General features: G+C 37.6%; 2 protein-coding genes and 2 long non-coding RNA genes across 13 annotated transcripts; 1 reads left to right on the forward strand and 3 right to left on the reverse strand.

The window, feature by feature from the left end:
- Nucleotides 1–33,256: 33,256 nt before the first annotated feature.
- Nucleotides 33,257–33,716, reverse strand: LOC110678998. Its single transcript, XR_002502121.1, has 2 exons — nt 33,525–33,716; nt 33,257–33,462 (listed from the first exon to the last, which is right to left on the reverse strand). It is a non-coding gene; the product is annotated as an uncharacterized LOC110678998 (long non-coding RNA).
- Nucleotides 33,717–43,022: 9,306 nt separating this feature from the next.
- LOC5576330 (mucin-5AC) lies at nt 43,023–176,902 on the reverse strand. 7 transcript variants are annotated; one of them, XM_021855331.1, is made up of 8 exons: nt 176,808–176,902; nt 175,843–176,156; nt 113,183–114,583; nt 60,049–60,644; nt 57,978–58,330; nt 56,695–57,028; nt 56,403–56,629; nt 43,023–44,858 (listed from the first exon to the last, which is right to left on the reverse strand). In XM_021855331.1, the coding sequence occupies exons 3-8, from the start codon at nt 114,282–114,284 to the stop codon at nt 44,558–44,560; spliced, it is 2,913 nt and encodes a 970-aa protein (XP_021711023.1). In that variant the 5' UTR covers nt 114,285–114,583; nt 175,843–176,156; nt 176,808–176,902; the 3' UTR covers nt 43,023–44,557. The 7 variants fall into 7 exon arrangements, with proteins under 7 accessions (XP_021711023.1, XP_021711022.1, XP_021711021.1 ...); XM_021855330.1 differs by having other exon boundaries at nt 175,843–176,161; XM_021855329.1 differs by having other exon boundaries at nt 176,741–176,900.
- Nucleotides 176,903–190,365: 13,463 nt separating this feature from the next.
- LOC5564121 (protein SERAC1) lies at nt 190,366–200,975 on the forward strand. Of its 3 annotated transcripts, none has more exons than XM_021855336.1 (6): nt 190,366–190,861; nt 195,081–195,403; nt 195,835–195,849; nt 195,924–196,610; nt 196,679–196,954; nt 199,704–200,975. In XM_021855336.1, exons 1-6 carry the CDS (start codon nt 190,803–190,805, stop codon nt 200,813–200,815), a joined length of 2,472 nt encoding a protein of 823 aa, XP_021711028.1. In that variant the 5' UTR covers nt 190,366–190,802; the 3' UTR covers nt 200,816–200,975. The 3 variants fall into 3 exon arrangements, with proteins under 3 accessions (XP_021711028.1, XP_021711030.1, XP_021711029.1); XM_021855338.1 differs by having other exon boundaries at nt 190,371–190,861; nt 196,679–196,738; XM_021855337.1 differs by lacking the exon at nt 195,835–195,849 and having other exon boundaries at nt 190,371–190,861.
- A 5,909-nt stretch (nt 200,976–206,884) lies between these two features.
- On the reverse strand, nt 206,885–220,229 carry LOC110679709. 2 transcript variants are annotated; one of them, XR_002502721.1, is made up of 4 exons: nt 220,156–220,229; nt 219,912–220,094; nt 219,536–219,821; nt 206,885–207,080 (listed from the first exon to the last, which is right to left on the reverse strand). It is a non-coding gene; the product is annotated as an uncharacterized LOC110679709 (long non-coding RNA). The 2 variants fall into 2 exon arrangements; XR_002502722.1 differs by having other exon boundaries at nt 219,536–219,838.
- Between the last annotated feature and the right edge of the window lie 6,974 nt (nt 220,230–227,203).

Consider the following 227,203-nt stretch of genomic DNA (forward strand, 5'->3'; position numbering starts at 1 on the left):
CGGTGAGATTTCGTAGCTCTTTCGAACACTTTTTTTCTGCAAACGGCCTGCAACAGTTGAGAAAGCGACTACTCATGTTGCTCGTTAGATTTTAATAAACAAAATCACTTTTAAGTTTTTACTGACTAGTTTGGTGTCGTTTGGTTGACTGAAGAAAATTTTTACAATTAAATCTTTTATAACCATAGTGGTAGTATATTTTTAGCTTTTTCGTGAGTATGTTCATGGTATGTACCTATCATGTTTTTGATGTTGTTGAAGTTACTCGCTTTCTCCCAAATATGATTAACAAAGTCTATTCTCTACCAAGGCGGGTCTATACCCAGGTGTAATCAGATTTTAACTTTATGGAGAAAACCAGCGCCGAGAAAACCGACCTGCTTTACGTATACTAGATCACCTGGGTATAGACCCGCCTTGTTCTCTACGAGGTAAACTTTTTGCAGGTAAACTAGTCGTATACCTGTATAGAAAACTTTTTTTGTAGCTTTTGTCTTCAATATTAGATTTCTTATAGGTTTCTTTTATCAAAAGGTTTCAACTATTGAGAGAATTTTTCTTCAGTTACGTACAATAAAAAATATGACACTATCAAGATTTTAGATCACAACACTGGATCGCGTCTAACTTTCTAATAGATGCTTTAATAGTTATGAATAATTAAATAAAATATCATGAAAACAACTTGTTAAGCTCATGTGGTACCCTTAACAAAAAATTCAGCAACAAACTGCGGTCCTAAAAAAAATTAACAATGAAAAAAAAAATTTTTTTTTTCACTAAGTGTCAAATTTGTGGAATATTTGAAATGTCATAACTTTATTGACTTACCATCACCAAATTTTTATGGTAGATAGCTAATATAATGGACCGTTTTCCCTCAAAAAATTACGTTGGTATTCCGATATGGTTTTGAGATATTTGAGTTTTTGTGACAAAAATGATGTTTTTTAATGCAAAAAAAATATTTATTTACTGTGTGTATTTTTTTTGAATCTTTATTTAGTTGTCTAACTTTGTTTGTTTAGTTGTCTAACAATCGAACGAACCGTTTTTGCTGTGCAGCTTTTTGAATATTTTTGAACCATTTTCACATACACCCTTTTGAAAAGTTAGTCGTGACTCAACTTGAAGATTTGATATCGGAAAATGACGATTTAGATGGAACTGGAAAACTGTGCAAAGTTTCAGATATTTTTGAAATGGTCGATCAGAATCGACTTGCATGCCTCCGTGGAATCCCTCTGTTTAGACAGACTGGACCAAGTATTTCTAATTGATTTCTGGAAAACGTACTTTAAGCATATGGAATAACTAAATATTTGCCTTGTTTGCTGTAATGTTGGTGCTTATCAATTTTATAACACATCTGTATAAAAATCGTACCGACCTTATCCTTGACACATCTTTAAAAGGCTGAAATATCGTCTAATCTGGTCTGTTTGAACACCGATCAATTGGTGAAATTATTTCTAGAGAAGTGTTTTAAGGCAGATTAATAATTTCGTTATGAATCTCTAAATAAATCCTTTCTCTCTTCTCAGTTATTTTGCAAAATTTGCTTCAAATCTGTAGGAAATTAATCAATAAATTTATTCATGCAAAAATATTTAAAAAATTGAATCAAAACCAAAGCAAGATTTTTTTATGGATTTGTTTTACATATTTTCACATCAGGTTAAATTTCTGCCATTCATCTGAAGAAAAGTTGGCCATGCCGAAACTCCTTGAAACCTTATTTTTTGACAAAAATTCCCGCTATGTATAGGTTTGATAAATTTCTATAGTGATTTTGTCTATTTATCCATTTTTTCGGACGTTATAAGAGATTCTTTAGTGAATTCTCATTAGGGAAATCATCATTATCGGACACCTCGACCAGGGTATCCTAAATAACATGAAAAATTAGAATGCAGTGAACATGCTGCTTTATGCTATAACAGCATTTGGATTATTCAGAAAAAAAACTAATTTTATGGAATTAAATTACCAGGTTATTGACGCTTTTTTGTACCTCGGTATTTTTTTGCAACGGAGATGTCGAAAAATTGCGCTTATCGCATACAACAACAAGCTAGTTATAGCAGTAGCCAACCAATCGACAGCCGAACGGTTAAGCTTTCGGTTGTCGAGCTATTCACCGAAGTCAGAACCGTCACGCTGATGCTGTGTAAGACTAGCGATGTGTTCTCTAAAATAACGTTACTACTGGTATTTTTTTGTCGATAACAAGAGTCATGTACATTGAGAAGATTTTGCTTCGTGTTATTTTTTTTTACTATCATCAAAAATTCTGGGGGGGAGCCTTGATGATTCTGGAGGGGGCCAGGCCCCTCTGGCCCCCCCTGTTCCTACGCCAATGCCGACAAGGCACCTGCACTCATACTTCGAGAGAACGTTTCCTCAAAATAAGGTAATTCGTAACTTTTGCAATTTAAATCATAATCTCATAACCTCAACATTCAACTACCTTCCATCCAATCCTAAATCACTGAAACAGTAAAAATCAAAACAGCTCATAAATGTGCCATACAAAATTGGGACGATGTTCTTCATTTGTACGTAAAGTAAACTATTTATTAATTTTTCCAATCACTGACTGAAAGCCGAGAATTCTAATTAAAAAATACTAACATTCAGTTGATTCGGATTGAAAGACATTAAAGGTTCAAATATCAAAATTTAAACAAAATCTAGGAAAAAATCTAGAATTTTCGTTATTCCGTTAAAAAAGAACTGAAATGCTAAAAGAAATCAGAATTCACACTCGAACAAAAACAAAACAAAATCTGTTAAAAACATCAAAGTTATATATTTGCTTTGTAACATTTGCTATTAAGGCTCATGAATCCATTCAATCATCAGTAAGCATCATTATCATTATTATAAACCAGTTTTTTAATTCAAATTTGAAGAAATCCGCTAGAAAAACTATCTCGAATGAGAGTCATGCATAAATTATTTCACGCTCCAAGGGGAAGGGGAAGGTAGTCAAGCCAAGCACAACAAGCCTTACAAAATTTTCGGAGTATTCATACAAAAAGCGTGTCAAAAAGGGGGAAGGGGTTGACAAAATTAAAATTTAGCGTGACAAAATTTGTATACTATCCCTTACAGATACCAAGTGGAAATGGATAGATTTTCATAAAAATTGCTTCAATTTTGAGCAAAAATAATTTGTTGTGAATATTTGTAAAACCCCGATCGTTATATTCCTCTCAGTAAAAAGTTTGACATGTTGGTTCCTTAATAAAAAGGACATTCGGAATCGAATGGCTTCTTAACGTCTAGTCAAATGAAATTTGGTCGACCATACATTTGGTGAAAAACGATTTTTTGTAATGGTTCATTGGAAAATCGTTTTGCCCAACAGATACAGAACTTAATAGAATTGTTTTATAAAGATGGAAATTGGATCTTAAGAAGTCAATAATGAATCTATTTATATAATATAAACCTACGCATTACAACGTGGTTAGAATATATGCATTGACGTTATTTCGGGGAGGCTAGGGGTGTCTTAGTTCTTATAGCAGCTCCATACATGCACTCCCCGTTTTCAATCACTGTGTAGTAACGACAAAATGTAAATCTCTACAATAATCTGAAAAATCCATATTCGACTAAATTCTCTCATAAATGTCCTTTGAACCAAATTTCGAAAACTTTTAAATCAAATCAATTCTTTTCGACCTAAAGTCCATTCGATGAAATGTCCATTCAACGAAATGTCTATTCAATCAAATGTATTTTCGACAAAACGTGATTCGACCAAATGTCATAGATTCTTGTACTACAGTAAACTCTTCATTACTCGATATTCTGTGTCTAGTGAGAGAATCATACAGGCAGCGAACTGGACTATCGATATCCATACATTTGCATTATGAAAGGTGGAACGATTATTGCAATACAAACGCTCTATCTATCATTTTGGCATCACTTCACTTCAAGGCGTCGATAGGCGCGTGGTTCACGCACGGGCCTATTGATCGCAAGGTTCTTGGTTCGGTTCCAGGTTGCCGCGAGAACATTTTTTGTTTTCAAATTCACATTTGGCTTACGAATTTCAACCCGATTTCCTGTGGCAAATTTTCATAAGGGGTTTGTATGTATTTCGATAATTCTTCTGCCTCAGTGCAGTAAAAGTTGGTTTTCATGGCTTACTCGATGGTTCCTTAGATCGCCAAAAGTCAAAAAAATTAAGTTTGCAAATTCCTTCACGAATTTTTTTTCTTGATTTCTTCAGTATTGAATAACAGTTCCCCAAAATTTCAGACCAATCGGTGTATATTTCGATTTTTTATAGCATGTGACCTGGAGAGATGTCAACTAAAATTAACCCTTTGAATTTTTAAAATTTCGTGAAGGTTGTTCTATAGAAATTACAGTTTCTGTACTAAATCATGACCAAATCTTTCTCAATCGGCCTCATTCAAAAGAATATACCTTAGCCTTTGTTTTAAAAAAAATTCGAACCATATTTGACATGTTTACCATTTGAGAATGTCAAGAAGTGTATAACATAGAGCTCCTTAAAAAATAACGCATTTTTTCAAAGGTAGTGCAAGATATCTAGGAACGCTCTAAAATGATCATGTGCCCATTAATGTGTGGCAAATATTCCATAGTATTCGAGGTGGAGCCATAGTCACTTGCGCTTTTTTGCGCCAAGATAAGAAAAATATGTTTTATACGAAGTAACTACGCTAACGCTAACGCAAGATAAGAAAAATATGTTTTAGTTACGCTGCGAATCAGACTATTAGACCATCAGACTTGTTATAAATGACTGGACAATGCGTACCATTGGTACTTCGCGTACCTGCAGGTATAAAATAGACCCCATTCGTGGTCCCTAGCCTCTTGTCCAGTAACTCCTATCCCTACCTCCCCGTGGTGCCGCCTGGGGTACGAGTAACCGTAGGGAAGATCGGGTAACCAACCCTGGTGGGACCTTGGTCGCATGCTGACAGGGAAGGGGGGCTCCTCTCTTCTGAGGGTGTAGCTTATCAGAGCGTCTGTTCTCCATGTTAGGAGCGGCTCAAAACAGCGTCTGTTCTCCATGTTAGACGCGGCTGATCATTGTACTAGTGCCAGCGTGGGACTCTAAACAGTGCTGTGCACGATGATCCTCCGGCACCAACCCCTTCGAGACAGGGGGTTGGTGCAGGCCCTACAAGCCAGACAAAATGAAATTGTATATTATATCAAAAAATGACAGATGTATTATTTTTGTAACTCTAATAAAACGTCTTGAAAGTCAAATATTTTTTATCACAAAAACTTTAATTACTTTTGAACTAAAATAGATATCAACAATCTTTTTGCATGAAAATTTGCGTTTTGTTAAGTTCTGAAAGTCGTTCATATACGACTTTGACGAGAAAATAAAATTAAAAAAACTAGAGTTGAAAAACTGATTTTGGTTGGACCACCCTGCGATGATTAGGAAAAAATGCTCTAGATTGGTCAAATTTTGAGCTACAGAAAAACTTTTTTTGGCAAAGTTGATCTAAATTTCAAGTTCTACCGCTTTGCCTGAGAGCATATACCAGTATTTTTGCAAATAAAAAAGTTGATTATATGATATGTGTGATATTGTGGACCACCCTAGTTTCAAATGACACAATATGAAAGCTTATATTTTTAGAAACAATTTTGTAGAAGATCATTTTTGTCTAAAATTTCATTTTCATGCTCAAAATGCAAAATAATAAAGAAATACATACCATGAAAATCTTCAAAATAGTTTTAGAGCCCTATCTTTCTTATTTCAGATTTCTCGTCAAAACAGTCTATGAACGACTTTAGGAACTTAACAAAACGCAAATTTTCATGCAAAAAGATTGTTGATATCTATTTTAGTTCAAAAGTTATTAAAGTTTTTCTGCTTAAAATCCTTTGTTTTTCAAGGCTAATATTCAGAAATATTCACAATCAAAGTAGCAGTGTTGATAGACTCACACTCAAAATCTCAATCAATACGCTCTCCCGTGAGAGCACACTCATTAGAGATCTGCTTCGCAAATCTCACGCTCGAGATTTTGATGCAAAATCAACTCAATCAACTCAAACCGTAAATAATGATTCAGTCACAAAACCCAGCAAAAACTCGTGAAACCCGAATGTTGTTGTTTACGTTAGAAAGGATTAACATAATTTTATCAGATTAACAAAAATTGACTGCCGTGGGTGAGTAAACTGTGGAAATACGAGACAATGAGTTGAGCCAACTCATCCATGATTTATTGACTGCTGAGTTGCGTGATTGACAACTCACGCATGAAAAATCTCAAGCGTGAGTTGTGAGAAATTGAGTTTTTCACAACACTGCAAAGTAGGCATGTTTTTGAGAGAAAACCAACAATAACTCCTAAATGGAAGGAGATAGCGAGTTTCTTCACTCACCAAATTACGCATTTTTTAAAGCTCTAAAAGTGTCTCATAGACTACTTTGATGAGAAATTTGAATTGAAAACTCTACACTGAAAACATTCTACAAGCTGGATCAATGTGTTTCACACGTGAATTTTCACTAATTGTAAAACACATCGATCGATGGTGTAAAACCAGTCGCTATCGGCAATCGAAATTAAAATGTAAAACACGTTAATTTACAAATTATCGAAAACTTTGCAGTAGGATTTATTAGCGATTGCTTGATTTTCTGATTCCAGGCACCCATTACGGGCACCCATTTTCTCCAAAAATAACATGTCATTTAACATGTTACGCGTAGACGGCAAATATGAGTCCTTGTCATGATAGGCAAACTAGTTCTACTAGTGATGGATATCGCCATTGTAAAACACGTTCAAATCATGTGTAAAAGACTTTGCTATCGAACCAAAGTCAATCCTTCACAGAATCACAAGTTTTATACGTCATTTCACCTTGCAATTCGACACGACAGTTCCACGTTGAAAAGAATTAGAATCGAACGTGTAGATTATTTTCAGTGTAGAGCCAGAAAACCAGTTTTGTTCGGACCACCCTATGTCACTGCTGGAAAAAAGCTCTTAATCGGTCAATTTAAGAGATACAAAAAAACTTTTTTTGGCAAAGTTGCTTGAAATTGAATGGTCTATAACTTTGCTGAAACATGTATAATATAATTTCTACAAATAAGAAAGTTAGTTACACAATTTCTATGAAAATGTGGTCCACCCTAATTTTCAATAACACCAAACAAAGGGCTTAACTTATACAAACAACTTTGTAGAAGACCGTTTTTGTCTAATGTTTCATTCTAAAGCTCAAAATGCATCTTTCCGCGTAAAACTGATTCCTGGACCACTGTGAGCCGTAAAAATCATCAGTACAGGAAGCATACAATGTAAATTCGCACCGGAACAATCGGCATAGACCCAGGCATCGAAAACGGACTAACGATTGGAAACTCGGATCATGGAACTGTAAGTCTCTCAATTTCTTGGGAAGTACCCGCATTCTTTCCGAATTATTGAGGGTCCGCAAGTTTGACATCGTAGCGCTGCAGGAGGTTTGCTGGAAAGGGTCAACGGTACATACGTATAGGGATGGTTATACCATCTACCCAACCTGCGGCAACAGACATGAGCTGGGCACAGCTTTTATCGTAATGGGCGAAATGCAGAGGCGCGTGATTGGGTGGTGGCCAATTGACAACAGAATGTGCAAGTTGAGGATTAAAGGCCGTTTCTTCAATATCAGCATAATCAACGTGCATAGCCCTCACCTAGCAAGTGACGATAACGATAAAGACGCTTTCTACGCGCAGCTCGAACGTGAATACGACGGCTGCCCAAGCCATGATGTCAAAATCGTTATCGGAGATCTCAACGGTCAGGTTGGCCAGAAGGAGGAATTTAGACCGATTATAGGGAAGTTCAGCGCTCACCAGCTTACGAACGAAAACGGCCTTAGACTGATTGATTTCACCGCATCCAAAAACATGGCCATACGTAGTACCTACTTCCAGCACAGCCTCCCGTATCGGTACACCTGGAGATCACCCCAACAGACTGAATCGCAAATCGACCACGTTTTGATTGATGGAAGGCACTTCTCTGACATAATCGACGTCAGAACCTATCGCGATGCATACATCGATTCGGACCACTACCTTGTGACGGTTAAAGTGCGCCAACGACTCTCCGTTGTGAACAACATTCGGTACCGACGCCCGCCCCGGTACAATCTGGAGCGACTCAAGCAACCCGAAGTCACAACTGAATAGGTGCAAAGCCTTGAGGCAGCGTTGCCGGAAGAGGGAGAGCTCACCGAAGCCCCGTCTTGAGGACTGCTGGAGTAGTTTCAAAGCAGCCATTAACAACGCAGCGGAAGGTGCCATTGGGTTCGTGGAAGGAAATCGACGGAACGGTTGGTTCGACGAGGAGTGTCAGACGGTTTTGGACGAGAAGAATGCAGCGCGGGCGATGATGCTGCAGCAAGGCACCCGTCAAAACGTGGAAAGATATAAACAGAAGCGAAGACAGCAAACTCATCTATTCCGGGATAAAAAGCGCCGCCTGGAGTTGGAGTGCGAAGAGATGGAGCAGCTGTATCGTTCTCAAGAAACACGTAAGTTCTACAAGAAACTCAATGCATCCCGCAAAGGCTTTGTGCCGTGATAAGGATGAACGTATCATGACGGACGAACGTGAGGTGATCGAAAGGTGGAAACAGCACTACGATGAACACCTAAACGGCGCAAAGGAGGAAGATCAGGACAGCAGACTTCATCAGTACGGCGGGTGAGGGAGACGTGCCAACTCCCACAATAGGCGAAGTTTAGGATGCTACCACTTGTCTGTACCGATTGATATCCAGGATCTGGGATACGGAACTCGGGCTCCCGAATCTGAACTAGATACTTTTTTTTGTCCAAAACATGCTTAAATCTAGCATCCTTCCGGGGTTGACTCCAGAAGTTCCCCCAATAATTTCTCCATGAGTCGTCTTGAAATACCTACATAAATTTTTACATAAACATCTCCAGGATTCCCTACGGGAATTCCTCCATGAGAACTTCTCCATGGGTTGTACTGGAGCTTATTCATGGAATGTCTTCAAGTATTCAGCCAGTATTGACTTTGCGAATTACCTTGAGGATTCATCGAGCAATTTTATCAGAAGTTTTTCCAGGAATCTCACCACACTGAAAACATGTTTCATTTAATGTAATGAAAACGTTCGTTTTAAATACAAAAGATACGGTTAGGATAAAATACAACATTTTCTATGAAATGAGCCCTCGAAACCGTTTCATTGCAAAAAAGAACTACGATTTCGTTAAGCAAACGATCAGTAACGTAATACTAAAATTCCGATTCGAAATTTCTTCCAGTGTGGGTAACGTTAGTCATGGACACTCGCAAAAATGCTCTTCTACGAATTGTTAAGTGTGTATTTTACGAATATTTCATGGAATTTCTGGATCGCGAGATTGTGTCAATTGTTGATTGTTGCATAGATTATGTCTAGGAATTGTTTCCAATGATTTTTTTCTAGTAGCTTCTTGACAGATATAGCAAAGAATTCTACTGAGTATTTAATCGTGAATTTCATCAAATATTTTCTCCAGGACTTCAAATGAATTCTACTTTCAACTCTTCAAGGAATTCTGCCTACGATACCTTCTTTGGGGCCTGCCTTAGTCGAGTGGTTAGAGTCCGCAGCTACAAAGCAAAGCCATTCTGAAGGAGTCTGGGTTCGATTCCCGGTCGGTCCAGGATCTTTTCGTAATAGAAATTTCTTTGACTTCCCTGGGCATACAGTATAGTCATACCTGCCACACGATATACGAATGCGAAAATGTGAACATTGACAAAGTGCTCATCGAAGATTAAACTGAGAAGCAAGAGCCTGCCTAGTGATCACGTAAAGCCAAGAAGAAGAAGAAGATATTATACAAAACTGAGAAATAGGCAATAGCAACGTAATGCAAAAAAAGAGAAAAAGGGTCGAAACACAAGAAAAAACATAGAAAAACAGCCTTTATCCTGCTAGATAATTAGCGTAACTTTTATTTTTGTCCTCTCATCTAAGAAGACATCTTGAACAAAATTCAAGTAACGTTATATCGAGGTATTACTGTAATTATAAGAATCGTAAAAGAAAACGCGATGAAAAGAGTTTTTTGCGATTTTCTCAAAAATCCTCTACCAACTGGTCAAACATATGATTTGTATCTTGCACCGTAGATCATATGAATTGAACATGCCACAAATCTGGAAGACATGGCACCGTTCCAGCTAATCCATTACTCATCTTCATCGTACCATGCGCGGTCCAAACGCTTCATTACGCACATGCTCAAAAGCGCAACTATTTAAATTGGCAATTTACATTTCTGATCTCTCTACTATTGCTGTAGATGACGATCATCAGTAATTTAATCAACACTTGTGCTACCTGTCACGGTGAAGAAGTTCACGAATAATGTCTGAGGCTCCCAATCGAAGCAAAAGGTTAAGGCTCAAAACGGGGAAGACAGTGTGTCAAATGAAGCCATCTGTGACAATTATAAACATTTCCACTAGATCCAGTTCTTCGACTCTCGACTAACTCGTAGTATAAACAATTGTAAAACATGTCTCATCACTATGTCAAACACAGTCTGCGCTACGATCGCACGATCATCCCAGGACAGTCTATTTATTGCACCAATATAAAAGTGAAAATTATCCATCTATAATTAAAACCTGTTCCATAGTAAAAGCAGTTATTAGCTAAAAAATAATATTGCTCCATAAATAACTTCATCCTTGAACAAAGATTTTTGGCATCTCTGAGGTAGGTAACTCAGGTAAGTCAGATGTAAAATATTTTGTATAATATTGGACCCAGAATGCTGCCTTGAGGAACATCAGCTCTTACAGGAAGTCTTTCGAACCTGAAGTGAACGATTTGATAGATAACTTTGAATTATTCTAACAATGTATATTGGAAAATTAAAGTTTTTAAATTTTACAATCAAACCTTGATGACAAACACTGTCGAATGCCAGCATAATAGTTTTCAGGTTTGTTGGGAAGAATCTTTTTTTTACACGTAAAAGTTGATAAGTGATCGAAAGTCCATTTTATTTTCTTATAGCCTTAGGAACCTTTTACCCCATCCCAGTTGGCTGCGATGCGAATACCTTCAGTCAAACGACGAAAATGTTGGCACGCGCTATCCCAACGCCTACTACGTTCATTCTTCGAATACAACGTACAGAAGAAAAAAAAAACAGGAAAATCTGCCACCACCTGCTCCGGAATAAATTCCTCAATGAGAAATATGAATACACCGTGTGCGCCGAACAGTAGATCACCGGTGATCATCCCATAAGTCAGACGATGAAGTGGGGGTGGATGCGGAAGAGCATGGCGCAAATTAACCAACTGGTGGCAGTAAATAAACAATTTTCCCCGACTCTCACCGGCGCGGCGGTGGTGACGAAGTATGTAACAAACAGAACGTACGACCACAGCTCATCAAGCGGCGAAATCGACCAATTAATCAAACGCAACGCCAACCGCACGACGCGACGCATTATGACCGCTGTCAAAAGTTGGCGCTGCAAAATTAGGAAATCATTAAAGTGTGATCCAAAGTGACACTCGAGTTGAGAGTGGCCGGTCAGTTCGGAGTCGATTGAGTGGCAAATATCAATGTCTACCGAGATGATTGGTTTGGATTCCTTGTCGTTAATGACAGGTAATATTAGATTATAACGTATTCGCAACGTACAGTGTGGGTTACAAAATATACAGCAGTGCTGTTGATTTAATTATCTATATTCAACAGTTAATATAAAAAGGAAAGAACCTTATGATAGACTGATTCTATTTTTTAAATCCTTTGTGAATGATACTAAAACATTACATTCATTTCTTTATTCTATGTATTCTGTGTTAGACAACACTATTATCATAATTTAGTAAAACTAAATTAAGATTTTATTAACATTTTGTTAACATATTACATTTCATTTGCCGTAGTAGTTCAGATTTTCTTTTACAGGGGTGTTGATTTTACCTGCTTATACGATTAAAAAAGCTTTCAATTAATTTAACCCAGAATCTAAATATACAACACATTAATCGTGGCAATATAAAATTGCGACGATTTTAGTCTAAAATTATTGATAATTTTATACGAAATTTGTTCCAATCTTTCAACATTGGATATTCTAAGTAACTTCTTATAACTATACTATGGAGGGAGCTTCAGAATCATTATTTTAAATCATCTGCAAATAAGCTGAATTTTGATAAAATAAATGCACTGAGTCAAAAATTGATATTTCAGAAATTCAACGCGTCAAATCTTCTCGGATAGGACCACTTTAGGTGATGTGCAGGAAAGCAAAAAGAGGAGGCGAAAGATAAAGCACAACCTCACCAACTCTACGGCTAATCCAAAATGTTCAAAAAGGAACAAAAGTTCAATTGCACTTGTTAGTGCTCAGGGCATATAGTTTGAAGGCTGGACAGCAAACCTGCAATGAAGGCAATTTGGATACAGCTTATGCGAGAAGGCGTGAATTGCAGCAAGAAAGGTAGCAAGAACAAGAAACACAACGATTTGGCAAGCGTGTACCTATACCTATACTACTAGTCCTACCTCTATATCTACCTGCAACCGTGTACTTCGTCCTCGCTGTCTCCCTCTTCAGAGGCACGAAGTCCTCCTCCACTGACCTGCGGTAGATTCCAATAAGATCGATGTCGTCCGCATATGCGTCCGTATGATGATAGAGTCGTTTATCTACACGCCTGTTCTCCTAATAGCACCCTCGAGCGCAACGTTGAATGGTAAGTTACCTGCTTCAATCCGTCACAAACGAGGTCAACTCCCCATCTTCAATCCGAACACTTGGTTTCGAAGAACCCAGTGTGGCACGTATCAGCCTAATTAGTTTCACTGGAAGGCCTTGTTCAGACATTATCTGCTCAACCCATTTATCTTCACTGAATCGTACGCTGCCTTGAAATCAATAAACAGATGATGAAACTGCAAGTTACAGTCCTAGGTAAACATCTAATCCGTTGTCTAACGGTTCTTACGAAAACCAGTATGAGATTCGCCAACGAAGGACTCCTGCAGCGGTCAAAGGATGCTCAACAGCAAAGTGCTTAAAAGCTAATATCAATTATATTTTATAAAAATAAAAAATATCATTGTACAGATGATTCAAGAATTCTTGTACGTGGATAGACGCAATGGATGGTGATCACGACACGACTGCGTTCAATTGCAAAACCTGCAACCTACCGGAGTCGGCTGATGCGCAGATGGTTGCCTGTGACAAGTGCCACTTGTGGGAACACTTCACGTATGCGGAACAGCAAATGATTCACAGAGAATTGATGGAGAATAAGAACGAGCTGATCAAATTGATGTCGGAATGTGGAAATGTTAGCAGTACAAGCTCGATGCCAGATTTGCGGGACAAGGTAAAGAGTTGGCTGGGCGAATCAAAAGTCCAAAGGTAGTTCGATGGGAAAGATGATGAAGGAGCAAGAAAGCAATAATAGCCACGACCCGTTACCATACCAGCAATAGGTTTCCACGACCCGTTACCATACCAGCAGCTCCGCTACATAGGTCTGCTCAACTCACCACGCAACCAGTCCTGGAAAAGCAGAGAGGACCAGTCAAACTTCAACAAGCTCGTTCTGAAATTGTTGAGCAGCCATTCCACCAGTATGTTGCTAGTTCTCATTCCCGTCCCCAGCAGAATAAGCAGGAGAACCTCACCATGCCCGCCCAGCATCTGTATTAATCCCAATCGGAGGATACTATGGTGGACGGACAATCCAGAGTTTCCTGATAGTTATCCAATGGCTGCTAGACGACTCGTATATTTGGAGAAGATATTTGGCTCGGAGATCAAGTGCGACAGCAAAATCACGACAATGAGAAAAAAGGCTACGCACACAAAGCAACTCAAGCAGAACTGGACTCCGTTAACCGGTTTTTCCCGAGATGAGATCCATTTCGAAGAGCTGTCCATTTAAACCCCACGAGCTGTAATTGCGACAACAAGGCATCACTATGTGGACGATTACTTGGACAGCTTCAAGACAGTCCAGGAAGCTGTAGAGGTCATGAAAGAGGTGAAACTGGTCCACTTTAGAGGCGGATTTGAACTTAGGAACTTCCTCTCTAATTCCGGAGAAGTACTGCAAGGTAGAAGGTATCGGATGATATGACGAAGGATCTGGCGTTGCAGAGAAGTGAAAACATGGAATGAGTATTAGGGATGAAGTGAATACCCAGCCCAGATAGCCGTAGCGGTAAACGCGCAGCTATTCAGCATGACCATGCTGAGGGTCGTGGGTTCGAATCCCACTGGTCAAGGATCTTCTCGTAAAGGAAAGGAGATTGGGCAAATCTGGGCCCAGAATGTACACAGATGACTCATATGTCATTTGAAAGATCTGAATGAGACAAGAAAAAGTTGGTATGGGGTCAAAAATATCCGTCGTGGGAGAAAAAAGTTATTCCGCATGGTTTGAGATGGATTTTCTATGTATTTTATTATATTTTTGCTATATATTTTTTCGATTAAAAATTAAAACATATATTTTTCTGCACCTATATGATGATTAGATGTTCTATGTTTTAAAGAAGTGAATTAGGACTTTGATTCAAAGATGAAAACATTACATGTTAGACCGTAATAACATTGAAAATCATTTTGAAATACATATGTTTATTCAGTTTTCTGCCAGACCCTGCTATCCACATTATACTAATCACAATTCCTAACGGTGCTTTAACCGACCTATACGATATTTTTTGTTCGTAATATTACGACTTGTATTCTTAAAAAAGTCAGCCTCATACGATTAAAAGTAATTGGGAAACAGTGGTGAAAGAAAAGTGTGTGGTGTCTTATAAAAGAACTGACTGTTTTGTTTTTGCTGAAGTAAATATTTCTCCAGGACGAATTTTACGAAGAGATCAATAAAACCATCAGCTCAACCCACTCAACCTCAATGAACAACATCATCAGCATCAAAAAACGTTAAATGTGAGTTGACATGCTTATTGCTAAATGCTACGCAGTAACATATGCGTAGTTTTAGGATTTCATATGTTTAAATCAATGGCAATCTAGCTCACTAGTATAAACCATCTCACGCTGTATACCGCATACGTGGATGTTTAGTATCACCTGAGCTCCTACATTATTCAACCAGTCTTAAGTTAAAATGTCAATCATTATCGTTTTACGAATTGGTATACGAATGCCGTGGAGTCCAATGAACTTATTTTTTTTCTAATGAGTGCATATCTTATATTATCTCCTATCTCTCTTCGTCTGTTACCCTCCAGTGACTTGTGTACAAGCCCTTGACAATTTTTATGCAAGTTTTACAGATAGAAGAAAAGACAGATAGATAAGCACTGACGTTTTCTGAAGGCAGAGTATTTAACCCCTTGGCTCTACTCTTCTTGCAGATGTTATAACTGCCAGGTTCTTAAGAATAGTAATTACTATCAGCCGATGCAGACAAGCACAAGCTTCACGTTTTTTTCCTCTAGAATAATTCTAAACTCTTCAGCAAACCAATCGTACCATAGACTACGTTCAACGCACAATGACTCCACCTGTGAGTTGATGGCTATTTTTACTGTAGTACAGTAGCCAAGAAGGGTTTCAGCAAGCATTATTCCGGTTACGCTTGCTAGAGATGCTGTGGCGACATCCGTGTAATTCAGACGCTGAAGGTCATGCTGAGGCAGGCGTCGGTACCGTTCATTGTTAACGACAGGTAGTTTGAAGCGCATTTTTATAATAGACCATTTCCGTGAAAAAATATTATTGGCTCATAAGCTTTCTATTAATTTACTGGACAAACTTTCCCAAGGAACCCATATGTTTTGAAGCCTCTAACTATTGGAAAACAATGAAAAACTGGCGGCACAGTAGTTCACCCCACGGTCCCCTACAATTTATATCTCTACGAAGTTTTTGGGAACCCCTATTTTCCTTATGAATTTATCTCCACGTGGTGGTGAATTTCGATCAGCTGTTCCTCCGCGGTCTCCACTTTGTTGCTCTTTGGATTCGGATGTCTTTGTTGTGTTTTGGCATGGTGCATGATGACAAAACATTGGTTATCTCTGTTGTTCTCTCATCATGGCCAATTGACTGTCCTGCTCTTTGACATTTCCTGCAAGAATTGTTTCCATTTTTATATGGAGTTGACATTCACTGCAGGAATCGTTGACTTTGTTTTTATTCGAAATTCCGAGGTTATGTCAAGCGTGAAACGATCTATCTCCTCCTTTGATGCCACTTCTAAACGGTGGCAGGAATTCCCACATCCATCCCAGGAAACCACCTTGGTACTGGTCAAAAGGGGCCATGCACAAATTACGTCACGCTCAGAGGGGGGGAGGGGTCGAGCCAAGTGTGACAAGCCTTACAAAAATTTTGAAGGACTCATACAAAAAACGTGACATAGGGGGGGGGGGGAGGAGGTCAAAAAAGATTAAATTTAGCGTGACATAATTTGTGTACCATCCCAAATATCTATATTTACCGGCGAATACATATTTCCCCCCAACTAATTTGAAGGGGGAAGAGAACCATCCCCAACCACCATAAAAATCCTTCATATCCTTCGCATGAAGCTATGGTTGAATAGTTTTTAAAAAGGGTCCTGCTCTCTCCTGGTTTTGTAATCAGAGGAAAACTGACGACAAAAATTCTACTGCTTGGGGGCAAATCGTTTGCTGTTCTCTACTGGAAAACCGGAAGAGTTCCTGTGCCAAGGTTGCAGGAGCTCCTCGATTGCCATATCATTGGATCCGAATTAGGTCCAGCTTCCATGGGTACCGATTACCGAGGATTACCTACAATATGCTGCAGCGCAGTAAAATTTTCGTGGCTAGTTTCCGCCGGTCGCAAAAGCAAAGGAAAACAGGACCCTTGTCGAGGATTTTCGCGGAGCACGGATGTTCTGATTCCGTCTGGCCCGTATTCCGTTTTGGGATGTTCTCATGATTCCGGTAACGGTTTGAGGTTATAAAACGAAAATTGCTGCTCATAATTTTTTTAGATGTTGAGCGACACTTTTGTTGTGTGCTGGAATTTGACATTTCAGTATGTCTACAAACATTTTATGCAGGGGTGTCATAGAACATTGTTGAAAAATCTACACTCAGTATGTCCATAGGGTTGAACAAACTGTGCCGCACGACGATTTTATGCTCAAAATGTGGTGAATTTTTAAGTTTTTAAAAAATTGTAAGAAAATCAGGACTGCATATAAATAAAATCTAAAAGCGTCAATAATCATTAAAAACAATCGTCTTTGGAAGAAAAATATAAAAACTGGGGGTAAGGTTTGACGGAAATGGTCTATTATCAGGTAGTGGGTAGAGTGAATGTTAGCACCACGATAGATTTTGACGTTGATTATGTCAGAGATGTGCAATCTATCAAGCAATACCTGACCGATTCGAGATTTCATTTGCTGTGGATAACTAGCGATCACCATTGGTACGGAAGGTTATCTTGGAAGTAGGTGCTACACCATAATGACCATATTCTCAGAGGCGGCAAAACAGTCAACCATTGGACATTCATGTTTGCCAGTCCGACAGCACTGATCTTCCCAATCGTCCATCTCAATTCTTTATCTTGTCGTTCTTATCTCCTAAAATGATCTTAACGTGGAAACATGGGTGGCGGTCCTACTTGCGTTCCAGCTGCGTCTTTGTCATCCGTTGATCGACCGTTGATCCTCAACATGCACACTCTTTTGTAGATTGACCACCATCCGATCTGATGTTTTGGCATGTCGTTCATCACGATGAAAGCTGTTCCCAGCTCAAGTGTGTCGCGCAGCTCTGGAAGATGGTATGATTACTTCTAACATTCACATTATTGACATCCTCATGAGTATTTAGCGTTCTTAGCGAAGCATTTGTGGAGCCACATGTGCTCAGGCGTCGCCAATGGAGCTGACATTGATAGCAAACCGAAATGGTTCTGCTCGAATTATTGGCAGTTTGTTCACAGCAAACAGTCAAACACTACAGTTACTACTAGTTCAAATGATCTCCTTCTCTGAGAAACAATAGCATGCTAGTATAATGTTATTGATATCAAAGATATTAATTAGGTAACTGACGCACGGATTTCCAGCACGCTGAAGCTGTGTACGACAAGCGAGGTATTTCTTCCAGTGTAGTACAGAATACAACAACACAACCACTGTAATGATAAAACGGATGTAGTCTGGAAAATCCTTCCTGAGTAAACCGCCGTGTTATACAAACATATTGCTAGAACACTGAAATAGGATAATACGATTTGATATTTGTGTCCAACTGTTACCTAAAGTGACGTGTTTGTGAAACGCTCATACCTATATCTTCATATTTTTTTATCACTGTATGCTTTAAGTATTCACATTTCAGCAACTCAAAATGTTCTGAAATCTGTGTCAAATCACAAAATTTTTAAAATATTTACAATTAAAATAAAAACATACCTAAGCACATACATAGGCACGAATTTAAAACATTTGCGCAAGTAAATATTATTCAATAGGAACTGTCCAAAACATACCTCTTCTTACACCATTCCAGCACACATAACTTTTTTCTCCCACGACGAATATTTTTGGCCCCATATCAACTTGTTTTTGTCTCATTTAGATCTTTCAAATGATATATAAGTCATCCGTGTACATTCCGGGACCAAACTCCATACATTTTTGCCCAATCTCCTTTGCTCGATTCCCAGGGCATAAGAGTATCTTCGTACCTGCCACACGATATACACATGCAAAAATGGTCAATCGGCAAAGAAAGCTCTCAGTTAATAACTGTGGAAGTGCTCATAAGAACACTAATCTGAGAAGCAGGCTTTGTCCGACTTGGGACGTAACGCCAGAAAGAAGAAGAAGAAGAAGAAGAAGAAGGATACCCAGCGTGGATTGTTTCACGTACACGGTGAACATAAATGCAGGTCTGCAACTTTTCCTCGAAAAAAGCCATGTTCCTACGAAGCGGCAGATACTTAAGGTGGTTATGAGCCTCTTTGATCAGCAAGGCCTTATTTCAGTCTCCCTCATACAAGGAAAGGTTCTCATCCAAGGAGTTTGGGCTTCCGGTACAGGTTGGAACGACCGGATCAATGGGAATCTCTTTCAACAATGGCAACTATGGGTAAATTGTTTTGATCAGCTGGACAAACTAAGCATACCTCGATATTACTTCTTTACACAAGCCCAGGTCTTCGTTGATGGCAGCGGAACGGCGAACTGCTGCGTTGTACACTTACGTCTGGTAAAGGCAGATTGTGTTGAGGTAGCCCTAATCGGCTCTAAAATCAAAGTAGCTCCTCTGAAAAATCTTGCGATTCCACGGTTGGAACTGAAGGCTGCAGTTCTAGGTGCTCTATATCTGCAATTCGTTCTGAACAATCATGCATTTTCAGTGCATCGGAGATATTTGTGGACCGATTCAACTACAGTGCTAGCGTGAATCTTGTCAGACCATCTACGATTCCAGAAGTTTGTTGCTGTACGAGTGGGGGAAATTTTTGACCTTGAGCGACCCTCAAGAATGGAGATGGGTCCCAACAAAAATCAATGTTGCAGACAAAGCAAAATGGGGCAAAGTGGGGCGAATTACAAGCCGAATCGTCATGGCTCTGTGGCCCAGCGTTCCTACATCAAGGTGAAGAGCAGTCAGCAGTCCCATTGATCGATGTGACAAGATTCAGTAGATACGAGAAGATCCTACGAACAACGCCTTACGTCCTACGTTTCATTGACAAACTACTTCGCAAGCGTACTGATGAAAGTCTGCCGTTAGGTTTAGGTTAAAAACAACTTAAAGTGGGCTGAAGAAACCTTGTGGCAATTTTCCCAGTTAGAAAGCTTTCCTGAGGAGTACACGATTCTCTCTTCTACTGAAGGATCACCGGAATCGCAACATACTTGCGTAGGTCCAGTCAAGTCCAGTCCTTCGGATGCGTAGCCGAATTAGCGCTGAAATATTCAAGCCAAATATCCCGCTGAATTACCCCGCCAACATCCAATTACCAAGCTGATCGTCGATTGGTATCATCGTCGTTTTCGGCATGCCAACAGGAAAACCGTTGTCTTACTTCGTACACAAAGGTTTGAAATTGCAAAGCTCCGAAGTCTCGTTGAGGAAGTGTCCAGAGAGTATGCCTTGTGTTGTGTGAAGAAAGCGTATCCAAAGCCACCGCGATGGCTCCACTCCCACCGGCTTGTCTTCAAGCGTTTGTTCGACCTATTAAGGCAAAAAGGTGTAATACGCCCCCCTCAAGGAAAAACTACTCTATCGCAGTAGCAAATGCATCACTTCTAAAGTTTTCTATGTCAATGTGTTGCTTAGTTGGCCATGCTCTGCACGCAACTTTCTCTTTCCAGATTGCTTAAAATAGTGCAAGGTAGGTGTACCAGTTATGGACATAGTGGTTCCCTATTTAGCCATACGTCATAATTTGATTGTCTTCAAATTTTTGATCATTCTGTGCACACTTAAAATAAATCGCAGTATCCTTTGAAATAAATCACCGAAATTGAACTGTAAACAACAAAATTACAGATTTTCCTGTAAAATCTACTATTTTACCGACAAAATCCGTGAAATTGACTATTTTACCAGAGAAAATCCGTGAAATCTATTATTTTACCGGAAAAAATTCGTGAAACAAACCATTTTACTGTAACCCTGTGAAATACTAACGAACAGTTCGGTAACAGCATTATTTTCACCGAACTTCTGTGAAATCGTGTGACAGTCGCTCTGACAGGCATGAGCTTCCTTTTGTTGCAGTTTTTGCACATCACTAACAAGAAGTGTAAGCTGGCTTAGTGGTAGCAAGCCCACTTGCTGATCGGTAGGTCGGGAGTTCGATTCCTGGTCTGAACCATTTTCTTATTTTTCTTTATGATCTCGTTCAAAGATTTTACAGATTGTTCGGTGATTTTTCACCGAAGCTTCAGCTGTTGAGATTACGGTGAAATTTCACCGTAATCCGTAATTTTTTTTAAGTGTGTGTGTTTGGTTGTAGGACATTTCCCAGAAAGCCAAACCCCAGAACGACATTCCCCAGAATGACGTTCCCCAGAATCCCATTCCCCAGAATGGGACATTCCCCAGAAATCCATTCCCCAGAATGGGACATTCCCCAGAATAGGACATTCCCCAGAATCGTTTTTATACGTTATAGAAGAGTGGAAAAAATAAATTTGGTTATTTAGTTTTATTGTCGTTGAAAAATGTACCTGCTGAATTGATTCGAATTGCCAGAAACTTCGAATTCCGGACACAGCCGTCAATTCACCCAAAATATTATTTGGTCAAAATTATTATTATAGATCTCAAGCAAATTAAATCGGGATGGAGTCAAAAAATATTTTTTTTTAAAGGCGAGTGTTTGCTCCCCTTTTCTCAGGCAAACCATCTGGGGCCGTCCATAAACCACTTGGGCATCTATGGGGGGTCCATGGTTTGGCCAAAGACCACGGCCGATACAAATTTCAAAACGTTTGTACGGGCAAAATACGAAAGATGGGGGTTTGAAATTTCAAAATAATTGTGTACGTGGTTCACCAACCAAAATCTTAAGGGGAAAATATTGTTTAACAATTTTACATACATCTGCTTAACATGATTTTGATACTGTTATTTCCCTGAATATTATTTCCCCAAATGCAGCTTACCGAATGACCCATTTCCCCACAAGACATTTCCCCGAATGACTCGTTTCCCTGAAAAGTGATGCAGTTCAAACTGGTGCACGAATCGTCTTTGGGACTATGTGTCGAATTAGAAAGAATGATAAGTAATTAAAAGAAGTAGATAATGTAGATTATAAGGTTATCCTCGACTTAATATGTAATTACATTTTGCCACCAATGCCGATGATGGTGAAACTCGAAAGAACCGCAAATCAAGTAAAGAATAGTCATGAAGTTATGACAATTATAAGAGCTTTTCAGGGAAATAGGGTATACGGGGCACTGGCGTTCGTGGAAATGAAATTCGGGGAACCGTCATTCGGAGAAAAGTAGCACAATCGTTCAAAATAAGCTGCTCTTACATATGTCATACTATGTTTTATGATCAAACTTGACCCAAGCAATTGTTTTTTTTTTTGTTTTCATAGTTATTCTTCCTTCTTTTAAAATTGGCTGTTCTTTCTAATTGTATTTCCAAAGAGTGATTTATATTAGTGTAATATTCTTCATTTGTACAAAATAAATTAATGGAATGTTTTTTTTTTGTTTTTCTTTCATAGCATCCATACCATCCCTTCTTTTGAACACATGCTGTTCTTCATAGATTTATATTCTTCGTAATTTCTAATCAATAATTGAAAGACTGCAACAAATCGAAAGTGCTGTCGTTAAAAAAAAACTAAAATGTTTTACCTATGAAAACTATAATATTGGTCGAATTTATCAGTTAAATGTGTTTACTATTTACCATTTACCTGGATTTTAACAGCCCAAACATCTCTTGTAATTTTTTTTCTGGGGAATGTCCCATTCTGGGGTTGGTTTTTCTGGGATATGCCCTATTCTGGGGAATGGATTTCTGGGGAATGTCTCATTCTGGGGAATGGCGTTCTGGGGAATGTCATTCTGGGGAACGTCATTCTGGGAAATGTCGTACAATCGTGTGTTTAAGTAGTTGAACATAAAATATATCTTAATGTTCAAACATTTAAAAATATTCAGGATGTGAAAGTTTTCGAGAAAACACATATGGCCAAATAGGGAACCACTATAGCCATAACTGGTACACTTTCCCTACCAGATGTTTTTTTTTGTAAACGGACCCAAAGTTTACGTTTCAAAGCAAACCGGGCAATATGCCCCTCTCATATAAAAAAGGTCCACAGCGTTGTAGAAATATTTCCAAGGAGAATTCCACCACCTGCTTATCTTAAAAGGGTCCATTAGCAGTCGTAGTCCGGTAAAAGCTTTTGTGTTAAGTACGGTCCATTGTGGCAATGCACGGATTCACTATTTGACGTTTGAGCGGTGCCGTGTTATTTATGTGGCAATGGTTACGAATTAATTTAGCACCGCTCAAACGTCAAATTGGTGAACACGTGCATCGGTCCATAGTAAAGAATGGGCTTCATTCATCCCGAGGCTTGCTTATCAAAAGCAAAATTTCAAACCAAAAACCTGATTTTCGATATTTTTAAAATTTCTATTGATTGATTACCTATACTTTTCAAAAAACATATATGCGGAACATCACTTTATTTTCGCGAATATTTAAGATATGTAATCATATTTACGGCGTATTACACCGAGTTACCCTACATATGTTGGAGTCGATTACTTTGGACCAGTTTTTGTCAGGATTGGAAGGAGGCAAGTGAAATGCTGGTTTGCAGTATTCAATTGTCTAACAATACGTGCGGTGCATATCGAGTTGATGTATAGTCTATCCACCGAATCGTGCATTATTGAGGTTCGCAGATTTGTTGCTCAGCGTGGTGCTCCTGCTGAAATCTACAGTGACAAGTAGAGGGACAGCGCAAAATGAACGAAGCCTTAGCTACGACCTTTACGAGTACCCAGACAAAGTGGCTGTTCAATTTCCCCAACCGCGCCCCACATGGGAACGACTTGTACGATCGGTAAAGGACGCCAGTTCACCATAAACTCAAGACCTCTCACCTATATTCCTCTTAAGTCGGCCGATCAAGAATCACTCACACCCAACCACTTTTTGTTGGGTAATTCGAGCGGTTAAAAGATCCTGCCATCCAAGCAAATACCACAGCGAAGGGCCCTACGAAGTAGTTGGAAGCTGGCGCAATCGATTTGCAACGACTTTTGGCGCAAATGGGTGAAGGAGTATGTCCCAGTTATCACTCGTCGCCAAATGGTTTGCGGAAACACGAGACCTGAAAGTTGGGGATCTGATATTGATGGTAGTGGGTCCGTGGACGCATAGTAAAGGCTATTTCCTGAAAAAAATGGACAAGTTCGTCTTCAGGAGACCTACGGTTAAGTTAGCGGTTCTGGACAACGTGGGCAGTGAACCTGAACGTGTTCAAGGAGCCCTAGGACATCATGCAGGTTCACGGGGTGGGGTATGTCACGATGAGACCCCCTGTGCTACAGTCGATGTAGAAAACGGTCATCGCGAAGACCGCACAACGACACTGCAAACGATCACAACGAATTCAAAAAATCAGGTTTAAACAAAAATGATAAGGATTGAATTGCTCTCGCATGTAGAAAGTACAATTGAAATCGTGGCATACAATTAGTTATTAAATATTCTAAAAATTAAGTGAATTTACAATAAAACTAAAAAGTTGAATTTCTCTCTGGGCGCAGAAGCTGTTGTCTATAGAAAAATTAGTTGATTGCCTTATAAATCATAATTGATACGTGCACAGGAAACATAAGATGCGGTGGTAAATGAATACGTTTAATTAATTGAATCTTAAACTAGGTGTACGTGTAGTTAAACCTCAAGCCTCCTATTTGTCACCTAATCTCTTCGAAGACGAATAAGTATAGTTGAAACTAATCGTGAGTACGATCGTTCAGCAATTAAAACCATATTCTAACCTTAAACCTACTCTAAACACGTTCTTTGAAGTGACGGTAAAACAAGATCGGAAACAGTGATTCGAAATTACAAAGGTTCACCAACAATTTTAAGACCAGGACATATATAGAGAACACGATCATAATACTAAATACATCTCATTTCACCTTAAAGCTTACCGAACAACAATAAACCCTGATTTACTTCTGCGACTTTGGAGAAATCAGTAAAAATTCACCAAATTCAGACGGGGTTGGTGGTCTAATGGCTACCGCTTCTGCTTCATATGCAGAAGGTCATGGGTTCAATCCCAGGCCCGTCCCTTTCCTCGTACTTTGTACTTGTGTCTTACACTTGCTTCTATCTTCCACTCTCAATCTATCACACTCACACGCTACTCGTTCATAGCAAAAACGCTAGAACCAGAGACGGACAAGAAACCGTTTCCCTACGCTTCACTCTATTTCATCATTATAGCATGCCTTTCCTTTCGCCTGATACTTGGGCAGTCTGCTAACCAAAGAGCAAACCTCTCTGCCATGCCTTTCCCCCAATCCATACACTCCCGCATGAACTGGCGTAGATGCAGTGGTATATACGGTCTACGTGGGAGCCAGTTCAATGCATCATCAATTCCTCCCCCTTTCCCTTCATTGGTCTGCATTCTGACGTGGCAGGTGCCATTGTTGCCTAAAAATAGAAGATCACCAGCACTTATACACTGAGGGTGTCTGTTAGTCCCAAACAGTCATTCGGTTGGTTCCTTGTGTAAGTGCAGCTGATCTGGCAATACTGGAGTAGCAACCACGGGCGGCCAATCAAGCTCAAGCTCAAGCTCAAGCTCATCAGTAAAAATTCACCAAATTCAAACATCATCTTAAAATGTATTTAATTCAATTTAATAAAATCTCCGTTTGAGTCCGAAAAAAGATTTCAGTGTATCCCACTTGCTTCCATTTATCACAAGCTCCTACTGCTAGTGGAAAACGCCTTCTTGTATACTATGATACTCTTGGTTCTATGTTAATATTGAGCTTTATGTTTGTACTAAAGTATCTTGAGCTGTTCCCATTTCAAGTTTATTTTTGTTATGTACTATATGCGATTTATCTTAACTGCTCTCACTATCAAGTACAAGGGCCAAAAGCCGAGAAGAATAAAATTTCAAAATTTATGTTTAAGACAATGTTCTTGAAAATTTCCCTCTATGAAATGCACATTATCAAGATCTTCCATTTGCATCTCAAGGAATAAAAGTAAGATAAAAACATCGTCTTTAAATCAATAGCAGTCACGCCCTTAGTCACCATCAGCACAACCACGCCTGTGCTATGTGTCTTTCCAATTAACCGTGTACTCAGGTAAGTTGGGAAAAGAGCATGGCTTGCTATGTTTACCGTTGCAACCAGCTGGAAAGAAGGTGCGAAGCAAACGCGAAAGACGATGTGTCGTTGCCTAGAATGGCAATTGAACCGCATTAAATTGCGCGACGAATCAGCTAGTTGGGTGAATTTATTCGCACTTGATCTTTGCTTCGTTCGTTCCCAAGGTGTTTTTATTTGCCATTCCAGGAGAACGGGTTGCAGTCATCACTACACGATCATGTTTCATTCCGGGGTTATCTAGTGTGTATAGAGAAGTAGATAATTCTTGAAACTTTTTTTCATTAATATAATGAACTATTTTTGTGACATTCTTTACAGCAGAGAATTCAATTTCCTGGAAAGGATGTAACAGTTATCGGTAACAAAATACATATATAAATTCCTAATTTGAACGAATTATTACAGTTAATCGAATTTATTAGCAACTACTTTCCAAAGAGATGCTGACACTGAATTCATTATTATTATTATTGTTTATTAACATAAAAATTTTGGAAGAGGGAAAAACCCCTTAGAGTGATTTTTATTTGAAATCTTTCTCAAAAAGGCACAAAACCTCTTCATCTTTTCAAAAATACGTTACAAAATCAAAAATACATAATTAAAGGCTCTTCCAGATTAGATTCATAACGGAGCCAATATCTTTCAGGTGAGGTCATCATAATTAAGGATCATCCAAACGTTTCACAGAGCCAATCAACGACACGAAAAAGTTAGCTGAAAAGAAAAAGAAAAAAAAAGAAAACAAAACAGCAAGTATTGAACATGATAGGAAATTTCATATAAATATTAGATATAGATATAGATATATAAATATAAATATTAGATATAGATATAGATATATATATATAGATATTTATTTCCCAAAATATCACGAACAAACACAGGAACATCAAAACCTAATCTGATTATGTTGTCAAAGAATTGTTCTCGTGGTCCTTCAAATCAAGAACATTTAAAAACAATATGATCAATGTCTTCATAAGATTCATTGCATTCACAAATATTTGAATCTATAATGTTCATGCGGTATAAATAACTATTAGAAATATAATGGTTGGACATCAATCTAGAGAAGGAACAAATAAAATTACGCCCAACATACAAGTTTTTAAACCAAGGAACTCGCTTTACCTTCGGGTAAATAGAATAACAATAACGCCCTTGGATGCTCGTGTTCCATGAAAGTTGCCAATTATTCAAAGAATACTTTTTCAATTTTGTAAAATATCCAATTTATAAAAGTGAGCTAAATTGATGTTGAAAACTCCAAATCCTGCCATATTACCCACCAAAGATCCATCTGTAAAAAATATTTGATTTTGTTCCACTCCAATAAGTTTTCGATCAAATAAAAATTTAGCCATACGAAAATGAGCATGACAAGGAATTTGTTTTAATTCTTCAAGAAAAGATAAATCAATACATGGGCGGAAGGCATGGACATCCATGCTATTTCATAAATACCAGGCGTTGAAATTGGGATAATGGTTTCTCCAGAACAATATATGAATGATTGTAAAATTTTGTTAGTTGGATTAATTTCGAAAAAGGATTTTAACAGATCAATTATAGGATGATAATTTGAAAAACAATTTATTAAAAACTTACAATTTAGTTCGTGTAAACGACTTCTTAGAGGAATAATGCCAGCAAGAACCTCAACAGATTTTGTATGGGTAGAATTCATTTGTTTTAAACAAATTCGCAAACAACGAAACTGAATTTTTTCAAGCTTCGAAAAATGTGTCTGAACAGCACTTCCAAAAGTAAAACAACCGTATTCCATAACTGAACGAATAGTTGTTTCATGAAGTGTAATCAAATCAGAGGGATGAGCACCCCACCATGTTCCAGTAATCGTACGAAGAAAATTGATTCTCTTTGAACAAATTGTTTGGGTATATTGAATATGATTGTTCCATTTCAATTTATAATCAAACCATATACCAAGATATTTATAATCGAAAACTTGATCAATACAAGGATTATTGAGAAATAATTCAATACTAACTGGAGAATGTTTTCGAGAAAATAAAATAAATTTTGTTTCTTGAGCTGAAAAGGTAAAACCATTATTATGTGCCCATGTATCAATATTATCCAAAGCAAGTTGCATAAAGTGACGAATAACTTCTCTATTCTTGTCAGTTATAGAAATGTTTTTATCATCAGCAAATTGATTGAAATAGCATCCATTTGGAATAATGGAAATTATGTCTCTGGTGAATAAATTGTATAGAAATGGGCTTAAACAAGAACCCTGTGGCATTCCAAAATAACTATGACGAATCATTCTAGAAAATCCGTTATGGTAAAAATGCATTATTTTGAAAGAAAACAAATTGCACAAGAAATTAGAAAGGATTATTGGAATTTTACAATCAATCATTTTATTAAAAAGCAAATCTATTAAAACAGAATCATATGCACCAGAAATATCAAGAAAGGTAGTAACTACATCTTGTTTTTTATTGAACGATAATTCAATATACGAAGCTAACAGACCAAGAATCATTCTTTCCATTAGCTTACGAAGACACGATAATAAGCTAATAGGTCTTCTACTATCTATTAAAGAAGGATTTTTATCAGGTTTTAGAATACTAACTACTTTAATAGAACGCCATTGTAATGGAAATATATTCTGAAAGAGGAATAAATTATATAAGGAAAGTAAATGTAATTTATCATCAACGAGTAAATTTTTCAACACAATAAATTTTATATTATCAATACCTGGAGCAGTGTTATTGGTAATAGATAGTGCCAAATCCATTTCCTCTATAGAAAATTCTTTACAAATTTCAGGAAAATAATTATAACATTGTTGTTTTTTAAATGTGAGGGATGTAGGAACAATTATTATTATTATTATTATCTTTATTAAGCTTAGCTTAGCTTAGACTGACTACACATATCAATGGTTGCTATTCCGTGATTGACCGAAGTCAGTGAAAATGCACAAAGAATCAACTAGAAGTTCGGCTGGGATTGGCCATAATCTTCTTCAGTGTGCATAATTCAGTGCCTCTATTTATACATGGTCAATAACGGCGCCGGCCACGTCCTTGCAGTCAGGTGGGATTGGGGGAAGGAATGTTAGTGTGTAACCTTTGCTATTTGGAGACCGTGTTTGCCTCTGCATCTCCACAAAGGTTACTGGGAAGGATGTTTGTTAATGGGGTGGATCGTTGGGTCAAAGGATTCACTTTAATAAGTGATTAGACCATCATAAATAGTTTTTTGTCAAATATAAATATGCTTTTATGAAAATATAATATTTTCATTTGATATGAACAATTTCTATGTTAAGGAAAATTATGCCGACACTTGAGGTGACGAACCATTCAAAGTTTGTTGAACAAATATCTAAATGTAACATTCCTACAGCTGTCAGGACGAAAGCATGTGTTATTATATTTTACTTATTTGAAAAGAAACAAAAACTCGTTTGGCTGGAACATCATTGGAACACTCTTATTCTTATGCCGACACTTACAGTGGCAAACCATCCAAAGTTTGTTGAATAAAGTGAACCTTTCGCAAGTCTACACTTGTAGTGTCGAACCTTTCAAAGTTTTTTTTTATAATTACAAAAATAAAGATAAAAAGAAAGGGGTGTTTTGAAAACAAAAAAATGTTAAACATAAATAATTCATGAATTAGAGTTTATGTCGACACTCACAGTGACGAACCATTCATAGTTTGTTGAAAAATCATATTTACGTCCTACCGTTGTATCGATTAAATGTGCAGTCATACATATTTTACAGATTAGAAATAGTAGCATGGAACGAGCTCACCAATTGATCCGTCATCCTTGACTGAGCAGCAACAATCCACATTCAGCTTAACTCGTTTGCTCGGCTATATAAAAGCACTCAGAGAAAATAGGCGCACGACCCGAGAGGGAGAACAACTGACGACTGCTCGGGCTTTCCTGACGCACTGCCAAGGAGCAATCGTCAAGGTCGAAGATCCAACAGAACTAACCGATCGCGGCACTTTTTCACTTTACTCGACTGACGCGCGACATGTTTGATCCTGCCCTCGTCACCCGCTCCCGCAGAAGCAAGCGTCAAGGTCGGAAGATCAAACAGAACTCTATTATTATTATTATCTTTATTAAGGAGATTTTCAGCCCTATGGCTGGTTCATCTCCGATGTAGGAACAAAATCAGGACAAATTTTAGAAGCGAATTGATCAATCCAATCTTCAGAATATTCCAGAACAGATGTAGAAGGTATATTGTAATTTCTTAAATTTCAAGCAACAGACCATAATTTAGATAAGGAAGTTTCAGGATCGAGATTTTCAATAAAATTTCTCCAATAATTTCGTTTTTTAAATTTAGTTACTCGAGTAAACTGAGCTTCAGTTTGTCAATAAAAAAATATAATGCTTCCTTGATCCTGAACGCCTAAATTGTTTAAAAGCATTTGATTTATTTTTCAATACAATCGTACAATCGTTATCCCATCAAAACGAAACATGTTTACTTTTCGCTGGTTCCAATTTTATTTGCTTACATTGTGATTTATATAAACATTCAATTAAAATTTGTGAAAAACTATCATAATTTTGAAGAGGTGAAAGCGAATAATCAAATTTATTCAAAGCAGAAGAAACCAAGTCTGAAAATTTATTCCAATTTACGTTTTTCGTTAAATCATGAACATAAGGTTCTGGACTCAATTGCCCACGGAGAGGGTTGTGAATGGAAATTTGAATGGGTAAATGATCACTACCATTAGGATCATCAATTATTTTCCAAGACGACTTCAAGTATAAACTATTTGAACAAAGCGATAAATCGATACAGGAATGATGAGCAGGAGGCACAGCAATCCTAGTAAATGATCCATCGTTCAAAATATTTAAATTTAATTCGTCGATTAGGTCCATAATTAATGATCCTCTACCATCGGTCATATCACTGCCCCAAGCAAAATGATGAGCATTCAAGTCACCAAGAATGTAAAATGGAGAAGGAACAGAGTTTAAGATAGTTTTAACCTTCCAGTCGTCGCGCGGTTCGTCACCGTCAGAACCACCACACTGCTGTTGTGAGCGGAAAGCGAGCTTTTTTCACCAGTGTTGTACAAAATACAACAGCGCGACGACTGAAGTGTTAAGTTCTTGTAGAGAAAATCTTGCTTGTGGAGGAATATATAAACAAATAATCGAAAATTCAATGTCATTATGTTTGACAGAAATAGAAACATTTTCAATTTGAGAATCCAATGAAAATTCTAAAAATTCGAATTGAATATTTTCACGAATTCCAATTATGACCCCACCATGTGAAATATTACGATCTTTGCGGATTATATTGAATGAAGGAATACTAAAATATTTAGTATCTGCTAACCACGTTTCATTTAAACAGAATATATCAACATCACTGTTTGAAACTAAAGCTTCGAGTCGGTCAATTTTTGGAATAATAGTTCGACAATTCTATTGCAAAATATTCAAATGTTGGTTATTTCTTTGAGCCATTAGAGACAAAACAAAGAACTAATGAGTGATCCAAATGAATTTCAAGAAAAGTGGCTAAAAATGTAAAAAAATTTTAATCAGGTTTTTCCAAAAATCATTCAATTCCAAAAAATCGATAATATCTTCCAAAATGTTCAAAATGTTAGGTTCATTATTTTGATTCCTATTATTCTGAGAATTATTTTTAATTTTATTACTATCATTAAATTTGTCAGAAGAAAATACGGAAGTGCTTTTTTGGAAACCAGGAATGCTCTGATTTTTATTTGAAGAATTCATGGGAGGAAAATTTTTATCATAAGATGTTGAAGGTTGAGGTTCAAAAATGTGATTGTGATTGTTAGATTTATTGTTTCTTTTTCTTTTTATAGGAGGCTTTTATAAACAAAATTATTTGTTTCCTCTTTTGAATTCTCATTGCAACTATTTTCAGATAAAGGTTCGAAAATATCATGAGAGGCAATACCATCGGAAGTTTTAATAATATCGGAATAAGATAATTTATTTTTATTTTTTATTTTCATATTGATTTGTTGTTGATGTCCACTATATACTGACGAGTTATGTTTATTTCCACAATAAATACAACCATCAGAATTTTTTGTACATTCGGATGGAGTATGAATTCCACCACATTTGGAACATTTTGGTTTATTTGAACAAAATTGCGATGTGTGTCCAAAAAGAAGACAACGATCGCAATGCATAATTTTGGGAAAAAAATAGTCTAACATGAAATTTTACATTATCAATAACAACATAATCTGGAAGAACAGATCCTGAAAATGTTATTTTGATACAATTAGAATGTGTATAAAATGATCCTTTATCTGAAAAAGTTAATTTAGATAAATGAACACATTCTAATATGTTTACTGGATATAATGCCTGATTTTTGAAAACTCCAGAACCGTGATTTACAATATCATCACATTCTAGAGCCTCGTCGTAAATAATACCATTAATTTCACATGAGTCACTTGGAGCGTAGATTCGGACTCTAATGACGCATTAGCATCTTCTCGAGATCCAAAAACTACCCGCAATTTATCAAGGGAAATTTTTTTGAATTCTTTAACAGATTTATACAATTTATAAATCTCTGAAGAAATCAAAAGGACATTGATTGACTTTTCTTTTTTTTCGAAAAAAAATACTACGAAGGTGCCCAGAAAGGTAGTGGGATAAGTTTTAACACGAATGTGTTTGACAATAGAAGCTTCTTTAGAAATACTATCTTCAAAAGAAACTACCTCCCCGTCAGTCTCCATAATGGAAAAATGACGGGGATAATAAAAAATCGATTACACCAGTATAATAAAAATTGAAACAAATAAAATAATACTTAACGAGCACAAAAAACTTCGGAAGCACCAACAACAGCAATCGAAACACGTCAACGACTGGAATCACCAACAGCTACAAGGAGTCTTGCAATTTGAAGCTTCTCAACGTGTGCTGTATCACCAAACACACCTTCTCTTCCAATGAAGTACACACAAAATCCAAACGCCTTGAATTGCAAAACTTCGGGGTAGAAATTTACCTGAAAGTAAAGAAAAATGACAAGCGCAGAAAAAAAAGACCTGTAACCCGGTCAAGGCCTAGTTACCGAAAATGACACTGAATTCATTGTAAAGTCAATTTTTGTAATGATTCTGATTCAACGAGGAAAAATGTATGATTCTTACAGTATAAACCAAAATTTCGAAATTTGTTGCATAAATAACATAGAATCAAAGAGTCAGATGTTTCAAAACGTTTCAGAAAAAGAATAGATACATTAAAAATGATGAGATGAGGTTAAGATTTCCAACACCTTTTTATTCTTTTTCAATTATACAATCCTTTGCATGAATTAACTAGGTCAGGTGTTTCATCTTTTTTTTTTCTAAGCAGAACTTCGTTTTATTGTTGCACTTTGTCGGACTTCTACTTTCCGGTCTGGTAAGCGGTCTTCTTGATGAATGGCGGTTCAACTACCTGTCTCTTCTGGCGGAAATCCTGTGATCGAAAGAAGAATTCAGGTCTGAAAAATGTATAACTTAAAACGCCTTGATACTTACAGCATTTCCGGATACGAGCGCAGCCATCATCATGGCAAACAGTACGAAGATTGCAGTTTTCATGGTGTAGTATTGCTGAAGATCCAAAGACTTGGTTGACTTTGAATCGGAAAGGCGCCTTATTTATAGTACAAGAGCATGCTTTTAGATGCGAGTAGTCAACTGTGGAAATTGGGTGTTAGTCTCGCTTTAATTTGTTCAAACGTCGGCACTGATTGTCACATTAGCTGCTAAATACTTGTGGTGCTGATAAGGTCGAGAGGCATTTTAGGATAATCCACCATTGAGAAACATTATTTGGTTTGTTATGTCGATGGCTTGGTATGTTGCAATCCAATCAGGGCTCTTATATGAAGATCAATTTGAAATTTCCAAAATTCCAAAATAATTTTAAATTATAATAAAAAATTGGGATTCTGAAAGGAAGGATTACTCTCTCAAGCTATTCAGCTTTCTTCCAAAAGATGTAGTTCGCGTCAACTACTATCTGACATGTCATTCGATTCCGGTAAAATCTAATTTAATAAGTTGCTTAATCCGTGATAACACTGATCAGTTTTTGAAATATTCCTTAAAAATTTGATTTGAAAATGCATATGATGCAAATTGAATATTTCTAAAACAAGTACTGGTACCCATTGCTCATGACTATATGCTGTACTTTGGTTTCTGAATGTGTTAAGCATGTTTAGAAAAACTTTTTATTTCATTTTTTGGTTCAACTAGCAAGGGTCTGGGCTAAAGACTGCTTCGTATTCGGAAAACTTGTCTAAACATCGAACTGATTGCTCATTTCGATGCAATTATTAACATTATCCATTTCACCTTTGGAAGAAAGCGCGCATTCCGAAGAAACGTCCTTTCTTCCATTCTTGCCACGTTTAGTGACATTTTAAACCCCACTTTTTTGGAAGGAAGTTGTGAATTCAGAGATTCACCCTTACTTTTGTTTGTAGTTGCAACCATTCAATCATTTATTTAGTTAACATCTAAACAGATAACACTGAATCAACAATTTCACGCCACAATACTCGGTTCGTGGCCGCATCTCTCCATCCTCGGTTGTGTCCCACGCTCGCCAAATCGATACGCACCTGATCCGCCCACCTAGCTCGCTGCGCTCTACGCCTTCTTGTATCAACCGGATCCGACGCGAACACCATCTTTGCAGGGTTTCTGTTCGGCATTCTTGCAACATGCCCTGCCCATCGTATCCTTCCAGTTTTGACCACCTTCTGGATACTGGGTTCGCCATAAAGATCGTGGTTCATCCTTCGCCACCGTTTTCCTGCACACCGCCAAAGATCGTCCTAAGCACCCGACTTCCGAAGACTCCAAGTGCTTGCAAGTCCTCCTCGAGCATCGTCCACGTTTCATGCCCGTAGAGGACTACCGGCCTTATGAGCGTTTTTTACATGATACATTTGGTGCGGGTGTGAATCTTTTTTGACCGCAGCTTCTTGTAGAGGCCATAGTAGGCCCGACTTCCACTGATGACGCGCCTCCGTATTTCACGGCTAACGTTATTGTCAGCCGTCAGCAAGGATCCAAGGTAGACGAACTTGTCGACCACCTCGAATGTATCCCCGTCACCAGCTGACATGTTCTTTGTCTTGGCCGCATTCACCACTAGTCCAACCTTTGCTGCCTCGCGTTTCAGGCGGGTTTACAGGTCTGCCACCTTTTTAAATGTTCGGCCGACAATGTCCATATCATCCGCGAAGCAAACAAATTGAGTGGATCTCGTTAAAATCGTACCCCGGCTGTTGAGCCTGGCTCTCCGCATAACACCTTCTAGCGCAATATTGAACAACAGGCACGAAACTCCATCACCTTGTCGAAGTCCCTGGCGGGATCCAAAAGAACTGGAATGTTCGCACGAAACCTTCACACAATTTTGCACACCTTCCATCGTCGCTCTTATCAGTCTCGTGAGTTTCCCAGGGAAGCTGTTCTCGTCCATGATTTTCCATAGCTCTACGCGGTCGCAGGGTGTCTACTGGTATCCAGAAATGAAATTCCTCGATATTTCCAGGTTTTTTCTTTCAGGTTTTACAGAACAATTCCAGGTTCAAGAAATATTCTAAAATACATGAATAGTTAACGAATACTTTATTTAAAATGGCTAAAAAATCATCGAAATGGCCCTCAAAACACATGTACAAAACCACTTATGTTGAATCTCAAAGCGTTTTCATTTATTTTTCATGAACATTGTTTATTGCATAAATTTTATAAAATACGAATCTAAGAAAACAAAAACACACAAAATATGAATTTTTCAATAGACAGAAAATGTTTCTTTATCTTTTCAATGCAGACCTGTTTGTTCAAAATGTATGAACGACATAAAAAAATGAGAAAAAAAACAAGAGCGCTGTTTATTCAATTTATTCAAATAATAGGGAAACTTGTCAAATGATCTTAAAAGCACCAACAATCAGTAAAGTCTGATCTGAAGAAGATGACCTATTCAGGAATCCTTGAAATTTTTCGAAGTGACGAACTTAGTTCATGATTATGAATAGCAATTTATCCTGATGTCCAATCGAAATGTGGCTGTTTGGGCACGTCAGGAGTTAATCATCAATGTTAACTTCCTTTTCCCGATCAGCGTAGATAGCCCTGTAGTGTCGGTAGCGGTTGTATCAATTGGCTAAGAATTAACATTACGGACTGCCTGTTCCGGTGGTAAAAGTCCACCTAACAGGTGACCCCTAATTCATGAAGCTTTAAGCTTACCGTGCCTAAGAATGAATGGTTAGGGGGGTCTAAATAAAACCTAACCGCAAACGGAGCCTGTGGAGTACCTGGGCGCCCTCTACAGTATTATGCCCTTCCTGTGCTACCCGGAGCCAAGGTGCAGGTGACCTTGTGTTTCTCCGAGATAATCGGCTGCCCTTCTTCAGTCTCAAGCCTGTGGCTAAATAAGGGTGGGATTATTAATACGTTGTAATTTAGTTTCAATTTTCACCTCTATGGTTTCGCATTATGCGTATTACACAGTGTATTCTGTGCTTTTCGCCTTTGGCGACTTTTAAGAGACACCGATCTGTTGTTTTCGCTGCTGGTCTTTTTCGTTCTGAGATTGCGAAAAGCTTAATCCTGCCTAGTTTGGGTAGTGGCTACGGTTAGGATAGCTTAGTTAGACCAATCTTCAGCATAAAATGTCAGCAACGATCAATCTTTGTAGACTCATGCAAATGGTACAGCTCAAGTGGCGCTAGTTCAAAAATCTTACTTTTGTGAACTTTTATCTAGGTAACCTTGTGGAGCCAGTTTTTGTTACTTTCAGAAACATGAAATGGCAAACTCGCGTGCCATACTTCGTGCATGCGTGCTCGTAAATAGCGCTGACGTTGCTACACTCATTTCTGAGTTAACAACCAGAGATGTATGTGCTGTCACAATTGATATTTCTGTTGGTGACCTCAATAAGAAATACGTTTTTCGTTTTGTGGTGTATTTACCACATGATGAACCATCCCCAATGGATGATTTCAAACGAGTTGTCGATCACTGCCTTTGAAAAGGCCTTCTGCTGATTGTTGGCAGTGATGCTGTAACATAGTCTGTCCGGAGACTAAGTTCTTTGACGATAGTTCTTGACTTCTTATTACTACCCTTGGGAGTAGCAGTACCCGGAGACCAGGGTGCTAAAGGATGTTTCGGTATGTACCGAGTACATTGAAACGCATAGACTAGTACACGACACTGAAGACGGCCTTACAGTTGAGGTCGAAATACGCGTATATGTCAAAGGATACAAACTCTAGTGGAATTAAATGGTATAGTACTAAATTCGGTTTTTTCATCTACTCATAGGTATTCTATTAAACAGCTCGAAGATTTATTATCGTTCTGTATGTTTTTGTTGCTAGTGCTGATAGACAAGGGAAAGATGTTTTAGGGTAAATGCGTGTATAGTACACCTCCCTCCTTTTGGGAAAATTATGTAATGGAATAATTTGTTTGGTTGCCGGCTCCAGATGCCTTTACAGTGTATGGAGTTTACATGTTTTGTTTTTTTTTTTTATTGCTTTTTTCTATTTTTTCTAATATGGTTTTCAGAAACCGATACAATTTTTAATTTTTATGCAATCCTATGTAAATATTACACTCAAAACAGTTTACCAACCGAAGTTCCAATTTGAAACGATTCAATTCGAAATTTGAAACGATTCAATTACAATTTTACGTTTGCCATGTCGTTTTATTGAAATTTATAGGTTGAGCTCTACACTATTTGATCCACAACTGTGGGGTCATGGTAGCCCGTCATTCGTTTCAGCAGCAATGATGACTTTGCTGCTTGCAATTTTAAAGTGATGAAACTCAGTCTTGCTAGTTTATATTGGCTTGAAAAAGTATCACTGTTCGCGCTAACATGCATAAAGTATAAAGTACTCTTCTCCTCGTGTTTTTTTTTTTAGTGAATTCTCCATAGATTTCTTCTGGAATCCTTTCAGGAGCTCATCAAACCATCCTTCCAGAAATTTATCTACAGACTTCTGTCAAACTCTTCTAGGAATTCGGCCAGGAATTTATTCTGAATATTTTTCAGGAAGTTAAACGAAATACCAGTAATTTCCACAGGAGTTACTCTGTTTTTTTTTCCCAGCAGCTGTTCCAAAATTTCCTTCCACTAAATCTTCCACGGATATCTCCAGTAGTTATCCTAGCAGATCTTCAGAAGTTTTTACAATACTTACATGAAAATACTCAATGCACATTGGTCCCTAAGCCATATCTAGGAAGACGAAAATAATTGCGCCTAAACCGTCAATTTTAGATGTATGGTGTCTTCGGCAAAGTTTCTCCATATTTTTCAGACATTTTTTTCAGAGATGTGAAATTAGGGTGGCCCACATGGTTTACGAGATCAGCACATAAACTTTTTTGCTGACGCATTTAGGACTACACAATGTTCTACAATGTTTTAGAACAACCGATTTGGAGCAACTTTGCCCAAGAACCCAAATTTCTATCTTTTATGGTTCGCGAGTTATGATTTTTTTTAACAAAAAAGTTAGAGTGGTACTGAAAAATCAGTTTTTTCTTGATAACTTTTTATACCATCATTTCTCGCAAAAACTTTGTTCCGAGCACTTTTAGAACCTTTGATTGCGCAACTTTTTGCCAAAGAAACTACTGTTCTATCTCTTATGGTTACAGAGTTACCAGAAATTTTCTTCGAAAAAATGGTTGTTTTCAAATGCCGATATCTCCGAAAGGCGCAAACGGATTTTCAATCTTTTGTCGGCATTAGAAAGATTATTTCTTTCTCTGTTTATGGTGAAAAAAACTGTGAGGACGTTTTTTGTTTGAAAAGATTGACAAGATTTTGAAAATAATATGTTTTTAACCGAATATTGTCTATAACTTGAAAAATATTCGAGATAGCTCTTTGGTGCCTTCAGCAAAAATGTGCAAAATTGAATGTTCTGATAGTTCTTCATACAAGGTATTCATAAAAAAATCAACGCTTACACATATATTCACCATAAACCGAATTTTATATGGTAAAGAAAGCGAAAAAAAGAGATATTTGCTAGAACAATCGAAATAACATGTATTGATATCGATCATAGTAAGCGGAATCTAAGGAGTTGAAAAAAGGAAAATTATTTGCTGAAGCAGTTCTCAAGTGATCAAGGCTCACCTTCTGGTTCGTTACCTTAGACAGATATTTGGGATTTATATCTGGCTCTTGTTCAAGATTCATGCATTCTTCAACATGCGAATGCTGCCCTGACTAATTCGTTGTAGCAGATTTATTGGATGTGATTGAATTGAATGGGATAAGTTGGATGCCCAGATAGAATAATTGCAGATACTTCTATATTTCTATGGGAGGATATCACGGGAAGTATGGTTTTGGTAATTTGAAGGAATTCTTAAAAGCTTACTTTTTGCTATTGTTTGAGGTTGATAATATAATAAACGGAACCGGCATTGAACGCATGACCTTCTGCTTAGTAAGCCGATGCGGTCGCAATTTATAATAAACCACGGCATAGGTTAGCTGGACTAACATTATGTCACGTGAAATAACAAGACATCGTTTATGGATTAATGTTCCATGGATCACTGTTAAAACTGCTTCAGCAACTAACTTTCCCTAACTCTAAACATTTCGCTTACTGCGATCGATCTGATTTCATTACATATATTTTCAATTTTAAATGACTTTAGATACAGTTATTCCGGTTGTTCCAGCAAATATCTCTTTTTTTTTCTTTACCATACAAAATTCGGTTTATGGTGAATATATCTTAAAGCAATGATTTTTTATGAATACTTTGTATGAAGCACTTTCAGAACTTTCAATTTTGCACATTTTTGCTGAAGGCACCAAAGAGCTATTTCGAATATTTTTCAAGTTATGGACAATTTTCGGTTAAAAAACATATTATTTTCAAAATTTTGTCAATTTTTTCAAACAAAAAACGTCTTCACATTTTTTTTTTCACCATAAACAGAGAAAGAAATAATCTTTCTAATGCCGACAAAAGATTGAAAATCTTTTTGCGCCTTTCGGAGATATCGGCATTTGAAAACAACCATTTTTTTTCGAAGAAAATTTCTGATAACTCTGTAACCATAAGAGATAGAACAGTAGTTTCTTTGGCAAAAAGTTGCGCAATCAAAAGTTCTAAAAGTGCTCGGAACAAAGTTTTTGCGAGAAATTACCGTATAAAAAGTTATCAAGAAAAAACTGATTTTTCAGTACCACCCTAACTTTTTTGTTAAAAAAAATCATAACTCGCGAACCATAAAAGATAGAAATTTGGGTTCTTCGGCAATGTTGCTCCAAATCGGTTGTTCTAGAACATTGTAGAACATTGTGTAGTCCTAAATGCGTCAGCAAAAAAGTTTATGTGCTGTGGGCCACCCTAATTTCACATCTCTGAAAAAAATGTCTGAAAAATATGGAGAAACTTTGCCGAAGACACCATATATCATATCATTCTACAGTTTTTCAAGAAATTCGCTTAGGGATTTTCCCAGAAACCCTACTTCTCTAGAAGTTCCTACGTTGATTTTTCCAGTTTTTCTTCCAATCATTTTCGTATGGATTACTTCACATATTCATCAACAGTTTACCTCAACAATTGCTAAAAAATCCTAGGATTATCCCAGGAAATTTATCTAGACTTCTTCCAGGAATTTATTGCGAGTTTTATAAATAAAATTTCGTCTACGAATAACTTTTGCAGTTTTTTTCAAAAATTTCATGAAATCTTTAAGAATTCATCCAATTTTTTTTAGGTTTCAGATCGACAACTCCTACATATATATACATATATTCCGTTCATTCATACTCAAAATTATGGCAGGATTTCAGTCAATATATTTCTAGAATGTTGTTACAGAAAATTCTAGAAGACATTATCGACGGATTCGATTGACAATTATTTCAATCATTATATTAGCAAACTATTTGAAAAAAAAAAAATAAAACCATCGTGCCTTCTCAGAAAAGATCCCTCTTTCATAGATTATTTCAAAAATAATCAGGAATTTTACAGAAATTTCTTAAGAGATTACTACAGGATTTGTTTAAGGAATATGTCTCGAATTTTGAAAGGAATTTCTCAAAAATTCCTAAAATAATCCTTCACAATTCCATGGTGAACCCTTAAAACATTCCTGAATATATAATTTAGAACTTCTATGAATAATTTCTCAAAGATTTTGCGGAAGACCTAATAAAAAAAAACTCTAGTCAAACAAATCGACAATCCAGGAAGACTTAGAGCATTCATTAGAATCTTGTGAGAGAAACTTCGGGGGAATATCTGAAAAGGTTAATGTTGGATTCTATGCAGTAATCTAATTTGTACAAAACTCCACGTTGAATTTTTAAAGATATTTTTAGCGAAATGCGTCGATCGGCCGTCAACGAAGCCGGCTTGATAACTTCCCACGAACTCGTTTGCTATAGGTGATAGACGACGGTAGAGAATCTGGGATAGCACTTTGTAGGCGGCGTTTAGCATGGTGATTGCACGATAATTCTCACACTCCAGTTTGTCGCCCTTTTTGTAGATAGGGCATATAACGCCTTGCTTCCACTCCTCCGTTAGCTGTTCCGTTTCCCAGATTCTGATTATCAGCCGATGCAGACAAGCGACCAACTTGTCCGGGCCCATCTTGGTGAGTTCAGATCCGATACCATCCTTGCCAGCGGCCTTGTTGTTCTTAAGCTGTTGAATGGCATCCTTAACTTCCCCCATCGTGGGAGCTGGTTGGTTTCCACTGCCCGCTGTGCTGACGTTGCCATCGCCTTCGCTGTCCTGACCTTCTGTGCCTGTGTTCTCTGCGCCATTCAGGTGTTCATCGTAGTGCTGCTTTCACCTTTCGATCACCTCGTGTCCCTTCGTCAAGATGCTCCCATCCTTATCCCGTCACATTTCAGGTCGCGGTACGAAGCCTTTGCGGGATGTGATGAGCTTTTGATAGAACTTCCGCGTTTCTTGAGAGCGGTACAGCAACTCCATCTCTTGGCATTCCACCGGGTAGGCGGGTTTGCTGTTTCCGCTTCAGTCTATATCGTTCCACGTTTTGTCGCGTACCATGCTGCAGCATTGCAGCCCGCGCTGCATTCTTCTCCTCTAAAACCTCCTGACACTCTTCGTCGAACCAATCGTTTCTTGCGCTCCGTTCCACAAACGTTATGAAACAGCCTACTTTCCTGCAATGTCGTAATGATCATTACGCAACTAAAATGAGTTGCGTAATGGCTATTACCAATTATTTTTTGTCATTACACATCAATTTTTAGAAATTGTTTGATAATGATGAATGCATCCTGATATGATTTCTGAAACCCTCAAGTGATCTTCTACGAAATTGCAAAAAAATTGGGGTAATTCTACGAGTGCCATGAGGTGACAATTGTCGGTGTCGTACACTCAGGCAAATTAACTATCGATAAACATAGGAACTCCTTATGAAAATTCGCCACAAGAAATCGGATTGAAATTCATAAATTTGCCTTACGAAACCAGAATTTGAAAATAAAATACAATTCTGCGGCAACCTGGAATCGAACCAAGAACCTTGCGATCGATAGGCCAAGCGTACACTACGCGCCTATCGACGCCTTGATGTGGAGTGATGCTAAAACGATACATATAGCGTTCGTATTGCAATAATCGTTCCACCTTTCATAAGGCAAAATGTATGAAATTCGATAGTCCAGTTCGCTGCGTGTATAGCGTGGTGACAATTCTCGACTCGAGTGAAGTGACTCGCCGTGCAAATCAAATGGAAAGTCACTTCACTCGAGTCGAGAATTGTCACCTCGCTATACGAGACCGACAATTGTCACCTCACGGCACTCGTAGAATAAACTCAATTGTCTCCTACTCGGGAATATTTCTGAAGGTACACAGGTGCTTTTTTTACTTTCAGAAATTTCAAGCAGACCTAGAGGAATTCTTCGACAACCTGCTCATTCTTGCATGCTGGAAATTGGAATAAAAATCGTTGTTACTATTGTATTACTCATTTTATTTTTACGAATTTTGTTTATACACTTGCACTGACCGTTCTCTAAACGATCCTACCACTGTTCTAAGAGTTGGTTTAATTTATGTATATTACTTGATCTACTACTGTTGTATATAGATTTAGTTAATTAAAGCTACCAGAACATATTTATTTTACTGCGTGTTTTAGCATGCTATAGTATTTGATTACCGTTTACATTGTTTAATGATGCTTTTTCCTTTCCTATTGTAGGCAGACCCAACCATTTTTTTTTTTTTCATTCAGTCACTCATCCTTTTCCAACACTGCTCGGCACCAGATCTCGGGTAGTTTCACATTTTGATTCTGTTTCTTCGGTTATCAAATTGTTGAAAAATGCAATTGATTCTAACGGTATCCGCACAACACACTCATGCTGGTTGACAAACACTGCTACTGACTGACTACGTCTGTTGTATTACTAGTTGAACGGCATTCCTCTAAACTATTTAGTGAGTGAGTTTCTTTGATTTCAGTTTAGCCTTTTTTCAGACAAGAGACCATCGCACTGGGAACGTTTCTACTATATGTATATTGTGTATTTTCGATATCAGCACTATTGTAATTCTAACAGTTGTACGTTGGTTCTAAATTGTTTGTTCTGTTATATTTAGCGAAGAAAGCTTCGAATACTGGGATTGTTATTTTGTTGAACTTCCGGACAGTTTTATTAAGTAGTGGCAACTGGAGAAATAGAGAGTGTGTTTTGTGTGAAATCGAATGGATCCAACAGGGTTCTTTCGGTATACATTGGGTACAATTTGTTCACAGCGGGAATAATTTCTAACTAATATGCAAACTAAAAGTAATCAACAGAAACAACGTAAGGTGATTCTACATTTTGCTTACAATTTGCCTAGTCTTTGCTCTATCCGTGCCTTCTCTTTTGCTAACTTCTTCCCTTAATTGGCTAAAACATCTCGAGTCGTTCTATGTTTGATCTCTTCCAAATTAAATTTTCTTAAATTTTCAGTCGCTAAATTATAGAAAGGAAACTATTTTCTTTGTCTTATGCGCTAGTTGTGTGCTCTCTGATCTTTTATTTAACGGAAGTAAATTGTGATAACTTTGTACAGCGGGGAAAACGATCTACGGATGCGGGAGAAATAACTTAAACAACAACGATTGATATAAATAATTGGACACTTGCGTAACCATATGAACAATGCTATTTACACAGTAACTTTTATACAGAACAGGTTTTCCGCTCAAGGAGATCCAGTAAAACAGCAGAAGAAACGTTTTCTAGGTCTCGACCGACGCAAAGTGCGACGTCTTACTGTTGGTGGTAGCTCGTGTACTCGCGGTTGGATCGATATATCCGGTTGATCATTCTCTTCCGGAACTCTTTCTTCAGCACGACGTCTACCGAAGAACAGAGGATCGGGCCACCTGTAGTCCACTTCGTCACCACCCACTGTGAAGAACATATGTCTGTGACGACGAAGCCGACGTGGCGGTATTCCAGCCCTCATGGCTTCGTCCTCCTCCGAAAACTATAGATTCTGGTAGATCGGACCATCGTCCAGTGGCCTGTATCGAACCCGCTGCCGATAGTGGTACTCTTTCAGGTAGGATTTGAGTGATTTCGGTAGGGACAGATCGTTGATACCGTCGTAGGTGGTGTTGCTAACGATGGTCGCGCGGCAAAGTTGTTGCAGGGAGAATACGAACTTCCTGTTCAGCGGGTAGGTCAGCATCGGTTCGAAGAACATCACGCAGGATGGATCTTTGTAGTGCTCGAGCAAACCGGTCACCGTCGAAGCCGTGTACACTCCGGGATCTCGTGAGTCGAAACTGAAAGTAAAGAAATGCACAATGGTTAGATGTCTGGAAACATTCGTATCTATCTTAAGCATTAAGTTACTCCCTACTTATTAGTGTATTCTGACCCCCAGAAGCTACAGTACAAATTTGAACAGAATTCATCAATCAATAACTGTGGAAGTGCGCATTGAATACTAAGCTAAGAAGCAGGCTCTGTCCCAGTGAGGACGTAATGCCAAGAAGAAGAGGAAGAAGACCAGGTCCAACGCATCATATTTTCATCGATTTCAAGGCGGCGAACGATAGTATAGCCCGCGTAGACATTTAACAGCACTGGACGGGGCACGATTTTGAACATATCCAGTTGATTTGTTTGCTTCGCAAAACATAACGTCATTGTCGGTTGCACTTTTGAAAAGATCCGACAGTTTTTCGTCTTCGCTAAGGGGAAGAGTCTGTATCTTGTGGACCATGTGGTGAAATGCAGCCATCTTATGCTGTAACGAATGATTCGATGTGTATGGGATGACACGCTGGGTGTTTGTAGGCTTCCTATAGATTTCGAAGTTGAACGATGAACTTTCTTCCTTGATGACAAGTAGATCTATGATGACGCGTGTAGAGTACCATCAGGCGACCCCCCGTCGTTCTTGCGCTTGGCGCGAGCATCGTGTGGAGAGAAAAAGAAAAAGTACAGTCAACATCAGTTTGAATAAAAACGTAAAACGGATCGCACGCGTTTCATTCGATTCATTTGCAAATTGTCTGAAAAATCCAATTCCTAAACATTTCGGTTAAACATTTTGGTCCATTCGAGCCAGATGAACATTCTGTGATGGGTTTTTCGTTAATTTGTGGTGAAATTCCGGTCGAATTCGCGAGAGTTCATTGATTTCCACCGTGTGGAAAATCCGATCGGCAACGACGCCGAACGACGCAACGAACAGTGTGTTTGTGCGTGCACAGAACGTGTTCAAACGTGTTGAACGCAGAGTGAAAAACAAGTGAAAGACTTCGAACAAACTTTAACCGTTTGTATTCAGTGAAGTGTTGGTCTAATGACTGAAGAAACTCCTCATCCGAAACGGAGTAAAACCCCGAGGAAAATCCTGGATGTTTTAAGCGGCACACCGTCATCAATTTACGTGTCGGTGCAGCAGCAAAAACAAGAGCAAGCTAAAAAGGAAATGGCGAAACAACTGGAACGAATCTTGGATCGCCGCGAATTTGCGAAGGAAAGGATGTTCCGGATCCGCGAGGGATTGGAGAAGAACGTCGTCAATATTCATTGGTTCAAGCTACAACTCGAGACGCTTCGTCAGTGCAACGAAGAACTGCAGCGAACGTTCATCGAAATATGCGACCTGGTACCACGAAATCAGCGAGATGAACACAGGGAAAACCATTTCCGGTCTGAGGAGCTGCACAATGAGCTCTTTGTGTACATCCAAACAGAAATCGCGAAGTTGAATGCGGCGGAAGAGGAAAAACAACGCAGCACGATGAATGTATTAGCCCCTGCTTTCGTGCCGCAGCAGCCTGTGGTAATGAACAACTCGATGCCTCACTTGCCAGTACCATTGCCGACATTCGACGGCAGCCTCGAGAATTGGTATTCATTCAAGTGTATGTTCAAAACCATAATGAACAGGTATCCACATGAATCCCCAGCAATAAAACTGTACCACTTGAAGAACTCGCTTACTGGAAGTGCTGCTGGTAAAATCGACCAAGACGTAATCAACAACAACGACTACGATTCAGCGTGGAGAATGCTTGAGGAAACCTACGAGGACGAGCGACTAATTATCGATACACACATAGACGCTCTACTCACGTTACCCAAGATGACGAGTGAGAACGGCACTGAGTTGCGGAACTTGCTTGATAATTGTTTGAAACATGTCGACGCTTTGAAGAACCGATCGTTACCAGTTGAAGGACTCTCCGAGATGATCCTAATCAATGTAGTGGCGAAACGCTTGGATAAGGAAACCAGGAAATTGTGGGAATCACAAATACCATCGGATGACCTACCAACGTACCCGGATATGGTTGACTTCCTTCGAGAGCGAAGTCGCATCCTACAGAAGATGAGAAGTTACACCGAAGCAGCGTCATCAATTCCATCGAAACAGAGAGGCAAACAATCCGACCTGAAACTTACTCCAGGCAGAAACTTTGCGCAAACTTCCCAATCCAACGAATGGTGTGCATGTTGCAACGGTGAGCATGTAATCTACAAGTGCGACGTATTTGAAAGCCTTACAGTGAACGACCGCTACGCTAAAGTAAAGCAAGCCGGCCTCTGCTTTAATTGCCTGCGACGTGGTCACCGTACCGGTGATTGCAATTCGGAGAGGACCTGCAAAACATGCAAGCGTAAACATCACAGTCTCCTACATGAAGGCAAATCGACAGTCAATCAACTTCAAGTAAACCAAGCTGACGCAGAAGCACCAGCAGTTGCAGAAGAACATCGTGAGGATGCTGAAGAAATACCAGGATCAGTTAACTGTGCCAAGACGACCATGCCGAAACAAGTTCTCCTTTCGACAGCAGAAGTGCTTGTTCTGGATTCCAACAACAGAAGTGTACTATGCCGAGCTTTGTTGGATTCTGGTTCGGACTCAAATCTCATCAGCAAGGCGTTGGCAACGAAGCTGAACATCCCCATGGAGAGCGTGAACATTCCGATAACCGGAGTTAACAACGCTGAGACTCGAATCAAGCATAAGCTCCGTACCAAGATCCTGTCACGTGTCAGTTCATTTGATGCGGTTCTGGACTTCTTGGTCGTACCGACAGTTACTGCTAATTTGCCGACAATGAAGGTGGATATCCATTCCTGGTCAATACCCACTAACATAGCCTTGGCAGATCCATTGTTCCATATTCCTGATGAAATTCAAATGATCATCGGCGCTGAACTGTTTTTCGAGCTTCTCAAAAACGGACGGATGAATCTAGCTGAAGGGTCGCCTATGTTGATCGAGACCGACTTAGGATGGGTTGTCAGCGGGCCAGTCAAGGTAAACCAAAACGGTCCCTCTCGTAGCGTCTGCCAGTTGAATATTACGGATGAGCAATTGAATCGCACTCTTGTCAAATTTTGGGAAATTGAGAGTTGCAACGAAGCATCACCATTAACGCCAGCGGAACAAGCCATCGAAAAGCACTATGAGGAAACATTTTCCCGAGATGAAACAGGTCGGTACATCGTCAAACTTCCTTTCAATGAAAACAAGAGTCAACTTGGCGACTCCTTGGAAATGGCTAGGACACGATTCAAACGGCTACTACGATCGTTTGCCAACAACGAGAAGAAAAGGCGCTACACTGAGTTCATGACCGAATACCAGACACTGGGGCATATGATTCAAGTTCAGCACAATCCCGAGGATTGCTACTTTCTTCCGCACCACGCAGTTTACAAGGAATCGAGTTCTACTACAAAAATCCGTGTAGTATTCGACGCATCGGCGAAAACAACGTCTGGCATTTCATTGAACGACGCCCTAGCTGTGGGCCCAACAGTTCAAAACGATCTCGTCACAATACTGCTGCGGTTCTGTTCCTATCCTGTAGTCCTGACAGCAGACATCCCGAAGATGTACCGTCAGGTACGTATTCATGAAAACGATCGAAAATATCAGCGTATCCTGTGGCTTGACACCAATAATGAAATAGCCACGTTTGAATTAACAACGGTTACGTACGGTTGCGCCAGTGCACCCTATCTGGCAACGCGCACGTTGATACAATTGGCGAAAGATGAAGCAAGCGAATTACCACTTGGATCCAAAGTCATTGAAGAAAATAGCTACATCGATGACTTCCTCACCGGAGGTAACAGTGAGCAAGAGGTGATTGCAATCTACCAGCAACTCACTGAGCTACTGCGACGAGGAGGCTTTGGAATCCATAAATTTTGCACCAACAGCGAGGTGGTCCGTAAAATCATTCCGCCTGAACTCCAAGAAACACTTTTCGACTTCGAGGACGCCGACATCAACAGCGTTATCAAAACTCTTGGCGTCATTTGGAATCCGAACGACGACTATTTCACCTTTAATGTGAGTCCTCTTCACGGCAAGGTAACGAATGCAATACCAACCAAACGCAGCGTGCTTTCTGCTATCGGACAGCTTTTCGATCCATGTGGCTATCTTGGTCCTGTGACAACGACGGCAAAATTGCTGATGCAAGATTTGTGGAGATTGAAGTTGAGCTGGGACGATGAACTACCGGAGGAGCAATACGACCTGTGGACTACATTCCAGGAGCAGCTGCCGTTGATGAACGAGCTGCGGAAGAAGCGATGTGTTATTACACGCGGAGCGGCGGCAGTAGAGCTCCACGGATTTTCGGACGCTTCCAAGCGTGCGTATGGAGCAGTTTTGTACACTAAGTGTATTTCTCCAGATGGATCAGTGGACGTCGAACTCGTGTGCAGCAAATCAAGAGTGGCTCCCTTGAAGCCAATGACCATTCCTCGGCTGGAATTGTGCGGAACACTTCTTCTGGCACGTCTGGTTGAAAAAACAGCTGCTGCAATGAAAATTCCCTTTTCCAATGTGACACTTTACACAGACTCACAAGTATGTTTGAGCTGGTTTGCAAAATCACCGCTTGCTTTGAACCAGTTTGTTGCAAATCGTGTCGCCACTGTGCACGAATTGACGCAGGACTACAAGTGGTGCTATGTGCGATCTCAGGAAAACCCAGCAGATATTATTTCACGTGGTATGCTACCAGCGGAACTGCTAACAGAAGAAAAGTGGTTCAAAGGTGCATCGGCTTTGTGGCAGCCAAATTGTTCAGCTAATGAGGACACCATTTGTTTGGATGACGACGAATTGCCGGAATTGAAACCAACAGTAGTCGCCACCTCCGTGCGACAAAAACCTCAAATCGATTTGACACGTATGAGCAGCTTTCGACGACTACAACGAGCTTGGGCTTATGTGTTGCGGTTCATAAAAAATGTATGTCAGAAGAAACGTGACACTTCCGAGCTTCAAACGCAAGAAATCACCAAGGCAACCCAAATTATCATGATGCTTGTGCAGAGGGAAACGTTTTACGACCTGCTCCACGCCCTGAAAGAAGGTAAGAAGACTTTGAAGCAATATCGTGGTTTGGCTCCATTCATCGACAAGGATGGATTAATTAGGGTTGGCGGACGTCTTAAATACTCTTCGATCCCCTACGACGGCAAACACCAAATCATGTTACCTGAAAAGCATCACGTGACCCAAATACTTGTGCGCCAACTCCATACCGATCATTTCCATGTCGGGCAGCGTGGTTTGCTGTCTATCGTACGGGAACGGTATTGGCCGATAAAAGTGAAGACGCTTATTAAACAGCTTGTCTCCAAATGCTACGTTTGCTTTCGGCAAAATCCAACGCAGGTTGACCAATTCATGGGCGACTTACCAGACTATCGGATTACACCATCACCTGTATTTTCGAACACCGGGGTTGATTACGCTGGACCGGTATATCTCAAAGAAACTGGTAGAAAGAAAACAACGTACAAGGCATACATCGCAGTGTTTATTTGCTTGGCCACGAAGGCCATCCATATTGAATTGGTTTCCAATTTGACCACAGAAAATTTTATCGCTGCCCTGCAACGGTTTATCAGCAGACGTGGTATGGTCACCAATATGTATTCCGATAATGGGACGACGTTTGTGGGAGCGAATCATGAGTTGGCCGAGCTACGCAAGTTGTTCGAGGACCAGACACATCAACGGCAACTGAACGATTTCTGCATTTCGAAAGGAATCGAATGGCATTTTATCCCGCCACGTAGTCCCCACTTCGGCGGTATATGGGAGGCTGGAGTAAAATCAATTAAGCACCATTTGAAGCGTGTCGTCGGTGAAACGAAGTTGACCTTTGAAGAAATGACTACTTTTTTGGCGCAGTGTGAAGCAATCCTGAACAGTCGACCGTTAATTCCTGTTTCGGACGATCCGAATGACATCGAAGTTTTGACTCCATCGCACTTCCTCATCGGGAGATCTGCTGTGAGCATTCCGGAACCGTCATATGCAGAAGAGAAGATAGGCCGATTGAACCGTTGGCAACACGTACAATTGATGAAGGAACATTTTTGGAAGCGCTGGTCGAGTGAGTATTTGCATTATTTACAGTCCAGACCAAAGTGGCACAGCGAAACTGCAAAGATCGATATTGGCGATGTCGTCGTTTTGAAGGATGAAAACGCACCCCCACATCAATGGCGAATGGGACGCATCGTGGCAACGCACCCCGGACATGATGGCATTGTGCGAGTCGTCACAGTACGTGCAGATACCAAGGAGTTCCGTAGAGCTGTATCCAAGGTTTGCTTCCTTCCAAAGGTTGATCCGTTGGACTCAACGGGGGGAGTATGATGACGCGTGTAGAGTACCATCAGGCGACCCCCCGTCGTTCTTGCGCTTGGCGCGAGCATCGTGTGGAGAGAAAAAGAAAAAGTACAGTCAACATCAGTTTGAATAAAAACGTAAAACGGATCGCACGCGTTTCATTCGATTCATTTGCAAATTGTCTGAAAAATCCAATTCCTAAACATTTCGGTTAAACAATCTAAAAACAGTAGTTTTTCTTCCTTCTCCTCCTCGTGGATGAATTTGATATCCTTTTGTACGTTTTTGATTGTATCAAAAATCTTAGGTAGAACTTTTCGCTTGATAACGTAGGAAATGTCGTCGACGTATCTTCACCATTTATTCGGTAATAGGGGAGCCGGATCATATTCTTGTCACTTTTGATTCACTTCAGCAGTGTTTTTTTTGTTTGTTTTTAAGCTACTGAGTTTATATTTGGCCACAATGTGCGTCGTATTGCAAAAATTCAGACAATTCGGCCGAGAAAAACCTCCAATGCCATAGTGAATCATGGAAGTACCCAAGTAGCTCTGCATCCTACTCCTTATTTCTTTGAAATTTTCGCAAGATTCACCTTGTATAGCTCGCACAAAAACGGGGAGATAGGATTTCGTCTGCTTATCTATTTTTCTAATAGTTTCTGGGAGAACGCCTGGTTTATTTTCAACCATGCATACGGCATACTCGTGAATTCCTTGACACTTTATGGATGAGGGATCCGTCTGCCGAAATGATTTCTCGTATCTCTTTTCCTGGTTCGTACATTTTTGGAAGCCCTTTGATTCGTGGAAGAATAGAGTTTGCCTCTTTCAAACGAGCCACACCAATAATCATTTCGCAGTTCTTCAGGGTTTTGTTCGTAAACTTGATGAGTCTGGATCCACTATCAAATGTCGTTAGGGGCCTTCGTTTATCTTTTTCTCCATTTGTTCGTCGTAATCCGTCTTGTCCCTTAAGACGACCTCATTGTCTTTAAAATTCCTTTGGAAATTGCATACATTTAGGCGTACTCCGCGGTTCGAGGTGATTTTTATTTTGAAATAATTCAAGAAGTAAATACAAGGTGTTCATTCTAAATCGGTTTTTATTCCCGGGTTTTTTTCCCGGATAACTAAAATATTGAAAACAGATGACAAAATGATCCTGTAGCTTGATATTTTCGTTTTTTTTTTTCGCTCAAAGAAGTTAAATTCGGAGGACTGAATCCAACTTATTTATGAATTATTTATAAAATACTGTGAGCTCAAAACGGTTTGAAAGTATTGGAAAAAAAGATATTAAGGATTTGTTTGCATATCTAAAAAACGTCCATCGCCTAGAACTCAAAGAAAGTTTTGGGAGATTTTGGAATTATATGAACATCTGTTCTGTGTATCTAAATTTAGACTATATTTTCATAATTGGACAAAGTTCAATAAAGAACCCTTTCACTTTTAAGAATGGTTTCGGACTTATGCGATAGACATGACCTATGGTAGGTTTCTGGGGAAATTCTTGATTTGGCGAAATTCTTGTGGGATTGAAGAAGATCTGCCCAAATTTCTTGACATAAATTCGAGAATCTTCCAAGCAATCCAATAAAGATCTGGTCAAGAATACTAACCTTTAAAGTACTTGGTGTCAACACCAAATTTTCAAAATTCTGTAACTTCGCAATCGTCGGATCGATTTTGAAAACTTTTCAGGAAAAATCGGATTCGATGATGGCTTTAGACTCCAAATTTGCTGGGATACCTAGGATACTCATAATGAAATGGGGCAAATGCAAGAAACCTTATATGAAACTTTAAAAAATCAATGGAATATTGGTTTACTCGACATAATGTATCGCCTGTTTCTCTTTGGGAATTATTGTGGTCGTTCTGGGAACATGGTTACCGAATATCGGTTTCGATAGGAACCCTACTCAAGTACTGCAATGGCTAGAAGAACCTTGCAAATTATTTATTCAACAAAGATCTTGTCATGAATTCAATCTTGCTTGTTGCGAATGTTTGGAAAGAATTTGCTGTAAATCTGGAGAGATCCACACACAATCTCTCCAGAGGTCTCATACGGATTTTATCATAGATCAAGGACTAGTCAAACTAGCTGAATTAATAGGCTTCCTCAAGAATCAATATAGCCAGTTAATCCAGAGATGTATGAAACAGAATTCTTAATAAATCTGTCAAGGATTTCAATAGATCTCCAGAAAGTTGGACTCCTTTTTTTTGGGTCGGCTTTTTGCCAACCCCTACAAATTCACATAAATAATCCAATAATATTTTCTAGGATCCACTTAAACTCTTCCTTGCAATCTACTAATTACCCTTTCAGCGATTTTTCAAAGAACTTTCAAGAAGCTAGCCAATTATCGCCTCGATTCTCATTAGGAAGCTCTAAAGATCTAAACCTAAACTATAAGGGGTCAGAATCCGTCACCAATTTGAGAATTTTCGAAAGCAGTTTTTTCGTTCAAAATCATGAAAATTTGTTCACTATATTCTTTTCTTCAACCAAAACACGGTGAACACGGTTTCGTCGAATAAATTTCAGTTTGAACAGAAAACCTGCTATTGAAGTTTCGATGATGACGATGATTACGATGATGGAGCCTTAAACGTTAAAATCTACCAAGCATCTCAGCACGAACCTTGCCAGAAATCCACAAGTACCCTACTAGAAATGTTTCAAGGATCTTGATGATGTTCTATAAGATCTCCTTTGAATCTGTTCAATATCTTGCCGCCAGAAATCGGAAAAAAATGTTACAAAAATCTAATAACTTCCCCGGAAGCAAACGTTTTTTTTTACAGAATTTTGCTAAAAAATGTTAGAACCGTTACTATTTCTCAACCGACTCACCAAAAATAAGTTACCAAAGTTAAGTAACAAAATTCGTAATATTCAAAATCGCCAAAAACATTTTTTTAAACATGCTTAAATTTTTCAAAAAACAAAATACAGTATATTTTCACGAGCTATGGTTGGCAGTACATGTTTTAAGAATACAAAACTTGCAACATTTGCATTTTCAAATGCAATAATTAGAATATTAAAAAAAAAACTGATAAATGTTACCCCGGATGATTACGGAATTTGTAATAGAAAAAGTCAATCAACATCGTGGGTTAAGAGGGATTTGGCTTAATCCGTGAACCTGACACATTTGCTAAAATTTCTAGTGAAATTCTTGAATCCATTTCTTAATAGATTTCTGAACTAATATGGGCCTATATCCTGAACAAGCTTTTGACAAATTCAATAAATATTTTTTTGGTTGAAATTCTTGAGAATTATCAGTTTTTTTTCTTTGATCTATCTTTTGAAGAAAGCTTAACTTCAAAAGGTAAATCAAGGATCCCTTCAGTTTATTCTCCGGTGAAATATCCAGGAATTCATTCTGAATAAACTCCGCAGATCTGTCAGGAACAGGGATTGAATCCTGAGAAAATTGAGATAATGTCTCACGTATCGCTCTCTGTAACTATCATAATAGGCACCACATTATGAGAGACTGTTTGTCGTATACTTCTACAACTTTGATCAGATCGGGGGGATAGCAGTGCATGCAGTGGGGACACTATTGCTATCGGATCGGAAGTTCGGGGATTTCGGTAAACAAGCGAGAATAATGGATTTTATCGATCGCTTTCTCTTTGGGGCTCTCGCTCGCTGCTCCTATTTATCAGACTTGTTACAATTAGCGATACATTGCCGATCATAGACCGCAACAGATGATATGTTTTTCTTCGCTTGCTTTGATCGTGCTTCAAAATCAAATGAGAGCTAATACTACAATGCCTGGCCAGGAATAATTATGTTAACCCTCTAATACCCAAATTTTTATTTTCGATCTAAATATCATTTTCAGTTATCTAAATTCGTTCCAAACACGTTTTGGGCAAATTATTTATTTTTATTCGCAAATTTATAAATTTTAGTTTTTGATTTTTATAATTTATATTTTTGAACATCCCTATCCTTTTTTCTTGAAGCCTCTTCCAGGCAATACCAAAAATTCAAATTTTTACAGTACTTTTAAAAGTATTAAATTTTCTTTTTTTTTTCTGGGATTTTTTTTATTTTCCGTGTGATTAACGGAAAAACAGATTTGTAATTATTTTAACACTACCAATCTCTTCTTCTGTGATAGGTTGATCGTAAAAAAATATAAAAGGTACAATTTTTTATATTACACGTTAAACGAACCCCGGGCATTTGTAGGTTATATAAGAATACAATTTTTCAAACAATTTTCAAAAATATAAAATAGTTTCAAAAGTCATAAAAAAAACTTTTCTTATATGCGTGTTACGAGTCAAGGCTTAAGCCAAAATTAAAATCATTTGGATTTCCAAGCTACGAAAAAATACACAAAATTCCAAAGTGTACCCCGTCTAAAGGCGGGGTTGGGTATTGAGGGTTAACATTTAGATTTTAAAATTATACCAAAACTTTTATCACAAAATCCAACACAAAAATTTAAATTATTCTTTCAGAAATGTCGGCGCAATATTCTCCTGAATTCCTTCAGAAAGTTAGCACAGAATTCCTTGCTTTCTAGACACTTTGATATGCTGATCGAAAGAAATATGTTTTCACTTTCACTTTCTTTTTTGAAAGTATGTATTAGCAGAATATTTTCTTATTTCTAGCATTCTGCTACCTTTTGTTTATAGCATTCTGCTACCACACAAAACGAATATAAAAAAAAACTTATTGTTCGATGTTTTGTCCGTGATAAACTTTGAAGTTTTTTAGAAAATATAATTTCGACTCCAAGTTTTAACGAACTTCTACTGTACTGTAAAACACAATTTAACGCTCATATGTGTTGGAATCCTGGCTCCTGAACTGCACTGAATCCAACCCAAATGAATAGATTGAATCCAAATAAATGAGACATTCAAATGAAACTATCACCATTGGGAGATAGAGGAGAATCTTCTATTCATCGTAGCATTGTTAAATAACTTCAAAATTAATTCGTCTGTTCATTAACAACAAGCTACACACTTGGTAACCAGAGTGAGATTATAAGTTCTGAAGTTCTGCGAGATATCTTCCTATGTTTTTTTTTTGCTGAATTACAAAACTTCTGTCAGTCTATTCAAAATATTGAATGACTCTAAATACTGAACCGCAGAATTGATATTTTCTACAAACACCTTGTTTCTGAGCTTACCTGAACTTATGGTTGAACTGCTCGATGCGAGCGTGCAGCGACCGGTTGTACTTTCGGAACGAAACGGAAAACAGAAACTCTTCCTGTGCCGAATCGCGCAGTAGGAACGTGCCCTCCGGTTTGCCCTCGAGCAGCTTCTCCGCCTCGTACCGGTCCATTTTGCCCCAGTAGAAACAGCAGCTGGTAATCTTCTGCAAATCCGGCACCAAACAGTGGATGAAGTCGACCTGAAACGCGAGTGAGTTTTTTGTTGAATGGCTTATTCTTCCTACGTTGTCGTAGGACATCTTACCTGTGAGTGAACCCGTGGCATATCTTCGGCATGAATGACAGTATTCGGCAGCAGCAGTCCTCGCTGGAGCAAACTGAACGCCGACGACGTGTCCGCTGCAGCACACAGGAAAGCAATCTGATGGTTGGCCGCTGCAGCTGCCGCAGCATTGGCACCCCCTGGGGCACCTCCGACCGCACCCAACGCCGATCCACCGGTCAACGTTCCACCGGACATCAATCCCCGTGGGGTGAAGTTGGGTGGTGCATCGACGCCCTCGCGGATTTCCATCTCGCGCTGTAGCCGGGCTCGTTCGTCGCAGTCTTCCAGAGAAAACTCATCGCTGTTGGTGAACCTGCAATTTGAAACAGCCAGTATAGCGTTAACAAGGTGACTTTGAGAGTTTCACGTGAAATGTATGAGGCTGATGTCCATCATACTGGCTGTGAGAATTAATTTGTTCTACCGGGAAAAGTAGGTAAATACCATTCGAGGTAGAGATTTTTTTTTTTGCTAATTAGTTCTTGAGAAAAAAAAACTTTTCGTGTTATATGTTACTATTACTTCAAAATTTCCAATTGAAAATCAAGTTACTCAGGACTTCGAAAACATTCTCAATTAAGAGAACGTTTAAGAAAATTCCTGGGAGACTGATTTGGAATAAATGAGAACTATTATTAAAAAAAAAATCAAAAATAGGAAAGCCCCTGGCGATGATCGAATTTTCTACATCCTCATCAAGAAACTTTCAGAAAGTAGCGTATTATACTTAGTTGATATATTTAACAAATGTTTTCAGTTGGCATATTTTTCTCACAATGTAAAAATGCTAAGGTTGTACCAATTTCAAAACCAGACAAAAATCATTCAGAAGCTTCTAGCTATCGTTCAATCAGTTTGTTTTCCTCTATCAGTAAACTTTTTGAAAAGATCGTTTTGAACAAAATGATGGTCCACACCAATGAAAATTCAATTTTTGCCAATGAACAGTTCGGTTTCCACCATCGACATTCGACCACTCATCAACTTTTACGTGTAACAAATTTGATTCGTTCCAACAAATCTGAAGGCTTCTACTGGTCTTTCTCTTCTAGACATAGAAAAAGCGTGCAGACTAAATTCCACACTTTTGTGCAAAATTCGAGTGTTGAAACGAATACTGATACGATATTCAATACGGTGGCTATTTGATGCATCCTCTAGAAGCCCATATCACGGGAGATCAAAACACTATTTTAAGGTCATATCAGGGGTGTTCATATTGCTCTCATTGCCCTTACTTGATTTCGGGAGCTAAAACCTACCTGGAAATATCAAACACGCCGGGCGTTGAGACCACAATGAGGGAGTTGGGAGTCGGATTGCTGCCCCACAGAGCCGATCCCTCTATCCGGTGGAAAATGGCCGTAGCAGCTCCGGCGTTCTGAGGAAACAGCAAGGTATGGTTCTGTTGATTAGCATTTTGGGAGATTCCAACTTGGCCCATGGTCCCCCCGGGACCATTTGAGGTTGATCCATCGAGATGGTGATGCTGATAGTGTGAATGCTGTGGGTTCACCAACGGGTTGTTGGACGACGATGGATAACCATTGTTCGACGAAACGGTCGACGGACGGTCCTCCACTTTGCGATAATATGTGCAAATGCATTTATTCGTCTGAAAAAAAGAGAATAGAAATGGAACAAAATCAATAATCATTACTAACTCAAAAAAAAACTTCCAAACCTCTGGGAAACTCTCCATCTGCCACTAAGCAAAGCTCTATCCTTCCCTGAAGTAGAATCAAATTTTCGCTTGAACTTTCTACAAACAACGGCCGCCGCCCTCAATTCTCGGTACGACATCAACGACGTAAAAGTTTGTTTGGAGTGTGCATACCCTTTTTTTTAAAAAAAGCACTACAAAGGATTGAAAGGTGCAGTCATCCACCATGGGTATCCAATTAGCGTTGGCTGAGAATAATCTTCGTCACTCCCGGGGGAGGACGAACAACACACCTCCGCCAGCAGTTTTCTACGAATGATGGAGCAATGTTTTCATTTTCGAAGGAAAGTAATTTCGACAGACTGTTGCTCCGCAACAATTAATCAAGTTCCCGGAAAATTGACTTAATCATGGCGAGTTTCTTGTTCTGTGCTTTTGCACGGCTTTTTTTTTTTTTTTTGGGGCAGGACGGTGAACATTTATATAAATGAAGCATTTCTATGAAGCACTGGAGAGTCATCAGGGCCAAAAATATACATAACTTGTGTAACTAAATTAATATTGCAAAGTGGCTGGGTATTCATTGCAGGGCTGGTAGCGGCTAAACGTTTGGAAAATAAGATCATCACTTAAATAGAGACAAAGAGACCGGACAGGAACTCATAAGAGATAAAACAAGAACCAGAAAAAAAACAGCAAGAGTCCAATCAAGAATTAGGAGATAAGAGTAGTAATAAGGACTTTTCGGAAAGTCCGGCCAGACATTTCTTTAAGGATTTTTCCAAGTTTTTTAATCACAAAATATATTACTCGTAAAATTACGACAAATGCTACTGCTCCTGTTCTATTGTATTTATCCAAGAAATTGATTAGAAACTAATTCAAGTATTTGTCCACAATTTTCTTCAGGTATTATTTAGCAGATTTCTTCATCAGTTCCTCTGGTGTATTTTTAACGAACTTCCTAACAATATTCTCGAAGGATTTAGTTTAAGATGCCTTCGAGAATTCCACTAAGAATTTTACTGAGGATAAACCAAGAAATTACTTCAGATATTCGATCAGGAACATTTTTAAGAAATCCTACAAAAAGATAACTTCGTGAACATTCCAGGAATGTATTGAAATATATAATCGGTAATCCAATCCATTCCGCATGCTTCTTAAATAAATTAACTCATTACGCGTGGTAAAAATAGCTAAATTATGGGTGAAATTATGAAAAAAATCCTCACAAGTTTCGAACTCAAATCCCAACAGATCACGAAATAAAATCTTTTCGAAGTAAAACAAATTCTGGGATAAATGGTGGGGATGTTCTAGGGGAATTTTTAAAGGGATGCCCAGAGGAGTCCTTACAGAAGAATTCTCTGAACAAGTCACTAGAAAAATTTCGGAAGTTTTTCCTCGAGGAAGGAGAATGAATTCCTGAAGAACCTGAGGAAGAGTCACGTTTTAGTCTCTGAATAAATAGACTTTGAAATCCTATTAAAAGCAGAAACTTGCATTAAAACAGCAATCAAGTCTCTAAAAAGGCACCTGCTTCCAGCCTTGTGACAATTAAACAATATTAGCCCAATTGTAGTCACGCAAATGCACACCATACTCTCAAGCGTGCACGTACTCAGTAAACGATGCATGGGTTTCACACTTCTACCACAGGTACTAACCTTTTCCGATTCACTTTTGAGAAGTCTGCTGGAGGTACCGATAATCGACGACGTGCTAGCGGCCGCAGCTTCTGCCGAACTCGATGGGCTTGGCGCTGGTGAACCAGCTGTTGTAGCTGGACATGCTGTCGACGACGTTGCCGAAGCGGCCGCCGCCTGACTCGATTTGGAACCGCGCAGTTTGGCACAGTTGAACTTGAGACCCCAGTTGCCCTTTTTCGACTTGGCTCCGGTGGGTGTGGAGGAAGGGTTTGTGCTGCTGCTACTACTACTACTAGTACCGGAACACGCTTTGCCACTGTTGTTTTTATTGTTGGCCTGGTTGGCACAGTTCGGACTACGACAGCACTTGCAGACGCGTGACTTCTTGCCGGATGGTGTGAGAGCACTGAACAGCGTCGAAGTCGGACTCGGTAGTGGAGCTAGCGTTTTCGTCGTCGTCGTTGTCGTCGTTAAGATCGGCTGTCGACAGCAGGACGAAGAGGACACCGATGTCGTTTCCGTCACCGTGGCCGCCGATTCCGCCTCCACTGTATTGGCATTTGATGTTGCTGCCGACGCCGCCGGGGATGCTGATGTTACCGTTTTCGTGGATTCTGCGAAACAGAGACGAGAAAAGGAAAAATCTTATTATGCTGTAAGTACTTCCGGGAACAGAAAGGCGGCGGACGGCTCCCTCCCGATGATTCGCCGAAGGAAGGAAATCAGCCAGGGATCAACCCCCTCCTCGCGTTTTTCCTCCGACACAAAACAGTCACCGCTACACGTGACTGGCCTGGTCCACCTAGCAGTGACATTTTAAAAATAATAACATCCCAAAATTGAGGGCAGAGCATCCCCCAACATTGAAGCATTTTGTACAGTTTTGTCATATCGAAACGGCATCAGTTGACGATTTTCACGTTCCGAGAAAATAACCTTTCGTATTAGGCCGAGTCCAATTTGAATGAAACTCGCCAACCCGTTTGTGTTCGTGGGAGGGTCTAAGTCCCAAAAGATGAAAACATGTCACTCTTTTTTAATGAATTACTGGGAAAGCCTAATACTTCAACAAACTGATCGAGAATGTTTAATATTTTTGAAGCATAGGAATTATAATGCAAATTTTTTGTGCTAGAATGGTGAGCTCGTTTTATACTGCTTATGCCGTTTTTTTTTTCTTTTCATCCCTGGAAGATGGTGTTCATCTTCTTATTTGTACTCTGTACAAATTGCGTCCATTTGGATAGACTACAATGTGATTAAGTAGAGGATCGAAGCTGGTTATAGACCCTTAAAACATCCCTACTACTAGAAATATCCACCGGGGGAATTTCATTTGCTTTCCTAGACAGCAGTTGCAGTTCAATTGGAAGGCCCATTACAGTAAACGACAAATTTGTAAACATTCTTATTATGGAACCAGGCGGGGTCTATGATATGATTAGGGACTACAGTTTTTCAAATGCCTGTTTTACTGGAAAAGTCGTTTGATTTTGTGTGTTTTAGATGCGTAGTATCAAGTAAAGACGTGAAACTTGCTGCGTAAAACGAATATCCGTCAAAGATACCATCGCAAAAAAAAGACGTCGAGAATTAATCTGAGTTACTGAGGGGTCCATTACTAGAAATGAAACCCTACTATGTAAATTGAGTTTGGAGTCCAATCGCATTTTGTTTTAATGAGTGCCTTGTCGATATTGTCAGGAAGTGCAGATCATTTTGCATACATAGAAATTTGAAAGAAGTTGTGTTACGATGGTCGTAAAATGTGGATTGGTGAGCTCGTTTCATACTATTAAAATAATAATACAGTAATTTCTCGAATATATCACGGATCCAAAATTTTTTGGGGTGATGTACCGAAGCGGAAAAAAACGAAGAAAAATATATTTTTGTGCCATATAATTTTCATCAAAATTTGAGATTTATGTTGCAAAAATAGATCGAATGAAATGAAATCACATCGGAGTTGGGTCAAGTCGATTAGATGATCATTTTTTCAATGTAAAATGAATGAACTCCACACACTTATTGTGGCGTGATAAAATTGAACAGAAAACCGTGCTTAAATCGAGAGTGATGTAATGGAGCGATATAAAGCGAGAAACTACCGTACAAATGAATGAGGGTACCTTTTCCTCATTTTTGAATACACCGAATTCCATGGAGGAATAGAAAATGCGGAATCATTGATATATGAAGTAGAAAGTAACTTTCTCACAAAGCGTTGCCTAGATGATAACATCGCTGCATCGATGATGAACATTTAGCGATATTTGCGTAGGATTTCTTACGAAATATCTAGTTCGATATTTTCGGCGGCTTTGTTCTCCTCGTTAGGAGGGGTTCTCTAAAAGCTAAAGGCTCAAAATTTGCATCAACACCTTTAGCACACCTTTCTCACTGCCGAGAATCAGACAATTTGGCTGGCAAAACCCCCCATATGACGAAGAGAACAAAACGGCCGAAAATACGTAAGTTCGCCGAAAATCGTAGAACAGCTAGATCTGAGGTAAAGGGAATCGCCACTGCAGCTGACAACACCAATTGACATATTTGTTAAAGATAGTCGTGCCTATTCTGCGCGGCGTGTGAGGTGACACGAGTCGAATGAGGTGACAATTGTCGACTCGCACCCATTTGATTAACATTACTCGTCTCACGTCACTCGCGGTGAGAGCGACTCGTCTCGACTCACACACCGCGCAGAATAAGCACGAGTGCCAGATAGGTCTGGTCAAAAATTATCTGGGTTATACACCTAGAGTCTGCTAAAATGATACTAGGAATCCGCTGACGATCTCTGAAGAAATCTCATACTAGCACATCCACTAAGACTTCCGTTTAGAACTTCTTCAAAAATTCAACCAAAAGTTCCTCCAAAGATGCCTCTAGGGATTTTCTAAACATTGCCTTTCATAATTTCTTTGATATTTTAACTAGGAATTTTTCTAGGGACATCTCCAGAAATTACTCAGAAATTTATTTAAGAATTCCTACAGTAATTCTTTAAGATTTCTCAAGGAAGTCTTCAAAGATTTGTCCAAGAATTCTTCTAGGATTTTTTTCCAGGCATTTCTTCATGGAAATATGAATGAAATTTTTCAGAAATAAAAAAAAATGTTCAACAAAAATCGTGAGGTATTGATGAAACTTGTGTAAGTTTTTAAGTCACCCTTGATGAATAACGAATACTAGAAGAACTCATAGACCCTTGGGGAATTTTTAGAAGAGTTTCTAGTTGAATTGCTGGGATGATTGAAAAAAAAGCAAAGAAAAAGTTTAGGGTTTTCTGGCAAAATGCTTCAGTGTTAATGAGTATGGAATCTTAAATAAACTTTTGTAAGTTCCATAGTTCCATGGGATTTTTTTTAATATTTGGAAGAACGGCAGTTGTAATTTTTCGATGAAATTCTGGAGAAATATTTAGAAAAAAAAATAAGAAGAACTCCATGATGCAACACAGGCTTCTTGAAAAGTTCTTGATAGATTTTCTCGAATAACCTCTGCAGGATTTTTTAGAGAAATTTTTTGGAATTACCATGGTTGAAATGATGTAGACATTCTTGTCGGGTTTCTTGAAACTGTAAACAATTAACCATTGCGGTTTTTCTAGGTAAAAATATGCAAAAATATTCAGAAGATCTACTGGACCAACAACTGCAAACTTCGGTTGAGGGATTAATAGAAAACATATATAGATGAAGTTCTGAGATACACAATATGCTCATTTTACCGGAAATCGGTGAATTTCACAGTAATCTCAACAGCTGAACAGTTCGGTGAAATATAACACCGTAATTTCGTCGGAATTTTACAGATTCCGGTGAATTTTTACCGAATACTGTAAAAATTTACCGTGCTCCGTTAATTTATTTCACCGAACTGTTCAGCTGTTGAGATTTCACAGGTATCCGTAAAATAATTTAAGTGTGTAGAGTTTGTAAAATTTTAAAAAGTTATTCCTGAGCAAATTTGTGGAGATAGTAACGTTGAAGTGCTCAACAATTTTCTGGAGAGCAAATTCTGCATAAATTACTCAAGATTTTCTTTGAAAAATCTCTGGTAGAATATCTAAGAGGAATCTCTAGAAGAATTTCTGGAGAGAAACCCTGTAGGAATCCCTGGAAGTATTCCAGATGAAATCTTTGGAGAAACCACTTTTCCTTTTCTCGAGAAATCTGAGATGAAATTTTCAAAGAATTAGTTGAAAAGTCTTGTAACAGTATCTGGAGGATTGTCTGGAGCCTTCATAATTTTGCATCAGAATGCACTGCAAGCAAGATATAAAAAAATACTTTAGAGACCATTTTGGTTACAAAATAAAGGCTTCAGAGACCTCACCAAAAATAGAGACTTGCATTAAAATAGAGACTAAGTCTCTAAAAAGAGACCTGCTACCAGCCTTAAAATTGACAAAAAAGATTGTTTCGACGTTTTAAATAGAAAGTTGATTATATTCTAGATTGCTTCCCCAAAACCAGTTTTCCAGTTCTTCAAATTCTGAATAATTTTCAAATTCGTGCATGAAGGTATGCGAATCCATTACTGATCAAACATTGAGTATTCCTAATATTATATCATGTCTTGGGAAGTCGATGAAATTTCATACCCGAAAAGATTGTTGAGTGAGGCAGTTCAAGGATTTAGTAGAAAAAAAAAAACAACAGAAAATTTCAACAGGAATTCATCTCAGAATAATTTCACCATGGATTTAACTACTATTCTATGAAAACCTCGGAAGGATGAATTGAGTGTGAGTTTTAAGATGAACCCACTAAGAAGCTTTTTGTCTTCGCGCCGACGACATGCTTTTTCGATTTTCTCAAAATTTGCGTGTTAGTGGTTCGAAAAGAGAAAAGTGAAGAGACGAGTGCTCATGTTTAAGACACTAATGTCAGTGTCAATTCGCTAATGATACATTGACGCTAACGGTGAAATAATTCGACGACTTCGTTTTTACTATCAACTTTGAAATACTACACAAGGAAAAAAAGCGATGAGATCTTTTCATGGTAATTTGTATTATTTGAGTATATTTCTGATATTGTATGCATTTTAGGCTAGGTGGGACCTGATTAAATCGAGATGGATAGGAAGAGTGAAACTGTCAACTAACTATCATTAACATTTCGTTGAAAATGGGCAGGGTCTTCTTTCCATCTATTGCATAGGTTCCCAAACTTTTCGAGTGCGCGACCCACCTAGCTGTCTGGCATATTCTTCGCGACCCACCAGGTGAAAAAAGTTGATAAATTAATTTTTCCACTAAAATTTTTGAAGTCTATCGTTACTTTTTTGAAAATGGCATGCACCGCGAACGTTTAAATTACAAAGTCTACGATGTTGCTTACATTTCAATGTGACTAATTCTCGTTCAATTGACAACAACTACAACAATCACATCGAAATATTATATTCCACCATAATACATATTTGATGGGAATATAAACTTTTCATAAAATTTTACGAACCAAGGAAAACAGTTTTTCTCAGCTAAAAAGTTATTTATTTTTTGATATTTAAGATAATTATTTTTTTCTGAGCTGGAAATTTCAACAGTAAGAGTACTGTTTATCAATTAAACTCACTGAACTCCCAATATTTGTGATAGAATTATTTGAACAAAGATTTCAAATTTCATTTTTGCTAAATTTATTGTACACAGCAAAAAGTTGTGACTTTTAAGTAGCACGCAATTTGGAAATCAACGGAAAATTGTGGCAGGCATTTGAAAATTACAAGCGTTAGCCAACAGCTGAAGCAAATCAGACCATCTGTCAACCAATCATGACCCTTGCAATAAAAAATTCAGTTCAGTGCGCTAGAAATTTATTGTTGACTGCTCTTTCAAATTCACGATGAAACCGCCAACCATCGAGCGATTCTGTGACACATTCATTTAAGGAAGAAGCTGTTCCACTTTCATTTTTCATTTACTGAGATGCTGAAACAGCCGAGAGAGCTGGAGCGTGTAGCTATCACTAAAGGGTCGCGAGTTCGATTCATGGATACATTTTTGTATTTTCTCTTTTAATTTTGAAGCTATCATCAACTTATTTTCAAACCAGCAGCAATGTAGTTTTAAGATCGCACATAATGATGAATATATTTTGATACATTCAATCCGTCATAGTTTTAGACGTTTCGTTCGCACTATGTTTGTTTCCGAAATTTGCCACAAAAATGTAATATGTAAATGCCATATCAAGTGTTTTGATCATCAGTACTTATGACTGTTAGGCTCTAGAAGAAATGCTGAAATTAATAAATGGGAACAATTTCAAACCATTTGCTTCGAATCGAGGAGACATATGAAAATGTAGGGAAAAATCTAAGTTGATCAACACATAATGAGATATTTTTTCGCGACCCACCAGAGAGCAGCTCACGACCCCCCTGGGGGTCGCGACCCACAGTTTGGGAAACTATGATCTATTGAGTCTCTCTGACAAGCAAGAGTATGATTGTACGACTGTTTGTGTAAATTTGATTTTGGAAGGAGAAGGATTCCTTTCACCATGCGGCTTTCGTGTAAGTATCTCTGCTTATAAGACCGCGCCGTTCGTTTTTGGTCCTTCAAACAGGAGTATGACTAAATACAAATAGTCATACAGTCTTGAACAAATGGTTTTGCTAGAACAGACCGGTGGATTTTTTTTTATTGAAAAACATGACAGCTCATATCAATTCCGCTAAGAAACTGGAGCATTTTACTGGAATAGTAGAACCAGGAATGACCAAGAACTGTTCCTTAAAATAAATGAAATTTCTCCAAATCATCCGTCTAACATGTGATCTGTGTGTATCTGGACAGCTCAGATTTTAATTAATTTTCCTTTTAGTAGTAACTGCTCGAGTCGCTATAACGATTTTTTCTATAATCTACCAGAATTCCTAATCAATTATTGGGTTACAGAATCGTATACACGAGTTACAAACTAGTTATAATCCGTTGATGCCCTTCAACGTATGGTATACTGGGAAAAGGATGACTTTTGTTCGATTGTTTCACCCTTCCATGCAACGAGTTCCGCTGAAGCGCCTGTGGCCCGGCAATGGAAAAATAAAAATTCGCAGTCGATTGAAAGCGGAGTTACACGCGGGGCCTGGAGATATTTTTTATCAATCGCACTCCAAACCGGGAACACAGATGACTACCCACAGCCATGATGGTGATGGAAACGATTCTAAGGATTCCGGCATTGATCCTTTTCCGAGAGGAGGTAAAACTCCTCCAACATGGACCAAATGGATTTTCCACGGAAGGGAAATATGTTCAGTTCATCCTAGGAAGTTTTCCTTCCGGGTAAACCAGGGTTATGGCGAATTAAGGTATCACGTTTCGATGAATGCAATGAAACCAGGAAATCCGAATGAATATCGAATCATTCTTCCTGTTGCAAATATTGACATTCAACGGTCCATCCTTTGACCTTTCCAAAAATAGGTTTCTTAGCTAAAAATACTTTAAGTCTTCCCCTTTTCTAAATCAAAATCAGAAGTGAAGAAATGAGTCATAAAAGACAATTCGACATCCAAATACTTCAACTACTGCCCACGATGTCTTTACAGATGGCAAAACCAACGGTTCTAAATGTCTACATATAGACCGAAGATGCATATATGTAGCAAAAATGCGACGCCTGATGATGCTGATGAGCAAATGCATGGCATCCGATGACAAACGTTCATGTAGTCACCATCGATCGCAGAGCAAATAAAAGCCGGAGCATTCTCAGACTTGTCGGAACAAGTTGAGGCACGTCTTGATACAGCAAATTCCATCCGAATGCGCGCTCACACGCTCCTCTATAGGGCTTAATCAATGAATGTGAGTGTTTTGCCGCTGATAGTGATGAATGAGGAATAGAATGGAATCGTTCTTTGAAAATATGCATGTTTTTGCAGGATGCCAACCAACCCTAGCTGTAAACCGAAACAGTGAGATAGTGAGCAGCATTGTAGGTGATGGTGGTGTTAATTGCACCCGTGGGCACGATAGTCTTACTCTAATCTTACAGATCATTTGAAAAATTAAAGGTTATTGAAAGCATCCAGTTGGAATTCTCTCCAAACAGTGCATTTTGTATCACCTTCCCCTAACGCATACGTGCAAGTAAAGCATCAGCAGCTGACATAGCGAGGCTATACAGCAAACTGGGTGAGCACGAAACTTGAAGCACCCGCCGCCGCAGTAGCCTCGCAGATGAGGGTAGGAGGGCAATAGCAGCTGCAACTGGGGCGTAAAAGTATAAACAAACCGTTCTGCCACTGCCTTCAATTCAAGGTGCTGCATCATCACCGCGCAGCGGATTCTCCCTCCCTAGGAAGGACCGATAACAATGAACTTCTTTTACACACACACGCACGCACCAGTCTTCGTCGGTTGGCCGTGGGTGGGAATGTGAGTCACACGTTACACTAACCAGCTGTTTGCCTACCGGGTCCGTAATACCGTGCGTAGGAAAGCCCAAGTCGTATTTGCACACGTGCTTACAGAGACCCCGGGAAATTATTGCAAAGAAAACTTCCAACACCGGAACTGCTGACGCTTCGCTTACACAATCCACCGGAACTGATAACGCGAATCGGGCACATGATTCATTGGTACGAGGGCGGCCGTACAACTAAACACACGCGCAGACCGGGGGCGAAGTAATCTTGGGAATCCACGGAAGACGATAGTTGTGCGATAACGAATTGCGACGTACAGTCAGTGACAAAAGTTAGTAACCAAATGCTGTTTTTGCATTTGGTTACTAACTTTCGTCACTGACTGTAGGTACGTATCGAGAGTGCCTACGATAAGCAAAGGTGACGCCTACGCAGCACTGGAGCAAACCGACTCACCGGTAAGAAAAAGTCAGTTGATATTGATGGATTTTATTACTTAAGCAAAGGTGATTTCACCACATCTAGTCTAGACATTCATGAATTTCACCGACAAATTTCCAGTCAACTAATGAAAATTGTTAGCAATGATGGTATCAATAATATCAAGACAGCTATTTACGCAAGTAGTTTATATAAGGTATTAAGTGGTATTACAAAGCAAGAAGTCCTAATTTTTGAGACTTGCATACAATGTTCAATAAACTGAAGAAATTATTATATTTAGCAACTACCGAAAAGCTAAACATTACATATAATTTGCAATTGGATTAGATGGACAAATTGATGTGAAGATTTGCGAAAAAGTTACACGTCTTCTCAGTGAGAATCGAACTCACGACTCCCCGATCTCTAGTTGGGGCGCGTTAACCACTACGCCATGAGAGGACTCATGAACGCAGAAGTTAACCTGAATTCGATTTCAGCTCAATAATCACGTGGTCCTCTTTCGCAAAGTGCACCTCTTTCGGAAGAATTAGATGCCCATCCAAACACAACGCTTTCTATATATATCCAATGCCTAGCCCGAGAGCGCATTGTTTTTTTAGATATAGGAATAGCACACTACACTAGCCAGCAACTGCGCTGGCTGAGGTTTCTATTGTGTGGGCTTCCAATGGGTCGCGACGTTCTCAAACGACCGGTTACGGAACATGAGTCCGTTGCTCGATAAATACTTGTTTTAATTATGAATCGTGGTTTACGGCCAACCAGCCGAGTGGAAGTTTAACAACTACCGAAAAGCTAAACATTACATATAATTTGCAATTGGATTAGATGGACAAATTGATGTGAAGATTTGCGAAAAAGTTACACGTCTTCTCAGTGAGAATCGAACTCACGACTCCCCGATCTCTAGTTGGGGCGCGTTAACCACTACGCCATGAGAGGACTCATGAACGCAGAAGTTAACCTGAATTCGATTTCAGCTCAATAATCACGTGGTCCTCTTTCGCAAAGTGCACCTCTTTCGGAAGAATTAGATGCCCATCCAAACACAACGCTTTCTATATATATCCAATGCCTAGCCCGAGAGCGCATTGTTTTTTTAGATATAGGAATAGCACACTACACTAGCCAGCAACTGCGCTGGCTGAGGTTTCTATTGTGTGGGCTTCCAATGGGTCGCGACGTTCTCAAACGACCGGTTACGGAACATGAGTCCGTTGCTCGATAAATACTTGTTTTAATTATGAATCGTGGTTTACGGCCAACCAGCCGAGTGGAAGTTTAACAACTACCGAAAAGCTAAACATTACATATAATTTGCAATTGCTTTTCGGTAGTTGTTAAACTTCCACTCGGCTGGTTGGCCGTAAACCACGATTCATAATTAAAACAAGTATTTATCGAGCAACGGACTCATGTTCCGTAACCGGTCGTTTGAGAACGTCGCGACCCATTGGAAGCCCACACAATAGAAACCTCAGCCAGCGCAGTTGCTGGCTAGTGTAGTGTGCTATTCCTATATCTAAAAAAACAATGCGCTCTCGGGCTAGGCATTGGATATATATAGAAAGCGTTGTGTTTGGATGGGCATCTAATTCTTCCGAAAGAGGTGCACTTTGCGAAAGAGGACCACGTGATTATTGAGCTGAAATCGAATTCAGGTTAACTTCTGCGTTCATGAGTCCTCTCATGGCGTAGTGGTTAACGCGCCCCAACTAGAGATCGGGGAGTCGTGAGTTCGATTCTCACTGAGAAGACGTGTAACTTTTTCGCAAATCTTCACATCAATTTGTCCATCTAATCCAATTGCAAATTATATGTAATGTTTAGCTTTTCGGTAGTTGTTAAACTTCCACTCGGCTGGTTGGCCGTAAACCACGATTCATAATTAAAACAAGTATTTATCGAGCAACGGACTCATGTTCCGTAACCGGTCGTTTGAGAACGTCGCGACCCATTGGAAGCCCACACAATAGAAACCTCAGCCAGCGCAGTTGCTGGCTAGTGTAGTGTGCTATTCCTATATCTAAAAAAACAATGCGCTCTCGGGCTAGGCATTGGATATATATAGAAAGCGTTGTGTTTGGATGGGCATCTAATTCTTCCGAAAGAGGTGCACTTTGCGAAAGAGGACCACGTGATTATTGAGCTGAAATCGAATTCAGGTTAACTTCTGCGTTCATGAGTCCTCTCATGGCGTAGTGGTTAACGCGCCCCAACTAGAGATCGGGGAGTCGTGAGTTCGATTCTCACTGAGAAGACGTGTAACTTTTTCGCAAATCTTCACATCAATTTGTCCATCTAATCCAATTGCAAATTATATGTAATGTTTAGCTTTTCGGTAGTTGTTAAACTTCCACTCGGCTGGTTGGCCGTAAACCACGATTCATAATTAAAACAAGTATTTATCGAGCAACGGACTCATGTTCCGTAACCGGTCGTTTGAGAACGTCGCGACCCATTGGAAGCCCACACAATAGAAACCTCAGCCAGCGCAGTTGCTGGCTAGTGTAGTGTGCTATTCCTATATCTAAAAAAACAATGCGCTCTCGGGCTAGGCATTGGATATATATAGAAAGCGTTGTGTTTGGATGGGCATCTAATTCTTCCGAAAGAGGTGCACTTTGCGAAAGAGGACCACGTGATTATTGAGCTGAAATCGAATTCAGGTTAACTTCTGCGTTCATGAGTCCTCTCATGGCGTAGTGGTTAACGCGCCCCAACTAGAGATCGGGGAGTCGTGAGTTCGATTCTCACTGAGAAGACGTGTAACTTTTTCGCAAATCTTCACATCAATTTGTCCATCTAATCCAATTGCAAATTATATGTAATGTTTAGCTTTTCGGTAGTTGTTAAACTTCCACTCGGCTGGTTGGCCGTAAACCACGATTCATAATTAAAACAAGTATTTATCGAGCAACGGACTCATGTTCCGTAACCGGTCGTTTGAGAACGTCGCGACCCATTGGAAGCCCACACAATAGAAACCTCAGCCAGCGCAGTTGCTGGCTAGTGTAGTGTGCTATTCCTATATCTAAAAAAACAATGCGCTCTCGGGCTAGGCATTGGATATATATAGAAAGCGTTGTGTTTGGATGGGCATCTAATTCTTCCGAAAGAGGTGCACTTTGCGAAAGAGGACCACGTGATTATTGAGCTGAAATCGAATTCAGGTTAACTTCTGCGTTCATGAGTCCTCTCATGGCGTAGTGGTTAACGCGCCCCAACTAGAGATCGGGGAGTCGTGAGTTCGATTCTCACTGAGAAGACGTGTAACTTTTTCGCAAATCTTCACATCAATTTGTCCATCTAATCCAATTGCAAATTATATGTAATGTTTAGCTTTTCGGTAGTTGTTAAACTTCCACTCGGCTGGTTGGCCGTAAACCACGATTCATAATTAAAACAAGTATTTATCGAGCAACGGACTCATGTTCCGTAACCGGTCGTTTGAGAACGTCGCGACCCATTGGAAGCCCACACAATAGAAACCTCAGCCAGCGCAGTTGCTGGCTAGTGTAGTGTGCTATTCCTATATCTAAAAAAACAATGCGCTCTCGGGCTAGGCATTGGATATATATAGAAAGCGTTGTGTTTGGATGGGCATCTAATTCTTCCGAAAGAGGTGCACTTTGCGAAAGAGGACCACGTGATTATTGAGCTGAAATCGAATTCAGGTTAACTTCTGCGTTCATGAGTCCTCTCATGGCGTAGTGGTTAACGCGCCCCAACTAGAGATCGGGGAGTCGTGAGTTCGATTCTCACTGAGAAGACGTGTAACTTTTTCGCAAATCTTCACATCAATTTGTCCATCTAATCCAATTGCAAATTATATGTAATGTTTAGCTTTTCGGTAGTTGTTAAACTTCCACTCGGCTGGTTGGCCGTAAACCACGATTCATAATTAAAACAAGTATTTATCGAGCAACGGACTCATGTTCCGTAACCGGTCGTTTGAGAACGTCGCGACCCATTGGAAGCCCACACAATAGAAACCTCAGCCAGCGCAGTTGCTGGCTAGTGTAGTGTGCTATTCCTATATCTAAAAAAACAATGCGCTCTCGGGCTAGGCATTGGATATATATAGAAAGCGTTGTGTTTGGATGGGCATCTAATTCTTCCGAAAGAGGTGCACTTTGCGAAAGAGGACCACGTGATTATTGAGCTGAAATCGAATTCAGGTTAACTTCTGCGTTCATGAGTCCTCTCATGGCGTAGTGGTTAACGCGCCCCAACTAGAGATCGGGGAGTCGTGAGTTCGATTCTCACTGAGAAGACGTGTAACTTTTTCGCAAATCTTCACATCAATTTGTCCATCTAATCCAATTGCAAATTATATGTAATGTTTAGCTTTTCGGTAGTTGTTAAACTTCCACTCGGCTGGTTGGCCGTAAACCACGATTCATAATTAAAACAAGTATTTATCGAGCAACGGACTCATGTTCCGTAACCGGTCGTTTGAGAACGTCGCGACCCATTGGAAGCCCACACAATAGAAACCTCAGCCAGCGCAGTTGCTGGCTAGTGTAGTGTGCTATTCCTATATCTAAAAAAACAATGCGCTCTCGGGCTAGGCATTGGATATATATAGAAAGCGTTGTGTTTGGATGGGCATCTAATTCTTCCGAAAGAGGTGCACTTTGCGAAAGAGGACCACGTGATTATTGAGCTGAAATCGAATTCAGGTTAACTTCTGCGTTCATGAGTCCTCTCATGGCGTAGTGGTTAACGCGCCCCAACTAGAGATCGGGGAGTCGTGAGTTCGATTCTCACTGAGAAGACGTGTAACTTTTTCGCAAATCTTCACATCAATTTGTCCATCTAATCCAATTGCAAATTATATGTAATGTTTAGCTTTTCGGTAGTTGTTAAACTTCCACTCGGCTGGTTGGCCGTAAACCACGATTCATAATTAAAACAAGTATTATATTTAGGTTCAGTCTGAAGTCGTGTAGAACATAGTTTCCCAAACTGTGGGTCGCGACCCCCAGGGGGGTCGTGAGCTGCTCTCTGGTGGGTCGCGAAAAAATATCTCATTATGTGTTGATCAACTTAGATTTTTCCCTACATTTTCATATGTCTCCTCGATTCGAAGCAAATGGTTTGAAATTGTTCCCATTTATTAATTTCAGCATTTCTTCTAGAGCCTAACAGTCATAAGTACTGATGATCAAAACACTTGATATGGCATTTACATATTACATTTTTGTGGCAAATTTCGGAAACAAACATAGTGCGAACGAAACGTCTAAAACTATGACGGATTGAATGTATCAAAATATATTCATCATTATGTGCGATCTTAAAACTACATTGCTGCTGGTTTGAAAATAAGTTGATGATAGCTTCAAAATTAAAAGAGAAAATACAAAAATGTATCCATGAATCGAACTCGCGACCCTTTAGTGATAGCTACACGCTCCAGCTCTCTCGGCTGTTTCAGCATCTCAGTAAATGAAAAATGAAAGTGGAACAGCTTCTTCCTTAAATGAATGTGTCACAGAATCGCTCGATGGTTGGCGGTTTCATCGTGAATTTGAAAGAGCAGTCAACAATAAATTTCTAGCGCACTGAACTGAATTTTTTATTGCAAGGGTCATGATTGGTTGACAGATGGTCTGATTTGCTTCAGCTGTTGGCTAACGCTTGTAATTTTCAAATGCCTGCCACAATTTTCCGTTGATTTCCAAATTGCGTGCTACTTAAAAGTCACAACTTTTTGCTGTGTACAATAAATTTAGCAAAAATGAAATTTGAAATCTTTGTTCAAATAATTCTATCACAAATATTGGGAGTTCAGTGAGTTTAATTGATAAACAGTACTCTTACTGTTGAAATTTCCAGCTCAGAAAAAAATAATTATCTTAAATATCAAAAAATAAATAACTTTTTAGCTGAGAAAAACTGTTTTCCTTGGTTCGTAAAATTTTATGAAAAGTTTATATTCCCATCAAATATGTATTATGGTGGAATATAATATTTCGATGTGATTGTTGTAGTTGTTGTCAATTGAACGAGAATTAGTCACATTGAAATGTAAGCAACATCGTAGACTTTGTAATTTAAACGTTCGCGGTGCATGCCATTTTCAAAAAAGTAACGATAGACTTCAAAAATTTTAGTGGAAAAATTAATTTATCAACTTTTTTCACCTGGTGGGTCGCGAAGAATATGCCAGACAGCTAGGTGGGTCGCGCACTCGAAAAGTTTGGGAACCTATGGTGTAGAAGTTTCAAATGAATAAGGAATGGTGTTTTGCGCTTACTCTCAAAGGCCAAATTTCAGCAGCTCTCATATAAATGAACGGCATATAAAATAACGGCAGTCAGTTGAGATGGGGAAGAAATGTTTGTGTGTAGTGATTATTGCTTCTAAAGACCGAGAATACCTCTGCATCTCCACAATCACCACGGGAAGGGTGTTGATTAGTGAGGGTGGATAAAGATCTGGGAATCAAGTTTGGTCGGTGATGCGATTCATGGATAAGAATGAAAAATACGACTTGCAAGAAAAATATAATGGTAGATATTGGTAGAAGATTAAGAAAGTACGTCGAGAAACGTAATGTCGAACTATTCAAACATCACACTTCTTCTTCTTCTTGGCATTAACGTCCCCACAGGGACAGAGCCTGCGTCTCAGGTTAGTGTTCTTATGAGCACTTCCACAGTTATTAACTGAGAGCTTTCTATGCCAAAGTTGCCATTTTCGCATTCGTACATCGTGTGGCAGGTACGATGATACTCTATGCCCAGGGAAGTCAAGGAAATTTCCATTACGAAAAGATCCTGGACCGACCGGGAATTGAACCCAGACACCTTCAGCATGGCTTTGCTTTGTAGCCGCGGACTCTAACCACTCGGCTAAGGAAGGCCCCATCACACAGTTTGTTTGAAAATTGCATAAAAGTAACGTTGCTAATATAAAGAAGTGTTATTATAAACATGAAACGAGCTCGCCAGTTGGCAATCCATCCTCGACCGAACACGAATATCTTTTCGCATTCGCACAATGCGAACCTAACACAATTGGTCTCGATTCCGTCACTCACCCCACAAGAGCATGCAACGGAATCGAAAGACCACACACTAATTCTCGAAACGTTAATAAATTTAGTACCGAAAAATCAGGATCTTCAGTAGTAAAGGACCAATACGAAAAACAAAGAAACCGAGTACAAGGTGTAAGGTACTGAACTCCAAAAACAAAGACTAGATATGAAAAAAATACATAAGGAACAAAATATTCCGTCTGCAGGAATTGATCACACAGAACTAGAGCAACGATAACGACCTCAGAAATATGGATTCAGTGCTTTTGGATACGAAAAGTGCTTTTAACTCCTCAATGTTTTGCTCATAATCGCATATCAGTTCTATAATTGCTGTATTTCCTATTCGTATGGAACAATTGTGCGCTTATAGGCAGTATTGATCAATGGAAACTTCAAACCGCTACACGAATATAACCCTCAAACTCATTTTATGAATGTGTACTTTAGTCTATTGAAGGTATGTCCATCATTGTCCATCTTCAGTTGACACAAATCGTGATAACTTCCCAGGCTTCGACTATTTCTTTGAAGCTTTTGATCTGTCCATAAAGCAAGATATACTTGGCATACCCAGCTAACATTTAGTGCAAATGTAAACATTCTCTAGGCCCTCTCTATACGGCTTTATGCTGAGTAAATGCGCTGTACATACAAACGAAAGCTTCTATGCGATCCTTTTACCAACAAATCTGGCGAATCTACTCAGCTACTTTTAAGCTGTGTTGGCAGCTCTTATTCATACCGATCATTGCTCTATCTCTACAGTTATACGACAAGTAGCTGTGTTACATCTTCGAAAGGCGCTTTCTCAACCATTTCGCAACTGTTGAATAATTATTATACAGCTTCGCTGTATTATCGATTAAATATTATTTTCAAGCTGTTTCACAGCTTCCGGAATTCATATCATAAGTAACTGAATTTAATGTTCCCAACGTTACCTGCCACCGCTTGGAATCGAACTCACGATCTCTGCATCCACAAGTCTCGACGCTGCCCTTGTTGCCACCACAGTCTATATCGAAAGGCAAAGAAACACACTACATCGAAAACAGTTCACACAATATTTTATAATCATCGTAAAAGATGCCATAGCCACTTCATCAGGCTGTAAAAGGGTGCGAAACGTCAAACGCAATGTTTACATCCAACAAGCTGAGTAGATGCGCCAAAAGTTGTTGTTTTACAGCATACTGCTGAATGCTCGCTGTTCAACTAACGACAAAGCGCTTCTTAAATATATATTGAGCAGCATAACAAATCATATTGTATAGAAGCAGCCGGATTGATGATGGCGAGTTTTATTCCACATCATTAGGTTGCTATCTTTTACGGTGTTGAGTTACAGCTTAGTGAAAGCAGCAAAAGCGATAACTGACGAAATTTATTCAGCTAAGATTTGTAGCTGCAAAACGTTTGCGATACAGCTGTATTAACGCTAATCGTTCTATTTTTGACAGCTTTCATTTTTTGCTGCGTTCGCTGCTTCAATTCAACTGTTATACAACACAAAGCAAATAACCTTGGCTTATAGCGCTAAAATTGTTAGTTGGGTATTGCTGCGAACTTCCTGAATAGTTTCTCAAATCTCCAAATCATTATCATCCTGGCTTGGGCCTCTTCTCATTGCTCCATTCTGGGTTGTGAGATAGCGGACGCTCTGGCTAAGGTAGACGCTAAAGAAGGCTATACATGATTAAGAACATCAAATCGCATTCGATGACTTTTTACATGGGCCAGTTTGGGATATTTTGTTGCGAATAGTGGAGCAATTTGAGAAGAAATTTTGTAGAAAAAAGGTTTGGAAAATTTAAGAAAATCCAGAGCTGCTGAATGATTGAAAAGAAAATGCATACATGTAGCATCAAAAATCCTGAATAAACCTTTCCTGAAAGAATTTCCACAGGATTCAATGGAAATTCTCCTGAATATCTCAGGATAAAACACTGTAAGAATTCCTAAAGTTCTATCTCGAGGAGTCTGTGAAGAAATTACTCAAGTTTCAACACTTTTCCACATGTGCCTCAAAGATTACTTTACTGTAAATATCGCTGGAGGACTCAAGCCACGATAACCATCATGTTGCACGAAATTCTGGCCTGCAGAAGGGAATAGTGTGAAACGTCAAACATGAAGAAAATCGATGCGCACGCCTAAAGTGGCCAGGCTCATAACATAGCCAATTTGAATTGAGCGTTAAATGAGTGGTCGAAGGGAAATTTCTTCAGTATTATGTCTGCTTATTTGTGTCATGAATGTTGATTCGAAAGTCCATATGGGACAGTTATGCTTTTAAAGGTAGTATAGGCAGTATTGATAAATGAAAACTTAGAAATGCTGCATGAACATAACCCTCAAAAACATTTTATGACTGACTTCTATTATGTACTAAAGGTGAGCCCGAGAAATTTCTCAAAAAACTCATACAGTGTTTATTCTAGATATCCTATTCTAGATCTATCAAAAATTAAGAAAGGTATTTTCAATGGTATTGGTAGATTTTGTTTAGAAATTTGTATTTAATAATTACAGTAAGATCCCCAGCACTTCAAATTGTTATTTGCTGACACCAGAAATTAAACCTTAGATTTCTTCTGAAATTCATCCCCCAACAAATTCTTAGACGAAGCGTTGTATTTTCTGGGTATAATATAAACATATACTACCTCTAAAATGTTGCCTGAAATTTTTCTGAAAACTTTTGTTAAGGAGTTATTTTAGGAGTATTTTGAGGAAATTTCAGTAGAAATTTCTACAGGATTTCCTGGATGTATCTTATTAGCAGAATTTTAAGGAACGTTGGTAAAATGGTGAAATGGTAGAATGTCATGGAATAATTTTTAAAAATATCTCAATGGGACCGATAGCTCGCCCCGTTATTCAGCCGAACAATTGAACCTTTTGGGATTGAATCTTATCTTTGTACAAGAAAAGGGGAAAATAGCCTTTCTAGTTCTATCAAAACTAAGAAAGGGACTTCAGGGATAACTTTACTTTAAAAAGAGGCTTCAATAGACGACTTTCTATCAAAAAAGAGAGTTGCATTGAAACATAGAAGAATTCTCTAAAAGTAAAGCTATCATCCTTGATGTTTGTGAAGTTTTTGCTTAATTCTCATATACCGTTTTGACTCATATTCTGAACACTTAAGGCCTACAGTGACTTCAAATGCATCTGATAGGCATAAATATATATACTATACACACTTAAATTATTTCACCGACCTCAGTAAAATTTTTCGCCGAGAACCCAACAGCTGAGAGTTCGGTAATTTTCAATGACGAATCTCGGTACTTATCTTACCGAGATTTCGGCAATCCAATTTTTTTGCCGAGATTTCGGCGAACGTTACCGAGATTCGGTAAACGTTTACCGAGATCTCGGTAAGTTTTACCGAGAATCGTCAAATTATTACCGAGATATCAGCTGTTGGGTTCTCGGCGAATCCGTTTAAGTGTGTATATATGATGAAATACATGTGAAAATTTTAATTTCATCTCAAAGTTTAACTCTTAGCTGTTGTATGTGCAAAAACAATATTTTGTAAACTGTACATTCTGTCGCAATTTCCAAATACCTTGATTGAAATTCCGAACAGCATGAATAGATCGTATTCAAATGAATAATTTCGCAAATAAATTCATCTGAGCTAGTTTAACTGGTCTCGAGCTAAAGAATCATCATTATTCCTGAGGTATAAAATAGATTTGAAGACGTTAAAATTGAATTGCAATTGACTGCAATTTCCTTGTAATTTGATGACAAACATTCCAACCAAATCGCCTTACAAGTATTAGCCTTATCAGGCATTGCAGAATTCGCTCTCATTTGAGTATGAAGCACGATCAAAGCAAGCAAAGAAAAACAACCCATCTGTTGCGGTCCACGATCGTCATTGTATCGCAAGGTGTAACAAGTCTGATAAATGAAAGCAGCGAGCGAGAGCCCCAAAGCGAGAGCGATGATAAAATCCATTTTTCTCGCTTGTTTACCGTTGGGGATAGGGTTTCAATGCTAGTAATGGACCCCTTAGTAGCTGAAATTCATTCTAGACGCTTTTCCGCAATAATATCTCAGACGCATATACATTTTGTGGAGTGTAACAACAAATTCAATGTCTTTACTTCATAGTACGTCTATGAAACATACAAAATCATTCGATTTTTCCAGCGAAATATGCATTTGAAAAACTGTTGTCCGAATGCCTATTATGGACCCTCCCGGGGTCCATAATAGGATTGTTTACAAATTTGACGTTGCGTATTATGGACCCTCCATTTGATTCCCATGTAATCCGGCTCGCTGCCGACGAGCCTATTATGGACCCACCTGGAAATGCGTATTATGGACCCTCTTGTGTGGTTTCATTTACAAAACTGTTTAAATATCTGTATTTATGCGTCTCAAACCAAATATTTTGAATGAAACTGCTGACTAACAATGTAATGGAAGTTCCGCCGGTGTATTTTAATAGGAATAAAGTTGCTTTGAGTGTTAATTTTATGTTTTTCTGTAGGGGGGCAAAGGGTCCATAACCGGCATCGACTCCCTAGGTGTTTTTCTTTACAGGCACGATAAACAATCCACGAACTTCCAATAGCAATAGTGTCCCCCAGGTTTGGAGCATGTTTAGAGAGGTTTTATCATGCACTACTATCCCCCCAATCTGATCAAAGTTGTAGCAGTATACGATAAACAGTCTCTCATAATGTGCAGCATGTTATGATAGTTACAGAGAGCGATACGTGAGAGATTCTCTCAATTTTCTCAGGATTCAATCCCTGAGCCTTATCAAGTATTTTTCAAGTTTCCTACTAAGAATTCAAATAACACCGAAAAACGAGCACAGCATGAACGTCATATTTCAGTGTTAAGATAAGCCTCCAACACAAGTCGTGCAAAGTATGACACACATTTCAAACGATATCTTCAACAGTTCAATAATATCGAGAAGGAACACATAAGAATTGATTATTGCGTCATACTATACTACAACCGGAGCCATGACTCACTAAATGGATGGACTACGTATTTTTTACCGTTCTTATCAGTGCCAATACTCTTCAAATTGGTGATCCACCGATAAGCTTGAAAATTGAATAATCACTTCTTGTGAACTTTCTGCCTTCTTAGCATATCTTAAGATAACAATGGATTGTCCGACATTTCCCCGAAAACCATTTCCCCGAATGAATTTTTCCCGAAGGATTTTCTCCCGAAAACCATTTCCCCGAATGAACTATTTTCCCGAATGTACTGTTTCCCCGAAAGATTTTTCTAAAGACATTTTTCATTCATTTATTTAATTATCGGTGTAATAGAATATTCAGCAAGTTTGATAATTGTTTCAATCGAATTTGAAACGATAAAATGTGATACAGTCATCTCTCCCTTACTCGATATTCTGTATCTCGATATTTCCCCTAAATCGATGGAATGCGCGGTCCCTTCAATCTAGCATGCTTTGATACCTCTGTAAGTCGATACCTCTCTAACTCGATGTTCCCTAACTCGATGCTACCTGTTTCAGTTTTCCAAGTAAGTTTACCTCTCTAACTCGATATTTTCATGAAAAGTTCCAAATGTCCTCCAAACGTTAATAAATTTCATGAATTTGAATATTATGATTATATTGATAGTAAAATTAAGGTTTATTGCCAATTTCTGGGAGCTTAAATTTTCAATTTTTGCTGATCGGTAAAAAAAATCACATAGGTAAATGTGGTAAAATTGTTATGTTTTTCACGTTAAAATAACTATTCTGAATGTGTTTTGTCAAAATAATAAAAAGTTTGAAATTTGGAAAATATGTGTTCTGTATCTCGATACCTCCCTAACTCGATGGTCCCTTCAATATCGAGTAAGGGAAAGTTAACTGTATATAGATTAGAAATCAATTACAGTTTTTACTGGCACGTCTTCTTTAAAAAATATGTTTAAAAATGAAGTCATTTTATTATGCTAAGAATCGTAATAAAAATGCATCAAATGTAGAGGGTAGAGCTTGAATGAATATTCAATAGATGAACAAATCTGATGGTTAATGTCGTTTGTCCGAACATAATTCATCTGAATGACATCTGGCTGAACTGGCAACGGTAGAATTATAAAATAAAGTTTAACTGGTTGAAAACAGTTCGCAAGATTCAAAGACGTGGCACAAATGGGATGCAGTGAAGACTGCATGGAAACTTAGAAATAATAAATGACTCACTAAGTTGATTTTGGGACACATCTGACAGTTCAGCACACTGGGTTCAGGCTATTATTCGATCATTGCTACCGCGTTAGTAGTTTCTGTTTTTTTAACATAAACAGATGATTAATTTATTTGTTTTTTTTTTAACTAAAGTTTATAACATGAAACAGGCTTGTTTAATTTTAATTTTATAAATATCCCTTCTTAAGAACATAGGTTGTTCTTCCTTGTATTACTGGTCTGATAATCGTTGGCATCAAAATAGTTGATAATTTAAAGCTAGTCTCGCCTTCTTATCATCGTAGGCAGTTCTTTGAAGCTTTGCTATATTAAAATTGTACTGCTTGCAGCTGCTACTGATTACATAATAAATTTGCCCTTCTTTTATTAGAATGCTGTTCTTTATAGATGAATATATTAATAAAAAATAACTGAACTACTGAAACTTTAATCAGATTTTTTTCTGGTAGTTATATGTCAAACTACAGAGTTTAATATTTTGATCTAAAATGTTCAGTGCTTTCGATCTACTCATAATTGATATATTTTTCAAATGTACATTTTTTTCTATTTAATTATTGATTATTAGCATTTTTAGTTTTCATTACTAACATGCTCTCTGTATTTGATTAGATGACCTGTTTAGGAACGTTTCGGAATCAATACGTTCGGTTTCTATTCAAGACAAAAAAAGATTTAAATAATATTTAAATAATATCTGGAAAACTAATATTAATTGTAACTCAATAGAGAAGCATGTTGTCTTTTAAAAATATCTAGAAGAAAGACTCGAGGTTTAATTACGCAATACAAGATATAATAGATTCTAAGGATAAATAGTCTCACTGTAGCTACTGTCACTAAGTATAATGAAATTACGATTAGAGTAGTAAACATATGGTATGAGGGCGTTTGGCCAAATAAAAAACAGACTTTTATTAAAAGAAGATAAAATTCAAAATGAAATATTATCAGCTAAGTGCCACTACATATTGGGACGGTATAAATATAAAGAACAGCCGATTATTCTAAGAAGGCAAAACTAAGCCGAATGTTCATTCGACCAAATGTCCATAAACCAAATAACTATACTCCAAAGATACCGCTTCCAATGAAACTGCTTATCATGAGATCGCTTTTTCATCAGGCTATCACAAAAAAAAATTATGTTATGTATAGTCAATTGTACGTGGCATATTCGTGCTTATTCTGCGCGGCGTGTGAGTAGAGACGAGTCGCTCTCACCGCGAGTGACGTGAGACGACTAATGTTAATCAAATGGGAGCGAGTCGACAATTGTCACCTCATTCGACTCGTGTCACCTCACACGCCGCGCAGAATAGGCACGATTATTTTTAACATCTCTTGCTTTAAACACATGAATCAATTTAAACAAAATAATCAATTTTCATCTACCTTACATCAGCATACTTTTTGGCAGCAGGATCATGAATAGCTTTCAGTATGTCAATTACATTACGATTTTTTCGGGGAAATGGTGCATTCGGGAAAATAATTTTCGGGGAAATAGTTCATTCGGGAAAACGTCATTCGAGAAAATTGCATTCGGGGAAATGGTTTTCGGGGAAATGTCGGACAATCATAACAATGCATAGCCGTTTCACTAGCATATTAGCATTTAATGCTTGACTGAAATGATGTTTCGATAACGAATAGCAAATGCACTATGTTCTTGATGGCATCTCCAATCAATCTAATGTAAACAATTATTTAGATAATCAGCAATTAATTGTAGATAAACAAAATTAGACAACATAATAGAGTAAGTTACAAGTATTCAGGATTTTGTTATTAATCGTCAACATCATGTAAGGATCAAGTTAAGTATTGGTAGTGAAATATACTTAATTTAAAGATGGTAAACTTACAAGTTACAGAAATCATCAAGATGAATAAAGTCGTTGATCGCAATGGTTGGTGCCTATTCATCTACAAGGGTTTTACTATAAAAGTTGTCCTTATCGTCAAGTATTGCAAATAATATCCAACATTTTCTAGAAAACATTTCAAGAAACACACCGTTTCGCAAAGCTGTTCGAAAAGTTTCAACCCACTAATGGTTCTGACATGTTTCAAAGGTATCCTATCAAATGGAGTTTTCAGAACATTCGCTTCTGCACAAAACCACTACAAGACACATTGTTTCAAATTCTCCGAACATCCCTCGTCCATCTGGCTAGCATTATCACCACCGTTCCAAAACAGCACCCACCGCACTTTGGTGCGCAGATGACCAGCAGCACAACATGACATCTTGATGGGGTCCCAGTGTGTACAATGCTCAAGAGCACAGAGAAATTCTATTCAATTAATTTCATATTATCCAACATACCTTTCCTGGACTCGGAGAAAGTCAGTCCACTTAACCACTTAATTCGCATTATGAAGCTTCTTCGACCCGCTACAGTATTCGTAGATATGCTACGCTGTTGAGCAGCTCTCTGGATTGTTATTTAACGGCTGGTGCCCACAGTATTTATTCACAGCCACACATCACCCACAAAATGGGTTTCTTTGATATCGTTACTTTGTTTCTTATGGAATAGTAATCACTGCGGTTAACGATTGATAATGTTGTAACCAAGCACCAACCCGAACATCCGTTTTCTTATCACAGTCTACGCTCACTAACTTAAACTGAACCTACGACTAGAATAAGGAGGAGAACTATTGCACTAGTGCACTTTACTTGACATCAAACGCTTATTAATGAGAACAGGAACTCTTGAAACGAACTAGATTTAAATAAAGTAATTGCTTCTTTGGTACAAGTACGTAGTCGGAGAACCAAGCAAGAACGGCTTTCCCTGTGGCAGATGTGCTCGTCGAAAAACCGTGTCGCCTTTGCTCTAGAACCGAATGCCAACTGCCGACCGGAGCTGAACTGAGTAATAAAATAACACACGCGCCTTCCTTCACCACACGGGCAGAAGCGGCTTCTCTGTCGTCTATATCATCAGCAGTCAGCTGGTGGCCTGGCCCACGGTCTATACATTGCAAAGTGAGCAGGAATTCGCTCAAAGCTGCTCTCCCACGTCTCACGCTAGGAATCGTTCGCACAAAGGGGCGGTCGACTCGAAATCAACTATACTCTTCATACTTCTCTCAAAGAGATACTGCATATATTAAAATTCCGACTTGAAACTTTGCCCCTAAACTACATTTCGATGCATTATTGCGCATCAAAAAAGACCCAAAAAAATTCTGTCTTTAAACAATTTACACAATAATTTATTTAAAAAAAAATGATTTATTGCCCATTTGGATTAATTTTGGACTTTTTTATTGCTTATTTCTTGTTTTCTTTTAGTTTCAACCACTTCAAACTCCTCTATCACGATATTTTTTGTCTCTTGATTTTTTATCACCATTTTTTTTAAAATTCTAAAAAAACTCTACTACTTCAAGAAGCCATTTGGCCCCGTAGATATTCTGATTTTTTTTTTTGCAGAGCTGGTAGCGACTGAGTTTCTTAGAATTCGGAGATTCAGTGATCTCATGCCTAACAAATAGGCAAAAAATTGATCAATAAACAGGGATAAAAAAATGGATACTAAAAAGATAAACTTATCCGAACCAGAAGATAAGAGCTTTCATAAGATTTTTTCAGAAAATCCAGCCAGTTTTTTTTTCTAAGGACATTTTAAGAGTTTTTTTTTTGTTTTTTACTCTTAAAATTACGATAAGTATCACTTTTCATTTTACTGTATGTATTTTTCCCGAAATTTCAGCAGAAACTGATTCAGAAATTGGCCTAGTTTCCTTCAGATGTTACCTCGATGATTTCTTCCGGAGTTCATTTAACGATATATGAGTTTCCCCAACAATTTCGTTTAATATTTTTTAAGAATTCAACCTGAAATGTTGCTAAGGATAACATCTCAGAAATTAATCCAAATTTGCAACCACTAACGCAATGTCTTCATTGATTTTTTCAGATATTCTATCAGGAAAGTCCATAGCTTTCCAGCTACATCTCCAATTATTCTTCTATTGATTTCGCTAGGACTTTGTCCAAGATTTCAGATTAGCATATCTTAAAAAAATTGAGCATCAATGTCTCAAGAGATGCCTCCTCTAATGTCTTTGGGAGTTCTTCGAAACAGTCATAAAGCAATTTCTCTAATGATACCTTTAGGAAATACTCTGAAGTTTTTTCAGGAAGTCTTCCAGAAATTCTTTAAAAAAAGGTTCAAAGGGAATTATCCAGAAATGTCTCTTTGACGCTTCTCAACGATAATTTAAAGTAATTATTGAAAGAACTCCTTGAAAAAAATACAGAATGTATTTCTAAAAGTAATTCTTTACTAAAATTTGATAGACACCCTCTATTCAAAATCAGTTTTCCAATTCCTGGATTTTTTTTTTCCATGGTCCTTCGACATGAAATTTTCCAAAGTTTGGATTTTGGAGCATTTTTTCATGATTAAAAATCTTCATCTTGTTTGATAACATGATAGATTATTAAATATCGGAAATTGTTAGCAAAATCGTTGCAGTGGCATAAAGATTGGATCAGCCTTCTAATATCCAACCATGTAAAGACGGGATACTTTTTGGAATTTTGTGTATTTTTTCGTAGCTAAAAATCGGAATAATTATATTTTTAACTTAAACCTTGAACTATGATACACATACCAGGAAAGTTTTTTGTGACATTGGATACAGTTTTGTATTTTACAAAAAAGTTTGAAGCATTGTTTTTCATTACCTTCAAATTTCATTTAATGTCTAATCTAAGAATACGTAAATTTTATATTTTTCCACAATAAACCGATCACGAAAGTAGAGCATGATGGTGTTAAATTTATTCTAAAACAGTTTTGCCGTTAGCTACACGGAAAATAAAACATTTTTCAGAAACGATTCAAAAAATCATATTTTAAAAAGAACTGTAGAACCTCAATGAAACCTGAATAGTCTTCAAGAAAAAAAAGGTTGTTCATAAATTAAAATAAGAGGAATAAAAACCAAACTTTACAAATTTGGGAATAAAAATAAATCATTGCTCAAAAACCAGTTCAGATCGATTTGAGGTAACAAAAAATGATGTTTAGATCAAAAATAATAATTTGAGTATCAGAGGGTTAATTAGAGTAGATAATTCAACAGGTGTTTCAATCCAACCACTTAAAGGTTTTGTAAATTCTGCAGCCGCTTAGTGCGTTCTGTTTTTTGTTATTGAAAAGTACGGAAAACATTTACAACTTTATTATTGTTCCACATAACGTGTTCAAATTCTGAGAACTTGATCTATGTTATGCATGAATTTATTTAGATGAATATTTTGAAATATTGTTGGCTCAAAATGTTAACAGTTTAAAATTCAAAAACAGTGTTGGGAAAACAAAAGATTTATTGTTAATTCACTAAAAAACTCTTGAGCGTTTTTTTATAAATTATCAAATCTAAAAGTTTGCTTTTGTTACCTTCATAAAAGGTTTTTTTTCAATTATCAAACCAAATTATTGTCGAAAAAACACTTTTAACTTTCAGATCCGTTGAAGAAAATATTTGGCAGCTGTTCTATAAATGCATCAAAAACACTGCGTTCAATATATCCCATTGCTAGTATCTAAAACAAATTTTGATCTGGTGAAACTTTCCTTGAATTCAGATCCAAAGAGAGATCTTTTGGACAGAAACGACATATCACCAAAAACTATTTAATTGTTTTCCTATGAAACCTGCTAAAGAAATGGCATACATCCGATTCTGTTTTTGCACGGGGGATGCGTACCGTACAAAAAAAGTTTTCAGTTCAAAATTTCAAAAACCGTGCAAAAAATAGTGTTTATGCAAAAATAAGATTTTGACCGAAAAAAATGCATGGAAACTTTTTTTTGCACGGCCGTGTAAAAAAAAAAATCCGTGCAAAAACAGAATCGGGTGTATATCCAAAATAGCATCTTCCCAGGAACCCAAAAACAAATTTGCAAAAACCTTATCAAGGATTAAACAACAATCTGCCCAAGAATACCTAAGTGATCTCGCCATGGCTGCGTTAACAATCTCAAAACAAATTCACTGAAAATGGCCGGACGAATTCGCTGTAAATGTGCAGAAATCTATACAAAATTTCTTCAGGGACCTGATAAGAACCATGTCATAGAACAAGAGGACTATTCGAAGCTAGTATTCCTAACAAAGCTTCACCAACTATCACAAGGAATCCGCCACTTGACTTGATGATTCTGCCTAGGATTTCACCTGGATCCACCAAGAGAATAGCGAAACCAAACCACCAACCGCTAGGAATCTGCTTAGAATGTCAAGAAAAATCGGCCAAGGATTTTTTATACAACAGCTCAAATTGTTATTAGCAACACTCTAATTATTGCTTTTTTAGTGATTTTCTAAAGAATTTTCAAGTAACTCGTCAATTATCACCTAGATTCCCGTAGGGATTTATGCAAATCTACAGGGGAATCCCTAAGTACTCTTTCAGAAATTGTTCAAGAATGTCAACAGAGTTTCATAAGATCCTATTTGTATTTGATTAATATATTTCCATAAATATGCAAAGCAGCTCATAAAAAATACAATCAAACCTCTATGAGTCGATATTGAAGGGACCATCGACTCATGGAAATATCAAGTCATGGAACAGGAATACTTTGGAAAGCTGTTTCGAGGGACCATCATAGTAACCATGGAATTTAGTTTTTGGTATGGTTCCATGAGTCGATATCGAGTCATAGAACATCGACTCATGGAGGTTTAACTGTATGTATAAATAGTAAAAAAAATATACTTAAGATCTTTCCAGATAACCAATTATTTAAAAGGATTCTAATAGAAAAAAAAACTAGGCACCGCTACCTATCCCTCTAACATTTCACCAACAGTTAGTCAGAATTGAAAGTTCGTGTTATCAGGCAAGCGTCTACACAAACTTCGTCCATAGTACCGTAATCCGGGGTAACATTGATCAGTTTTTAAGATATTTCTTGAATTTTTCATTTGAAAATCCAAATGTCGCAAGTTTTGTATTTTTAAAACAAGTACTGGTACCCATCGCTCGTGTCTGTACACTGTATTTTTGTTTTCAGAAGATTTAAGTATGTTTAAATAAATGTTTAAAGTGATTTTTTGATTTAGCTGATATGGGGTAACATTGATCACCCATGTAAACAACGTTCGGTTATATTGAAAATGTCGTTACTCACTTAAATCATGGCCCCTGAAACCGAATATGAAAACCAAACTTTTACAAGTCATTTAATTTTTGAGTTATTTCAATAATAAAAACACCTCGAACCACGGAATACGCCTAAAGGTAGGCAATTTTCTGAGGAAATTCTACATTCTTAACAGTAATTCGTTAATGTTGCCTATTTGAACATTCTTATGAATGTTTTGACAACGGAATCGTTTTTGGCGATGCAATTTTTAGTAAGAATCACATTTTCCTTGCTCCTATCGCTTGCACAACTTATGTGAGACATGAATCTTTGGTAGTGTCATCCTTAACCATTGAAATCGTTGTTTCAAAAAGTTGTTAAATTTACGCATGAATTAGATGCAATTTTCGAAAAGATCTCAATTTTCATTAGCTCATGAATATAAGAAAGAGAAGCGCAATTCATGCTTTGGAAATATTTCATCATTCAATGATGATACGAATTTTTTTCGAGATGGGTCATTCCGATCAATGTTACCCCGCTGATCAATGATACCCCGGATCACGGTAATTAAAATTGAAACTAGACTATTTTCCGGTGTGTTCTACAATTTCACGGGTATTTCCCATATTTTTCCCTGTCATTTGGAATTCCCGTTTTCTCGGATTTCCCGGATGGATGGACATCCTGGTCTGATAAACTTCTATGGAAAATCTTGATGAACCTCTGCAAGGATCATTGCAACAACTCCTGGTCTCCTAATGAAGTTTTGATGTTTTTTTTTTCTAGATACATTGAAGAGAAACTGATTGAAAAGATAATCGAATTTCTGGATATCATCCATCCGGATTTCCATTGAAAATCGTCGGACGGCATTTCTGAAAAAAATTGTTTAGGAATCATCAGAGGGTCTAGTGAAATAATTATTAATTTTTGATTATCCATGGTATTTTAATTGACAGGTTATAATAGACATGTTTGGAACTAGGAGTAATCCTCGGATGAAATTCTGGACAAATATCTGAAGCAACTCAATGAGAAATCCCTGAATGAATTTATTTAGGAATTCCTGAAAGAGTTCTCAATAGAATTTCTAGAGGATATCGTGTATCAATTCCAGGGCCATTAACTGCTAAAATCGTTGTAGGAGAAATTCTTATATTTTCGAACACTGTGCATTAAACTTTTGAGGATATTATTGGAAAAACTGCTATAGAAATATTTACAGAAATAGAGGAATCGGTTTAAAAATAAGTGGAAAAAATGTGAAGAAAATTCGGGGATCTTTGGTATAATTTTCAGTGTAATCCCAGTGGAAACAATTGAAATAGTTGCGTTTGATTTCCTGAAGCAAGGCTGAATTCCTGGGAAAATTGGTGAGGAATCTGTAGATTTTTGGAATAATGATCACAAGAATAATTCCTCTACTTTTTGGTCGAGAAATATGAGGGAAAAAATCCTGAAGAACTTGTGGAATAATTGCGTAAGAGTGTATGAAGTGATGAAGCTTCTATAAGTTTGCACTAGGATTTACTGAAAGAAGAATTAGAAAAAAGTGACTTTAGAGACCATTTTGTTTAAAAAAAGATTTTAGAGAGCTTCCATTATAATAGAGACTTTATATAAAAAAGAGCATTAAAAAAGCGACCAAGTCTCGAACAAGAAACCAGCTACCACCCTTACATTGCGGATCGAAGCGTAGCCGAACTCACGAAAACATCTCATGCTACAACAAATTTCCCATGTCGTTACTTGTTTTTCAAAACAATGCTTCGATGAGAGTCTGTTGTGAAAATATGAAGCAATTTTCTCTCCTCTCTCGCTTTCTTTCGATTATAGCAGTGCAACACTAAAGCTTTTGGGAAGTTTTCACTATAGATCGAATGACAATGTCCTTGCCTAGCGTTTCATAAAAAACGCAACAGAACAGGTTAATGTGGCTCAGTAATTGATTAAAGAGGAAATAAACACAAAGAGCGTCTCAATGTTAGAAAGGTTCTTTTAAAAGTTACGAGAGATTTAAGTTTCTGGCCAAAGTCATGTAAATATCTTGAAAATTTATTTTGTAATTTTCAGCTTTCTTGGGAACATCAACTGATTTTCATGGTTATTTCAAAAGGAGCTCCGTAATTTAGGTACAATGCCCTAAATCATGGATCTCCTTTTTTATAAATTGAGTACAAACAAAATGACGTATTTTTTATGGGAAGTGTACCCCAAAAAACATTGGAATATCTTTAAAAACTGGTGACTAATGAACAAAATGTATGCAAATCGATGCAGCTTCTAAAAATAAAAGATTTTTCTAATGATTTGTTTGGAACATGATTTAAAAGATTAAAAAAAAAATTGCAACTCGTCAAATTTAAACAAATTATTTTGTTATAATCATAATATAGTTTTTTCATTCGAATTTTCTAGTTTGGTTTCCATTCAAGTTTTCAAAATAAAACCCAATTTTGAAATTGGAGAATTCTTGTATAAAAATGTATCATTCCAACAGTGAACGCTTTCTAGCGTGTAAGTTCAAGTCTCCGTCCGACCCGATTACGGAGAGCGCGAGCACGACGACCGTAGTTTGCGGGAGCGAGTACCGGAGTAAAGACCCACCAACCTTTAAGCCAAAAACTGTTTGGACTTGTGTGTGAATATGTATATTTACCGAATGCCAATCCATCGACGTCGTTGTCGGTACCTCGCAACCTTCCCCACCTTGCCCATCAGAAGGAACGCTCAGCTTGGACACTACTGCCTCGACCGACACGTCAAAATGTGTTAACGAGGGTGCGCGAGTGTGTCAGAGAAGGGAACCACGCCATCCGTATATTTACCGAAATACCGGGAATTGCGGCTCGATTGCCAAGCGCAATAGGGTGGGATGAGCGAATCGGTTTTGGGAAATCGCTAAGTACGTTATCTACGTAATAAGGTGTTTCGTCTGCAGTCAGGCGGGTAGATTGTTAAAATAAAAAAAAGTTTACGTTTCTTGAAAATTGCTTGATTACTTATTTTTGGAATTTGATGCATTCGTTGTATAATAAAAAAAAAAACAGTTAGAGGGAGATTCCCTAGTACTGGACACTTAAGCCACTAAATTTATAAATAAAAACATATTGGTTCTATGTGATTTTTTCCATCCTTTTAGAATAAATATTATCGTTTTTGTAGCGTACAAAAATCAATTTGAAATATAAATATGTTTTATGACATTACATTTTGATGATGTATTATAGTACCAATTTGGGCAATCATAAAAGGTGGCTTAGCACATTTCTGTGGTTACTGTAGTCAGATTCCGAGAAATTCTGGTAGATTAATTTTTGCTTTAAACTTTCTGGGTAAATCTCTAGTGAATACCTAGCGATATCTCTGGTTATAAATCTCATCATCTTCAGATAATCTCGCACAGAATGTCGAATTTAATTGTAGTATTAAGACTACTTACATTATAAAGTTGTTTGTCATAGGCGATAAATTAGAATAGCAAGAAATAAATGACCAACATTCGGAGAAATATCAGAACAGATAAGAAATTTTATAGAAATTGATCCAAATCCAAAATTAACTAAAACTGGTTATCCAAGTTGTGAGTTTTACTCAGGTTATGTCAAATCGAATTCTGAGTACGTTATCGGCTAAGTCATACAAATCACACCAACTGCCACCATAAATCATTTCCATGGAAATAAGGTAATTCCATTCGACCCAACCCTATTCTTCGCACGCCATCACCCGGCGGCTTCCCAAACACGAACTGCTCGCGTCATCTTCAGACGAAAAATGACCTATGACTTTACTTCTCGCTAATGACAGTTCCCCGCTACATTAATGCCGCATTGGAACGGAAGACCACCTCCATTGCCGCTCGGTACACATACACTCAAAGGCACGGTCGGTCATACCATCCTGCGACGCGAAGCATGGTGTCGGGCAGGGTTGCACTAATTTGCCACTCTGAATTATTATCATCAGGAAATTCGTCTCACCCTTGCGCAGAACGCGTACTCACCCCGGACCGCTTCCAAGAACTTCGGAAACAACAAACAATGGGTACAACTTCATACAAAGTATATCAAATCAAGCTTACATTTTCAAAACGGTGTATGCGAGAATTGAGAGGAAACGAGTATTATAATTCCTATTCAAAATGTTTTGCATTTTTTTAATTTCTTTTAAAAAAATGAAATTTTTGTATAGCTGTGTCGAGAATGTATAAAAAAAAACACTGTTTCTAACCACTGTGAAGCACTGCTGATCTAGTTCAGACTGATAAAAAATAATGAATTTTATTGATACACCTTTGTGGTTTGTGCTTCCAACATAAACCAGGAAGATTCGTCGACATGATACTTTGAATGTTACCTACACCTTGCTTGATACGTCGGTTTGACAATTTGTTTTGCACTTACAACACAGACATATTTTGAGCAATTAAAAAACAGTTCTAGGAATACTGTTGTAGATTCAAAAGATAGATTGTGTGGTTGTCGAGAACAAGCAAAGCAAATATCGATTTGTTTATTTTTGCGACATACGTCGTCGGTTTGAAAATATCTCGATGAACTTTACTAAAGGATCTATGTTACAATTGGAGACTATTTCCTCTCTCGCTCTCTTTCGATGATAACAGCGCAATACTAAAGCTTTTGGGAAGTTTTCACTATGGATCGAAAGACAATCTTTCTTTCACACAAAAACACAACAGAAGAGGGTAATGTGGCTCGGTTTTAAAAGAGAAAGTCGACAAAGACAGCACCTCAATGTTAGAAAGGTCCTTTTGAAAAAATACGCCAGATATATCTTTGAAATATTCATCAGCATAGGCGCTTACCCATTCGCTTTTATCAGCGGAGAGGAGGAATGAAGCAATTATCGCAGAGACATACAGACATTTATCAGCGTTGCCTTCGATTCCGACTAATTGATTCCAATGACGATCATGAACCCGCGACGACCTACGCTCATAATGTGGGGCTCATTGGACTCAACTTAAAAGAAACCTCAATTAATCTATTGATGAAGCCACACAATTACCCGAAGTGAACTCGATGCTGACCGACGACCATAGCGGTAATTGCCTTATTTAGAGCTCATAAATCAATCGACACATCTCGAACTTATCCGCACTGCGCTCAGTTCACTGTAATGGATCAAATGGAGAGCTCATGGGGGTGTGTCCACGAATCTACTGTGGAGATAAAACTGTTAGCTCAATACGCTATGAGTCACTGTATGTCGCTGCAATCGATGATGGTGCCAGAATGATGAGGGTCGCACGTTACGCAGAATGAGCAACGAGTTTAGTGTGTAGGGTCTCTCCGGATTGCGGCCGGAATGATGAATCATTTTGGGCTCGAAAGTGAAACCGGTCTTTATTGGTCAAACAACGTGCGGCTGCATGCTGACTTGCGAGTTTCTTAGCTAATTAGTCAACGCAAATTCTCCGGAGACAAACAAACGCCAAACTCCCGAGAAATATGGGGGAGTCGGCATGAGTCACGCAGCAATGTGAATCAAAATTTCTGGAAACGAATGACATAAGCAATATTCATGGTCTTGAAATGCGACTTCTTGTGGGAACTTTCACTGCTTAGGAAGAAAATGAATGACTCTTCAAGTTTAATGTAGGGATTCCTCTCAAAATTTCCGTAGAATTTCCTCTAGGATTTTGTAGGCATTCCTCTAGGAACCTCCGTAGTAAAATTTCTAGAAATCTCTGTAGTAATTCGTCTAGGAATCTTCGTAGAAATTCCTCTAGGAATCTCCATAGCAACTCCTTTAGGAATCTCCGTAGAAATTCCTTTACGAATCTCCGAAGGAAATCCTCTAGGAATCTCAGTGAGAATTGCTCTGAGAATCTCCGTAGAAATTCCTCTAGGAATCGCTGTAGGAATTCCTCTAGAAATCTCCATCGGTATTCCTCTAGGAATTTCCGTAGGCACTCCTTTGGGAATTTCCGTAGGAATTCCTCTCGAAACCTCCGTAGGAATTTCTGTAGGAAACTCCGGAAGAATTTCTCTAGGAATTTCCGTAGAAGTTCCTCTAGGAATCTCCGTTGGAGTTCCTCTAGGAATCTCCTTAGGAATGCCTCTACGAATCTCCGTAGAAGTTCCTCTAGGAATCTCTTGGCATTAACGTCCCCACTGGAACAGAGCCGGCTACTCAGCGTAGTGTTTTAAGAGCACTTCCACAGTTATTAACTGATAGCTTTCTTTGCCGAAGTTGCCATTTTCGCATTCGTATATCGTGTGGCAAGTACGATCATACTCTATACACAGGGAAGTCAAGGAAATTTCCATTACGAAAAGCTCCTGGTCCGACCGGGAATCGAACCCAGACACCTTCAGCATGGCTTTGCTTTGTAGCCGGAGACACTAACCACTCAGCTAATAGAGGTCCCCTCCATAGGAGTTCCTTTAGGAATCTCCGTAGGAATTCCTCTAGGAATCCCCATAGGAGTTCCTCTAGGAATCTCCGTAGGAGTTCCTCTAGGAATCTCCGTAGGAGTCCCTCTAGGAATCTCCGTAGGAGTTCCTCTAGGAATCTCCGTAGGAGTTCCTCTAGGAATCTCCGTAGGAGTTCCTCTAGGAATCTCCGTAGGAGTTCCTCTAGGAATCTCCGTAGGAGTTCCTCTAGGAATCTCCGTAGGAGATCCTCTAGGAATCTCCAAAGAAGTTCCTCTAGGAATCTCCGTAGGAGTTCCTCTAGGAATCTCCGTAGAAGTTCCTCTAGGAATCTCCGTAGGAGTTCCTCTAGGAATCTCCGTAGGAGTTCCTCTAGGAATCTCCGTAGGAGTTCCTCTAGGAATCTCCGTAGGAGTTCCTCTAGGAATCTCCGTAGGAGTTCCTCTAGGAATCTCCGTAGGAGTTCCTCTAGGAATCTCCGTAGGAGTTCCTCTAGGAATCTCCGTAGGAGTTCCTCTAGGAATCTCCGTAGGAGTTCCTCTAGGAATCTCCGTAGGAGTTCCTCTAGGAATCTCCGTAGGAGTTCCTCTAGGAATTTCCATAGGAGTTCCTCTAGGAATCTCCGTAGGAGTTCCTCTAGGAATCTCCGTAGGAGTTCCTCTAGGAATCTCCGTAGGAGTTCCTCTAGGAATCTCCGTAGGAGTTCCTCTAGGAATCTCCGTAGGAGTTCCTCTAGGAATCTCCGTAGGAGTTCCTCTAAGAATCTCTGTAGGAGTTTCTCTAAGAATCTCTGTAGGAGTCCCTCTAGGAATCTCCGTAGGACTACTTCCAGGAATCTCCGTAGGAGTTCCTCTAAGAATCTCCGTAGGAGTTTTTCTAAGAATCCCAGTTGAAATCCCTCTAGGAATCGCTTTAGAAATCCCTATAGGAATCCCCTTAAAAATCCCTCTAAGAATCTCCGTAGGAATTGTTCTAGATCCGTGAGTATCTCCGTAGGAGTTCCTCTAGGAATCTCCGTGGGAATCTCTGTAGAAATTCCTCTAAGTATCTCCATACGAATCTCTGTAGGAATTCCTCTGTGAATCTCCGTAGAAATTCCTCTTATAATATCCGCAGAAATTCTTCTGGAAATGTCCGTTGGAAATCCTTTAGGAATCTCCGTAGGAATCCCTTTAGGAATCTCCGTAGAAATTTGTGTTAAAATCTCCGTGGGAATTCCTCTAGGAATCTCCATAGGAGTTCCTCAAGGAATCTTCGTAGGAATTCCTCTAGGAATCTCCTTATGAATTCTTCTAGGAATCTTCGTAGGCATTTCGCTAGGAATCTCCGTAGGAATTCCTCTAGAAATGTCGGTAGGAATTCCTCTAGGAATCTCCGTAGAAATTTCTCTTAAAATCTCCGTGGAAGTTTCTCTAGGAATCGCCGTAGGAATTCCTCTAGGTTTCTTCCTCCAATAAGAAATCAGGAGATAAGAGTTCTCATGAAAATTCGTCAGAAAATCCTAACACGAAACCTAGGAATGTGTCCAATAGTTATTTTTTGAAAATTCTCACTGGGACAGAGCCGGATGCTCAGCTTAGTGTTCTTATGAGCACAGTTATTAACTGAGAGCTTACTTTGCCAATGACCATTTTTGCATGTGTATATCGTGTGGCAGGTACGAAGATACTCTATGCCCTGGGAAGTCGAGAAAATTTGCAACCCGAAAAGATCCTCGACCGGTGGGATTCGAACACACGACCCTCAGCTTGGTCTTGCTGAATAGCTGCGCGTTTACCGCTACGGCTATCTGGGCCGTTAAGTATTACTGTATGTATTTTTCCAGGAATTTGACAGAGTTTAACTCAGTTATTAGTCCAATGATACTTTCAGGAATTACTTCGAAAATTTCATAAGGAGTTCATTCAGTTCAGAAAATATGACGAAATATAGAAGCTTAACAATATTACTATAAACACGGTTAATTCCTTTGTTAATAATTGTTCAAGGGTTGGCCCCTAATATTCAATGATAAGGGCCTTAATGAAAATAGCATAAAACCCCATAGAAGAGAGTTTTGTTTTACTCATACAGGCTTTCCGTCATTGAAAAAAGAAGTATTTTTCTAAGATTTTTGTTCAATATACCTTCATGAATTCAACCTGGAAATTTACTAAGAATAATACGATAACAAACATCAGAAATTGCAACAACTACCGAAAAACTAAACATTACATATACTTTGCAATTGGATCAAATGAACAAATTGAAGTGTCCTCTCGTGGTGTGGAGGTGACGCGCCCTAACTAATGAACAGAGAGTCGTCAGTTCGATTCTCACCGAGAAGACGTGTAACTTTTTCGCAAATTTCATATCATTTGCAATTTGATCCAATTGCAAAGTAAATATAATGTTTAGGTTTTCGGTAGTTGTTGAAACTTCCACTCGGCCGTCAACCACGAATCGTAATTCAAAAGTATCAGAAATTACATTAGGAATTTCTTCAGGAAGTTCTTGGAAGGTGTTTTGAAAAATTACAGAAGGAATTTTGAAGACCAGGAATTAATTCGTCCCCTCTTCAAGCTTTTCTTTTGGAATACCTTTCTTCTAAAAATCAACTAATAGTTTTTTTTTCACGGAATGTACACAAGAAATGATTTCAAAGTAGACTTACAATTTACTCCAAAATTGTTGTTCAGCTTTTCATCAAAATTTGAAGCAGGAATCTCTAAAAATACCTACCTTCTACAAATATTGAAGGTATTTTTGGAGATATGAAGGGAAATTTCGAAAAAAAAATGCGTGGAAGTTCCTGATGAACTACTGCAAATATTTACAGAAAAAAAGGAATTCCTTCAAAAAACGGAATCTTGGAGAAAGTTGTGTAGGAGTGATCGGAGGATTTCTTGGAATAGTAGATGTGTTTTTCGCTGGTGTGAAACCTTCAAAATAGACACCAACACGTTAATGCTTTCAGTGGACCATATTGTCCTTTGAAGGAAACACCACACTAGACAACGGACTAGCATGCAGCATGATAATAAATTTGCTAGCCCTTTAACATATACCATTTGGTTCCACTAGAGTTCGTTGTTCGTATTCTTTGACAGATACGCATTTTTAAGCAACAGTCCCGGCGAGAAACGAACCCACACTATTTGGCACGAAGCGGCTTAATGTCTGACGACACTAACTGCACGGCCAAGAAGTCCACAAATAAACATTTAGAAAATTAATGAATTCTTTAGAAAATAAATAATTCGAGAAATGTTTTTAAGAACTGCATGTGTAATTTCTTTATTAAATGCTGGAGAAATATCTAGAGAAAAGGCTGGAGGAACTTCATGAACATTTCGCATCCAGTTTACTGAAAAATTTCTGTAACAACCCTTCATAGATTAATCTGAAATAATCCATGGATGATTGGATGGATGGATGATCCTGAGAGAAACTGTGGATGAATCTTGAAGCAATCAGTAAGAAAATTGGTGGGAGAATAACGGAAAAAAATCGACGTGCGAACTCTTGGCGAAATTTTATTGGGTTTCTTGGAAAAAATACCTCAGAAATCTATTGGAAATCTCTAGATGAATATCTGAAACAAGTTTAAGACTAATTCTGAAATAAATCATCACAAGCTTCCTGAAATAATCCATGAACGTTTATTGAAACAATTCCTGGAAGAAACTGTGGATGAATTCATCAAGGAATCACTGAGAAAATGACTGAAAGAATAACTGAAAGGATCGGTGTGGGAAGTCCTGATTGGAATATTTATTACGTAAGACAATTTCCAAAATTGTTTGAACCTCTGAAATCTATGTTTTTAAATTTCAGCAGCCAATAATTTTGTTCCTAAAATTGTTCCACAAATTGGTCATTTGAGATATATCTGCCAATACGAAAAAGACCAAACAAGTTCAGGAGCAGCGGTTTAAAATTGTCTGCATAATTTGGGCATGTCCAAGAATTATTAAGTGGACCATGATAAGTATATGTAGGTATATCCATGCATGAATGAGATTATCTTTATGTGTTTATGAAATTCAGAACAAACATCCCGCTTCTAATCAAGCTTTTAAATCAATATAACTTTCCGGAACGAGGAACTGGAATGACACCCAATCAAAAGCATATGCTTCAATCTGTTCGTTCATATCAAATTAAACTTCATACTCCGCTTGGATACAGCTGCGAAACAAGCGCGATACAGAAATCACTTAATCAAATAACTAAATTATTGGTCATTGTGTCCACAGTGACTAATCAACAATCGCCCGTTCTTGGCTGCATTTGCGATCCATGCACTGATATACTTCTCGAGGAAACGCAAACATCTTCTCCAGCACCGGAGAGACCGACGACGACAACGGCGGGAACAAGTTATGCCACTCGGCGATGATGGCAGTTTCTCAAGATTTCGTTCGCCGCTGGCTGGAAGAACTTCGCAGCATGAGGCAACACCGCGCTTCCGCCTCCTGCCGGGCTTTGAGACGTGTTCATCAACGGTTGCACAATACAATGCGCAGTAGCTATAGTGGTGGTTCCTCCCAATGTCCATCGGAGCAGTTCAGTTGTGACAAAAGAAACTAAATCTGCCACGGCTATTATTTTAATTCGAGCGTTGATTGAATTATTGCTAGCTCTCGGGAACGGCTTCTTCGAATTAATATGGGCTTGTCAAACGATTTGAGAAAACAAGCAACAATAACAAGCTGAGTGACAGGGACTTGCCCAACTCAAACATGGGCCCCATTTGTCACGGTCGGCCGTCATCGGTTCGGTTCGATAGATAAATGTGTGGAATGTTTTATGAATGAATAGCCGTAACCACACTAGAGTAGTGCCATCATAATTTTTCGTCTTCTTGCTTCACAATCAGTTTCGATTAAGGCCAATGCTATTGACACAAAACTTACACGTCCCAGTGTGTTTTATCAAGAGAGACTGATTCGATTCGCCACGGTATCAGGTTTTTTTGCTTTCACAATCTAGGCGTGGAGTATCCGGGCATTTTAGCTTAAAATTTTGATGGAAACTTGTTCGATAACGATATTCATTTCCGCTCGGAGGTGGGCTGTGTACATAGTGTCTTTTGCAATCACACCCAAGTTAAAATCAATTTCAACGGAAGCAAATTGCCCCATAAATGTTTCATATTTTTATTGAATTCATAACACACTCGAACATAGATTATGCAACAACTGTACGCTTCATCAGGAGAATGGCTCTTTCCCGGAATGCACTTATCACCCCCATTGTTGCAAGCATTCTACAGCGCTCCTTCCACTACATTTATGTCGATATCAAATGAATGGTTACTAAAGTGCTTCTGGGAATGCATATATTGCAATTTGTGTGAAGTACATTGCATCCTTTCCCATTTGAAACAATACCCGGCTAGGGTTCCTAGAAATGGACATGTCCATGTGCCCACCAGCTTTTTCGATCGATCAATGTTCAACAAAGTTGAACCGGCTCCGTAGATTATTTTAACATCAATTATATAAATTGAAAGTTATCGGCAGTAATCTTTTGTTATAAGTGGAATAAATATGGTCATGCATAATGAATTTCTACAAAAAGAAAGCAGAAAAATTATCTAGTGATATGCTTTATAATTACACAGTGCAACACAGAATGTAACTGATTGCAGCTCTTGAAAGTACATACCCATACTAGCAAAACCCTATATGGCTTTTGGGGATATATTTTGAGCATCCTCACAAACTTTCAGGGTGCTATCATGTTCAAATCCTTGTCTAGAACTAGAAGATTATGGATGATTTTGAAAGCTACACCGTACACGATTCTGAATTTACGGTATCTGCTAATCTGCTCATGTTTGAAAAGCATATCATCAAAAAAAATCGATTCCATGTCTTCAGCAAAGTGTTTGTTTTGGAAATCAACCAAATCTTTGGTCAATGTTAGAAACGCTTTCAATATTTGTATCCTAGCCTATATAATCTGCCTTTGAGCGTTTTAACTCGCACTTGCTGAGCAAGATGTCAAGCTCACCCAAAACACTGCCCCATTCCGTGCTTCCATTTCCAGAATATCCGAACAACGAATTGCGACGACGACGACGACGACAGCTTCCAGGAAGGATGCTCACAGCGGATCAAATCAAGCCAGCTTCTCGCTTGTGTTTGATGGCATATCCAATCGTGTGCGCTCGTTTTGACCTTGATATTCCCAGAAGTGCTAATGATGATAGCAACCGCCAATACACCGCACCAAAGCTTTTTCCGTTCTTCGAATTCCATTGGATTACCGGCAACGAGCGAAATATGTAATCATGGAGCGCGATCCAGCGATAACAGGAGGATTTCCAGTGTGACGATAAAATATCATTTTAATCCAAGCTGATGGTCGGTGTTATATTCCTATCAACGTTTGATGTTCGCCCGGATAAACAAATGATTCCCGGAAGTGGTTAAACTTTTGCCGCACATCATATCCACACTGATTGACACCCACGTGTGGAAGTTGATCCAAAGTGTGTCAGTGGCAACGAAGCTCAAAGGAGGTTAACAATGTTCCACAGCACCGTACCGAAGCTAGGACACAGAAACGTACAATGTAGGAGGATATCGATTTTCCTTCATCAAGCACCACCCACGCAGCCAGGAAAAGCGCTCATTGCAGAAGTAAAACCGAGATCGAGTTTGATTCTATGTCAGGCCAGCTTTTCATAGAATTAGCATTGCTGAAGGTTGGTTTCCGGCGGAAACTCCTAACAATCCATCCTTCTGAATCTGCGGTATTCTCCATAGATGCGTAGCTTTTTTCGATTAAAAACTTGTCTTTGCGTCCTTACCCTTCCCAGAAAAAAACCAGTTTTTACTGGATGAGAGATATAATGTATTGCCCATGTGAATCATTCATCTAGCTCGAACGAGTTGCCCGGCTTAAGTTGAGCAGATAAGATTCCCTGAATGGGGAATATTCCGGCTCACAAATAACAAATCTTCCAGGAAACGAAACACAAGCGACGAAAATAGCCGCGCTGGGATGAAAAACCCGTTGCCCATTCCACTCGAGACAATTCTGAGAAAGGGGTAATTAGTTCGAAACTGCTGCTATCGGTATTAATTGAAGCTTCTTCGTGTTCACATTGCGATACACTTGTTATCGCATTCGTAAATGAACACTTTTTTAGTGGAATTTTGCACCGATGACGCGCTCATTTTACATTCTCGTGTTATGCTGAGCCAAGTAGCTAACCGCGAGTAAGTGACGACACAGTCGAATTGGAAAGTAATTACTGGGAAACGACAAACGGTTCCATTCGTGCATCGAATTACCTTACAGCTACACCGATCGTCACCACTTCGGGGAAGGCAGAGGTCTAACGGTTTGTCCGAAACCGAACCCATCGACAGCAATCGAACTTTGCTTACGCGCTTCATTCCTCACTTGGCATTGCGACATCTTTCACTTGTACCGTTTTCTTACACGATTGTTGTTGTCAGGCCACGGTGAAGACGATGATGGACGCTTTCGCTTGCTAGGGCGTGGTGGAGGTTCCTTTTTGTCCATTGTCCAATTTTGCCAACATTGGCCGATTTCGTCTCGAATGTCACATACCGCTAGCTGCCGCGACACGTGGAGCTTGTAATGGAACACGAAATCGAGAACTTGAAACTCGATAATTGAATTGGCAGCGTCAGATATGAGTGGCAGTCTAAATTATTGATAATATTGAGGTGTTCTGATGACGCATACATTTATGGGGCAATTTTCAAAAAAATACGGAAGATTTATCAATTGCGTCAAATCAAAAATGTGTCTAATTTTTTTGTGACTCGCAACTTTGAAAATTCATAGGAGCTTTTTATATAATTTATTTTTTTATTTGATTCAACCTTAATTTTTACGAAAGAATATCATAAATGGCACTTTTGCGCCTTTTACTCCAGAATGTCGCTGTGTACTACATTCGTCTGCGCGGTACAATACGGTTTGCATCGGTGTAAAGAGAAAAGGTTATTTGCGGCACAGGTTTGCTTTTGTTAGTGGTTCATTTGGAAAATACACACAGTTCCTAACCGGACCCCCAAAAATTAATGTTCTCAAAATGAAAATATCTCTTAATGAATGAACAGATAACTTTGTCAGATACTCGACAGTCGAAAGTCAAATCTGTGATCCTCTGGAGTCCACTAAGTCCTCTAAGAATCTTGTCAGAAGGCTTTGAAACAACTTTGCTAAAGTTTGATGGGAAACTTCTAGTAATTATCCACTCCCTCCAGAAATTTGTCAAAGATATTCCCAAAAGTATTTTTTTAAGAACCGCCTTACATATTTTTACAAGATTTGAGACAAACAAATTTTCCAAACATAAGTAAGGTGCTCACCCTTGGCTCCTCAATTATGGAAGACACATATTCGACTATTTGCATGAATCAAAGTTATAGACCGTATGAATAAACTGAGCAGAACTCTTACTTTACTGAAGATATATTACAAGCTTTCTTGAGCGTTTAGAAATTTGTTTTGAAATTCTTAAACATATTTTCCTAGATTTTCCTTCAATGCTTAGTATGACTTCTCAAGATTTTGATCAGAACACGCGAAATTAGGAAATGCATTGATCTACAGCACTACAGAACTAAATATATTGAAAGCAATCTACGCCAACGTCGAAAAAGTTATTCGGAGAGCACAGTTAATGTTTTTTGTTTCACAAAAAATAAATTCTAAGGCAAATTATAAGTAAATTAGAGTTTACTCTATTATGGAAAAAATCGTTTTCTCAATGATAAGCAGATATTTTCAACTATTGGATAACCGTAAAATGGGGTGTTAAGGACACGTAGGGTTTTAAGGGATTGAACTTCTCAACCAAGTTCGACAAATCACAGAAACGTTGAAAGTCGATATATCTGAAATGCTCGATTTGTTCGCAGGATTGTGGGCTGCATTATGTAATTTGAACTGTCTATTAATATGAAGTATTGTGGCTTCTAGATATTGAAAACGTTTCAAAACATTTTTTTTCGAATTTTATGGGCTAAATACATTCATCTACAAAACCATGAAATATATTTAAGAAATAATCGCGAGTAATGTAAAATATAAGTAAATTTAATTGAGATCATAGATGAAACAATAACTTTTCAAAATTATATCTGGGTTTCGATTATTATGAACTTTTATGAAAAAAGTCTAGTTTTGAAAACAAGTGGGGTGTTAAGGGATTATCTATTCCAACATTTCTAAGTTACCGTAATCCGGGGTAACATTGATCAGTTTTTAGGATATTTCTTAAATATTTATTTCAAAAATGCAAATGTTCTGAGTTTTATATTTTTAAAACAAGTACTGCCACCCATAGCTCGTGACTATATACTGTATTTTGTTTCTTGAAAGATTTAAACATGTTTACAAAAATGTTTTATGTGATTTTTTCATTTAGGTGATATGGGGTAACATTGATCATCCATGTAAACAACGTTCGGAAATATTGAAAATGTCGTTACTTACTTAAATCATGGCCCCTAAAACCGAATATGATGTCCAAACGCTTACATCTCATTTACTTTTTGAGTTATTTTAACATTAAAAACACCTCGAACAGCGGAATACGCCTAAAGGTAGGCAATTTCCTAAGGGAATTCTACATTCTTAACAGAAATTCGTTAATGTTGCCTAATTGAACATATTTATAAAAGTTTTGACAGCGGAATCGTTTTTGGCGATGCCATTTTCAGTGAGAACCGCATTTTCCTTGCTCATATCGCTTGCAGAACTTATGTGAGACATGAATCTTCGGTAGTGTCATCCTTTACCATTTAAATCATTGTTTCGCAAACTTGACAAATTTACGCATAAAGTTAACGCAATTTTTTCAAAAATCCTATTTTTTAATAGCATATCAATATAAGAAAGAGACGTAACATTAATGCTTTGGAAATGTTTCATCAATAAATGATGATACCAACTTATTACGAGGTGAGTTATTCCGATCAATGTTACCCCGCTGATCAATGATACCCCAGATTACGGTACTAAACTTATTCGATTTATGTCGTAATACATTTCAATATAGTTTTAAGATGTTCCTTGAAGATAACCTGCAATGTAAAGTTAAGGGATCTATTTCTATCTATTGATTGAATCAATCAATGATTCGATGATTCGAATTGAGGGCTACAATCTAATTCGTAACGATCGAAACCGCCATGGTGGTGGACTATGCGTCTACTTTAGGTAAAATCTAAGCTTGAAGCTCCTAAAAAAGTCTACTTTTAGTCCATATGAACCTAGTCATATTACCGAATATTTGCTATTTGAAGTTGCTACAAGCAATCGCAAGTTTTTTCTTGGTGTATACTACAACCCGCCGAATAACGATTGCAGTAATTTGATTTTTGAACATCTCGAGGAGTTCAAAATGAAATACGATTTGACGTTCATAACGGGGGATTTTAACACAGACTTAAAAAAGTTACACCTAGGACCAACAGATTTACAGATTATCTAACCTGTCTTATGTTTGCTTAAATCAAGAATCAACTTATTTCCATACAACCGGCTGCTCTTTACTTGACCTTTTCATTATTGATTCTCCGGAGATTGTCTTCAGAATTAACCAGGTATCTATGCCTGGTATATCCAGACATGATATGATTCTTGCAGTTCTAAATATTTTCTCAGATTCATCCGAACAAGGTTTCTTCCATCGTGATTACAAAAACTTTGACAGTCAAGGATTATTAACTGCTTTTAATAACATAGATTGGAATTATTTCCATAGTATAAGTGATTCTGATATGTGGATTCACATTCTGAATGAACACTTTCAATATTTACATGAAGAATTTTTCCCTCTTAAGTTCAGTAAATACAGAAAAAATCCTTGGTATAATGAAGACATTGAAAAGGCTATAATTGATAGGGATTTAGCTTACAGAAACTGGAAGGCCAGTCGCTTAAAGCCTGTCCACGATAAATTTCGGACACGGATGGCGGGTGTACCACAGAAAGTTCGAGAATTTTACAGAAAGAAGGATTAACATCCTTGTCAACTGTTTATTTTGTAGATATAACTCTTTTATTCTGAAATAAACAATTGTTTTTGTTGAATTATGAGTAACTTTTTTTTGCTGCCATTATTTGGGTGTCCGAAATTTAACGTGGACAGGCTTTACAATCTCATAATCTTCTTTTCAAAACACTGAGAAACAGGGTAACTACAATTATCAGGAATGCAAAGAGAAGTTATTACAATCAGCTGATCAATACAAATGTTCCCAGTAAGCAACTCTGGAGAAACATCAAAAGTTTAGGAATAGCCAACAAAAAACAATCTTCTGTGAATTGTGATACAACAGCAGATGAAATCAATGCTTTCTTTTCAGAAAATTACTCTTCTGATGAAAATCCTCGTTTAAACTTAAACTACGGTGCCTTTGGTTTTAGATGTGTAGGAGAATTTGAAATAGTTAATGCACTGTTTTCAATTAAGTCTAATGCCAGTAGTCTAGACAATCTTCCAATAGAATTTTTCAAAATTATGCTTCCACTAGCCCTTCCACTTTACACTCATTTGTTCAATACAATCATTACAACTTCCAAATTTCCGCAAGCTTGGAAATACGTAAAAGTGATTCTAATAAAAAAGAAGCCTCGTTCAACTAGCATTTCAAACCTCAGACCCATTAGCATATTAAATGCACTTTCCAAAGCCTTTGAAAAAATAGTTTCTGCTCAAATCTCAGTCCCTTTCAATCAGGTTTTCGCCGAAACCACAGTACTGAAACAGCTTTGATGAAGGTGCATGATGATATTGCTTCGTCAATTGATAAAAAAGGGATAGCAGTTCTCTTGTTGATAGATTTTGCGAAAGCGTTTGATCGTGTTTCACATAGAAAACTGTTGAATAAACTTGGTGCTCTTTTTGGGTTCTCCCGTCCTGCTGTCAAATTAATAGAAACTTATCTTACAAATAGATACCAATCCGTTTTTTTTTCAATAGTCAATTCTCTTCTATACGTCCAATTGATTCAGGGGTACCACAAGGATCTATTTTAGGACCCCTTTTTTCCCTTTTCATAAATGACCTTCCATCCGCATTAAAATTCTGCTCAGTACACATGTTCGCCGACGACGTACAAATTTATTTCTGTGCTGATTCTAGAACAAGTACCATGGAAATGTATAGGTTAATCAACTACGATCTGCAACAGGTGTTTCAGTGGTCTCAAGAGAATCTACTGCCTATTAACACAACTAAAACTAAAGCAGTATTTATTAATCGGCATCGACGATCCCACTTTTCTATGCCTGAACTTATCATGAATAATGAGCAAATTCAATTCGCAGACCAAGTAAACAATTTAGGAGTCATTTTTAATTCTAAATTAGATTGGGAACCTCAAATAAATTCACAAGTTGGTAAAATATACGGTATTCTAAAACAGCTCTCACTTACTACTAATCATCTCAGCTATCAAATGAAAATCAAATTGTTCAAATCCCTTATTTATCCACATTTTATCTATAATGACTTCATTTATTTGAATGCTACCGCAAACAGCTTAAATAAGCTTCGTGTTGCACTCAATTCCTGCATTCGATTTGTTTTTAACATACCAAAATTTGGTAGTGTCACCCATCTTCAAACATCTTTAATTGGCTGTCCTTTTGATCAGTTTCTCAAATATAGATCGTGCTGTCATATTTACAAAATACTCACATCTGATAATCCTGGTTATTTATCATCAAAGTTAAATCCATGTAGAAACACCAGAACAAGATGTCTTCTTGTTCCTTTACATCATACCAGTTATTATAGTCACTCGCTGTTTGTAAGAGGTATAATTAATTGGAATTACCTATCATTGAATCTAAAATTATCCGTTAATTTTTCGAGCTTTAAACGGGACCTACTCTTGGAGTTGAATTGAGCGCACTAAACGAGCACGAACTATTACATGAATAAGAAATAGCACATCCTACTCAATATCTACAAATTGTAACATTTAAAAAGATTGTAAATCTTGCGTTCCATGAATGAAGTATAAATAAATAAAAATAAAAAAAATAAATAAGTCACTGAATATCACCAAAAATGATATCTCAAAATTTGGTGAAATTTGTAGGAAAATGTAGATAAAAACTGATTCATGTGTTTTCACAATAATATTTTCAAAAGTTGTTCCATAAAATTGGTGGAAGGTTTGGAAATAGGAATGATTATCTTATTTGAGATGGCTTAGGAGCTGTTGATTCTTTTAAGCACTACCTAGGGCCTCGATGAACAATAATAATATAAGGATATTTCCGAGCTCATTTTGGACAACTTTTTAGGCTTCATGGGCATGTGTTAAGAGGCGGTTATTTACGTACGGGATTATGAGGTGAGGAGGGGGTATCGCGAATTCTTACACGTCATACAAAATATTTTTAGTTTTCATACAAAACAAGTCTTACCATGGGGGGAGGAGGAGTCGAAAAACCGCCATGTAGTCAATGGACGGCCCCTAAGTAGTGTCGAGCATTGAGCATATTGTGATATAGTATGTGCGATTTCCGCTCTATTTTGGAAACTTTTCGTTAGGATTTTTCCGATCATGTCACTGACTGTTACATGCAAATCCGTTATTTGGTGTATTGTTTTATTTAAAAGGCAAATTGGACACTTGCCCTGTTCAAACTTAAAACTTGTTGGAATTATCCTTCTTCTGACAAGTCATGACAAGATTGTTCTGAATTGTTGTAGGATACGAATAATGTATATAAGTATTAAAAATCTTTTCAAGACAATTGTGTGATGTACTGATAGCTAGCGTGAAAATATAAGCAATATGTATTTTTCAGTTAAAATAAAACGGTTAACGTGTTAAGAAAATCCAACTTGAATTATATTGAAGTAATATTATCTTTAGATTGAACAAGACCTTTAGAGTTGAAGGGACACATCAACGATATTTGGCAAAATAATATTTCATTTTATTGTTTTGCTGTTGGCAAAATATAGTTTTATTTACAAAGCTTAAATTCCTTAACATCCCATTTTGCATTTTCGTCAAAAATCACACATTTTAATGAATATCTCAGAAATCTGCCATAGGATCGTCTTCATTGTAGTTGGGTTTTGATATACACGTCGGGAGAATGGTAGGACTGTTTTTTGTTCAGTTATTGACATACTAGACATACTAGTTGCTCGAAATTTAGGTAGATTTTTTTTCATCCCTTAACACCCCATTTTACGGTACTCATTCCGTGCAGAAACATCGTGATTATTATATGGCTGAGTTGGTCTAATCGATAACATTGCAGACAATCAACTCTTTTTATGTTGTAGTATATTATTGATATTTTTTCCCTGACCTCTAGTGAAATTCCCTGACTTTCCAGTTTATTCAGGTAGACGACACCTCTGCCACCTACTGTGAAAATAATAATAATCTTGCTGAGAGCCACTAACAAAGAATTATAAGCAAAAATCCCCTGGAACTCTTCATGAACATTTTCAGGTGTCCTTCAAGAATCTTCGAAGAATTACTACAACAGTTGGTCGCCGTTCAGACAGACTGGACTCGATTTTATTTCAACCTTGTAAAAATAATCCAACATTTTTTTCGATGCTATTTCCGTACAATTCGTCATATAGATAAGTTCCAATAAAACGAGAAATAATAAGTGCATTATTGGTAGGGCAACGTTTTTCTGAAGTCATTTAAAAGCACTTCACATTTGAAAAGGTTCTTTCGATAGTTTAAGAACAAAAAAACGAATTTCGTCAATTCAAATAATACATTTTGGCGATCTTGCCTGGAAGCTATCAAAGTATTTAAAATATTAACATAATGTTGGTTTACAATTCAAGCTCACACTGGGGAAAACAATCATTTATGAAATATTTGAAAAACCAAAAATTTAATCTCCGCTCATAAAGAGAAATTCATTGAATGCGATGAATTTCTCTTTAAGTGACCTTCTTTGATTAAAATGGCATTGTGGACCCGCTAAGAAGCCGTCACGCCCCCTAGGGGTCCGCGGACCGCCGCATACTAGTTCAGAACCAAAAAAACGTCCTTTTTTTAGTTTTAGATGTCTAAACATTATTTTAGAAGGGTAGTGTCTTCTGAAGAGTAGCCGGGTATCTCTTAAGCTTCATTTTGATATAGAAATATTTGTGATCTATCTACCTAGCAGTACCCTGTGAAAAAAAACTATATTTGCTCAAATCGAATAGCTGTCTTCAGCAAAGTTGTAGATAATGATAATTACATTCTCGGTAGTAAACGCTACATGTGGAACACGAGTGGAACATGTTTGTGTCATTTTCCTTTCTACAACTTCGAACGCGTTGTTATAAATAAAGGTAGCATTTACTACAAAGCTAATGGTAGTTAGCTTCAGAGGTTGCTACACATGCTTTGAGATTGCGGTATTGAAAAAAATGCAAAACCCCAAAAAACGGAAAAATTGTGTCACCACTGTGCTCGAGTTATTTCGCATTCGGGTTTGAAAAAACGTTGGGAAAAAAAAGGTTACAGTTTTGAAGAGCCGTGACATTTTTTTTTGCTTTGAACGGTCATGGTTTGCTTTGAGTTTTGATGATCGTGTGGAAACATGTAAATGTAGAAGTGGTAAATGTTTGCTACAGTACTTTTCCCATCCCTGGCATAGACATTATGGCGATCAAAGTGGAGATGCCTCTGCTTACTTTCCGGAACACGTGCCCTTAATGGTGTTTTTTTTATTTAGATTTGAATCAAGCGTCAATTAAGGTCAAGAAATTGATGAAGGGACGGGGTTGTTCGTCCAATGTCTACCGCTTCTGCTTTATAAGCAGAAGGTCATGGGTGCAATCCCAGGCCTGTCCCTTTCCTCGTACTTTGTAGTTGTATACTTCACTTGCTTCTGTCTTCAACTCTTAATATACCACAGTTGATCTACACAGTTCATACCATTTGCTAGAACCCGAGACGGACAAAAAAAAACCGTTTCCCTACGCCTTCATTCTTCCATCATTATAGCACGCAATTCCTTACGCCTGATACATAGGCAGTCTGCTCACCAAACAGCAAGCCTCTCTGTCATAAAAATTATACCAGCCCATACACCTTCCCGCATGAATTGGCGAAAACGCAGTGGTATATACGGTCTACTGTGGGAGTCAGTTTAATGCATCATCAATTCCTCCCCCTTCCCCTCATATGTCAGCATGCTGACGTAGCAGGCGCCATTATCGCCTAAAAATAGAATATCACTAACACTTATACACTGAGGGTGTTCACTCGGAAATATAAAGGTTCCACCACCGGAAATTTTCAGATTCTGCCTGCAGCTAAACTTCAGAATCCCATTAAGATTCCTCCTGCTTGAAACCCACAGGATTTTGCTAGGAAACCCCAGATCCAGAAAACAACCCCAGGATTCCGTTGAAGCTACTCAGCAGTTCGTTAGGGTTTCCCAGGACCAATTGAGGACACTCCTGGACACCTGGAAATACGCAGGATTTTGCAGAGAATTCTCTAGATCTTGCTGAATATCTTCGGGAACCTGCTAAAAATTGTCATCTACGGTTGATATTCTACTCAAAAATCCTCAAGATTTCGAAGGAAATTATCTGCATCCTGCTACAGAAATATAAAAAGAATCCCCAGTTTCCTCTGGATCCAGATAATAATCTTTAAGATTCCACTGGGAATTCTCAGGATTTTGCAAAGTATCGTAACAGTCCACTAGAATATAGCTGGAATCTGTCCGGGAACTGAGTAGAAGTTGTTCTTGTTTTTTGAGAGGGACTTTAACCCGAAGGTCATTCGTCCCTTACTGAGTAGAAGTCCTCAGGATCCTATTAAACATCTACAGAACATCACTGGAAGTTCTCGTGATCCCGCTAGAAATGCACAGGATTCTGTTAGAAAATCCCCATGTTTCATAAAATAACGATAGACTTAGCCTTCGAAATTTTATCGAACTTTACTGCAATTTAAAGCACAATTAAAAAAATACTATATAAGGTACACCGGGGCAAGTTGAAACGGGTGGGGCAAGATGAAATACGATGGTTTAAACATGATGTCAATAAATTTTAGCATCTTTTTCTTCCATAAAAGTTTGCTTCAACTGTTAACTTGATGGTACTGTAGTTAAAATTCTAATCATTATAAAATTACACTGTGATACCTTACCATTTCATCTTACCCCAGCCGTTTCAACTTGCCCCGGTGTACCTTACTGTAAATATTTTTAAGTTTGAGTTACAGTACTTTGTAACCTTCAAATATGTTGAAGAAAATTAAAAATTCCACATTCTAATGATACATATTGATTTTCATACTAATGATATGAACATGCCTTATACCCAGATGTTGATCCAAATGTTGTTCTGAGAGATATTCAATCATCTGATTCCTACCACACAAACCGCAACCTCAATACGATAAAGTAGATTTGGTTACAATCCATATTCCCAAAGTGCTTCCTGGACAGAGCTTCCCATGCAAACCCTCTCAGGTATAGTTTGATAACTCCTAATAACCAGCATCCAACTCACCTTTCGCACCGGTGTCTTGCACGGCGGTGTTCAATATTTTTTCCTCGCCGTCCTCAGCAGGACCCTGCCGTGCCGCTGCCATCGCACACCGAGGACACTCGCCAACACTGAACGGATGTTCTTCGCTACTGTGAGCATTGTCACCACTTTGGTTCAACTTCAAATCATTCAACTTATCGCTCATTTCACACACTGCACTGGGAGCCGTGCCCATCATACTGCTGCTGGTGCTGGAGCTGGGGGATGCTGCGGTCACATTGGTTGCAGATAACAACTGTTGTTGCTGTCGCAGCTGCTGCTGGTGCTGCTGCATAGTACGATTCAGGACACTGGCATTGTTGCTCATGCTGACATTGTTGGAAGTGCTATCACAGATCACATTTGCGGAATAGGAAGTCGTGGGAACGGAGGAGGAAGTGGTGGCCACTGCCAGGAAGGAAGACGTCGGACACGTCCACGGTCCAATGTGATGATGGTGATGGTGGTGGTGATGATGGTGGTGCAACAAATGATGATGGTTGCTCAAAATGTCACTGATTAAAGATGAAGCTTCGTTATTGTTTGCACAATCATTAGCACTGGTCTGCATGGGAGGGTTTCCGTTAAAGATTTCCAAACTGTTGATGCCATCGGGTTTACTACAATTACAGCCACATTTGGGGGCTGTTTGCTGGGTTGAATTGTTATTGTTAATGGCACCAATGTTACCGTACACTGGAGAAGCAGACGCTGAGGAGCTACTGGTAGATGCTAAACTAACCGGACCGTTATTGTTCTCGTAACAACCACACTTGGGATGCATCGTCGCACTTGGTTGTTCCGCACTACTGCTGATTTCTTCTTGGTTAGACGATGGTAATTCACTTACTTCACCCCCACTTGCCGTTTCTTCACTTGGTTCCATCTTCAACATACAAATCGTTATTACCAAACTACTATTCGCGGTACCCTGTTCGTCTTCCGTGGGATCTACATTGGCTTCCACACGCTCACTGCCCCTGCCAGTAGCAACGACTAATGATGGATGTTGCGCTTGGCTCTGCTCTGTCTGCTCTTCTTGCGCTGTTTGACTTTTTTGCCGGCGACTATGCCTAGCCCCCATGAGAGAGCTCGTTTTGTTTCCTCCTTGCTCGGAGATTTTGTTTTTTCACGTCCGAAAAATATACCGCTGCGCAATGCCCTAACCTTCCTATCCCCCACAAATAACACTAAGACGGATCGAACGACGTCAGATAATGTTGAGACATCTGCCTTTTTCTCGTCGCTAAGTTGAGTTCAGTTGAGGGGCGCGTGCGATGAACGACGTTGTCCTTCGAATCCTCGCCTTAGCCTTAGCCGCACTCACACACCCGCCGAGCGCTTCTTTCGATCACTGCATGCAGCAAGACAGCGAAAAAGTTCCTAGAAAGAGATTAAAATTTATTACTTTTCTGATGAACTCCATTCATGCTGTGTACGTTTTTGGTTGAATGATGAGAAGAGCGCAAATTTTCAGAAAGCGAGAAGATAACTTTGGCGGAGGGCACATGGAAAGAAAGGCATTCGTTGGAAATTAAACTAAGGATGGGAAGCAGGGAGGGAGACAGGGACAACAGTATCAAAGTAGTTTGTTTGGAGGCTGGCATCTTGTAAATTAACTGCTTCTGCTGATTCGGTTTGATTTGCTGATATCTATATGTGTTTTTTTCGGAATAGGTTTCTGCGAATATCTGTATTAATTTTCGTGCAATTTGTTTGTATCATAAAGTGAAGTCAAATTATACAGCCATAAAGTGAAATTGAAGCTCGAAGAAGTTGTTCAATATTTCGTATATGCTTCAAATAATTAAGAACGTCGAAATCATTAGACTTGACTGACAATTAGATGTTATAATCAATAGCTATAACAAATAATTAAGGGCAAACTACAGACTTAAAACATAGCAAAAATTTCATTCTAAATCATCGTCGCTAGATGACGATTGAAAAAAATCATTTTCTTCTTTCTGACGTTACGTCCCTACTGGGACAGAGCCTGCTTCGCAGCTTTCTTGAACACTTGCACAGTTATTAATTGAGATTATTCTTTGCGGTTTGACCATTTTTGCATTTGTATATCGTTTGGCAGGTACGAAGTTACGTTATGCCCTGGGAAGTCGAGAGAACCTCCTACTAGTTCCATAACAAATTAAATCTAAAATTACTAAAGAAAAACTTTTCATGCTTTTCTAAGAATTTCTAAATATTCTCCAATTGTGATACATTATTTTTTCTAGAAATTGATATTTCGCATTGGCATTGCGTGGCTCTCTTTTTGTAGTAGATTAGAGAATTAATTCAAAGGGAATTCCATATAATGAAGAATTTACTTTAAATATTTTGTCACTAATTTACAATCCAAACGATTTGCCTTAGCGAAAAACTTTCACTACCAACTCAATGTTTCTGTACGTGGTTGGCGCCGTTTTCGCGTTTTAATTCAACGAAAGCACTTGAAAGGCAAACCAAACTACTTAACGTGTTTCCAGTAGCCGTCGAACCACAATTGATCATAAACCTACCGCTTTCCGCAAACTTCCAGCGAAAGTCATTGATTTCCCAGGGTCCGTCTCCCGATGCCACATTAATGAACCATAAAAATCACCTTCCTCCTTTCGCTCTGTGGTGTTGAGTTCGACCGCCCTCGTCAAAGCAACAACAAAATTTTTAATCACTCAATTTCACCATTTCTCCGAATTTAGGCACAAATGGACGCAAGACCTGCCTGCCTCCTCGCATAAAGTCGTATACTTTGCCAATCTGCGCGCGGTGAGTCGTTAATGCAAATATTTATGAAGGTTGGCGGTAGGAAGGCATTCGAAACTCAACCGAACGACGACAATAGCAGTGGACGGATCAAGAATTTATAAATACTGGTTCTGAGAAATTCAATTCGAGTGCACTCTATAGCTTCGATTTGTTCGAGCCAGAGAATTGCTAGCTATCGACACTGTTTCGAATATTGTGAACACACTTTGTGTTGAGTATTAGGTCTTTGAACTAAAAAATATTCCAAAAAAAGGTTGATAAGTTTGTAATTGGATTTACATAGATTAGAGTAAGGTGGGGCAAAAGTTCGACCTTAGTGGTATAATCAAAGTTTCCAGAAAAACAATAGCAGTTGAAACAAAATAAATACCATACAGTGAACCTTCAACATATTGGCTATAATTTTGCAGAACATACTTGTGTCCAAATATTTACCCATTTTTAGTTATAACAGTTTCAAAATTGATTGTCTTAAACGAACCGGTGGGGCAAGAGTTCGAATCTTGTGTGGGGCAAAAGTTTGCTGGCTAAAACACTAAATGTTGATACTTTTATGACAGGCATACCTTATACCAGCCGTAAACTTATGTTTGCCAGAAAATACAAACTAAATTTTCATGAAAAAAATTGCCCAAAACAGGGTTAATTTTGATGTACATAAAAATAGCAGTTTTTTTTGCAAAATTAAGTGAAAATGTAAAATTATGGTAACATTTTTCGCACAATCAGGCAAATTTTGCTAAATTTGAAGATAGATCTTCCTAATGTACTATCGTGCAACTGGTAATGGTGTATCGTGCAACTGTTCAAATGTCAGGGTGGCCACCAAATTTCTATTTTTCAATTCCCGCTTTTTTCCCGGTACAGTTTCCAGAATTTTCCCGGTTTTTAATTTTGCTAATTGAAGGTATTTCAACTCAACTTTTGATATTTCGATTTTTTTTTCTTCATGAAAATTCTGTAGAGCAAATAATTTTAAGGTGAAAATTAAACAAAGCCACGCATGTATGTTAGTGGATTTGTTAAAAAATGACCTATTCGGGATTGTTTACAAGAATAAATATCAGGATTCATTGCAGTATACATGTTCAGTAACTGAAGTCAATGTACAATACAATATGTTTTAGGGCCAGAATCTTCTAAAAGAATTCTTTAAATTTTGATTCTAAACTTCGAGTAAATCAGTTAGATAATAGTTCAAAAAATGTTACCCCTGACAGTAGTGAATAGACTAATAGTTATTTCTGCAACAAGTTGCAAATTGAAAGTTTTTTCAGCATGATTTGTACATTTATCCAACGAGGCTCTCCGATTTGGATAAATGCAGGGCTGTTACAAAAATCTTAAAATCGTATCCGCGAAAATCACGACTTCAGAAATTCGATCCGCGCCTACAAACTCCAATCCGCGCCCAAAAAATGTGTTTCATTGACATACTTACTACTTATTCTAATATTGCTTGATCAAAAACTAGTTTTTAATGGTACTTGTACTTATTTTCGTCTTATCTTAAAGTATCTACAATTGAACCAGAAAGATAAGTGGGTATACGGATTTCTGTCAACACTAAGAGTGTTGCGCCAGTTGCCAGTGGCGCCACTAGGCAGGAAAAAAAGTAAAAAGCAAAACAATCCAATAATTCGAGTTTTTCATGGAGAGAACCGTATTCAACAATATCACTCGAAATTTATTTGTCATCAACATTTCAATATATTGTTTACAGAAAATCGTGCAATTTAAAAAATGGTAGAGTCACTACAAGCAGAAAGGAGGCCTAGTTTGCCACTATACTTAACACAATTCAATATGATCTTTGCATACAATGACAGATGCAAAATGTAGTTATTAATGATAACTTAAAAAGAAAAACACACACAGTAATTTTACATTGTCAATTAGAAGCATACAAAACCGTAAATTGCTATTTAAATTTCGATTCATCCTCTCATCTAGAGCGAAAAGATTGCCATTAATAAGATACTACTTCTTGGCATTTACGTCCTCACTGGGACAGAGCCTGCTTCTCAGCTTAGTGTTCTTATGAGCACTTCCACAGTTATTAACTGAGAGCTTTCTTTGCCAAAGTTGCCATTTTCGCATTCGTATATCGTGTGGCAGGTACGATGATACTCTATGCCCAGGGAAGTCAAGGAAATTTCCTTTACGAAAAGATCCTGGACCGACCGGGATTCGAACCCAGACACCTTCAGCATGGCTTTGCTTTGTAGCCGCGGACTCTAACCACTCGGCTAAGGAAGGCCTCCGCATTAATAAGATAAGATTGCCAATACTATATTTTTCATTTTTCATGAAATACATGGATAGACAGACACCATCATAATATTTTAAAAAATAATGTTGCAACAAATATTGTTTTTTTTTATGAGATGACGACAGTTAAACAATAAGTTTGAAATGCATGCCATCCATTGTATGACAACTGTTTTTATTTTTATAAAACTTCAAGTCCTAATACTCAATCAATTTTAGGTAAAAATACAAGATTATTGTGATAATTTATTATTTTTAACAAATTTCTGTTTTATGAAATTATTATTAGTCATTGGCAGTACGTTGGACTATACATTTAAAAGTCTCTCGACGTTTGACACAAAATGTCCAACTTTACAGGGCAGATCTGAACCACCTATAAATCAATTTTGATGAAACTTGAACAAGACCTTATTTATACAGGGTGTCGACTCAATTTTGAAAATAAAATTCCCTGACTTTCCCTGACCTTCCAGTCATTTTCCAGAATAGTTCCAGACCACTGAGTTGGTTAATTTGAACCGAATAAGTAAGATTTATACAAAAAGATACATATTCGTTATGTTATAGGTCGTATGAATAAACTGATCAAAGGCTTTTGCTTTATTGAGATATATGTACTTGCCAGATGACATTCTAGAACGTTTATTCAAGTTGATATGATAAAACTGAACAATTGAGAATCTATTTACATTTCAAACTTGAAGATCCGTATGAACAAAGATGTTCTCGGCTAGTGAACTACCTCAGACCTAATTTAAAATTTTAGGCATGAACGAAAATTTTGGTCCTCCTTCCTTTTTTATACAAGAGTCAACACTATTACGATCATCCACCATACTTTTTTTAGTGCAAGAAAGCTATCCAAAAATTTGGCTTCTTCCAGGCAAAATTCTAGCCATTGCCATAAAACTTTCTTGGAGAATTGCTTCAAGGAATTACACATAGATTGCTCAGAAATTCTTCTTGAAATTCTTAAGATTTTTTCCAGATATTCCTTCAATACTTCTCAATGAACTCTTGAAAGATTTCCTCCAGAAGCTCTTCATCTCCAAGATTCTCTAAAAATTGTTAGAGAATGTCTTCCAGTCTTAAATATTTTTAAAAATATTTTGATTTCCTAAAACTATTCCAGGAATGCTTATAAAAATATTTTTCAGGATAACATATTTTTTTCCAAATTGTTTTTATTTATTTTTTCCTTAGAATATCTTTGATAATTCTCCACGACGATTAGTTACAGTTAATATTTTAGGATTTCGATATGAATTACCCCTAGCTTTTCTCCACGAAAAAAAATATCTAAATATTCTTAACGGAATGCATTCAGGGCTTGAACAATGCGCTGATTAGAAGGTTTCTAATGTTTCTCTTGTACTTGTCGTACCTTCAGCAATGCTCCGAGGAACTCTTCTAAGAACTCATCTACGAGTATCTCAAAGTAATATCACAAATTGTCAATAGCAGGGCTGGGAAAAATTCTGAAATTCACTCTACAGTAGCCAAACAAAGCCAATCACAGTCAGCGAAGCCAGTGAAACCCACGTCCATCGCTGCTCTAGGCAAAAAGCCTTGAAAATTGCAAAACACCCATTGCTAAGGGCAACCTAAAATTACTGTAGAAAAATGTTCTATTTTCCGCTGCATTTCCCGCATTTAGAGCCTTCAATGATACTAACGTTTTAGAAAATTCATGCACCCAACATAGGCTACTTGAAAAGATTCACGTTTTTGAACTACTGTACTGGGAAAAGCCTTGTGATTTTCGTGAAATTCAAGCCTACTACTATTACCATTCCCAGCACTGGTCAATAGATTATCAAGATTATTTCTAATGATATTCCTGAAATTTCTGCTTTTCAATGATTTTCTGGATTACTAAAAATAATCGAGGAACTTTGAGAATCATCCTCAGAATTTCTGGAGAATTTTCTGGGTCCTGGTTCCTTAGTCGAGTGGCTGCAAATCAAAGCCATGCTGAAGGTGTATTGATTTAGCATAATCAATTACTTTGCAGACAATAAACTCGTTTGATGTTGTAGTATTGATATTTTTTCCCTGACCTCAAGTGAAATTCCCTGATTTTCCCTGACTTTCCAGGTCAAAAATAAATTCCCTGACTATCCCTGACTTTCCAGGTTTTTCCAGGTAGTCGACACCCTGTTATATATTAAAACAAATGTAATTTAAAATTTTAACAAAACAAAATATATTTTTTTAAATTGGTTTGTAAATTACTCAGTTTAATTATGCGGAGCTTACTATTTTACACAAAAGTGTTGAAAATGTAATGTGCATACAGCTGTGTTCATAATAATAGTAGTGAAAGCCGATTTTTGTACAAAATTCTCAACTTTCTCATTCTGTAACTTTGTTTTCCTATTAGCAAAAAGCATGAAATTTTGACAAAGACCTCTAAATATCTCTTCAATTTCATTATAACAAAATTCATCATAGTATTGCACACTCAGACATCATAGTATTGCACACGTGACGCAAATTTGAAGGCATTAAAACTTAAAAATACGTCCAATGTGACTGAAATTTGTGATTCGAATAATATTCAGTCCATTGTAAAGGACAATTACGTAATTTATGATCTAGATTCACGTCATTTTACTTCGGAAACACATGACGTAAATTTCAAAGATTTTTTCTAAGTGTTTGGTTGAAAAGTTAAACACCAGGTGAAATCGCTCAAAATAATAGTAGTTTTGATATCAGCTGCATTTTTTTTTTTTTTCAATTTTTATTCACTCATTGACGCTGAACAGTTTTCTCCATAGCTACAAATTTATAAATGATCAATTTTTTTATTACAAAATTGCTGCTGAACAAAAATTTACCAAGCAAAACTACTATTATTTTGAGCGATTTCACCAGGTGATAATTTTTAACCGGAGTGTATTGATGGTGATTCAATCGTTGCACTGGTTTTCAAAGCAGATCGTAAAACGGTTTTATGGTTATCAGCTTAAACTGCAAGAGGTTTTATTTAGATATATTTACATCAAATATTGCATTAATTATATATACAATTTTTAGTGCTGCTTTCCAGTAACTTCAAGTAATTTGTATCTTCTAGATTTACAATACTTATTCTTCACTGGCAAAACTCCTTATTTGACTGCGGAGCTATCTATTGTTTTAAACTTTTCTATCGATCCTAAGATTTCATAGGGTAACCAACTATGACTGCAGCGCCAACACTCAGTCAGAGTGTCCGTACATTATTAAGCTGAACAAATTTAGCATTCCTACACGGTTTAATATTTTGACATATTATATTCATGATCAGTAAATTTGACACATTTCTGATTTCAAATATTTTAAAGCCAAGCCAAATGTGCTGAGTGGTCTTAATGAGCGCCATTTTCTAAGATTGTTAACGGAAGAGAGATGTCCTTCAAACTCACAGGATTTGAACGGTATAATTTTTCTTAAAGTCAAGAACCGATCTATAGAATATAATTTTAGATAAGTGTCATTAAGAATTTAGGGAGGAACTATCTCTTGATTGACCAGCGACCCTCGAGATAATGACTCCAAATAAAATGAAAATTATTTACAAATAAAATGTTACTGCTTTTTACATTTTCCCTAAACAGTATTTTTGATATCAGTGACTATACTAACTGAACTTTACTGCTCTCAAGGAGACTTGGATTTTCTGTTTTAAATAGATATTTCCTAATTATGAAATCACGACTGCATATAACTACAACTTTTGCCGCATGATTTGGGAAATCCGCGATTTTCGCGACAGAATTTTATCCACCCGCGATATTCGCGCTTGGCTGGCCAAATCCGCGAAATCCGCGAGAATCGCGAAATTCGCGCCTGTTGTAACAGCCCTGTAAATGCAAAGGATGCTGAAAAAACGAGTTGTGCAATGAGTTAAATACAACAATTTTGCAATAACTAAAAAATCCGTTTCAGCTGGATTATTTCTAAAAGTATTTCTTAAAGCATGAGCTAACATTTCAAAAACCCGATCCGGATCGCAAAAGTGACACTTTTCAGCATTTTTTTTGTAGGAAAAGCAGGCCATTATGTTGTTCATAATCTCGATGAAAAGTTGATTAATTTGCTACGGTTGTGAAAAATGAAACATTACAGGATTATAATGTAATGAAATAAAAACTCAATCATTGAAATTTTTAATCATTCCTATGAAAGTAACTTGTTCAAATGCTGAATTACAATATAATCAAACATAACAAATTTTTACAACCTATGGTCTGTAGATGTAGAGCTCGAAAATATTCGTTCCAAACTATTTTTCCGGTGACCATCTCAAATTCCCGTCTTTTTCCCGTTTTTCCCGGTTCGGTGGCCACCCTGAAATGTGTAAGTTGTTGTGGCATTTGAACGAAATCGGTACTAAGTTTTACAAATGAAATTTTGTTTGGTCAACCGCGCAACGAACGGAAGGTTAACAAAAAAAAAATGATCAGTATGTGATAAACCTTGATATAAAGCAGTCCCTTTAAACGATAAATTTAAAAATATAGTATAAATTGCCACTAAGCAGAGTCTTATGGTATGTAATATGAAAAGAACATGAACAAATTTACATTTCACGAAAATCTTTGCCTCATCTGGGTAGTACACCTGCCCCAAATTGCGTCATTTTGGATGACATTCAAGAAGCTCCAAAACTAATTATTTTCATTTCAAATAACACAGTGCCATTACCAGATGTGAAACAGCAGATTTATCCATCTTGGACAAAGTTATTGAACAAATTGTTCAAGATGGAACACTTGCCCCAAATTCCGCTATAGTACTGTTAGTCGGAAACTAACTTTATTAGCACCCACAACGCCCTCCCCACCCAGCAGGCCATACACCACAATTTACCAAAACGCACAAATCAAACAAACCGTCATCGACAATGACGATGGTGCATCGTGGCCGATGGATGGCTTCATCCTCGATTGAAACGTGGCGTGAAGTACGACGTGGCCATATCATAAATTTTGCACGAACCGAAGGTAATTAATTTTTCAGTTCTTCAGTTATTCATACCGGGATACACCTCGGTATCGTTTATGGTAAACGCTGACCGCACAAAACCATTTCTAGCGAAGTAATTCTACTTGATTAGGTAAGGTGGCACTGACGTCGGTTTGTTTTCCGGTGAATCGAGTCAATTTAATATCACTGGAAATTATGTCCGTATATGCGTCGCACTTGTTTTCAGGAGAATTTGAATTACGAACTTACAGGGAAATTCGTAACGATCCAGTTCGATCCCTCGTGCCGCTTCTATTTCGGCCAGCTGTCGCAGGTCAAAACCGTTGAAAATTGAACAATCAGTCTGGGTCGGGAGTCAACCGGGAAGGCAGTTGCGATAATAACAAGGCAGCACCCGTTTCTTCCGAATTCTTGCACAGTTGTTGTTGTCCCTCCAATTGAGCACCTTCCAAGGAACTCGTGTGCGGACTTCTGCGGAAAAAAGTTAGGTTGTCCTTCTTCCGTGCAACGTTCCTTTCATTTGTCCTTCACCGTTTCCCACCTTTACCATGCTACTGCTCTCGTTATTCTCGTTACTTCACATGTGTCCTCTTCGGAAGAAGGTAACATTCAAGAGAGCACAAGGAACGACAAAACGAAAGAAGGAATCAATTTGTGTGCTTTTGTTCTCGGACATTTCGGAGCGAAGGAGACCCGATGAGCAAGGCACGATTCAGTAGAAATCCATTAAATTTCCATTGTTAACGAGGTTTTGCAGAACCCGAGTGTGGACGACTGCGGTGTAATAGTGGTAATTGAAAGGTGTGCGCGGCGCATCCACAAAGTACGTTAACTGTGTAGGTACTCAGTGTATCCGCTTACGGTTCGAAATATTGCAACGTTTGATTAGTATCTCTAGATGTGTGCGAATGCGATAATTCTGGGAAATAGAACATGTCAATTAAGTTTGTCAAAATTGAAGATTAACTGTACATGCAGTTGAAAGATACTGTTCGCGAAAATTCGCTCCCAGCAGAATTATCGCGATTCCAGAACATTCCACGTTTACAACATTCTAGAACAGTTATTCCATGTGTTGCACAACGTGATCGAATATTCCAGAATACCTAGAACATTCTGTTTTATTTGTAGTATCGTTTCTGGAATATTCTGGAATTGCATACTTTTAGGCGTATTCGCCATATAAATACAGGCGTGCCTGCGTGCCGCCAGTAAGTTTTATTCCAACTATCCGCGAGATAATATCGAATGTGAAAGTGATAAAAGTGAAATAAATACCAAGCAGCAGCAACAATCAAGTGAAGTGTAAATAGTTAGTGCAGAGGGAAATAAAGTAGTGTGTTTAACCCCTCTACCGGCAGCTTCATTTTTTACCGCAATAACAGAATTCAAATCACTATAACTTTTTTGTTTCTTGGTATTTATACACAAGTTTTTCACAAGTTCTCAAAAAACTCTTCTAGTTTTAGAATCTGTGTCAACATTGATCATTGGTAGTCTGAATCCAGAGATATTCCGAAATTACTTGGGGGACCGACGCGTAACCATATCCCATGTATATATCTCAGGCTACACAATTTTTATCGTATTCGATATTCACTCTTCGGAACAATACATTAATTCGAGTATCTTGTGAAAAAATGAAGCAATTTGGTGCAGCCGTCTTTTAGTAATGAGCATTTATGTTACAGGTACCATTCTGGCCAAACAAAGATCTTGAAAACTTCAAAAAACCTCATATAGTAATTTTCAGATTTCTCCAAGAATACTGAACCAATTTGTATGATTTTTTAAGAGTAGCTCCTTATTACCAGGCAATGTATAGCCCACATTTTATTTTTTTGATAAATTGACCAAAAACAAAATGGCCGCCAAATAAATTTTGTATGGAGAATGTCGGTCCCCCAAGGAACATTGGAATGTTTTCAAAACCAGATCACCAATAACTAATATCGACATGGATTCTTAAACTAGAAGAGTTTTTTGAGATCTTGGGAAAAAATGGTGCAAAAATACCAAGAAACAAAAAAGTTATGGCGATTTGAATATTTTTTACGGTGAAAAATGAAGCTGCCGGTAGAGGGGTTAAGTAACCCAGTGTTGTGATTTGTTGAAATCCGTTCCCTGGTGTATTCCCGTTATTTTCTGCCGCTCCGCAACCCAGTCCATTGCTTCGCCTGTAAATTCTTATGTTCATTCCCGAACAGATACAGTACTGGACAGAATAAAGTACGCATTTTCTGTTTCGCCATAAAAAATGGTCAAGTTTGGAAGCTTCGATCTCGGCTTATGCTCCGAATGACATGGAAACATTTATTAAAAAAAAGTGCTTTAAATGTTTCACTCAGATTTGCTCGCTGTCACTATCAACGCTTAAAATTTGCTGATTTGTACAGGCCGACTGCGATACAAATCGGATCAATTTACATTATATCAATATCATGCTGTCTACTCCATCACAAGTGCATTGATGGCGATAGACTATGGATATCACTGATGGGTTAAGTTTAGCCTTGAATTAATCAGTTAAAATGGCAATTTATCAGTACGATATTTTTGACAGTGTTGCAGATAGGTTGAAACTATTTGTTGGTCACTGAAAAACAGTAATAGCATGGATAATTACCACGTGATCACTTATTCCGCAGTGATTATGATCTAGAGTGCGATGTCGCATCACTGCTGTTGGTTGTCAAATCAAAGTGATATTGATAGCTCACAAGTGATAGCGATAGTTTTAGACCATCAGCCATCAGCTAATATGATTGATATTAAGCAACTCTGGTTTCACTTAAACAATAAAAATACGATAAATTTTCAAGATTTTTTTTTTAAGCTAAGTATGGTGCAGAACCACTTTGGCACTTCCATAATACACTTTGGCATGGGCGGTTTTTCTCGGCTAAATTTTCTAAAACTTTTTAATAAGAAGCGCTTCAGTACGACGCATATTGTTGCCAAATATGGGCTCTGTGGCTTTCAAAAACCCCACTGCCGAAGTGAATCAAAAGTGCCAAGAATAGGATCCGGCTCCGTGTGCTGCTTCGCTCAAGAAAAGTAAAGAAAATTCTTGTACACATGAATTACACCAAAGATCTTTTCAGGAGTTTGTTTAGTGATTTTTCATGAACTTTATAAGTTTTTTTTCTATCTTTATTAACGAGATTTTTAGCTCGGGGCTAGTTCATCTCGGGACCAACGGCTTTACTTCCCTTCCGAAGGAAGTCGTCACTACTGAAATTTTTAGTGACTATCTCGGGGATGGGATTCGATCCCAGGTCCTCGGCGTGAGAGCAACTTTATAAGAAATTCTTCCAAGAGTTTAGTTGTGGATGCCTTCAAGAATTCAATCTTTTTCTGAGGATAACCATAGAAACTACTTCGAAGATTCCATCAGGAATCCCTCCAAAGACCGTTGGAGACATTTACAAAGGAAGTCTCAAGTTCTTGAGAAATATCACTTCATTGATTTTTCCATTGATTTTCCTATGACTTTTTGCAACATTCTCGTTTAAAGCATCTTCAAAATTAAAAACTCATTCAGAAATTCCTGTTATTAAAAAAAAATTGGGAATTTTGAGAAAAATCCGCGTGAAATTTCTAAAGAAATTTTTTGTTTGAGTTCTAGGTATGCCTTGATGAATTCAGTGCAAAACATCTGGAGGAAATCCTAGGATAATCGCTGTCATTTTTCTGAGTAATCTATGTGAAAATTACTGGAGGTAATAATGTTACATTGCTCTACGGTTTTGTTGACAAAATTTGTGAAGGAATTCGTTAAAGCATCCCTTGAAAAATTGCTGGTAGCATCCCTGGAGAAGTTCATAGAGGTATTCCGGAAAGAATCACTAGAAAACCTGAAGCATTCCTTGAAATTTCCTCCAGAACTTCTGGAATAGTCGGAAAACATTTTTGTAAACAAATTTGGAATGTTTTCAATCAAGCTTCACTCAACTTTAAATGGGAACTGTACTTGCCTTTACCAACTTTTCAATCTTATGTTAAGGCTGCAATTATGTAAACATGTTTTGTGTTGGATAAATAAAAATTGTAATAAAAAAATAAGGACTGAACATCTCTAGTAGTGTCTTGATAGCGGAGCAGTCGAAATTATTTATGATTGAAAAGATTTTCTGTCAAAAAAAAACATATTCTTCCTTGTATTACAAGGCTTCTAGTCCTAAGGTGAACTTGGTGCACTACACAGTCGAATATTTCAAACTTATAAAACAAAAATTCCCAATACTTGCAAAATTTATTGTAATATGCAGTTGCTTGAAAATATTCTTTGCCTAACTGGTGCATCGCCCTCTGTGAACAAACCCAGTCTCCACCACTTGATTTTCCCTCCCATGGGCTCGCTCAACCATCAAGCAAAAACAGCAAAGCAAACAAGACAAACAGCCATGCGTCTCTCCATCATATTGCAGAGTATTCAGTGCAGCCGTATACTCTCTCTTGTGCACTAGAATAGCGTGTACAGGGATTGAATCCTGAGAAAACTGAGAGAATCTCTCGTGTATCGCTCTCTGTAACTATGATAACATGCTGCACATTATGAGAAACTGTTTATCGTATACTGCTACAAGTTTGATCAGATTGGGGGGATACTAGTGCATGATAAAACCCCTCTAAACATGCTCCAAGCCTGGGGGACACTGTTGATATTGGAAGTTCGTGGATTGTTTATCGTGCCAGTAAAGAAAAACACCTATCCCCAACGGTAAACAAGCGAGAAAAATGGATTTTATCATCGCTCTCTCGTTGGGGCTCTCGCTCGCTGCTTCCATTTATCAGACTTGTTACACCTTGCGATACAATGACGATCGTGGACCGCAACAGATGGGATGTTTTTCTTTGCTTGCTTTGATCGTGCTTCATTCTCAAATGAGAGCGAGTTCTGCAACGCCTGAGCGTGTATGAACACAGCAGGAATGTGCATTTGTATTGGCATTTCTAGACCAACAGTGTCGTTGTATAGGTAAAATCTGGTGCACTCCTGGTCCTCCTCTTCTCTCTTTGAGAGAAATTGCACATGGCGCGGTTTGCGAGAATCGAGAAAGCGCTCGCAACTGGCATCACGACGTCTGCTGTTGGAAGAGAAAGCGACAATGCCACACATGCGTATCAATATGTTGCATGGACCTTTCAGGTGTCGCGCGATACATGCTAGACGTGATATTGATTGGAACAAAGTCTAGATGTAATTAACATATCAAGCGAGGGCTAGAATAAGGGCGTAAGTCGCATTCTCTTCATGGATCCTCTCTTCTGTGAATAAAGGCGACAAGATGCGGGTTTGTGAGCATTTTTTTACTTCAGGACGCTAGGCAGCGATGCAATCTTGCGTTATTTACAGAAGAGAGGATCGATGAAGAGAAATCGATCTTGCGACTTGCGTCTTTATTCAAGCACACGCTTGATATTAGCAAAATTTATTATTTTTTGTCTCTTTATATAAACCAAATTGATATGGTTATGTTATGATTTACAAAATACGTGTGAAAATAGCTTTTCTTCTTCGTAAATAACAAGAATTATCAATAAGAACAACAACGTTAGAGATAATGGAAATTTGCATTTTCGCGGAAGCTTCAAAATCCACGAAATTTGGCCTTCATTGCAAAACGAGCCGAAGTTTAAAAACAAAAAAAAAAATTCTAATCGTTTAATTTCAATTTGGACGACTTCTGGCTTGCAACGTATCAACCAAAATGCTTGAATCACTCGAGACACTTGAAGACTGCGTCCAGTATTGGATATTATATTTTAATGTAGATCATTTTTTAACTGAAATACATTTTAAAATTCAATTGCAACAATCGTATTCATAGTTAAACTTTACGGTTTGTGCAAATCAGTGCACAGGAAATCAAATTCCTTACGGGACACCTCTGCACTGATTCAAAACAATTTCCCTGATTATGGCCGGAATTCCCTGAGTATTCCAGGTTTTTTCCAGGTTGAATAAAACTCCGTGATTATTCCAGATTTTTCCAGGTAGTAGACACCCTGTATTAGCTGTCTGAGTGCTTATAGCATTTGAGAACACCCTGTCTCAGTTGGCCCGTAATCCCTGACAAATAGAAGACAAAGAGTTCTATAACCCTTCTGCAACGAAAGTCCCATCCGCGTAGCATCGAGGAAACCGTAAAACTGACATCAAGCTGAAGAACATCCCGCCCGAGAAGCGCAGGACGACTCAACTCAGAGTTGAAACATTACAGTTGCGATGAATTTTTAATGACACATTCGTACTGCCAGACTGCTGCTCTCCCTGCCCTACACCGTCTTTGGTAGGTCGTCTGCCTGCTAGTGGCGCTCGCTGATGCACTGCACCAATGGGGGCAGTCTCGGTGAAAGATGATCACATTTATCAGTGCGCATCGTACCTTCGTGCTGTGCGTACACGAATTCTCTCTGCTCTTGGAAGTTTTCTTAAAAACTACCTAAAGCAATAAAACAGTACTTTTCAGTGCTACACAAACAGTACTTTTCAGTGCTAAAATTAAAAACGGTACTTTTCAGTGCTACTTAAACAGTACTTTTCAGTACTATTTTTTCTACTATTGATCCCTTTACGATCCTTGTTTGGACCCGTGCCTTCGATTTTTCGTTGGACCCGTTGGCGAAAGCTAGCGGTGGTAATCCTTCTTGGACACCGTCTAGGGAAAAAACCTCTCGAAGGTCACGTCTTTCTCGTTTATTAACTAAACATGGTATCAACAACTAACAAAAGGAAGGGTGAATCTCTGAATTCACTACTTCCTTCCAAAAAAGTGGGTTTTAAAACTGTCACTACACGTGGCAAGAAAGGAAGAAAGGACGCTTCCCCGGAATGCGAAGTTTCTTCCAAGGGTGAAATGAATAATTGTATTGAAATGAGCAATCAGTTCGATGCTCTAGACAAATTTTCCGAACACCAAATCGAAGCAGCCTCTAGCCCAGGCTCTTTGATTCAAGTGAGGAAGCAAAGAGTGCCGCCTATCGTGGTCAGTTGTTCCGAATTTGGGGGATTTAGGCAGGAGATCTTGAACTCCATTAGGGGAATCAAGGTTTCCTTCCAAATCGCAAAGAAAGGAGACTGTCGCGTTTTGCCGGAAACTCTTAAAGATCGCGAACTTCTTCTCAGATATCTTGAAGAGAAGAAGCACAAATTTTTTACTTATGACGACAAAACTGAACGTTTGTTCAAAGTCGTCTTGAAAGGTCTCTCAAGTGACTATAAGTCACCTGAAGAGATCAAAAATGGAATAAATGATTTACTTGGATTTTCCCCAGTCCAAGTAATCATTATGAAAAAGAGAACCCAATCTGGCATTGTTCGGAAAGGGCTTTCTCAAGAATATTATTTAGTTCACTTTAACAAAAAAGAACTAAATAATATTAAAGCTTTAGAAAAAGCAAAACTTATGTTCGATGTCCGTGTGACGTGGGAACATTTCCAGAAACCTGGAGGAAATTACCAGAACCCCACTCAGTGCCGTCGGTGCCAAAAGTGGGGTCATGGTACAAAAAATTGTCGCATGGATGCTAAATGCATGATTTGCGGAGGTTCTTCTCACGCTAAGGACGACTGTCCTGTGAAAGAAGATACCAGAAAATTTCAATGCGCCAATTGCAAGGGCCCTCACAAAGCTAACTTTTGGGAATGCATTTCACGCAAAAGAGTCGTTGAGGCTCGTGCCAAGCAGATGAAGGATAATATCCGTTACGATAACGGTCGTTTCCGGAATTTGCCTGGTAGAGTATCGAACAATGCTCATTTTTCAGTTAACGATCGCTTGATCATGAATCATACCCATCAGGAAGATCATAATCATGCTCATTCACAAACTAATTTTAATCCGTCGGGTAGCCGTTCGAATCTTTCAATTTCGAATATATCTACCCACGGTAAATCCTTTGCCGATATCGTAGCAGGTAATTTGAACTCTTCCCCTGTTCGTTCCATGAGTACCCATTCTACTTGTTTCAAATCAAATGGAAAAAACCCTACCGCCACAGGTAACTCCTACCCCGCTTCTTCGTCTACCGAAAATTCCAATGGGAAATCATCAGATGATATGTCTGCCTCTGATTTTAATTTTCTAACTGAACAATTGAATCTAATGATTGATGCAATGTTCAAAGCCACCACTATGACTGAAGCAGTCCAAGTAGGTGTAAAATTTACAAATAAAATTGTTATTGGATTACGTTTTTCTAATGGATCCAAATAATAATTTAAATATTTTAAATTGGAATGCTCGTTCTCTGAATGGTAAAGAGGACGAGCTGTTTAATTTTCTTACAGCTAATAACGTGCATATAGCAGTTATTACCGAAACTTATTTAAAACCTGGATCCAAATTTAAAAAAGATCCTAACTTTTTTGTTTATCGTAATGATCGACTTGATGGGGCATGTGGGGGAGTTGCAATCATCATTCATAGGCGTATAAAACATCAACTGTTTTCGTCATTTGAAACTAAAGTTTTTGAAACTTTAGGTGTTTCTGTTGAAACACAGTTTGGTAAATATACTTTCATAGCTGCCTATTTGCCTTTTCAATGCTCTGGACAGCAAGTTAATTTGCTCCAAACTGACTTGCGTAAATTGACTCGCAATAAGTCAAAATGTTTTGTCATTGGTGACTTTAATGCCAAACATCGGTCATGGAATAATTCTCAAAGTAATTCCAACGGCAGAATTTTATTTGATGAGTGCTCTTCAGGATATTTCTCAATTCAATACCCTGATAGCCCTACATGTTTTTCCTCTTCTAGAAATCCATCTACGATTGACTTGGTCTTAACCGACTCTAGTCATCTTTGTAGCCAATTAGTTACTCATGCTGATTTTGATTCTGATCATGTCCCTGTTACATTTCAAATATCGCATGAAGCGATTCTCAATCCTATCAGCTCCACTTTCAATTATTTACGAGCCGACTGGAATATATATAAAACGTATGTTGACTCTAATCTTGATGTTAACATTTCTTTAGAAACTAAAATTGATATTGACAATGCTCTTGAAACTTTAACAAATTCCATTGTTGAAGCCAGAAACATTGCAATTCCAAAATGTGAAGTAAAATTTGAATCCGTGATTATAGACGATGATCTTAAACTCTTGATCCGTCTTAAAAACGTGAGGAGAAGGCAATTTCAACGCACTCGTGATCCTGCTATGAAAATTATATGGCAGGATTTGCAGAAAGAAATCAAGAAACGTTTTGCAGATTTAAGAAACAAAAATTTTGAAAATAAAATTTCTCAATTGGACCCCGGCTCTAAGCCCTTTTGGAAATTATCTAAAATCTTGAAAAAACCTCAGAAGCCTATACCGGCATTGAAAGAGGAAAACAAATTATTACTAACTAATTGCGAAAAAGCTCAAAAACTTGCTATGCAGTTTGAAAGTGCGCACAATTTTAATTTAGGACTTACTAGTCCAATTGAAAATGAAGTTACTCAGGAGTTCGAAAATATTCTCAATCAAGAGAACGTTTTCGAAAATGCCTGGGAGACTGATTTGGAAGAAGTGAGAACTATTATTAAAAAATTCAAAAATATGAAAGCTCCTGGCGATGATGGAATTTTCTACATCCTCATCAAGAAACTTCCAGAAAGTAGCTTATCATTTTTAGTTGATATATTTAACAAATGTTTTCAATTAGCATATTTTCCTGACAAATGGAAAAATGCTAAGGTTGTTCCAATTTTAAAACCAGACAAAAATCCTGCAGAAGCTTCTAGCTATCGTCCAATCAGTTTGCTTTCCTCCATCAGTAAACTTTTTGAAAAGGTTATTTTGAACAGAATGATGGCCCACATCAACGAGAATTCAATTTTTGCCAATGAACAGTTCGGATTCCGCCATGGACATTCGACCACTCATCAACTTTTACGTGTAACAAATTTGATCCGTTCCAACAAATCTGAAGGCTACTCTACTGGTCTTGCTCTTCTAGACATAGAAAAAGCATTCGACAGTGTTTGGCATGAAGGTTTGATTGTAAAATTGAAAATTTTTAATTTTCCAACATACATTGTTAGAATAATTCAAAGTTATCTGTCAAATCGTACACTTCAGGTTAATTATCAGAACTCCAGATCTGAAAGACTTCCTGTAAGAGCTGGTGTTCCCCAAGGCAGCATTTTGGGACCAATATTATACAATATTTTCACATCTGACTTACCTGAGTTACCTCAGGGATGTCAAAAATCTTTGTTTGCGGATGACACAGGCCTCTCCGCCAAAGGACGAAGCCTGCGTGTCATCTGTAGTCGATTGCAAAAAAGTTTGGATATTTTTTCTTCATACTTGCAAAAATGGAAGATTTCTCCTAATGCTTCCAAAACTCAACTAATAATATTCCCACATAAACCAAAAGCTCTTTATTTGAAACCTTCAAGTAGACATGTTGTCACGATGAGAGGGGTTCCAATAAATTGGTCAGATGAAGTTAAGTATCTAGGACTCATGCTAGATAAGAATTTAACTTTCAAAAATCACATTGAGGGCATTCAAGCCAAATGTAACAAATATGTAAAATGTCTCTATCCCCATATTAATAGAAAATCAAAACTTTGTCTTAAGAACAAGCTTTTGATATTCAAACAAATTTTCAGGCCAGCCATGCTGTACCAATATGGACTAGCTGTTGTAATACCAGGAAGAAAGCTCTGCAGAGAATTCAAAATAAAATTTTGAAAATGATTCTGAGGCTTCCTCCCTGGTATAGTACCAATGAGTTACATAGGATATCCAATGTTGAAACATTGGAACAAATGTCAAATAAAATAATCAATAATTTCAGGCAAAAATCGTTACAATCTTCTATTGCCACGATTAATGCGTTATATGTTTAGGTTAAGTTAGGTTAAGTATATTAAAAACTTTTTTTTTCTCTTATAAGCAGGTGAAATCAACTCACCTGTAAAAAATCTGAACTGCTACGGCAAATGAAATGTAATATGTTGTTAACAAAATGTTAATAAAATCTTAGATTTGTTTTACCAAATTAGGATGATAGTGTTGTCTAATAACACAGAACACCTAGATATAAGAAATAATGAATGTAATGTTTGGAATGATACTAATAAAGAAATAAAAAAAAAAAAAAAAAAAAAAAAAAAAAAAAAAAAAAAAAAAAAAAAAAAAAAAAAAAAAAAAAAAAAAAAATGATCACATTTATAACTCAATGTCCAATAGAGTAAAATGGGGCAAAAGTTAAAGCGAGACAGATTTTTTTTTTTCAAGAATTGTAGCTCAATTCAAAACAAATGTTTTAAATGTTATGGTGGTACGAGTGCTATTCAAGTAATACTCCAAATATGATAGAAATCGAATGAGATTTGGAAAAGTGATAGCAATTTGTTGCTTCCAGACGTGAAAATGGGGCCTTCCTTAGTCGAGTGGTTAGAGTCCGCGGCTACAAAGCAAAGCCATGCTGAAGGTGTCTGGGTTCGATTCCCGGTCGGTCCAGGATCTTTTCGTAATAGAAATTACCAATATTTACCGATATCGATCGATCGATATCGAATTAAAAAACCATAGTAAAATTTGGTTTTCATGGCTACCTCGATGGTCCCTTAGATTTCATTTGCCCTTCAATATCGAGTTATGTAGAGATGACTTAACTAAAAATGTGTATATATTTTTACATAAGTTTGTTAACAAAATGGTAGCCAATATGCCCTGTTTTGGTATTTATTTCTATTAAACTGTTATAGTTTTTTTGGAAATACTCATTATACCACCAAGGTCGAACTTTTGCCCCACCTTACTCTAAGAGTGGGATGGGAAAAAGGTGCATCTGCTACCAGCAGCCACCGTTGCCCGGTGCTGTGGTTGTTGGTGATTCTCAAAATTCACTGTTCGAGGGGGGGCCAATTCGAAGAAACGGTAGTGTGTGGTGTTGCTGCTGCTGTTAGTTTCATCTTCCCTCGGAGTAAATCAATCATATACCCATCGAACCCACACACACTCATCCTGCATAAATTCAGCGGTGGAGGTCTTTTTTGATGGATTGAAGCGGATGGGGTCCGAACCAGTTCCATCCAGCAAACCGTGTTTTTGTGTGTTGGTGAGCTTCTGCAGTTGATCGATTCTCGGCGTCTGCAGCATAGGCTTGCCTCCTTCGTTTCGAGAATGGAATGGGGTTTAACAAGCAGGCTGATGACTTCGAGGCGCACAGCACAATCAACGCCTGGTCAACATCCGACTTGATCTTATACGCAGGGCTGGTAGCGACTGAGTGTCTTGAAAATAGGAACTTTGGAGACTTCTTTAATTTTAGTATTCCAGAGATTCCTCCTAAATATCTGAAGGAAATCTTGAGATAATATCTGAGAAATTAGTAGGAGCGTAGGAGTGTACAAGAAATTCCTGCAGCAAATTCAGAAAAATAAAAATCTTAGCATCCCTTGAAAAACCGCTGAAGAATTTATGAAAGAATCGATGGAGGCATCAATTTAGAATCTTTTGAAGAAATCTCCAAAGGAGTCCCTGGATGTATGCTTACGATATAGATAGATATGTTTAAGGAAACCACTAGCATTTTTTTTAAGTTTTTCCTGGTGAAACTGAGAAGATATTTACGAAAAACCTGTAAAATTGTCGCGTCTCTAGGTTTCGTTGAAGCCTTCGGAATAATGTAAAAAATAATTTTAGAGACCAGTTTGGTTGAAATATATAGTTTTAGAAGCAGACTTGCATTAAAAAAGTGATCAAGTCTCGAAAAGAGAGAACACCTGCCCTGTAACACCGTGGTGAGCGCGGTTCGGAGAGCGGGGTATTTATAAATACACGGCTGCCAGAAGAGTGCTATGAACTGTCAAACCCATCAGTGCGGGGTTAACGTGTGAAGATCTTTTTTTTTTTTGTTTTCTGTGGGTTCATATTTTTGGAAACCATGAACGATATGCGCGATGCTGCTTTTGGACGAAGCGGTACATTGCCCTCGTTTGAGTGCGAATGATGTACGGGATGGGATGGATGGATAGTGTCTCTGTATGGGGGCGCTTACCGCTTGCTTGTGCTTGTGGGTGAGAAGGAAGTCAGGTGAAGACCTTCGCGTTGCTGGCTGCGATGATTGAGCCGGACGTGGCTTGTTTCTGAAACGCACAGGTATTTTAGAGTGGATGGGTTTGAATTGCTTTGCTTTGCCCCTAATCCCATAAATCATCGGTTCGATTTCGGTGAAGACGCGGGGAAAGGTTTATGAGATTTTGGAGATTGTTGGCATTTCGAGCTTTTGTTTCTGCGGTCAAAGTGTTAATTGATGGCAGGAGAAAATCTACAGGTGAAGAAACGCATTTAATCTGTCATTTCATATCCAAAATCCAAAAAACACCATGAGTTAACCCTGACCGAATTTAAAACACAATCTCGTGAAACTCTGAAAGATTTTGTGGAATAATTACTAAAAAAATAAGCTGAGTTCCAGGAATGTATTCTCGAGTTACCACTTGAATGAATTTCTGGAGAATTTGGAAGAATTTTAAAAAGATCCCTGAAGGAAAAAGCAACATAAAAAAATATAAGACATCTGGAAATCCTGGAGGAACTCTCGTGGGATTTGTGTAGGATTCCTGTTGGAATCAAATGGAGAATAATCGATGGGAGAATCACTATTAGAATCACCAGTAGAAATCCAGGGTGAATTTCTGAAGTAATTTTCCCAACAATCCATGTAAAAATTACTAGAGGACGTTTGACAATCCGCTGGAGAGATTTCTGTGCCAATCTCTGGAAGACTTGCTGAAGAAATTTCTAGACTATCCAACTATATTGTTTTAAAGAACATCAAGCCTATTTTGAGGCTCCTACAGACATTACTTCATAAAACCGTGAGCTTAGAGTCTGATTGAAAATTTCTGCTTCCAGTGTCATTATATCGCGAAAGGAATTGCAATTTTACGTCAGACTCTCCGCCTAACAATCCAATAGTCCCCTTTGGTTTTAAGGCAATACCCCTAGAGCCACATACAACAAACCAACCGACAACAGCTGCTCCACCTGTGTGTATGGCCAGAGCTGCGGGGTGTCGTTGGAATGCACATTTGAAAAATGTGAACATGAGTGCTGGTGTGCGCCCGCGCGAAAAATAAAGAGTTATCTCGACTGGTTTTAACCCATACCAAAGAGGGTCTGAGACCACTTGGTGTGCCGTTTTTTTTTTTATTTTTTGCATCTTTCTTGAGGCATGAATGATCCCACGCACGTACGAAGTCTGGAATGTTGTAGCCGTTTTCAATTTTCATTATCGCGAAATTATTTCTTCGGTTTGATTAGAAGACGATGGGGAGCGATGATAAGCATTCGTGTATGCATGCTTGAGTTGAATAAATGTGCATTGCATTCCTTGCTTACATTGTATGCCGTATCCATCGCCAGACGTGGATTTATCTCAGGCATCAATCAAGCAGTTATTAGTTTATTAATTTGAACAGTAGATATCGTAAAGAAAATTCGATAATTATATTACGTGCTTATCTCAAATTGCTTTTCCGTTGAATTATGCGATAGGGAGAAGCAATAATTTCTTCGGAAACAGATCCATAAGCTTTCATGTATCTTATTGACTCAATTATTACAAGAAAGCAGGGAGCTTTCAAAATTTCTTGATGATAAAATAGCTTAATTTTGTCAAAAACTTGAAAATAATTCAATCTTATTTATCTTCTCCCATGGACCACTGCCAAAATGACGCGCGTGTGCAATAGCTCAATCACCAGTTTAATTGCCTCAATACACCATTTGCGTCAAACCGCACCATTGCCATTGCTCTTATAGTCGTCGTATGGCCGAGTTACTCAGACGACATCTCTAACCGTCTGATGGCCGCAACCTCCGCATGACTGCGTCAGTCATTCATTCACATCAATAGCCGCTTGTCACCTCTCTGCTGCCGCAAAATATCATTCATTATACGGCGCTTGGGACGACGACGGGTTGAATGGAGTGCGAAAACAGGTGCGAATGTTTGTCTCATTCTGTACGAGCAACGACTCCAAATTGGGTGGGAGTCTCTACGTATCCCTGACCACGAGCTAATTTGTTCAATTCAAAATAAGCCACCAGAATAAACATGACGATTTGGTACGCGATTACTCTAAAAAGTCAGAATCGTGACCCAGGTTTCATTCTAGACTGAAATTAAACCTGAGCAAAATGCTGACTGAAATTTTTTAAGAGTTTTGATGAAATCCTGTACAGGATTCTTTCTTATTTTTGGAAACGATCTGAACAAATCTGTCGAAGATTTCTGATTGAATCCTGAGCATGGTTTTAATCAAATCCTAAAAGAAATTTCAAACAAGATTCTAACTAACCCACAAAAACATTCTTATCCAATCTAGAACAGATTCTACACAAATCTTAGATAGAGTGATAATCTAATCTCGGACATGATTTTGACCAAATATTGAACACATAAACACCTAATGCGGAACAGGATTCAGACAAATATTAGAACATGATTTATGAATATAATTTTGGCCAAACCAAGTTCAGTATCATTCAATTCCATTCCAATACTAGATTCTGACCGGAACTTAGAAACGATCTCATTGAATCTTTTAAACAGGATTCTGATCAAATCCTCATTGTGGTTCCTTTCAAACCTTGGTCAGAATTTTGATTATTTTGCAACAGTATTCTGGCCTTAACCTGTGACGAAACTCCCGTAATGTTCTGATCGAATCCTGGAAAGAATTCTGGACATGCCTTGGACAAGATAAAGTTTAAGCCAGAATTGATTGGCACTAGTCAACGACGAAGGCGAAACGACTGGTTCGATAAAGAGTGCCAGAGAGTGACAGACGGGAAGAATATCGTCAGAAGTCGACAGAACAGAGAGCGGTACAGGACAGCGACGGTTCATTTTTCATGTCTCGTGCTAAATAGGGCTAATGTAGACCTAAAATGGATAATTGACTACAGTGGCCATTTTTGGGACCACCGGAATTTCCCGGAGGAACCTGTCATTGGGGGCATTTCTGTTCTTACACCAAAACATATCATGCGACGGCTCTTTCTTCATGCCTTGTCGTAAATAAAGTAACTGTAGACTCAAAATGGGAATTTATTTGAATTGGCCACTTTTGGGACCACCGGGTGTCTCCTAGGGAACCTATGATCGGGGACAATTGGAATTGAGCTCCAATACTCATCGTGCAACGGCTCATTCTTCATGTCTAGTCATGAATAGATCAACTTTAGACCGAAAATGGATATTTAACTAGAATGGCCACTTTGGGGACCTCCTATAGTTCCTAAGGACATATCATTGGGGACATTTCGATTTTTACACCAAAACATATCATGCGACAGTTCGTTCTTCATGTCTTGTCGTAAATAGGGCAACTGTAGGCTCAATGTGTATATTTAAATATTGTGGCCACTTTTGAGACCACCGGATGTTCCAGAGGGAACCTGTAATTAGGGAAAATTGAAATTGAACTCCAATACATATCGTGCGACGGTTCATTTTTTATGTCTCGTGCTAAATAGGGCTATTGTAGACCTTAAGTGGATATTTGACTAGAGTGGCCACTTTTAAGACCAGCTGAATTTCCCGGAGGAATCTGTCATTGGGGACATCACAGCCTCTCTCAGGGATATCCGGTGGTCACAAAAGTGGCTACTGTAGTCAAATATTCACTTAAGGTCTACATTAGCCCTATTTAGCACAACACATGAAAAATGAACCATCGCACGATATGTATTGGAGTTCAATTTCAATTTTCCCTAATTACAGGTTCCCTCTGGAACATCCGGTGGTCCCGGAAGTAGTCACTGTAGTCAACTATCCGTTTTGAGTCTACAGTTGCCCTATTTACGACAAGACATGAAGAATGAGCCGTCGCATAATATGGTGTCAAAATCGAAATGTCCCCTATGCAAGGTTCCCTCGGGGTACTTGGTGGCGCCATGAGTGGCCAAATCTGTACAAGACTCTTTTTTAATTTATAATAGAATATTTTATAATAAGCTAGGGAGAAAACAATATTGCGCGACATATTTTGAGTGAATAAATTGTTTGATCCCAATTCGGATCCACTACCGGCACCGATTCCGGGGAAATGACCATATCTTGGTTGTTTCTGGATCGATCTTAATACTTGGCGCACCAATCGCTTCAGAATTTGATCTTCTATCTCCATGTGTAGTAAAATTTTGAATTTTTAGCCGAGACCTTTACTAAAAACATGTCATAATTTTACTGCATAAGACATGCTTCCGGAAATCCGGATTATCACCGGTATCCGGTGGTCATAGTTCATCTCCGTGGATTCACCTCAAAACTAGATTAGTTGACCCGTCCATTACTTCTTAAAGAATTGAAATCGGTCAATTTTTGTCAAAGTTACAGCATTCCAAAGTTGGCCCAATTTTTGCCTGTCCCAGTTATTTTGACAACCCCCTGTATATCAAATATTCCATCATTTGCGATACTTTAAAAATGGGGAGGGTGCAAAAAAAGGGGGAGGGCTTCCTGCAAATCTTATTACAACTCTTCATATTGGACTTAACGTTTTAAACATTATATGGCACATGAATTCCGCTGTCCTGAATATAAAACACTGTGTCGGTTTATTGATTAGATTAGATTTTTAAATAAAAAATGCAAAAAGTTCAAGTATATTTTAAAAATGACCTGGGGCAGACACGAACATTCTGAAAACGCCATTATTTTTGTTTATTTTTATACTTTCAAGCCCGGGTTGTCCGGTCTCTGTGCATTCAGATCGACTTTTTTTGTCGAACAGTGTTAGGCTGATATGAGCAGCGCTGGATGGTTCGAAATGAAGTGTTCGGCTTGCAGATGAGGTGTCAACCTTGCTTGTGATAACATAAGGCAGGCCTCAGTAGGCTTGTCACTGTGAATTTTGGAAGAAAGATTTTGGAAATATTCAGCAGGGAATCAGATAGAGGTCGTGGACTTCGTGAAACACCACGTTCGTGTACGCAGTTTACTTGGCCATCCTGAACGTTCGGGGCAACTGTAGAAGTATCGCTCAAAACCGATGAAAGTGGAGCTCTAAAATAAGCCCGGCAATGGCGTGACGCTACGATGTTGTTATCGAAGTACAAAGAAGGTACAATTAAAGAATCGGTTACACTTTCTCAGATATTTCGGTCAGGATCATGATTCAAGATTTTATCGAAAGTTTGTTTAAGGTTCTAATAGAATCATATTCAGGTAGGACCTCAGATTCGGCCAGAAGCATTAGCATTCGTAATATTCTTGTCCTGGATTTAATCAGATTCAATATTGCCCAAAATGCTTTCAATGATCGATCAGATTCCTAACCAATATTTGGTAGAAATCATGCCCAACATTTGGTCAGAATCCGTTTCCTATGTCAGTCAGAATTCTGTCTTGGATTCGATCAAAATCTTGTTCAAGAAACGCTCTGTCCAACACTTGATTAAAGCGCACAATCTTATTGCGATATCTTGATCAGAACCCGAGTATGCGAAAAAGCTTAGTAATAGCAGATTTATCATATGTATATCTAAAAGTGATATTAACTTGATAGATATAAAAGATCTGAAATATATATATCTAAAATTTAATCCTGAAATACCATTCGCATATCACATTTAGCTATTGTAATATCTAACCAATAACAGCGAGCTATTCTTCATATCTGCATACATCAAATTATGCTATGGCTCAGAAGTTCCAGGAATAAAATTTTGATATTATCTTTAGATATGTTATCTCTCAAGTCAATATAACGTTTTGATGGTCAGTACTTCGCTTCAGCTCGGAATCTAGTTAAACCATATCCATGATATACATAACTTGTCGGATTTTCTGGCTGTTTTGAATTCTTCCAATGTAAGAATCTGAACGATGATTTGCCTACAACCTTGTTCTAGTTTTGGTCAAAATTCTATTCTAACGTCGTACAGAACCGTGTCTCGATTTCAATAAGAATCATGTCCAAGATATGAAAAAATATCCGGGGTTTGGTCACAGTATTTTAAGGATTCGGTCAGAATACATTCAAAGATTCTGATTAAATTTTTGACCCAAATTTTATAAGTACATTGCCTAGGAATCAGATGGAATTTTCGATATTTGTTAAAATCTTTACCAACTTTTAGTCAGAATTCTGCTCTCGGCTCTATAGATACCTGGTTCAGGATTCTGTCTGAATGGTGTTAAGTATCCAGTATGAAACTTGTCAAAAATTCGATCAGAACTTTGACTGGGATTCAACAAGTTCCGGACCAATTTGTGTTTTGATTGAGTCCTGGACAGATTTTTAATAATTTATTTAAAAAAAATCAATTCAATCGAGTACAAAATTCTGACGAAATCAACAACAGGCTTCAGACCAAATGTTGATCAGGATTAATACCGATTGTTGATCAGATTTCTGATTGATATTTAGCTAAATGTTGAGCAATCTTACCCAGGATTCTGAACGAATATTTTGTTAATCACTTAAAAAAGCTGAACTAATGGGAAATTGTATGCCCTACAACATGTCAAACGAAACTCTTGATAGAAACAGATCAACTCAGGTAAACTATCGCTTTTTTATAATTTTCTTTATTCGTATCATTCCAAACATTACATTCATTTCTTATATCTAGGTGTTCTGTGTTATTAGACAACACTATCATCCTAATTTGGTAGAACAAATTTAAGATTTTATTAACATTTTGTTAACAACATATTACATTTCATTTGCCGTAGCAGTTCAGATTTTTTACAGGTGAGTTGATTTCACCTGCTTATAAGAGAAAAAAAACGTTTTGAATATACTTAACATAACTTAACCTAAACATACAACGCATTAATCGTGGCAATAGAAGATTGTAACCATTTTTGCCTGAAATTATTAATTATTTTATTTGATATTTGTTTCAATGTTTCAACATTGGATATTCTATGTAATTCACTGGTACTATACCAGGGAAGAAGCTTCAGAATCATTTTCAAAATTTTATTTTGAATTCTCTGCATAGCTTTCTTCCTGGTATTACAACAGCTAATCCATATTGGTACAGCATACAGCATGGCTGGCCTGAAAATTTGTTTGAATATCAAAAGCTTGTTCTTAAGGTGATTATAAAACGAAGCCAAACTTTGAATTTTCAAGTGCACAAGACGAGAGTATCTGACAACATTTCGCGTTGAAAACCAATCAACTTGCTTGGTTGCTGGTGGTGACCAATGGGATAGATTTTCAACGCGAAGCGCTGTTTGGTTCTCAAGTCTTGTGCTCTTGAAAATTTGAGGTGTGGCTTCTTTCTATAATCACCTTAAGACAAAGTTTTGATTTTCTATCAATAAGGGGATAGAAACATTTTACAAATTTATTACATTTGGCTTGAATGCCCTCAATGTGATTTTTGAAAGTTAAATTCTTATCTAGCATGAGCCTAGATACTTAACTTCATCTGACCAATTTAGGCTGAAGAAAATTTGTTCTTAGCTTAATTTGGGGGATGATCTTTTAATTATCCGAAATCCGGACGGTACAAATATGCGGATACTATGGTAATATTTATCAATTAAAGGTAATATTGAATGTTAAAACGTTGATTTTAGATTGAACCTTCGAGTATTAACATAACTTATCATTCACTTGTAACCTCAATGGGGGATCAAACACCCTTCTACGGCGAAGTGAAACTGGACTGGTGTTAAAACAAAGCCGATCGAAGAAAAGTGTACTCCATATGCGTCCACTCAAAATATTGCAGAAAAATACAATGTCTGCGATCTGATGTCTGTTGCTTATGCTGTCGATATCTACAAGGCGGCAAAGTTCATCGTAACCAGGCATTTGCTCTCTAGTCCATCCTAGGTTTCTCAGCGCAAATTTCACAAACTTTCTCTGGATTGCCTCAAGTCTCTGCACATGTATATCATATTGGGGACGCCACACAACGCTCGCAAAATCAAGCTTAGTTCTAACTAGGTTGGTGTAGATTGTTAAAATAGCATGAGGATCATCGAAATCTCGGCCAAAACGTCGGGTCAGCGCGAATAGTTGAAGTGATTCCTTAACAACTGTGTTGATGTGGTCGTTAAACGTTAAGCACTGATCCATCGTCACACCTAGATCTCGAACAGTTTCTACGCGCCGCAAGATCGTGTGTCCCAAGCTGTAGTCAAATATAATTGGTTGAACTCTTCTTGCGTATGTTATTACAGAACAATTGCTTGGATTAATGCTCAACATATTCACGTCGACGAATCTTTCAAAGTTGCGTAGGTCATGTTGAAGCAGAAGACAATCATCGATGATCTTCACTGGCAGGAATATTTTTACATCGTCAGCATAGATTAGCACAATTGCCTTTGTCATGAACGAGGGTAGATCATTCATAACCATAACGAAAAGCAGTGGACCAAGATGGCTACCTTGTGGAACTCCCGAATGCACACTAAACGATTCAGACGTATTATTGAGCACTCTAACGTACTGTATTCTGCCTTGTAAGTATGTCCTTATCCATTCGAACAGCATGCCGCTGATCCCGAAGTTGGTCACAGCCCGCATAATACTGTCTATTCCCACGACGCCAAAAGCCTTGCTCATATCTGTATATACACAGTCAACTTGGTATCCCTTGGAGACAAAGTCGGTGACCATGGAACTGAACTCACACAGGTTCGTCACAACTGACTTACCTTTGAGAAAGCCATGCTGTGCAGCAGAAACACGTTCACTGACACGTACGTAGAGATGGCAATACACTAATCGTTCGAACAATTTTGGTGTCGCGGACTGAATAGCTATTCCCCGGTAGTTCTCAGTGTCTGAACGCGAGCCCTTTTTATGAACCGGAGTTATATGAGAGATTTTCCAGAGATGTGGAAAATAAGGAGTGTATCGTAAAGTAGTCGCAAACATTCAAAACAGTCTCTAAAATATTGGGTTGCACCTAGAAACAATTTTTTGATCAGAAATGCTTTACAATGTATTTAAAAATTATAATGCGGTAATAATGTTTCAATAAAGTGGCATTTTGTATGATAATTTTGCAAATTACTAACAGATGTCGATGAAAATCTTGCACACCTCTGAAAAAATTGATATGTTAATAAATGTGTTAAATTTTAAGAAAAAATGATTTTTGTTTATGCCAATATATTCTGTGCCACAACTCTTATGACATAGTTCAAAAAATATTTTGAAAAATACATTAACAAACATTTGAGAGCAAATACAAAAATCAAAAAAAGTCGATTTTGAAGGACCTCGTTTTTTGATTTTTCCTTTCTACACGTTAATGGTAGTATCGGACGATTGTAATGAATAAAAATATATTTTTTGATTGGAAAAGTTTCTTTACATATTTACGAAGTAACGTAAGCAACAAATGGTACTGTATATTATTACCACTGTATATGACATAGCTTCAAAAGTTGATTATACAAAAGTGACTTTCTAAAACCGCCCTTATTCCAATATTTGAGCTTTCTTAGAGCAATAATTTATTTTTTTGAAATCCGTTTTACGTGTTGTGTGAAGTAAACATATTTTCCGATAGAATAAGCTTCTCATCCAATTTTGTTTGATAGAAATTTTGTTCAATACAAATCATCGAATCTTCAGAAGACACTTCAAAAATTGCAATTTTGTGCAAGATTTTATTTTCCATGCTTTGTAAACCTTGTTGTATTTATATTAAGACTGCATATTATTCGATATTTTTTTAGTTGCTTCAATATTTGATGACATGATGGAGATTTGTGTGAAAAAAGCTTTTAAAAAGATGAACTATGCTCTGAGATATACCGTTTTGAATGTTTGCGACTACTTTTCGATATACTCCTTAGCCGGATGAGAGCGATGAGTTAAACAGAATGGATAGTGGTTCACAAAGTTCGTCCTTGAATTCTTTGAGAATCTTTGCTGGCAATTTGTCCGGACCTGCTGTTTTGCTTGAATCTAGATCTGCCAAACCTTGATTCACTTCATCTTGAGATAATTCCATTACATCACCATGCGCGTTGATTGGAGGATTATAGTCGTTTGGAATATCGTCGCGATAAACACTCTTGAAATATTCGGCGAAAAGTTGAGCTGTGTCTTGTCCATTTGAGGACGATCTGTTACCATACTTCATGACCTGCGGAACTCCTGCGTTCTTACGCCTACCATTTACGAATTTACAGAATGATTTAGGATTAGCTTTTATCCCATTTTGAATCTTAGAGATGTAAATTTGATACGCTTCTCTGTGCAGCACCTTGAATGTTACCAGAAGTTCTTTATACGAGGCAATGTTCTCCGGGGATGGATTACGACGCTTTTTCTTAAGTGCCTTCTGCTTATCTTTAAGGACTTGAATGAGGATCGGAGAGAACCATTCAGGATATCGGCTTTCCCGAATCGATCGACTCCTGGAGAATGGAGCAAACCGTGAAAAGATGCTGAACAACACGAAATAAAACGACAAAACGTTGAAGTCTATTATGTTGCTAACTATTGCGGAAAATTCAAGTTCGCAATTCAAAACGTCGAGTGAATTAAGGAATTCGAGCATCGACGCGGCTTGCTGATCATGCGTGTGTGAATTTCGTTCATACTCTGATTGAGAAATGAAAACATTGCTCCATGAAACACCTCTTATCGCTTCTTTAACAGACGCGACATTCATCAACTCTAAATTCAAATGAGTTTATGCTTACTGGCTTCCAAACTATGGCAGGGAGGAAGCCTCAGAATCATTTTCAAAATTTTATTTTGAATTCTCTGCAGAGCTTTCTTCCTGGTAGTCCATATTGGTACAGCATACATCTAAACTATCGCTTATGTTTGGTACGCAGAGGGCTTTATTTCTAATCACTTTCTTCCAGCGTTTATTTATATTTTTCCATCTGCACTTTCCTTTCAAAATGTACATAGCTTTATAGTTCTTATTGGTCACTAAAAACTGGAACGAACGAGATATAATTTTCATAGCATTCAACCTATCATCTAATAACGTAAGCATTTTCTATCTTCTTTAGTCTTAAGTTTGTCTATTGCAATTGTTTAAATATATGAACATTCTGGACATAGTATTTAATGTCAATGTTTTTTGATGATTATCGAATCGGAATGCTCCAAAAAGGTTCGTTGCAAGTGCAAAGTCAACTATGTTTCTGTTTGCCTTGTAGGCGAAAAAAATACTTTTCATTTATAATTCAGATTAGCTTCATAATGCGGATGCCACAGTAAAATGGTTTATTTATTAAAATTATTATTAATCAATCTATCAATTCATGTTGCCAACATTCAGAAAACAACAAGTGATTGCATTTATTCCGTTTGCCATTCTTTCATTGTTTCCTAATCCAATTTGCAAAATTCATCTGGCTTTCACCGCGACACCCACGACTAAGTTTCGGCGGCAATCAGCAACAGCTCTCGACCGAGAGGCGTCAATGTTTGGGCTAAATTGAATTCCCTGGAAGCGCAAATCTCTAACTCGCAAATTAAATTCATCGGAAAGCGCATGCAGCACAGTGGGTTTAATTAATTCCAAATTTAATTCTGGTGAAATCGGTCACCATTATTGAAACGGCTGCCGCCTCTCATCTGCCGCAGCTCTGATCGTCACGCAGGGCAAACAAAACAACAATCTGCTTCCCGATAATTGGTGCGAGGTTGTGCGAAAAACGATGTTCCAATTGTGTTTGTGTAGTCAACAGCTTTTCCTGCGAAGTCGATTGCGACTGATGTTGTCGTACCCTAGATCTCTTTCCCCAAGCGCGTGTGTCATCGAGCCGTGAAGTCGAAGCGAGGTTTAACATGGAAATTGATGTAAGCTGTTGCTACAAATAGGAAGCAATCACGCGATCCTCAGTTGTTCCATCTGTCATCTTTTTGGAACGTGTGTTGAGTTTCAACAACTTGCATGCATGAACTTACAGAATGACTTCGATGATCTTGAAACAGAGCTTTAAATAGGATGAAAGGAAAAATTTCTGAGTTTATATGATCTCTAGTCCATAAAGAAAGGCTCAACGCCTTTCATTAGTATTACAATTCCATGAAAATCTCCTCACTAATCGTCATCTAACAGTTTTTGTTTGTATAGCAAGCTACTATTTGTAACCCAGTCATTCAACAGACTAAACTTCTACGAAACGTTACTTGCCTTCGCAGTTTGTTTGCATGCAGCTGTTCAACTTTGTTCAAAGCGTCATTCATACTCCTTAGAAAGGCATTAGCGAACGTAAAAGCAGGTAACAAATGCAAAACTGCATCACTTGTAACAAAACTCACTAGAGCTTTATCATAATCTCAATGAGTCGGTTCTAATGGCGCAATATATTGTTATCAGAATATCTGTGGCATGACGACTACAGGGTCAGGGTTGCTTCGCGGTTTTGACGAGTTCCACGAACGAAATGTGTAAACGAATTGCGTGTTTGCACTCTCCCAACCATAGGTATACTGTAAATCATGTTTCCAGGAACGGAACGAATTCTGAATAGCCGTTCGCCGCAGAACTTCCAACAAGCACGCCCCCATTCAGAGCTCGTCAGGCAACGTGAAGCTGTTCGTCGAACACCTTGAAAAATAAGTATCTGTGTTCATGAACAGTATTCAATAGGCAATGTTTCAGAACATTGCTCTCTTTTGCCCGAGTTCTACATCATTATATGGCACGATATTAGGTCAACTATCTTATCATACATCAGACTTACATGAAAACCGACGAACAATACAAACAACGGTGCAACGCTGTAAATCTTAACTGCTCATTCGGAGAACGTGATATCGTAAAATTCTTATGAACTATTTGCGTTAATTGGAGTTTGTGATCTATTTTAATGATTGAAATGTTATATGTTTCGCAGAATAAACCTTCGATCCTTTGATCATGTAAAAATGTATCTTTTTTTAGTTAAATACCTTATCTGTTGTCGCAAGTTCCACAAGGATCGTTTGCATCTTCTATGATCGTATTTCATTATGATTCATAGCAGATGGCAATCGACTCTGTCAAGTATGGAAGATTTCCAGACAGCCATTCGTGTAAGTACGCAATGTCAATTATATCACTCGACCTCTACTTCAATTATCTACAACTTGGAACAGATGAGCTGTGGCTTCGCCCTATAGGCAGCTGCGTAGCAATTTATGAGATTCCAAATCGCATCAAAACCATCAAAACCATGTTGGGTACTCGATATTCAAAAATAATGGGTTTTAACTCAAATTTACCGTGCGATTTAATCAGAATTTAAAATTACATTATAATATATTTCATTGACATGGCTGGTAGCGGTCAGACAGTAAAAAAACGACTTTAATAATCAAAATGTGAAAAATAGTGATGACCGTATAGTGATCTAAAAGTGATTTCAAAATACTTTTTTTTCAAAAAAATATGCCTAGAATCGTAATTTATATTGATTATTAACATAGATAAAACCAATCTACATGCCTTGTGAAATTTTAAATACTGTAAAATGCAGTATTTTGAAATATTACAAAATGATAAAACTTGAATGTTTTGAATATTTATCTCTTTCTTAGAAATCAGGTCACCGAACCACTATGAACCACATGAAGCATCATTAGGCCTTTCTTAGCCGAGTGGTTAAAGTACGCGCCTTCAAAGCCAAGCCATGCTGAAGGTGTCTGGGTTCGATTCCCAGTCGGTACAAGATCTTTTCGTAATGGAAATTTCCTTGAATTCCCTGGGCATAGAGTTTCATCGAACCTGCGAAAATAGCAACTTTAACAAAGAAAGCTCTCAGTTAACAACTGTGGATGTAACACTAAGCTGAGAAGCAGGCTCTGTTCCAGTAAGGATGTAATGTCAAGAAGAAGAAGAATCATGACGGGAAAAAGTATGACCAAAGATATTGCATTGGATATTTCCTTCCCAATATGATGTAAAATATGACCAATTTTTGAGACAAGACTAAATAGATCTCGTGCGGTAAGAAACTTTTGGAAACACCAAATTCATCAATCTCGAAAAAAAGCTTTTCTGATAATAGTTTTTGAAATGTTTTTAACGAACTTTCTTGCTAGAACTAATTGAAGATCTCTTAGGTGAGCGAAAAATATTTTTGGGGAAAATATTTTTGACGCATCTAGACATATACCTGGGACTTAATGAATTTTAGAAATTCCAGCGGAATCTGTCAGAAGCCATAATTGAAAAACTAAACAAGGGATCCTACGAGTTGTTCCTGGTTAAGTTCCTGTCTGGTACATTTCTGAATTTCTGAAGTAATTTCTAATGAAATTACTAAACAAATGTCACTAAGCTTCGAGACAAAGCTTTTGGAGCATTTTCAAATTTGTCTAATTTCTTTGGTTGGAATTGGAAAAAGCTTCACATTTATCTTATGAAAGAGTTTTGTCAAAATTTCTCAACATGATTCGGAGATTCCTTCTGACTTTCTGCCGAAGATTGCTGTGGAACTTCTGTTCAATGTTAAACTAGCGTCAGTTGAAAACACTTAAATAGAGACCAAAAAAAGAAGATTGCTCAAGATAATCTGCTAGCCTTTCGCTCAGCAAATCTCTCAAAAATACATCTCCAAACTTAGTTCAAATATCTCGGCAAAAAATACAGCCCTAAAATGTTTTTTTTTAGGAATTCTGCCATAAATTTCGACATATTCATTCATTTTTCCAAATTATCCAGACAGTTCCAGTTGAGATCAGAAAAATGAATTCTGATATGAATAATTAAATTGTATTAAACACTAGTGGTCCCGGCAAACATCGTCTTGCAATCAAGTAGGCTGTTGAAAAACTCTATTGATCATCCACACAAAATGACAGATTCGTTCACGCTCGTTTTTCCGACGTTCGCGGTGAATATCCCAGGATTTTTATACACACAAACACATCGGAACCCTTGATAAACAAAACGGAGAAATAATCATTAAGATCCGCTGACCCGTTTGTAAGTCATTTCGTGACATACAAACACCATTCCATTTTTATGTATACTGATTATACTGGTCATATTATGACATTATAACATCTGATAACTTTACTATAGCTCAAAGATTTTGTTTCAATCTACCAAAAGTTCAAAAGACAAAGAAGGATAGTTTTGTGATGATCTAAGTTTCAAATAATAATAGATTTAACATTCAAATTATGCTCAATTTAGAATATGGGATACACAGTTATATCAAAAGCCATTTTTTCTACATAGAATAACGTTACATGGTTTTTGAATCTGCTTTGACTAATGAGCGAGAATTCGGGGCTCCTACAGTACAGTATGGTCCATAAAAAAATGTGAAAATTGTTCGAACGTGAATATAACATCCACAAGCGTTATTTTCATTGTTTTTGTGAGTAAATGTAATTTCTGTTTACTGTAGTATATTCTGACATAACTTCGCTATCTAGGACATTTTTTTTCATATTTTTCTTACCGTCCTACATAATGTTATAAAGCGAAGAAGTTTAAAGGTTTTGTCCGCTTAAGGTGAAGATAAATCGAAGCCAAACTTCAAATTTTTAGCAGCACAAATCTGGAGAACCGAACATCCAATTGAGCTGAAAACTTAATCGATTGGTCACCATCAGCTAGTGACCAATCGATTAAGTTTTCGGCTTAAACGGATGTTTGGTTCTGCAGATTTGTGCTCTTGAAAATTTGAGGTTTGGCTTCGATTTATCTTCACCTTAAAGTTAGAAACAGTGTCTGATTGTCGTATACTCTGGTGATAAACTTTCCACCTTCGATAATCACACTTTATTGTTGAAAATTTTTGTTTGTTTGGTATTGGATGATGGGTGAGTTCTTAGAGAACGTGTTTTTCATAGTCACAATAAAATATTTTGCCAGGGTCATAGTTTTGGAGGCATTAGCTTCTTATAGGTTTGAAATGGCTTTATTTTTTGTTAAAGTTTAATAAAAAATAAATATGGAGGCCTATAACAGTTTTTTGAGGACGAATTTTGTCCTTTTGGTTAGACACAACTCATATCAATATTAGCTCTTAGTTTTTGAGCAAAACAGAGCCACTTATCACACTTATATATATGTTCAACAACGGCTCTCCAAAATGGACCGTTTTTTCGAAAACATATTTAAGTTTCCAATGATCCAGATATGAACCAATTCTCTCTTTTGATAGGGGCGAATGCTGGAGACAAGGCCTGTGAAGCATTTCACGCCATCGTTGATGTGTAAGATACTTTCATCACAAAGACATTGAACTCGACGACCGCATCATTAAATTTGGGGGTGCTTCCAATTCCTCTCTAGTAAGGTGAAAATAACAGATAAAAATCATGTCCAAAGCGAAAAACTGAGTCTAAATAGATCAAACAATACAAATAACATTTATGTTTCGTTCACATTTTATTTATAAAAACTACTATAAAACATGATATTACGATTTTCGCATTTTTTATGGGCCATACTGTATGACCCATAAAAAATGCTAAAATTTTTAGCAACTTAGCAAAAATTTATCAATTGATACTTAGCAAAAATTTATCAATTGATATTTTGCTAGATGATAATTTCGTTACAAGCTATCACTGAGAGATAATTGAAAAGAGATAAGTTTAATTTGATTACGAAAATTATCGAATTGTATTCAACAGTAGTACATATTGTGGGTTGCTATGATGAACGAGCTCCCACCTGTGCAGTGCACATGTTGCACATGTGGACGCGACGCTTCTGCGTTTGGTTATGTACTTGATACTTGAAAGGCGTCAATTCTTGCGTAACTTTTCAAAAGGACCTATCTAACATTTAGGGGCTCTATTTGTTTATTTTTCTTCATTCAATAACTGAGGCACAGTTGCGATTTTGTATGCTTTCGATCCATAGTGCAAAACTTCCCAAAAAATTGAATATTACACTGCTATAATCGAAAAAGAGCGAGAGAGGACAGAATCTCTCATTGTTACATAGGGCCTTTAGTAAAGTTCACCGATAATTCCTTAATGTTGTCTTGAATCTACATCGAATAGAAAAAAAAACTTCTAAATTGGATCTTGTCTTATCCCAATTGTTTCCTGTCGCCTTCAAAGTAAAGCGACCTTAAAAAATTGACTTCTAAACGCCACCTGATTCAGTCACAGAAGTGACAGAATCTAAATGTTTTGGATTCTCAGCTCAATAGAAATGTTGCTTGGCTTTTATTTTACGCCCTATTAGCTCGTAAATAACATCATTATCGCAAATCACTATAGCACTAAATTTGTATGATGCATAAGATAAATATCTTAAATCGCATATCGAAATATTACCAAAACAAAGCACTGCACGTTAAGATAAACATGAACAAATAACTTGTATGACCAACTCTAAAACTGATTGTCAATAACAACATACCTTCGTAGCTAGTCAACTAGCGGCCCTAGAAGCTGCAATGTTGTTCAATTTCCCCCAACCGCAATGAAAACCAGCTAATCAATTGTGGCAAAAAGCCAATCAACCCCCGCCAAACAACAAAACAGCTCGTTGCAAAAACAAACAAGGATGTATCGTCCTCCTAAAAAACGTTCTCCAACAGTTTGACGTAATCTCCCAAATGGTATTACTTCATTCGCAATCATAAAGAATAGTCTCCATGTTGTGTCATTTAAGTGTCATGTCAAGGTGTAAAAAATTATAATTCCAGGAACCCTATCGAACGAAAAGGATCGCGCTGGCATTGAGGCTACAAAAATCGGAACGATACCCCTAACAGTAATTTTATTTTCGCTGTACTTCGGTTAGTAGCGCACATGAAATGCTGTAATAATTTTCGATTCAAAGCACATTCACAGCATAGCCCGTACAGCTCAACCCAATATAAAAATATATTTTTTTGCAATGAGAATAACACTACCAAAACGCGAGAAAAGTAAAACCATCAATCTCTGTTTATTACCAGTGCTAAGCCTTGCGTGAGCACACAATCGACACTTATCAGAGTGTTCCCGCAGTTCGTGGAATTGCATTTATTTTTACTAGCAACACAATCCGCACACTGATAGAGCGAGCTTCCAAGAAAATTCCAACCGATTGTTTTCGATTGGTCTTTCTATGTACCTACCATAAAAAAAAATGCAACAAGATAAAATTTACCACTCCCACTCTTACGTTTATGCAGGTCCGGTAGTGTCCAGATAGCAACATTATAATGACTTAGAAACTAAATAGATAAAAAAATGACTACAAAACTAGAAGTATGAGTCGAAAAATGATTAGAAACAAAAATACGATTCTTAATAATCATGGATATGAACTAAAAACTACTCTATGCATATTGGAAAAAATAATAATTTCATCGTTTCAATAATCGAATTACTGAAAACAATATCACTATGGATTAATAATTAACATTATGCAATATTCAGATCTGATAGCGATTCGTTTTCTATTACAGGGTGTACGGAAACAAATTGCGACACACACAAATATTTGGCAAAATTCGCACGTTCAACCAATCAACTTCAAACTTTCAGGGAGTAAATAAAACAAGTTATGAATGTTTTCCCATGTTTGTTATATTCAATTTGAATATCCATATCCATATCCAAATGCACGATTTTCTCTCTTCATACTACTCATAAGGTCCTGTAAAACACTTGGACCAACTTTTTTTGCGTGGCAGTCCATTTTCCCTTCATATCTTCCTCCGAATTCACTTTCTTAGGATGCTTCCGAAGTGCCTGCTTCATGATGGCCCAGTACTTTTCAATTGGCCACAGTTTCGGTGTGTTCGAGGTGTTGAGATGCTTCGGGACGAAATTGAACTCCTTAGCCTTGTACAACTCCAAAACCTCTTTCGAGTAATGGCACGAGGCCAAAACTGGCCAGAAAATAATAGGAACAATATGTGACATCAGAAGAGGAACTATACGCTTCTGGAGGCATTCCTTTAGGTACATCTGTCCATCGACCGTTCCAGTTGTCACGAATGGGGAGCTGTGCTTTCCACACGAGCAAATTGCTTGCCAAATCATATAATTTTTTGTCTTAAGTGATCCTCCAGATTATCAAACGAAGCTCTGGATAATATTCTGCAGAATTAGCTGAAGCAACCCCCAAAAAATCTTAGACGAAATACTTAGAAAAAAAAATATGTAGAAAAAATCCGAGGATTTACAGGAAACTGTAAACTAACGAATCGAATCGAATGAAAAATCCATGTGTAAAAACTGCTACAGTATTTTCTGGATGAATTGCTGAAGAAATCCTTTGAAGAAGTTTCTAGAATAATTCTCAAATGAATTTATTCAACCCTAGAACAAACATTTTTGCATTTCAGGATAGGAATCTTGTAGGATTATTTGTAAGATATCCGTAGAGTAGGTGCTAGTGGTTCTAGAGACCATTTTGTTTAGAAAAGAGAGACCTTTAATTAAACATGAATACGTTTTAGAGACTTGCACAAATAAAGTGACTAGGTCTCTCAAAAGAATTCTGTTACCAGATTACCAGCAGAATTTCGAAAATCCCAAAGAGCAACTCCAGCCAAAGAGGTCAATCGGTCATTTCGACACTGAAGCGCTTTCGAGCAACTTCGAGCGTTGTCATCATTCAGCGGAAGACGGAAAAAATAAGTGTTCGCGAAGTGCGTAACAATGTTGTTTACCACACTGATTCAATTTTCATTTCACCAACGTTGTTTTCATCGTCGTCGTCGTCGTTGACGCCCGGATTGCAATCGCCGTCATGGCAGGTATATGGGTAGCTAGGTTGATTCCTACACGATGGTAGGTAGGTACCCAAGTCAAGTTTTGCGCGCAGTTCGAATTCGCAAACAGACGACAGTGACTGCAAGTGAGTACGAGAGAGAGCGGAAATTTGCGCGACATGACTAACGATTTCAAGTTGTGTTTTTCTTGTAGACGAGTGCATTGCCGGGGCCTTCATTAGCCTAGTTGTAAAGTACACAGCTATAAAGCAGAGCCATGCTGAAGGTGTCTGGGTTCGATTCCCGATCGGTCCAGGATCTGCTCGTAATGGAAATTTTCTTGGGCATTCCTTGTACATCGTACCTGTCACACAATTTACGAATGCAAAAATGAGAACATTGATAAAGAATCTCTCAGATAAAAATTTTGAATGTGTTCACTGAACACTCATTGAAAGTAGAGGAGCAGGCTCTGTACCCCCAGTGGGGACGTAATGCTAAGAAGAAGACGAACACGAGTGCATTGCCGTCGTTCGGTTGAAAGTGACAAAGTGGATGGACCTTGTTTGTTGTTGATGGTTTCTCTGGCTGGCTAAAATGCGCATAACTATGGTGGTTATTTAATTTGACATCGACTTCGGTATGTGTATGTAGCAGGCACGTAACGCGGCGAAAAGTGATTGCCTTCATTTGATTTTCCCTGACCGTCCTTCGATACGGATCTAGGGTGTTACATTATTGGCAGTAGCACAAGGTAAGAGAAAGGAGCTCATCGGTTGCCAAATGCGATCAAAATATAGTTCAATCACAAAAAAAAGGGTGACTAGAATCAGTTCTTCAAAACTGTTTACACTAAATAACCAAATAATGCTTTCTTAATGAAAGTTATGGTATCTCACCTAGATATTTGACCCTTACCGAAACGATGTGAATTATCGCTGATCACACTGAAACCAACAATCCATCAACGGAAGAGAAAAAATATGTAGAAACAAAAATCCAATGATTCTCTTCGACTAGTTCCCATCAATCCGCTAGACCACCGAAAATCATCACTCAAACATGAAGCGACCGAAATGAGGTCACAGCCAACCAACCACTCGACTGCGGAGTAAATGGTGTGGATCGTGTTTCCCAAACAGCAATCATGTTTCCATCCATCTCCGCGCACTAATCTCCATCTTCGTGAGCGATGGCTGCTTCTTTGGATGCAAGCAAGCTACCGTCGACTATAGAGCTACAGAGCTGCAGCACGGCATCCATCCGCCCAGCAAAAATGAGCACACCAACAGCTTACGTCACCTTAAGGCGGCTGCAGTGCAGCAGTCTACCACACTAGTGGAAAACGCTCACAAAAATGCTCTGATGTCGCTGTACGCGATGTTAGAGTATGATACCAGAGTTCAACGTTAGTGCAATTCTTACCGAATTGTAGAGCTGAAAAATTAACAGGGCATTCATGAATATAAAAAGTCATTCATGCATCATCTTAAGCATTTTTAAAGATAACATCTTTTTATCTTCCTAATTTTGTAGACAGTCATTATTAGGACTGATTATGTAGATCAGTGCTTCCCAAACTTTTTCAACTTTCGCCCCCTTAACCCTCTAATACCCAACCCCGCCTTTAGACGGGGTACACTTTGGAATTTTGTGCATTTTTTCGTAGCTCGGAAATCAAAATGATTTTATTTTTGACTTATACCTTGACTCATAACACGCATATAAGAAAAGTTTTTTATGACTTTTGAAACTTTTTTGTATTTTTAGAAATTGTTTGAAAAATTGCATTCTTATATAACCTACAAATGCCTGGGCTTCATTTAACGTGTAATATAAAAAATCGTACCTTTTATATTTTTCTACGATTAATCTATCACAAACGAAGAGCCTGGTGGTATTAAAATCATGTCAAACCTGTTTTTCCGTTAGTTACACGGAAAATAAAATACGCTCAGAAAAAAAATTAAAAATTTAATATTTTTCAAAATACCGTAACAATTGAAATTTTTATTATTGCCAAAAATCAACAACTAGAAAAGGCTTCAAGAAAAAATGAAAAAAGCTAGGGATGTTCAAAAATAAAAATTATAAAAATCAAAAACCAAAATTTGAAAATTTGCGAATAAAAATAAATAAATGCCCAAAACGTGTTTAGAACGATTTTAGATAACGAAAAATAATACTTAAATCGAAAATAAAAATTTGGGTATTAGAGGGTTAAGACCAACATTTATCTGGAATCGCCCCCCTGATATGTGATTTTTATATTTTATGCTGTACGTCAAAAAATGTCTTTGACTCGCATATCCACAGAATCATGATACAATAACTATTATGTACATTTAAAAATATATTCTCAAAAATCGATATCCCAAAATTATTAGATAATTTACTAGATTGCAATTTATAATAGCAATTTTAACAATATTTTGCGTGCATTACAGGCTACTGAATCAGTTTTTGATACTAGCTCAATCCAGTTTAAACTATTTGAATGCATAGGCGCCAACTTGTGACGTAGATGATGATTACATACTGATTTGTCTTACATTTCTAAAATTACTGCAATAATTTTCAGAAATTGTGAATTTTAAATGTTTGACGTTTCTGAGAACGATTTTTTTTCATTCAATCAAAAAACTTTGAACAAATAATGAAAATCCAGAATGTTTTTCAACTCATATGTCAATGCAATATATAAAAGGGTATTTTTTTCTAACACGAAAAATTTGTCTCTTAAATGATTTGTTCCATGAGAAATGATAAGAAATAGTGCAACCGAATCTTCTTTTGTTCTGTAAAATAGCTGAATGCCAATGAAAGAAATATTAGCTTCCCAACCTCAAAGCTCCCATATAAAACATTGGGCATTTGCAGGAAGTTCTAAAAATTCTCACATATATGTTTTGTACATCCAAAATATGTTGTGTTTTAAATGTTATCTGTGAACTTGTAAAAATCTCAAATACCGAACATTTTTGAAACTCGATATAAAAAACCTGAATGCATGTGTTTGTCGTCGTGCGGTTTGCCACCGTCAGAACGAACGCGCTGCTGTTGTGAACGAAAAGCGAGTATTTTTATTCAACAGTGTTGTACAAAATACAACAGCGCGACGACTGAAGTGTTAAAATGACCCTGATTGTTGATATATCGATCCAACGTAAAATGTTCCTGGAATTAGTTAAATTTGGAATTGATGAACCTTCAGATGTGTTTCCTAAAAAGAAAAAGAGTAACTATTTTCAAATGCTCCCGTGTTAGCCTTTTCGCCCCTTTTCTAATTTTCCGCCCCCCAAGTTCTGTTTTACAAATTTTCGCCCCCTTGAGCCCGAAAATCGCCACTGGGGACGAATTCGCCCACTTTGGGAATCACTGATGTAGATTATCATTAGATATTTGAATTTAATCGATGAATTCATCAGTTTTCCTTCAAAACAGTGCAAAATAAACTACATTTCTTGATTTACACATAATTTCATTCCTCAGTTGGGGGCACGTGGGGTAATATGATTAATCGAGGCGCAATGGGTCATCGTTGATTTGACCTTGTAAAACAGATTTTGACCTTTTCAATCTTAAAACAACTTTGCTTCAAATGGTCACAATGATGGACCACCATAGTGACATGTCCGAAAGAACTTAGAAACTGTTAGGAACCAAAGCCCTGATCAGTGTTGATAGACTCGCAATCAAATGTCAATCAACACGCTCTCTCGAGAGAGCAAACTCATTAGAGATCTGCTTCGCAAATCTCACGCTTGAGATTTTGATGCAAAATCAACTCAATCAACTCAAACCGTAAAAAATGATTCAGTCGCAAAACCCGGCCAAAACTCGTGAAACCCGAATATTGTTGTTTACGTTAGAAAGGATTACTATAATTTTACCAGACTAACAAGAAATTATTGCCGTGTGTGAGTAAACTGTGGAAATACAAGACAATGAGTCAAAAAGGTGAGCCAACTCATCCGTGATTTTTTGACTGCTGAGTTGCGTGATTGACAAATCACGCATGAAAAATCTCAAGCGTGAGTTATGAGAAATTGAGTTTTTCACAACACTGGCCCTGATAAAAGTGGATGGTTGTTATGGCTATGACCGTGGTCACCATGTGAAGAACAAATGGGCAATGCTGTATCGTGTTAGATGTCCGATGAGACAGCTCTTCAAACATGATGTACAATCCTGGTAAGAAAGGCAAAAGTAGAGTAAACGGTTTGATTTTACGGCCACAGACCCGGCAACGAATTAAGGAGAACGATCGGATCTTGGAACGTGAGAATTTTGAAAAAAAGCTGCGGGTGCTGGACTCCTGGCTCGGAAACCACGAAAAGTCGGCGTTAACGTATCAGCTATCCAGGAAACACGCTGACCTAAAACCGGAGAACGTGAATTTCGAGCAGAGGATTCAATCGCCACCACTCAATTATCACATCTACTGCAACTATGACAAAAGGGTTGAACATGAAATTGGCTTTACAATGACTGGGAAGCAGATGAAGCGAGTTAGTCGGTGGAAATCGACCGAATTTGTGTATTGCAATGAAGGGCAAGTTCTTCAACTACAGCCAGATCAGCATATATGTGCCAACGAAAAATAAGCCCGATTGCATGAAGGATATGTTCTATGAGAGTTTAGTGAAGGCCAAGCTCGACTTGAAATCTAAAGAAGTCATTAGAGTAGACGAAATAGGCCTATTTGTCAAGATAAGCAACATATTAGAGTTTAAAGGTATTTTCTCGCCTTACTAGTGATTTTAGTATTTTATTTTTTGCAAGAGGGAAGTGGTCAAGTTCAATTAGTAGTTTTTTTTTCTCTTAAACATACTATAATAATCCCTCCCCTAAATTCAGTAAAGAAGTGTATTGATGATTATGGTTGACCGTAGGACATATTGAAAAGGTTTTAAGTGAGCCTAAGAACTGTAAGGCTGCGCGAAAGGACGAAATCCCGGTCAAGCTTCTCAAGCACGGAGATGAGCAGTTTTACCAATCGATACACAGAGTACTTCTGAAGGTATGGGAGGACAAATATGGCTTCATACGACTTGTCGATCATGATTCATGTTTTTTTTTTATTTATAAGTAAAACGACATTTCATTGCAGACGGATTATAACTCTTGATAGCAATCACAATATTCAGATCGCAGAGATTCCTTCAAGAATTCCACTCGAAATATCTCCAGACTCTTTCAGAGATTTCTCCAGAAATTCTTTCGAAGATTCTTCCATGGATTTTACCAAACAATCTTACAAGATAATGTATACCGTAATTACTACACCGATTTCTCTAGAAATTCTACTAGGGCTTTTGCTGGTTACGATAGGGCTTCAGGAATACCACCAGTAATTCTTCCAGGCAATTCCTCGACAAGAAAGTATCGCAGGGATTTCTTTAGAGATTTCGCAAGAAGTTCCGAGCGAGAGCCCCAAAGAGAGAGAGCGATGGAAAAATCAATTTTTCTCGCTTGTTTACCGTTGGGGGTAGGTGTTTTACTTTACTGGCACGATGAACAATCCCCGAACTTACGATAGCAATAGTGTCCCCCAGGATTGGAGCTTGTTTAGAGGGGTTTTATCATGCACTGCTATCCCCCCGATCTGGTCATAGTTGTAGCAGGCAGTACACGATCAACAGTCTCTCATAATGTGCTGCATATTATGATAGTTACAGAGAGCGATACGTGAGAGATTCTCTCAATTTTCTCAGGAGTCAATCCCTGATCTCTAGTGATTTCTCCAGTAAAATCATTACTGGGATTCGTCCAGGAATTTCTCCAAGGATTCCTCCAGGATTTGTTTCTGGAAATCTTCCAGGAATACTCCGGAATTTTTCCGGAGATATCTCCAGGGATTTTTCAAACGATTTCTTCTGGTAGGGAGCCGGATCCTATTCTTGGCACTTTTAATTTATTCCGGTAGTGGGGTTTTTCGAAAGCTACTGAGCCCATATTTGGCCACAACATGCGTCGTATTGAAGTGCATCTGATTGCAAAGTTGTAGACAAATCGGCCGAGGAAAAACCCTGTGAATCATGGATGTGCCCAAGAAGCTTTGCACACTATTCTCCAGAGATTCCGCTGGAAAATCTTTCAGAGACTTCTCCAAGGATTACTCCAGGAATATCGCTACAAAGATTCTTGCAAAGATATCTTCAAGGCTTTCTCCATGAATTCCTGGAGTTGCACTAGGACAATCTCTCCAAGGATTATTCAAGATATTTCTCTAGTTATATCTCCAGAATTTCCTCCGAGGATTCCTCCACGGATACTTACAAAGATATCCCCAAATAGTCCTCTCGAGATTCGTCCAGGAATTATTCCGGAGATTTCTTCCGAGATTCCTCCATAGATCGCATCAGGAATTCCTCAAAGCGTTCTACAACTCACGGGTTCCCCAAGGGATTTCTCAAGAATTTCCTCCATTAATTCTCCCAGAGTTAACACCAGGAAAATCGTTACATGACCTACTACAAGGATTTCTCCATATAATCCTCCAGGGATTCCCTCAAAATTTCTCTGGGTTTCGTTCTGCACCTCCAAAAAATCCTCCGATGATTCCTCTAGGAGTTCATCTGGAAATTCCTCCAGAGATTCACCCATAAATTCCTACGGGATCGGTTCAAAAATGGATTTTTTAGAGCGTTCCAAAGTCATGAGTCATTTTCAACGCTTAATTCATAATGTGCAACTTTTTCTTAATGCATTAGAGAAGTTAATGAGTGGCTGTTTGTGTTCCACAAGCTGGCCACTATCAGGGCTCCAGCTGACTGACTCAAGCTTGCCTTTCAATTGAAACTCTACTGTTTCGTTTCAAACCGACAATGACAAACCTTTCCTTTCCTCACACACAACGTAGTACAGTAGGGACCTGATTTTGTCGGCCTTTCGATGAATTTTAGGCTGACAAAATGGGGAACCTGACAAAATAGGGTCATATTTTTTGTTCCTGATTTTCAAATTTTGACGTGTTAATATTTTCTTATGAACCACGTTTGAAACCTGGGGTTTTTCTCGAGGACAATATGTATCTCATTGAGAGACGAACAACGGGTTGCAGAAGTGTTCCGAATTTGGTGAGTTTGTTCCGGTTTTCAACCAATGTTTTCACATGTTTGCCGAATTCTATGACCTTACCTATGAAAGGTCGTAGAGTTCTCTGCATCTTTCTTAAGTAGGCGTTCAATTAACCACTCCTTCCGTTTCCCAAGCATTCGCAAGGACGTGGCAAGGACAGCTCTCGACTGTTGGAGGATGCGTCAATCTTGTCTAAGAGTCAGAGATTAGTCCTAAATCCTAGTAACGGGCGGGAAGGAGACAACCTCCATACAATGGTCTAGGACTGTACATCTACGAATTTGTGCGAATTGCTTAATGATAGTGCTAATGAACCGCGTTTGAAACCTACATAGACTTTTAAGGGGGCGAAAGACATGAGCGTAGCCAGGTTTTTTGTTTATCAGTAGGGGAGAAGAGCGGCCCTCACAATTTCATTTTCAAATTTTGCGCCGAAACGATCTTTATACACTGCCTCTGAACCCTTTTTGTATGAATCAGAAAACTATGCAGGATATTCAACCATACTTTTTCACAGTGAGCAAAGAAAGGTCGCATCTTGAGTAACAAATCTATTTAACGTCTTAAAAAAACACATATTGGAAACAGTCTTCAAAAAAAATCTCACTCCAAGAGCTGCTGAGATCCAAATCTTTCAAGGCAAGATCGTTTGCGTGCGCTCAATTCCTTTTGATCCAGGCACGCTTTGAATCTTGCCTCTTGCATGAGAGGATTCATTCCCAGGATTGAATCCTTGATGATGATAACGTCTGGCGTAACGATGAAAATATATCTAGTTACCGTTAATGATTTAGTGTCAGGAATAATTTGGTTTTACAGGATATACCTATTCATTAGAGTGGTTCAAAAAACCGTTTTTGCTCCACACCGCTCATTCGATTCTAGATCAAATTCTGAGTGTCCTCCCAAAATTTGAGCTCATTCGGATGAAAACTGAGACTGCACAAGCCCTTTAAAGTTTATATGGGAATTACTATGGGAAAAGCAAGCAATTCATTCAATCGGTCATAGTGTTTGCCCATGTGCTCTTGAAAATCAGTGCTACGTTGATACTGTGAGATACATTCATCAGCTACAACTTTGCCGAAGACCGTTTTCAAATCGGACGTCTCAGTAATTAGTTATAGCACTGATCCTCAAGAGCACATGGGCAAACACTATGACCGATTGAATGAATTGCTTGCTTTTCCCATAGTAATTCCCATATAAACTTTGGAGAGCTTGTGCAGTCTCAGTTTTCATCCGAATGAACTCAAATTTTGGGGGGACACTCAGAATTTGATCTAGAATTGAATGAGCGGTGTGGAGCAAAAACGATTTTTTGAACCACTCTACTATTCATACCTCTACTACAGTGTATTTTTTCCAATATTAGTGGGAAAGTTGTGTTGATTCTAGCTATTCATAAGTGCAACGGTGAACCCTGGCAAAACCATTCATACGATACATATCTGAGCTTCTCTAACCAATGTGAAAATATTTCAGACAAATTCAAGCAAACGCATCTGTCGAAGCCCCTGCAAGTCTAATGCTTCCAATTTTGTTATAGATGATCCAAAAGCTGCAGTTAGCAAAGTTCATATTCGTAACTATGATGGCACCGGACCGTATGATGTCCGTAATTAAAAATTCAAGCAAAAGTGACTCGGATTGGTTTCAAGGAATTATGTCATTCCTTGTTCAGTTGGAGTCCCTAAGAAACACTTAGAAGATGGGCACCAAAAATATTGAATAATAAATTATATATGTCAAAAATAAAATTATTGCCATTGAACGGTTTTGTGTAAAATTGTTTGTTATTTTCCTTCCTTGAATTACAAGCGAGATCCAAATCTAAACCCCTAGAAGTCCTTAGATTCTAAGGCATTTCATTCTTTTCACATTAGCGGAAGCTAAAGCAATACACGTAGGAAAATCTTTTCATCTAAATAAAAAAATAATACAGCTTTTTAAGAGTGTCAAATGATCGCTACAAGTAAGCTTTCTTCCTGATAGCCACCCTGTGTAATTTTTCTGGGTCTTTTTAGCACGACCATCAAACTTATCTTTTCTAGGACAGTCTTGAATTCTTTATTTAAACAGTAGAAAAATACTGTTTTGATTGAGGATTGATGACTGAAAGCCAAAAATTCTTCCATATGTAACTCAAACTCAAGTCGATCTTCTGCCTATATGAGCGTTCGCAAAAAGCTGGGCAACTCTCAGAATTTCACACAAAATTGAAACAAACATCTCCCGTACGGAGATACAATGTTGACACTTCATATGTAAGAAATCAATCCTGGGATTGAATCCCTAGCAAAATTACGCTCACTGAGATTGAAAAATCAGGATTCCAAACGATCCCACTTATTGGGATTTATTCAAAGCATGCTTGTTTGAATCATGGAGTAAAAGGATGATCTTTGAAGACAGATTGGAAAAATTCTGAAGATTCGATTGGTAGTGATCCCTTTGGTAGGCAATTTTGCTCTGGCATGTAAGACAACCAGAATCCTAGTTCTACATGACCGTTGAATTATCAAAGAATTTTTCTAAAGATACTAAAATTCCTAAAAAAAAATATATGACAATAGATGAAAATTCCTTCAAAATTGGAGACGAACCAGCCACCGGCTGAAAGTCTCGATAATAAAGATAATAATAAACCTTCAAAATGTCATCAGTAATAGTCTCGAAGGTCTTCTTGGAATTCCTTTAAGTATAATTCATAGAATTTTTCAACTGGATATTTTTAAATTCATCCAGAAGTGTTTTAATTTTTTTTATAGAATTATTACAGAAATTTTACAGGCTTTTCATCAAGAAATTGACCTGGAGTTGTTGTAAAACGAATCTTACAGTATGAAAACCAAAAAGTAATATGTATAGAAACTTTCTTTAGTTTCTTTTTATGTCTTCTTAGAGGTATTAATAAATGACATTCGATGAAGTCGTGAATGAATATCTAAAATTATTTTTAGTGAAATTCCTGGTCGAATTATGAAAAAATCTCGTGATATGATTCCTGTAAGAACAGAGGCGTCGCGTCCACATGTGCAACATGTGCACTGCACAGGTGGCAAATCGTTCATCATAACAACCTACAATTTCTACTATTACTGAAGTACGATTCTTTAATTCTCTCAATAAAATTTAGCCTTTTTCAATTATCTTTATCATTGATCATCGCAATTTTCACCTTTCAAAATATTTGTTATTATATTTTTGGTATTCAAATTAAATGCAAAAGCCGTTTGGTGCGGCGTGAGATCTGTGCCCTAATTTTCCCTGCGCGCTCAGTGCGATGCATGCTACGCAACACTTTGTTCCACGCTACACGTTGCTGCTGTGACGATGAAACCCAACGTGTGCACTCTCATTGGGAGACGCGTTGCCTTTCGTCGTACACACAATTCTGTATATGTGGTAGAATGTTTTTTGCACTACAAATGCCAGTGTGTAAGTAGCCAAAGCGTCAACTCTCGCGTAACAATTCAAAAGGGCCAATCCTCAAATCGTTGACTCTGAGAAAATTCGATTTGAATATTATTCATCACATTTTTAATTCTTATTTCTCAGTATTCAAATCAATCAATGTGATTTCTTGCTAGTTGAGTGACGATTTACTATTACTACACGCTAATAATCGATTTTATTCTGAAAACTGACAAAAATGTGGAAAAAATGATGAGTTTAAATGCTTGGCCCATTTTCGATTTTCAACAAGGCATGGGCCTTTTTTATTAGCCAAAATAGAATTTTATTAGCGTGCTTGGCCCAAGGCTAGGCCTTTTCGGTTTTTATTGAATATACAAGAGAAAGTCATTGGCCTCTTGCCATGATAAGGCCAATGACAGTTTGCGAAATTTTCCGATTGTAGGCCCTCTTGATAGAGCGAGAACCGATCATTGGCCGTTTCAAGCAGTGGGCCAATGAATGATTTGGAAAAAAGCGATTATTGGCCGTTTTGAAAATCGAGTTTATAACGGTAAGTTTTATGATTATGTTGACAATGTTTGCATAGTTTGTGGGTGTTGGGAGATGCTATCGAATGGTATCAAAACCCGATTTGTTTACAATTTGATCATTGGCCCTTTAGAATTGTTACGCGAGAACTCTGGCCGGTGCACAGTCTTGCGAGCGTGCGGTGGGGAGACAAGAGACAAATCAATCCACGAGAGAGATCCATTTTGCTTGCTCTCTTTTTTCCTTCGCGCTTTCAACATCACCACGCTTGTAGTGTGGAGTACTGGCGTGATTTTTTAGACGGCTGACGGTAAGAAGTTTCTGTAAGTTTGAGACTCAGGGCCCGCGCTTTTTTGTACAATACTGGTTAAGAACGGGTCGGGTTGGGGTTGAAACTGTGGTTCAGAACAGGTTGCGCCAGTTCCAACCTAGGTTAAAAAACGAATTCTACATAAATTAGAAGTGCACAGGTTGATAATTAGGCCACGCGACGCCTCTGTGTAAGAATCCTTCAATAATCTTAGCAATTTTGGAAGTGAAATTAAAGATATTTCTGAAGGAATTCCTAAGACAGTTTTGAGAGGAATTTTGAAAGTATTAAAAGATTTTTTAGGCCAAACTCCATTAAGAATATTCTAAGAAAGTTTCAACAAAATGTAATTTTGAAGGGCTCCTTTCAAGAGTTATTCAAGGCAGAATCCCAATAAAATATTAGAAGCAAATTTTAAAGAAATATTTCGAGATATTACTGAAGAAAAACCCGAAAATAACCGAATGTAACCGAAAGTTAAAGTAATCGAGATCATTCCTTTAAAATCAAAATTACTCCATAGGAATTCCGGGTGTAGTTTCTGAACGAGTTCAAGAAGGACCACATGAAGAAATTTAATCTATAACGAAAAATCTCTTCAATGTACCCAGTACACTTATGGAACAATTTTTAAAATTAATACATGAATATTTTCGAAAAAGTTTCATTATGATTCCATATAATAATTTTTGGAGTAGGATTAATAGGACCTTAAAGGAATTCATGAATGAACCTACACACCTAGTTTCTTTTTCGTGAAGTCGGCTGCGTTTTTCGGTTTTTCGATTTGAACCAATAATTGTTAGGTTGCTAAGTAACAAAGCACTGATACTCGAGATCTTATGAAATTCGTTTGTCGAATACTCGGCTGTGCATATCTCCATTGCGGGCTGTTGATTAAACCTTCGAACATTTTCGGGCGAGATGTTTTTAAAAAGGCTTTGGCAGATTCTATAAGTTTTATAGTCTATCATGGCGTAATTATTGTATAAATACGAGTGCTGGAGATAATCTTTGGAGAATTTAAACACCGTAGCAAAATTGTTCAATCGTACAGAGCGGAGGAGGCATTGCCCCCTCTGACTACACCCATGAGTGCATGACATCGAACATCATCATCAGTATTAAAGTAAACGTGGTAAAACATGACGAAGACATTTTTTTTAAATTGGCGGGTCAAAAAGTTGACAAAATCGGGTCAGTACTGCATCTTCTTTCTTTCGTGCTGCTTGTGCATCGCGCATCATAAATCGGAGGCTCACCACAGCGAGCTGGTCTTTCAATCGGTTGTCTTCAACTTCAGTATTTTCAGTTTATTCGAAGTTTTGATATCACAAAAGTATTTTACATTTACATTGAAACTCTCAGTGACATCTTAAACACCGCTATAATTAAATTCATTTGAAGATTTCAGAACTTTTCCGATATTTTAAGTCGATAAGAATTTAGGATTTAATATATAAAAAAATATAAGCCTTTGGATGAAGTTTGATTAATGATAATATTCGAAGAAGGATAATTACTATTACAGGTAAAACTTACAACTTCATTGGATTCTTTAAAAAAAAGGTATCTTGCACAACCAACGCTTCTTCCTACTAAAGCCAATATTTCCGATTAAAAATGACGGTAGAAGATCGAATATGAATAAAATACTGCTTAAAATCAATGTATAATAGGGTCGATGTACCAATAGCCGCATAGCTAAGAACAAAAATTCGTATAAAATCGAAAAATAATGCTAGCGTCATTATTTTTACATCATCTGATAGCTTTTTATATTGGTTTTGTGGGAAATATATAAAACATACGAAAACTCAAATGTTTGTATTTATTATCGCGTGTGCCACTATAGGAATACATGTCCCTATAGTAGCACTATTTCTAATTTCTGTTCCTATAGTAGCACTAGCATCACGGCGTCGGCAAAATACTTATCAAAACCGTATTTTTACAAATCTTTTATATTTTTCCTACAAAGTGTGGATCTTAAGCTTTCGTTTGATGTAAAAAAAGTTATAATTTAATCAATTATTTCGTATAATAAAAAATAGTTACTCTCAGTAGTGCTACTATAGGAACAATAGGTTTACTATAGGCGCAAGGGAGCTCAAATTTTAAGCAAAAATATTTTTTTCGATCATTTTTTGAGCAAAATCAAGATGCAAATCAATTGTACTTAGATAAATAGGTCCTGACCTTCATGTCAAAAAATGTTTTGATAAGATTTATAGCAAAACGGCCGTGAAAAGTCACTAGTGCGACTATAGGGGACTGTCCACTAAGGAAACACCGACCCTAGATGCCTCCTCATTCGAACGCCGACTAAGGGAGAACAAATGGTTGACTTAAGTTCTATGAATGAGAGGTACATTTAATCGAATAGACCTTTAGCATAAAAAAACATAAAACGTTTTATATGAAGTGCTTGAACAAACAATGTTGAAAATGAGATAAATTTTACGAAGCCAGTTTGTTTTTCAATAGTAATATAATTGTTTATTAATAGCTTTGCTATTGATACAGTTAGTTGACTCTTGAATTGACCTGATGAGTCTGGAATCATATTCTAGTAACTACTGCATAATATTCATAATATTCGGAGGGAGAGGTCTTAGGCTGATGACATACTGAAGGAGAAGAGAAGTGAAGTGAAGTGTTGGCGAAAAGAGAAGAGAAGAGGTTAAAATGGTATGGCATACTGGGAGAGGTTTCGAAAGAGTTTCAATGCGCTCCGTGTTTTCATTGATTTTGTGCTTCAGCAACAGCATGCTGCCTGCAACCAGGGAGAGAGCGCATGGCTGCTTCATTCGGTTTTTTTTCTCTTTTCCCATGTCCATCTGCATCAACTGGCGCCTGTGAAGGCGACTCTGTAGAATGTATAGCAAGGGGGTAAAAATCATTTCATCAAGCAGGAGCATTGCTTCTTGATGACGTGCAAGAAAACCGTACAAATCACAAAGCAAGTTATTTTTCGTCATCATTCGGCAGTCAAGTCCGCTAGAAATTACAATGTAGGGCCGATAAATTTCATAACGCTAAAGGGGGTGGGTGGGTGTACTGAAGATGTTACAGCTCATACAAAATTTGAAAAATATTCATACGAATTGCGTTACGAGTGGGTGATTGCGTGTAAAAAATGACAATTTTTGGCGTTATGAAATTTGTGAATTAACCCATAAAACCTGGTCGAAACAAGCAGAAATAGCAATCCTAGGCTATGATTCATAGTATCGAAAAAACTGTAAATTGTTTAGATTCGCCGTAGACTGTAATTTTTCACCGTACTTCAGTTCATAGTGCTACAATGCTTAAGGTGATTATATAACGAAGCCAAGCCACACCTCAAATTTTCAAGAGCACAAAACTTGAGAACCAAACAGCGCTCCTCGTTGAAAATTTATCCCATTGGTCACTACCAAGTAATTTGATTGATTTTTATCGCGGACTGTTGACAGATTCTCCAGTATTGTACACTTTAAAATTCTAAGTTTGGCTTAGTTTTATAATCACCTTAACCGATCAAATTGTAATTTGATATTTTTGAGGCCGCCATATTTGTTTCGATGTGCTAGTCAACGCGGTAGTATTTCATCCGTTTAATATTCTGTGATTGTTTTCCGTAAGTAGGTACGACCTAAGTGATTTTATTAAAAAACCTATTGTTTAAGGTTGAATAAAATATTTTCGTTGTAGTATCCAACTGCCCAATTACGTTTCTGGATAGCATCGTCACATTAACCAACATAAACACCTATGACGTAATCGGTGGCGGTTTTTTGCAAAAGAGGTGAACAGTTGCATATGAGCCTGAATTGTTGCTCAAGATTGGAAGCGCGCGATCGAGTTGTTGGTGATGCCACTAGTTTCCCATCTTCATAAACAGACAAGCAGTTCATCTTCAAACGGTATAAAAACGAAAACGCGAAATAAATCGATGGACATTTGCAATCAATATTAAATTTATTTTGTTTTGATCATTCTATTCTATTCCGACTGTCTGCTGTTACGAACAATGCGTTACAATTCGTTCGGTAATAATTCACGAGCATATTATAATTTTTTGACAGCTGCGTGTCGATTGAAATTACTGATTGTTCGGTAATCCTTAGCTTTACCGAAAACATTACCGAGCGCTCAGCGGTTTAAATTTCGGTAAAAAAATTACCAGAGTCGGTGATATTTTCTAAGTGTGTACTGGTTGTGCATAATGATGGCTATTAGGCCAACACCCTTAAACAGAATCGCCGAGAACCCAACAGCTAATATCTCGGTAATTTGATAAATTTAGTAAATTTGACGATTATCGGCAAAACTTTTACCGATATCTCGGATGTTTACCAAATCTCGGTAAAGTTTGCCGAGATATCGGCAAAAAATGTGGATTGAAAAAATACCGTATTCTCAGCTGTTGGGTTCTCGGCGAAACGTTTTGAATACTGAGGTCGGTGAAATAATTTAAGTGTGAACCGAATATTCAAAAAATTTATAATTTTCGAGAAATTGGAAGTTGAATGCCTTTTTTCACACAAAATTAAATGATTAAACTTCTATTGTTATGAACGAAAAGTTGCTTTACATTTACTAAAGCAACACACTAGTTATAGATATAATATCATGTTTGTATCTATGGAATGAAATATTCTTTTTTACAATTTTTCATCGTAATAGGCTGTTTTTCATCACGCCAATCTGTCATGAAACGGCCTACTTTCCTGCACTGAAGTATGCAGTGCGGGAATAGTCATTACCAGGTCATTACCTAACTGAAACTAATGCTGTAATGATTCATTACGCAACGCTTTCTCATTACGCAACTGTTTTCAGTTGCGTAATGAATCATAACACCATCATTTCTCAGAAATTGTAAAATAATGGTGCATCGCATCGCTTCAGTATGCCAGGTAAGCGCGATTTTCATACAATGTGCATGGAGAGACCTTCAACGCGTACGCTTCTCTTTCACATCCTCGCCTTCTGTCTGTACTAAGTAATATAGTTTGAGTTTTATTAAACATCCTCCTCTCCTCTTTCTGGCATTACGTCCCCACTGGGACAGAGCCTGCTGCTCAGCTTAGTGTTCTTATGAGCACTTCCACAGTTATTAACTGAGAGCTTACTGTGCCATGACCATTTTGCATGCGTATATCGTGTGGCAAGTACGAAGATACTCTATGCCCTGGGAAGTCGAGAAAATTTCCAACCCGAAAAGATCCTCGACCGGCGGGATTCGAACCCACGACCCTCAGCTTGGTCTTGCTGAATAGCTGCGCGTTTACCGCTACGGCTATCTGGGCCCATTAAACATGTCTTATCGATTTTTTTCTATATCGCATTGACAAAGTGATCCACAAGGAGCAAGTTTGTTTTACGTAAGCCATAGTGTTGCACAGAATTTCTAGATATTTCACAAAATTTTATTGAACTGGTGCTTGATATTGAATCGTAATCAAGAATTCTTGGAAGATTTTCTGTTTTTAGAGGTTTCGATCAAATTGCCCGGAACCCATAACGGCGTTGTTTTGATTTTGTTTCACATTGGGCTGGATAGATTATTTTAGATAGGTGGGGATGGGACGAATTATATACACTCCCGTGCATTAGTTTGGGTTCACCCCCTAAGAAACATGCAAAAGTGTTCAGTCCATATCTCTGTGATTACACGTCCAATTGAAACTCTCTAAGCCCCATTCGAAAGGCAAAGAGTTATTCTTACTTCTTATGTATTTTTCCAAAAACATTCTTTGAACTTTGTATACTAAATGTTTACTTAAAGTTGTTACATTTTTGTGCTAATTTCCTCAGCATCGGATCGACCAAAATTTTAAAACAAAGTGTCATTAGAATCGTAATCTTATATTCTTTGAAGAGCACTTATGAAATTTTGTCGGAAAAATCTGGAAAGTATTCAAAATCAATGAAACAGTCAGTCAAGTCATCGTCAAAAGTTTGGGTTCACCCACCAGTATGATGCAAATCGTGCAAAATCGTGAATACTTTCCAGATTTTTTCGCCAAAATTTCGTGGGGTTTCTTCAAAGAATATAAGATTACGATTCTAATGACACTTTGTTTTAAAATTTTGGTCGATCCGATGCTGAGGAAATTATCTATGTTTTTTCAGTGTGTTTTTTGAAAAATGTCACAACTTTAAGTAAAAATATAGTATACAAAGTTCAAAGAATGTTTTTGGAAAAATACATAAGAAGTAAGAATAACTCTTTGCCTTTCGAATGCGGCTTAGAGAGTTTCAAAATCCATCTGAGTATTTTTTTGATTCAGATGTCAGTATTATCATTATGTATTTCTGTTTATTTGCTGTCAAATCTAACAGTGAACAATCTGCTCTTCAAATCAGCAAAATGGAGTCACATAAAGCCAAGAGTACTCTGAAAATTATTCACTCTTGTATAATTTTCAGAGTACTCTTGGCTTTATGTGACTCCATTTTGCTGATAGTTTAAATCAAAGAATGAGCTCACTTGATCAACTGATCATATTCTTCACACACTCAGCTCATTTTACCGGAAATCGATGAATTTCACCGTAATCTCAACAGCAGACCAGTTCGGTGAAATAAAACACCGTAACTTCGTCGGAATTTTACGGATTTGGGTGAATTTTTACTGAATACTGTAAAAATGTACCGTATTCCGATAATTTATTTTTTGCAATTTCTCATCGTAATAGGCTGATTTTCATCACGCTAATCTGTCATGAAACGGCCTACTTTCCTGCACTGAAGTATGCAGTGCGGGAATAGTCATTACGCAACTGAAACCAGTGCTGTAATGATTAATTACGCAACGCTTTCTCATTACGCCACTATTTTGAGTTGCGTAATGAATTATTATACAACAATTTTTGAGAAATTGTGAAATGATGGTGAATGCATTCCGATATTATTTCTGATATCCTCAAGTGGTCTTCTACGAAATTGCAAAAAATGTTGTACGTAACTCGTTGCAGAACTCGATTTTTACAGCACTCGTCGTAATGATCATACTCGGCAAGCCTCGTAGGATAAATTTACGACTCGTGCTGTAAAAATCATCATTCTGCAACTTGTTCCGTAAACTACTATTACCGAACCGTTCAGCTGTTGAGATTTCAAGGAATCCGTAAATAATTTAAGAGTGCAACATCTTTTTATCTCGATTTTTGAGGAAAATATATACAGAAAACAAGACAAATAAAAATAAGGAATATACGATTGACGAATTATAATTATATATAATTAATCATTATTGTAATAAAATTGTTGAAAAATCTAAGTGCTGTAATATGTTAGTATCAGAGATACTTAAAAGAGAGATTAGTGTTGACCCAGCAAAATATTATTCACCCCTATTCTTGTTTATATTCAATTGCCATTCCGATCGAAAACAGTTTTTAATTTACGCCAGCTATACCAAGTAGGGATTCTTCCTCCACATTCAATGATAAAGGATGTTCTGAAGTAGTTATCAATTGGAGAAAGCAATAAAATAATTTTGAAAACAAAAATACTGATTAACAGTTTATCAAAAAATCAGTTGCAATTATAATAAGTCACAAAAGTTAATTCATTTATTCATAAATTTTTCCTATTTATGGATTTAATTTACTAGCAAACGTTCTGATCCGTGCTCCATTTACGCCCAAAACGAGCGCAGTCATGTCATATTCCTCTAGCGTTCACTAGCGTTCTTGCGCGTCGAAGCAGCAAATGATCTCCACAGAACTCTTTGAACCTCTTCGCTTCGCCTTTAGTATATCAGGTACGCGCGGTTTCCATATAGTTTCCATTGAGAGAGCTTTGACTCTTTTCTCTTCTCTCCTTTTATCCCTTCTCTACTCCTGCTGCATGTCATCGCCCTTAGATTTCTTACACGCCATACAACTTATTTTTAATTTCCATACCCAAAGGGTAAATCGTCCACTGGAATCAATAACATATCGGTGTCTTTTTAAAAGATTACGATGGGAAAAGTAGGCCCAAAATTGAATTGGAATAATCCTACTGGAATCTAGGCAAGGAGTTATATTACAGACAGCCCTGCATAGCTTGATATTGAAGGGACCTTCGAGTTTGGGAGGTCGATAGGTAGTTGTAGAACACAAAACCAGCGCAAATGCATTTCAGAAGGTACATCGAGTTAGTCATTAAAACCAACTTTTACTATGGTTCTTTAACTCGACATCGAATAAGGGAGAGTCGACTGTATTCTCAGATTGGTTGCTGTATAAGCTCAAGATTCCCACAGAAAATTCGGTCAACCCAAGCTACAACGCAGATGAAGACGTTGGATTAGACCACGGTGAAAAGACTGACGAGCACAGCTTCGGTGGATATGAAATTCCCGTTGTTTTTCGTTGCCTATGTGTAGTTTTCATTCAGCTTCAAATCTGGTGGCTTTGATGAATGAGCTTGCAAGGCGGAAAACACTATAAACGGAAGCCAATAAACTTGCAACAGCTACATAGGATAGTATTATCCAGGGGCTGGCTGGTGGTGAAGGGGTGTGAACAACACTGCTCAAACAATGGAGAATGGGGGGTGGCTGGGGGAGGAGAGTTGCCGAAAGAGGAGGAATAATGTTGCATATTATAGTGTTCGGGTAGAGGAAGAAGCAACCGAGTGAAGGTTTTTTCTACGCTATCGCATGCTTATTTTTAATCAAAACTACAACAACACACTACTTACCCGATTGCTTGACTGCTGCAGTTTTCCAGTTTCTGCTTTCTTTATGGATGCCGCTTTGACTTGTGCACCCGACTGCGGATGTCTTGTTTTGGTTTAGCCTTATCAAAATGCACCGATAAGACGTAAACAAATAATGTAAATATTTTATTATTATTTCCTTTTCAGGATGCCGAGCGTTGATGTTTTGATCACTCCACAATAGCACCCTTCTCACTCACTCCACTCGCAATCAAACGGGGCAACACTAGTTGCGGACTTTTTCGCACCAACGCAAGCAAAGTAACGTTGTTTTCATTCGCTTCTGCTGCTGTTTGCTGCGCTACGAAACGGGGAATAAAAATTCATTCATGAAAATTAGATGACGATAACCTTGCGACAGGGCGATGATGAAATTCTATCTTGACTACTCTTCGTCGTTGTCTTGGTAATCGACCAATCCCCCGAATGTTGATTCTCTTCTTTTGCGATTGCGATGTCTCTTCTTCTTTATCGAACCAACACTATTCAACTTCTTCCAGACCAACCTCACCGAAAGTGTCGCAGAGACAAAACAACACCGAAGCAAAAGCTGCGTATTTTTATTCCTTTTTGCGATTCACGTCTAGTGGAATAAAATTTGCTTTTTTGCTGTTTTTTCCGCACTTTATTTGGTTTTCTTCCCACTTGCAAGTGCTTTTTTTTGCCGTCTCAAGATTCAACCCACACATGTGAGCGTTGCTACAGCACACACACTAACACCAACACAAAATTCATTGGAATTGTTTCATCATCAAGAAATTTCAGCCCCGTCTCGCAAGAAAATCTTCTCGACGGAAACAAAATTCGCACTTTTCGCCCAAGAAACACACCCTTCACTATTCTTTTTCACTTGAAAACGAATCACTGCAACTTCACGTACCTTTCGTGACACAATTCAACGCCCAAATCGACGAGCAAATAGTGGAAATGTGACAAAATATCCGCACCTTATCGAAATTTCGTGCATCACGGCCCGAGGAAGCAATCTCTGTCTGGCGGATGATGACTGCGAAAGTGCGAAGCCCGAAGCTGGCCCAACCAAACAAGCGACCGACCGAACCGAAGAGAGGCGAAGCAAATCCGCACGACGAACCGACGAACGAAAACGAAACGGGGGAGAAAGATGGCCGCTCGATGCTCGATTTCGTCGATTGCGTCGTTCATCGTGTGGAACATGTGCACCTCAAAAAATGATCATGCATGATGTGCTAGAGATAGCCAAAACACATCGGTGAAAAATCTTTGATCTTTTGACTCTTTTCTAGAAGTTGCACAACACTAGCGTCAAAAATAATGAATGATTCACACAAAATAAAAATCATCTACTCAAAAAACGAAGGATTTTTTAATCTCAGAAACAGCTAACTAAGGCTCTGAAAGGAAATTTTTAGAGTATGGAACATGTGATTTACAGATCAAGGAGTTTGCCAATGCAAATGCATCATCAAAGCGAACATTACGAATCACGACGACCAGACTTCATTCATCATCAATGAGACTTCTCGGGAATCTGCCATCCAGCGTATGAAATTTTTGAATAAGCCCATTAAATGTACTTGATGCTGTGAAATTCATTTTGAAACTTAACAATGTATATGGTAAATTGGTAAATGAAAGAAGTTACATTTTGTTTCGCGCCACTATCGTTGAAAATGCTGTTTTTCTGTAGTCGCTAAAGCGAGGCGCGAAAAATTCTCGCGCCGACGATCTTCGAAAACACTTGTATCTATGATGGTTTTCCATTATTCCTGCGAGTTCAAAATTATTTTAAAATGAGTTAAAATTAGAGGCAATATTGTGCTTTGCTTTGATAGATAACGATAAATTGATCATTGGATGGAACGAGTGAACATTAATATCAAAATTATGATAATTGAATGTAGAAATTGTTGTAGGAACAATATTCAAAGAAGAACAATATTTGTATGAATCTAAAATTTTGCAAGTTGGATTTATATCATTTAAACATTTCAAAACATCAATTATTGATTGTTTTTTCATAAAACAATTCAACATGAATTTACAATTTAATTCATGTAAGCGTGTTTTAAGTGGAATCACTCCAGCTAAAACCTCAATAGATTGAGTGTGAGTTGAATTCATTAATTTTAAACAAATTCTTAGACACCGAAATTGAATCTTTTCTAGCCTACAAAAATGCGATTGACTTGCATTTACAAAAGTAAAACATCCATATTCAATAATAGATCTAATGGTCGTTTTGTAAAGTGTAATTAAATCAGTAGAATGAGCCCCCCACCAAGTACCTGTTATAGTTCTAAGGAAATTTATTCTTTTTGCACAAATTATCTGGATATATTGAATATGTTTTTTTCCACAATAATTTTGAATCAAACCATATTAATAGATATTTATAATCCTCAACTTGTTCAATTTCGTGACCATCATATATATAAAATCCCAGCGTTGTCTGTCTGTCAGTAACGCTTTGAAATGTTTCATCAAAAAGTTTCGTTGAACACTACAACAGTAATTTAAGAGCACTACAACGGTCAATTTTAATATCGAAACATTACAATTGCAAATTGTAGAGCACTACAACAGCTTTTTGACAGAATATTCTGGAGTTCTCTGGAACTTTGTTCATTCCAATCATATATATAATATCCCAGAGTTGTCTGTCTGTCAGTAACGCTTTGAAATGTTTCACCGAAAAGTTTCATTGAGCACTACAACAGCAATCATAAATCATTATAACAGTCAATTTTAATATTAGAACATTACAATTACAAATTGAGGAGCACTACAACAGCATATTCTAGAGTTTTCTGGAACATTGTTTTTTTACAGTGTAGTAGGAACTTGGTCGGTGATTAAAAGGTAAACAAACCAAGCATGATTTTTCAAATCGGCGTATCTAACACTCGGATGGTTTCGAGAAAAATGCGATGCAAAATATTGTAAAGCATTTTAAATCCTGTTTAAAATGTTTTGCATTTTTTCTTTTGCGATGTCTACTATAAGTTGAAAAAAAGAACACTGTTTCTAACCACTATTAAACAAATCCGATTTGTTTTGAATTTTATTGAAAAACAGGTAAAATTAGAGAATAAACCCTTTTGCTTTGTGCTGCTCACATACACCATGGATGATTCGTCGATACCATACCTTGATTGATACATACACCTTGCTTGATGCGTCGGTTTGACAGTTCGTTTTGCACATCCGTCACGTCATATACACCAGTATTGTTTTGAAGTTGCACATACACCGGTTTGCAAATTCCCATAAAACTTATTAAACTTAGTCAATTCGTCAGTTTCAACTTTCAACGACAACGAATATTAGTTTCCGAATGTTTCCAATTTCAACTCGACTAAGAGGAGCACCGGACGGAGCCGTAAATAACAAAAGCAGGAGGAGAACAGTTCTTGTGCGAAATTTGGTGAGAAATATTGTCTTAAACCGAATACTGATGATGTTCCACATCAGTTTGCCGACCCGTCAGCTCGCTCAACTGTGGAAATCCAATTCTCTCGATTTCCAACATGTTTAGTGATTTGGAAACAGTATGACGTATCTGGTGTTCGAAATTTTATGTTTTGATTCTACATATAGGTCGCTTTACTATGAGCATATGTACGGTGTATGTGCTAGCATGAAAAATGTTGACAGTTGAGTCGCTTTGCAAACGAAGGGTGTATGTAGCCAAATTAAAAACACTGAGTAAAGTGCACATAGGGCATAATTTTAATTTATTTCTAAAAATCAAAAAATGGATGTAGGAATACTTTTATAGACACAATAGGTAGATTATGCGTTTGTCAAGCCCATGCAAAGCAAATCTCGATTTGTTTATTTTTGCAGATACGTCGGATTGAAAAGTTTGGCTTGAAACCAACTTCAAGCAGATTGAAGTGCAGTCGAATTGGAATCGGGCTGGTGTTGAAAATAAGATTCAGAACGGGCTTCGCCAGATCCAACTCATATTTAAAAATTAATTCGACATATACAGGGTGATTACTAATTCCTGACAGTAAAGTAAATGTTCGTAGATAAAAGATGTATGTATGAATTTTAATTTCCGGTGTACATCCTGTTTTGCACATCTATAAAGTTTGTTTTGACAAAGTAAAGAATAAATCTTTTTTCATTTACCTTAGTTTTTAGTCATATGTGTTGTTTTAAAGGCATTGCACCTAGCACGCACGTTTTGCACAGATATGTATTTTTGATTAAACTTCGCTGAAAAAATTGCCTGATTGCCTGAACATGCTGTTTCAATGTTACCACAATCTTTTAGACTTACTAGGGAATAGAATGAAACTGATTATTGAAAATTTTAGCGAAAAAAATATGTATTTTTTAGTTAAAATATATGCTTTTGAATAACGTGCGTGTTAACTGTAATGCTTCTGAAACAATGCTTATGATTGGAAATTGAGGTAAAAAAAATTAATTTGTTATCTATGTATAGTAAAGACAAATGTTATAGATGTCCTAAACTGGATATGCACTGGAAATTAAAATTCATTTAACCATTTTTTTTTCTATGATTACTTATTTTACTGACAGGATATAGTAATCACCCTGTACAGACAAGATAAACATGAATGAGATGAATGTGCGCCAAATATTCGAGTTGTTTCCGTATTTCCAGTGAAACCTCCATTAGCCGATGTTCAATAACTTGATATCGTCTCATGGATGCATACTAAAAACCAAATTTTATTGTTACTTTTATACTCCTTGTGAACATTTTTACAAACTATTCCCGTTCGATACTTCCATAAGTCGATGGTCACTTCATCACAAGTGTGATTTTGCAAGTTCATAATAAATTATATAGCATTGCAACAGCTATTCAGCTGAATATTGTAGAAGTTTCAGCAAGATTCGACTTCTCAATTCATAGAATCTTCTGGAACTTTGAAATGTGCCACAACAGATGAAACACTACAAACAGCATTCAAGACTATTTCAGATTAGAACCAAGCATGGGAAAATTCACTCACTCACCCGAACGCTACCGATAAAATATCTTCAAAGTATCTGCTGCCACCGAATGTTCAATGACTGCCGAACGCTACTAGGATGAGCGCAATCCCGACGAATCGTAAACGATTGAGATAAACCGAAAATGAAAAGATATACTGAGCGGAGAGAGCACCTATCCTCTCTTCAATTGGAGACACGAAAGAACGCGTTCGCCATTCGATCACTGAAAGCTTCCTGCGAAATGTACAGATTTTGCGTTCACTGAAACATTTCGCCTTGTGTATTACCAGTCAGTGAACGCTCTTCAGCTCTCAAATACGAATGCCACTCGTGCGGAATCGGAATGTAAAGAATCATTCGCTACAGCAATCGGATGCCTTCGGCACAAGGAGTCGGTAGTGAATCATTCTGCTGCCGTTTTTGTCTAACTTGTCGCTCTGCGAACAAGAAGAAAGCGCATTGGAAATTGAAACACTCAGCTTGGTCGGAGAAACAGAAATCTCGCTCTTGACCGCTTGTGGATGTGAGCGAGAGAAATGCAATATTTGAGTGAATGTTTCCCATGCTTGATTAGAACACTACAACAGTATTGAACCCACGTTCTCGATGGAGTATGGCCAGAACATAAATTTAGGCGATTTTGCGGTCATCAGTATCATGCGATTTGAAAGATTATACGTAGCATTTTGCTCTAAAATTTCGTTGGAACTGTTGGGCAGAGGTGGACACACCACAACGCAGAACAGGGTCACCGAAGCGGAACGCGGAACCAGGATTTCGGTAGGAAAGAAAACAACTAATAAACTACTGTACGCAACGAGAAAGCTTTAATAAACACGTCTGGTCGGATCGAACATCACATTACGGATGAATGGCAAACTTTCCATTCTCCCTTTCTTCCTTTGCTATTTGGCGCGCTCGCCGACGGCCCTACCGGCGCATGCGTCATTCGCCATTCTCTACACATCAGTGTTGCCGCTTTGCTTACGAGGCACAACCATTGCATACTCCAACACTCCTCCTCAATGTTGTCCTCGTACTCGTCCGCATCCTCTCTGCCTTTCTTGCCGGGTTGATCTCCTCCTGCTTCAAACAACGTAATCAACCAACCGGCCAGGTCGTACTCCACGATTACTCCTCCTGGATCGCCGAACTTCCCTCCAGTTATCAGCATCCGAATCCGAGCTTCCACTGTTGGTCTCCGCCACATGCAGCGGCTCCACTTCCTCGCTTGAAGTGTCCGCATCGAAGTATTCTTCTTCATTATCATCGGCTCTATTCGGCTTCATCTCCGAATACCAGCTCACCACACCGACTGGTGAACTTCTTCCCTTCGTTGTCTTCTTCTCGCCAATTATCGGCCGCTGGCCCTCCACTTTCTTCTCAACTTTGGCCAACTTCAGCCGATACAACGACCCTGACTTTTCACCAATTACCACTTTCTTACCAGATGCATCGCAAATATCGCAACCATCTTTCTTGAACTTTACCGAGAAATCCTTTGACGTCAATTTGTCCACTGACACAAGTCCACTCGCCAACGACGGAACATACAAGACGTTGGTAAGCTTCACCTCAACTCTACTTCCGTTTCCGTTTACACCATATACAACTCCTTCGCCACAACCAGCGGCGGTAACCACTTTACCGTTCGCTAACACTACACTTGGGCCTTTCTCTTCTTTCAGCGATTTGAAAAAGTTTCTGTCACCCGTCATGTGCCGACTCGCTCCACTGTCAATGTACCAGCACTTTTGCTGATCCATTCCAGCCATAAAACACACACTTCTGGCACCACAATTTTCGTCCTTCGCTTGTCTCGCGTTTTGCCTCACACGCACTCTGTCGTCCGGTTTCTTCTTCTCTTCGCTTTCTCTCTCTAGCTCCTGCTTCGCTAGCATAAACGAACGACAGTTGCGACGCAAATGACCGGGTTTATCACAAAAGTAGCATTTCCTCACTGGCGCTCTATTGCCGAGTCCACCCACGCTTTGCACTTCGTTTCGCACTACCACACTTTTCAACGCTTTCGTTTCACACATTTCACCGGAACGCTCTCTCCGACGTTCAAACTCATCGATCAGCTTCGATTTCACGAGCTGCATCGTTATATCCGCATCGGCACGACTCTCTAGGGCCGTCACCAATGTTCCATAGGAGTCGGGCAAGCTACGCAGGATCATCGCAATCCGCAGCGACTCTTCCAGCGGTTGCCCCGCATTCGTCAAACGGTCGAACAAATCTTCCAACACCACCAGATGACTCTCAAGGTCACCTTCTTCTGCGAGATTTAACGAGCACAATCTTTTCAACAAAGACACACGCGACGTTACCGTGTTCTTCTCGTGGTAACCACGCAACTGGTCCCAAAACGCTTTTGCACTGTTTGCTTCCTTCACCAAACCGAACTGATTATCGTCAATACACAATCCGATAGTGGCACGAGCTTTTCGATCGTCCTTCGTCCACTGATCGGTCACTACAGCCGGCCTTGCATCACCGACCACATACCACAGCTCCTCCCTGGTCAGGAGCATCTCCATCCGGAACTTCCATATTTGCCAGTTCTGATTGTTCAGTCTAGCAAACGCAAACTTGTTCACATCCGCCATTTTGTCCACGTAAAATCACCACTGCGGAGAAACAACTCACACTCACACACGGCGTGATCACTTTCACTCTCTTGGAACCTTTTTCCTATGCAATCCAGAACCTTCCCTTCGGCACTGCTGGGCCAATAACCTGTTGGGCAGAGGTGGACACACCACAACGCAGAACAGGGTCACCGAAGCGGAACGCGGAACCAGGATTTCGGTAGGAAAGAAAACAACTAATAAACTACTGTACGCAACGAGAAAGCTTTAATAAACACGTCTGGTCGGATCGAACATCACATTACGGATGAATGGCAAACTTTCCATTCTCCCTTTCTTCCTTTGCTATTTGGCGCGCTCGCCGACGGCCCTACCGGCGCATGCGTCATTCGCCATTCTCTACACATCAGTGTTGCCGCTTTGCTTACGAGGCACAACCATTGCATACTCCAACAGGAACGTGGCTAGCCACGTCGGGTAGGCTAGTTAAGATATAAATTTATATTAACAATAGAACGTTTACGAGAAAATAAAATAAATTTAGTTTCAGAAACAGAGAAAGAAAAACCATTATTGTTTGCCCAAAGTTCAATATTGTTTAATGCACATTGCATAAAATGACGAATAATTTCTCTATTATTACCGCTGATATAAATAACTTTATCATCGGCAAATTGATAAAAAAAATATCCATTTGGAATAACAGATGATATGTCACTGGTAAATAAATTATATAGAAATGGACTCAAACAAGACCCTTGAGGAAGACCAAAATAACTATATCGTATCAATTTGGAAAAGCCATTATGAAAAAAATGCATAATTTTGAAAGAAAATAAATTATATAACAAATTGGCAATTATATTTGGAATATTGAAATTTTTTAATTTTTCAAAAAGTAGATTTAATACACGAAATCATAAGCCCCAGAAACATCAAGAAAAGTTGAAACCATATCCTGCTTCTTATTAAACGAAAGATTAATTTGTGAAGCTAGAAGAGCAGTGCAATCACGAGTGCTACAACCTTTTCTGAACCCATATTGGGAAGAAGAAAAAATTTTATTACTTTCAGCCCATAATAGGGTCCTTAAGCCCTGTCCCAATTTTAGTGCCAAACGCTTAAGTTTAGGCCAAAAACACATGTTTACTCAATTTTCTAATGTTTTCCGTTGGTTTAAGCTCAAAAAATATTTTTTTAGATTTTGTCACATCCTTTGGCTTTAACTCAAATATTGGGTGTATTTTGTTTTCCGTGTTCCTTACGAAATGTCAGATAGGAATAACCCCAGTGGTCGAACAAAAACCCCTGTGGTGTTTTTGTCGACTAAGCGAACGTCAAACATGATCAAAAGTGTCAAGGTTCATAAATGGACCATATTTTTAAATTAAAGTTTGAACATGATAAAGCCATTATTTAAGCGGGAAAAATTGCTAAAGTAGTTACAGTCATATGATCTTTCGTGTTATTAAATAAAAACAAGATTTCATTAAAAATTTTAGGACCCAAACGATTAAGTAACATTCTTTCCATAAGCTTACGAAGACATGACAATAAACTTTTTGGTCTACGACTATCAGCTAATGAAGGATCCTTGCCTGATTTTACAATACTGACAACCTTAATAGAACGCCATTCCAAAGGTAGAATATTTTGAAAAAGGAATGAATTGTACAACTCTAACAAATGTATTTTTCCATCATGTGGTATATTTTGCAAAACAATAAATTTAATATTATCAATTCCCGGTGATGTGTTTTTTTGTAACAGATAATGCTAAATCTAATTCTCCTAATGAAAATGAAGCACTAAGTTCGGAAAAATAATTATATCTCTGCCAATTTTTAAAATTTATGGAACATGGAACAAAATCAGGACAAATTTTAGAGGCAAATTTATTAATCCATTCTTCAGAATATTCCTGAATATTTGGAGAAGAAGAATTACAATTTCTTAAATTTATAGCAACAGACCAAAGAGAAGATAGAGAAGATTCTCTATCAAGATTTTCTATAAAATTTCCCCAATAATTCCTTTTTTTAAATTTAGTAATTCGAACAAATTTAGCTTCAGCTTTACAATATAAAAAATAATTTTCCCTTGATCCAAAACGACGAAATTTTTTAAAGGCTTCAGATTTATTTTTTAAAGCCATAGAACATTCGCTATCCCACCAAAATAAAGGACATTTTTTTCTAGAAGAAATTGGAGATATTTTGTATCTTTGAGATTTTGATAAACATTTAATTATAATCTCGCAAAATTGTTTATAATTATCGAGTGGAGATAATGAATAATCAAAATGAGTAAACGAAAATGAAATAAGATCCGAAAATTTTAACCAATTGGGTCCTAAAATTTTCAATGAAATCTTGTTTTTATTTAATAACACAAAAAAGCATGTTACTGTAACTACTTTAGCAATTTCTCCCGCTCAAATAATGGCTATATCATGTTTAAACTTTAATTTAAAAATTTGGCACTAAAATTGGGACAGGGCTTTAGGACCCTTTTGGGTCCTAAAATGTTTAATGAATAGGGTCCTAAAATGTTTAATGAAATCTTGTTTTTATTTAATAACACGGAAAAGCATGTTACTGCAACTACTTTAGCAATTTTTCCCGCTCAAATAACGGCAATTCATATTTAAACTTCAATTTAAAAATTGGGTCCATAAATGAACCTTGACACTTAAGATCATGTTTGACGTTCGCTTAGTCGACAAAAACACCACAGGGGTTATAGTTTTTTCACTGGGGTTGTTCCTATCTGACATTTCGGAAGTGACACGAAAAACAAAATACACCCAAAAATTTGAGTTTAAGCCAAGGGGTGTGACAAAATCTAAAAAAAACATGAAAAAAAGTTTTCGGATTCAAGCAAACGAAAAACATTAAAAAATTGAGTAAACATGTGTTTTTGGCCTAAACTAAAGCGTTTGGCACTAAAATTGGGGTAGGGCTTTAGGACCCTATTCTCGTTTTTATTCAATAATACGAAAGAGCATGTTCTTGCAACTTTAGCAAGTTTTTCCGCTCAAATAACGGCTATATCATTTTTTAACTTCAATTTTAAAAATGGTTCCAAATATCAACCTTGACACTTGTGATCTTGTTTGACATTCATTTTTTCGACAAAAATGCCACAGGGCATATAGTTTTAACACTGGGGTTGTTCCTATCTGACATTTCGGAAGGGACACGGAAAACAAAATATACCCAAAATTGGAGTTTAGAACAAGGGGTGTGACAAAATCTCAAAAATCATAAAAAAAAAATGTTTTTTGTACTTAAACCAATGAAAATCATTTAAAAATTGAGTAAACATGTGTTTCTGCCCTAAACTTAAGCGTTTGGTAATAAAATTGAGGCAGGGCTTTAGGACCCTATTAACATTTCTACATAAATCAGGCTTAAGAGATTCATTATTTGTTTGTTTATTGTCATTATTACAAATTTCGATCAAAATAGGTAAATGATCACTACCATTAGGATCATTAATTATTTTCCAAGAAGAAAGGAATGTTAAACTATTAGAACAAAGAGATAAATCAATACAAGTATGATGAGCAGGAGGAACAGCAATTCTGGTAAATGATCCATCATTGAGAATATTCAAATTAAATTCATCAACCAAATCCATGATCAAATTACCTCTACCATCACTATTCCACTTCTCCTAATATGTAAAATGGAGAAGGTACATTGTCTAATATAGTCTTTATTTCTGATAATGAAAAAGGAGAATTTGGAGGAATATAAAAACATATGATAGAAAATTCCTTACCCAAATGTTTAACAGATATAGCAATATATTCAATTGCAAAATTAAATGGTAAATTCAAATATTTAAATTGAATATTTCCACGAACACCAATCAACACTCCTCCAGCTGAAACATTTCTATCTTTTCTAATAATATTAAAAGTAGGGATACGAAAGTGTTTATATTCCACTAACCAAGTTTCATTTAAACAAAATATATCTATATTGTGATTAAATAACAGAGCTTTTAATCTATCAATTTTGGGTATAATGCAACGACAATTCCATTGTAATATATTTAATTTATTGAAAGTAGCCATTACATTGAAAAAAATGAAGAAAGGAGGGGTCCAAAAGTATTTAACTTTTCAAAAATAAACGCTCAAAAAGGTAAACATTTTTCAATCAAATTTTTCCAAAAATCACTGAACCCTAATAAATTTATTATTTGTTCCAAAATATTCAAAATGTCTTTATTATCATTATTGTTGGATGAATTATCACCATTATCCCTATTTTTATTATTAAAGGAATTGTCATTCTCTACTCTTTGAAACCCAGGAATCGCATGGCAAGAGGAAGAAACATTAAGTGGAGGAAAATTTTTATCAAAAGATGTTGATGGTTGAGGATCAGAATTTGCATTATGTTTGTTAGATAATAAATTAGCCCTTTTTCTTTCAGTAGGAGGTTTATATATAAATTGATTAGAATCCTCATTCAAGTCATCATCATCATAATCAGATGATGCTTCAAAAATATTGGAAGAACTAAAATCACCAGATGCTTTCAAAATCTCTGAATAAAAGCATCGATTTTTAAATTTAATTTGTTGGTTGAATTTTTGTTGATTAGTTTTATAAACTTAATTGAAAAATGATTCTGATTACAATAAATACAAACATCAGATTGTTTATCGCAAACAGATGAAGAATGAGAATCTCCACATTTGGAACATTTAGGTTTATTTGAACGATAGGAAGAAGTGTGTCCAAATAAAAGACAATGAGTGCAATGCATAAGTTTAGGAAAATAAAGTCTTACACTAAATGATACGTTATTAATTGGAACAAAATCCGGAAGAACAGATCCGGCAAATATTATTTTTATACAATTAGAATGAGTATAACTAGAACTGTTGCCATTGAACGTTAATTTAGATAAACGATTGCAATCTAAAATTTTGACGGGAGAAATGGATTTATTTTTGAAAAAACCTAAACCAAAATTTTTAATGTCATCGCAACTCAAAGATTCGCCACTTATCTCACATGAGTCACAAGGGGCATATACACGGTATGAACTACCAAATAATGTGGATTTCGGGAGAGTATTGGCATCTCCACGAGAATCAAAAATTACCCTTAATTTATCTAACGAAATTTTCTTGATTTCTTTAACGGATTTAAATCTTTTATAAACTTCTGCAGAAATCAAGAGAACATTAATTGGCTTATCCTTTTTTCTAAAATAAACAGGATAAGGACCAAGAAAAGTAGATGGGAAAATTTTGACTCTAAATGGTTTTGAAACTGAAGGAGGAAGATTAGAATGATCATCCTCTTTAGAACAACGGGGAATATAAATAAATAATCAACAATCGAGAAGTAATAACAACTAAAACTTATAAAATAAGAAAGTAAATAAAATTATACTTATCAAATTCAATAGAGAACTTGATGAATTCTTTCTTGAGAGAAATCACCTCAAGCTTGAAAACTTCCCAAAACCCACAATCTGAACTTGATTCAGAAAACTTCGATCGCTCTCTTCAAATCCAATCATCGAACGTAATCAGAATCTTGAATCGCTTTCCTCGCATCCAAAAACATTCGCCACCACGAAAACTTCAGAAAACTTCGGTCGCTCTCTTCAAATCCATCCTCGCATCCAAAAACATTCGCCACCATGAAACATGAAACCAATTCAATATCCGTACTCCGAGATTTTTTTCCTCCTGAAAAAAACTTCAATGACGCAGCAAAAAAAAAATGAAAGTGATAAGAACAATTTCAACTGTGATTAACTGATTAACTGGGTCTTTTAAGAGACGTTATAACCTAATTGTTACGGGAATTCCCTGTGACTCACTAGTACTCGCAACTATTTCCCGGTTATTTCAAATTTCCGACTTTCTCCCTGTAAATGTTCTCATTAAATTCACTTATGTGATATTCCTTCTTCCTTTTCCTTTCTCATCTCAACAGGGACGTTGTCATGTATGGAGGGGTTTGGTTCTAATAACGGTCTACACAACTTAAAACATTGTATCGACAAAAGGCCACTAGGTAGGATGGGGTTGATGAAATAGATTCAACGATAGGGCAACGTGCCTCTGGAGCCGGCCTTCTGATACCTGACACCTGAGGGTGTCGTCCATTACCTGTTGTGTGCACCGTTGAGATCAACATTGATATTTTCAAACCATCCAGATAACAGTAAACAGGAGCAGACTAAATCGCATTATCCAAGTGTAAATCGATAAACATATTTTGCTGGCTTTCAGAAAATAGTAAAATCCTGCGCAACAACAACGGTTAGGTACTAGTGGCAAACAAACACCTCTCACTAATCTGTTTATTGAAGCGGTGACGCATCCCAGTTTTACATCCGCGAAATGCATTCCTCTGCTGACTGCAGCAAAACATATTTAGCGCCAGTCAGTCAACTAGTGTTGTAGGTGTTGTAAAAGTTCGTAATTTTCAAAACAACACACTCTCATCCCACTTGTCTTCTCATTCAACTCAGAGTCTATGAATGGAGAGTTGCGCGAAGAGACTTCTTTGAATGGTTGTTCTTCTTCGTCTTCGAAAATAGCCCCTATCTGTTTTGCTGGTCTGCTCGATAGGTAGACGGTTTGACAGTTCGATAGGTAGATTTGGTTTCACTCTTCGCGCAACTCTCCATTCATAAACTTCAACTTTCCACCACCCCATATTCTGCCCGGGAAGTCATAGTAGGCAGCTCTCCTCTTCACCCCTCAGTCGTCCACCGTCGTCAACAACACTACTCACTAACGGCCAACGGTTTGCGGATGGGTGCGGAGTGTTGTGTCTGGCGCGGTGGAAAGGTGACGTGTTTTGATCTGCTGATGTTTAGCGACGGCTAGCGGTTTCTTTCGCCCGCGCCGAGTGCTCCGTGAGAGCGAGCGAGACCACCATACGTGCGGTTTAGTCATCTTCGTGTCTTGTTTACAAAATTCTAATATCGTACGACGCAGCGAAACGACGACGACGACCAAGCCTCCTCTGTTATTTTTCGCGCTGCCATCCATTTCAAAAGCTCATTCATAAGCAAGGATCGCCAAGAATCGGAAGTGTTTTTTCTTATCAGGAGGAGGAAAATCCTCTCCCCCTAAAACGGAAGTGATAGCCTACAGCTGCAGCTCAGTTAAATTTGTGGACATTGAAACATCGTTTTGATTGAGAGTGAAGCTAACAGTGCAAGAAAAATTGTGAGAAGAAGTGAAGTGAACTTTAAATTCAGCAGCAGCCAAAAGTGCCTCTCAAGGACAAATTCCAGTGGACTGAAAACAAATCGAGAGCTTAGGACTCTGTAATAAAGCGAAAAGTGTTTTTCGGGGGATATTTTTGAAGGACTGCCATGCAATTCTGAACATCAAACTATGTACCACGACTTGAAATTGTACAACAAGCTGTTTGGTGGATGTGGACTGGCGTCATTGTGAGTATCGTACGACTTTTCTCGGCGCGGATACAGTGACTGAAACTCATGTTCGTACGGGGCACTGGTTTCACATCAAGTTGGTAATAAATTTACTTAAGTTTCGTGTCCGCTTATAAGTTGTACAGAGTACAGATGTTATCTGAAAAGCTCATTGAAGGACGTGGGCTATCATATAGAGCATTGGAGTTTAGTTTTATTTACTATATGAGTTTTGATAGGTGTTGGAATATAGAATTAAATCAATTTTAGACTCAAATTCAATTGATTTTTATCATTTTATAGATTAAAGTAAATGGAAACATTCCTAGCGTAACTACAGTCATAGCCCGTAACGCGTGTAGATCACTATTTTGTGGTGCGTTACGGGGTAAGATCTACCAATTTGAACTCTAGTCTCATCTTGTTTGTCGGGCTAGGATAATATGTTCTGGTAATTCAAGGATTCGCGGTACAAAGTCCTTGTTACTGGCACCTGTTTCTGAAAATTAATCTATTTTACCTAGCAGATGGTTAAAGACTCGGAGTTGGTCAGTCCCGAGACTACACTTGAAGCCAGGATAACAATCATGAGTATTAACTCAACAAGGACTGTAAGTACTGGTAATTCAAGGACTCACGTGAATTCTGATTACTAAACAAATTTTCTAGCTTGATTCGGTTTTGCTGCTAGCATAAAGCCCCTTTTTCTAGTATTTTTCTGGGACTAAACTAAAAGCGAAACAAGGATGTGACTAGAGTTCCGTTGCATGGTCAAATATCAGTAGTACCGATTTGGTTCCTCAGAAATTTAATCGATTATGTTTGCTAAGGGGCGCGCCTTCGCTGAGATGTAAATTTCTATGAAGGGTGTAAATAGCGGGACCTTTTCATCATAGTCGATTTTTATCAATTTCTGAGGAATCAAAACAAAAACTGTACAGAAATCGATGCTTCATTACCTATCAATGGAAATGGAGTAATGCGACATGCACTATACACTAAGGATACGGGTAATGCCACAATAGATCTAAATACTGGTCGCAGTGGCGCATCCGAACAGAGAAAAAAAAAACTACAGTCATCTCTCCCTAACTCGATATTGAAGGGACCATCGAGTTAGGGAGGTATCGAGTTAAAGAACACAAAAGCAGAGCAACTACGTTCCAAGGGACCATCGAGTTAGCCATGAAAACCAACTTTTACTATGGTTCTCTAACTCGATATCGAGATACGAAATATCGAGTAAGGGAGAGTTAACTGTATTTTGAAACGCCGATCCCTACAACAGAGGAAATTCAATGTGAATATTAATCACCACATTTTCCATTCCTATTTCATAGTATATGATTTCTTGCTTGTTTAGCAATAATTTACTGTAACCACACAATTAATCGAATTAATGAAAAAAACTACAAAAAACATTGAAAAAAATATTATTTTATTCAAATGCTTGGCTCATTTTTGTTTTTCATTCAGGCGTTGGCCTTTTTATTGGCCAACTTAATTTTATTAGCGTACATTGGCCCAAAGATTTGCCCATTTTGTTTACATTGCATCAATAAGAGAGATTCATTTGCCTCACAGGCCAATGACTGTTTGCGAGATTTTTCGAATGTAGGTTCTCTTTGTTGTACGTTGTAGGTTTTGAGCAGGGAGCCTATGAATGATCAGTGCTGGGAATGGTAATAGTAGTAGGCTTGAATTTCGCGAAAATCACGTGGCTCTCTCACTACAGTAGTTGAAAATGGTGAATCTCATCAAGTAGCCTATATTGGTTACATGAATTTCTCTAAAACAGTAGTGTCATTGAAGGCTCTAAATGCGGGAAATGCAGCGGGAAATAGAACATTTTTCTACAGTAATTTTGGGTTACCCTTAGCAACGGGTGTTTTGCAATTTTCAAGGGTTTTTGACTACAGCAGCGATGGGCGTGAGTTTCACTGGCTTCGCTGACTGTGATTGGCTTTGTTTGACTACTGTAGAGTGAATTTCAGATTTTTTCCCAACCCTGTGAATGATTGCATAGTTCGTGGGTGTTGGGAGATGCTATCGAATGTGTGTGTGTGTGTGTGTGTGTGTGTGTGTGTGTGTGTGTGTGTGATACAATCCACCTCCCACTGGCCGGCAGTGCTTTTATGGAAGAAAATTGTATGCATGTATTTAATGATACCCTTCGATATCTTTATATCTGCAGACAATTTTAGCCCAGGAGATGAAAGGTGATAGCTCTACTGAAATTCCAACGACCCATTTCAAGAATGGCAGTAAATACACACACATTCTGAGGTCATTTTTATTTACAGTAAGCCCCGCATAAAAACATCCAGATATCAAATGGATATATGCAATGTTTTTACACTTCCCGAATCGAAAATTATATTTTCAACCTTGGCACGTATTTAGTTTGAATTGGTAATAAGTGAGTAAAGTAAACAATAATAAAGAACGATTTTACCAGGATGTGAAGCAGTTTTTCTCCGTCGCCGCACTGGGGTTTCCGTAAAATACTATACATTTTTTCACTGCACTCCACGCGTAACACGTTCGATCCTGACCGCATCACCCGCCCCGCAGGAGCAAGCGTCGCAGTCAAAGGATCACACAGATTGGGAGATGCTATCGAATGGTATCTAAATTCGATTTGCTTACAATTTGATTATTGTCTTATTAGAGTTGTAACGCGAGATTTCATGATAGTCGAATATATGGCAGCTATTTATTATTTATTATTTTCTATTTTCAGCCCCAGCGCCATATTCAACATTTTTTGAGTTGAAGATGATTCTTCACAAATATTTTTGTTGTAATGTAGATCATCTCAGATCGAACAATTTACTGCAGTCAAAAGAGTAAACATTAACAGCTGGATTGAATTGCAGTATACATAAATTTTTAGTATTTTACTTAACCCTAAAGTCAATGGTACTTTTTTAAACAGAATATTGACTAAGCTTTTATTGTAATTTTCATAGAAATATGAAAGTAAAACTCATAGAGGATCAACCAGAAATTACAGAATCCTGCTATAAAACCCCAAGAGCCTGATAGGAATCTTCAGGAGATTGTTAGAAATCTCAGGATCTCGCTTAGGATTCTGATAGGAATCAACATCTGGAATTTTAAGGATATCGTTTAGTATGATGTATGCTGACAATCCTCAATTTTCCTCAATTCCTCAAAAACCCATTAGGATTTCCGAGACTACCAACCTCAAATAGAAATATAAATCCATAGTATCCCACTGGGGGCCCAGATAGCCGTAGCGGTAAACGCGCAGCTATTCAGAATGACCAAGCTGAGGGTCGTGGGTTCGAATCCCACAAGTCGAGGATCTTTTCGGGTTGGAAATTTTCTCGACTTCCCAGGGCATAGAGTATCTTCGTACCTGCCACACGATATACACATGCAAAAATGGTCATTGGCATAGTAAGCTCTCAGTGAATAACTGTGGAAGTGCTCATGAGAACACTAAGCTGAGAAGCAGGCTCTGTCCCAGTGGGGACGTAACGCCAGAAAGAAGAAGAAGATCCCACTAGGAATTCACAGGGTGCGCTATACATCTTACAGAATCGCTATTGAAGAGGGAACGAAGCTCTTAATAATTAACGCAGATAGATTAACATACTTTTGGCGTGCAGTGTACATTGAAACTTCTGAAATTTGCTTGAATAACGCAATTTAAATTATAAAATTGGATAGGATTCGACTGCAGTCGACTGGTACTTGATGAAGATGATGGATTTTTCCACTTTTGGACAGGGAAAAATCTATAACCTTTATTGTGAAATTCCATAAAAAGTTAAGAGATATGACGTTTTGCTTTACCTTTACAGGGTGCTGACATCGAAGTTTAAAAATTCTGTAACTTCGCAATCGTTCGATCGATTTCAGGAAAAATTACAAATGAGTTATATTTTGATTTCATCTATTGAAAATTTCGAATTCGGTGATGGTTTTGGACTAAAGTCTAAATGTTTTGGAGTACCTAGGGTATTTCGAAATGGAAATGATGTGGAAACTCAAGGAATCACAAGCTCCACACTGGATTACCAGTGGATTGTAAGATGAGAACATAGATTAAGCTAGATTTGATAGTTTTTTACCAACTTGATGCGAAAACAGCGCCCCGTATGAATACGAAATTCAGTCACTGCAAATTGCGGCGCTATGCGTTTCACGCCCAGAAAATAATGCGTAATTTCTTCTTCTAACAAAACACGTTGTTTGCCAATTTTAGCATTGGCCTTGTAAGCTACGAAGCTTATCGTACGTACTCGGCACTGAGCAATCTGGTGGACACCCGCGTGCTCGACATTGACCGGAAACGCCCGGACTACATCTACATCAAGCACCACATCTACAGACAATCCCTGCAGGAACAACAGGAACAGGAACGGGAAAACGGCCGGCTGGTCAACGTGGTCGTGCAGCCCTTTGGCAAGTGGTGGAAGGCTCTGAAACATTCGGTCGCTTGGAGATTGCTTAAAATCGCCCAGGAGGGTGACCAGATCGATCGATTGAAGGCCATCAAGCAACTTGCACTGATCGATCATCTGAAAGGTTAGTGTCGCGCGCGATAACGATCATCCGTTCAAGGTTCTAATATTAGACAGCGCAATACACTGGGCTTCCCGTGAGCAGGGCTGGTAGCAGACTTAATTATTAATTTAACGCATATCTCTTAAAAGTTTTTATATCTAATGGAAGGTCTCTAATATTTATTTGAGCCATCCTTGGAAAATTTATCAAAGATATTTTGGAGGACTTCCTGAACGAATCTTAGGATAAATCTTTTTGAATTACTTTTGTTTTATTGATTTCCATACGGTCTCGTTTTTTCCTGTTCGGTCTTTTTTTCATGCATGAGGCCTCTAAAGTTCCTATTTTAAGATATCCAGTTGCTACCAGCCCTGCGTAAGCTAGTGGTAGTAGAAGTAGGGCACTAACCTGTACTATTTTCATTCATTGCACGCTTTCCTCCAATTTGGCAGAAGATTTCACACGAGGTACCAATCTAGCCATTCGTAAACCACAACTAGTTGAATGCATCGCAGCTAACTTAACGATTCATTTCTTTCAGATTGGGATTTCCAGCACCTGGCCCAACTGTGCGACGCCCAAACCGCCGTCTCTCTAGCCCGTTCAAACTGTGATTCCCGTTGGTTCCTTCCCCCGCGCCAGTATGGAGTGGAAAAATCCGCCCACGAAGTGCTGGCCAGCATCAAAGGTCTCATCGAAAAGCTAGCCCCGGACCGTTGCGCCGAATACGCGCTGGAACACACCTTCACATCCCACCAGATCAAGGAACCGGTCGGAGACGATGTGGTGGACCATAGGCTGTACGTGTCTCGTTTCGAAAACGAACAACTCAAGCAAGCTCTCAATGCCTTGGTCCATCTGACGACGGTGGAGGAGAACTGCCGCAAAATCATCGACTCCGGTGGCCTGCTGGAACTGATCGAGGTGGAAAAACTGTACTCCGACAACATTGATATGAAGCTGACACTGGCCAGGATCATTGCCAATCTGTCCGTGCACGGAGATCGGGCGTACGACTTCTTCGCCAGCGGCTGGATCAACATTTTGTCCAAATGGCAGCAGGATGTCGACATGCGCATGCAGGTGACCACCGATCTCACTCTCTCGAATCTGGATCGTGACGATCCGAATAGTTTTAGCTACGAGTCCAATGTGTACCCACTGTATCCGAAAGGCAGAAGGAAAAACAAGCCCGATGTGGACGTCATATTTGTTCATGGACTGTTAGGTTGGTACTTAACGCTCAATACCCTTCGAATCATCATTCTAATTATCTCATATCATTCCCTCTTCCAGGAGGCGTCTTCGTGACGTGGCGACAGAAGGATCTCAAACCCCAGGCGGCCAGTCTTCTAGGTAAGAAACATTCTTCTGTTAGTCTAGTGTCCACGAGTGCCAAAGCTAGGAACGAAACTAAGACCCCGTCGACTGCGACAGCAACGACAGCTACGATGACGACGCCGGCGCTGGATTCAGTCCCAAAATTGCCGATCAGACGACGACTGTTCAATTGGTCCGCTAGAAAGTCTTCCTTCCACGAGGACGAGCAAGTCAATCGGGCCCACGCAGGAGGTAAGCTTACCTTACTGAGGCGTAGTGCGGCTTCCTGATTCGTTCTGGTACATCGGGAAAAGTTGATTTCTTCATTGTTTGGCGGGATCAAGTTTCGTCGGTGTACCTTATGCTTATGTTCCTTTGAAAAGTTTGTTCGTTTTACTAAACTATGAAATTTCTATTAAGTTCCTTATAATTACATTTTTAGTTTTCCTATGCAAAGTAAATCCATCCCCTTTCCATTTATTTTAAGACAATTATTTTCCAGCAGCATCACTATTTTAACACAAAAACTATTTAGATTGCTATAACGTTTTTGCAGGGCTGATATTGAGTCACATTTGAAAAACTTGGCTATTATTCTCGACCTGGTCGCTAGAAAGTCACTATTTACAACAAGTATTGTATTTACACTAAAGTATTGTTTTCACTAAAATGGTCATCAAAATCTTTGTGGGAAAGAAAGAGTACATTCACTATTTTTATAATTTGATGATAAACGATGGGTTAGCTTCTGAACTCAAACAGCAGAACAACGAGTTGCAGATTTCTGGACAAACATTTCAAAAGGGCACATCGACATTGGTAAACATTGGCTTTGCAAGACGCTGTTGAGCCCAATTCAACTCGATCACGCTCACCAATACCACTATCAGGAAGAGCTAACGCCAATCTTTCTGATAGTGGTGTTAGTTTGCGTGGGCGGGCTAAGAAGGGCTCAACAGCAACGTTTCTAAAAAAAGGCTCAAGACCTCTTGGGCCCTTTTCAAATGTTTGTCCATTTTTTGCTATTTATAAGATGTTCATTTCGTGTGATTTGAAAATCAATCGGTCAAAAGGTAGGGATTCTTTCCTTCCTCACACATTTCTGTCAGGAAGGTCTTAATGTTTTGTAGGGGCTTCTTGAGAAATTTTTGAAAATCTGGGCTCAATATTAGAAACGATTTTTGGTAGGTATGGTTTCTACTACCGTAATTTTTGGCTGTGAATAAAAATGGATCTCCAATCTACCTGCTGTAAGAAACTTTAAAAAGTTTATCGAAAGGTAAGCCAGAGACTCAGAGGTTCCAACCAAACATTATAAAAAGATTTTCTCAAACTCTTCCAACACTTACGCTTAATCTTTACTCAGGAGTTCAGTATGAAATTCAGGATTTTCGCTATGATTTGATAATAATGATTATTTATTGAGACATTCAGTTGGAATTTAAATTTTCCTAATACGCAAAAAATTGTATTCCAATTTTTAATGCACAAATCTTTGATTCTTTTTGTATTGAGTCTGTTACGAATCAATGCCCCCTGGAGCTATACAGGTTTAATTTTATAGGAATTCTGTTACAACTTTCTCAAGAGATGCCTTTCTTTGGAATCTGCCAGGAACTCTGCCAGAATCTTCTGAAATTTATCCAAGAATTTCAACAACAACAAAATCCGTATGCGATCACTATTAAAAGTTTTTCCTCGGAGCTCTCCATGAATTTGGCCAAAACTTACTCAAGCAAATCCGTTTTGGAGGACTACAGTATTTGATAATTCGTCGATGAATTTTGGACTGGCAGTTTATCAAAAGCAGGGGCGACTCGTAACCTCACTTTTTACCTGTTCTACGATACTAAAAATTGATATTTTGGCAGATTTACAATCAAATGCAACAATTAAATATGATTGAAATCAATTATTTTAACTATTCTCTATTTACTAGATCCATATTTCTTGTGAATATTCATGAATTTCTAAACGTAGAACAGGTAGATTTGAGGTTAGGGAATCGCCACTGATCAAAAGCAGGAAATTCGCCAGAAATTTTATAACATTTATTCCAGTTTTCATTGATTACTTATATGCCTAGCTAGCTTTATCATCCTCTTCATAATGCTTCTTACTAATTATACTTGGATACTGGAGGTTCTCATGCCTGATCTTGGTCGGATAACTGTGAAGAATTATTTCTGGATATTTCTGGTTTTAAAGTTACTTATTAGACCATTTGGTATAAGGTCATTTGACATAACACCATTTGGTATGAAGCACATTTGGCATAACGATCGTGTTGTATAATGGCCATTTTGCATAACCAGTACTATCCCTTCTTTCACCGGATGTCTGTTCTGGTATGCCCAATGACCGTTATGCTCAATGTACTTTATGCCAAATGACCCGGACCCTTTTTAGTCACTAATTGGACACTATTTTTATTCGTTTTGATCACTAATGTCACTATTATTTTGCTGTCTGGACGCTATCAGTCCTGTTTTTGTTTTAGTTTTTAGTATTTTTGAACTATTTTTTCACAAGTGCTCAAATCAAATATCAAAAATGTTTGCAAAATATGATTCCATCAGGTTTGAAATTTTTAGGCATCCGGTAAAAAATCGGGAATTGAAAAACTGATTTTGAATGGACACCCTGCTTGAAGAGCACTTACAAAAATTTGGCGAAAATAGTAGAAAACTTTTCAAAATCAATAACACTGTCATTCAAGTCATCGTGCAAAAGTTTGGGTTTCATAATCAGGTGACCAATAATCAAAATCGACACAGATTCTAAAAATAGAAGAGTATTTCGAAAGCTGTGTAAATATGTTTAAACATATCGAAGAACAAACCAATTAACACAATTTAAAAAATGTAAACATCATGCTGCTGGTAGATGGGTTAAACATATGACATTTTTTTTATAATTATAAAAAAAAAACTAACCAACACCACACTGGAATCCCTTTACTAAACCACAACCCCATCTCTTCTCCATCTTCTTCTTCCAGAGGGTATCGCGTCCTACAACGACGCAGAACTGCTCACCCTCCAGCCGACGCCGCCCAAATCACACCCCTCGATCAGCGACACCGCCACCAAGGAGCTCATCCAAGCGCTCCAGGAAGACGAACCCCTGTCCTCCGAGTGGTCCGTCGTGTTCCCCGATCTGCCGCTGGTAGCGGACGAAAAGTACACCAGTCCCGGTGTACGCAACAACCCGGAAGGCCGCTACAGCGTGTCCGGCGACAAGTGGCTCCAGGAACCGCTCGGTGACGAATCCATCGGGCGGTCCTTCTGCTGGCCCATGGAATGGCTGCCGAAAGACTTCCCCAACATTCGCGTGATCGGTCTCAACTATGAATCCTCCCTGTCGCAGTGGTCGGCCAGTGGTTGCCCCTGCGAAAAGTACGACGGAAAGCTGGAGAAACGTGCCTCGGAATTCCTCAAGAAACTCGCCAGATCCAACATCGGACAGGATCGTCCCGTCGTATGGGTCGGCCATTCCATGGGTGGACTTCTCATCAAAAGTATTATGAATCAAGCCGCCGCCAGCGAGGATCCAGCCATTCGCCGAATTGCACAAAATTCACGTGCAGTTATGTTCCTTGGAACGCCACACCGCGGCAGTGCCATTGCCAAACTCAAACAGCACACATCCGCCCTGGTTTGGCCCTCAGTTGAAGTTCGCGAGCTGGAAGAAAACTCACTCCATCTACTGCATCTACACAAAACGTTCCTCAAAACCATCAACCAGCTGCCGAAGAAACCGGAGATTGTGAGTGTATGCGAGGGTAGTGCCACCGTTTTGACCTCGTTCAAGTTGCCATTGCACATCGTTACGGAGAAGTCAGCGCGTCTCGACGAAGGGGACTTCTATCTGACCAAAGAGGACCACTTGAACCTGAGCAAACCGATGTGCAGACAGTCGTTCCTCTACCAGAGGCTAATCAGCACGATTTGGTATGCAATGCAGTCGGCCAAGGAAGCGGGCGAACCGGAAGAGGAACACACTTCCAGCGGAACCAAGAGCACTGAAAGTGGAAAGCGATCTAGTTCTGTATTCAGTGATGTCTACCGACAGTTGCGTCAGTTGGACAGATTGTTCAATATATTTCTCTAGATGAAATTCTTCAGTACAATGTGCGTTTATGTTTTACTGTTGCGTGATATGGACAAAGTTTTTACCAGTTTACTAGTTAATACGGAACGAAGTATTTTTTTTTATTTATTGAATTTTATTCAACTTTTTAATGTCGAAATACATTTTAAATAAGCAAATACTTAGCGAAAGGTTACGTTATTTTAAAACTACCGAACAACCATTGATCCAGGACAGAGAAATTTTGTGTACTGTATGCTAAAAATCATTACGCATGCGGTGAGCGATCATATTTTGTTCAAGTTATGCTAAACTGTTGTTGCGAAATGATAATATTTCAACAAGAATGAGAGAGGACAATGTTTATATTGCTGCGTGTTGGTCAGTGTTTGGATTTGGATCAGAATAAGCCGATCGAACCATATTCGGAGAGTGTAACAGTTCGCGAACCACAACAATTCGTGGCAATGTAAACATTCACTCTCTCGTTTGGTACGTGGCACGAGATTGAACGCTCACAGACTTCAACAGTATCGAGCCATTCGGGTGATTTATGTTTTGTATAAAATCGGTAATAGCTTTCATATTTTCTGGTATTGCAGTCTGCAGCCCTTATCAACCTAATTATAATCTATTGGACCATTGAACACTCCTTTGGTTGCAAACATAGCACAGAAAATAAAAAAAAAATCGCCTCTGTTTCTTGATTAGAATGAGAGTGGGTCAGCGAATGTTACAAGTGTTGACACACAGTGATCAGCGCTAAACAGTGGTGGTGTCTGTGAACGAAAACAAGTTCATGTCTCGTTATCTTCAACGAACGATAAATTTCATGCGTGTTGTATGAATGCAGGCGGAAAAGTAGGATGAAATTATGGCTCGTGTGTCAATGATCGTTAAATTTTCCAAAGCCTGGTGTTGGTTGACAAGTGGCAAGTACGGAGATACTTTATGCCCTGTGAAGTGCAAAAATGTCCAACTCGAAAAGATCCTCGACCGGTGGGATTCGAACTCACGAGTCTCAGCTTGGTCTTGCTGAATAGCTACGCGTTTATCGCTACGGTTATCTGAGCCCAGCGATATGGTTTCAATCCATCCATATAAAATATTATGAAGAATTGAACTCGGTAGGAAGTAGAATTGGCGATTTCGCAAATATTTTTGACATATATTTTTAGATTTTACCTAATAGCTTTTAGAAAAATAAAAATGTCTTGAATTACTTTGAAAAACAAAAAATGTTTCACAAATGGGTTTATTCTACGAGTGTGTCTTAATTTGATTTATACGGCAAGTCATTTCACTTCCACCTCCATTTCCACACCAATTTCCACAAGACCGACAGTTATCACCTCACGTCACTCGTAGAATAAGCCTAAAAGTATGACGAGTAGTTTCTGAGTTTCTTGACAATATTGAATTCTAGAAACAAGACGTTTTTGTTCATCAGTTGGTGAGCGCTTTCCTCCTCATGAGCGTTGAGATCTATTAAATAAATATAATGTAAACTCTTGCGGCTTTGCATCTCTAGAACATGAACAGTCTTTACCACACGGGAAAAAATTTAAGGTAAAAATTACTAGTTTAGCTGATTACGCCCATTCTTAAAAATACCGGCTTCTTTTGACATTATTTCCACATTCTCCAACTTTGAGGATTTGTAACTCTTAGAATTATGGATAGATATTGATAATTCTTGCATATATTTAAGTTGTATATGTACTTCACAAATGTGCAAAATATGAGGCAAATCCATCAAGAAATAACAAAAATGCTTGAACAGCGAAAAAAGTGTGTCCTTCAAGACAAAAAAGGGGCTACTTTGGACATTTGCACAATTTGATAATGAAATGATTTTTTCTTTTAAATTTCAAACTTATTCTATAGATCATCGTTCATTGTGATGTTATAGGAAGTTTTTTCATTGATAAACATAATTTAGAAAATTGCAAAGCTCGAAACAATTACACATCTATATCAAATTTCAGCGAAACATGCTATTCACTATTTTCAGTTTGTAGTATGAAACTTAAACTTTCAACTTCGTCTTAAATGGAACTATCAGTTACGAATGCTTAGTTTTTAAGTTGACATAATCGAACGATGGAACTACTAGGTGATAATGTACAAAACCTGTCAAAAAATGTAAAAAATGTCTTTTCTATCCTTACTGTTATATGAACAATATGTAGAAGAACGACATTAATACCTGTTACTAAAAAGTAATTTTCATTAAAAACGTAATCTATGAAATAAATTTACTTAAGTTTTGCAAGATCGTAAAGAAGTAAAAGTTTGCTTTTGCAATATGCTTTCAGCTTCTTAGCAGTTTGGAGCTAGCTTAGGAGTAGTTTATTTTAGCAATTGAATGATGCAATTGTTTTGTACTGCAAATTCATGTAAAATATGTCGGAAAATATTTTTTTAAGAGATTTTGTTGTGAACTTGTCATTGGTACGTATTGAAATATGTGTGTTTTATGTCAATTCAATTTTCCAAACATTTATTTAAATTTTTTTATGTTGTACAATTTTTTTGCGTGCATAGAAGCTCATCAAGCTAAGTAAATATTACGGTAAACAGGGCTGGGCAGCTCCCATTTTGAAGATTTACTCTCTATTTTGTTATAAGATTATTTTCAGTGCTTGGTCTAACCAGGAATTTCAACAGGGATTTTACAATATGCCAATCCAGGATTGTTTTTTTCAAATACAGGTATGTTCCGTTTTTATCAACACGATCGGCGATTTTCAGTTGACAAAAATGGAACCGTGACAAAAACGGAATAATTTTCTTAGACAAAATATTTTACGAATTTGCAATGAAAATTGCAGTTTCGTTAAGACAATACACATTTTCATCATATCAATGCACAGTATTGACGTTAAAGAGCTGTGAGGAGCATTTAGATTGTTTATTCTTATAGATTCGCAATGAAAGTTGATTGCAGACTCCTATCAATCAATATGATTTTCTTATAAATCATTATTAGTTTTAGTTTTCTTAGTTAGAATTTCAATAAAAGTAATATAGAATATTAAAACGATAATCACATAAATGTCCTTGGCATCACAAGGTACGCCATATTTGTAAAAATAACTACAAGGAACTGGGGCAAGCTGATCATTTTTGTTAAGAAAGATTAAACATAGGCTGACCAGACGTCCCGTATTTAACGGGACAGTACCGTTTTTACAACCTCGATTGGCTGTCCCGTCGTTTTATTAAAAATTCTAAAATTGTCCCGTATTTTCGAGAATGATTATACTTGTGATAATTTTCGACCGATTTCCCGCAATTATTTAAATAATAATGATTTAACTAAAATATGTTCAACATTTTGTTAAAGCAAAATTGACATTCATTTAAAACATTTTCCAAAATTGGCGTCGGTTTAAAGGTAGTTTTTCTAAAATTAAAAAACTTCAAAATTATCTATTGAAACTATTTTTGATGTCATCATACAGAAGTTTGATGATTCCTAATATTATCAATCACATAGATAAATATGATTCATATGAAATTTAAAAAAATTTGAGGTCAATCGTGGGTAATTTAAACAAGGTTTTACCTTAAAATCTCAGATGGATTCACGTTAAAAATCATCGTAATAAATTATTTTTTTGTGTAATTTCTCTTAGGATAAAGCCTGCTTTTTAAACTCACCGGAAGAAATATGTTTTGTGTGTAAAAAAACAATTTATTCAGAAACTTGTTTTTAATTATGAATCGTGGTTTACGGCTAACCAGCCGAGTGGAAGTTTAACAACTACCGAAAAGCTAAACATTACATATAATTTGCAATTGGATTAGATGGACAAATTGATGTGAAGAGTGTAATCCGGGATATCGTTGAATCGGAATGATCCATCTCGTAAAAAGTTCGTATCATCATTCATTGATGAAATATTTCCAAAGCATGAATTGCGCTTCTCTTTCTTATATTCATGAGCTAATGAAAATTAAGATGTTTTCGAAAATTGCATCTACTTCATGCGTACATTTAACAACTTCTTGAAACAACGATTTCAATGGTTAAGGATGACACTACCGAAGATTCATGTCTCACATAAGTTGTGCATGCGATATGAGCAAGGAAAATGTGATTCTTATTAAAAACGGCATCGCCAAAAACGATTCCGTTGTCAAAACATTCATAAGAATGTTCAATTAGGCAAAATTAACGAATCACTGTTAAGAATGTAGAGTTAAACTGATCAATGTGACCCCGGATTAGGTACCAATGCTTATATTCAACAATGTTCGAGAGCTGTCAGGAAATAATGCATGAACTCAACATAACAAATGTATCACCACAATACTTGTGTATTTATGTTATATTATCAAATATTTCCAATTTAAAAAGTATTTTAACAGTTGTCTTATAGTAATACAACCAATGACACAGAGCGGCATGATTCCTTGGGTTGTCCCGTTTTCGTTCTTCATTTGTCCCATATTTATCCTGTTAGCTTATGGTCAGCCTATTAAACAAGAAACAACTTCTTTTTCATATTTATGGCATTACATCCCAACTGAGAAAAAGCCTCCTTCTCAACTTCTCAACTCAACTGTTCTTATATACACTTCCGCAGTTAACAACAGAGAGCTTTTTTGCCAAGGTACCGTAATTCGGGGTGTAGTTGATCAGTGGGTAGAAGTTGATCATTCCCGTACCATCATGTTTAAACCGTCAAGAGAGCTATGATCCGATTTCAATTATCAATATTCATGTGATGTCGCTTTACCTGATAGCTGCGCTTGATGTTCCTAAATTCGGTTTGACATTCAAGATAATTGTACCATGGAAATCAATTTTTTTAGGAAATGTATGATGAGCTGTTGAAGGGTTGATTATTGCCAGATCTGTATAAAGACACCATTTAAGGTGATTTATAAAACGAAGCCTAATTTTGAATTTTCAAGTGCACAAGACTGGAGAATCTGACAACAGTTCGCGTTGAATATCAATCAAATTACTTACTTGCTGGTGGTGACCAATGGGATAAATTTTCAATGCGGAGCGCTTTTTGGTTCTCAAGTTCCGTGATCTTAAAAATGTGAGGTGTGGCTTCATTCTATAATCACCTTAAATAAACTGTTTCATACATTCCAGATATGTTCAGTGAACCAAGTTTTTTATTATAGTATTGAGGATTAAAATTCATTTTCAGAGAAAAAACATGTTCTTTTAGTGAGCGAGAAACTAATTGACCGATTTATCAAAAAGTTATAAGATTTTCGAGATTCGGATCTCGTGAACTGAATAACATATCTTACCCCGGAATCAAAATTTCCAATTCTAAAAATGTTTCTGTTATTATAATATCGTATACGATAAGATTTTGTCAAAATTTCGTTTGTATTATTCGATACACATCCATTCAGTACAGGTTTAAAAAATATTTGGATGATAATACATGCATTCTTCTTGGAATTATAGAACAGAGTCTCTCAAAAGTGATAAACTTACATTTTACCCATTTTACGGTACATTTTTTTGCATTTTTGGTCACAAATGTGGAGTTATGTTGCGAAAGTTTTGCAATTGAATTGAATACTTTATACGGTTTTCTGTGCTTTGAGTTGCCAAATTTAACAGTAAAATGATTGTGGTGATCTTTCTTCTAAAGTTATTACTACACAGCAAAAAAAGTTGTTGAATATTACATCGAAACTGCTGCAACCAAGTCGTTCCCTCGGTTGTGTAATATTACACAGCCCGACGTACTCGCGGGCTATTGGTGTAATGAAAGCGACCGATGTAATTTTTCCGATGTAATATATTCAACGTACAAAATACGATGTAATCGATGCGATGTAATATAAAATCTATGTAATCATAGCGATCGCAAATCCCCCGTACGAAAAAAAGCGATCCCAAATTCTTCTCAATGGTTGATTAAATTGCTTTTTAATCTTTTTTCGCTTTTAAATAATGGTTATGATGTTAAATTGGGTTTTACCCACAGACTAAGTTATTGAGTCTTATAATTTTTGGAATCGATTTAAGCAATTTAATCAACCATTAAAGGGAATTTTATGGTGGTAAGATAAGATATGTTTCAAACAAAATACAATAAGTTTACATTATTTATTCCATTTTTATTGCTTCAAAAACTTTAAAATAATGCAGCATAACGACTGGAGCACTTCATGTGATAGTCCGAGAACCCGCAGTGGACAGAGATTAAAATCAAGCCTGCAGGCACTTCAGGTAGTGATTAGTTTCTTCCAGCCAAGAGTGAAATGAATCGTAAAGCTCGTTCAAGTTTTTCGTGCCGATCTAAAAAAAATAACAAAAGAATATATTATTGAATTATACATAAATATATATAATTTAAGTATACTACAACGGATCGATATATAATGAACATTTGAGGTAGTATTTTAAACGGAATTTCTATTCAAATATTTAACGGAAATATGAGTTTTCATTGTTTTTGCTTTGGGGAAATCTTAGATGCAAAGATTCAACAAACCCGCTTCTCTCACGCCGAGGACCTGGGATCGAATCCCATCCCCGACATAGTCACTTATGACGTAAAAAGTTTTAGTGACGACTTCCTTCGGAAGGGAAGTAAAGCCGTTGGTCCCGAGATGAACTAGCCCAGGGCTAAAAATCTCGTTAATAAAGTCAAACCAAACCAAACAAACCCGCTTCAGGAAACCCTCTGGTAAACTTGAAAATTCTCCTGGTGCACTGAAAATCCTAGAAACAGGTTCCTTGTTTAGAAATACTTGCAGATAATTCGCAAGGGATTTATCTTCTGGACATTTGGTTGAAATCTATTTTAGGTTAATTTTCTCTTAAAATGCGCTTCGGGAATTCTACTACATTCATCTTCAAGTTCTGCGAAGATTGCTTCTTCTGAAATTCATGTAGCTTAAGGAATTCCTTAATGCTTTTATTTTTAATTGTAGCACAATTATAGTTATAATTTTATGTCTAACAACATTGACGGTAGAACCATTGACAAATCAATCAAATAATTATATTCGAAACAAGATTAAATTATATTAAAACAGCAAAACAAAATAGATAAAAAATAAATAACTATGCAATTTTTTATTTTTTTTAGGTTTTCTTGATAATTTAAAAATAATTTTAATATTTTTAAAAACTGTCAAAAATTCCTGAAATCTTTAGTTTTTACCACAAATTTCTAACAACTTCCAATGTTTTAAGAAGACGCAAACGTTACTCCAGAAATACTCAGTCTTCTCGCATGGGTCATAAAAGCTTTGAAATTCGTTTATGGTTTTCTACGACAGTTTTGTAAATCTTCAGTCTTCACTGACTATTTTAAATGTTCTAAAATCATTTGAAAGTGTGAAGATACTGGTGTTATTATGGCCCATAAACATATGCCCCTATGCATAAACGCAATATAATAAACCACCTCAGTTTTTTTTATTGGTATTACTTAAAGAGTTGCTTTTATCATAAAGATCATCATAAAGGAATACCTTATAGCTTTTTTTGGGAGATTATTGTATTTTTCCATGAGTTTCTTATAAAACTACATGAGGATATTTTCCTGACATTATAGAATTCCTGCAATATTTTCCACAAGACTTGCTTTTGACTTTTTCCCGCAATTCCTTTAGAAACGTCTCTAGATGTTCCATGAGTTTCTCATGTATTTTTAGCGTACTTTTATCAAATTGAATTTATATGAATATTAATTTATGAAACATTTCTGTTATTCATCCAGTGTTTTTTTCTGGATTTAATTATGTAATTCGAACCTATAGTTACTATAGTTCCATTAAATTACCAGTTTTTGGTAAATCCAGCAAAAGTTTCTTCTAGAATTTATCTAAAAGTTCTTCATGGAATTGTTCCACATAAAATGAATTGAGCATTTAGAATTTCTTTATTAATTGCTTTTGAGTTTTCTCCATAATATAATAGAGGAGTTATGTTTTAATCCTGTCAAGCGATTCTTTTGGAATCCATCCATACGTTTTTTTTTCTTTTCAGTTTGTTTAGCAATTAAAAAATCATAGATTTTCGTAGCTAGATCGAAAAAGCACATTTTTCTAAGTACATATAACACAATTTTATTGCTATTAAATATCTTAATTAACACATAATATAGATTAATGATTAATGAAAATTATAATCTTTATACTCAATTTTCATGACAGCTCATTCCGTAGAAAATTCGCCGAGGGATGATGCAAACGCAATTTCCATATTAACTTCAAACGTGTTTAAAAAATATTTTCAGAACACTGACAATTATGAAACATTAAGTTTCGGCTCAATTTTTAACATAGAATTAGGGTCTATTCACAAATTTCATTACGCCAAAAATAGTCGTTTTTGACACCCACCCATCCCCTCGTAACGCTTTTTGTATGAACAGTTTTCGAATTTTGTATGTACTGTAACATTTTGAGGATACCCACCCACCCCCTTCAGCAATATGAAATTTGTGAATGGGCCCTTATAATATGTAAAAAACTAGGTACTCCTAAACAAGCCAATTCTCTGGCTGGTATTTCCAAGCAAAGGAGTTGTTTTAATTCTTCCAGAAGGAACTCTTTGAAGTTTTATCTTTTTTTCCCAAGAGTTTTATATAATTTCTCAAAACTTATTTATGAATTTCCTCCAATATTTCTTTATGATTATTGTAATATGTACTTTATAAAAACGCCTTTGAATAAAATCATAAGAAGATCTGGATATCCTGCAAATGTTTTTAACAGAAAAAAAACATAAAATTTCTTGTAAAACTTTTTCATGAAATTCCTCTAAGATTTCCTTCTGATTGTAATGTCTTATGAAATTGCTTAACCTTTAGACCTTTAGAATTCTTTTTTTTCATATCTTTATTAACGAGATTTTTAGCCCTGGGCTAGTTCATCTCGGGACCAACGACTTTACTTCCCTTCCGAAGGAAAACGTCACTGAAATTTTTAGTGACTATTTTGGGGATGGGATTCAATCCCAGGTCCTCGGCGTGAGAGGAGTGTGTTCTAACCACTACAGCAGGTCCGTCCCCCCTTTTTAGAATTCTTAAGAAGTACTTGTACAATGTTCGTTCTCATGCAAATGCTTTTTTTTCATAATATTTCTTTGAAACCAATTTAGGAATTTCATTTTGAGGAATTTTTGTAATACGAATGAAATCGCTCAACTTTTGTATAAATTCATAAGAAGATATTGTACAAATCCTGAGAAAATTGAGTTGTTTATAGTGATTAAAAAATTCTAGATTTTTGTAGCTTGCTCTAAAGATCTTACTATTCTGAATAAGACACAATTTTATTACGCAACAATATTATATAAGTTTGACATTTGAACGATTAAATTAAATCTGTACACATAATAACATTTAGATTCACATGATTACAGCCATTACATCTCATCACGAAGTGAAATTTGACGAGGTGTGATTCAAAAATGACTTCCACATCAACGCTTTTCAAAATAGTTTCAGGGCATCAATAATATTAAAATGTTCCAGGAATTGGTTTGAAAATTTCTTTTTAGTACTAAACTCTCTGCCAACCCTTTATAATAAAAGTTATAATTAAATAAGATTTTCCTAACAATTAATATAGTAGATTCTACTGGATTTTTTCTTTGAAATTAGTCTAGAAAATTATTTTAATAGTAGTTTCTCTTGAAATTTCTCTGGCAGTTTTCATGAACTCCATAGACACAAATTTTCACCATACTTGAAGGGGGCACGTTGTTAGAGTCAAAAATTTTACAAGGTAATCATCAAATTGAAAGATTGAACCTTTTAAATAAATCTATCGATCTCAAATTTGTATTGTACTAACGGTTTGAAATAAGCAAGATGGACGGTATTTTGTTCATAGATTATCCAAATTTGATGGCTTGTTCATTTTTAGACTTTTAAAAAATGGAAAAAGAAATTCGGTTGGTCTTAAATAACAAATAAAACACTGAGTAATACATATTTACTGAAAATTACATGAACTCATTATTGAAAAACCACCAGTTTTTTTTATCAGGAGACTGGCATAGATGAAAGTGAAGAACATCTAACTAACGGCTGTTTCATTGGACTTTGTAAAATAAAGAATCTGAGTCAAGAGATATTTCAGAGTATTTTATTATCATACATGCATAAATTTCTAATATAAATGTGACTTTCAGAAACCCCATTGTAGTTAGTCTTTCAAGATTTTTTCAAACTTGCATTAAACTACAGATTAGAGACAAATATAAGGGTTGTCTCCCAAACTTGGGGTATTCAAAATCTGTTTCAAAATGATATATTATGTATTTGTTTATACATTTTTCTTACAAGTAACGCCATGTCTTTAAATTACAAACATTGTACATATTTTGATTCTGATCATGTCCCTGTTACATTTCAACCCAGACAACCAGATATCGCATGAAAGTTCACGTTACATCTCGTGTATTCTTACTAATTACATCAAACCCGCAAAACACCGTGGATAAACTAATCAGATTGATAGGTTTCCTCGCATAAAACATTTTTTTCTGAGTTCATTTGAACATTTTGTTTCGTCCCGTACACTTGTACGAAGTAAGCCGAATCAATCCGTAGCAGCTGTCAAATATAAATTTGTTATCATAATCTGAAGATATGGACATGATCTAATTTATTTATGAATTAATTTTAATACAATTCAAAAAAAAACGGTTTACATTTTAAAAGGGTTATGGACAAAAAGATTTAAAATATTTCTGCACATCTTCATCGATCCTCTCTTCCGCTAATAACTTTGCTAAAATAAATCTACAATATTTCTTATTAATGAAGAAGATATAGTGATTCTTCATCCTACGACAACAGAATCAGTTTTCTGTAATAACGCAAAGCAAACAACGATGAAGAGAAATCGATGAATGCAGATAGGCCCTTATGAAAAAACAATGCTGATTTGCTGAAATATCTAAAACACCGTTACCCCCTGGAACTCGTAGGAAGTTCAGAGAAATTATGGAATAATATACTTGTGCATCTAAACTTTCACAAAAGGGCAAAGTTCAATAGCCAACCTATTACCTTCTAAGAATGCCTTAAGAATTATGCGTTAGACATGGCTTATGCCTGATTTATGGAGAAATGATGGATCTGTGATGAATCTCATGTTGGATCCAAGAAAAGATCTTTTAACAGAAACAATATTTCTAAATACATGTTATTGTTCTCCTATGCAGCTGGCTAAAACTTATCACATGAATCCAAGATTGCATCTTCCAAGTAATCTTCAAAAGATTCAATGAACATATTAATAATCTAGTCAAATACTTTACAAGAATACCTAAAGGACCTCTTTATTTATTTATTCATCGAAGAACTAGCCATGACATTTGTTTTGGATTATTGAAAGAATTCGCTGTCAATCTGCAGAAATCTATACAAAATCTCGTCAGAGGCCTTATAAGAACCGTCTAGGCCAGTAGTTCCCAATCTTTTTGGAGCTGTGGCCCCTTTCAAGTTCTACAAATATCCGCGGACCCCTGCAAACAAAAATTGTAGAAATCATTTTTTATTAAACAAATAAAAACGATTTGATTGGTTTTTAGTATAAGGTGACTTAAATGCAGATCAGAAAAAGGATCATATTCAATGGATCATTGAAGGTAGTTTTTGCAAGTGCTCACCGCATCAAAACAAAGGCGCCACTGTATATGGGATTTAACATTGTGACAGCATTGCTGTTCTGTCAAACACACAAGGCTACGGTGGCGCTATCTATGCTTTCCATTGCGGCCATTTTGGTTATTTTAATGATCCATTAACTACAATTACAAAAACATATTCTTTTTCGTTTTTCCCAGCATATCTAAATAGATCTCACAAAGGATTAGTCTACTCGCGAGTGCTGTAATCTGTCGATGATAAATCTTTTCGTGTACGTATTCGGAGCTGTTCGAAGTCAATTGGGCTTTTGGTAGAAAAGGCCTCTGATTTTTCTAGACTTCAAGGGACTTTTATTACAAACTTGTAGTTTACTGTCGATTTGATGGATGTACACTTGATTTGTCTGTCAAAACCATAATAAATCTCACCTTGTTTAGTTGCACGCGAGTAAATGTTCACGAACATTTTAATATATGTCCTGGTATGTTCTCCCGTGCAGGCGGGTGCAAACCTACTCTCATCAAATTTGTTTGCGAGTCTGGCTTGTTTGTTTTGCGTTGGTTTACACGCGTAAGATGCTTCGTGATTTCCACCTTGGCAAGGAACCTAATTAGCGGTTTAGGAAAATCCTTCGAAAATTTTTACATTTATCAATAGATATCCTTGATAGGGTCTCACACATATCACGTCTGCGTTCCATATAATATCTTCTATGATCTTCTGTATGGATCTACCCGTGAAGATATTTTTGCCAGGAAATTTTTGGAAGATATTGTAAGGAATATAGCAAGCAATTTTGGCGGCTTCTGTGAATATTTCAAGACACTTTCCAATGGGTTTCATAGCCCATTGTATACCGTGGGATGAAATTCACCTGGAACTATCAGAAAAGCTAGTCAGATGACCTTCAAGAATCTTCCCAAGAAGTACTGCTGCAGGAATATGTTAAAATCTCACAAGGGATCAAATAGAAATCCAGTTAACTGTATGCGAGTTGCGCCAAGTTGCCCAAGGATTTGGGTACAATAAGTAAAAATCCACCGAGGAAAATCAGTAATTTTCTGCGCATTCCTCAAGAAAATATCTCAGTGTAAATTTTCAATAAAACAATTTTAAATCATATAAATTCGTCTGTTTTTTTTTTTTCTTAAATTCACAATTAATTAATATGATTTTTCTCAGGAAACTGCTATTTAAAAAATATGTATCAGCATTTATGCTGTTTGAATGAACATTTACTATGTGGTTTGTGATTGAAATTTTAAGTAAAAAGAGCTCCTGTGAGAAAAACATTGAACGGATAATATTAAAAAATATATTTTTATCCAAATGTCAGAGGGACATTAACTTCTAAGAATTTAAAACAAAATTAGCCAAGGACCTTTTCTATAATCTACTGAAAATCTTATTAGCAATCTACTAATAACCATTTCAGTAATCTCTCAGAAAGAAATTTTAAATACTGGTCGAATATCGGTTCGATTTTCGTTAGGATTCCCGCAAAGATTTCATATGCCATGATTTCAAATGGAAATCGAACAAGGATCTCGCCAAGAACATTTTCAGAAATCCTTAAGTACCCCTTTAAAATTTTTTCAAGGATCCTAATCGTTAAGTATCTCTCTATCACCTCACCAAAAATAATCATAATGCGAAGTTCGAAATACAGACGGTGGTGCACCCCTTGTTAAAAATTCTAGTTTTACCCCATAGTACTTAAAATTTAAATAAACCGGTAGTCTTATGTTTTGTTTTGAAAAGACAATTTACACCGTCTTCAGCACATAGGCTGCACAGACTGAACGATCACTAACATTAGGCAACGGACAACACGAAACACCCAGTAGCCCAGTGATGATTTTTTCGTTTGACGAAAAGTTTTCACCGACTGCAGCGGGAATCGAATCCACACCTCGTGGCACAATACGCCTAGACGACTGACGCCGCTAACCGCAAGGCCACGAAGCCCACAGTTTTCCCGGGGTGTTCACCAAATTCCCGGGTATTTCCCGTATTTTTCCCGGTCCCGGGTTTTCCCGGATTTCCCGGATGGATGGACACCCTGTCAATCCTATCAGTTCCACTTTCAATTATTTTCGAGCCGACTGGAATATATATGAAACGTATATTGACTCTAATCTTGATGTTAACATTTCTTTACAAACAAAACTTGATATTGACAATGCTCTTGAAACTTTAACATATTCCATTGTTGAAGCCAGGAGCATTTCAATTCCAAAATGTGAAGTAAAATTTGAATCCATGATTATAGACGATGATCTTAAACTCTTGACCTTAAAAACGTAAAGAGAAGACAATTTCAACGCATTCGCGATCCTGCTGTGAGAATTATATGACAGGATTTGCAAGAAACGTTTTGCACAATTAAGAAACAAAAATTTTGAAAATAAGATTTCTGAATTGGACCCTGGCTCTAAGCCCTTTTGGAAATTATCTAAAATTTTGAAAAAACCCCAGAAGCCAATACCGACATTGAAAGAGGAAAACAAATTATTACTAACTAATTGTGAAAAAGCTTAAAAACATGCTATGATGTTTGAAAGCGCGCACAATTTTAATTTAGGACTTATTAGTCCAATTGAAAACCAAGCTACTACTATTCTCAATCAAGAGAACGTTTTCGAAAATTCTTGGGAGACTGATTTGGAAGAAGTGAGAACTATTATTAAAAAATCAAAAATATGAAAGCTCCTGGCGATGATGGAATTTTCTACATCATCATCAAGAAACTACCAGAAAGCTTATCATTTTAGTTGATGTATTTAACAAATATTTTCAATTAGCATATTTTCCTGACAAATGGAAAAATGCTAAGGTTGTTCCAATTTTAAAACCAGACAAAAATCCTGCAGAAGCTTCTAGCTATCGTCCAATCAGTTTGCTTTCCTCTATCAGTAAACTTTTTGAAAAGGTCATTTTGAACAGAATGATGGCCCACATCAATTAAAAATTCAATTTTTGTCAATGAACAGTTCGGATTCCGCCATGGACATTCGACCACTCATCAACTTTTACGTGTAACAAATTTGATCAGTTCCAACAAATCTGAAGGCTGTTCTACTGGTCTTGCTCTTCTAGACATAGAAAAAGCATTCGACAACTTTAACTTTAATTTTCCAGCATACATTGCTAGAGTAATTCAAAATTATCTGTCAAATCGTACACTTCAGGTTAATTATCAGAACTCCAGGTCTGAAAGACTCCCTGTAAGAGCTGGTGTTCTTCAAGGCAGCATTTTAGGACCAATATTATACAATATTTTCTCATCTGACTTACCTGACTTACCTCAGGGATGTCAAAAATCTTTGTTTGCGGATGACACAGGCCTCTCCGCCAAAGGACAAAGCCTGCGTGTCATCTGTAGTAGATTGCAAAAAAGTTTGGATAGTTTTTCTTCATACTTGCAAAAATGGAAGATTTCTCCTAATGCTTCCAAAACTCAACTAATAATATTCCCACATAACCCACAGAAACCTTCAAGTAGACATGTTGTCACGATGCGAGGGGTTCCAATGAATTGGTCAGATGAAGTTAAGTATCTAGGGCTCATGCTAGATAAGAATTTAACTTTCAAAAATCACATTGAGGGCATTCAAGCCAAATGTAATAAATATGTAAAATGTCTCTATCCCCTTATTAATAGAAAATCAAAACTTTGTCTTAAGAACAAGCTTTTGATATTCAAACAAATTTTCAGGCCAGCCATGTTGTATGCTGTACCAATATGGACTAGCTGTTGTAATACCAGGAAGAAAGCTCTGCAGAGGATTCAAAATAAAATTTTGAAAATGATTCTGAAGCTTCCTCCCTGGTATAGTTCAAATGAGTTAAATAGAATATCCAACGTTGAAACATTTGAACAAATGTCAAATAAAATTATTAATAATTTCAGGCAAAAATCGTTACAATCTTCTATTGCCACGATTAATGCGTTATATGTTTAGGTTAAGTTAGGTTAAGTAAATTGAAAACGTGTTTTTCTCTCATAAGCAGGTGAAATCAACTCACCTGTAAAAAATCTGAACTGCTACGGCAAATGAAATGTAATATGTTGTTAACAATATGTTAATACAATCTTAAATTTGTTTTACCAAATTAGGATGATAGTGCTGTCTTATAACACAGAACACCTAGATATAAGAAATTAATGTAATGTTTAGAATGATACTAAAAAAAAAAAGAAATAAAAACATTGAAGTCATACAAAATTCGCTCTTTGCATTCCCTTGATAACAATCCCTGAAACTGATTATAAACCACAAGAAATTTATCCGAAAATGCGAAAATTATACATTGTAGGACTATCCAACTTTATTGTTGTTGTAGTTCTTGGTGATATTCTCACAACGGCCATTTAGAATGGTTCGACGGATGTAGGTAAAAGATCATTATGATAAAATTAACGCGGCGGCATGTTAGTAAGCTCAGATCGACTATTGTATTTGCAACTGTTAATTAAATAGTTAAGCTCAGGCACGATTATTGTATTGAATTTTTACAGAAGTAAAAGTAAAGCGTGAACGTGAAGTAATGACCTTCTATCCCATCTTCAAGTGCTCACCACAAGCGCAACACTTCATTCTGGCACTTTAGAACGTCCATGTTGAAACTTGTTCACACAAGAAATCTGCCACGACCGAATTGGCAGAACGCGCCTATACCCCTTCCTGAATCGAAGGACAGGGGAGAGGATCAACATTGTTATATATGAAACTAAAAACCTTTCATGTTTTCCTGCCAAACAACGTGTTGTTATGATGATACGGGGGCGTCATGGATAAGTTGATGTTAATGAAAGAAAAATGCATTTGATGTAGATTGATGCACATTAAATGTACACTGGAATAGTGATCCACCCCTTGTTTTTGGCTCTAAATTACTGTAGATATTTCTTCTGTGAAATCTAAAAGAGTATGTCTCTGAGAACATTTTAAATTTTTTTCGGAGATCCCATGCGATATTACGCCAATTATTACACTATATATATATATTTTTTTTTTAGAAACTAACTCAAGCATCTGCTTACAGTTTCCTTTAGGTTTATCCCGAAGATTTCTCCAGGAGTCAATTCAATAGTTCCTTCACGGATTTCTCTTTTTTCAAGATTTTCGTTGAGGATACCTTCAAGAATTTAGCCGGGAATTTTCATAATGGAAATTTCCGTAATTGCTCCAAAAATTCTTCATTGTTCAAGCATTTTTCAAGTCATTACCCATACAATTTTTCAGTGATTCTTCCATGAATTTTCCTAAGATATTTTTTTCCAGATTTTCGTTTCTTCGAAAATTTTTCCAATAATTCTTATTTTCCCAAATAAATATTCATCCAAAATTTTGTTAGGGTTTTTTCATCATTGGAGAATATTTGCAAAAAAAAAAAACATTTCAAAGCTACGGGAAAAAAACTAGAGAATTCTGAGATTTTTTGTTGAACAATCCAGATATACAAAAAGTTATGAGAGAATATTAAAGTCAAACGGGATTGTTTGAAGATTCCGAAAAAAACTGAGATTAATTTTGATTTATTTATGAATATAAAGGCGGTATTGAAGAATATTTGTGTCGAATCTAACTGATGAAAGGTTACGGAAAATTCCAAGATAATTTCAGAATAATTGATGAATACATAAAAGTTATGACATAATATTTCAGTTCAATGGGATTGATTTGAGATTCTGATTGTTTTAAGAAATCTGAATAATTTGTGAATACAAAAGAGTGGTTGGAGAATATTTGTGACGAATCTCAAAGTGTGAAGAGTACCGTAAGGACGCCATTCATCGCTCATGCTCCATTCACTGCTCTTAGATTTATTTTGAAAAATCTGAACGAATTTTCGCAATAAAAGTTATCAGCATGTATTAGTATACCAAAATGGTATGTATTAGAATGAAATTCATATGATTTTATATTATACATTATTTATAAAAAATAATTCTAGACTGTTCAAGGCGGTAAATATGAGTTTAACAATGATTTTATTATGGTAGATTGAAAAATGCTTCTTAACTGCCTCGGTTCAATATGTTGTCATACTATAGTACAAAGACAACAACCAGCTAATGAAAGGAATTGATTTCTTACTAGTGCTGTATATGGGATTTCTTCTTTTTCTTTTTTCTACTTTGCGGCCGTTATTGGGCTCCCTTGTGGTGAGGGCCAGTTGCAATGACTAATATAGGACTTCATACTTAGGATGAGCGGTGAATGGAACCCTAAACCCATTAACATACATGTTATTCGGTACCAATATACATTTTTCACATTCCAACACAAATGTTTTATCTTGCGTCTAGCGCAAAAAGTTGTAAAAATATCGAATAACCGATTTTAGACAGGATTTAACATATTGAAATAACTAACAAGCAATTTTTCATGGGAATCTAACCCAGTCAGACTTCTTTAAGAATCCGTATAATTTCCTCCAGGAATTCAACAATTCTTAATGTCTTAAGAATTTCATTGGGAAAAAAACTCAAGTTTTAACCAATTATTAAAAATTTGCTTAAAACTTCGCCAAAACTACTTTTCTTTAGAATCCACTTTAAGTCACACTTGAAATGCACTATTTTTTTAGTGATTTCCTAAGAACTTCCAAGTAGCTGGTCAATAATCATAGCGATTCCTGAAGCATTTCATAAAATATCTTGCTACCGTTATCTATCTCTCTAGCAACTCAGTCGTGCATCCCTTGGCGAAATTTTTAAATGCTTTTTCCCGGTGTGTTCTACAATTTTCCGATTTTTTTTAGTTTTTCCCGTATGGATCAACACCCTGCGTATGGAAGACACGAAGATACTCTGTGACCTGGAAATTGAAGAAAATTTCCAACTCGAAATAACTCTCTACCAACGAGATTCGAACCCATCAACCTCAGCATGATCTTGCTGATTAGCTGCGAGTGTATCGCTACGGCCAATCTATCTATCAATCAATTTTCTAAAAACTCACAATGTATTTTTGAATTATTGGTCGTTGATCATCATCTGGTCTTTGATAAAAAAAAAACGTGTGAAATATGAGCCCACACATGCTGGCTAATTCAAAAAGGTAAACTTAGGGGTTAAGAGATAAACTAATATTTATAGAGAAACTGTATTAAATTTTATAGTTACCCGTTTAACTGTAGTCGCCGTTCCAATGCTAGATCGAGTGCTCCCGCATTAGAAGTACCTACCACTCGGTTGCATTGTATTTTGCGGCTGATCTGGTTCATCGATTGCATGTCGTGTATTCGTGGAGGCAGGAGTTTTGGATTTTTTCCACCCATGGACAGCAGAATGAATTGGGTCCATTTGATGACAATCTCCGCTTTCCAGTGCCATCCGAAGAAGGCTTAAGGCTCCGAAGGAACGGCACTTCATTCTACAGGCAAATCCGGTGGTAATACTGGAGCAGGTTCTGGAACAAAAGAAAGACTGTTATTTATATCGTAACATGAGGAGGCCGCCGGAACCAAACTGTTATGGTGCGACTGATTGTAGCACTCACCCAATGATCCTCTTTCCGGATTCCGAGGATTGTGGTCAGGATCACGACTATTGCTGGTCGACGGCAATCGCTATGTTTGGCTGAACACTCTTTCGCTGTGAGCCACTTGCCATGAGGAAATTGCAATTGTCCTGGGAGTTGGCTCCGCTTGCTGATGGGCCGTTAAATTTTTATTTCACCATACTACAAAATCGGTTACAAAACTTTTATCATGTTGTCGGACACAAGCGCACTTGTATAATACTTTGAAAACTTAAGATTCCCAAGATTATCGCGACGATTAATCCGCACAAAGACTTCGCGATCGCGAACTTCTGCTACGGCGGCCATCTTAAGCAACCGACCAAAACAAAGTATGGGCAGTGTTGCGAGATGTATCATTGCATTGGTGTTGGATGCAAAATGACATCGAAATTGTGTAATATCACTCGAATATGTTGGAACGACTTGGTTGCATCTGTTTACGTGTAATATTTGTTTAGTTTCAATGTGATTATTACACAAATTCAATGTAATGCAAAATGGTAATGTTGTTTCAGTGTAATTTCAAGGCGATGTAATATAACACCAAAAAGATGCTATATTGCATATGAAATTAGTGGTTACATAGAAGTTTTTATACATCGACATGAATTACATCGATGCAGATTACATAATTTTTTGCTGTGTACCAACTTCGACAAGGATGCACTAATTGCCAATCCAGAACAGCACCACCATCGTCTTTGAGCTATAAGGCCCAAACGCAATGATAGCGGAACGGCAACTGAAAGCGGAACCAGTTCGCCAGCATGAACTGTAGCATGCTTGTCGACCCAGACTTGGTTCACTTTTGTTCGTTGACAGCTCAGTCAGGATGGTGTGATTCATGCTGGTGAACCGGTTCCGCTTTCCGTTGCCGTTCCGCTATCATTGCGTTTGGAACTTTACATTAGATCACAAATAGACTGGCAATAAACTAACTTAAGTTGTAGTTTTTTGTTGAGTAAAAATAATATTAAATAACTAAGAGAGAGGAGACAGCTGGCTTAGATTGTGAGCTCCCAAAAGTTAAGGGAACCTGTCACCAACTGTCACTGGAAAACCAACACAGTTGTTACAGATAATTTTCCAAATCGTTTCCTTTACTCAAACACGCCAGAACATTTGACCAATGCAAGAATGAAATAACCATGTAAGTCTATCAGGCCGTTCTGGCAACAAAATCTTCTATAGATTGACAACTACCGAAAAACTAAACATTACATATACTTTGCAGTTGGATTAAATGGGCAAATGCAAAGTATATGTAATGTTTAGTTTTTCGGTAGTTGTCAAACTTCCACTCGGCTGGTTAGCCGTAAACCACGAATCATAATTAATTAAAAACAAGTATTCGCCAGATTGCTTAGTTTTGCTGAACCTCTTCCCCTACCCCTTGGAACAGGATCTAATCAATTGCTGTTTGCTATAATTTGTGCAATGCCATCGAGTTTGGGAGATAGAATGTAATGTCCAAACCAAGGTATTTATAGAAAGGTACATTGATCTAAGCAGTCAGTGGATGCGGGAATGATAAGCAGCGAGGGGGTAGAAAATAACAGCTGGCGAGTTGGCTGGCTGGCTACTTCCTTTCCCCTCCGCTGATTGATCTCGTTTCCATGGCACAATGATTATTTTATTATGTTTTCAAAAACAAATTGAAAATGTGTGCTCTACCAAAGACAGATTCCGAGTAGTAATGAGTTCTCTAAAGTTCCTATTTTTAACACGCTCAGTCGCTACCAACCCTGGACCATCCAATTTTTCTACAGGATGAACGGGACAAGCTGGCTGACTTCGTTTCGGCGAATCGTCAACGGCGCTGGATCCGGAAATGGCAAGCGAGATAAGTTCAAAATCATCATGAAATCCAGCACAAAATGCTACGCTTGGGAACGAATGATAATTTCCGATGAACACAAGTGAAAAACCCAACAGTGACCCAACTACAGGAACCACGGAAGCTGCCTCCGTTCGCTCGCATTGTATCCACGGCCAATATGGGTCATATGATCGTGGGTATCAACACGGTGCAGGCACCGAGATGCAGGACTTCCGGCCAGCAGGAAAACAACTAATTGTGCTCAGTCTACATCAACATCTGGTCAAGCAAATGGGAGTGGTGTGCACGCCAAATTCCTACTGGGTTGCATTCCGGGAATTCCAGCGTTGTGAGAAAAGAATAACATCAACCCTATTGGCACGGTACGTGGTGACCAGCGCAGGAGGACCTTTATGCGGAGAACATTTTTTTAACGGTTTACCCGGAAGTCGTGCGACCTTGTGAATGCTGGGTAAGATCGGCATCAGCAATATTCACCAGGGGATCACTGTCTACTGGTGCAGGCCATCGGATGTAGGACGTGGAAGATTTCCCGGATTCAACGAAGTTTCTGCAAATTTAGAGTTGCAACAATGGATTCAGTAGCAGTTAAATTATCATGATTGATGTTTTACCTAGTGTTACAAGAATTAAAGCGAAATTATTAATAAATAAAGTAGTTTTTGTATGAATTCAGTATCGTTTAAGTTGTTTTAAAACGAAAAGAAAATGAAACACCATTTTAGAGCACGGGCTAACTTAATCTAGACAGTGATGAAAGCAACCTAATCTTCAGGCCGATTTCATCGAAGTTATACTAAGCCCGTTTTGTTGGCGCTAAATCCAGGTCTGGGATCAACCAGGAGAGTAGTGATTTAGTATGACTTCTAAACTATTTAGTTTAGATTTTTTTCAGAGTGTAATGTGCAAAACTGTATCATGAGGTTTAAATATTTTTATAGTATGTAACCGTACATACACTGCCCATACTCGCACAACAGTTCCATTGATATAGGAAATCTCATAGAATATGGGACTGTTTTTAGAGTATGGGCAGTACAACCGGCGATTATAGTTACTGCAATGGACATAGGTGTACTATTGTGCCACAACTGTTTTCACATCATGTTACTGAGAGAAATAATTACATTACATATTAAGGTCATATATTGCATCACCATCGAGTCAGCTTCTTATAATGAAAATGTATGATCAGCACTGAATAATTCAAAAACAGAATTCTCAAACTGCGGTTGAATGACAGGAAACAAAGCGAAGTGGTTTAAGGGGAAACATGTTGCTAGGATCTCAAGGCTTGCTGGCCTGGTGAAGCATAACAAACCAGCCAGCTGTCTGATTGTTTTCCAATATGGCGGAATGCCCTATTTGACACATTGATCTACCTCCCTTTTAAATACCTTGGTCCAAACTATGACAAGGTCGACAGTCTTATTGAGAATAGAATAAACTTGGTCTTACCTCTTGCCGTTGCCCAAACAATCCTGAGTTTATTCCCAAGTGCGTCCCTTATCAAAAAGAGCTGAACATGTATGGGATCGTCCATTAATCATGTAAGCGATTATGGGGAGAGGCAGGGGGGTTTGAGATATTTTAAGTGCCATACAAATTATTTTTTATTTTCATACAAAAATTCATACCACAGGGGGAGGGATGTATATATCCCAGGTAACCATAAGCCGTATATCGGGCCCAATCCTCCATATACGGCTTATGTAGTGCTATTTAACGGCTTATTACAGTTAATTCTCCCTTACTCGATATTGAAGGGACCATCGAGTTAGGGAGGTATCGAGATACAGAACACATATTTTTTTAATTCTAAACATTAAATTATTTCGACAAAACACATTCAAAATAGTAATTTAAATGTGAAATATGATTCAATTTTACCACATTTACCTGAGTAAACCTCAATTTTACTATCAATTTAGTCATAATATTCAAATTCTTGAATTTTTTTTAACATTTGGAGGACATTTGGAACTTTTCATGAAAATATCGAGTTAGAGAGGTAAACTTACTTGGGAAACTGGAACAGATAGCATCGAGTTAGAGAACATCGAGTTAGAGAGGTATCGACTTACAGAGGAATCAAAGCATGCTAAATTGAAGGGACCGCGCATTCCATCGAGTTAGGGGAAATATCGAGATACAGAATAACGAGTAAGGGAGAGATGACTGTAGCATTATATCAGCCGTAAAACAACATTTAGGCCCAATATACGGCTTATTGGTTACATGGGATGTCAGTCAAATTTACATAGAAAATTCTTCTAAGCCATATCTTATAAGAAAAAGGAGGGGTCTCTGCAACTCTCTTAAGTACGTATTCAACTAATCACAAATTCCAGTTGTTGCTAGGACGTGGCCACAGCAACTCCCGATTGTTGAAGGATGGGCCAATCTTGTCCAACAGATCATGCTACGTTTGAAAACTCCAATTGAATAATTGCATAAGAAGGAGTCAAACCTTATTGAATCGTATATTATTTGACATCTACCATGTATCGTAGATGCTCAATATTAACAAAATGACGAAAATTCAACTCTGAGGAGAAAAAAGCATTTCAATTGCTTCAAAATAACTTATTTAGTTTATATTTAAAACCTTATGAAAATTGAAAAATATCATTTTTTTTGTGTTGATAAAAACGGAATAATTTGTTGACGAAATCGGAACGTGACAAAATCGGAGCGTGACAAAATCGGAACGTGATAAAAACGGAACATACCTGTACCTATTTTTCCACCAATTCTAGTTTTTACCAATTTTTGCAATACATAGTAACTAGCAGATTTTCCAAAGATTCATAAAGAAATTCTTCTGAATTTCTGAGTTTTTGAAGATATTTGTTAAAGGTTTTCCTAAGAACAACAAGAATGATTCAAAACGATCCAAGCCATTTTCATATTAATTCCATTATTTTTACTAGTTATCTCTATTTGAGTTGCTTGTCGCCCTTGGCGATATAGTCGAACTAATGCAAGAATGTTTATAAAGTAACCAAGCAATTCCTTAAGTAATATATGTGCATTACTACCGTGAGGGCCCCTAACTCTGCGCACTTTTACCAAAATCCACCAAAATCTGGTAAAATACTTAAATTTTTGTTCACATATTTTCTTTCATATATTGCTACAATAGTAATAAAAAAGTACGCGATGAATTTCTTGACAAATTTACGTTTATTCTTCTTCTTCTTTCTGGCGTTACGTCCCCACTGGGACAGAGCCTGCTTCTCAGCTTAGTGTTCTTATGAGCACTTCCACAGTTATTAACTGAGAGCTTACTATGCCAATGACCATTTTTGCATGCGTATATCGTGTGGCAGGTACGATGATACTCTATGCCCTGGGAAGTCGAGAAAATTTCCAACCCGAAAAGATCCTCGACTGGTGGGATTCGAACCCACGACCCTCAGCTTGGTCTTGCTGAATAGCTGCGCGTTTACCGCTACGGCTATCTGGGCCCATTACGTTTATTACTTTAATAAAAAATAATATAGCTTTAAAAATATTGAAAAACGTCCAAATTGACTGCTCGTTAGCAAAAATGCTAAGGGAGTACCTCATCACTTAAGTCATTTGAAGCAAATTAAAGAGAATATATTTCAAATTTTTAGTACGTAGGCACTAGTTTATTTATCGAGCAATCATCACTGATAAATTGCAACTTTTTTTTTCTTCATTTTCTTATTCTTCTTAAGTGCGCATAGTAAGGAATCATTTTTCAACTATGTTCCATACTATGCGCAGCAGTTATAAAACGTTATTTACAACAAACAATCAACCCTTCAGAGGTCGATATTGAAGGGAACCATCGACTTGTCGACACCATCGTGATATGGAATAGAAATGCTTTGGAAAATTGTTTGAGGGGACCATCATAGTAAGGGAAGATTAAAAATGACGTCCATTATATTTTAAGGATTTCTACACTCCGTCCCCTCAATCCTGTAATGTTCTGTCAAAAGTCTTTAGAGTGCTTTCGGTAAAATCGATATGTATAAGTCTCTGACGAGATGTGCGGAGTCAAATCTTTAAGAGTTTTATTATAAATCGCATTATCACAAAGAAGTTTAATACCATTAATAAGTTTATTTAGTCTAAGAGGGGATTATTATAAGTGATATTTAGTGAACTTTACAGTGGCGACAAGAAAGTGAAACGGATCCACAGGTAGTGCCCCAGCTCAGACGGAAATTTCCAGTTTGAGTATCATTGTTTCAGGATCTATTGTTCTACTATAGCGTGTCATCTAATCTCCATTTTGATACTTTTTTCACAGTCATCATCATTAATCGATCGACATTTTGTCCGTCGGTGCCTTCTGTACAGAGCCGAGAAGAGTGAAGGAAGCAGTGAGAGGAGAGAAGTTTATGCAGAATCCATGAGCTGCGACTGCGAGGAATTCTAAGTGAGAAGTAAGCGACATCATTGGATAGGAGAGGAGATGAGATTAAAATGCTATTTCCCAAGAAAGTTGTTAACGATTTGGATTATGACGAAATGATAAATAAGCTTAAATGTCGGTTTGATAAAACTGAACCAGCTCTCATGCATAGATACAAGTTTTATAACAAATATCAAGGACACGCAGAAAGTGCTGAGAATTTTGTTCTGGTGGTAAAGTTGTTAGCGGAAAGCTGTAATTTCAAAGAATTTAAAGATTTGACTCCGCTCTTGAACACGGCTCAAGCTCGAATAATCTACTTTATTCAGTTCATCTCGTCAGAGACTTATACATATCGATTTTACCGAAAGCACTCTAAAGACTTTTGACAGAACATTACAAATCCCTGTCGCGATTTTTACAGTACCCAATGCATGCATTGTCAAATTTTCATAGACTCTTCCTCCCCTCAACGATTGACGTAATGTTTGAATGCTCCCTAATCATACAATAAAATAATTTAGATTTTTTGTACAGTTTCATGAGTCAATATCGAGTAATGGAACATCGAGGTTTAATGGTATTTGCTCTATATAGAAACGCCATTAAAGTACTGTTATTGATCTGCAGTAGGAATCGTTCATTAATCGGACCCGAACCGAACCAAAGAAAATTTGGTTTTTAAATTTTCTTGTGAAAATACATAAACAGTCCAAGCTAATTTTCTTTTACACGCCAAGGGTGAACGCAAAAAAAGACGTAGTTTGTACCCTTTTTGTATGTTGGTTTAGATTTTAGAAAACTAAGTTAATTACATGTTTTGGAAATCATATGATGATTTCGATTATTTTGAAAGTTGCTCTTAATGGCATTCATTAACAGTAATTATCATGGATTGAATTATAGATAAAATTCACTTAATTTAGTAAACTTCTATGTTAGAGACATTCCACGCTCCATTAGGGACGCAAAGCCGTATAAAGTAAGAAAATGAAGATTAATTCAGAGTTTAACTGCTAGTAATGCTTTTAGTAA

Source organism: Aedes aegypti, chromosome 3, assembly GCF_002204515.2.
Source record: "Aedes aegypti strain LVP_AGWG chromosome 3, AaegL5.0 Primary Assembly, whole genome shotgun sequence".
Classification (NCBI taxonomy): domain Eukaryota; kingdom Metazoa; phylum Arthropoda; class Insecta; order Diptera; family Culicidae; genus Aedes; species Aedes aegypti.

Excerpts from the sequence above, each read along its gene's own strand:
- LOC5576330 (XM_021855331.1), bottom strand. The coding sequence starts at position 114,284 with ATGGGGGCTAGGCATAGTCGCCGGCAAAAAAGTCAAACAGCGCAAGAA. Across the intron at positions 58,331-60,048 it reads TCAAAAGTGAATCGGAAAAG|ACGAATAAATGCATTTGCAC; the intron begins GTTAGTACCTGT and ends TCTTTTTTTCAG. Across the intron at positions 44,859-56,402 it reads CAGTTCAACCATAAGTTCAG|TTTCGACTCACGAGATCCCG; the intron begins GTAAGCTCAGAA and ends CTTTACTTTCAG.
- LOC5564121 (XM_021855336.1), top strand. The coding sequence starts at position 190,803 with ATGTACCACGACTTGAAATTGTACAACAAGCTGTTTGGTGGATGTGGA. Across the intron at positions 196,611-196,678 it reads ATTTGTTCATGGACTGTTAG|GAGGCGTCTTCGTGACGTGG; the intron begins GTTGGTACTTAA and ends TCCCTCTTCCAG. Across the intron at positions 196,955-199,703 it reads CAATCGGGCCCACGCAGGAG|AGGGTATCGCGTCCTACAAC; the intron begins GTAAGCTTACCT and ends TTCTTCTTCCAG.